The 288,358-nt window shown below is 35.3% G+C and overlaps 1 pseudogene; it reads right to left on the bottom strand.

Moving 5' to 3' along the window:
* Positions 1-33,715: 33,715 nt before the first annotated feature.
* Positions 33,716-217,673, bottom strand: LOC112929902 (thioredoxin-dependent peroxide reductase, mitochondrial pseudogene; annotated as a pseudogene).
* Positions 217,674-288,358: the final 70,685 nt, after the last annotated feature.

The following is a 288,358-nucleotide window of genomic DNA, read 5'->3' on the forward strand; positions in this document are numbered from 1 at the left end:
ATAAATTACAAAAATGGTGTTGTGTAACAGTTTCTGAACAGTATATTATAATTAATTGCAGTTTAAAGTACTTAACAAAATCTTGAAATCTATCAACAATCCTCAGGCCTGCTGAGTGCTTTTGAAATCTCCAGTGGTTTTGCTTAAACAGAATAGAAGGTTAAAAATGAAAGAGTGTATGTGTCCAAGAGCCAAGGTTAACTAAGAACATAATCTTGGCTGAAACTATTCTAGGTTAGACAAATTTGTACTATTGTTCTCTGTATAATAAAGAAGTCTTAGATATTTTTTAATTTTCCAGCATTATCAGAGATGGAATAGGGTGGATGTTCACTTCTGGGCTAAGAATATATAAGAAGGTAATCTACTTCCTCCTTGACTTTGCAAAACCTTTCTTTCTAAGGTTTAGATGCATCAGCTCCCCATGATTCTGGACCTTCTTGACTTCTCATTTTGACTTGCTCGTCTCAGGTTGTGCTGCTTAGGACTGGGTTTGTAACCCTTTAAGAGGAGTCTCAGATTTTTGGTCCTACATCCAAGTCTCCCAAACATCAGCTGTGAAGTGCTACTTTCCCTTTATACAGGACACCTGCATCACACTGTTTTGGTAAACCTACTCTCATGCTCCATCTGGGAAGAGGGACCATAGTGGGAGAAACCCACTAGTTTATATTAGTGACAAACTAACCAATAGTAATGGTAGTTACTGAATGGTAGTTACTACAGATTATAGCTAGCTAAGCCATTTTACATACATTATATCATTTAATGCTCACAACACCACTCTGAAATAAACTACCATAAATATTATACTACTAAAAAATTCTGACTTTATAGAGAATGAAATTGAGATTTGTGGGAGTTAAATATCATGCCAACTAATAATTTTAGGAAAATGATTATACATCTCTACATAAAGAATTTAATAAGCAATGAACAGTCTAAAGTTTTACCAGTGTTCAAAAATGGAAGATTTGCTGAAATGTCTAATTAAAAAAGAATGTATCTCTTTATTAATATGATTTTTTTATATCAAGACTAGGGAGGAAACTTTAGAGAATCCCACTTTAGGTAGGAAAGAGAAGAGAGAATGGGAAACTTTGTTGTTGGAGGTTTTTTTTTGTTTTGTTTTTTGTTTTGAGTTTATAATCATTCTGAAAACTATAAAGGGAGAAAAAAACAAGCCATCCTTTTCAGAGAAGCTCGTTGAAACTTCTTCAGCATAGAACTTAGTGCTGATGAGAGCCTTTTTACTATATGAACATTTGTTGAAAATCAATGCCCCAGGTCACAAATCCTGTCAGTAAATTCCTATAGTGCAACAGAGACCACATAGAAGTGCCAACTAGTCCAGATGTCATTCCTAAATTCATTTTCTCAAACAGAGAAATGCTTAAGGATTTAAAATTGGAACATAATCTTCAGATAAGCAATCATGAATTGGCAGAATTAGAGATTCTGAGAGAAGGCCTAAAAAAAATCCTGAAAAATAAAATGAATGTTTAGAAAGCTGATTTTGGCAAACATGTGAAATTATAGGGCAGATTTTCAATCCATTTTTTAAAACATTTTGCAAAGTTATAGTCACAGATGTTTTTCATCCCAGGCTCAGACATGAGCAATGCCCAAAGCCAATTAATTATACCAGGGCAGGGAGTACATGATGATCATGAGATGCTCGATTGGAATTAAGATAGACCATATTCATGATACTGGCGGTGATCCTTGTGTAGCCTGTGCCCAACAGATCACAGTGTTTTCCTGTACTGCTGCTGCCGTCATTAGAATACTTTGGTTTCTAGCTAGGATGAGAGCCCTTTGTTTTTAGCTGTTTTTTTTTTTTTAAAGATTTTATTTATTTATTCATAAGAGACACAGAGAGAGGGGCAGAGACACAGGAAGAGAGAGAGAGAAGCAGGCTCCATTCAGGGAGCCCGACGTGGGACTCAATCTCTGGGACTCCAAGATCACGCCCTGGGCCAAAGGCAGGCGTTAAACCGTGGAGCCACCCAGGTGTCCCTTTAGCTGTCTTAACACACTTCTTGATGCTTGCTATTGAGTGAGTCTGTTTCTAGTACTTTCTGTAGTTGGCTGAGGACGTGTTCAGAAATAATTTTTCACAAATGGAATGACAACATTAGCCCAATTTTCAGTATTGTTTATTACTTTGTATCTCTAGCCTCATATCCAGATAATATCCTGCAGATACTGTTAGAAGGAAGTTGGAATATGTTGTGACTTTTTGCATATCTGGGACAAGGGCCCACTCCTTATGCTAGTCAGTTATTCTCAGAACAAGTTAGTCCTTTCAGTCGGCTTGGCAGAGTTCCCAGCATATCTCATGGGCTGGTCCACATTATCACATGGTTCTCATGAGAAAGATTTCATTAGGGTAAAAAATTCCAAGAAAATAAAACAATATTAGGGGTGTTAGAAAAATCTGATATTATACTTCATGCTATAGAAAGGTGACTTAAAAACATAATTCAGTAAAATTAAAGTACAGATGAAAAAAGTAGATGTAATAGAAGCTAGGCTTGATGTTCAGTGAGGAATATAAAGTATAAAATTGTGGAGTTTTAATACCTGAGAAAAGAGTTGCAACTTATGGAGAGAAAGCAGGAGTTTTTGAACTTCCAAAAACAAAAGATGATAATAGAGTCATTAAATGAATGAGATCTTAGTGATTATTAAGTAAAGTTCATTACGTGATACAGGAATGCCTTCTATAACATTGCTGAAACTGGTCATCCACACATGAATTGAATTTCTGCAGCTCTGGGGAACTTATTACTTATAAGTAGGCCACTCCATAAAGAAAAATAATAAGAGAATATATTTTCTTCTTAATAAGGGAAAAAGAGCAATAACAATGCACTAAAGATTTTTATTTTTTTTTATTTTATTTTTTTTTTGCACTAAAGATTTTTAATGCTTAAAAGGATTTTAATATTTTTTAGCAGAAATTTCTGAGATCTGTAGTCTAAACTCGACTGGACATGACTCTGGGCCTCAGGGCAAACATGCTACAACAGGGAAAAGAGTGTAAATATATCCTAATTACATTAGTTCCATTTAAATGTTCATATCTGGATCCTCTGTATCTAAGGTTACTTAAGAAAGTACTTTAAATCACTCTAGGGACACAATCTCTTTTTTTTTAACTGAATAATAGCAAATACTTAAGATGTGAAGGGATCAGAATCGAACCCATATTTCTTTCACCATAATAAAGACTGTGTGTGTGTGTGTGTGTATATATATATGAAATAATTTGAATCATTTTCATAGAGCTCTAAGAGGAGAAAAACAAGACCCAAGTTCTATCACTGAATTAGCTTACCGGGAATAATGGTTTAAACAAGTCAAAAAAGTTTAACACATAAGGGCTCCAGCACATGATGACACCAGAACCCTAACTTTGTTTACTTTTTAAGGGCCCTCTCACAAAGGACTATGCATTTTGGAGGACAAAGTTTATCAAGGATCAAATTGTCATCTTTGAAAGATAGTGAAGTAAGTTAGAATCTTCCTTAATTTGTGAATTTTATTAGTTTGATCAAACTAGAATGGTTCCATCTTATTTGACATTAGGCAAAAAAGTTAATTTAAGACTAGTTAGAGATCCTTAAATCAAAACAGACAAGGCAAAAATATTGCACATATTCTTGACCAATGGAAATGTGTCATTGATGGTTTCTGTACCACTAAGGAAATCTAAATGTGTTCACAATTTAGGGTTTTCATGATTTTTCATGATTACTGACTTGTTATCTCAGCTCTTGGCAAGGCAGGCAGTGCCTATCCCATACACTTTACTTCTATTTAACTTTGAATTAAGGATTATGACTTTTCAGAGACTACTGCATTCTTTTGATATAGTTGATAGGAAGAATCAAGGGAGTAGAATGTGATGGACAATCATAAAATTTAAAGGCGAGGAGCTCTTTAACATTGGCATATGGCAATTCTTGATTCTCATAGGTCGTGATAGAAATGGGGATTATTCATAAGCAAGGTATTGCAAAGCTGTGTGTGCCCCTTCCCAGTTCAATGAAATCTCTATAGTGTTTTTTTCTGCTTCATAATGAACAGACTGCCTGCTCTGGATTATAGTGACTCTTTATAAGGAAGAGTATGTCTGTGTGGGAGAATGTTATCTCTGAACAAAACTAGGTGATTAATGCATCCTTTGAACATTTGTATTCCATGTTTACTGGTATTTTGTTCTGACCTATTTGTAGAAATAAATTAACTCTTTATTATCTCAGATGGGAAACTGGAAAATATCTTTCTTTTCTCTTCTTCTGTAACTCTGCATCTAATTGGTTATTAGAATATGTTGAGCTTCTTTTATATCTGTCTGCTTCTCTCTTCAATTGCTAACCCCACCCGAACTTTGGTGCTTATAAACTTTACAAGGTAATACAGTAGCTTATTCCTAATTGGGTCTTTTGCCTCCTGTTTGTTTTGCCAATCTGTCTTTCACATTGCCCCTGAGATCTTCTGAAAAGGGAATTTTGATCCAATTGCCCCTTGAAAAATAAACAACTTAGGTGTCTCCCGATGGTTGACAGAATAAAGTTCAACATTCCATTTTTAAACTATGAACTCCTCTAGGATGCATTTCCTGACAATATGTTTGGTACAAGGGTTCTTTGCTCTTACATTTTTTTGTTTTTTTTGCCTGTCACAAAATTTTATCAACATGTGTTGGAGGGGCAGCCTGGGTGGCTCAGCGGTTCAGTGCCGCCTTCAGCCCAGGGCCTGATCCTGCAGACCCGGGATCGGGTCCCACGTCGGGCTCCCTGCATGGAGCCTGCTTCTCCCTCTGTGTCTCTGCCTCTCCCTCTCTCTCTCTCTGTGCCTCTCATAAATAAATAAATAAAATCTTAAAAAAAAAAAAAAAAGCGTGTTGGAAATCTTGATTTAATTATTGACCCACTACGTTTACATAGTCCGTCTGGATTTTAGTTGTATTGCTATTCCCAGTAGTCACTGCTATACATAGGTTTTAATTAAATATGAAAATTGGGTGCCAGAATAATCTGATCTTACTTCAGTTTAGTTTTATAATTCATGCCCTTCTATGCACATTCCAGGACATCTGTTCTTCAACCCTTCCAAAACCTCTTGGCTTCATCTCCATGTAGGACTACCCTTCCCACACATAGCAAAATCTTATCTTCTTATAAGGCAGACCTCTAGTTCCACATTCTTTTTTGAAGCTCTCTCTGATCTTCCTGGACTTATTTCCTTCTTTGGAGTCTAACTGCATGTTCTTTTGGGCTTTTAAACTGTCATTTCCTCTACACCTTTGAAAGTTTCTTGAAGACAAAGGTGATGCCTAACTCATCTTAATTGCCTCTATGGCATATATAAACAATATTAACTTCATGAAGAAAATGCTTACTTAGTATTTATTAAGTGGAGTTTTGATAGATCAATATTTCCCTATGAATATTCTTTGAAACACTATTTCTGCAGGATGTCAGCAGTTATTGTATTAAATGAAGTTCTTTGACCAAAGAGGTTTGGAAAATACTGGGCTCAACAGAGTCAGATACATTTTTTAAAAACTGAGATGCTTATTAGAGCCTTAAATGCTAAAGTTCTTTAAGGGGAAAGTATTGTATCTAGTGTTTCTGGACTTACCTGGCCACAGAACCTTTCATTCACAGACTGATTTGCAACTTCAAATCCAGTGAGAACTAGCTGGCTTCTGTCTTGGAGGTCAGAACAGTTCCATATTTCAAACTATATAGCTTGGGAGTTAGCGAGCTTAAGGATTAAATCTTTAATAGAATTTGGCACATGAAAATGAAGTCATCGACTTCCGAGCTACAAGAGGCATCTTAGAAACCTCTCAGCAAGGAAAGCACTGTTAGAAGATTTTTTTTTAACTTTCCAAATGCCTAAATTACATTTAATTATTATAGAATGTATTATGTAATTAATTATAGTATTATGTAATAATTTATCATAGTGTATAGGATAGAATATAGAAATTTTTACAATTAATTCTTGATTTCTCCTAACTTACTTTAGTTTTATATATACATATATGTTATATATGTAACATATAATATATGTGCATGTTTTCTATAGGATATGAGGATCTTGAAGAACAATTTTAGAGATGTAGGCTGTAGACAAAAAGGATACTTTTCAGAGTCAAAATGAAAGGGACTGAATAAATAGCTTTTAAGAAAGGGATTAGTCCCACTGGGGTTCAAACACCCTCATTAGTAATATGTATTTTGACTTCTTCTGACAGATGACATATGATACCACTAATTTCTTCACATTTAATATATAGTCAATGTTGACTGGGAATTTGCACTTGGACATTATAGAAGTTGACTTGGGAAAATAAGCTTCAATTTTTGTCATTCTCTTCATCTTAAGTTATAGTCTTTAAGAGCTGAACGGTATCCTTTGTTTCCTTTGTGTTTTCCTTTAACTTGAGTACTGTGCTATGTACCCAGCAGATACTTCAAAGACATTGTTAGACTGACTTGCATGTAAGTCAGCACCTTCATTAGGTTTGACATGAAAGAACACCTTGATGGTGAGGTAGGATAGAGTGCAGGGGTGGTGGTGGGCAGAAGCATCAGCTCCCTGGAGACTGGGAGCAGAATTTAATGACCTTGTTGAGTGAGAAACAAATATAAGAATTTCCATTATTATACTCAAAGAACAAAAACCATATCATAAAATACAAAATGAGTAATGAGGAGCTAGATCTGAGTACCTCTGAAAACATCTAAAAGTCATAATGAATTAAAGCCACCGTGAGTTAGCAACACAGAACCTTTTAAAAAAAAGGGGCATTTTCCTCAGGATATGTTAAAAAGGAGTATAGTAGGCAACATTTATGTTTGAAGTCTATCTCATGTTAAATGATGTAATTTCATGAAAGAACTTAGAAAATGTTATGAGCTAAAGAAATATAAAATGCTATTTTTTTAAAAAAAATGCTATTGATTTTTCAACTTTGTGAATCTTCCCTGAAAGATTCCTGAAAGTGTTATGCCCAATAAATCTCTTCATGAGTAATGGCACCATTTGCAAGCTGAGATCTCAAACTCTGAAGTATAATACTGGTTATAATGCAGATAAAGTATCCTTTGTGTTTTTAACCATAATAATATGACAGTCACCATACGGGGAAGATGTTCCCATGTGAAGAAGAGAGAATTCATTCTTGTCCTTGTAATACTTTTCGTGTGTTAAGAGTAATATTCCCATACTGTCAACCTGTATGTAGCTTTGTTGCTGAATATTCATTTGATTTTAGTTACACATACTATGGAATTTCAAAGATTTGTAATATTTACAAAAACCCACATGCCTATTTTGGAAATTTATATTGAATATTATATATGAAATAAAAAGTTTCATTCTCTGCCATTAAGTCATTGAAACAATTTAACATAGGTGAGAATTATAAAAAATTATGTAACTGGAGAAAAATACCATAAACACAGTTTTACTGTAGTTTTATGGTACTATGTAAAAGGACTCAATTTGTCATCAAATAGGTTTCATTAGTGGGGAATGTACATATCAAATAAACTCTAAAGCTGAAACTCTAAACTCTAAAAGTTCCCTCTTTTATACAAGGCACCCAAAAAATGTAGAGAGATTTTGGACAATATAATTTAATGCAGTGATGAAAAATATTTCAGCTTTGTACCTTATAAGAAGAGAATACACATTTTCAAATTGTACCTTATAAAAACTAACTCCATACCATAAACCCAAACAGCCTGTAGAGATTCCCACATCAAGAGAAATTAGAGCCCTCAGTTCTCAGGTCCAGCTGAGCTCTCTGTTTCCAGCCGCCTTAATTTATCTGCCGCAGGTCTAAGCCATCTTAAAAGAGTATCCAGGGATCCCTGGGTGGCGCAGTGGTTTAGCGCCTGCCTTTGGCCCAGGGCACGATCCTGGAGACCCAGGATCGAATCCCACGTCGGGCTCCCGGTGCATGGAGCCTGCTTCTCCCTCTGCCTATGTCTCTGCCTCTCTATCTCTCTCTGTGACTATCATAAGTAAATAAATAAGAAATAAAAATTAAAAAAAAAAAAAAAGAGTATCCATAGCCAGTTGAGCTGCCTACTGCTTGTTAGGTTCTCTGGAAGCAAATACCGAGATGGAGTTAATGATGAGGGTAGTTAGTAGACTTCAGCAGCTCTGTAAGGCTTGATGTGGGGGGAGTTTGTTGGGCAGAGGAAGAATCTAAACTGCAGTAAAGTTCTGACAAAGCTGTTGCCAATGAAGTGTGAAGCTCTATAGTGAGTTTTGCCCCTCAAATTTGTTCAAGGTAGAGCTAGAATTGGCCAGACCTTCTCTTGCTCAGGCATCAGATGTGAGTTGTTCTGGAAAGGATGTGACCTCAGATGAAGTAGCTTTCTGTACCTGAGGTGGACTCTCTGAAGGAGCTGACAGCTAGAGGTGTCTACGGACTGCATAATTTATAACTGGGTAGCAAATCGTCCTTTGAAAACACAATCCTGGTAGTGCCTCTCCTTAGCTGCCTCACTGTCCCCCACTTGGAGCAGAGATAAGTTGCCCTGGGATGGATTGTTATACAGCAGTATTAACTGTACTATATCACAAAAAAAAAAATCTAGGTAAATAAAGTTACAAAATGAAATAAATAGCAAAGCCTATTACTTAATTTAGGTATTCATTTATTTGAACTCTGTATGGGTGTTTATTTGGTCTCTGTATATAATGGAAGGAATCAAAAAGAGAAAATGTCAAGGGATAAAAAACTCTTTAATGTCAAGCTATCATAAAATTAAGGTTTGAACAATAAGTGAGACAAAAATGGGCAAAGAATTTGTAACAAAAAATAGGCAAAGGATTTCTGTCCTTTAACATATGATATGTTCACATAAATGAATAAGAGATTCTTAGTACAGAAACATGTCAGAAAAGATATACATACATATAATGAATATATGAAAAATATTTCATCTCATGAATAAATAATTGTAAAAACTATAAGAAATACCATTTTAACTTATTAAAAATATTAAAAGAAACTGATAGTCCATGCTTATGTTGATGGGATAAGGTCATTCATATAAACCCTGATGAGAGAATTTCTAAGATTCTTCTAGAAAGCTTTTTGGCAATGTGCATTAAATAAGTCATAAAATTGTACATTCCCTCTCACCAGCAATTAAATTTCCAAAACCTACCTTGGAGAAATCTTCCAGTATTTCTGTCTTAAAATGTTCATCCCAGCCTTTTATGTTTGCTAATAGCCAAATAGGGGGATAGTTTTAGTAATTGATGGGATAGACATTATATGGCCATTAAGCATGCTATTTAGCAGAAATTTTAATAGTGAGAAAAGGTGTTTACTATGTTCAATAAAATGCACAAATCTATATACAATAAAGATTCAACTATGAAAAATGTTTATAAATGTTTGAAAATGTAGTGATTTGTCCAAAATTGCTTCTACTCTTAGGAAGATTCTTAAATAGTATTAATTTCTACCCACCTTGGACAGGGGAAAGATTTTCTCTTCAAGCTCCCACCTTAATACAAGACACTCGTGTCTTCACTGTGGGGGCACTTACAGGTATTCAGGATTGTTGGACATTGAGTCGTTCTCAGGCAATAATTAGCAAGTGGTTCACCCTCAGGCACCTCCAAGTACTGAGTTTCTTTCACTCACCCTTGTGGGTCTTGCGGCCAAAAGTCCCTTTCCTATTTTTTTTAAATATTTATTTATTTATTCATGAGAGAGAAAGAGAGAGAAAGGCAGAGACACAGAGGAGAAGCAGGCTCCATGCAGGGAGCCTGTTGTGGGACTCGATCCCGGGACTCCAGGATCATGCCCTGAGTCAAAGGCAGGTGCCAAACCGCTGAGCCACCCAGAGATCCCTGCCCTTTCCTATTTTGGACTTCCTTTCTCTCCCCAGTTCCTTCAGGTCCAGGGATCCCCAGCTTCCTCTTATTCCTTTCTTTCAATCAGTTTTTTCCCCTAAACTGGATTCAATCAAAGTTAGACTGATGTTTTAATCTTTTTTCTGCTTCAGTGACAGCTTGCCCATCACTGAGTAGCATCATTCAGTGCTACTGAGTATATAGGAGACATACATATCTAAGTGCTTTGGTCTAATGAGTGTTTTTGTTTTGACAAATTCACATTATTGTTCTAAGACTTATGCTGGTTAGAGGAGGCTGGATGAACTGAAAATGAAATCCACCTGAAATCCTGCAGTTTCTACTTGCAATGCTATAATTCTGGGAACTTTGGAAAAGTGCATTGTATTTAGATTATAACATGGTTTGTATTCAGAGAATTCAGAAGACTTCCAGAAAAGCATTGTAAATCACACTGAATATATGTCATCTGAGTTGTAGAGAAATGTCTCAATTTACTTCCTGAGACCTTGATACTCAATTTCTCTTCTAATTTGTTTGATGACAGATATAGGCAGTGCTATGGCCTCTTACACAACTGAAAAGGAGTAGTCTTCTCTTTTTCAGAAATCCCCCTGTGCTTGACTCAAACTTTCTCTGTGAAGAAAAGAGATAATGGAAGTATGAATTCTTAAGGCTAGTTTAGGTGGCGTTAATGACTGTACCATACCAACCTTTTAAGCAACCTCTCTATTCTAACTTCTCCAGTAGAGGAAAAAAATCAACAGAAGCCAAGTTGGCAGCAAAGAAAGCATTTCTGCCTATGACAATGTGTCTGGGACACAAGCCATTCACCTTGAAGCACTGGTCTGTTCATTTGTGGATGGCTTAATTGATGGTCCTTTTAACAGCTAGGTCTTTTTTCCGTGGTGTGTAACCCAGTGGCTCACCTTTGCCCTTGTTTTCTGTATGTCTGTCTTTATTACCCATTAAGAGAAGGAAAGCTGTAGACCTCCACTTCTAAGGGCATTTCCTTATTCTCACAAAGCTGGGAAGATATGGAGCAAAGGTTGGGAATAAAATAAACTATCAAACCATACAAAGTATTTGAGAAAGTATGATACAGGGAACCAGAGCTTAGTTCCTAAGAAAAGCCCTGCTACTTTTTGTAGGTATCTGTATTCATCAGTTAATTTCTTCTGGGCAGCTGGGCTAAGTTTATGAGATTGTCTAAACATGGGTCTTTAAGAACACAAGTACACAACTATCTCACCAGCAATGTATATTCTTTAAATGTCACTAAACTTAAAATATGAAATCATCGTTTAAGCTTTTATGCAGAAATAAGCAAATGATCATTATAAGAACCACGGTCAATAAAACGTTGGATTTTTTTGCACCAATCAATAAAAGTGAAAATGGAATAATAACTTTAAAACCTTTAAAGAAAAAAGAGTGTATTTTTTTTAAAGATTTTATTTTGGGAGGGGGAGGAGAGTGTGTTGAAGAGAGAAAAAGAGAGAATCTCAAGCAGACCCCTTGCTGAACTGGGAGCCCAATGTGGGGCTCTATCTCACGACCCTGAGATCATGACCTGGGCTGAAACAGAGTCAGATGCTTAACCAACTGAGCCACTCTGGTACCCCAAAGTATATTCTAATAAAGCTCTAGCTGTGCTATCATTCACAGGTGAGGACTACTAAAATAGATAATTAAAAACTTTCAGAATACTTACTACATATATATCTTTTTTTGGTAGCTATTACTAATAGAAATCTTAGTATTCCAGAAGAAAAATGAAATGGAGGTAAAGTAGTTGGGTATGTGGAAAAGGGGGGAGAACTTGATTAGGGAGGTTGCTGGAATGTGGTTTTAAGATTACAAAAGAAAAGAACCATCCATTTAGAGATAATATGATAAAGGGTGTATGTGGGTATGGGTTGATGTTTACTGACATGACCATGGTAAATGAAATGAATTATTTTTCATTCACTTACCTGTTAAACAAAAGCAGAACATAAAAGGTAAAAAAAATTATTATGCAAATACTGAACCTTATTACTTACTACGAAGTAATAAGCTCGAAGTGAGAGAATGAGTTTCAGAAAGGCAGAAGTTTCCTAGTTGATTTTTTTATTTAAATAAAGGGAATAGGGGTACCTGGGTGGCTCAGTCTATTAAGCATCTGCCTTAGAGTCCTGGGATCGAGCCCCACATAAGGCAACCTGCTCAGTGGGGAGCATGCTTTTCCCTCCCCCCCTACTCATATTCTCACTTGCTCTGCTCTTTCTCTATCAAATAAATAGATAAAAAAATCTTAAAAAATAAAGGGAATAAAAATAAATTTGTGCTTATGTGGTTATGAATTAATAATTATAGAATAAGTAATGTCTGCTAGATGTTATATTAATCTGAATGATATTAAAATATTTCAGTTCATCCTAAAACATAGAAAGAGAATATGATCTGTATTTCAAAACCATATTAGAAAAGAGCAACATATTTGAAAAAAACTTGAGGAAAGATGACATAGCATGGAGCTATTAAAATTGTGGGGATTATATAAAACCGTTGAAAATGTTTGTGTAATGTTAGGTAAAATATACTGAAAATGAATTATTATGTAAATTATGTAAATATACATTCATGTGAAAGATAATATGAGCATATTAGGATTATTAGGATAGTGTCACTAATAGTATTAAAAGTATTAAATTATTTTAATAATAATAATTTAACAATTAATTATTTTAATATATATTTAATAAATAATTAAATTATTTATTAAAAGTATTATATTCTCACAATTCTTTATTCTAAAGAATAAGTTGATTTTGTAATAATTTACTTGAAATAATATATTTTTTAATAACATGCCTGTCTCTGCAAAGATTTTGCAAAGGAAATGTTTTACTTTTGTTTTGTAAACTATTTTAATATTCCTGCTTTACTTTTTACTTTTGATATGTGATAAACTAACAAGTTATACAAAAGCATCACCTGTAATACTTACTTTCAATATGTGATTAACAACTTAATACAAAAGCATCACATGTTATATTATTTAAATGAAACTGTGTTTCTGGTCCATGATGGAATTGAATTTTGCCTCAAATAATTATTAAATACTCAAAGTGGTTACTTCTGTGACTCTTTGAAAAAGCCTTCTTTAATAACCATGGATATTTGCCTCATGTGAAGTTATTGCTACATCACTGGAATAATCTACCTGTCTTCAGGTTGCTTCAATATATGTTACTTTTCCCAGGATTAGTAGTCTTAGTGTATGTTTACTGGAGCTGAAATAGAAAGTGCCATCAAACAGAGTTCAAGAGGCTTATTTTCATTGAAGTCTCCCTGAGGATGGGGACCATTCCTGTATTTAATGTTGTTCATGCCATTGGAGCCACAGCCTCAGTAAGTCAAAGAATATTGAAGAAGCCCTGTAGGTCAGGGTAAGGACAGGCAACAGGATTGTTCAGTGTTGTAATGCAGCCATCCCATTTCAGCAGCATTGGGAAGTGTGGCCCTAGGTATGAGATCTGTAGATCTGATGAGGAATTGTGCTATTGCCTAGAGTCCATTTTTGATGGAATACATTTTCCTTGAAGAGGAAAATAATTATTTTCAAATGATTAAGTTCTAAATTAGGAAGAAAATGTGGATAGTATGTAGCACTCATTTTGTTCAGTCATGATCAATTACCCCAGTCCCTAGCACATCCAATGCTGCTTTTAATACAAAGCAATGATTGAGGTCACTGGAACTCTGCTGATGATATGCAGAACTCAGAGTTATCCATGTTGGAACCTCAATGAACCTTCAAATCAGAAATGATATGAAAATGGAGAATAGGTAAGGTTAATATAAAATAACATTAACTCATTTAACCCTTTTGAGAGCCCTGTGATGTATATATATAAAGAAGCATGGCTTGGCATATAGAACTTGAAGGTTCTTTCCTCTGCCTCCTAAAATAGACTCCATCAGGGCAGGTTGAGGTAATAAGGTCCTCTTCAAAAAGTAGTTTTATCTGACACATACCTACTATTTCTATTAGAGAAAGTAGTCTTATTTCCTAAGAATAATATAGTCCTAACGGTTTAAGCATGCCAGCTCCCTTCTTCTCATGACTAAAATATGACCTTTAATTTATAAATTCTTGGGATAAAATTGAGATTCAGCTTGCTTCTCTTTAGATACTATAGTTTAGAAATTTATTTCTAGATAAGTATGTATCTCAATCAAAATCTCTATCAAAACTATTTTTAGGTGTAATAGAGTTCAATATGTAATGATTATATTATTAGACTTATAAATGAATATTTCTTACCTTAGCATGGGAATCACACTTGGAAGTAACAAGGTATTTGAGTCTGATAGTTTTAATCTCAAGCCATAACTTTTTGCCATAGGTTATCTATAAATATGGCATGTGTGCACATGCACATACACACATATGTAAATGTATATGTATATCTGTTTATCACTTGGTCAGTAAGTATTCTTTGAGAGCCTGGTAGGCATTGGTAATAAAGAGGATTCCCATCCCAATGGAACTGACATTCTAGTAGAGAGAGAGAGAGAGAGAGAGAGAGACAATAATCATGTCAAAAACAAGATATTTCAGGTACTGATAGGTGCTCTGGAGGGGACAGATATGGTGATATAAAGAGTGACTATTGAGGCATGAATGTGTTATTGCAGCTGGGGAGCAGTGAATACTTCCTTGAGGTGGTGGAGGTTGATATGAGTTAGGATCTTAGTGGAGAGAAAATGACAGCCATACAAGTCTGGGGGAAGAGTTCTGAACAGAAAGAACTAGCAAGTGCATAAACATTGGGATGGGAAAGAAAATTCAGTGATTCTGGAGCTTTATATAAAAAAAATTGGAGAAGAATGAAGTTGGGGAGCAATGAAGTTGAAGAAGTGGGCAGGGCCAGATTATATTAAGCCTTTTAAAGTCAATAAATATAGTTGAGACCCTAAAGTGTATTGGGAAGCTGTTGCAGGGATGTAGCAGGTGAGGAATATGATCTCACTTCCAATTTAGGAAGATGTCTGTGATAAAATCCCTCCTACTCTTTGTGTTTCAAATTTACTAGTTTTGCAAGGTCTGCCAATTTTATCTCTGTGATTGCCCATTCACCCGTTTATTTTCGCCATTCCCACTGTCACTATTTTAGTTCAAGTCTTTATTTTCTTGAGTTATTACTATGACCTACTAATTTGCTTCCCTGCCTCCGGTCTTTTCTGTTTCTGATACATTCTAATTTCTGCTGTTAGATTCCTTTATCTTAACTCATTGGCCTCGCAATGCTTTTAGAGTTAGGTCCTGTATCCCTATGGAGAAGGCTTTCAGAAAGAAGTCCTGTGTTTGTACCCAAGGGCTTCACAGGGTAGGGCTAGCTTTGTTGTGTTTATTTGAGGAATTGAATTTCTCAAAAGGGAGAGATTCATTTTTAAGAAGAATTTCAGCTCACTGGCTTGATCTGAAGATAAGGGGTCAATATTGGAAAAGAACGCTAATATTGAATGTAGTTTAAACATGCCACAGAAGTTTCCCTTTAGCTCAGCCTCCTGGACTGAAGCAAAATTCCCAAGGGAAGTTGAATGTCATAAACAGAAATCCTTTAAAAGAAAATGAAAAACACACTGTAGCAATACTTTGTGTCCTTATTAAGGGTATGCCATGAACTACTCCCTTATTAGAAAACCTGTGGATCCCAAAGACAAATCCTGGTAACAAAAGTGAGGTTACAAAGTGCTCAAGAAAGATTAAGCAGTGGCATCTTCTGACTGTCTAATGGAGAAAATCATCAGCAGTTATTGTAATGATTCTAATAGTTTTAAGTTTTAACTTTACCAGATACAAACTTTATTCAAATTTGGGCCAATCTTGTACAACTCAGTGAGTTATTCAGGTCACTGTTTGGCTATTAGTGGAAATCATCACAGACAGACCCATAGATAAGTGGATGAAATCAGTGGAGAACACATTGTGCTGCGGGTTTATATTACAGCAATTAATCTAGCATCTGGGAGGAACACAGACTAAGGCCTTAACATCATTCCTCCATCAGAATCATTCCTCATTTAGCTCATTTGGGAAGCCTCGCCAAAGCTTGAAAATAAAGGATCGTAGATGAAAGTTGCCACATCCTGTTGAGAATGGGCAATTATCCTTTATTCGATTTCCAACTTTCCTTGTAAACATGCCAACAGATAAAATGTTGGTTTGAGAGTAGGGCTGTTAGAATTAACGTTTTCTCACCACATAAGTAAAGCATGTGTCCTTAGGCCTCATTTCCTGGAGATGGCTATGGGCCTGCCAAGCAATATCTTTCAATGCCTACTTCTCCATGACAGCAAGTAGCCATTATAAAAGGGAATAACATGTCAAGTCTGGACCACTAGCCTATTTTTGTGATCACACCATACTGATCACTTGAAAGATAGTTTTAATGTTTTCCCTTGGAACATTGGGTTTCAAGCATGGGAAGATAAGGCTTTTGCTTTCTCAGGTTTTGTCTACAAGGGCCTGTGCTCATTACTGATTGTCCTACACAGGAATGCTGATGCATGGTTGCCACAGGTTTGCAGCCGTATAGGCTATGTAGTCAGCCATACAGAGATATTGGGGGAATAGGTTGGCACACGGGAATCCAAGGGTATTCTTTAGAATAGATTTAGAAAATTTTGAATCACAATCCTAAATCTTGACTGCCAGTTACTAACTAGTTTTATGTATCTTCAAGATTGCATTTATTTGTATTGTGATAAAAAACACATAAAATTTACCACCTTGACCATTTTTAAAATGACAACAGTTATTGCTGTTACCTAGATTCATGTTGTTTTGGGGCAAATACCCAGAACTTTTTCATCTTGCAAATCTGAAACTCTATACCAGTTATACAATAGCTCCTCATTTCTCCATCTCTTCAGCCCCTACTAATCACCATTCTACTTCTTGTTTGTATAAATTTGACTATTTTTGATACGTCATTTAAGTGGAATCATCCAGTATTTGGCTTTTTTTTTTGATTGGCTTATTAACGTGATGTCTTAAAGATTCACCATGTTGTAGTATGTGGCAAGATTCTTTCCTTTTTAAGGCTACATGATGAACAATGTTCCAGTGTATGTATATACCACATTTTATTTATCCATTCATTTTGTTATCTGTAAAATGAGAAACAATCAATTATTTTTACCTCAGAATTATTTTTTTATTATATTTTTTGTATATTTTTTATTGGAGTTCGATTTGCCAACATATAGCATAACATCCAGTGCTCATCCCGTCAAGTGCCCCCCTCAGTGCCTGTCACCCAGTCAACCCAACCCCCGCCCCACCTCCCCTTCCACTAACCCTTGTTCATTTCCCAGAGTTAGGAGTCTCTCCTGTCCTGTCACCCTCTCTGATATTTCCCACTCATTTCTCTCCTTTCCCCTTTTTTCCCTTTCACTACTTTTTATATTCCCCAAATGGTTGAGACCATATAATGTTTGTCCTTCTCCTATTGACTTACTTCACTCAGCATAATATTCTCCAGTTCCATCCACATTGAAGCAAATGGTGGGTATTCATCGTTTCTAATGGCTGAGTAATATTCCATTGTGTATATAGACCACACCTTCTTTATCCATTCATCTTTCGATGGACACCGAAGCTCCTTCCACAGTTTGGCTATTGTGGACATTGCTGCTGTAAACATTGGGGTGCAGGTGTCTTGGCTTTTTACTGCATCTGTATCTTTGGGGTAAATCCCCAGCAGTGCAATTGCTGGGTTGTAAGGTAGCTCTATTTTTAACTCTTTGAGGAATCTCCACAGTTTTCCAGTGTGGCTGCACCAGTTCACATTCCCACCAACAGTGCAAGAGGGTTCCCCTTTCTCCACATCCTCTCCAACATTTGTTTTTTCCTGCCTTGTTAATTTTCCCCATTCTCACTGGTGTGAGGTGCTATCTCATTGTGGTTTTGATTTGTATTTCCCTGATGGCAAGTGATGCAGAGCATTTTCTCATGTGCTTGTTGGCCATGTCTTTGTCTTCTTTGGTGAAATTTCTGTTCATGTCTTTTGCCCATTTCATGATTGGATTGTTTGCTTCTTTGCTGTTGAGTTTAATAAGTTCTTTATGGATCTTGGATACTACCCTTTATCTGATATGCCATTTGCAAATATCTTCTCCCAGGTTGTCTTTTAGTTTTGTTGACTGTTTCTTTTGTTGTGCAGAAGCTTTTTATCTTGATGAAGTCCCAATAATTCATTTTTGCTTTTGTTTCCTTTGCTGTCATAGATGTATCTTGCAAGAAGTTGCTGTGGCCAAGTTCAAAAAAGGGTGTTGCCTGTACTCTTCTATAGGATTTTGGTGGATTCTTGTCTCACATTTAGATCTTTCATCCTTTTGAGTTTATCTTTGTGTCGGTGTAAGAGAATGTTCTAGTTTCATTCTTCTCCATTTGGATGTCCAATTTTCCCAGCACCATTTATTAAAGAGACTGTCCTTTTTCCAGTGGATAGTCTTTACTGCTTTGTCAAATATTAGTTGACCATAGAGTTGAGGGTCCATTTCTGGGTTCTCTATTCTGTTCCACTGATCTATGTGTCTGTTTTTGTGCCAGTACCACACTGTCTTGATGACCACAGCTTTGTAGTACAACTTGAAATCTGGCATTGTGATGCCCCCACCTCTGGTTTTCTTTTTCAATATTTCCCTGGCTATTCAGGGTCTTTTCTGATTCCACACAAATCTTAAGATTATGTGTTCCAATTCTCTGAAGAAAGTGCATGGTATTTTGATAGGGATTGCATTAAATGTGTAAATTGCCCTGGGTAGCATTTCACAATATCAATTCTGCTAATCCATGAGCTTCTTTCAGAAGTGTTCTGTAGTTTTTAGGGTATAGATCCTTTACCTCTTTGGTTAGGTTTATTCCTAGGTATCTTATGCTTTTGGGTGCAATTAATTTCTCTTTCTTCAGTCTCATTGTTAGTGTATAGAAATGCCACTGATTTTTGGGCATTGATTTTATATCCTGCCACACTGCTGAATTGCTGTATGAGTTCTAGCAATCTTGGGTTGGAGTCTTTTGGGTTTTCTATGTACAGTATTATGTCATCTGCAAAGAGGGAGAGTTTGGTTCCTTCTTTGCCAATTTGAATGCCTTTTATTTCTTTTTGTTTGATTGCTGAGGCTGGACTTCTAGTATTATGTTCAATAGCAGTGGTGAGGGTGGACATCCCCATAGTGTTCCTGATCTTAAGGGAAAGGCTCTCAGTGTTTCCCCACTGAGAATGATATTTGCTGTGGGCTGTGATGCTGAGGAATGTTCCCTCTGTTCCTACACTCTGAAGAGTTTTGATCAGGAATGGATGCTGTATTTTATCAAATGCTTTCTCTGCATCTGTTGAGAGGATCATATGGTTCTTGTTTTTTCTCTTGTCTATCACGTTGATTGCTTTCTGAGTGTTGAGCCAGCCTTGCATCCTGGGGATAAATCCCACTTGGTAATAGTGAATAATCTTCTTAATGTATTGTTAGATCCTATTGGCTAGTATCTTGTTGAGAATTTTTGCATCTGTGTTCATCGGGGTTATTGGTCTATAATTCTTTTCTGTTGGGGTCTTCATCTGGTTTTGGAATAAAGGTGATGCTGGCCTCATAAAATGACTTTGGAAGTATTCCATTCCTTTCTATCTTTCAGAACAGCTTTAGTAGAATAGGTATGGTTTCTTCTTTAAATGTGTGATAGAATTCCCCTGGGAAGCCATCTGATCCTGGACTTTTGTGTCTTGGGAGGTTTTTGATGACTGCTTCAATTTCCTCCCTGGTTATTTGTGGCTTTCCAGAAATGCATCCATTTCTTCTAGATTGTCTAATTTATTGACATATAGCTGCTCATAGTATGTTTTTAAAATCGTTTGTATTTCCTTGGTATTGGTTGTGATGTCTCCTTTTTTCATTCCTGATTTTATTAATTTGAGTATTTTTTTCATTTTAATAAGGCTGGATAATGGTTTATCCATCTTATTAATTCTTTCAAAGAACCAACTCCTGGTTTTGTTGATCTGTTCCACAGTTCTTCTGGTCTCTATTTCATTGAGTTCTGCTCAAATCTTTATTAACTTTCTTCTTCTGCTTGGTGTAGATTTTATTTGCTGTTTTTTCTCCAGTTCCTTTAGGTGCGAGGTTAGCTTGTGTATCTGAATTTTTTCTAATTTTTTCAGGGATGCTTGTATTGCTATTTATTTCCCTCTTAGGACTGTTTTTGCTGTATCCCAAAGATTTTGAATGGTTGTATCTTCATTTTCTTTAGTTTCTATGAATATTTTTCCCCTAAAGATTGTATTTATTTATTCATGAGAGACACAGATAGGCAGAGACACAGGTAGAGGGAGAAGCAGGCTCCCCACAGGAAGCCCCATGTGAGACTTGATCCCAGGAACCTGGGATCACGCCCTGAGCCAAAGGCAGACACTCAACCACTGAGCCACCAGGCGCCCCTCCATGAATCTTTTTAATTCTTCTCTAATTTCCTGGTTGACCCTTTCATCTTTTAGCAGGATGCTCTTTAACCTTTAACCTTTAAACTTTAATTTGAGTTTCTTCCAAATTTCATCTTGTGATTGAGTTCTAGTTTCAAAGCATTATGGTCTGAAAATATGCAGGGGACAATCCCAGTCTTTTGCTATCAGTTCAGACCTGATTTGTGACCCAGGATGTGGTCTATTTTGGAGAAAGTTCCATGTGCACTTGAGAAGAACGTGTATTCTGTTGCGTTTGGATGGAAAGTTCTGTGAAATCCATCTGGTCTAGTGTATCATTTAAAGCTCTTGTTTCTCTGCAATGTTGTGTTAGAAAATCTGTCATTTGTAGAAAGTGCCGTGTTTAAGTCTCCTACTATTAGTGTATTATCTATGTCTTTACTTTGGTTATTAATTGAGATGCTTGGCAGCTCCCACATTAGGGGCATAAATATTCATGATTGTTAGGTCTTCTTGTTGAATAGACCCTTTAAGTATGATATAGTGTCCCTCTTCATCTCTTACTTCAGTCTTTGGGATAAACTTTAGTCTATATGATATGAGGATTGCTACCCCAGCTTTATTTTAAGGACCATTTGAATAGTAAATGGTTCTCCAACCTTTCATTTTCAGACTGGACGTGTCCTTAGGTCTAAAATGAGTCTCTGGTAGACAGCAAATATATGGGTCTTGCTTTTTTATCCAGTCTGAAACCCTGCCTCTTTTGATGGGATAATTTAGCCCATTTAGGTTCAGAGTTACTATTGAAAAATATGAATTTAGTGTCATCATAATACCTATTCAGTTCCTGTTTTTGTGGATTATTTCTTTGGGCTTCCTCTTTCTTTTACAGGGTCCCCCTTAATATTTCTTGAAGAACGGGTTTGGTGGTCACATATTCTTTATCCAGCGTTGCTGGATAAAGTATTCTTGGCTGCATGTTCTTCTCATTTAGTGCCATGAATATATCCTGCCAGCCCTTTCTGGCCTGCCAGGGCTCTGTGAAAAGGTTTGATGTTAATCTAATATTTCTCCCCATATAAGTTAGGGATCTCTTGTCTCTCTTTGTTTTAAGGATTTTCTCTTTATCTTTGGAATTTGCAAGTTTTACTATTAAATATTGAGGTATTGAATGGTTTTTATTGATTTGGGGGGAGACCTCTCTATCTCCTGGCTCTGAATGCCTGTTTCCCTCCCCAAGTTAGGGAAGTTGTCAGCTATGATTTGTTCAAATATGCTTTCTGGCCCTCTGGCCCTCTTGGCACTCTCTGAAACCCCAATTATATGTAGATTTTTCCTTCTGAGGCTGTCATTTATTTCTCTTAACCTTTCCTCATGATTTTTTAATGTTTTTCCCTTTTTTTCCTCAGCTTCCTTCCTTGCCATCATCTTGTCTTCTGTGTTGCTCACTCTTTCTTCTACCTCATTAATGCTCATCGTTAGGACCTCCAGTTTGGATTGCATCTTATTTAATTGGTTTTTAATTTTGGCCTGATTAGATCTAAATTCTGCAGTCATGAAGTCTCTTGAATCCTTTATGCTTTTTTCCAGAGTCACCAGTAGCTTTATAATTGTGCCTCTGAACTGGCTTTCTGACATCAAATTATAATCCAAACTCTGTAACTCTGTGGCAGAGAGTGCTGTTTCTGAATCTTTCTTTTGTCATGAGTTCTTCCTTCTAGTCATTTTGCTTAGTGCAGAGTGGCCTCTAGTTGTATATACTATAAATCCCTCTGACTTCCCCCTGGAGCTTTCAAATGCTGATTGGGTCAAGAACTTGCTCTTCCCCTATTCTTCCAGCTGGTCTTCTGGGGGAGGGTCCACTGTGCTGATTCTCAGGTGTGTGTACCTTGTGAAAAGCAAAAGCCTTTCTCTCTGTAGTGTTCCAGCTATTCTCTCTTTAAATTTCAAGTTGGATTCGTAGGTGTTCAGGATGGTTTGAAAGTTATCTAGGTAAGTTGGTGGGACCAGGTGAGGTGAGGACCCCTACCCCTCTGCCATCTTGCCCCACGTTCTACCTCAAAGAATTAGTATCATCTTTTAGTATAAATGCTGAAGTAGTGCATGCTTTTTACTCTTACTTTGGAAAATTATGTTATAGCACAAAGTATTGGTCAAAGGTTTATGAAATCTGCATTTGGAGTTTGGCTCTGCTTCCAGTTTTTGGAACACACCAATAGTCTATGTTCTCTGGAGTCACAGTGAATAATAAAAAAATCATATCTGTTTTAGGTATTCAGCAGGATTTTTGAAAGGTAAATAGGCATATTAATTCCTCAAAAATCTCTCAGTAATTTTTGGTGCCTAGATGCTCAGCTGTTAGTTCTGTATATGGCTCTTATATCACTTAGGAGGGGTAGGATCTTAGCCGAATCTCAGTCTCTTCATCTATAAAAATTATTGAGTCTAAACCAGGTGACTGAAATAACTGAACTTTATTTATTTATTTATTTTTTTGTGTTACCTGGACTTTTATTATTATTTTTTTTTTATTTTTTTTTTAATTAACTTTTATTGGTGTTCAATTTACCAACATACAGAAAAACACCCAGTGCTCATCCCGTCAAGTGTCCACCTCAGTGCCCGTCACCCATTCCCCTCCAACACCCGCCCTCCTCCCCTTCCACCACCCCTAGTTCGTTTCCCCGAGTTAGGAGTCTTTATATTCCGTCTCCCTTCCTGATATTTCCCAACATTTCTTTTCCAAACAGTGTATGTTCTCATTCATTTGGGGAATATGAATAATAGTGAAAGGGAATATAAAGGAAGGGAAAAAAAATAACTGAACTTTAAAATCAATTTAAAAAACTCTGTCAATAAACAGACATCTTATGCCTTACTTTGGTATTTTTTTTGGTATTTAAAAGAATGTTATGTGACTAAAAATAAGGTACTTTGTAGTTTTAAAATCTACTTTTCCAAAACTGTATGTTCCAACCACTCCCTTCTTTTCCTTGTCAAAGTTTAATAACAGACACTGTCCACCACATGCCCTCAAAATATCCTATAGAATTGTATTAAACTTTAAGGCATATTGGAGAATTCTATGACTTGTACTTTTGAACTTTAGGTAGTTTCCCACTGCATCAGTTCTTCTGGCATTTTCAGGATCTGTGCCAAAAGTGCAATTGGCCTGCCACTACAGACTTCTCTTAACTATCAAAATGATGAGCTTATCATATATATATAGAGAGGTCTATATTTTGAAGAACTGTGGATACTAAATATGTAACATTAATAAACATTACATTCATTTTTGTTTAAATGGAAAAAAATAGAAAATGTTAGCAAGTTTGAAAATACCAAACTAAGAAATGTGCTGCTTGGCTAAACCACTGATGATTAAATGATTGAACAAAAGGAGACAAGAACTAGGAAGATACAGAAGTTTGCTGATCCCTCTCCCTTCCCTGTTCCAGGGTGCCAGTTAGCTTCATCACCTTGTCATGAAGTTATTTAAGAGCAAGATTTATGGTAGAGATGGAGCAGGCCACGGTCATCAAAGGAGTGTGAAGTAAGAAACATATCAGAATAGATGGAGCTTTCTGATTACAGTTAGATTTTTATTAAGGTTGATTATCAACACTTCAGATTAAATTCAATTAGAAAAACTCTGATTTCTCAAAGACAGTGTTAAGATCTAGCAATCTTAGAATAACTTCATTTCCAATTTTATGCCATTGGAATTTTATACTGAAAACTTGTTCAATAAAAACCTAAACTCTTAACAATTTATAAAGGATGAAATGTGTTTTTTTTGTGAATATCTAAATGTTTGGCCATCAAGAATCTTGAAAATAATGATGTATATAGTTTTTTACATATTTAAAATTAAGGCTGTGTATCCTATCAATAATAAATTATTTACATTCTTTGCTGTTATTATCTGGATATGCAACTATTATTTTTTAATTTTTTTTATTTATTTACGATAGTCACACAGAGAGAGAGAGAGGCAGAGACACAGGCAGAGGGAGAAGCAGGCTCCATGCACCGGGAGCCCGATGTGGGACTCGATCCCGGGTCTCCAGAATCGCGCCCTGGGCCAAAGGCAGGCGCCAAACCGCTGCACCACCCAGGGATCCCTGGATATGCAACTATTAAAAACATAGACTCACTAGAGAGTATTTTGATGAAACAGAATGAAAGTCACAACAAAAACTTTAATGAGATATTTTAGACAAGGCTTTTTATTGTATCTATATGTAACCTCTATCCTTAGTGAACATGATGCCTAATGCCATTCAGTTATAAGTGATGAGAATGCTAAATAAAAATTCCCATTCCATATGAGTTAAAATTATAGGTGCATATGACATAAATCTTTATTTTGAACAGAAAGGCATACCCAATTTTTATTAATGGAAAATTATTTTCTTCCTATTACTTTAAAATAAATATTAAATAATAGGAGTTTGAGGGAGTATCAGATTATTTGTTGGCGCTGATGGTAAACATGTTGCAGTCTGGTTACAAGGACATTTTATAGATTTGTGTGGTTTTTGTCCATACATGAGAAGAAGACTGATCAGGTAGTCACAAAGAAACATAGATGAAGAAACAATTAATTTTAGCTGATAGTGAATATGGTAATTTAGGAAACCTTCATAAAAGACATAATGCTTGAGCTTGCTTTGAATTGTGACAGTGTTCACTGGGCAAAGGGGAGATGTCCATCACAGAGGATGCAGTATAAGTGCAAGGCACACAAGTGTGGAGCACTGTGGTTTGTGTGCACACAGAAATAAGTCAGGGGAGAGATCAAGAAGGAAACCAGATGACTGATGAATAATTAGAAGTGGAGGAAGGAGAAAATGGAATTAAAGATAATGCTAATATTTCAAGTCATTCATTTGTCCTTAACAACATTCTTGATTGCTGTACACATGTGTACTACAGTGTTTTGATCAAAATCTTATAAAAGCATCTACAAACAGGAAATCTCTTGTCATCAAACATTAGGAAGGAAAATACTTATAACACTGATAAGAATTATGTTAAATAAAATCTCTTACTGAAAGAAAAGCACAAATCAATTTTAAATATAAGGGGTAAGCAAACCTTGTGGCTTTTATGTAATGTTAGAAAGAGATGCTGTCTAACCTATGGCAATCAACAAATTCTGCTCTAATCCAGGAAATGTAAAATCAATCTTAAGCCTTTTAATGCTTTATTCAGGTGTATGTGTGGAAAGTGGTGGAGGAGGGAAAGACAGGAGGGAGAAATGGGAGAGAGATTTTAGACATATTCTTTTAAGAAGGACATGTCAGGCAGATACAACATGCATAATCTGCACAGGGAGATGAGCTTCATTGGACGTGAAAATGCAGTAATTATTTAATTGGTTAAACTGTAAATAGAAGAAGTATATAAGCAATTGAATTTATTTAGAGTTTTTTTTTTTATAGAAGTAAGCATCCATGATAGAAAGTTGAAGAGAAATAGAGCAGAGTGCATTATAACATTGCTGTTTCTTCAATAATAATATCAGATATAGCAAGGGTTTCTTGCTCCCTCCCCATTTCTGGTAAGGGAGTATAAACTTCACCACCACTCCATATGTACAATAAAATATCTTCAGCTATTTTTGCAAGTCCCCAGAGAGAATGAATGTTCCTGAATAGATGCTCTCAATTACTATGTGTTTCTTTTCCTTTTGGTCCATGTTTCTTTTGGAGATGTCACCAAAGATTTATGAAGGTGTATTACTCTCTTCCTGCTTCTTGATTTGTTTCCTGTTATCCCTTGTTAATACACTTCTGTACCAAGATCTCACTGGTTTGAAGTTGTTCTTTTAAAGAGATTCCCCCAACACACATCTGTGTGTTTTACCCTATCACAGAGGTCCCAAATATGTATCAGTTTTATTCTCTAAAACTCACTTACATCATGCATGAAGAATTATTTCAGCATCAAGATGGTTGAACATCTTTTCCTTGTACATAAACAGGAGTTCAGGAGGGTTGGCCTGAAAGCTAGGACTCTACCTAAAACAAGGCTTGCTTTTTATGCTAAATCTTTTCTTGTCTTTGAATTAAAGTTTAGAATTTACAAGTAATTGTTTGACATTAAACTTTTTAGCAATCCTATTAGATAGGTAGGACAGATAATTATCATCACCATTTAATAGACCAGAAACCTGAAACTTGGAAAGCTGTATTTACTCAGCAAGTAATTGCAGAGCTGAAACTCAAATCCAAGTTGTCAGAGTCTAGATCTGGTCCACGATTCTCAACTGTCTCCACAGTGATGATGATATGCTGTGTGTCAAATGCCATCCATTAATGTGTAACAACTGCAATCACAGAATGAAATTACATCCTTAGCTGAAAGTAGATTCCCCTTACTGCTTAGGGGTACCTTATCAAAACCACAGTTCTTCTCCCCACAAAAATGCACATTACTGGGCAGCCCTGTGCAATTATACACATCACATTCTTTTGCAACTAGATCCAAAGATTTTAGGGATGTTCTTAACCACAGAGCTATATTTATTTTATTTTTTTTAAAGATTTTATTTATTCATGAGAGAGAGAGGCAGAGACATAGGCAGAGGGAAAAGCAGGTTCCCTATGGGGAGCCTGATGTGGGTCTCAGTTCCAGGACCCCAGGATCATGACCTGAGCCAAAGTCAGGTGCTCAACCACTGAGCCACCCATGTACGGGACAGAGCTATATTTAAAGGAATGTCTGCATGTTGCATACTGATCCTGTTCTCTAAGGCAGGTTTTATCAAAGAGGTTTTACTGTGTATTTCAGTGCTAGTGTATATATTTCTTTTGATATCAAAATCGTTTATCCAAGGTATATGTCCTTATTAAAAAATATTAAAAATGCATAAAAGTGAGTCTACATGGTGAAGGAGAAATTTAGTTGAAATACCCAAAGTTCTATTTTCTTGAAAGTTGTATTAACAAGTTATGGTTTCTTATCATGTTTACAGTAATGAATTGAACTGTTGAATAATATGTGTATATTTGAATTGAATTATATATATAATCTATATATATGTACATGTATATGTACAAACATATATTTAGTTGCTTCTTCAGATTACTTAGAGCAGATTTGAGCAAACATTTCTTGCACAGACATTTAACAAAGTATTTTTAATAACTAAAAGATTTATGTCTGCACGACCTGTCTAGTCAATTGAATGATTGATCAATATCTGATTGATTTCAATAACCTGTGTGAATCTTACGAAGGATGGTAGTAGAGGTAAAGGCTCAACCTCTGTGGTTTTCAACCTTGGTTGCCCTTTTGAATCACCTGAGGATGGACTCCAATTTTAGGAATTTTGACTTGACTGTGTAAAGTGTGGCCTGAACAGTGGAATTTTTAAAAAGCTTCTCTAGTGGTTCTAGTTTACAATCACTGCCCTAATGCCTTTGTTTTCCCTTAAATGGGAGAACTCTTAAACAGCCCAAGAAAGAGTATATTATTTATAATCTGTCAAGCTAGGACAAATTGAGATTATTTTTGAGGAGAGGAGCTGTATTTAACAAGAATATGGGTGACTAAAGTAATAAATTCAGCCCACTCTTTTATAAATCTTTTTTCCTTCTTATAAATTACATACAACAGATAAAATCTGAATTGATAAACATCAACTATATGCTGATTATGTAGTCTATGTAATTAACCTTTCTGCCTTGCCTGATGAGTTATAACCATGATTATATTTAATCAGAATTATGGAATGTAGTTTCTGAAAGTCTCACCTGAGCCTTTTGATGCATCTCCTTATTCTTAACATGTCACAAAATATCTTGTATGTGAGGTTACATTTTTGAATCATAGTTTAATAAACCCAATCAAAAGTCTTTAAAAAAAAAACCCTCAAGGCCTAATTCCTCACCAGAGTAAGTTTCAGCTTTTTGAACCATGTCTAGAGTGGTTTAGGGAGCTGGAATACTAGTGGAGGGGAGGAAGAGGAAGAGCTTTAGAGAGCCCAAGGAATATGGATCTAGTTTAATTTCTTAACTCATATTTATAATGATGTCTTTCCTGGATATTTCTTCTTCCTGCACCCCCATTTCAGAAAATATAAAATTAGCAATTGAAGGTATGTGCAGTTACCTGAGGAGTAAGAAGAGTAGATTTAGAAGGGTGATCTCGGGGCTGATTTCTGCTAAATGATGTTGTGCCTCTCTCCACTCCTGCAGTTAGCCTATGCAATAACTAGCAGAACTGTACCTGGAAGGACTGGGAGCAAAGGGCTATCTCTGGAGAAGCTTTCAATTTTAAATCTAGATCATTAGATCAGAAATGGAGTGAAAGTGAATAAAATGCAAATACATTTTTATCATTTACATATGCCTCCAATTCTTTTTTCTTCCTGTCCCTATACTACACTGTAATGCTAGTTTGTTTATTTTTTTGATTATAGGCAACACACAATGTTACATTAGATTCAGGTGTACAACTTAGTGATTTGACAAGTTTATGCATTATACTGTGTTCACCACAGGGTAGGCTGCCATCTGTGCCATTATATCTCTACTACAGTATCATTGGTTGTCTGCTTTCTATGTCCGTGGTTTACCCATTCCATACCTGGAGGCCTGTGTCTCCCATTGCCCTCACCCATTTTGCTCAAGCCCCCTCGCTCTCTGGCAACCATCAGTTTGTTCTCTGTATTTATACATCTGATTTTGCTCTTTTCTTTGTTTATTCATTTTTTTAGATTCCATTTATGCATGGAATCTTATGGTATTTGTTTTCACAGTCTGCCTTATTTTACTTAGCATAATACTCTCTAGTTCTGTCCGTGTTGTCTCAAATTGCATGCTTTTTTATGGCTGTGTCATATCCCCTTAGAACTATAATGCTAGTTTAGCCATTAAATCTTTTTCTTAAAACCTGGAATTTCATTTTAAGAATGTTGGGTAATAGGGGCACCTGGATGGCTCACTCGGTTAAGCCTCCAACTCTCGATTTCAGCTCATGATTTCAGGATCATCAGATCAAGCCCAGCATCAGGTTCTATGCTCAGCAGGCAGTCTGTTTATCTCTCTCTGTTCCTCTTACAATCGAAAGAAAGAAAGAAAGAAAGAAAGAAAGAAAGAAAGAAAGAAAGAAAAGAAAGAAGAAAGAAAAAAAAGAAAGAGAAAGAAAGAAAGAAAGAAAGAAAGAAAGAAAGAAAGAAAGAAAGAGAAAACTGGGCAACAGATACCCTCCCTCAAATGATGGTATAAATCCAGGTTTAAAAAAAAAAATCCAGGTTTACAAAACTGGTGGAAATGATTAAAAGATAATTAACATATCAAAGACTATACAATCATCAGTGTAATAATTACGGAAATATGTCAGCATTCAACCCTAAATGTTAATAACTATGCTTAATAATAATGAGAACATTTATTAAGCTTAAAGGGCTAAGCACATTTTTAATTTATGTGCATTACTTTATTTAAACCTCATTATAACCCTGTGTTCTGTAGGACTTGTTGTCATTCCCATTTAACAAATGTAGAGATTGAGGCATAGAGAGAGAGATAATCTGCCCAAGGTCAAGGCCAGGCTATGAACTTGGACATTTTGTTTCTGGAGTCTACATTGTTAATCCCTACACAGTATAACCTATATACAAAATAGTTTGAACCAGTTGGGGAATAAATGGAAGAATTTGCATTTCTGAGAAGATTGGTCCAGTATAACAGCAAGTTAAGTGGTGGAGCATCAAGTATCTCATTCATATTCCCCCCTTAAGAGAACATAAGGGACCTATTTTACCAGGAAAGACATGAAAAATGATCCTTACTTCCTTAGATATGTAGGACTGAGAACTGGGACTGGGATGCTACCCAACTTGCAGTTGATAAGCAGGAAGACACAATAATTTAGGAATAACTGTTTTAGGATTGACAGCAGTAAACAGAGGAATATGAGCAGAGAAAAATAATTCTACGTCAAACAAAAGTGATCAGTGAACTTATCCTTAATGTAGAAATTTAAGCAAAATAAGAGAGAAAAAGAATAGAGATGGAGTTCCCCAGCACTGGCTCCCATACCCTTGTGATCTTTCTCACTCCTGCAGGCAGAAGAATATGTAATCCATCAGCAGTTATTCCAGAAAAGGCATGAAACACCACCCAGGTAAATGAATTAAGGAAAATCCACTAGAATTATTTTTTAGTTCTTTTGTCTTTGTTTTTATTCTGATTAAAAAGATTTCTATTGAAATATAACAAACATAGAAAATTATCAAAAGAACAAAACAATCAGTAAATTATCATGAAGTGAAATTTTCATATAACCACTGCCTGGGTCAAGGAGTGCAGTGGTAGCACCACACATATGCTCCTTGGACTCTCTTTTGACTTCTAACACCATATATTGGTTTTGCAGATTTTTGTGTTTTATATAAATGGATCAAGATGTATATATCATTTTGTGACTTGATTCTTTTACTCAACCTTATGTTTGTGAAGTTCATCCCTGTTGGTGCTTGTAGCAGTAATTCATTCATTGTCATTGTTACATATTGTGGAAGATTCCTGTAATGGTAGCTCCCAGTTAATCATGATTTTCTGTTTACATGCCCTTCTGTGGTGTGCTATTGGCTGCTTCTCCTATTAAAGGGTGAAGACTGTTTTTTCACTGTCTGAAATCGCAGCTGGCTTTATGAATGTTTTGACATAGATTGTGTTAGAAATGATATTATGCAAATTCTAGAAGCTTAGTCCTAAGAGTGCTTGGCAGCTTCCTCTCTTGCCTTCTTAGATCCTTTTGTTATCATGCTGTGAAGAAGCCTAGAGTAGCTTACTAAAGATGAAAAGCTCTACAGGATGAGAATAGGTTATCTCAGTGACAGCACCATGTTCCAGAGACCATCTTACACCTGCATATCTAGGTGAAATATCAGATGACTGTGACCACATGAGTGAATCCAAACACACGGGTAGAACAGAAACCCCCAGCCAACCTGCTCATTTTCCAAAAAATAATAAATTATGGTTTTAAGCCATCTAGTTGTTTGTTATGTAGCAATAGAAAATGGAAATAGCACATGTGAAAATATTAGTTTGTTTATCCATTCTATTTTAGTGGACATTTGGATTGTTTCTTTGTTTTGGATATTACAAGTATTTCCACTATGATATGTTTTAGGAAACACATATATGCATTTCTGTTGAATAAATATCTAGAGATATACTTGCTAGGTCGGTATTCATAGACACTGTCAAAGAGTTTTCCAAAGTGGCCGTATCAATTTATATTCCCATCACCAATGTAGGAGAGTTCTAGTTGCTCCATGTTATTATTCATTTTTGGCAATGTCTCTTCACTTTAGTCATTTTAGTCTGTGGGTTGTAGTACCTTACAGTAGATTTAATTTGAATTTCTCTGATGACTGAAGAATTGGATCTTTTTCATATGTTTATTGGCCCTTAGGATATCTTTTTAAAAATAAGGTATTTGGTTAAAGTCTGTTACCCATTTTACCATTGTCTGTCTTTTTCTTACTAGTTTTTAGGATTTCTTTATATATTCTTGGTTTAAGCCTTTTGTCAGTTTCATGTGTTAAGAACATCATTTCCCACCTACCTTGTGGCTTGTCTTTTTATTCCTGTAGTGGTGTCCTTTGAAGGTTTGGATCACACTACCACTTAGGTCAGCTGAGGTGATACCTGAGAGTGAGAAGAATGTAAATGGAAAATGAAGAAGTGAGAACATTTGTGACAATATGGTCCTAAGATCAACACTATTATGGGGCTGTGGTTCATGCCACTGACCTTCCTCTTTTGGATTTTTCCTTAGGAAGAGAGGCCTGTGGACATGGGATAAGAGTTGGACTATGGTAGCAATGAGATGTGCCTCACAGACCTCCAGCCACAGGGAGCGTGAGTAATGATGTTAAGTATGTTTTCTTGTTTATTGGCCATTATATATCTTCTTTTGTGTACTGTCTATTCAGTTCTTTTGCTCGTTTGAAAATTGAATGTCTTTTTTTTTTTTTAATTTTTTATTTATTTATGATAGGCACACAGTGAGAGAGAGAGAAGCAGAGACATAGGCAGAGGGAGAAGCAGGCTCCATGCACCGGGAGCCCGACGTGGGATTCGATCCCGGGTCTCCAGGATCGCGCCCCGGGCCAAAGGCAGGCGCCAAACCGCTGCGCCACCCAGGGATCCCTGAATGTCTTTTTAAAAATGATATATGCTAGTTCTTTATATATTCTGAATATGAATTCTTTGTTGGATCAATATACAGAAACTTTTTTTTTTACTAAGTTTGTGGTTTGTTCTTAACAGTATTTTTTTTGTGTGTGGGGAAATGATTTTCATTTTAATGAAGTCCAATTTAACTTTTTTTATTTTATGTTTAGTGCTTTTTGCATACTGCCCAATGATTTATCACCCATCCAAAGTTCTCGAAAAAATTCTCTTAAGGGCTTTAGATTTTAGCCTGTACATTAAACCTTATACATTAATCACTAATTTTTGTATATAATATAAGTGTAAAGGTTCTCTCAGCTATGTAGTTGTTTCAGAATAATTTATTAAGAAGACCAATTCCCCAACTATTGAATAGTATTGGTAAAAAATTATTGATATTATATATGTGTGTGATATTCTTTTGGACTCTCTTCTCTGTTGACCTATTTCTCTTGCATCAATACCAAACTGTTTTATTTACTGTATATTTATAGTAAATCTTAAATTGATGCTGTAAATCCTCCAACTTTGTTCTTCTTCAAAATTTTCTTGGATTCTCTGGATCCCTTATATAACCATATGATTTTTAGAATCAGTTTTTTAAGTTCCATAAAAAGTATGAATTTTATTAGGATTTCATTAAATACTTGTTTTCTTTTAAAATATGTTTATTATGTACTTTACATTGAGCACTTCAGAAAAGAAAATAATTACAATGATTTCAAAATGCAATTCCTGGATTCAATAAATGTCCTTTATAATTATGGCCAATCAATATCTAGAATTGTATGTAGACCCTAATCCAGCTAGCAAATAAATAAAATAACTATATTAATCTCCAGGATTAGAAACATGCATGATTATTTAAGTCACTTTCCATTGTGTTTTTTTAAAAACATGATTTACATTTATTTCAAGTACATATACATTGATTATAAGAGTTAAAGTAGACTGTTAATGTTAACATCTTACAACTATGATCATTTTAATCCTAATAGAGAACTCAGTTTAGTACAAAGAAATTCAAGAAGAAAATTCAAGAAGAAAATTTAGCATCTTTCAAATGCTAAAAGTGAGTTCCAACTGTGGTTCTTTTCTGATGTGAGAAGCTGTAGGCACGCATCGGATGATCTACTGATTTACCTTCTGAAAGTATCTTTGGAAGCAGTTGGATTTGGCTTGATTGTAGGAGAATATCATGTTCAGTTTGCTGGGCTGACTTCTCTATTGGTTTCACAAACTGGAATGCCTTCACCAAGCAGAGAGTCTCTTCCATATTTTGGTCCACTGGGATATCATTGGTGCTCAAATACTGGATGACCTCATTGGGATCAATTATGAAGAGATCTCTTAGAGCAACACCAGGGTCTTCTAACAGCACACCATAGTCTCAGGAAATCTGACAAGACTGTGATGTTCATGACCCAAACTGCTATTATTCCTTGGTGTATTTAGCCAGGCAAGGTTGGTGGGAAGTGGGAATACATCGAAACTGCAACAGCTTCACAGTTAACATAATGAGATTCACTGGCTTTGTCACTAAAGCAACAATTTTTGTAGGACACACAAAGGTAAAGTCCAAAGGATAGAAGAAAAGCACCAATATTTCCCCCTAAAGTCATCAAGGCTTAGATGTTTGAACTTTGTTTACAACTGTGTAACAAAGAATTGTATATTAGGTTTCTGATCAATATGGTGTGCTAAGCTAATGTAGAAAATCATACTCTTATCTGAAACACATGTTGATATATTTAACCATCAACTTTCAAAAGTACACATCAATTCTTGAAAGCATTAGGAAAGGCTTTAGGAACTAGAAATAAAGATTATAAAGCCATAATTGCAAGTGAGGGAAGCAAAGCTGAATGGCTTTAGAACTGAACATGTGCTACAGCTGCTAAGGTTCCAAGACCTGGACTCAAATCAGAGGTAAAATCTAGGCCTGTGTGTGGTAGGGAGCTGGAATGAGCTTCTTGCATAAAGCTGAGACCCATCAAGTGTTGTTTAGTTCTTGAAATAGAGGCTAGAAAGACTATTTATAGACTGGGAAGTGCCTTAGTGATCTGGGTCATTACAAAAATAAATATATTAAATTCACATATGTAAAAGAGACTTGACTTGGTCAAAAAACACTGTGTAGATATACTTTATTTATAACTAGACGCAAAACATTATATCATGACCCAGAAAGGTAAATTTCTGGAAAGGGCATACTAGAAAATACCAGTCAAATAAATGCTTATTGATTAACAAACAAAAAATATTTAACATGCAAAGCATTAATAGGGATGAAAAAGATAGCAACATAGAGATAAAAGGAATATTCCACCAAGAAGCAATAAAATTAAGTTTTATGTATGTATCATAATCTCCCAATATTTAAAGCATATTTAAATATTAAATATTTAAAGGATGGAGATAGTCAAAAGATACAAACTTCCAGTCATCAGATAAGTCTTATGGATGTAGTATACAGTATGGTGACTATAATTTACAATGCTGTATTCTGTATTTGAAAGTTGCTATGACGGTATGTCTTAAAAGTTCTCATCAGAAAAAAAATTTTTGTAGAAATAATATTTAAAGCAAAAATGGACAGCGTTATAAAGAGAATTCAATTAATCCATAGTTATGGCAGGAGATTTGCATATGCCTTTTTTTAGTAACCAATAAATCACACAGACAGAATGTTTTCACGGATGCAAGTTTGAACAATTCAGTTAACAAGTTTGATCTAATAGATATGAGATATGTGTGAGACCTGATGCTTATAGTTCCTGACCATAAAAATAGAGAACCCACATTCTTTTCAGCTTCTCAGACATTAGTTTTTCTATTGTGTTAAAGTGTTTCAAAAGTGATAGATTTCCAAAACAAAATGTGTATACAAAATACAGCATGGGACTATATATATTAATAAAAATCTGAAAATGAAAACTTAATATGCATATAAACATATGTAATAAAGTGCAGAAACCCAGATGAGGTGGATGGTAGTTGTCTCTGAATAAAGAGGGAGGAGAATGAGACCAGAGAGGTGTATGAGGGGGACTTAAAGTCTGGAATGATTAGCTTCTTAATAATAATTTTAGAATGATCTAAAGCAAAGATAGCAAGATGCTTCAGCACATTGTTAATCCTGGATTGTGGTTACATGGGTATTCGTTATGTTATACTGTAATTTTCTGTATGTTTGGATACATCATAATATTTAAAGAGAATGAGGAAAATCTTTTGGAAGATTTTTTTTAAGATTTTTTTTTTATTTATTCATGAGATACATAGAGAGAGGTAGAGATGTAGGCAGAGGGAGAAGCAGGCTCTTCGCAGGGAGCCTGATGTGGGACTTGATCCCAGGATCAGGATCACTCCCTGAGCCACCCAGGCATCTGGGAGGATTTAATTGGTCTATAAGAACTTGCTTTTGGAATGGTATGTCCTAAGTCTTATCTTGATATATTTATATAAGCCTGATATTATGAAATCTAATAAAATGCAATATCAAGAAGATCTTTATATCAACAGCAGAGTTTAAGAAAATTTCATGGAATTTGTCTAAAAATTGACTGTATAGGTAGAACAGTTTAAGGTTATTTATCAAAATACCATAGTCTACCTTCCTATCACTAAGACTAGAGATGATTGCTTTGAATGAGATGAAGTAAACCTCAATATCATAAAGTTGTTCCAAGGATTAATGGCAGTAATATACACCAGGCATGTTATATAAATCAACAACAAAATTATGCTGTAAAGATGCAGTATCCAAGCAGAAGATACACATTAATTAAAATGTTAGGAAAAAAACATAATTCAAGCTGGCTTCAATATACTCTTGGGGACATGTAATACCAGTAGTCAACCAAGCAATACATAAAGAGTCCTATGGGTAAGCTACTGTGACCCTAATATTTCATAGCAGCCATGTTTTCATTCATGTGTGAAGGTAATCTAAAAATAAAAAAATATGCAAGGAATCCTAAAATATATCACCCATGTGTTCTTTCTAAGAAACTTGCCTGAACAAGGAAACCTTCATCAAAAAAAGAATAACTTTGTTTTGTTTAATGTTCTATATGTTGTGTTTATTTTACCCAACATTGATATTGCTATATTTGTTCTCTTTTTGTTTGTGTACTTCTGATTTTCCCTTGCCTACTCTTTTATATTCAAACTATGAATTACATTGTTTTATATCATCTTGTATACAGTGTATGGCTGGAACTTGTTTTACCTCTTTCAATTTAGGAGTCAATTTCTTCTAAAGAGTTGTTTTTATCTCTGTTACCTTCATTTCTATGAAAGATGTTTTGACTTAATTCACTTGAATCAGTGTTTATGTATGATTCTATTTTTGGTTTTCTTGCTGTATTGTTTCCTTTCTGTTGGTATTTCATATCTGTTTCCTTTGTGCCCCCTCTCAATTCTTCCATCATATCTCAGTAACTTGAAAATACATACGGAAGCATATTTTTAGGTCTACAGTAATTATATCCATTAATTTAAATATTCTTATTTTACAGCTTGAGAAATGAAATGACATCTATTGACCGCCCTCTTGTAAAAGATGAGAAATTAGCAAATGCCTATTTTTGTTTTCTTTTTTTCTTGCCTTTTTTGTTAGCATATAATTAATGTTTTTGTTTTCATCTTATATAGCTTTTATTCAAATAATTACAATTGCATTCTTGTTCATAGAGAGCTGTATTACATCAAACTTGGGCTTGAAGAACAAGAAGATTTAAAAAGGGGACAGAATGATTTGAACAATTATAATAAACATTAATTAATAAAATGTACCAACTTAATCCCCTTTAAACAGAAATCAACTAGTTTTAAGGGCTATGAAACATTTACAAAAATGACCATGTGTTTGGGCACAAAGAAAACCTTAATGGGGCTCCTGGGTGGCTCAGTCAGTTAAGTGTCCAACTCTTGGTTTCTACTTCAGTCATGACTTCAGGGTTGTGGGATCGAGCTTCTTGTGAGAATGCATGTCCAGTGCATGGAGTCTGCTGGGGATTATGTACCTCTACTTCCCCCTCTGCTTCTCCCTCTGCTAGCTTGTGTGTGCTCTTTCTCTCTCATAAATAATAAATAAATAAATAAATAAATAAATAAATAAATAAAATCTTTAAAAAACCGAAAATCTTAATAAATATTTTAGATTGGAAAGAGTGCAACCATGTCTTCTGATCACAGTGGAATAAAAATTAGAAGTCCATGATAAAAAAAGAAATAAACAATGAAAATTATTTTTGAGTATTTAAAAGAGTAAATAATATTTAGAAAAATATAAACTTTTCAAACATTTAGAAAATAAATATAAACATTTTAAAACTTCTCCAAAACAACTCCTAAATAGAAAAGCAAAATATGAATTAATGAGAATGAAAGCACTGTTTATCATAGAATATTTATAACTTTTGACATCTTCAGTATATAAAACAAGGAGGCAAAACAATGAATTAAGCATCCAATTTCAGAAGTTAAAAAAGACAAAATAAATCTAAAGAAAGCAGGAAAGAACCAAAGGTACATGCAGAAATCAATGAAATAAAACTAAGGAAAGTAGAAGAAAATATTAACTAAAAAGAAAGGAGAAGAAAATATTAAGTGAAAAGAGTTGCAGATTTTTTTATTAGGTAGAAAAGGTAAGATTGATAAAAATAATATTAATAAATTAGGCACAGATCTGGTCTAAAATATGAAAGATGAAAAATGAGCAATTCACTAGGTTAATCAAGATTAGAATTTTTTTTAAAAACTACAAATATGTAGAAAATGAGTAAGGAAAAATAACTGTAAAGAGGAAATGATAAGATTTATAAAATAAAATTTTCAATTGTATAATAATAACTTTGAAAATGTTGAAAACTATACAAAGAAATGGAAAAATAAAAATACCCAGATTGGTTCAAGGAAAACACAATTGACAAATATATCAATAGCAATTAGAAACATTGTGTAAAACTGTACCTCAGGAATAATGAACTGAGATGATTTTATGGGTGATTTATTTTAAATATTCAGATAAAAGATAACCTTAATAATAAGTCTTTTGCAACTATTAGAGAATGAGGAAGTCTTCTGACTTGTTTTCAAAAACCATCATAATATTGATACTTATATTTGACTATGATAATCCAAAAAAAAGAAAACTATGCCCTATTCCAATTTTACTTGGGAATATCAATGTAAAAAAATCTTAAAGTAGTATGAAATAGAATGCAGTAGTATATTGGAATATACACCATTACCAAAATCCCTTCGTGCCTGAATGCACTTGTGGCTTGATGTTAGATAGTCCATTACTACAATTACTCTAGTAACAGGTAAAAGCATGATAGTTGTCCCAAAAAAGCAGTTGATAAGATTCAGTATCTACTTCTAATAAATGCTTTTAGTTAATATAAGAATAGAAGGAAGCTCCCTAAGTGGACTAAGGAGCATCAGAAACCAGCAGCAGACATATTTAACAGTGGACTCCAAGAGGGTAATTTTAAAATCAGGAAAAAGACTAGTTGGAATTTAGTTTACTACTAAGAAACACCCTAAGTCCTCTGGAAATAATTAGGTTTAAGGGAAACTCCAGTATGCATGTCTAGAGAAGGGGCAGAGGTTCTATAGGAGCTAGTATGAAGTGGACATTTCTGGGGTCAGTTTTCGAGAAGCACCTAGAAGAAAGTTTCCCTGAAACTCTTCCAAACACTAGCAAATCTCTGTAATCCAGAATGATGAAGTTTGCTACATCACTTAGATTTCCAACAGGTAACTTCAAATTCCTAAGTTCAAAGTAATCACTGCCTGAAATTCCACTACCTGGAGATCTTTTAAACAAATATTTATGCATATACCTAGGTGGCACAGGAGTAACTAACTCCTAATCACTAACATTGCATTGATGAGTCTTTCAATAGGTTATCACATCAATGACACATTTAAGGGAAGGCGACAGTGGTAGCTTGTATTTATTGAATGCTTATCCATATGCCAGGCATTGTTCTGATATTAGGCATATCACTTCATTTAATCCTCACAATAACCATATTACATATGGAGAAACAGAGGTTTAGTGTTGAGATAGAACTTACCCAAACTACATGGCTAGTAAGTTGTAGCAAGCGGCTGAGTGTCCAGTCTGCTGCTCTGAGTTACTACGGCACTGCCCTAGTCTTTAGAAGTACATGTTCTTAGTGCAACAGTTTCTGACCTCCAACTAAATTGATTCAGAACTTATTTTAGACTGAAAGTCACTTATGTGCAAGGCATCTTGAATCTTCTGTAGTTGATAAAAACATGAAAATGTTTTCCTTGCCCTCAGGAAACTTATTCTGTAATAGAGGAGGTACACATGTGAATAACCAAATACACTCAAGGGTAAATGTAGGGTTTTTGACTATGGTTATGGGTGGGTCAAGGCTCCTCAGATAACATGTTACGGATGTGGAGGCAGAGAACCTTCTTTGGAGTAGCCATGCTTTTGGAATTCTGCATTTTCCCTATAAGGGTACGAATCTCTGGTGATATTCTCTGAAATATATGGTGAGTTCTTAACTTTCCATCTGTTTTGAGTGTGTATCATAAAAAGTCAAAGGAACTGTTCCCCCAACAGGTATTTTATTACTTCTATTGCCAAGGGAAAAAGGACTTTGGGAGAAACTTAGTAAATACTAAATAAATATGACTAGCATGGAACTTCTGACCCTCTACTCTTTCAAAGAATGAAATGAGTTGATATCATCACAAAAAGAAAGACACCTTAATTTATTCTCTAATTTGGATAATCTATTGGGAGAAAACCTTCATAGTCATAGATAGGAAGGTGAGAGAAATCAGTCCTGCTAGAATTGCTCTTTCAGTTGTCAGCATGTTTTAATGAAATGCCAGTCTTTTCATGCCAAATCCTGAAGGAAACCTCTGGGTACCGATTGATGAAATGATTTCACTCCCATATGGAGTCTCAAGTAAAATAAAGCCTCTCCCATTTTGCAGAGCACAGCACTCTATAGGTTCAAAAGGTAAGACATACTTTCAGTATGTATAAATTGCGGAGTACATTTGAAAATAAAATTTTTAATTATGTTTGACATCTGAGGCCCAGTGCTGTCATCCTGTAGGAGAGTAACATCTGTTTTGACATCTCTAGTGGAAGAGACTTTAAATCAGTTTTCATATTACTTATCTACTAGCTAATCAGAATGGATGCGGCATTCTTCTAACCAATTCATTCACAAGGAAGAAAGAAAAGATATGCAGAGGAGTAAGGCTGGGCTGAAACTAATATGATGAATTTAAATGAAAAATCTAAACTCCTTTGAATATATTCTAAGTTTTAATTCAGTGCAAAATTTGAAAATGTTCATTTAATCCTAAATGTGCAGGTTTTTTTCTTATTCCTTATTCCTTTTACTTTGACTTAAAATCAATAGACCATTAAAGCATTTTTTTTTTCTCAAACCATTTGGTTTTATCTCAAGTTCAAGGTTTTAACTGGTTTGCTACTTTTATTTTTATTTTTATTTTTTTTTGGTTTGCTACTTTTATTAAGTACTTTAAAAATGGCTGAAGCAGATTTTTTTTTATGTTTTGTGTTTTAAATTGCAGGTTTTAGAAAGGCATCATGTTATATTGTTTCTTTGATGGTTGTATATGTAGTCTTAATATCTGTTAACTCATCATATTTTAGATTTAAAAGCATGGTCAAGGAAAACAGCTCCCTCTAGGAATCATTACTCCCATATCTTCCATACTCATTGAACTTTCTTAAAGATATGCTTACATAATTTTATGTATCTCTTAAGAATAAAGTAAAAAGAGGTTTTTACTTGAATAACTCAGGATTTCCCTTATAATTATACCTGCATTATTGGGATAAAAATCATATTGCCTCCATGTTCTTTTTCTTTTCATATGGTAGGCAGAGGCTTCATATTTCTACTTAAAAAATCTACCTATAAATTATAAACTGATTGGTTGAGTTACAAAAGACACACACCAAATTATTCTAACTGGCCAACTCATTCAAGCAATTTTGTCACTATAGATGCAGCTTTAGTTAAGATAGAAGCTGGAAGAAGCTTACGGATGATTTTATTAGAAAATATGTGGGAGGGTAATCCTTTAAACAGATTAATACTAAAAGGGACTTGCATGTTCTTCAAAGACAAAAGCAGAATTTAAAGAAACTAAAAAATAATTGAAGTAATTTTTACAGTAAATGTGTATTTACTGGAAAATATATTTGAATGGGTGAAGATGTGCCATGTTTTAAGATCTAATTTGCCAAACAAGCAAAGAAAAAGATAAAAAATAATTACCAATCACCATTAAAATAAAGGAAAGGTTTAATATCTTTTCTTTGCCTTGAATATGTTTATTAGATACACTGGTGAAGACAGTATAGACCTCCTTTTTATTAAGCATTAATCATGCTTAGATGAAGCTGCTAATTTTAATGCTAGTGTGAAGGTCAATAACAATGGTATTTTGACAAATCAGATAATTTCTAAAGGACAAAATAGGGACATGGTCAAGACTTTTTTATTTATTTTTAGATGTTATTTATTTATTCTCTATAGAGAGGGAGACCATGGGTGGGGTGGGGGGTTGTGGGGAGGAACAGAAGGAGAGGGACAAGGAGACTCTGTGCGGAGAGCAGAGACTGAGGTGGGGCTGGATCTCATGACCCTGAGATCATGACTTGAGCAGAAATCAAGAGTTGGATGCTTAACTGACTGAGCCACCCAGGTGCCCCTAGACTTTCTTTTTAATTTATAATTATGATGATGTATTTGAATGAATTGTAAACCTAAGTCCTTCCTTCTCTGTTATTACCACATTACAGAATTCCCTACTATATCTTCAAAGTACAGAAATTATTATATATTCATCATAATTGCAAAAATTACTATAAATGTCTTAATTCTCACTAGACCTATATTGCATGCACATTCCCATAGGAAAATGTCCATCCAAAAATTATTTAGAATTCAAAACTACATTGAAATAATCTTATTTTTAAATTATTGGTTATTTTTTCTTGTTAAATATGAAATATTTGTTGATTTAAGGAATACAAAAACTAGCATTTTTCTATATACAAATCATCTCATTTTATCTTCATGCAGTAAAAATAGTTTTAATTCTAGCTATTTCTGGGAGTACCACAGATAAACTTCAAGTCAAAAAATCATTTTAATAGCCCTGGTCTGTAAGATATTTAATTTAATTTGCGGTCATTTTATCTGGGAAGACACACTTGGAAGTTACATTGGTGAAGGCTAGACATTTTGTGGGTCTTTTTAAAAGTGTTTTTTTTTTTTTTATGGCTAAGGTGAGTGTTAGATATACCTTCTTTGACTTTTTTTAGTACCACTACAGCAACAATAATATTAAATAACTTGGTTTTCTCCAGAAATTAGTCATGAATTGATCTTCTTTAACCAAATTTCCTAACTTACAAAAGCTAAATAAACAATGGATACAGGGGTCGAGAGTGTAGTGGTAGTCTAGGTCATATACTCTATGGAGAGATCAAGGTTTCCAATTTTCTTTCTCTGATATTGTTTTGATATAATCAAAGATAGTTAATTTCTCAATAACTTAAAAATACTTTTTTTACTTGGGGATTGAGGTTTTCTTTATTAGAAAGCATAAATGAGTGATTAATGAATTGTGACAATGGCAGATTTAGCTATTTATTTCTTTTTACTCAACTGTGATCTGTTAGTGTAGTTGAGAACCTGATGATCCTTCCATTTCAGAAAATTCTCTTCATCTTGGAGTCCAAGAGGGATGAAAGTGAGGACCAAGAGGAAAGAAACATCAAGTGTGAGATTTAGGGCATTTCAGGAAGGAGGGAAGTCTTTTTTCCATTTCTTTTTTACTCCCCTTGCCATTTGAGTTTTGGAGAGCTCAAGTTTTGGAGAGACAAAGCTAAAGTGATGCCTAACAGAATGGACTTAGAAAAGGATATTTTAGGCCAGTTTTTGGTTTAAGCTTTGTGAGAAGAGAGCCAAAGGATGGTGGCCACAAGGTCTTGAGTAAGAAAAAAAAAGCTTTCAGGTAGGGTAACTTGCAGACATTTGGGTGTAAAATCCTAATTGGCATTTTCACAACTGAGGACGTTGGAGAATTTGAGGATCTGGAGACTTTTAAAGCCTTTCACCTATTTTGCCCATTTGCCCACCTGCCTTCCGCTGGTTTCACACTGTGGCGTTGGTGAACAAATACTTAAAGGCAAAAAAGTACTGTCGGAATGTATAGTATCTAGTGTTCACAGAGCCTCAGAATTGCTTTTGAGGATTACCCTATCATATTTCTCCTCAAGTGATTGTGGTAGTAGACAGGAATCTAGTAATACTTGATTTAAATTAATTAAAATAGAAGCAAGCAACCTATTACTCTCATATATAGTACAATAAAGTATGAATATTAAGTTGTGGGCACATTTTAGCCATTCACATGTCTCTTCATTTAAAAAGGTATCTCTAATTTGGATTCAACAAGCAGTTTTATTTAGCAGGAAAATAGAAATTGTGCCTTCTCAATTTTTTGGCATTTTAATTATAAAAGAGAACCAGGCTAGTATTAGTAGCTTAATAAAAGGTCAACAGTATAATTATTCCTTCAGTGTTATTTCAAATTCTGAGTGAAGCAATTAATATTCTATTTTTTAAGACATTTCTCTTTAGGATACATGATTATATACTTTGAAACAAGTGACATTTGTAATTTTGCATTGGACATTTGCACTTTATCTATATAGGCTATATTTAAAATAAATAATACTCCAATATTTTAGAGTTTTCTAAGATTTTTTCCTTGTATGTATTGTTTGATGTATTCTTTTCTTTTTTAAAAAATTATTTATTTATTTATTTAATTCATTTATTCATGAGAGACCAGAGAGAGAGAGAGGCAGAGACACAGGCAGAGGGAGAAGCAGGCTCCTTGCAGAGAGCCCAATTCAGGACTTGATCCCAGGACCCCGGGATCACGACCTGAGCCAAAGGCAGTTGCTCAACCACTGAGCCACCCAGGTATCCCAAGATGTATTCTTTTCTGATTCAGTGAAAGTTTATTGTATTTGAATGTGATAAAATAGAATTTAGACTATTACACTCTGTCCAGATAATTGTTATAATCAGTAATTAGGGAATTAACTTGATCAGTAAATAGCAAAAGCAGGCTCAAACCTCCATTTTGACCGTTGAATTATGTGTTTTTGTTACTGATTGGATTTGCCAGATTATTTATTTATTTATTTATTTAATAATTAATTTTTATTGTTGTTCAATTTACCAATATACAGAATAACACCCAGTGCTCATCCCGTCAAGTGTCCACCTCAGTGCCCGTCACCCATTCCCCCCCACCCCCCGCCCTCCCCCCCTTCCACCACCCCTAGTTCGTTTCCCAGAGTTAGGAGTCTTTATGTTCTGTCTCCCTTCCTGATATTTCCCACACATTTCTTCTCCCTTCCTTTATATTCCCTTTCACTATTATTTATATTCCCCAAATGAATGAGACCATATAATGTTTGTCCTTCTCCGATTGACTTACTGCACTCAGCATAATACCCTCCAGTTCCATCCACGTTGAAGCAAATGGTGGGTATTTGTCGTTTCTAATGGCTGAGTAATATTCCATTGTATACATAGACCACAGCTTCTTTATCCATCATCTTTCGATGGACACCGAGGCTCCTTCCACAGTTTGGCTATTGTGGACATTGCTGCTAGAAACATCGGGGTGCAGGTGTCCCGGCGTTTCATTGCATGCCAGATAATTAAAAAAAATTATAGGTATTTATTCCCTTTTCATTTTTTCCTTTTTTTAAAACTTAATTTTAATTAATATACAGTGTTGTATTAGCTTCAGGTGCACAGTATAATAATTCAGTGATTCGTTTTTTAATTTAATTTATCCATTTATTTATTCATGAGAGACAAAGAGAGAAAGAGAGGTAGAGACATAGGCAGAGGGAGAAGTAGGCACTCTGTGAGGAGCCCCATGCGAGACCTGATCCCAGGACCCGATCGGATCTCACGACCTGAGCCAAAGGCAGATGCTCAACCACTGAGCCACCCAGGTGCCCTCAACAATTCTATATATACTTTGTGCTCATCACAATAAGTGTACTCTTTTTTTAAGATACAGCATTACATTACTTTCAGGCGTACAACATAGTGATTCAATAGTTCTACACATTATTTGGTGCAAATCTCAAAAGGTGTGCTTTTAAAGCCTTTCACCTATTTTGCCCATTTGCCCACCTGCCTTCCGCTGGTAACCGTCAGTTTGTTCTCTATATTTCAGTCTGTTTCTTTGTTTCTCTGTTTTCCTTTGTTTGTGTGATTTATTTCCTAAGTTCCACATATGAGTGAAATCATATAGTATTTGTCTTTCTCTGACTGACTTATTTCACTTAACATTATATTCTGACTCCATCCATGTTGTTGCAAATGGCAAGATTTCATTCCTTTTCATTGCATTGTAACTATGTATGTGTATACACCCCCCCCCCCACATCTTTATCCATTCATCTATCGATGGATGCTTGGGTTGCCTCCATAATTTGGTTATTGTAAATCATGCTATAATAAACATAGGGGTGTTTATATCCTTTTGAGTTAGTGTTTTGTATTCTTTGGGTAAAGAGCCAGTAGTACAATTACTGGATTGTAGGGAAGTTCTATTTTTAATTTTTTGAGGAACCTCCATACTGTTTTCCACAGTGACTGCACTAGTGTGTATTCCCATCAACAGTGCATGAGGGTTCTTTTATCTCCATATCCTCACCAACACTTACTGTTTCTTGTGTTGTTGATTTTAGTGATCCTGAAAGGTGTGAGGTGATAGCTCATTATAGTTTTGATTTGCATTTTCTTGGTGATGAGTAGTCTGGAGCATCTTTTTTGTGTGTCTGTTGACCATCTTGTATGGCTTCCTTGGAGAAGTATCTGTTCATTTTTTCCACCCTTTTTAAGTTGGATTATTTAGAGGGTTTTTGTTGTTGAGTTGTATACTTTCTTTAATATATTTTGGATATTAACCCCTTATTGGATATATCATTTACAAATATCTTCTCCCATTCAGTAAGTTGTCTTTTAGTTTTGTTGATTATTTCCTTTACTGTTCAGAAGCTTTTTATTTTGATGTAGTTCCAAAAGTTTATTTTTTGCTTTTGTTTCCCTATCTAGATACATATCTAGAAAAATGTTGCTGTAGCTGATATCAGAGAAGTTACCAACTGTGCTCTCTTCTAGGATTTTTGTGATTTCAGGTCTCACATTTAGATCTTTAAACCATTTTGAGTTTATTTTTGTGTGTGGTATAAGAAAGTGGTCCAGTTTCTTTCTTTAGCATGTTGCTGTCCAGTTTTCCCAACACCATTTGTTGAACTGACAGATACAGAGTATCTTTCCATTTGTTTGTGTCATGTTCAATTTCTTTTATCTCTGTTTTATAGTTTTCAGACTATAGATCTTCCACCTCCTTGGTTAAGTTTATTGATAGGCATTTTATTACCTTTGGCACAATTTTAAATGAAACTGTTTCTTAATTTCTTTTTTTGCTGCTTTATTATTGATACCTAGAAATGCAACAGATTTTTCTACATTGGTTTTATATCCTGCAAACTTACTGAATTAATTTATCAGTTCTAATAGTTTTTTGGTGAACTCTTTCTGGTTTTCTGTATATAGTATCATGTCATGTGTAAATCGTGAAAGTTTCACTTTTTCCTTACTAATTTGGATGCCTTTTCTTTCTTTTTCTTGTCTGATTGGTCTGGCTAGGACTTCAGTATTATGTTGAATAAAAGTGGTGAGAGTGGACATCCTTATCTTGTTCCTCTCTTTTTTTTTTTTTTTTTTAATTTTATTTATGATAGTCACAGAGAGAGAGAGGCAGAGACATAGGCAGAGGGAGAAGCAGGCTCCATGCACCGGGAGCCCGATGTGGGACTCGATCCCGGGTCTCCAGGATCGCGCCCTGGGCCAAAGGCAGGCGCCAAACCGCTGCGCCACCCAGGGATCCCCTAAAGGAAAAGCTGTCGTTTTTCACCATTGGTATGATCTTATCTATGTGTTTTTCATAGATGGCCTTTATTATGTTGAGGTATGTTCCCTCTCAACCTATTTTGTTGAGGCTTTATATTATGAATGTATGCTGTACTTTATTAAATGCTTTTTCTGCATCTATTGAGATGATCACATGGTTTTTATTCTTTTTCTTGTTGATGCGATATATGATGTTGATTGATTTGTGTGTATTGAACCACCTTTGCATCATCCCAGGATAACTCCCACTTAATCATGGTGAATGATTTTTTTTGAATTAATTATTGGATTCAGTTTGATAGTATTTTGTTAGAGGATTTTTGCATCTATGTTCATCAGAGGTATTGGCCTATATATATATATATATATATATATATATATATATATATATATATTTTTTTTTTTTTTTGTAATGTCTTTATCTGATTTTGGTATCAGGGTAATTCTGGCCTCATAGAATGAATTTGGAAATTTTCCTTCCTTTTCTATTTTTGGGTTAGTTTGAAAAGAATAAGTACTAACTCTTCTTTAAATATTTGGTAGAATTCACCTGTGAAGCCATCTGGTCCTGGACTTTAGTTTGTTGGGAGTTTTTTGATTACTTATTGAATTTCATTGGTGGTAATTAGTCTGTTCAAATTTTCTATTTCTTCCTGATCCAGCTTTGGAAGTTATTTATAGGTTTCTAGGAATTTATGTTTCTTCTAGGTTGTCCAATTAGTTGCATATAATTTTTCATGGTATTCTTTGAATCCTTTGCATTTCTGTGGTGTTGGTTGTTCTCTGTCCTCTTCCTTTGTGATTTTGAATGCTCTCTTTCTCTTTTTTGAGGGGTGGCTAAATGTTGATCGATTTTGTTCATCTATTCAAAGAATCATCTCCTAATTTCATTGATTTGTTGTATTGGTTTTTTTATTGTTAATTTCTAGTTTGTTTATTTCTACTCTAATCTTTATTATTTTCTTCCTTCTACTGGTTTTGGGTTTTGTTTGTTGTTTTGCTAGCTCCTTTAGGTGTAGGTGTAGGTTGTTTATCTGAGATTTTCTTGCTTTTTGAGGTCAGCCTATTTTGCTATAAAATTCCCTCTTAGAATAGTTTTTGCTGTGTCTCAAAAATGGACCATTGTGTTTTTATTTTCATCTTTCTTCATGTAGTTTTTTATTTCTTCTTTGATTTCTTGGTTGCTGTATTCATTGTTTAGTTGCGTGTTATTCAACTTCCAGGTATTTGTGCTCCTTCCAGATTTTTTCTTATGATTGATTTCTAGTTTCATAGCATTAAGGTCAGAAGAGATGCAAAAATTCAGTCTTTTTGAATTTATTGAGAATTGTTTTGAAGCATGACATGTAGTCTGTCCTGGAGAATGCTTCATATGCACTTGAAGAGAATGTTTGCTTCACTGTTTTAGGAAAGAATGTTGTGAATGTATCTGTTAGATCCATCCTACCCAATGTGTCGTTCAAAGCCACTCTTTCCTTGTTGGTTTTCTGGTTGGGTAATCTATCCATTGATATAATTGGGGTGTTAAAGTCTCTTACTATTCTTCTATTACTATATATATTACTTCCTTTATATTCGTTATTAGGTACTTTATATATTTGGTGCTCCCATATTGGATGAATTAATATTTATTAATTATTATAACTTCTTGCTGGATTATTCTCTTTATATAAAAATAAAGGGAATATATATAAAAAATATCCTTATTTGTCTCTTATACAGTCTTTTATTTAAAGTCTATTTTGTTCAATATAAGTATTGCCACCCTGGCTTTCTTTTCACTTCCACTTACATGATATGATAAATACTTTTCCATTCCTTCACTTTCAATCTGCATGTGTCTTAGGTCTGAAATGAATCTCTTGTAGATAGGATGTACATGGGCCTTGCTTTTTATTCCTTCATCCTTTGTCTTTTGGTGGGAGTGTTTAGTCCCTTTTACATTTAAAGTAATTGTTGGTAGTTATGCACTTATTGCCATTTTTTAACTTGTTTTAAGGTTGTTTTAGTTCTTCTTTATTCCTTTCTTCTGTTGCTGTTTTCTCTCATAATTTTCTCCAGATATCCTAAGTGATAAGCTTGGATTCCTTTCTCTTTATTTCTTGCATCTCTGTTACTTTTTTTTTTCTTTTTTTAAGTAAGCTCTATATCCAACGTGGATCTTAAACTCATGACTCTGAGAACAAGAGTCACATGCACTGACTGAATCAGCCAGGCACCTCCATTACTGGTTTTTGATTTGTGGTTACCATTAGGTTTGTATATAACATCATCTGCACATAGCAGTTTATATTAAGTTGATGGTTGCTTAAGTTTATTATTTATTTATTTATTTATTTATTTATTTATTTATTTATTTATTTAATAGATGAATTTTTAAAAAATTTTTATTTATTTATGATAGTCACACAGAGAGAGAGAGAGAGGCAGAGACATAGGCAGAGGGAGAAGCAGGCTCCATGCACCGGGAGCCCGACGTGGGATTCGATCCCGGGTCTCCAGGATCGCGCCCTGGGCCAAAGGCAGGCACTAAACCGTTGTGCCACCCAGGGATCCCGTTGCTTAAGTTTAAACCCATTTTTTACTTCCTCCCACTGTGTTTTAGGTTTATAGTGTCATATTTTACATCCTTTTATTTTATGAACCCTTGATGAATTTTTAGAAAGATTGTATTTACTTGAGAGAGAGAGAGAGAGAGAGAGAGAGAGAAGGAAAGAACAGGAGCAGGGCCAGAGGGAGAGGGAGAAGCAGACTCCCCACTGAACATGGAGCCTGATGTGGGGCGCCATCCCAGGACTGTAAGATCATGACTTGAACTGAAGGTAGATGCTTAACCACCTGAGCCATCCAGCCCCCACACTGATGAATTTTTAGAGTTATTTTAATATCACTGCTTTTGTGTTTCCTATTTTTCTTGCATCTACTTATGGTCTTTCTGCTCCTTTAACACTTCTTAAAGGCTGGTTTAGTGGTGATGGATTCTTTTAAACTTTGGGAAACTCTCCTATTTTGAATGATAGTCTTACTGGATAGAGTATTCTTGGTTGCAGATTTTTTCTTTCTGCACTTTGAATATATCTTTTTGCCTGCAAATTTCTGCTAAAAGATCAGCTGATAGCCTTATGAGGTTTCTTGTATTTTGGCTGTTTTATTTTCTCTTGCTGCTTTTAAAATTCTCTTTATCCCTGCTTTTTGCCATTTTAATTACTGCATGTCTTGGTGTGGATCTCCTTTGGTTGATTTTATTGGGGTCTCTCTTGTGTCCTCTGGATCTGGATTTCTGTTTCCTTCCCCAGATTTAGGAAGTTTTCAGCTCTTATTTCTTCAAATGAATTTTCTGCTCCCCTTTCTCTCTTTTCTTTTTCTGGGATCCCTATGATATGAACATACTACACTTGATGTTGTCGCTGAGTTCCCTTAATCTATTCTCATTTTTTATTGTTCTTTTTTCTTTCTTCTGTTCACTTGATTGTTTTCTGTTACTCTGTTCCACAGTCTATGACTTATTTATTCCCTCTAGTGTATTTTTAATTTCATTCAGTGAATTCTTTAATCTCTAATTGATTCTTTTTCATATTTTTCTATCATGTTGTTGAGAGTCTCATGGAGAGACTCCAGTTTCTTTTCAAGTCCAGTGAGTATTTTTATGAGTATTAATTTAAATTCTCTATCAGGCATATTGCTTATCTCCATTTCATTTAACTTTTTTGCTATGATTTTGACTTATCCTTTCATTTGGGACATATTCCTCTGTGAACTCATTTGTCCAACTCTCTGTGCCTGTCTCTGTGTGTGAGGATGTTAACTATATCTCACTACCCTTGAGAGTAGTGGCCTTATGAAGAAGAGGTCCTGTAATGCTTTGTAATGCAATGTTCTCTGGTCACCAGAACCTGGTGCCTCAGGGGTGTCTCCTATGTGCCTGTGCCCTACTGTTGTGGCTGAGCCGTGTTTGCTTTCAGCTCAGTCATCTACACTGGTTCTCTCTGCCTGTTGTAGGCAGGATTTGGTCCCTGTGTTGTTAGTGTGTTAGTCTGGGACTGCTTTGGGCTTGAGTTTCGTCAGGTCAGTCATTTGTTAGAGCTGCAGTAACACTGAACTGCAGGGCACTCTCCAAGTGCTGTCCTCTGAGAAACTTTCATTGGTGGGCTGAGGCCACAGTCTGTGTGTGTGGTCATCTTTTCTCCCCGGGGCAGGAGTCACTTTGGAGTGGTTCTGGTCTCTGTCAGGGGTACTTGCACTCTACCAGGCTTGTGGCACCACTTTGAGTGATCTCCTGCCAAGGGCATGTTGAAAGGGGCATTCTGCAGGAATACAAGAGGACCAGGTGAATGGTGATAGCAAGGTGCATGCCATTCTGTTGCTGGAGGGAACCTGCCACTGCCCTGGAAAATCCCTGATGTGGTAAGGCCTGGATGGAGGGGGTGGGTCTACAGAAGACTGGGGTTGAGGAGTGCTGTTAGCAAGCTAGGTGGAGAGTGGTCATGCCTTGCTGGTTCTCACAGGTATCCATGTGTCGAGGCCAAGGGGTGGAGGAGGGAAATGGTGCCCATCAGCATTTTTTTGGGGAAAATTCTCCCAAAGATCCCTGCCCTTCCAGCACATGCTCTAAAATTAGTAAATAAATCACCTTCCAGTATCAGTATACACCAAGAATTTTTCAAACTGCTGCTTCTATGCTGTATCTCAGCAGGGCTGTTTGTTGTACTTTCTCTTTAGGGATAGAGGCATGGTTTCCCATCACCCTTTGGCTCTCCTAGAACCCAGCCACTGATTTTTAAAAGTCCTAGATGTTAAGCCAGACTGATTGTAAGAACTCACAAAATTAGACCTCTCTGGTTTTCAAAGACAAATATTACAGGGATTCATCTTCCCAGTGAGTTTCCTGTGCCTGTGGTGCCTGGTGTAGGATTTGCTCCTATACCCTCTCCACACCTGCTGTGGTGTCCCTGCCTCCTGTGGGCAGTTGCAGGTATGTACCTCTTTTGCATATAGCAGGTCCCCACAGGATCTCCACCCTTCCTGCTCTCTTCAGTGTGGCCTCTTCTCTACATTTAGCTATGTAGAATATGTCTTGCTAGTCTTCAGGTCATTTTGTGGTTTATTTATTCTGATGTGCATGTTATTCTAGGTGATACTGGGGAATGAGGTGGTCTTAGGATCCTCCTACTCTGCTATCTTCTCTGAAAGTCATGACAAGTATACTCTTAATTTCTGTCACCTCTTTCACCCATCCGCCTACCTTTCTCCCCTCTGGCAATCATCAGTTTGTTTTCCATGTTTGCCAGATAATTTTTAAATCTCCATGTATCTTGTATCTTTTCACTTTCTTATTATATTTTATAAATGTCAAATTATAGGAAAAAATTCTCCTCTGTGTTAGTTGATCTATTTTCCCTTATATTTTCTTCCAACATTTTAAAAATTGAAATTTCACATAGATATCATTTTGTTTGTCTTTTAAAAAATAACTTACTTTTAAAACTTCAAATCACTCTTTCTATGGAAATGATGATAAAAAAATTGTATATATATTCATGAGTCCGCCTTGATATAAATTGACAATTGAGTAAATTTTTTAAAAAGGGAAGGAATAGAGAATCTTATGTGTCAAATTCTAAATAATGATGTAGATACTCCATCTGCAAGTAGGTGTAGCATGACCTCCCATGGCTTAAATATGAGCTGAGGATGATGACTTTTTTCCAAAGAAAAAAGAAGGAAAAAAGGAATGAAAAGGAAAAGAGTAGGGACATCTGGGTGGCCCAGCAGTTGAGCAGCTGCCTTTGGCTCAGGGCATGATCCTGGAGTCCTGGGTTAGAGTCCTGCATCAGGCTTCCTGCATGGAGCCTACTTCTCCCTCTGCCTATGTCTCTGTCTCTCTCTGTGTCTCTCATGAATAAATGAATAAAATAAAAAAAAAAAAAAAGGAAAAGAGTAACTTTATAGAGGAGAAACCTGACAAACCAGTATCTCAGCCAGGGGTTAGGGTTAAAAATCCACCGTGTTAAGTCATGTTGATAATTTGTATTCTTGCTGTCATGTGGTGTGAATGGCATTTTACTTCTGTAGATTTCTATAAAACTCATAATCCAAATCTAATCATAAGAAAAAGATCAGAACAATTTCATTTGAGGGAAATTCTAGAAATTCCCTGGCCAGTACTCCTCAAAACTGTCAAGTTCATCAAAAACAAGAGAAGCCTGAGAAAATGTCACAGCCAAGAGCAACCTAGGGAGAGATGACAATAAAATATAATGTGGTATCCTGGAATATAAAAAGAACATTAGGTAAAAATTAGGGAATATCAATTACAATATAGTTCTTAGTTAATTGAAAAAAATGCATTGGCTACGCAATTCTTCCTAATGGTATACCAAAACTTATTCCTATTTATAAAAATATATAAAAATTTATTCCTATTATAGTACTTTCTAAGTCATTCAATTTAATTCAGTGTTATGCTAGAACAAAGAAACTGATACCATGCTCAGATAAAAGACAATCTGTAACAAATGCCAGTTCCTTTCTTCTTCTTTTTTTTTTTAAATTTCACGTACTAAACAAAATCAATTAAAATACCATTTGGTATACTGGAACAAGAAAAGGACCAAACATCTGAAGACTGTAATGGAAGAAAGCTAATGTAGAACATTTGTAAGTCAAAGACAGAAATACATATATTTATAATAATATCAGACATCATACTTAGAATATAAGTTACTTGGGATTCTGTATGTAACATATGTCTTGGAAACAGTCTATATGAAGATATGTCAAAAAAGATTATGCCTGTATGTAATCATGCACAGTTTTGAAAATTGCATCTGCCATGATTGAAGACAGACCAATGGGTGATGCCTACCATATAGGAAAATGGTCAGCAAATGTGTTATAATTCTAACATAACTGTAATTTCCAAGCTTATTAGAAGTTTGATTAAATTTATTCATGACCATGGGATAAATGAAAATGTGTATATTTTCCATTTTGTATCACTTGTGGTATCGTCTTAAGAAGGATAGCACCTTCTGGAGGAACTGTATGACTGGAGCATAATTATTTTTATTCTTTGTAGACTGTAGTGCATACATTAGCAGGCATATTCTCTGGTGAATGGTAACATAATGTAGAAAAAGAGGGCTTTGGAGAACCATATGGAAGTTCTGTGTTCCCATAGCAACTTGAGCTTACATTGAAAGGATCTTGTGTATATGACTGTTCTCTCTCTGTTGTATAATGGACTTAGTACAGGGACTGTATCCTGTTTTTCTTTCCTTGTTGCCTACACAGTTATTAAGATGAAGCATTCTAATCTTAGTGATTTTAGAGTCAGATGAATGGACCCTAACGTAATGTAATCTCACCTCCACTAACTACCTAACACCGGTATGATAGTATCAAAATTACATTTCCTAATTCATAGACATGAGATCATAAATTTGTAATAGTTTGGTCCAGAGTAGATGCTAAATAAATATTTGCCTCCTTCCAACCTAGTTGAGGTCTAGATTCAATATGATCTCAAGCATTGTTTTTTCCCATTATTTAAACAATTATTTAAAAAGTTTTCCACTATTTAAAATTATTTTAAAAATTTAAAAATTATTAAAATTTTTCTAGGGATCCCTGGGTGGCGCAGCGGTTTGGCGCCTGCCTTTGGCCCAGGGCGCGATCCTGGAGACCCGGGATCGATTCCCACATCGGGCTCCCGGTGCATGGAGCCTGCTTCTCCCTCTGCCTGTGTCTCTGCCTCTCTCTCTCTCTCTCTCTCTCTCTCTCTCTCTCTGTGACTATAATACATAAATAAAAATTAAAAAAAAATTTTTTTTCTATTACCATTGTTAGAATCAAACCCCAGTTTTTTAAGATTTTATTTATTTGTATGATAGACAGTAAGAAAGAGAGCACAAGCAGGGGGAGCAGCAGGCAGAAGGAGAGGGAGAAGCAGTCATACAGCTGAGCAGGGGGCCCAATGTGGGGCTCGGTCCCAGGACCCTGAGATCATGACCTGGGCCGAAATCAAGATTTGGATGCTTAACTGACTGAGTCACGCAGGACACCCTGGCAGAAGATATTTTTAATGGTTGATAACAGCCTTGGATACAAAGGGAGACTGGATTAAAAATCTTTATATGATTTCTTTCAGGAAATGTAACTGAGTTCAGTCAATCACTTTATTTTCCTAACTTTATAGAAGTTTCAGTTTCCTTTCTTTTTTGATTTTCCGTTTATTATTCTCTGTAATAAATACAAGTGAGAAATATAAAATGTAAGTAATAAAATTAAAATATGAAAGTTGTGTATAGAATGACTGCCATCAGTTAAATATATAATGGTAAAGTGTGAAAGACAGACTTTGTAATGTTAGTATAATAGACTTACGTTTTTTAATATTAAGTTTTCTGTGCTACTTTAAGCCAAAACACTCAAATTTTTTGAAAAAGATTTTATTTGTTTACTCATGAGAGACGCAGATAGAGAGGCAGAGACATAGGCAGAGGGCTTCCGTGGAGAGCCTGATGTGAGACTCCATCCCAGGACCCGGGATAATGGCCTAAACCCAAGGCAGATGCTCAACCAGTGAGCCACCCAGCTGTCCCAACACTTTAAATTTTTTATTTGTTATTTATTTCTGAGAAAGAATTGACATTGGGAAGATCAGTTTTCTCTTTAATCAATAACTTTTTAAATTACTCCTCAGCCCATACCCTTAACATTATTCTATGTGTCTTCACATGCTTCAGTCAGTCTGCCTGCTTTATTATAACTCAACAACATTGCTTCTAAGGTATCATAAAATTCTTCTGGAGTAGAACTCTTATATGAAATAAGGAGGGCTCAGTAGAGAGGCATAGGGAGTGATGTCCTTGTTATTGGAGTCTAAAGGACTCACCTAGAGGCATTAAAAATGTATTTCCTTTTCAACACTCTGATATATTCTGATTTCCAAAGAGACAAATCTCTGGACTAAATTCTTTTTATCATCTGGCATTTTGCTAGTCCTACTCTATCCAGAGCTCATGTTCTTAATGTGGTCTAGAGACATAATTCATCAGGGAAAAAAAATCTTTATTTTTTTACTCTAACTAAAATTTAGTATATAATTATGAATGAAAGTAATCAATCATGGTGATATTAACAGTAATTATGACTGTCACCATTATAAATCAGAGATATTTTCATATCACATTACAGTTAGTGTAAATATCTCAATATGTTTGTATTCTTTACTACTTCAAAATGCAGTATTTATTAGATTCAGTATTAGGTCTTGTGATTTGATGGGTTACTAAGGAAGATGGATTGATTAAGGCACAGTTTGGGATAAGAAGGCTAGAAAATGAGCTCAAGAGGCATTTTCTATTTGATTTGTATTATCCCATTTCTTAAGTTAGATGAGTTCATGGGTGTTCATTTTATTGCTATGTTTTATAACCTTCTTATTCTCAGTGTTCTTTGGTATGTAAAAATATATATAGTTTCTAAATCTTCTTGTGATATCTCTGTCAGATGCCAGTATTGCCTAGTCTACTCCCCTCCTTTCTGAAAAATATCTACCCACTGCCTTGCTCAGCTGGTAGAGCATCATGTGACCCTATCCTTATGGGATAGGTTGTGGAGCTAGAGGTGAACTCCTGACCTATGGACTAATCTATGATGTTGCTCAAAATCTTGAGTTTTAAGGATGTGGTTTGAAAAGAAAAGCTGGATAGAGCTGCCTCTTGATTGATCAAAATCTTGAATTGAGACACAGAAAATTTATGTTATAGATAGTTGAACCTAAAGGCATATACTTGTCATGAGATACAGTAAGAGGGACTCATGATTAGCAGGCAAATGAACCCCTAAAACTATTATGTGCGGAAGTTTATATGATCCTTCAAGGACACTTATGGCTCAGGGTGCTTGGGTGGCTCAGTCAGTTAAGCATCTGCCTTTGGCTCAGGTCTGGATCCCAGGGTCCTGAAATCCAGCCCTGTGTCAGACTCTGTGCTCAACAGGAAGCCTGCTTCTCCCTCCCTCTCTCCGTCTGCCCCTCCTCCTGTTTGTGCTTTCTCTTGCATGCTCATTCTCAAATAAGTAAATAAATCTTTAAAAAGTAAAAATTAAAAAAAATGAAAATTCATTAAGAGTATCATTTCTGTATTTTCATAGATAGGAGTCTTTTAGTCCAAAGAATTGAAAAGATCTCAACTGATCTTCCTTTGAAAATTTTCTCTAAGAATTTCCTTCAAAAAGAGGGAGAATGGCTTAAGAAGGACAGAAAGACAGGCAGATCTGAACCCGAGCCTATTCACCTCTACCTCACTGTCCCTCCTAACCTTTCTGTCTCCCCCTACTTAACCTGTTTTCACTTAACTGCTCAAGTACTTCATAAGCCTTTGCCCCTGTTTCTTATCCTATGGTAGACTACAGATCTGAGGTGCGAGCCATGAGCATTCTTTTTTTTTTTTTTAAGATTTTTTTTTATTTCAGAGAGAGAGAGAGAACATGAGAGCATAAGCAGGGGGAGGGGCGGAGGGAGCTGAGTAGGGAGCCCAACATGGGCTCAATCTGACTGAGCTATCCAGGTGCTCCTCTTAATGAATTTTTAATTAATTTGGAAGTTTTCTTAAAGAGTAACTCAACTTCTAATTGTTCAAAAACTGTTCATTACTGTGGAAAGTAGTTAGAATGGTTAATTCTCAGCAACTAATTAATACTTGAGCTGAAGGGAAAATCTTTTTTTAATTATAGAAATAATATAGAGAGAATGATTTCAATCACTAGGCATATTAGGTGTGTTGAAATGCTAGTGACAATTCTTTATTCTTTTTCTCATCAATCATTGGTCTGGGAAGCACGACTAGCAACCTAATGAATTGTAATGTGTTTGGATGTGCATTACTTTTGCAGTGATTTGTAGTTCCAAGTAACATTCAGTGTCTCTGATCACACATACTTGAAAACCAAAACCAAAAATCGACAAATAAATCACAACAAAATTGTCCTTTTTGACTTGTGAATTCCTGATTATTCAACCAGAATGAATTGTTAAGCAGAAATAGAACCATGTTCTAGCCTCTAAATGTATTTTTCTTTTATTTTCTTTTATTCTTTCTATTATTTATTTATTTATGAGAGAGAGAAAAAGAGTGTGTGCCCTTGCATACAAAGAGAGGGACAGAGGGAGAGGGAGAGAGAAACCTTAGCAGACTTCTCACTGCATTTGGAGCCTAATTCAGGACTTGATCTCAAGATCCTAAGATCATGATCTGAGCTGAAGCTGAGTGAGACTGAGCCAGCCACCCAGAGTTTCCTTAAAATGTATTACTTTATTGCACATACTGCTTCTTATTTATTGCCTTTGTGTTCTCTCAAGGTTTTTTTTTTTTTTTTTTGTCACTCATGGGGCAAGGGAACTAGAACTTGCAAAAAATTTTTAAATGTTTTTATGAATGTGTAAAGAGCTTATTGGCCCTGTATTCTCCAACCAATATTTTTAAGTCCCTTTTGATTTGTACATTTACATAACTATTCAGAGAAATTATTATCTTACTCATAAAAAGTATTTCACCTTATTATACTAGGAGAAATTATCATTTAATACTTAAGGAGGAGGACAGGAATTAAGATGGCAGAGTAGTAGGGGAACTCTGAGCTTGCCTTGTCCCTTGAACACAGCTAGATCAAGTCCAACTATTTTGAACAATCAGGAATATGATCTGATGATTAAGAAAACAATCTGCACAGTTGGAAAGAGAGAACATGGCAGATGAAAGACTTATAGTTCTTTTACTTGTTTGCATTTTTGTTCTTTTTCCTTTTCTCTTGTCTTGGATGAGGCTTCCCCCCCCCCCCTTTTTCTTCCCAGCTTATTTTAACAAACAAATTGAAGCACCTAGTTAAAGGTCCAAACACTCCCACTACAAAGCAAGGATAAACTCTGCAGAGGATGGGCCAATGGGAAAGAGTAACCAAAACACAACAGGAGAGTATACACAGCATACATCAGAAACACTTCCTAAAAATTTTGTTGTTGTTATCATTGTGTTTGTTGTTTTTTTCCCCCCTTTTTCTTTCTTTTCTGTTTCACACAGAATGATGAGATGGAGAATTCACTGGAAAAGAAAGAAGAGGAGCTAGTACTCACAGCCAGGGATTTAATCAATACATGTATAAGTAAGATCTCTGAACTAGAATCTAAAACAACAATTATAAAGATACTAGTTGGGCTTGAAAAAACATAGAAGACATTAGAGAAGCCCTTACTATAGAGATGAAAGAACTAAAATATAGTCAGGCCAAAATTAAAAATGCTATAACCAATATGCATTCCCAAGTGGAGGCCATGAAAATGATGATGAATGAACAGAAGAGTGAATCAGTAATATAGAAAATAAAATTATGGAAAATAAAGATGAAAAGAAAAGGGAAAGAAAACTATTCTATCATGAAGGTAGACTTAGGGAACTCAGTAATTCCATAAAATGAAATAATATCCATATTATAGGAGTCCCAGAGGATGAGAAGTGGGATAAAGGGGCAGAAAGTTTCTTTGAACAAATTATGCTGAGAATTTACCTAATCTAGGGAAGGAAACCAGCATTTAAGTCCAGGAGGCACAGAGAACGCCCCTCAAAATCAACAAAAAAAGATCAACACCTTGATATATTATAATGAAACATGTAAATTACAAACATAAGGAGATAATCCTGAAAGCAGCTGGGGGTGGGGGAAGGTCCTTAACCTACAAGGGTAGACACATAAGACTGGCAACAGACCTGTCCACAGAGACCTGGCAGGCCTGAAAGGACTGGCATGATATATTCTACGTGCTAAATGCGAATAATATGCAGCCAAGAATACTTTATCCAGCAAGGCTATCATGCAGAACAGAAGGAGAGATAAAAAGTTTCCAGAACAAATAAACTAATGGAATTTGTGAACACTAAACCAACTCTGCAAGAAATATTAAAGGGGATACTTTGAGCAGAGAGAGAGGCCAAAAGTAATAAAGATCAGAAAGGAACAGAGATAATCTACAGGAACATCGACTGAACAGATAATACAATGCAACTTAATAGGTATTACAATGGCACTAAATTTGTATCTTTCAGTAATTACTCTGGGAGATTCCTGGGTGGCGCAGCAGTTTAGCGCCTGCCTTTGGCCCAGGGCGCAATCCTGGAGACCCGGGATCAAATCCCACATCGGGCTCCCAGTGCATGGAGCCTGCTTCTCCCTCTGCCTGTGTCTCTGCCTCTCTCTCTCTCTCTCTCTCTCTCTCTCACTGTGTGCCTATCATAAAAAAAAAGTAATTACTCTGAATATAAATGGACTAAATGCTCTAATCAAAAAAACATGGGGTATAAAAATGGATTAAAAAATAAGACCTATCGATATACTGCTCACAAGAGACTCATTTTAGACCCAAAGACACCTCCAGATTGAAAATGATGGGGTAGAGAACCCTAAAATTTGTCCATTCTTGTTAAGAGACATCAACAGAAACCTGGAGTAGCCATCCTTATATCAGACAAACTAGATTTTAAAACCAAAGACTGTAAAAAAATATGAAGAAGGGCATTATAGCATAATAAAGGGGTCTACCCAACAAGATCTAACTATCATAAATATTTATGACACTAACTTGGAAGCAGCCAAAAATATAAACCAATTAATAACAAAATTAAAGAAACATTGATAATAATACAATAAATAGAGAACTTTAGCACTTCATTGACAGGAGTGGACAGATCATCCAAGCAGATCAACAAACAAGGATCTTGAATAACATACTGGACCAGATGGACTTAACATATATTCACAACATCTAATCCTAAAGCAGCAGAAAATGCATTCTTTTCAAGTGCACATGGAATATTCTCCAAAATAGATTACATACTGGGTCACAAATCAGATCTCAACTGGTACAAAAAAACTGAGATCATACCATGCATATTTTCAGACCATAATGCTATGAAACTTGAAGTCAATCACAAGAAGAAACTTGGAAAGACCACAAATACATGGAGGCTAAAGAACATCCTACTAACCTATCAAAACCAAGGGAAATGGGGTCAACCAGGAAATTAAAGAAGAATTACAGAAAACACATGGAAGCAAATGAAAATGAAAACACAACAGTTCAAAACATTTGGGATGCAGCAAAGGCAGTCCTAGGAGAGAAGTATATAGCAATTCAGGCCTTAAGAAGCAAGAAAAGTCTCAAATACACAACCTATTCTTACACCTAAAGGAGCTGGAAAAAGAAGAGCAAATAAAGCCTAAATCCAACAGGAGAAGAGAAATGATAAAGATTAGAGCAGAAATCAATGATATAGAAATTAAAAAAAAATAGAACAGATCAATGAAACTCTGATAAACTCCCAGGCAAACTTATCAAAAGGGAAACAGAAAGGACCCAAATAAATAAAATCATGAATAAAAGGAATCACAACCAACACTGAAGAAAGAACAATTAAAAGAAAATATTATGGGCAATTATATGGCAACAAATTAGGCAATCTGAAAGAAATAGATAAATTCCTGGAAACATATAAACTACCAAAACTGAAACAGGAAGAAATCAAAAAGCTGAATAGACCCATAACCAGCAAAGAAATTGAATCAGTATGCAAAAATCTCCCAACAAACAAGAGCCCAGGGCTAGATGCCTTCCCAGGGGAATTCTACCAAAAATTTAAAGAAGAATTAATATCTATTCTTCTGCAACTGTTCCAAAAAATAGAAATGGAAGGAAAACTTCCAAACTTTTTCTATGATGCCAGCATTATATTGATCCCCAAACCAGATAAAGACCATACTAAAAAGGAGAATTGCAGACCAGTATCCCTGAAGAACATGGGTGTAAACATTCTCACCAAGATACCTAGCTAATAGAATTCAACAGTATACTGAAATGATTATTCCCAATGATCAAATGGGATTTATTCCTGGGCTACCAGAGTGGTTCAACATCTGAAAGTCAATTAGTATGATACACCACATTAATAAAAGAAAGTAAAAGAACCATATGATCCTCTCAATAAATGCAGGAAAAACATTTGACAAAATACAGCATTCTTTATTGATAAAAACCCTCCACCATGTAGGGAGAGAGGGAACTACTTCAACATCATAAAAGCCATATATGAAGGACCCACAGTGAATATCATTCCCAGTGGGGAAAAATTGAGAGCTTTTCCCTAAGGTCAGGAATAAGACAGGGATGTCCACTGTCATCACTGTTGTTCAACATAGTACTGGAAGTCCTAGCCTTAGCAATCAAAGAACAATAACAACAACAAAAATAAAAGGCATCCAAATCAGCAAAGAAGTCAAACTTCCACTCTTTGCAGGCAACATGATACTCTATGTAGAAAATCCAAAGGCTCCACCAAAAAATTTCTAGAACTGATACAGGAATTCATCCAAGTCACAGGAGATAAAATCAATGCACAGAAGTCGGTTTATTTTCTATACACTAACAGTGAAACAGAAGAAAGAGAAATCAAGGAATCGATCCCAATTATAATTGCACCAGAAACCATAATATATCTAGTAATAAACCTAACCAAAGTGGTCAAGAATCTGTACTCTAAAAACTATAGAACACTTTTGAAAGAAATTGAGAAATACACAAAGAAATGGAAAAACATTCCATGTTCATAGATTGGAAGAACAAACATTGTTAGAATATCTGTGCTACCCAGAGCAGTCTGTACATTCATTGTAATCCCTGTCAAAATACCATCAGCATTTCTCACAGAGCTGGAGCAAACAACCCTAAAATATGTATGGAACCAGAAAAGACCCCAAATAGCCAAAGTAATGTTGATAAAGAAAACCAAAGCTGGAAGCATCACAATTTCAAAATTAAGCTGTATTACAAAGCTGTAATCATCAAGACAGTATGGTATTGGCACAAAAATAAACACATAGATCAGTGGAACAGAAAAAAAGAACCCAGAAATGGACCCTCAACTCTATGGTCAATTAATATTTGACAAAGCAGGAAAGAATATTCAATGGAAAAAAAGATAGTCTCTTCAACAAATGGTGTTGGGAAAATTGGATAGCCACATCCAGAAAAATGAAACTGGCCCACTTTCTTATACCATACATAATAGTAAACTCAAAGTGGATGAAACACCTAAACATGAGACAGGAAGCCATCAAAATCCTCGAGGAGAGGAGAATAACCTTTTTGACCTCGGCTGCAGCAACTTCTTGCTAGTCATGTCTTCAAAGGAAGGGAAACAAAGCAGAAATGAACAATTTTATCTTGGGACTTCATCAAGATAAAAAGCTTTTGCACATGGGATCCCTGGGTGGCGCAGCGGTTTGGCGCCTGCCTTTGGCCCAGGGCGCGATCCTGGAGACCCGGGATCGAATCCCACATCAGGCTCCCGGTGAATGGAGCCTGCTTCTCCCTCCTCCTGTGTCTCTGCCTCTCTCTCTCTCTCTGTGACTATCATAAATAAATAAAAAATTAAAAAAAAAAAAAAAAGCTTTTGCACAGAAAAGGAAACTTAATCAACAAAACTAAAAGGCAACCTATGGAATGTGAGAAGGTATTCACAAATGACGTATCAGAATAAGGGCTAGTATCCAAAAATCTATGAAGAATCTGCCAAACTCAACACCCCCAAACCAGAAATTTCGGTAAAGAAATGAGCAGGATATTTCATGAACAGATATTTCTCCAAAGAAGACATACAAATGGCTAAATTGCTGACAGACACATGAAAAAATGCTCAGCATCATTGTTGTTGGGGAAATATAAATCAAAACCACAGTAAGAAACCACCTTACACCAGTCAAAATGGCTAAATAAACAACTCAGGAAATGACAGATATTGGCGAGGGTGTGGAGAAACCCTCTAACACTGCTGGTTGGTATGCAAACTTGTGCAGCCACTTGGAAAACAGTTTGGAGGTTCCACAAAAAGCTAAAAATATAACTACTCTATGACCCAGCAACTACACTACTAGTTATTTATCTGAAGGATCCAAAATCAGTGATTTGAAGGGGCATATGCACCCCAATGTTTATAGCAGCAATGTCCATGATACCCAAACTATTGAGTGAGTTCAGATGTCCATCTATAGATAAATGGATAAAGATTTGGTACATATATACAATGGAATACTACTCAGCCATCAAAAAATGAAATCTTGCCATTTGCAATGACATGGATAGAACTAGAGAGTATTGTGCTAAGTGAAATAAAGACAAATACCATATGATTTCACTCGTGGAATTTCAGAAACAAAACAGATAAACATAGGGCAAGGGAAGGAATAATAAAATAAAATAAAAGCAAAGAAGGGGGCAAACCATAAGAGACTCTTAACTATAGGAAACCAACTGAACATTGCTAGAGGGGAGGTAGGTGGGGGAATGGGGTAACCGGGTGATGGGTTAAAGGAGGGAACTTGATGATGTAATGAGCACTAGGTATGGTATACAACTGATGAATCACTAAATTCTACCCCTGAAAATAATAATACACTATATGTTAACTAAATTAAAAAAATACTTAAGGAGGCAGTCATTGTTTTCAAGTGTCAAAAGCTCCAAGGGAAATATATGTGACAATACATGTGTCACCTCCTTGTTATAAAAGATCAGTGTCAGTTAGCTTCCTTGCAGATCTCTCCTGAAGTTAAGATAATGTAGTAGAAAATAAACCAGACAAGAATTTAATGCTTTTTTTTTTCTGTCTCTCTCTGATTATAGGCAGTGATTCTCAAAGTGATTGTTATGGAGCTGTTTTGAAAGGAGTTGTATATATTTCGCTGTGATATTGTTTGAGGTTTAACAAATATGACTCTTGAAGGTTCAAGGAAAAAAGTAGTAAAAAATATTACCTTTTAAATAGGTGTAACTTCTCTTAAGTATTTTATATCACATATAAATAACTCCTTGAAAATAACATATAAAGTCATTTTTTATAGTTTTAAGTGCAGTACACTTTCAGTGTATAGGCATCTTCAGCTATGCATAGTTTAGTTTGATTTCCTATCAGCAATAATATTCTTTTGATACAGTAATTTAATGTTGCACCTGTGATCTTGACTTCATTCAGATAATGTAGTTTTGCTATAATAACCTCTGAATTTCATGGAGCTCAACTGAAAACACAGCTCCAAGTGGACAGGCCAGATGAATAAGGGGGCCAAATAGTTGGTCATGGTGAATACTTTTCTTAATGTACTGTTGGATCCTATTGGCTAGTATCTTGTTGAGAATTTTTGCATCCATGTTCATCAGGGATATTGGTCTGTAAGATAAACTCAAAATGGATGAAAGATCTAAATGTGAGAAAAGATTCCATCAAAATCCTAGAGGAGAACACAGGCAACACCCTTTTTGAACTTGGCCACAGTAACTTCTTGCAAGTTACATCTATGATGGCAAGGGAAACAAAAGCAAAAATGAACTATTGGGACTTCATCAAGATAAAAAGCTTCTGCACAGCAAAAGAAACAGTCAACAAAACTAAAAGACAACCTACAGAATGGGAGAAGATTTTGCAAATGATATATCAGAGAAAGGACTAGTATCCAAGATCTACAAGGAACTTATTAAACTCAACAGCAAAGAAACAAACAATCCAATCATGAAATGGGCAGAAGACATGAACAGAAATTTCACCAAAGAAGACACAGACATGGCCAACAAGCACATGAGAAAATGCTCTGCATCACTTGCTATCAGGGAAATACAAATCAAAACCACAATGAGATACCACCTCACACCAGGGAGAATGGGGAACATTAACAAGGCAGGAAACCACACATGTTGGAGAGGATGTGGAGAAAGGGGAACCCTCTTACACTGTTGGTGGGAATGTGAACTGGTGCAGCCACTCTGGAAAACTGTGGGGAGGTTCCTCAAAGAGTTAAAAATAGACCTGCCCTAAGACCCAGCAATTGCACTGTTGGGGATTTACCCCAAAGATACAGATGCAATGAAACGCCAGACACCTGCACCCCGATGTTTCTAGCAGCAATGTCCACAATAGCCAAACTGTGGAAGGAGCCTCGGTGTCCATCGAAAGATGAATGGATGAAGAAGATGTGGTTTATGTATACAATGGAATATTACTCAGCCCTTAGAAATGACAAATACCCACCATTTGCTTCAACGTGGATGGAACTGGAGGGTATTATGCTGAGTGCAGTAAGTCAATCGGAGAAGGACAAACAGTGTATGTTCTCATTCATTTGGGGAATATAAATAATAGTGAAAGGGAATATAAAGGAAGGGAGAAGAAATGTGTGGGAAATATCAGGAAGGGAGACAGAACATAAAGACTCCTAACTCTGGGAAACAAACTAGGGGTGGTGGAAGGGGAGGAGGGCAGGGGGTGGGGGTGACTGGGTGACGGGCACTGAGGGGGGCACTTGATGGGATGAGCACTGGGTGTTATTCTGTATGTTGGCAAATTGAACACCAATAAAAATAAATTTATTGTAAAAACAAAAAACAAAAAAAAATTTTTTTAGCTTAAAAAAAAAGAATAAATGAAATCAATATGGTGTCTCAGCCATCATAGAAGTGGAAGCTTATGTTTTTTTAAGAGATATTCTAAGGTTAAATTATGCGTTTCATAATGCTAATGTTAATCCTCATTGTTTTAAAGATCTAAGAAGAGTAGCAAGTTTATTTGACAAGAAAATTTTTAGATACTGCACTGGAAATGATTACCACATATTATAGAGTTGGTTTGGAGGAATAAAACCTATTATAGAGTATTAAGTGATACCTTCTTTTAGAGTCCAAATTAATAACCAGTTTCTTTGTTGTCCTCAGTTTGACATTGAAGGATTTATTTTAAAAGCACAAGAAGCCTCATTTTTTGTCGTATCTTAATTTTAGATAGGAGTCTTCCATACAATTTATCAGTTATTTTTGGTACTAAAGACATTTAAATGACAGCAGACCTCCAGTTTAATGGAAATCCCTTTTATTTTCCTTGCTACAGTGATTTTTGGTGTTGCTTTGCTAATCTAGGTTATGCCTGCTATACCAGTCAAGGCAGCAATTCAAATGGTTTAAATAGTAGACTCAGTAAACCTCTCTCCCCCAGCTCTTCCACCCAGTTTTTGATGTGTGACTGTCTCTGACTCCTTATAAAATATGATTATGGACATCTTATAATACATTTATCAAGAACTATAAGATATACAAAAATGTACTGTTCCTGTGTGAGTAAAAATGATCTTTGAAGAGCATTTGATACTCAGAAGTTACTCTAATAATTGTGAATTTTTTAAAAAGATTTTATTTATTTGTTCATGAGAGAAAGAGAGAGAGAGAGAGAGAGAGAAGCAGAGACACAGGGAGAGGGAGAAGCAAGCTCCATGCAGGGAGCCCTTAATTAGTGTGTGAAGTATTTTGCTTTTTTTTTTCTCATCTATGTGTTTGATCAGATATAACCCTTAAGAAATGGTGGGCAAGGCATATTTAAAAGAAAGAAAATTTTAATCAGCATATTTTCAAAGTTGAGATAGTTCTGGTAAAGGATGAGTATTTGGAGGTTTCAACTATTGATTAATATTAAATTTTGGGGTTTTTATGAAATAGTCTCTATTATACTATGGAATTTATAACCTTTACAGATAAATTGAAATAATACATATAGTAAGATTTGTAATACTTTTTGTCACTTTATACAAGGTAAAGTAACTGAAACATGGACATATAAACTAACAATAATAATTATTGAAATAAGCTTAAACTAGACTTATATAGGAGTGATCAAAGGATTATGTCACTTACAATTTCTTCTTCTTTGTGCCTGAAAAAGTGAAAAATAATTACATTTCACACCAACCCCTAAGAAAATCCTTTGTTACTTTGAAAGCAGCCAAAATTGTCCTCAGAAATTCATGAAAAAGAACACAATTCCCTGTTACTTTTATATCAGTTGTAAATAGATTATATATGAAATGCATATGTATTTTACTGATGATTAAGATGAATAACAGGATGCACACAGAATGCTTTATTTATCTTACAATATACCCTCAAAAGAAAACAAAAACCAAGGTATTGATATAACCTTCCCACCTCACATCTCATTGTCAGGCTCCAAATGTACAGGGGGTTAATTTGTCCATTTCTTCCCTTTCAACCTTCCTATTTATAGGCTTAAAAAGATTGCCATGACTGATATAAGAAGAGAATGTCAAAAGGTTATAACACTGCAGAGAAAACATTTTTAATGAGTCTTCCAGAACCCTGAAATGAGAAAAATCAGAAATAAGGTTATTACAATGAAACCAGATAATGAAACCAGTATTCAAGACATGTTTTCTAGTATTTCTACCTATCTGTGTTGCATAATTAGTGGTAGGCAAGTTAGATTGTAAACTGTGAGAAAAACAACATATTTTCCAACTCTGGCTCCTTGCTCTGCTGCAGGCAGCTGGGAATGTTTTCCAGAAATAGAAGGTGGCTGTAACAAACAATAAAATATAGGCAGTGAGAGCCACGATGATCTCTTTATCACATCTGTCATCACTGCACATACTGACGGATTTATCAGAATGCCATGTGAGTCTGAAGGCAATGTGTCACATCCGTGGGTACGCCTGATCCTGAAGGATTTATTGCTTTATTAGGAACCAAGAGAAGAACTTAAATAAAAAATTTAGGGACGTTTGGGTGGCTCAGCGGTTTAGTGCCACCTTCAGCCCAGGGCATGATCCAGGAGTCCCTGGATCAAGTCCCACATCGGGCTCCCTGCATGGAGCCTGCTTCTCCCTCTGCCTATGTCTCTGCCTCTCTCTCTCTCTCTCTGTCTCTCATGAATAAATAAAATCTTTAAAAAAATTTAAAATAATGAATTAGGAAATTATATTCCCTAATAACCTGGAATGAGATTTTGAATGCAATAATAAACATGGACTTCGATTACACACATTTACTTCTGCCTCTACCCATTGATCTTTGTAAAAAATGTTACTCCTTAGTTCTCTTAAATCAAGAACACAAAGGGTTGGCTTTTGATACTTAATAGTTTGATGGCTTTGAAGGCTCCAAAACCCAAATGATAAAACTGACTGAAGATTTTTTTTTTTTAACTTTTTCTTCTTATCAAGTCACTCAGGAAAGTAAATCACTTGTCCAAATTGCTGAAGCCTGAAGTCTTACCTTCTCATATGGGTTAATTATATAGCCTTACATCTAGTACGAGTGTGTCAAAAAGGGTGCTGAAAAGGCCAGAAAGCCTGGGTCCCATTCAACTCTTTGGAACTGTGTGACTTTAGAGAATCTTTATTTTAGGATATTGTGAGACTAAGTATAATAAAGTATGTTTACCTTTTTAAAATCTTTTGGAAGAGGAAAATGATAATCATTCATTTATTATTGAACTAGTATCATTCATTAGACTAGAGTCACAGCATTGAGGCTCTAGATCTAATACTATATGTTCAGTAAGTTCTTCCAATTCTACTGGGATTTACCTGAATTTGTTTTTTGGTATAAAACTGCATTGTTAAAGATCTGCTAATATCCTATTTTTTATTTCTAAAGATTGAAACTCTATGATCTTTGGTTAGCCACTTAACCTCTCTGGAATATTAGTTTATAGGAACATAAAGGAATCAGAGTAGATTATTTTTTTTTAAGATTTTATTTATTTATTCATGAGACACACACAGAGAGAGGCAGAGACATAGGCAGAGGGAGAAACAGGCTCCATTCAGGGAGCCTGACGTGGGACTCGATCCTGGGTCTCCAGGATCAGGCCCTGGGCTGAAGGAGGCACTAAACCGCTGAGCCACCCGGGCTGCCCAGAGTGATGATTATTAATATTCAATTCAATCTTACAGTGCTCTGCTACATTTCACACTGCTTGTTCTTGGTGTTGAAATCTAGGACAGCAGGCACAGAAAAGACCTTTGGACTCAGCATTTCCTGTTTGCACGTGGCTGAATGGAACTGAGATTGTCTCCATCCCTGGCTTCCCTGTCCAGTGTATCTTCATGTTACAGATTCTGTTACATAGAACTTTCTATTTTGGTCATCAGGATTCTTACTTGTTTTCGCCTGAGGCTTTCAGAGTTATGAGTAAATATTTCATCTGTTAAACTAACACCTAAACTAACCCTTTCTTTATCTTTTTTTCCTGTTTTTGTGTAAGGGTTGTCACGAAACCAACCACATACTAATGTCACAGAAGCACACCATCAACAATTCAAAAATCCAAATCACAGATATCTACCCTGAAGGTAAAAATTAGAAAGTTTCCAAATGCTATTATGCATTTGAAAGGACTGTGATTCCTGAACAATCACAGTCCTATTTCCTGTTAATACTATTGCTCATGCTTTTTATGATATCTTATAATTTTGAGAGATTAAGCCAATGCATGTTAAATGATGTGAAAGCAGCAACAGTAAAAGTACTTTAAGTAAATGTGCATAGAAAATCATAATTTATTTCAGGAAGGGCACAGAGGAATCAACAGAGGAATGAATGACTGTCAATATTTTAAATTTTACTTTCTGCCTCTTTTGTGATTTAGGATCCTGGTGAATCAATTAATCTCTTTATTTTCAATCAGCTTGTATTATTTAGGGTCTAGAACCTATAGATCTAGAGCCTATAGATCTATAGACATCTGTATATTGACATATATATATATATATATATGTTTTTTTTTGAGGAGCAGGCTCATGAAGCTGTGCAGGTTGGCAAATCCACAAGGTCAGTGGGTTAGGCCAAGAGGCTAGAGAGTGGAAGAGTTACAGTTTTGGTCAGAAGGCAGACTGTTGGCAGAATTCTTCATTGGGGCAGGTCATTTTTTTTTTTTTTTTTAGGAAGGCCTTCAGTTGATGGGATGATGTCTACCCTCATTATGGAGGACAATCTGATTTAAATATTAATCTTGTTTAAAAAATACCTTCAGAGGAACATCTAGAATAATGTTTCATCAACTACCTTGATACCATGGCCAAACTAAATTTACTACCCCTAAGTTGTGTACTTTATTGTTTTCTCCAGGATATTGCTTTTAGCCTCCCTTGGCTATCTTAAGGCTAATCTACCACATAAGGAATAAGGACTTTCAAAGATCTATCTTCAGTTCTTATCTTTTATCATAGTTCCAACTGTCTCCTAAATACCTTCCCTTGGGTGCCCTTCAGACACTTTCATTCCAACATGTTTAAAACAGAAACTCATTATCTTTTCTCCCTTATCTGTTGCTCCCTTTTATTAATGACAAGATTATTCAGTCCTGAAATCTTGGAGTCATCTTTGAATTATCCTTTTCATCCTTTCCTCTAATGAAATTCCAACTCACTTTCTCAACAGTATTTATAAATGCCTTCAGGGTGTCAGATAATGTCCTAGCAATATACACAAATTAGTAATGAGGTAGACAATAAACAATAATCCCCCAAATTATTGTAATCGTCATAAGTGAATTAAAAAGCACAAGGTGCTAGGAGATTTTGTAACTGAGGGACCTCATGCAGTATGAGGGCTAACAGGCAAGGCTGGAGTAAGATGGTTACATAAGTAAGCTGCGCAAAACTGGGGAGTAAGGAAAGGAACAGTATTCTAGGCAGAAGAAACAGCATGTGCAAAGACCCTGATATAGGATACAATGAAAAGGGTATGTTGCCTGAGTATTAACTTTGAGTCTGGATCTTTTATTCTCATAGTGACCCAATGATAAAAAGATGTTGTGATACAGATATTACATAAATATATCAATCCTTATTTTAACTGAGGAAACTGAAGCTCAGAAACATTAAGTAAGGAGTTTAGGTTTTTATAAGAGCAAGTGGAAGATGGATGAGGATTCCATTCTATTCTCTGCAGGAGATTCAGAGAAGAGAGTCCCCACTTCTAATCACCCATTATTGTCACATCAGCAAGACGAAGAAATGCCATAAAACTTCTAAATCATTGATAAACACTGGTAAAGCAGTGTACAATATTCTTATTTTGCTAGATCAAGAATATTTTTTCCAGTGTTTGGTTTGTATGATTTCAAATATTTTTAGAATATGTTCACATTAAATAACATGACATTGGTTAAATGATTCAGTTTCTTTTCTGCTCTTAATTAATCTCAGCAATAGTTTATTGCTTTCTTTAATAAAAGTAATAATGACCTTTTTTAACTTACCAAAATATTTTGCTTTAATTTCATATAAATGAAGTGATTATGAATTTCAGATTGGCTAGATTGCAGAATAATTTACTACATCATTTTTTTTTCCCTTGTAGGAAGAAGCAGCACTTCTAATTAGAATATAGTATCTCATCAAAATAGGATAAAATTTAAATGGACTCCATGAAAATCCCTTTTAATTTGCGATTATAAATTTCACCAAAAAAAGAAATAGAATTCTTAGAGAATCATTTGGAAATTAAGAAATTTGTCTAAGATTTCTAGTTTTAATATTCACTGTGGTAGTATTGACACCAATTTAGAAATTTTCAAACAGAATATCAAACATGGAAGTTCACATAAAATGCATAAATAGATGTAAAGAAATAAGAAATGTTGTGATTCTCTACCAGTGGCTATTTTCAATTTATTGCACTGCAGCTTCTGGCCCCACTACTTCATTGAGATTGTCTTTGTCTGGAGCCCTAGTGAATTCCAGGTTGTTGGATACAGTAGAAACATTCAGTACTATTAGATACAGCAGACCTCTCTTCATTCTTTTCTTAGTTGTGAGGACATCAGCCATTTATGGTTTTACTTTTGCTTTTTTTAAAAAAAGATTCCATTTATTTATTTGAAAGAGGGAGAGCACAGAGGAATAGTAAAAGGGAGGAGCTGACTTTCTGCTGAGTAGAGAGCCCCCTGAAGGGCTTGATCCCAGGACCCTCAGATCATGACCCTAGCTGAACAGAGATGTTTAACTGACCGAGCCACCTAAAGCACCCCCCTTTTGCTTCTTATTGTAACTCTTTCTCCATGCTCTTTGTTGGCACTTCTTAGTAGATGTCCAGATACTAGAAGGGAGGCATATTGATTCCTCTTGAAAAACATGTGCTTCCTAGATGATCATATTAATCACTATTACTTTAAATATCATCTATGTGCCAGACTTCCAAAGTATCTTTTTAATCCAGGTCTTTTTTCAGAGTTTCGAGATCATTTATTCAGTAACTTCTTTGATATTTCCATTTGGATATCTCTTAAACATCACAAGTCTAACATGTCTAAAACTGAACTGCTAAGGTCCCCTCACACCCAAACCTGCTCCTTTGTCTTCTCATTTCAATCACTGTCTATCCAAAAAACTGTCATCCTTTTTATTTTTTTTAAGATTTTATTTATTTTTCATGAGAGACACACAGAGAGAGGCAGAGACATAGAGGGAGAAGCAGGCTTCTTGTAGGGAGCCTGATGTGGAACATAATCCCCAGAGTTGGCATGGTACCCTGAGTCTAGGGCAGATGCTCAACAATCACTGAGCCACCCAGGCATCCAAAAAAAAAAACCTGTCATCCTTGATTTAGCTCTTTCTCTTCCAGTGAATTCTTTTAATCTTATCTTCAAAATAAAATAAATATTTCACTTTATTTCGTGGCTTCCACTCTCATAAAAGCCACCATCACCTTTTGCCTGCATTCCTTCAGTAGCCTTGTAGCTGATCTCTCTGCCTTATTGTTTTTAGTCTATTCTCTATACAAAGATCATTTAGAAGTGTAGGTCATCATTTAATGTCCCTGCTCAAAATGCTTTTCACTGGGGGTACCTGGGTGGCTCAGTAGGTTAAGTGTTTGCCTTCAGCTCAGGTCATAATCTCAGGGTCTTGGGATCAAGCCCAATTGGGGGGGGGGTCCCTGCTCAGCAGGGAGTCTGCTTCTCTCTCTCTCCCTCTGCCGCTCCCCCTGATTATGCTCTTTTCTCACTCTGTGTCAAATAAATTTTTAAAAAATCTTTTAAAAAATGGTTTTCATTGTACTTAGAATCAGATGTTACCATGGCTTCCAAGGCCCTGTGCCATCTTGCCCTGTCTACCTGTTCCTATCATCTTGTGAATTACTCTTCCTTGCTCATTCTCCTCCAACATCATTGACTAGCCTTCTTTTAACTCTTCAAATACACCAAGATCATTTCAGTTTCTCAAACATGTAAGGTCTTTCCAGCTTTTGGATTTTGTTGTTGTAGCCCTGCCTAAAATGTTCTTTTTTCTTCTTGTTGCCTTCCTTCTCCTCCTCCTCCTCCTCTTCCTCCTCTTCTTCTTCTCCTTCTTTATTGTATGTTTGTTTATCTTTTTTTATAATGGCTGATTTTTTAATCCTTTAAGGACATCTCTCTAATGTTTCCTTCTCAGGGAGTTATTTCCAGACTGCCCTTCCTAAGTGCCTCCTCTAATCCAGAGTCATACTCTCATATTCTGTTTAGTTTCTTTCCATCATTTATCCCAATTTAAAATTATCCTATTTATTGCCTTTCCCTCTAGCTAGATTGTAATCTTTCTGTAAATCTAAAAGTAGTTTTAAATGGAAAGTTTTTTTTTTTAAGATGATTAAACAAAAAATGCTTTGAAATGAATTGATGATCTGACAAAGAAACTTAGGAATTTGCAGAGGTCAAAAATGAAGTGAGAGCAGGAATTCCTAGATTCATCGTGATTGCTTTTCTTTTTTCTGGTAAATTATTTTTGTGTTGGGATGAGATGTGGAGAGTTTGTCTGCTCTGGGCCTCTTGTGTATCTTCCTGAGTCAGCTAGGCCAAAACTTCAAAAATTGCAAGGCCTTTATTGAGTCATTTCTTTAGTTTTTCTCGTAAAGATAATCTTGAAAACTAAGGGTTTTGTCTTACACCAGGTATCCCTCTGGACAAAGAAGTCTTGCTTACTTTTTGCTATAAAAATAGTGGATTCTCTAAGCTCAGGCTTCATCTCCTGTAGCACATCCTCATGTGTTTACAGATTCCCTCCAGCCCTGTAATCAAGCCCTCCCCCTGCTATAATCAAGTTCTTTTCTGTGACCCAGAAGCCTTGTGTCTTCTTTCAGCTTTCGTGGAACTGTGGAAGGCTGGCATAGATACTTTGGCAGGCATTCTCTTGGTTCTAGCCCTTCTCAACACTGTCATTTTTTTTTTTTTTTTAAGCAGCATAAAAGCCCAACAAAAGTGTGTCGATTTTCAATTCTTTCTTCTCCACTGAAACTCTGGTTAAATATGTATTGACCTTGTTATTTATATTCTTCAATTTTTTTTGTTAACTTCTCTTGTATTCCTTCCATCTCTGGTTCTCTGTTTCCCATTATCTCATTTATTAATTCTCTTTTCAGTTATTTTTCTTATGCTTCCTTAAATTGTCTGTTGAATGTTTAATATCAAGTTATGACTTTTTTTAGAAATTCTATTTGTTCTTTTTCCAAATCTGCCAGATATTGAGAAAAATTGTTCCTTACTCATGTTTTCAAATTCATCTTTTACTTTAGGTACTTTTAAACATATTTTAAAAATTTATTTCTGATAATTCAATAATTATCCAAATAATTCTGAAATATCAATCAGAATAATTCTGAAAATACAGTATCTGATAAAAAATATGAATTCGTTGAGATTTTATAGTGTGTTTTTTTCTGCTGTTTCTTCCTTATGGTGCCTTATTTCTTCATGTATTATGTAATTTTGGAATGTAAGTATATATTTAATTAGGTCTGATTTAGTGACCTAGCTTGAGATCATTCCTATAGAAAAGGATTTGAATTTGCTGTAGCCAGGTGTCCTGGAGCACCTTCAGTCTGAGGCTCTTCAAATTAATTACTATTAAGGATGAAACTGTTGCCAAAATTATCAAGGGTGACTTCTTGCTTCCTCAGTGCCCCATAATTAAAAGCCCAAGAGGAGAATGAAAAGTTTTCCTGTTACTTTTGCCTATAGGTGTGTATTTCATTGAGCTTTGAGTGCCTTTACCTTTCCCAAATCATCATCTCATGTTCACTTATAGATTGTTATACTATGATCTTTCTTTCTTCTATTATACATGTAGGCCTTTTCTCTCTTCTCTAGTTTTACAGGCCTAGCTTAGAAGTTTGACATTCTGTTCCTATTCTTTTGTCATTGTTACCCTTAAATTTTAATATGCATACTTAATAATATCTTAGGCTTTCTATCCTCATTTAGAATACCACAAGCACATTTGATCAGTATAACTGTAAATCTTCTTCCTATCTTGCATGTATTTTTATTTAGCATTTCAAGTGCTACCTTTTTTCCTAAAATAAACTTTTAATTGAAGTATAATATACATAAAGAAAAATAGACGTAAGGTTCCAACTCATTAAAATTTACAAAGATTTTCCAAAGCTGTCTAAACACAGCTGAGTAATCACTACTCACATCAGAAATAGAATATTTCTGAAGTAGTAGAATATTTATAGCATCCCGGAGACCTTTGTGTACTCTTTCAAGAGAAAGCACATTTTTGACCACTGACTAATTTGCTAAGTTTTGGTTTTGAACTTTATTTAAGTAGAATAACTATGTAGTTAATATTCTTTTGTGTTTGGCATTTTACTCAGTATCATTAGTGAGGTTTATCCATATTTTTGTATGTGGCAGTGGATTGTTTATTGCTATAAAGTATTCTAATTTATAAATATATATTTTATTTCTCTATTTTAATATTGAGGGTTATTTGGGTTATTTCTAGTTTTTAGCTGGTACTGACACCAGCTATTCTGATACTGATGCTATGAAAGTGCTATGAAAATTTTTACATGTCTTTGGTTGCATTTTGTGTGCATTTTTCTGTTGGAGTAGAATTACTATAACATAGAAAAGCATATGTTCAATTTACCAGACATTGCCAAGCACTTTTTCAAAAGTGATTATTCCAATTTACACTCTTACATAAAGTGTTTGAGAATATCAGTAGTGCCATATCCTTGCCAATATTTGGTATTGCCAGTTTTTTTCATTTTAGCCAGGGTGGGTATATAGTTGTATGTCATTGTGCTCCTAATTTGCATGTCCCTGATGAATAATAACATTGAACATTTTTCACATACTTAGTAACCATTGTTTACCTTTTTTTTTTTTTTGAACTCTCTTTTAAAGTGCTTTGCTGGGCAGCCTGGGTGGCTGAGCGGTTTAGCGCCGCCCTCAGTCCAGGGCCTGATCCTGGAGACCCGGGATTGTGATCTATCGAGTTCCACGTCAGGCTCCCTGCATGAAGCCTGCTTTTCCCTCTGCCTGTGTCTCTGCCTCTCTCTGTGTGTGTGTATCTCATGAATAAATAAATAAAAATAATAATAAAGTGCTTTGCCTCTTTTAAACATTGTGTATTAAAATTATTGATTTGTTAAAATTCTATATATACTCTGGATAGAATTCTATTTTCAGATAAATATGCTGCAAATATGTACTTCTAGTTAGTTCATTGCCTTTTCATTCCTTTAATGGTTATCTTTTTAATAATAAGTTCTTGATTTAATATAGTATAATTTATCATTTTATCCTATTTACAAAATCTTTGCCTATATCAATACTTTTATCTTTTAGAGGCTGCATTGTCTTACCTTACACATTCAGGTCTACAATCTACCTGGAAGTGATTCTTTTCTGCATAGTGTCCAACATGGATCAATTTACTTTTTAAGTATGGATAGCCAAATAATTTAGCTCCATTTTTTTTGAAAGGTCATCCTTTTCTTCATGCTGCATGCGGTACCATCTTTTTCATAAATCAAGTGCCTACATAACTGTAGGCCTATCTCTGAAATGTCTTTTCTATTCTGTTGATCTTTTTGCCTATCTTGTACCAATACCACAGTGCCTTAATTACTATAGCTTTAAAGGAAGGACAAGTTTATTCTCTATTATTGAGATTGGTTATTCTTTCACTCATGTGTGTTTCACCTAAATTTTGAATTATCTTTCCAATTAAAATAAGTCATGCTAGGATTTTGATTGGAATCAAATATTAAATTTATAGATCAGTTTGGAAAAACTTGAAATCTTTACAAAATTGAGTTATAAATTTATGAACATGACATATCCCTCAATTTAGTTAAGCATCATTTTCTCTCAGTAATGTTTTATATATTTCTTTATATCACTTTTACCTGTTGTGCTATTGCCACCTGGATTTTTGTCTTTCCCCAATTAACCATTTTTATATGTTTTACGTAATTATTTGGATCTACTAATCTACTTATTAATTTTTTTTCACACCATTGATTTTTGTATTCTACTCTTTCCATCTGAGCTTAATTTCTTTCCTATCGTCTGTGTCTTTTAGTATTTATTTCAGAATGTGTTCATAGTTCTAAAGTCTGTGAGTGTTCTATTATGTAGTTCTGTTGAAAGCAGTCTTTTTCCTGCAGATGTGATCTAACAATATCCCCTTGTACTTGATATTTTATATTCTTCAAATTCCATCAAATTCTCTTTATATTTTGTTTTCATCAGTCCTGCTGAGTATGTGGTAGTTTTCTTAAGTTTGAGAATATATTCTTTTTACAAAATTTTCATTTTGGAGAAGTTTTTATGTGGTATTCCTTTAAATAATAGTTCTCTTTAATTCTCTGTTTTTGCATTTCAGAATTCCTATTGGACTTCAATTGTTTCCTTTGAATATATCCTTCATGACATTTAACCTGTTTTTCATGTTTTCTGTCTCTTTAAATCATTTTGTGGCAATCTGGATAATTTTCTCAAAAATAACTTCCACTTGCCTTAGTTTCTCTTTAGCTGCCTATTCTAAGCACTAACCAACCATTTTATACATGCTCTGAGGTTTTGTTTGTTTGTTTGCTTGCTTTTTGAGAGGGGGGTGGGGAGGGTCAGTGGTTGGGGAGAGGCTGAGGGAGAAGAGAATCTCAAGCAGCCTCCATGCCCAGCACCAGCTTGACATGGAGCTCAATCTCACACACGACTTTGTGATCATGACCTGAGCTGAAATCAAGAGTCAGACACTTGACTGACTGAGCCACCCAGTCACCCTGTTTTATTTAATTTAAATTACTGTACAATTTTTGGACTTTCTATTTGACTCTTTTCCTTTTTTTTTGTTTAACTCTTTTCCTTTTATTTTAAGATTTATTTATTTATTTATTTATTTATTTATTTATTTATTTATTTATTTATTCATGATAGAGAGAGAGAGAGAGAGAGAGGCAGAGACACAGGCAGAGGGAGGAGCAGGCTCCATGCAGGGAGCCTGACATGGGATTCGATCCCGGGACTCCAGGATCAGGCCCTGGGCCAAAGGCAGGCGCCAAACTGCCAAGCCACCCACCCTATTTATTTGACTCTTTCAAGCCAGTCTGCTATTTTCTCCACACTATTTTCTTCATAGTTTATTTCTTTTGTTCGTCTTTCCAAAATGTATATGTACTAATTAAAATTAATCGGACAGCCCAGGTGGCTCAGCAGTTTAGCGCTGCCTTCGGCCCAGGGCGTGATCCTGGAGACCCCGGTTAGAGTCCCTTGTCAGGCTCCCTGTATGGAGCCTGCTTCTCCCTCTGCCTGTGTCTCTGCCTCTCTCTCTCTCTCTCTCTCTCTCTCTCTCTGTTTCTCTCATGAATAAATAAAATTTAAAAAAAAGTGAAATAAAATAAATAAAATTAATCTTCCAGGAATACGGTTTTATTTTATTTAGATCTTGAGATTGGAATTTTCCTATTTGTATTATTTTCCATCTCTTCCTCTTGCTAGTATTCATATAAATTTTCCCTGTGACTTTGAGCTTATCTTTAGCAGTGGTTGATTTTATTAGAGGACTTTTTGTATCCTGCACTTAGAAGCATGAGTGGTGTTTCATTCAATTGTCTCTGCTTCTGAAAATTAAAAAAAATAAGTTACTTCTTTAGCTTTCAATAGAGACGAGCCTAAAAACTTTGACCTTATTTGTGTATAGCTTATTTGTGTTTTAGTTTCTTGGAGAAATCGTTTTCACCCATGTTGGGAACAGACAGCAAGTTTTGGTGATCAGAACCAGAGAACAGAATTTCTCTAGTTCTTGTTCATGAGTAGGGTTACTCTTCATGGATCTTGGCTTTATATTTAGGCTTAAAGTTCATTTCTCCACTTTGTATTTTCCTGAGACCTCTGATGTGTTCATGTGCAAGCTTTAAATACTCAGCCCTTGCCATTAAGATCTATAAAATTTTGATCCTAATGAGTTATTTGACTTTTGCTTCAAATTACTGCAAAATTACTTGAATACTTCTTGTTTCTGGAGCATTGAGTTTTCCATTCCTTTCCTTCTTCCCCTCCCACCTTCCCTCCCACCTTCTTTCCTTGACCATATATCAAAAATATTTTGAATATATTTTATCTAACATTTTTATATGTTTGGAGCATGGCAGGACAAGCATATTGATCCGATAGATGTCTCATCCAAGACTCAACATATATAGAAAACTAAGTGTTGTAGTAAATAACATCCCAACCCTATAATTTATATAATAATTAAATGTATATTTTTCCTTTAAAATTATATCGTTATTTCTTATTTTTAAGATTTTATTTATTTATTCATGAGAGACTCAGAGAGAGAGGCAGAGACACAGGCAGAGGGAGAAGCAGGCTCCACACAGAGAGCCTGACTCAATCCCAGGACTCTGGGATCACGCTTTGAGCTGAAAGCAGATGCTCAACTGCTGAGCCACCCCGGTGTCCCAAATTATATCGTTATTTCATTAACTACTTTTTATAATTATAAAGTTAGGAAGAGTCACTTAATGTTAGATGACAAGGTGTTAGTATCTGTTTTACATTAATAATGTTCACTATCCCAGACCTTATTGTCTGGTTTGGGAGAAATACAGAAATAAATATTCATATACATAAATGACAACTACAGAATGTTTTGAGGGGCTGATTTTATATTGGAGAGATTTTCAGGAAAGTCCTCTTTCAGAAAGTGATCTTTAAGTTGATGAGAAGGAACTCACCAGCTTAAAAGTTAAGAAAGAACATCTCAGAAAGACCACTGTATGTAAAGGTAGGAGAAAACTTGATACCTTTAAAGAACTGAAATAAGACCACCATCATTGGAGTGTACTAGGAAGGGAGAGACTTCCCAGTGGTGAAAGTAGGAAAAATTGAGAGGTCATTTAAGATCTGGCTGACCTTGTAAGGAATCAGTTTTGTTCTGAATGCAATGGAAAACATGAAAGGATTTTACATAAATGGTGGTGTAATCTTATAAAATAATCACTTTGATTGCGGTTTGTAATAGAGTTGAAGGGGGAAAAAAAAGGAAGAAAAAGTTAGCAACTTGTTTCAGGAGTCTAGGCAAGATATAGTAGTGACTTTGACTAGAATGGCAAAGATAGAAGTGGAAAGGAGAGAATGGCATAATATTATATAGTATAGAAATTCTACAAGTGATAAGAATGACATCTAAGTGTGCATCTCTTTGAGGCTTGATTGAGGGGTCCATTTTAGCATATGTATTCAGGGGCTTTTAATCTGGACTTCAAAGGGCTCTCAAACTTTTGAAATTTAAATTTTGAGTCTATGGGCCTATGTGAAGTTATCTAGGGGGATGGTCCAAACCCCTTATTTTCAAAAGATCTATGTCCCTAGATATAAAAAACTCCTGATTTAGGGGAGTTGATTATAGATATTTTTCCTCTAAAGTAGTCTTTTGATTAGAACTTTCTGATAAGACAATTAAAAATTGGCAAGAACCCCTTGGCAGCAACCTAGAAAGAATATGTTTTATGTAGGCACGATATTAAAATATTTAATAACCAATATTTCACTGACATATGTCAATCAGAATAGATAGCACAATCAAATGATTGTTGGCCATAATCAACAGCTATTTCAGTATTGGTGTACCCCAGCCAGATTCTATATCGTAAATTAAAGAACAGATTTAGTTGTAATCAACCAAGAAGAGTATAGCATTAAAATCCATTTATAAAAATTGAGGGATGACGTCTATAAACAGGATAAACCCATCACTCTTGGGATCCCTGGGTGGCGCAGAGGTTTAGCGCCTGCCTTTGGCCCAGGGCGTGATCCTGGAGACCCGGGATCAAATCCCACATCGGGCTCCTGGTGCATGGAGCCTGCTTCTCCCTCTGCCTATGTCTCTGCCTCTCTCTCTCTCTGTGTGTGTGACTATCATAAATAAGTAAAAAAAAAAAAAAACAAAACACCATCACTCTTTATGGTAGTAGGTCGTGGTTCCATATTGAGTAGCTTATCTTCTAAAACAATTTTGAGTTATAAAACATGAAAATAGTTTTAAAATACTACAGATACTAATGAGGTATACCACTATATTCTAACAAAGTTATGCCTTTTTTGGCTGATTTATCCAACAGATAAATCTTATGGACACAACTGAAATAATTTAAAAATGATGAAAAATGATTTTTAAAACTGATTGAAAATAGTTGTTTCCAAGCTTTGTTCCAAGGATATATGAAGTAAAAGGCAATTATAATACATGAAGAAAAAGTATTATCCTGGATATAATTTTTCTTTATCAGTTATAAAACCTTCCAGTACCTTGAGGGGAGGGGATGTTGAAGTCTTAAGTAATGAAAGTAGTACAAGTAGTTATATTTTATAGCCCAGGAAAATTGAAAAAATACATAACAGAGAAACTGAAATCAGACACACGTTTTAAGACATTTTAGACTAATAGAAGGAAAGACTAGTATGAAGACTATTCATTTTTCATGAATTCATGAAAAGCCTAAATAATAAGCTATTCTTGAAGACATACAGTTTTGTTTTTCTTAAGTACACGCAGTTATTTAAGCCAGTTGTTCTCAAACCATTTTAAGCAGAGCTCCTATGGGTCTTCATTTAAAAAATTAATGAGACTGACTTGCAATTAAAAACATCCATTTATGTAAACATTTGTTAAAAATCTATTAATAATTATTCTTAGGTTATTTAGAAATCCAATGTCATCTCCTGTAGTTTTGTCTATACTGTTAATTTGATTAACAATTGCTTTTTCATAGTACATACCCCAGGTTTAATTATCACAAATCTTAAATTAGTATTGTCCAGATTAATGAGGTTTGACTATTCTTAAAAATGAATTCCTTTTAAATGAAAATAATCTCCACCTACAAAAGCTAATGAAACATTAATCTGTAGGCAAACATGTTTTTGACATAATACTTGGGTTTTAAAAAATATTTTAGAGAGAGAGAATGAGTATGAGCATGAGAGGGAAAGAGAAAGAGGTAGAGAAGCAAACTCTATCCTGAGCATGGGGAGCCTGATATGGGGCTCAATCTCATGACCCTGAGATCATGACCTGAGGGGAAAGAGTCAGACACCCAACTGACTGAGTCATCCAGGCACTCCTTGGCATAATACTTGTTATAAATTGTCTTGGCTGGGGTAGGCTTGAGAGTTAAATATGCCAGCCATGTGAACTTAAGCATACCTTTCCTTCCAAGTATATTTATATCCATTCATTTATTCAGTGAATATTAATGATGTCTCTTGGGCAACAGGCATTATTTTGAATACAGAAGATAAAGGAATGGACAAAACAGACTCTCTACTATCATGGAATTTCCACTCTGAACGTCTAATGGGAAAAAACAGATAACAAGATAAATACGTGAAAATATTATGTTAGATGGTGAAAAGGGCTAAGGAGATACTTAATGAAGGGGAAGAGCAAGTGTGTTTAGCAGATTAAATATAGGTAGGGTCATCAGGAAAGGACTCACTAACAGGGCAATTGAGTACAAATTTAAAGGAGATGAGAGAATGAGATATGCTAATTCTTAGGGAAGAATAGCAAGTGCCAAGATCTTGAGACAGCAGCTAACTAGAAATGTTAGAGTCATAACGATGGGTAAGGTGAATGAGAAGAAAAGCAATAAGAAATGGGATCTAGAAGAAACTATGCCAGATGTCATGGGGCTTTGTAGACCTTTATGACTGTGGTTCTTGCTCTGATGAATAGAGAACCATTGGAGGGTTCAGAGCAGTCTATTGACATTACATGCTTGTAGTTTTAGAGAAACCACCATTCTTACTATGATTCAAGCAGATCAAAGGGGAACAAAGGGCAGAACCAGAGGGATAAATAGGAAAACATTGTGATAATAAGGAGTAAGAGAAATGCAATTTGGTCAGGTTAGAAGCTGTGAAAAGGCAGGAGAGTTAGTTGGATTGTGATTATATTATGAAGGTAGAATGAATAGGATTTTTCTGATGGTTTAGACGTTGGGTGTGAGAATAAGAAAGGAGACTAGAAAGACTGTAATATTTTTAAAATAATCTTTTAACAAGAAATATAAATTAGTGTTAACCCATAAGAGTTGGTCGTATTATGGTATCAGGAGCGGGAGTTTGGGGCAACACAACAGAATCCTCTGCATGTTTGGCTGGAAATGAAGCATCTTTTAACCTGTGTTGTGTGAAATACAAAATACGTAGTTGCTGGATTCGTAAATAAACTACAAATCAGTGATTCTCAAAAAAAAAAAAAAACTAAAGAATAGTATTGGAATTATAGAAAAATTACAAAGATAATACAATTTCTGCATATCCCATACCCAGTTTCCCTATTATTAATATCTTACTATTTTTATGATACATGTTACAATTAATGAGCCAATATTGATACATTATTATTAAGTAAAGTTCATACAGATTTATTTAGTTTTATTCAGATTTATTTAGTTTTTGTCTAATTTCCTTTTTGTGTTCCAGTATCCCATCCAGGATACTACATTACATTTAATTGTCATGTCTCCTTAGACTCTTCTTAGATGTGACAGTTTCTCAGACTTTCCTTGTTTTTGATGACCTTGGCAGTTTTAAAGAGTACTGGTCACTCAGTTGGGATTGGTATGATATTTTTCTCATGATTAGACTGGAGTTACATGGATTGGGGAGGAATACCAGAGGTACAATGCAATTTTCATCATATCATCTCAAGGGTGCAAACAATGAACATGGCTTATCACAGTTGATGTTAAACTTAATCATTTGCCTAGGATAGTATTTGTGAAATTTCTCTAATCTAAAGTTACTCTTTTTTCTTCCTTTCTATACTGCGCCCTTTGGAAGAAAGCCACAAAGTGTAGCCCACACTTAAGGAGTAAGGAGTTATTCCTCATTTCTTTAAGGGTTGAATATCTACACAAATTATTTGGAATTCTTCTCTATGGGATGTTTGTCTTTTATCCCTATTTGTTTGTGTAATCCTTTATTTACATCAGTATGGACTCATGGATATTTTACACTTTGGGTTAAAATCCAATACTACTTAATTTTGTTGCTCAGTTGTTCCAGCGTTAACCATTGGGAACTCTTTCAGTTGGCTACTATGTCCCTTTGACACACTACCATATGTGTGTCTCCTTTGGTTCTCCAAAGGAGAGAGAGCGCTCGAGTGAGTGAGTGAAAGAGTGCGAGAACAAGAGACCAAGAGAACTTTCTTACTTTTTGGCACTGTAACATTCTTTAGGCTTATCTTTTATGATTCCTCCTCTAGTCCAAAAATTAGCCATATCACCAATTAATTCTGGTTCCCTTTATTGGAGAGTGTATTTGAAGCCAAAATCTTGGTATTGGCTGTACACATTGCTACTGGGGTGTCATTGCTTCTGTCTCTCTTAGATCACAGAGCAAGGAAATATATGCCTGCCTGCTAACCTGTGTATCTACACACATATATAAATTTTTCTGTAGGTAGCCATCTGTGTTTCTATTGGGCTAAACATGTTCATACTAATGCCTCCACTTCTAATTCATTACCACATACCATGTGGTTCATTCTAGTCATGTCCTTTTGCTTATTGGTTAAGTACCTGCTCCAACAATGGGAAGCCTGTTGCATACCAACTGTCATCCATCTACAAAATTGTTCAATTTCAGTATATATGCAGAGTGGTTTCAGAATTATTAATCTATACCACTGTGGGATATAACTTTATTAATATAGTGCTTTTATATTGTACTTACGCCATTAATCTTACAGACTCTAGTCCTTTCTAAAGTTCTGACTTAAGTCAGCACCTTTGCCCCTATCCCTTTCAGTATGGGTGTTTCATACATTTGTAATATACTTAGATCCTTATCACATTCTGTATTCCATCCTGAGATCCTCTGACCTCCTAAATGTTTTTTTAATTAGTATGCATTAAAGTGTTGCAAAGTTTTATGAATTTTGACAAATGTGTATGGTGTCATACATCTACCACAGCAGAGTCATACAAAATAGTTAAATATCTCCTGAGTTTCATCTACTCAACCCAACCCCTCTATCCACCACTTGATACAAACTCATGATTTTGAATAACAGAGTATGGGGCTTTAAATAATCATCTTACTCATTTGTATTTATGTTTAAAAGCTTTAATAAGAATATAAGGAGGAAAAAAAAAAGAATATAAGGAGGAGTATGATTATGGTTGTTCTGGTTATATATTGCTTCTTAACAAATCACCCCAAACTCAGTCATTATAAAAGAACATTTATTTCCTTCTCTCTCTCTCTCTCTCTCTCTCTCTCTCTCTCAGTCACAAACTTGTAGGGCACCTGGGTAGCTCGGTGGTTGAGCATCTGCCTCAGGGCGTGATCCTGGGGTTCTTGGATCAAGTCCCACATCCGGCTCCCTGCAGGGAGCCTGCTTCTGCTTCTGCTTCTGCCTATGTCTCTGCCTCTCTCTCTCTCTCTCTCTCTCTCTGTCTCTGTCTCTGTGTGTGTCTCATAAATAAAGAAAATCTTTAAAAAATATCACAAACTTTTAATTTGTGCAAGGCTTAGTGAAGAAGGCTTATCTTGATTGCTGTACTATATGATCCAATCTTAACCTTTTGGTGGTTAGTGCACTTGTATAAAGATACTATCCAGTGGAGGTTTTGGAAAGTATATTCAGTGCAACAGATATTTATTGAGTACTTACTTGTATATAAGACACTTTGCTAAGCAAGGTGATGAATATAAAAGATACAAAGGTCAAAAAGATCTAATTCCTGCCCCAAGAAACTTGTAGTACATATTAATTTTTGGTGGAGATTTAGATGCTATAACAAAAACCAAAATAGCAGTGGCTTAAATAAGATAAAGTTGATTTTATTTTTTAAGCTACAATCTAGTATAAGTAGTTGAGAGTTGATATGGTCCATCCATGATGTCAAGGACCTTCGTGTCTTTTAGTTGTCTAAAGTTGTTTAGTTGTTGCTTCACCATTCCTAGGACCAAATTGTTTCACAAACCCTGTCACATCTGGGTGATGAATGTTAGAAGAAGGGATGGAATGAAAACATATCACTCTCTTTAAGGTTACATATAGAAATTGCTTATATCACTTCAGCTTGCATTTCCTTGATGAGATTTTGTTTCATGTGGCCATACCTACATTCAAGGGAGAATGAGAAAAGTAGTATTTAGTTGGGGAAGCCCATTCAAATATTATGTTACTGAGTAAAGGTGGGGAGAATATTTCCACAAGGAAAATATAAACCATCTTGAAAAAATGACTATTATATAAAGAAGAATGTGATAAGAGTTATTAGATATAAACAATGTGATTTAGGAGATAGAAATTAATTTTAAATTTTAATAAACAGGAAAGTTTAGATACAAGAATCTGAACATTTAATTATGAGTAAGAATTTGAAAGGCAGAATTCTGATTAGAGTTAGAAAGATATAGTTAAATTTGGTGAGCAGAAACTCCAGGCTAGTTTTAAGTCATACTTCAGGAGTGAAAGTAACTGAAGATAAATCTAGAAAGGAAGGTCAGCAGCCAGTTGTAGATGACCTTTAATTTTAGGATATATTCTGAAATGAGGTTTGTGGATGGGCATTGCTAACTGTATGGCACATAATAGATTATTAATGTTAGATTTCCGTACTTAAGGATTTAGGTTTAATTCATTTAGATTTAATACTTTTACTGAATGTGACAGTTATTTTTAAAGAAAGGAAATAACTTACATAACTTTACTTCGGAGAAGTTGCTTCAGTAGGGGCCACCAGTCTTCTGTGGCCAGTTGGTCTCTCTTCCTGCAGCAGATGCAGGGCAACTGGTCTATGCTCACCCTCCTCTTGACTCTGTAGATGGACCCTATATACTCCCCCATGGAGGGCAGATGTAGCAGTAGGATTGCCCAGGTGCCATATACTTAATGCAGAACAAAAGAACATTATTGTGCTTGTAAAAAGGGAAGATATTCTTCAACAAGGCGATAAACCCAGCAGAAATTATGAGAGCTCTTTATTTCTTGGTAAGGAAGTGTTCCGAGTCCCAGTCTTATGTGCCTGAGTGGGGGCTGAAAGGCTGTATGCATGAGACTGCCTTTCTCAGCCCTACTTCCCCCCATAATTTTAGAAAAAGTGTAAGAAGCCAATAAAAGATAAATTACCTAGATGAACTGTCTTTCTTTAAAGTAATTGTTTGGAAAAATACCAATAGACAATACTACAGCATAGAAATTGCAGAAATAGTATATTCTATTACATGTGAAAATTACAAATAATTGCTAAGCATTATATTTATCTTAATTATAAAGTTTGAGCTTGATTTAAGTACTATGGCATTGAAAATAAATTATTTTTATGACAGTATTATTCATTGATTTTTTTTTCTGTGCATTTTGATTTTGGTATTCAATTGATTTCTGCTTTTATCTTGTTATTTCTTGTATTTAATTTGAATTTATTTTGCTCTTCTTTTTCAAGGTTGAAACTTTGATTAATTGAGTTATTTTTCTTTTTTGGGATATTCTTTTTCTAATATAAACATTTAATACTATAAATTTAATGCTTTTATAGCAGCCTACAAATTTTAATGTTAGATTTCTATTTTGATTATATTAAAATTTTTCTAATTTCTTCTGTGTTTATCTGCTTCATAAAATTTCTGTGTCCTGTGTCTATAGATTATTATTTAATTTCTGAATATTTGTTTTTTTTCTCACGTATCTTTCTGTTCTTTATTTGCAGTTTCATTCTGTAATCTGAAAATCTATCTTTTATAATTACAGTTGTTTTCAATTTGTTGAAATTTGTTTCATGGCCCAGAATGTGGTCTGTCTTGGTGAACATTTCATTGTTGTTTTTTTTTTTTTTAATTTTTTTCCCACTGTATTTGAAAAGAATGTGCATTGTGCTCTGATTGGGAGCGTGTTCTATAAATATCAACTACTATGATAGTGTTCTTCAGGTCTGCTATATTTTTATGAATTTCTATCTACTTTTTCTGCCCATTACTGAGAGTAGAGTATTTTAGTGAATGTTCTAGGATTTGCAGTGTAAATTTGTAACATCACAGTCAACTGCCAAATATTACTATTTCACTTAGTGTATAATTTAGCAGCTTATAACACTACAGTTATATTTGCTCCTTCTCATTTTCATGCTGTAATTTCACACATTTTACGTCTTCATCTCTTACAAACCCACAATTGTGTTGCCATTTTTACTTTAGATGGTCAATTATCTTTAAAGTGATTGAAAATAAAAAAAAAAGTCTTTTATGATTGCCTTCATTTTATCATTTCTGGTGCTCCACATTTCTTTGTATGTCCACATTTACATCTAGTATTACATTTCTTCTGCTTGAAGAACTTCCTTTAACATTTCTTGTTGTATATTGTATTGACAATGAGTTCATCTTTAGTTTAATAAAGAAAAGAAGAGAAAAAAAGACTATTTTGCTAACATTTTTGAAAAATACTTATACTAGGAATGAAATTAGAATCAATAGACTTTTCCTTTACAGTGCTATGAAGATTCCATGCTGTTGTATTCTGACTTGCTTAGCTACTTACTGAGAAGAAGTTTGTGGTTAAACTTTGTCTTTGTTTTCCTCTCTGAAATGTTTCATTTTTCTCAGGTTGCTTTAACATTTTTCCCCTTTTGGGATCCCTGGGTGGCGCAGTGGTTTGGCACTTGCCTTTGGCCCAGGGCGCGATCCTGGAGACCCGGGATCGAATCCCACATCGGGCTCCCGGTGCATGGAGCCTGCTTCTCCCTCTGCCTGTGTCTCTGCCTCTCTCTCTCTCTCTCTCTGTGACTATCATAAATAAATAAAAATTAAAAAAAAAATTAAAAAAAAAACATTTTTCTCCTTTTCCAGCAGTTTGACTATGGTCAAACTGAAAGTTTCAGTTTTGAAATTTTATGTTGTTTTGGAGATATTTTTCCATATCTCTTGAATTCTTTATTCTGGGTTTTCCAGTCTTTTTTTTTTTTTTTTTTTAATCAGTTTGGATGATTTATTTTGCTCCATTTTTAAGTTTACTGATTCCTTAGCTGTTTCCACTCTGGTAATGTATGACATAGTATGTCAAAGGACTCTATTACTCTATTACTGTTTTAATTTTTATTATTTTTAGCATTTCCATTAGACTCTTAGTTTTCATCTGTCTGATGAAATCCCTTATCTGCTCATATATATTATCTGTCTTTTCCTCTGATCATTTAATTTGTATATTATGGTTATTTTTATGTTCTTGTCTGACAATTTCAACTTATGGATCAACTATGATTCTTTGATTGCTTTATCTCTTCACAATGGGTCATTGTTCATAGTATTTTTCTGTCTCATATTTTTACTCGTCTCATAACTTTGTATTGAATTCTATCATAATATATAGAATAATAGAGGCTGAGGTTAATAGTATTTATGCCAAAAATGCCTCTTCTTTGATCATATCCTTAGTATGAAACTATTTAATCAAGGATTGAATGGGGTTTAAGATTTTGTTGTTATGATTCTCTTCATTGCAACATTAAGCTTCAAATTTATCCAGTGGTTAAGAAGAGTTACCTTGTGTTTTTGTTAGCATTCTTACTCTACTCTCAGCTTTAAAAGTTTTTCCACACATGTTATAGAGACCTTTGTCTATGCTCTTGATCCTTCCGTAGTGGGAGATGGCTATTACTTGGTACTGGTTTTATGTTAAGGACCAGGAGGAATTTCCTCTTCTACTTTTTTGAGTGTTCATCTTCAGTGTTTGGCATGCTTGTTTCCCTGGGTCTCAAAGGTGGACCTTTGCTTGCATTCCTTCCCTTCCTTCCCTTGGTAGCCAAACCCTGCTTTGTATTTGTGGTTGATCTAGGGCTGAGATAATTCCTTGCCCTTTATCTGGTGCCAGCATATCTCTGCTTTTATTGGTGTTAGATCCTGGTGTCAAAAGGCTTGTCTGCCCTTCCCTCATGGATATAGGGTTTCTGATTATATACTTCTCCCAGCAGCAAAGGATCTTTGCCTGTGTCCTGTGAATGGGGAGTATTTCCATCCCAATCCTGGTGGCAGTGAGTTTTGATTCTATGCTGTAGCAAAATAATGGATTTTTACCACTATCCTAGAGGATGAGAGAATTTGCTGGTCTTCTCCAAATGGCTTAAAGCTTTTGCTTCATAGAAAGAAAAATATAGGGAAACATTAAAGACTGCACAATAGCTGAGTATACGCTGAATGCCTGTGCCAAGTGGGGAGAGCTTTTTCTTCAGTCTTGCCCTCCCACCTCTGCCCCCATCAGTCTTTTTCAGGAGCACATAGGGAAAAACAATGGAAAAGAGCTTGCAAAAGACTGCAAACTCCCCTTGTTTCTGGGTTACCCATTATAGAACTGAAATGCTCCCCCCATACCATTCCTTTAAAATTTTGTTAAAATGTTAGCTTATTTATTTTAATCTGCTTGTTTGATAGCCATCTTTTTCTCTTTTGCTTTGACATAGGTGAAATGATTTGTATGTTCTGTCTCTACTCATAGAGGCTTGTCACTCTGTAGTTTTCTTGGTTGCCTGCAGACCTCAACTCTGATGGACTCTGGAAAAGTTATGATTTTGTAGATCATCTTTCTCACATTATTAATGTGAAAGCAGCATTCTTTTGTGGCTTTCTACATCTTTGTCCTTAGTGGAACCAAACTAATTATAGTAGGTTCTTATTTTCATGCTATCTTAATGAAACATTAAACATTTTCTTCTTACTTTATTCAGAATTTTAGTTGTTTTCAGTGGAAGGGTCATCAGGGTGTTTAGTTTTCTATGCCCTTGGAATAAACTGATTAAGTCTTAAAATTGATAGTAAAGCTCTATATTCTTAAATATCAATGCTAAATATGTAAGAACAATCACTAAAGCTTTATAATTATCTCATATAATTTCCAACCCATTTAAAAAACACACAAAATTTTACTAATTTGACTAAAGGCACAGCATGGAATAAACATTACTTTGCATCTAATTAAAAAAAAAAGACTTGTATGTAGTATTTCAGAGGACCCTCTTGAATAGGAAACGTTTTACACATTTTTAATTTTTTTCTAAAATCAGATCTTTCTAGAAACAGTATAAGATTGTCTTCTCTGAAGACAAAAATGGGAATTTTTCATTTCTCTAATGTCTGAATTAGAGAAAGAACAGCATTTTGATTAGGTTGTTCATTATTAGTGTTGTTATTCATTATTAGCTCTTCAACAGCATTTATTAAAAATAAAAATCTAACATTAAGGGCAGATTATTTTACGGAATGGTGGGATTTTTCAGTATCTTTTTTTTCACCAAGAAAATATTTTTTTCTGACCTTTGCTTTTAGCACTAACAGAAATGTCTTTTAAGTACTATGAAAATCTATTATACTTTTGTGTTTGTGCTGCATAGTTCAAAAATGCAGTTGTGTCATTTACCTCTTTGCAGTCATTTTGTTACAGAAATAATGGAGAAATGTGTTACCACAAAGTCATCTTTATGTAGATAAGCTGGTAATGGTGATAAGGATCATGAAATACTTAGTTAATTCTTACAGGTTACTTCCAGGATATTTACGTTTATCTCTCTGGACACAAGAGAGGTAACATAATTATCTTTTTTTTCCCTTAAAATTCTGAATTGTCTTAAGAAACACACACACACACACACACACACACACACACATATAAAACTTGTTATTCTTTCATAGAAGCCTCAAGCTCTAAAATTCAATGACTCTCTAGAATCAGTTATTAAAGGGGGCTTTGTATTTGGTGAATTTGTCTTAGACACTTTCTCAGAAGATTTTCTAACCGAAATATCAGTATATGACAGTTTTCTAGCATAGAACCACAAATAGTGAGATATGATAAAGCTTCATTGTCTTTAGCATACTTCCTGGAAAAAAAAAAGAATCATCTCTCTATTGGCAGGATGATGAACAATTTAAAATCGTACTGTTTGTAAGCTCTCTGATTTGGAATTCATGCCTATATGTTGCCTTTAATATGTGAATGTCTTGAGGAATCCTTTATAGAACATTCGGTTTAGAGGGCATGTTTATATCTACTTAGAATAATATTCTGAGTTAGGCTGAGTTTATTTCCATCCTTCAGAGAAAAAAAAAACAGTATGGAAGGAATTTTCAGCCATTCTAGCATGGACATTAATTAACAGTGAGACCTTCAGTCTTTTAATCATCTACTACCTTTGTACAGAAGATCTCTCTTGATATAGATACACTGTTAAATACTGATAACACATAGATGAAACTGCAACCCCTGACCATAAAATGATTATATAATCATAATTTTAATCTGGTAGGAAAGCAGAAGCTAAAGCAAATAATGAGTATAGTGGAATAATTGCTATAATGAGAGCATGGACAGAATGCAGTGAAAGCAGAGACAAAGGAGAACCTAATCATATTTGGGAGTACTAGGAAAGACATCCCTGAAAAATTATACAGCACCCTTGAACAACCCCTGAAAGAAGGAGTAGACATGTTAGTCACAAATCAGGGCCCAAGCACTGGTTAGAGAGCAGAGTTTTAAGGTATATAAAATGGCATGACCAAAATATGGAAAATATGGAAGTTTGAAACATTTGGGGAACTTCCAATATTTCTGGACTCATAGAGCAGAAATTTCAATGCAGAAATGGAAGAAAAGGAGACTGGAGGTAGGGACAGAGCCTGTGGTCAAAGATTTTTCAAATTTTAGGCTTCTACCTTAGAAAATAGGAGGAGGCCATTGGAAAGTGTAAGATAAATCAGAGGATTCAATTTGCATTTCAGAAATATAAGTGTGATTTGACTGTGGAAGATAAAACCAACAGGGCAAGATTTATTCATTCTTTCTGTATTTCCCAAATTGTATTAGAGAATGGGTGCTGTGTTGAGTACTAGGAGTGTAATAATAATAACTAGTGTAGTTTACAGTCTAGGGGAGGAGCTGCACAGAAATCAAGCAAAGATACACCCTTTAGAAGTTAGAAACTCAGTGAAAGAAAGGACTTTAGCTAGAATGGTCAGGGAAGGACACTCTTAGAACTTTCATTGCTATAAACAATGACTATTTGTGACAAATTTACAGCTGATCATAACAACCAGATTGTCATGGCATTGAGCTGAGAGTGTCAATGAGCTCTCAAGTTATATTCAATTGAGAATGTGTTCAACTACACCCTAATCTAGAAGATTTATTAAAACCTTTTCACTGTAGATGTGTACAGAACAAGTATTTTATAAAAAATATTTTTCAAGACTTGAGTTGAAAAATAGCCATACTTTTGAAGGTTATTTTATTTGTATGAATCTTCAAATAAGAATAGAAATACTTGAAGTCTGTAATTAAATATTTAATTTTGAATAGTTACAAAGCCATGGAAAGATACTTTACTGAAGTTAGCATAGGAGGCCTGATATAACAGAATAACCAGTCTGTATGAACTGGCAGAGATTACAATGATCCATGGACTGGTGTGTTATACTAAAGTGGGTCAGGGTATAGTGTAGAAATAGCTATTACAAAGAAGTCTCCAACATAGAGTAGGTAAGATATCTTATAAGCTTCTCTGGTCAGTGATGGGGCATATGTGATTCAGAACAGAACCACAACCTATTGTTTTTCATTTTACTGTCTGTGGGTATGTGGTTTCCTTCTCCAGTAATTGTATTTTATTTTATATGTGTGATTTTTGTTTTATATGTGTGTCTATATGCATTTAAATGTTATATAATATAAAAATTATAAAATATAGATTTTATAATGTAGGTTCTGTTTTTCTTAACTAAAGAATTTAAAATGATAATCCAAGTAATTTTTTACCAACTTCGGTTGGATTCCATAGGAATTATAAACATAATGTAGGCAACACCTGTTACCTAATGATATATGAGCAAGGTCTATTCCCATGTGGCATGTTAGCATGTAGTTAATGTTTGTTAAGTTAAAGGGATGTTTATATCTTTTGGAAAGGGTCATATTATAGTGACTAATAGTGTTGACCTAGCTCTCAGAAGGCTTGGATTCCAATCCTGTGTCTGCCATTTGTTAGGTTAAATGTTAGGCAAGTTATTACTTAATCTTGCTGTCTCACTTTCTTCACGGTTAGAATAGGGAGTGAAATTCTACTTATATATAGGCAGGTTGCAAGAATTCAATGAGGTAAATCACAGTTTCTGCTACACATTAATTTCTCAATGTTTCAACCTCTGATTATTTAGTAAAAAATAAAAAAAAGAAGTACATGCTTTTCCTAAGGAAAAATAATTTATTGTCTAAAATCAAAAGTAGGGATCCCTGGGTGGCGCAGCGGTTTGGCGCCTGCCTTTGGCCCAGGGCGCGATCCTGGAGACACAGGATCAAATCCCACATCGGGCTCCCGGTGCATGGAGCCTGCTTCTCCCTCTGCATGTGTCTCTGCCTCTCTCTCTCTCTCTCTGTGACTATCATAAATTAAAAAATAATAATAAAAAAAATAAAATCAAAAGTAAATTTGGGGAAAGTGGGCTCATTTTGCTCTGAAAAATGTAATAAATCTGTGTTGAAAAACAAAGTCCTCTTGTGAAGGAAAGGAGAAGGAAAAGAAACTACCCTCTATCCCGTTCAAGGAGTTTCATTTAAAGGCTTTGATAATCCGGGTTCCACAATGTGAATATATGGATAGATATTAATTTGTAATGGGTTTATCTAGTTGACACATTGCTGGTTTTTATTAGCATTATTGTTTGGATGGTCATGAATCTTTTGATTGAAGACCAAAATCTCTTAGCATGATTTTACTTAAGTAAAATTACTTAATTAATTACTTAATTTACTTCAAGAAATGTTTAAAAATTCAACGTTTACATTTATAAATTAAAATACTAATAAATAGAATAAACAACAATACGATAAATGAATTGCTGTTCAGCAGTGTTTCCATTAAAATTAGTGTATTTAAAGCATAAAACTATGTAAAAATTAAAAAAAAAAAAAAACTATGTAAAAATTATCCTTATTTTTTCAATAATTTAAAATGATATCAGAATGCAAAAATGATGACGACTCTTTTATTTCACTCCTAAAAATATTTGAAATGTATCTGAATAGTTTTTGAAGTATTTATTTATTTATTTATTTACTTATTTATTTAGAGTGGGGTGAGAGGCATATAGAGAGAGAGTACCTCAAGCAGACTTGACACTGAGTATGGAGCCCACTGTAGGTTTCACTTTCACGATCCTGAAATCATGACCTGAGTCGAAATCAGGATTCAGACACAACTGACTGAGCCACCTAGGTGCCTGAAATGTATCTGAATATTAAGGATCACCAAGAAATTTTGCTATTGCCATGTCTAAAATGTTTGGAAATTATAGTTGAAAATGCTTTATAATGAAATTAACTTTATTTTTTGTTATTTATACTTTTTTGTGTCTTTAGAATATTTTAAACACCTTAGGAGCAGTGACTATATCTTATTTTGTATTTTCTTCAGGGTAAGGCATATAGGAGCTTGTTCAACTATCAATGTTCATGACAAATTTCATTTATACTAAGTTTTACTCTAAATTGAGTATGTTCTAATTGGATTCTAAATGTAAATAATTATCAAAATATCTTCACTAAGAAATATATATTTTCTGTCACTATTAGAGTTTACTGGGAAGATAAAAGTACAGGACTAAAAATATCCTTGTACTGACAAGGTTTTCAAACTGAATTATTGATGTTTTGTAGGTATACTGGCTATTAGAAAGTTGAAAAAAATATATTTCAAAGACCTGTAGTACAAAATGGAAAAGAAACAATTTAATTTTTCACAGCTATAAAATGATGAAAGCTAAATTTCATTTGAAACAAAGTATATAATTTTTATTTTGAAAATAAAATCAGGCACACCTGGGTTGCTCAGCGGTTGAGCAGTCTTCAGCTCAGGGTGTGATCCCAGTCTGGGGGATTGAGTCCTGCATCTGGCTCCATGCAGGGAACCTGCCTTTCCCTTTGCCTGTGTCTCTGCCTCTCCCTGTGTCTCTCAAACAGACATGTGTTTAAAAGCTTGATCTTCATGTGCAGTCTGTGTTTTCAGTAAGAATTGGTGCTGTGGTTGAATTTTGGGGAAAAATCTTTGAGTGAGGTATGAGCATTTAATTAACATTAATATTTTGAGGGGCACCTGGGTGGCTCAGTGGTTGAGCATCTGCCTTTGGCTCAGGTCGTAAATCCAGGGTCCTGGGATCGAGTCCTGCATCAGGCTTCTCACAGGGAGCCTGTTTCTCCCCCTGCCTTTGTCTCTGCTTCTCTCTCTATGTCTCTCATGAATAAATAAATAAAATCTTTAAAAAATTAATATTTAGATTGTATTACTTATGTGCAATAGAGAAAAATGTATACAATATAATATTTAGCCTTTAATTCAAAGAATACTTGAATTCTTTTAAAGTTTTATTTTTTTTCTTTCACTGTTAGTAATAGCTTAATTTTTCTGTTGAAAACAACATTGCTAATGTTATACCAGAATCCCTAACAGGAAGGCTAACCAATGTTAGTATTGTGAAGTTTGGTCTAACCCTGGAAAAGATAAATTTTCCCAGGAGTCAACAGTTCATCAAGACATCATGACTTATGCACTTTTTTCCTCTGCATTTTTCTCTTGGCAATGGAGAATAGAATTTTTACTGAATTTTGATTAAATGGGTGTAGAAATTAATCTCTTGCCTTGCCATTTTTGTTTTATTTGGAAAATCCTAAGAGTTCAAAGTTTCATAATACATTCTATAGTGGCTTTCATAATACATTCCAAGTGGCTTTTATATCTGAAGAGTTAGAGCCTTTAATAGTGTTCCTATCACCCTACTTCTACTTTCTCTAAGAACGTTTGATTGTATGTGCAACTTTAAAAAAAAAACAATATTGGGTCAAATACTGAATTCTAACTAACATTGTTTATCATTGGCAAATATTTCAGTGTTGTCTTTTCTGTGAAAAATGCTAGTGTCATGTGGAAAGACAATTACATCTTTCAGCCCTACCAGACTCAGTCCTTATATTTCTTCTGGGATCATTTCTGTCTCTCTTAATTTACTAGTAGAAGTGGATATAGCAACTAAGAACACCATATAATTGCATACCTTGCTGCCATAAGAGGATTTTATTTTTAAGAAGATATTATTTTCTGCTTCAGGGTAAAGGTATATATTTTTTAGTGTCATATTTGTCCTAAATCCAGCTGTGCTACCTAGGTATCTGGTTTTCATTATTTTTGATAAGGAGAGCACTTTCCTAAGCCCAAGTAAAGACATGTGAGTAAATTTGGTTGATGTTACAACTCAACACTTAAGCTTATTATTAGCTGTGACTTTATACATCCTGGAGTTCACATAATTTGTCATTTCTGAAATCTAAACTCAAACGCACAGGACAGTTCTTTAAACATAGACACACAAAAATCACCATTTCAAAATTATTATTTTAACTCAATGCAACTGGAATTCTGCAATTTTGAAATGTGTCATTTTCCCTCAAAGGAACTTCTGGGAACATTGCCAAATCAGACTTTTATCTTCTGAAACAAAACTTGAAACTTAGAAAAGATGTATTTCTTACCATACATACATATCATTATTTGAAAAAATTAAGGATATCACATCATCCCTAGTGTCTGGATTAGTTGAGTTACTATTCAATTTTAAATGAGAACAGGAAATTTTCTTTAAATTGAGAGTTTCCTCCCAAAGACCGAGTTATAAAGTATTCAGTGTTAAGGGAAACATGTCATTAGATGACAAATACAATTTTTTTTCAGAGAAAGAGATAGTCATGATCATTATTTCTTAACCTTATCAAAAAATCTCAATTTTTATCTAAATTTAGATAAGCAAAGATAAAAAATAAACAAGTAATTTACTTGTTTCATTTATAAGGAACATTCTGTGTATGCATGTAATTTATATCTTTTTTTTGTCTTCACTCATTAATTTTTGTATTAGTCAGTATACCTTGAGTACTTTATAATAATCACATATAACCAATGTGAATAATTTCTATACCTTTAAGTACAAATATCTTTGGTCATCTGTAATCTATGAACTCATAGATGTGAGTATCATTAAAATGAATCATTTGGAGACTTAACATTTGTAGATAAATTCCAGGAAAGGTTCAATTTATTCTAATTTTTCTGTATGAAGGCTATTGTGAAATATCTTATTATATCTAAATTCCAGCATTTATGAGTATTTTTGGCTATTACTGACTCATTAGGGACAAAGTGATGACAAAGGTTCTAATGAAAATAGGTTATGTTAGGGCTTAGGGATTCAATGATTCAAAACATAATTTCCACAATTTGACTATATACCAACATAAATTAAAATTCTTAAAGTACCACTTCCTTCTTGCTATACCTCTGCTCAGAAAAATTTTGCTAATCCCCAAGATTCTACAGTGAAATTATTGCCTTGGTATTAAAGGAATTCATTTTACCATATGCCTAACCTATATTTTCTATTCAAACTTTGACCATATTCCTACATTAAGTTCTCACAAGTAGTCAAATTTATTTATTTGTTAACCTCTGAACATTCAGTCTTTTTATTTCTAGTTCCACAATTCATCATCCTTGGTGAACCAGTTGTAGAGGCTGGAAATTCAGAACTCTGGATATTTTTGTATTGTTAAAGTCATGGGCTTCCTTTGATATATGATGAGCCTTGCCCTGACCAGTCTACCCAGTGAGGAATCTGCCCAGCTCTTGCAAGTGCCCTGTCTGGTTCCTCCAGAGTTGCTGCTATGAAGAAAACAGTTCAGTAGCTCTGGTTGGAGTCTGTGCTCAACCACATGAAGGTTTCCCAGGCAGCTCCAGATTTGAAACAATTCTGTCTGTAGAATGCTCAACATGACCCTTTGTTGACTACAGTATCTTCAAGTATGAATCCCTTCAGACTACAGAAAGTCTTTTTTAGTAAAACAAATCTTGGGATGGTTTTTTAAAGCACTTTTTGTGAACCAGTCAGTATTCAAAGAACTAAATTTGAAGCCTGTACAAGAGCTTATCCCTAAAATGTCCCATACTCTATGAATTGCTTTTGTCTGTCCTTAACATCCACCTCTCTAAATCTTCATAAATTTCGATTTCCTAAGGGTAATTATTTTATATACACTGTCAGCAGCATACAATAAAATACTTAGTGAAAAAAAAGTTATCCTTGATAACCGTGCTCTTTTTAAAAAATTTTTATTGCAGTATAATTAACGTAATACAGTGTTAGTTTCAAGTATACAATATAATGATTCAGTAATTCTATACATTGCTTAGTGCTCATCAAGGTAAGTGTACTCTTAATTCATTTTATCTATTTCACCCACTACCCCACCCACCTCCCCTCTGTTTGTTCTCTGTTTTTAAGAATCTGATTTTTGATTGTTTGGTTTTTTATCTGTTTGTTTTGTTTCTTAAATTGCACATATGAGTGAAATCATATGGTATTTGTCTTTCTCTGATTGACTTATTTCAGTTAGCATTATGTCTTCTAGTACCATCCATGTTGTTACAAATGAGAGCTCTCAGTCCAAATTTTTGTGGATCCCTGAAAGCCTGGTTTATGTTCTCATCTTTACCTTGAGTTTAATCCATGAATGTGAAGGAAAGCCTTTTCTCATAGGTGTTTGCATTCCAGCTTGTGCTAGCAGTAATGCATCTCTTTTACACACATATTGTCTATCTGCCCTACAGTCTCTAATGTTTTTGACAGAGATCTACAGTTTATAAAGCCTTATTAATTTGTTGGGAGAGTAACAATTACACATGTAGGTTGGACATAACTGGATCCATTTTCCCTGTTTCAAGATGGAGATTTTACCTAGATTGTTTTTCTTAGCTTTCTAGTTTGTATTTATATGTAGCCTGGCTGCATCCATTTTTGTAGTCAGTTCTGCTTGACTGAACTACTCTTTATATTTTTTCTCCCTCCTGATTTTTTTTTCCTGTACTGTTTACTTTACCCCTTCATTGGGACATGGATTCAACCTGATATCCACTTATTTTCTGTTTTCACAGTAATCCTCTCAATTATCACAAATTAGCATTCAGAAACATTTTTTGACTATGAAAATCATCATGGTCTTCCTATAGTCAAAGTTGTATAAAAATAAGGATTCAAAATTTATATACTTTAAATTGCTTTTACATTGGCAATACCAGGGATGTTAAAGAAATATAGTATATGAGTTACTCTTGAGTAACTTGCTAACTAACCAGAAATATAAGGAAGCAGGCACATTGATTTAGAAAAATCACATTAAGCAGAATAAGGACTGAATACTATTAAGAAATGGCTCCTGCGTAGGTTTTTATTGGCATGGAAATTTTAGTTCTCTTACTGAATTTCTAATGACTGTCTTCACTTGCATGTAATTGGCTGAATTAACATTTAAATGACATTCAGTCTTTTTTAGATTTATTTATTTATTTATTTATTTATTTATTTATTTATTTATTTGAGTGCAGGGGAAAAGGGGAGGGGCAGAGGGGGAGAGAGAGAGAGAGATAGTGAGAATGAGTCTTAAGCAGATTCTTCCCTGAACATGGAGCCTGAGGTGGGGCTTGATCTCAAGACCCTGAGATTAATGGAAGATAGTTGGAAGAAAGGCAGGCAGGGTCAAGAGGCCCTCTTGTCCAAGGAGGAAACTACCCTTAAAAGGAAAAAGACTATCCTGTTATTCTACACTACCCTGGAAGGTACTTTCTACCCTTTCCCAAGTGAACAACTACCTGATAGGTAGATGAGCACATGCACAAAAACCTGACTGGGTGACAGGTGCATGGAGGTTAATCAGATTAAAACGGCCTGCCAATATTCTCATTAAAACCCCTTGCTTAGAGGATCCCTTGGTGACTCAGTGGCTCAGTGGTTTAGCGCCGCCTTCAGCTCAGGGCATGATCCTGGAGATCCAGGATCAAGTCCCACATCGGGCTCCCTGCATGGAGCCTGCTTCTCCCTCTGCCTGTGTCTCTGCTTCTCTCTGTGTGTGCCTCTCATGAATAAATGAATAAAATCTTTAAAAAATAAACAAACCCTTGCTTAGAAACTCCAACAGCAACGCTTTCAGGTCCCCTTCTTCTTCAGGTGCTTTGTACTATCACTCAATAAGCTTTGCTTTGCCACACACAGCACTTTTCGTCTGGTCTACTTCTTCATACTTCAAAGTGGTGTGACCAAGAACCACAGGTACTAAAGGAAAAGAAATCCTGAAACAAGATCATGACCTGAGCTGAAACCAAGAGTCAGAGGCCAACTGCACTACCCAGGAGGCCCAACATTCAGACTTTAAAACCAAAGCTTCTGTGTAGGATTTCATCCGTTATCATCATCATCTCTTGTCCTGTATCACCCCTACTTATTGATCATAGGCCAGTAGGGCTCCTCAGAGTCAGGGCTTTTGGTCACATAAATCCAACAAATAGGAAAACTGTGTTGGAAGAGATTTAGTCCTTTTCAGGCTGATAGGAAACGTTTACCCTATGGAGTACAAGTTGATTTAAGTGTGAACAGGTCTTCCTTGGAGAATCACAGTCTTCTGTATAGAATCTTTCTATATATGTTCTATTTATAAACCTCCCACCAACTTAGATGGGGCTTTCTGTTTGAGAGGTCATTTCTTTGTCAGAAGGATTATAGAGCATAGATATACTTTCAAATTGTTCACCTTTACTTTCTCCACATTTTTTTTAATGAAGTATTTCTGTTATATATTTACCCACTTTTGGGCAAGTATCTGGACAGGCAGGCCTCTGAACACATTGCTCAGGCAAGACATTATAAGACAGTTGATGGGTCATTTTTATTATCATGGATCCATTTATTCATGCAACTAACATGTCTTATAGTTGAGTTTTTGTTTTTTTTGGCAAAGCTATAGTTGAGTTTTTTTTAAAAAGCCTTATATAGGGAAACTATAGAAAACAGTAGTGAGGCATACCATTAGATTTGGACTTTCTGAAAAGATCTTAGTACCTAATATGTGAGGTGATACAAATTATTAAACTTAGAATCAGCAGATATAAAATTAGTTCCACACAGTAGCTCATCCTCATCTGAATGTCATATAAGTGATACAATCTGTAAGTAAATTTAAAATGTAGAGTGCCATAAAATGTGAAACACTGAAGTTATTGTTGGTCATTAATAGTAATATGTTTTTGTTCAGATTAGCTAGTTGGAGCAAAGTAGAGTGGTAAGATTTAGGAAAGTTTGATATAGGCTGCAAAAAAAAAATTGGATAATCCATGGAGAAAGAACAATTTTAAAGGTAGAGGAAGCTGAATGATCACAACCTCATAGATTAAACTGAACAGATTGGAGGACAGCAAGATAAATGGTCAGCTGATATGAAGAATGTGTTGAAAGAAGTGAGGAAACATATACTTACCTGTGATTAAAGAAATCTTTTTCCTAGAGAGATTATATAAAGATAGATTGCTATGGCCAAAGGTAAAAGAGGAAAATATGAAATATACATTAATGTGTTCCTAATATCAACTATCAGTCAACATTTTAAAATGCTTTTTTTCAAGTAGGAAGGGCTAGTTTCATTTACTGCCTCGTGTAGCATTTATAACAACCCTAGAATGTAAGGTATATTATTTTCCTAGAATCACATGTGGACTGAAACTCAGATATGTTAGTTGGCTAGCTTAATGACAAAAAAAAAGAAAAAGAAAAAGAAAAGAAATGCAATTCAGGGATGCCTGGGTGGCTCAGCAGTTAAGCATCTGTGTTGAGCTCAGGTCATTATCCCAGAGTTCTGAGATCGAGTCCTGCATGGGACTCCCTCTGTGGAGCCTGCTTCTCCCTCCGCCTATGTCTTTGCCTCTGTGTGTCTCCAATCAATAAATAAAATCTTAAAAAAAAAAAAGAAAGAAAGAAATGCAAGTTCAGGGGCCTGTGCTTGAGGGCCTGACTCTGGCCATAAAATCATATATGGGTTACCAGATTCAGTATAGAACTGGGATTTGAACTCTGGCATTTTTAGTTTGGAGTACAGATTCTCTTTTATCCCCCCTCTGCCCATTTTTAAAATTTTTAATTCGGTGTAACTAATATACAGTGTTCTAGTTGCAGGTGTACCAGATAGTGATTCACGGTTCCATGTATTACTCGGTGTTCATCAAGGTAAGTGTGGAGTACAGACTTTAAATCATAAAGCTACACTGTCTCTTTTGGCCAAAAGACTAAATGATAGTATGTAGAAATAGTGAATAATTAGCCTCCAAAACTAACACAGCTTTATTCATTTTTAAGGTAGAGTATTTCACATGAGAAACAATATAGAATATTTTCACTATCACAGGCTTAAGAAATTTTAATGTTGTAACATTTGTTTTATATCATTAAACCAAAGAAAATATTATAGTTGTAGTTAATGTCTTCTGGAAATTCTTTCTGATCCTAATTCCCTCACTTCCTAGAAGGAAAAACTACCAAGAATTCAGTATTCATTCGTCTCGTGCAAGGTTATTTTTCAAAAATAAATTTATTGCATAAACTATTATCTAAAAATAGTTTGTGATAATTTATATAAGTTTTAAATGTTATGTAAATAGCATGCTAGGTTCAAAATATTTTTGAGGCTAACTCATGATTATACATATAGCTCTTGTTCATTCATTTTAACTTATGTAAAGTCTTCTATTTTATGAATGGACCGCAATTTCTCTAACCACTCACCTCTAATGGATAACTAAACTGATTCCAGTTTTCCTGTTTTATATACAGTGCAGTTATGCATACAAGGATTGAAACATCTTCAGATTGGGTTACTATTGTTCTGCACGTAGGGAGCTTAGGGGTCGCCACTGTGTCTTAACAAGAAGTAGAAAGCTGAAGGGTCTGAAAAATCAGCAACTCCTCTTGGATCTTTTTTTTTTTTTTTTTTTAATTAATTTTTATTGGTGTTCAATTTACCAACATACAGAAAAACACCCAGTGCTCATCCCGTCAAGTGTCCACCTCAGTGCCCGTCACCCATTCCCCTCCAACACCCGCCCTCCTCCCCCTCCACCACCCCTAGTTCGTTTCCCCGAGTTAGGAGTCTTTATGTTCTGTCTCCCTTCCTGATATTTCCCAACATTTCTTCTCCCTTCCTTTATATTCCTCTTGGATCTTTAAGAGAGTGGAGAACGCAGCAAATCACAGTTCCCGGTAATTGTGCTCCCAAGATTGGAGAGACATACAGATGGATACAGAGATCATGTATGGCTTCCCAGAGCAGAGACTAGCCAGTAGAAAGGATTAGGGTAGGAAATCTGAACTATAATTGACAAATGGCTAGAGGTTCAGTGTGGACAATTCTGAGTTAAAAACTCTAGTTGGACTCTGTCATGGGGGACCTCTGTGCCATTGTGAGTATTGCTTCTAGGAGCTTGACCAGGTTCTCACAGTAAATATTGGAGAAAAATTCCCTCATTTTTCTACCAGGGGAAGAGGAAAAGGAACCATTTTGAAATACATTAGAGCACTCTGTTCTTAAGAAGGCCTGCCCTCAGGAGAAACTAATCACTTAGCATCTATTGTGCTGGGGTTTTATCAAAGACTAACTTACTTGACAGGAAGAAAGTAATCCATTCCAATTAGCTCTAGATTCCAAGTGAAAGAAGAGGAATATCTAACTTTAACTTTCTTTAGCCATCCTGTCCTACCTAAGGTGGGGAAGGGGGATTTAGAAGCATGTGTGAAGTTTACATTGCAGGAGCAAAAGCTCACTAAAAGACTGAGACCTAATTATAGGACTGGTAGATGCTTCCCTTCTTCCACAACTTACCACCACATTACTAAAGGACTATTTATAATCATTCCTTTTACCCAGGATATCATATACAGCTCTTGAGAAGAAATTACAAAGCATACTAAAAGGCAAGACAACACAATTTGATGACACCGAGCAAGCACTAAACCCAGACATGGCAGGAATATTGGAATGATCAGATTGGGGTTTAAAACAACTAGGATTAATATGTTAAGGACCCTAAGAGATCAAGCAAGAACAGATGGGTGATGTAAGCAGAAGGATGGAAATCCTGAGAAAGAACCAAAAAGAGATGTTAGAGATCAAAAATACAGTGACTGAAATGAAGAAGACTCTTTCATGAGCTTATTAGTAGACTGGGGGTTCCTCCTATATTTATATGATCTTTATAAAGATGTGCTATAAAGACCTGGACATTTCTTTGTTAACAAGATGTACTGAGGAGTGAGATAATGGGTGCCAAATATGTCTCACAAGAAGTTATTCTTGAACACCAATATCTAATAAGGTGACCTTTTCATCCAGTGTCAGGAATGCAGTGTAGGTGTGGCTATTTAAATGCATCATGCTTTTTAAAAATCCGTTTTTAAAGTTCTTCATGTAGGGAAAAGAACCTTTGAAATCATGGGCAGCAAGGCATTTAACTTTTATTTAGTGTGCTCTAGAGGTAATTAATCTTCCAGAGAGTTTTTAAAGCTGATAATGTAACAACGGGTGCATTTTTGTTGGACTTGACCTTGGTAGCTTGATCTGAACCCTTTAGTATGAGTTTGTGAAGAATGGATGGAAGTAAAGTAGTGAAGCCCTGTTTCTCTCATTTGTTGCACTTCTATTTGACCTGAGTACCGGTGAGATGGATAGTTGGCTCTTTATACATTGGGTTGTTACATATAATGTTTACTTCAGCAGCAATAGCTTTATCTCCTCAACTGCCCTTGAAACTTAGCAGAAAAGTTTTATATGATCATGTTCTTGTTTCAAAACCTTGTTTCTTTAAAAAATGCATAACTGTATTACTAAGAATTGACTTGATTTTCCTTACTCACTGAGATCTGTAGACCTGCCAAGTTTGAATTTTATGGTTTTAGAAAATAAAAATATGTATATTTTTATTTATTATATGTAAATATATATTTACTTATTCTCTGCATGCTGGCAGAAAGGTCAGTGTTCTTTTCCAAGCTCATATTTCATAGATAGCTATGTGACTCAATTTAAAAATTATAGGTAAACATGGGTTCAAATTCTGGAATAATCACATTAGCCAATTTCTGAAAAAATAAATCTGAGAATCAAACTTTTTAGCTTTAACTATTAACTATTTTCCATATTGCATATGTGTGGGGAGGAAGCTTTAGACAATAAGAAAATAATTGGATTCAGTCTTATGCGACCTTGGGAAGATATTGAGAATAACTGGTGGGTTTTGTTTTTGTTTTTTACTCTGTTTAGCATATGTGGTTTATAAACAGTTCTATCATATTGAAATGATTGGCTTTCTTTTATATTCCTCATGAATGTTACTATAGTGATGTGCTGCTAAATGTTTAACATCTGGCTCTTAGGCTAGGAGGAACTTGGGTTTGTAGATTTGCCTGTTTCTATGGTACAAATACTTCCATCATTGCTGATGTCTACCAATAGGCAAAAATTTCAAAAATTTAGCAGTCAGCTCTCAGAAGCTAGGCACACTGCTAAGTGTAATTTTGTCTACTTCAGTGATGTAAAATAAATTTATGAGGACATTTTATTTGGTAGTGTTATTTTAATAACTATATGTTTGCATATCAAAAATACATTTGAAGTATTGTAAGATGTTTAAAATGAGATAATTGAAGTCTTAATAGTTTATTTTTGCTTTTGTTTCCCTAGCCCCAGGAGACATATCTAGTAAGAAGTTGCTATGGTTGTGTGAAAGAGGTGACTGCCTATGTTCTCCTCTATGAATTTAATGGTTTCCTATCTCACATATTAAGTCCTTAATCCATTTTTGCTTTATTTTTCTGTATGATGTAAAAAGTGGTCCAGTTTCATTCTTTTACATGTTGATACCTACTTTTCCCAACACCATTTGTTAAAGCGACATTGGATATTCTTTCCTACTTTGTTAAAGGTTAGTTAACCATAGAGTTGAGAGTCCATTTCTGGGTTCCAAATATTACTTTGATCCAAAATATTAGAGAAGAAAAGAGGACTTATTTTTTTTCCTTTGAGAGCTAAGAAGAATTGGAATAAGATTTCCTAGATTGATTTAGCTATTTGTTAGGCTGGTTCAGTGATTCTCTAAGGGTTCCATTATTTTAAAGGAATGAATTAGCTCACTATCTTCAAGCATGATCATGGTTAGTCTGTGCCTCTCAAATTTTCGCCTTAGAATGGAAAGAACACCAGTAGGACTTGATTCCTTTGGTTAATGGGTAATTGCAGATGTAACTCTGTTGTCTTTCTTTAGTACTTGCTCAAGCTTTGGTCCCTTCCTAAATAATTACAGTCTCTTTCCTTTTATTTTACGAACCAGTGAAAAACTGCTTCTGCAGTAAAGACTCCCATCCATGCTCTTTAGTGGGATATGTGAGAGTTGAGTGTTCTCTACATCCCTAATATGGTTACCATCTTCTTCCTCCTGCTCCTCCTCATGCCCCTCCTCCTCCCCCATCCATTCTTTCTCCTCCTCCCCCATCCATTCTTTCTCCTCCTCTTCTGTCTTCTTTTAATACATCACACCATAACTCCCTACATATCATGAAAACCTGACTAGCTCTCTTTTGTGAGGTCAAGTCTCTAGGCCTTTGCATATTCTGTTCCTTTCTGATCCCTTTTCCTTGATTAGATAACATGTAATTCTTAGCTTAGGCACTTAAAAATCTTTTCTAGGATAGATTCTTTAATCCTGTAATTCCAGGTTAGATGCTTGTACTGTTTGTTTCCATTATTTCATACATCTGCTGATAGTGTTTTTGCCTATTTGTCTCTCCCAGCTAGTATCTCCTGTATTGGTCAGAATCCATATCAGTCTTGGTTTTGTGTTCACCAAATATCTTGCATGATGCCTGGCACATGGTAAGCTTTCAAAAAGAATTTGTTAAATAAATGAATAGAGGGTTGTATAAATTATCTTGGACATTACTTTGAAAGTGAGGTCATTTTCTTGACCTGTTATGAAAATGTGTTTCCTTGTATTTCTCATTTTCCCTCAATAAGCTATACCAAACAGAGATCCTCTGGCTGAGGATTCTTTATAGCTAAGCTGTAGTTAATTGAAACTTATAGATTTTTCCTAATTTCTCAAAAGAGTTTATTTGGGTAGTCAATTAACTCAATTATTTTCTAGTTTAGACCTAGTAACATTTTCAACATTGGTTTATATGGGAAGGAACAATATTAAATGATGAGGTCGGAAATCAGCAGCTTTAGGTTTTAGCTTTTCCTTTTTATGTGACAATAAATAGGAAAAAGAAACTCAGACAGAGACATTCAATTTGATAACATTTTCTAAGATGATGTTACCTAGAGTGTACTTTACAACTTAAAATACTTTGGGTAGCAGTCTTACAATTTTAGTAGCCAAGTTGTTTTAGGAAAACAGAAAAAATAAAAAGTGGTGTAATCTTCATGGAAGGCATAGGTCTAGAGAGTCACAGGTTTTCTTGAGTGGAAGATTTTAAATAAAATAACATTCAGTAATTTTTCTATATTGTCTGGTTGAAATTGTTACATGGGATGGCCAATGTGACCATGTTGCCAAATCTCTTTTTAAACTATGGTAAAAATAGAAAATTTCATAAGCGTGTGTGTATGTGTAGTTTGTGTATAGTTTTTAAATTTAATTCATTCTTGGTAAGAAATTAAAGTTGCAGCAAAAGCTACAAGTCTCAATTAATGGTTAATGCAGCATCTTCTAAGAATAGCAGTCAGTGTATATAGGTACTTTAAAAAATATGACATGATCAAGGTCCTGCATTTTGTTTTTTAAGGTTAGACTATTCTAGAAAATATGTTCTATGTTTAACACTTCTCTTTGCTGGAGCCATTTTCTTCCACCACAATGCCTTATTTCTCAATTACCCAAGCCAGAATATCTTCACCCTTCACCCCTTGGAGGCCTTTTTTCCAGGTGCCTTTCCAGAAAAACCACAACCCACAGGTATCCTTTTATCTTTCTGAATTACAAAACACCTGTTTACCATTACCTTAGCAATTAATTGTAAATTCAATCCAGTGCTTGATAATTCAACACTCATAAACCCAAAACATATGTAAAACCTTACACTACAAAATTGCTCATAATATTTTTGTGACATTACTCTATTGACCTCTTTTGTTACTACTTTTCATGATTACCATATTGACCACTCTAATAAAACTTGAAATTTCCTCCCTAGTATACATTTCAGCCTTCTGCCTTTGTATGGAATCCATGGGATATGGATGATATTAACTCCATGTCCAGCCTCAGTGGCTGACTCTGATTCATATTTGCCAGTCGATATAACCTTGTTGATTGGTTCAAGGATAGACTGTAACTAAAGCCTAGGTAGATTAGTACATGGCATTCTAATAGCCACGGTGATTATTTTGGTTTGTTCCAAATAGGACTTTAATAGTTAAAATGTAGAAGACTTCTTTCTTGTGCTGTTTTACCCATTTTACCACTGTGAGAAAAGGCAGCATGAGAATTAAGTCAACCTAAATAGTTGATCAAAATTCAAGTTGGTTTATCTGTATACTCTCGATTAATATTAATCAATAAATTATCTTACCTTTTATGCCATTTTGAATTTTCTGATTCTCACAAATGAAAACAGCCTAACTGACACAACTCCCAAATGGACAGCAAGTGGAACAGGATCTGTGTCTCATACTTCTTTATGTCCTCAGCACCTGGGAAATATCTAATCACAGGAGTTATTCAGTTATTTGTACTGATTTGATATTGGAAATAAACTCCAGGCTTCTATTTTCTTTTTCTTTTCCTTTTTTTTAAAGATTTTATTTATTTATTCCTGAGAGACACAGAGAGAGGCACAGAAGCATAGGCCGAGGGAGAAGCAGGCTCCCTGTGGGGGAGCCCGATGTGGGACTCAATCCCAGGACCCTAGGATCATGACCTGAGCCAAAGACAGATGCTCAACCACTGAGCCACCCAGGAGTCCCCAGGCCTTTTATCAAAGCTCATCATAGCTGACATCATTTAGGAAATCATCAATTTCCAGAAGCCAATTTCAAAAATACCCAAACTGGGAAGTTTGCCATATTGCTTGGGATGTGTGTATACCACCAGAGAGCTGAAAAAATATATACCTAAACAAATTCTTGGAAAATTCATTTTATGTTAATTCATCATAGGATTGACACAAAGAAACACAACTTTAAGATGTAACTTTCTTGTTATGAAATTATAAGATATATTTAGTAAAAAATTGTAAGATGAATGGTCCTTAAGAAGGGACTAATTTTGCCACTTCTAATGGACATTTCTGATTTATCAGCTGAGTTTTGACATATTCTCCTCCTTCTTCAAATTCTTTTAAAGTGTTTTAGATGCCTCAGTTTGGGAGTAACAGGCTAGGACTAGCTTATCTTCTTGAGAGCATGATTTAAAAAGAGTAAAGCCATATCAAGTAACAGATTTTTAAGACTCATTTTTAGAAACAATGACATAATATTTTCATTGTAAGTACAATATAGCCACATTAAGAAATAGAAAATGAAGAAAAAAGGAACCCTAATGCAATTAGCATTATTTGCACATTTTCTACTAAAGTAATGTACTTTTATTGCTTTCTTGTCTTCAGAGACATGAGACAAATTTTTAGGTTTTATTTTTGATGTAATTATTCATGTAAATGAACTGTGGTACTAGCAAATTCTTTAGGTCTTCTTAGTGCAGATTTTAAATATGATAGCCTTGAGGTGAAATCTGAGAATGAGATTTGTTTGGATATACAAACATCTTGTTTGCCTTGAGCAACTTTATGGGGCTGTGGAGTCTGAAAAAAATGAATCATTAAAAAAATAAAACACAGAGCAACTCCTTATATGGATTGCAACAAAGTAAGGAGGGAGAGAAAGCTTTAAATCCCCAATAGTCTCACTTATTTTTAAATGAAACACCATTTTCTATTCCCTTTCCCAAATTCAAATTAAAATAGGCATGTACAATTATTTTTGTTAGCTATATTTTGGCACAGAAATAATTTTTTATTTGGAAAATTATCCTTAGATGGCAGACATATTTCTCCATTTCAAGTTGTATAATTTTTAAAGGCAAAGGCATAGTAATAGTTCTGATAGCTTTTTACCCCTAAGAATTCTAAATCATTATCTAGGATGGAATTATAATACTTTGTGAAGTATGTTCCTTGTGATAATTTGAACTTCAAAGAAACACACATACAGAGAGATGTAAAGATTTATTTAGTGATGCTAGTATTGTTTTTTTTAGGACTAAATTTGATTGTTCTTTTAATTTGGTCAAATTTAACTGTTCTCTGGTATTTCTAAGAAAAAAATTAAGATTCTATATCATGAGGTCTTCGAGGTTGTGTTGGGAGGGAATGTTAAATCAACATCTCAAAAATACTCTGGTTTGTTTTTCAGTGTTTACAGAGATCCATTTTGTCAGTAGTTGCTTATTTCATGAATTACTAGTAGGTTCAAATGATTGAAACAATATAAAAATAAGATTAGCTTAACAATTTAGGTTCTAGGTAGGAATGATAAATAAGTTGTGCTGTGCATTTGCAATTACTGTCCCCTCCTGAGCTCCTGACAGACCATGATTATCAGTTATGGAGCGTTTTCCAACTGGGCTTGAATATTGAGACATTTCAGTTGGCAGTTGAGTCAAAACATATTTGCTGGCTTGATATGAATCACAATTTGCATTTCCAACCCTGGTCAGCTGTCTTGCTTGGGAGAGAAAATAGTCGGGGTTAATACAAATCTATTGCCTCTACTAGAAAATCAATTCTGAGAGCATGCCCTGCTGATATATCATCAGAGCTGCAGCTGTGTATATAAAGTACATAACATTAATGACCTAAACTAAGGGGCCTTTACTGGGGCCAACATATATGCATAAACCTAACTTTCAGAGGACTCTTAGCCAACTTCATTTCTAGCTTTGGCAAAATGTTAGGGGAATGCCAGGAAACAGGGATTCCCCCTTTTATCCGATGATTGCACTCAGATTTGATGCAAGTTACAGAAGTAGAAGAATAGAAAATCCTTATGGTGACTAAGATTAGTGCCTGAATTCTTTTTTTTGACTGGAAAAATTCAGCTTAATACTATACCAGACCCCTTTATTAATTGGTATTATCTTACATGAATTTTAACTAATGTAATACCCTTATGTTAATGGTAACTATGCCCTAATGCTAATGATGATTAGCATAATACCATAGCCAACAGACATTTATAACTACTTTTACTTTTAGAAACGAAAGCTGAGGATCATAGCTATCTGTAACTTAGAACTTTATGGCCCTTATTTAATGCCCTTACTGGTAAAAACGGTGACAGTCTGACCACCTAGTATATTCTGGGTACTTAATCAGTGTTAAAACATGAGACTTGAAAGAAGACATGATATTACTGTACTCATGTTCACTGCCTTTTGACTTTGTGCTTTCCTCTTCATAAAGCTTCAGCACATTCTCCTAGAGCAACTAACCAGGACAATTGCATTATCTATAATCATTAGTTTCTCCCTGATTCACTGCTTATAATTGACATCACTACATTTAGTTAAATTAAATTTGAAAAAATGTAGTGATTGAAAATAGCCAGTTAAGTGAACCAGCCAAAATGAACAGTGATTAGTAATGAAAAAAGATAATGATATGCATTGTGATAATTATTGCAATGCTTTTCTATCAAATGATCCTTTTAATTCCTTTCTCTTTCTCTCTTTTATAGCTGGCAGACTTCTTCTGTAAGTATTTTTAGAATTGAGTGTTTATTTTAAAACTAGTTGAGTCAAACTGATTGTGACATTCATTTTTATTGATCCTGACAATGAATAGAGACAAAATAGATTAAGGAACTGTATTTTTAAAGGTTCTAGATCTGCTTCCACCCCAGTCATAGTTTCCATTCCCTCTGTGTAGCTCTCTGATCACTAAACATTACCTGGCAGGTTTGGCATTGGCTCACGGCAAAATTTTCCACAATTGATCCATCCTACCTTCCGATGAAATATTAATAACAGAGCATAAAGCCAACTTAATAGAATATGTCCTTCCATAAAATAAACTTTTTTGTTTATCACTTTCCAATGTCATTATCAATGTCATGGATGAGGCTTATGGCTATTATACTGCAGAACTATTTATGATATCAGAATATAGCATTGTTCTCAGGTCACCTGTGAAAAAGCAACCTGTCATTATTATTCAATCTAATTTTCTGCTTCTGATGACCTTGAATCCATCTAACAGTTGGGCTACTCTGTTAAGCACTGCAATATTTAATACATTTTCATGCTTTTTGTTTAATTTTCCTCACAAGATTCTGTAATTTAGAATCAGGTGGTTATTTTTGGCATTTCAATTTGGCAGCACGAGTTATGTTAAAACAACCTACTAGTACAATGGATAAATAATTGAAACTTGAAAACTGGTCCTGGAGTCCAAATATATGGATTTCCCTCTAGATCATTACAGTTACTGGATATGTGACTTTGAATTAGGTCTTTTGGGTTCTTATTCAGTTTATTTAGTTTTAGTAATATATGTTTATGAAGGTGGTTATGGGAATCAGTTGAAATAATGCAGTAAAAATACTTTGTGAATAATTATCTTTGGTAGCTTGGTTGACTCTCCAGTATTTTATATGCACATGCTCACCAGGGGTAAATTGAGAGAATGCCACGTAATTGATTTATAATTTTGTCAGGGTTGCAAACAGTTGATCTAATGGTAATATTCTGATTTAAGATTTCGGATTTTTTCCTCCTTCTCTCTGAAATTGGTTTCCATGTAAGTACCACATTTATTCTAAATATCATTTAAAAAAATTTTTTTTAATTTATTTATTCATGAGAGACACAGAGAGACCCAGAGTCATAGGCAGAGGGAGAAGGAGGCTCCCCACAGGGAGCATGATGTGGGACTCAATTCCGGGACTCCAAGGTCACCCTGAGCCAAAGGCAGATGCTCAACCACTGAGCCACCCAGGTGTCCCTAAATGTCTTTGTTATCTCTATACTTATCTATTTATTTATATTATCTCTATATTTACTTCTAGTAAGGACTAGGGACAAAGAAAGGATTATTTTCCATGGTAAGTACTTGAAAAAGAACATGCTAAGCCTGTTTTGAACTCCCACTCCCAAACTGTATTTTTTTAACCAGGACAATGTAGTTCAACTGAGATGTTCTTTGCTTAACTGGTTCCTTAGAATAGCAATCCCAGAAAGGATTTTAAAGATCAACTTTTCCTTTAGTTAAGAGAGGTTATTGTCTTGCAGAAACATAGGGGCATTTCTTTGTAGGATAATAGTAAGTCTACTACAAAAGAAATGACAGTGACGTTATAAAACTTGAGTATATTTATGTACCTAAAATAGGGGGAAAAACACCAATCAGAAAAAGGCAGCAGGACTTTAAAATATTACCAGTTTTCTATCCAGTCCCTGCAGTTAGTTCTGGTCATGATTACTAATTTATCTATGCAGTTTTAGAGTTATTACTCACTTTGAGGAACACATTTGCTTCTCTTCATACTTTTTATTTCACTTACCAATGACAATGAATTATCTCATCTTTGTTCAAATGCATCAGCATTCTAACATTTTGCATTTCTGCTCTGAAAAATGTCCCTATACATTAAAAATTTTTAAATCTCTTTTTCATTGACAAAACTCAGAGCACTTCAGAATTGAATGCTGTCTGTTCTTGTGTCTGTGATCCCTTTCATGCGATGCATGTTCAAAGGGCTTTCACATACATATTTCAGACATTGTGATCTCAGCTTTTGAGAGGGTACGCAATATTTTACTGCCACCAAAATGAATGCAGCTTTCTTTGAAGGACTACCGATCTCAGTTTCTTTTGTCAAGACATATTTATGCATTTACTCTGCTCATGAAATGCTTTTACACTTATTCTAAAGAAGTAAGTGGTAATATATAGATGCTTTTATTTTTCCCCAATGGAGCAAGAAATTTTATCCTAATTTTAAAGGAAAAACTTTTATTACTATTAGAGGGGGAGAGGGGAATAGGCCATTGGAAAGTTTACTTTTTAAAGGCTGGAAAATATCTTAGTCTTCTATTTCTTCTTTAAAATGGATTGCACTTTTATTTATGGTACAGATTGAACTTTTATTAAATGATTGACACAGATGGTCTGAGCATTTATTAAATTAAGTTAGATAAAACTAATTTCTTTATCTAGATGATACCTCTAGGTATTTTGTCACAAATATTAAACTATAATATTTTCCTAGAAATGTAACAGCAGAATTCATTCTTTTATTTTAAAATGTTGAATATGGTTGTATAAGTTTCTTTTGGCTGCTGTAACAAATTACTGTAAATTTAATGGCTTACAGGAGCACCCACTTATAGTCTTATATTTCTGGAGGTCAGTAGTCTGAAATGGATTGGCAGGACTGTGTTTCTTCCAGAGGCTCTAAGGGAGAATCTTTGTCCTTGCTTTTATAATGTCTAGAAGTGTCTAGACTAAGCTGTCAGGATTTGTTGGCATGGACTCACATCACTCTAAGCTCTGATTCTTTTGTCTCATTCTCTGTGACGTGTCCTTCTGCCTCCCTCTTATAAGAATCTTTGTGATTGAGATAATCCAGGATAACCCCCTCATATCAAGGTCTTTAATTACATTTTCAAAGTTGCTTTTGCCATGTCAGGTCACATAGCCACAGGTTCCAGGGATTAGTATGTAGACATCTTTGTGGGCCATTATTTTGTCTGTCACTATGGTCATTTTAGAATGTGTGTTTATAAAGGCTAAAAACACTAAATCTAAGAGAGAAATTTCTCTTTTAAATTATCATCACTGTTACTGTAATTTTTTTCTTTCAGTGAGATCATTGTAGCCATCAGTTTCAGCAAAGACACTTTTACTTAAATCAATCTTGATGAGTTAAACTAGAGAAGAAACATAATTATGATTTCTTCCAGGCCATATAAATCAGAAGGAGAATGGTTTGTCGCTTCTTTTAACAATGACTAGAGGCAAAGGGCATTTGTACTGGATATGTAATTTCCTTATGGAGATAAAATGTATGTGATTGGGGATTTGTAAGAAGTTGCTTTTTAGAGACCTGTGAAGATGAGCATCCCACTTACATGGCAGAACTATATTCTCCAGATTGACCACTAAGAAAGCACTTGCCTCAGGTAATAATATGAACAAGAAAACACATCTAGTTCTCTGAAAACATCCCAAATAATGTTTTAGAGATGATTCGGCTATATCTTGGAATTGGTATGTTCAAAAAACCTTGAATATTTCTCTGCCACTATGGCAATTCATTGTAGCACTTCTAGTAACTGTTCCACAGAACAGGATTAATGAGTTTTGCTTTTGTCCTTTGTCTAGAAGGAATATAGTCCAAATATGGCTCTTGCCTATGAAACGTGGAGTGAATATTCTCTTGTCACTGTTCAGTTTTGAAATGATACTAGAAAGAAATAAACTAAAATACTTCAGTGATTTAGGAACCAAATTTGAACACTCCATCCCATCCCTATGAAGTCAATGCCATTAAAGGGGCACTCATTCTAAAAGACTAGATATAAATGCACCAGTTAGAGATCTTCATTATAATTTTTGAACAAAGGAGGGAAAAGATAGAATTTCAGACACTTGATTTACTCTTTTGAGAGAGATTTTTATAGAAATAGAGGATAATGTAAGTGCAGTGAAAACAACATAAGATTGATGTGTAGAGGATGTGATGTCCACTTTGCTTGAGTTAGTTAGGTTAAATGGTCTGAGGAGGTAAGCCTTCCCTTGATTATATACAGTTATGCCCCACTCTGAATCTATTTTCCATTGGTCTATAATGTTCCAGACACATGATAGGGAGTTAATATTTCTGAAAAGAAAAGAAGGAATATAAAACTAGAGTATGGGATTATTGATATAGATCACTCAGTTTATTTTTCAATTAAAGTTTCATAAATTAAGACAAAGCTTGAGAGTGAGCATGTTTAATTTGTCTAAAATAATTATAATCACTAAAATTATATAATTTGGCATTGATCATTTGTTTCTGATTTCTAAAACTCTATATGAAAAAGAAAAATGATATTAGAAGCTAGAGGGACAAATTTAAAAATAAATTTAGCATGACTTAATTTTTTATTCGTAATATTAATGCATTTTCTTTTAAGAACATAATCAGATTTGATGAATATAAGTAAAATATCTTCTTGTCATCCTGATATTGGGTACATAGGTATTTGTATAGTTCAGATTTGTAGCCAGTGAAACAGTAATTCTACAGACACTAAGCTTTAAGAGCTTACTCAGATGATTGCCAGGGGAACCTGGCTCCTAAAATCCAAAGGAAATGTAGCTGAATCCCAAGGTACTGTAAACATTTTTCCTAGACATCTTGGGTTGCAAGCTCTTCTTTACTGGTGAATTGGTCTCTTTCTGGATCACTTCGAAATCTCACATATGCTTTCCTTTTTCTGTTTCATGACATGCCCAGAAAGATCGCCATGCCTTTTCGTAAATCAAATACACACATTCTCACATTCTCACTAGATCAAGTTTTCAGATTATATAGAGTAAACCTTGGTGTTTTGGAGCAATGAAAATACTTTTAAACCATAGGGTGGGGGACTTGTAACTGAATACAAGGCATTTCTGTTCTCAAAAGGATTGTTTTACTCATTTTTACTAGCTTTGCCTCTAGCCTCATTAATTATCATCAGAGTAACTCAAAGTCCTCTGACTTAGTCTCCAAGATCAGTTTTGGACTTCTCTTTTATATCTAAAAAGTTAGTGAAATGCTTTATTAAACAATGGCCTTTTAGCCCTGAATCTCACCATTCTCTTTTTCTGACTCCTCTCTGCAAACAGAAGGAGCATATAGAGGTTTTCCCTTTGATGAAAATTATGTTTTCTCCCAAAGGAAGAGAAAATTACTATAGAAAGTTCATGGATGAAAATAATATTTTTGTCTATATTAGATAGTATTAGTTGAAGTTACAATACTGCTGTTAATGTTAGACTATAACCGGAAAAGAGAAAAAGCCTGGGAAATTCAGTCAAACTAAGGTTTAGAGCTTCTGACACATGACAGCTCTTTCTATGTTTCTTAAAAAGTCAGAGTAAAGATTACAAGGAAATGGTTTTGTTCAGAGCTCTTGGAAAATTGAATAATAAAACATACATGCAAGACTAATGGAGGCTCAAGTTAAGTCTGTTTGGCTGGAGAACTAAAAAAATTGTTCTTGTCCCTCCAACCATATGTACAAGAGGGCTACCTTTTAAAAAGAGCTTAACTCTATCCTGGCTAGTAAAGGAAGACAACACAGATGCCTTTCTATTCATGAATACCTTGGTTTGGGGTCCATGGTTACCAGGACAGTAATGAGCTGGGATCTTTCTTTGGGTACATGAAAAAAAATCTGCTATTGAAAGTTGATAGTATTTGAGAATTTCACCAACTTCTCAGAAAGAGATTAATATGGTATAGATACACATTAAATTAAATATTGGATTTTGTTTCAAATACTCCTAAAGAGAGATAAGGTAAATTACTTCTCTAATATATTCACATATTAAATAATAATTCTTAGGTCTTGAAGGACTTAATGCAACCTTTGCAGGAATATGAATTCAAATCTCTGAATAGTTGCTTACAGAGATGAGAAGCTTTCCTCCAGTGAGTGTCTATTTGTGCCTAGGAAAGGTCTTGTCTACACAATTTCAGTATAAGCAATAATTTCACTCCATTCAAACATCCTTTTTGAAATTATGTAGACAAGATTGTTTAGTTATTTGAATATATATTTTTCAATGAATTGTTTTTGATGTCACTTGAGAATAACCCAAGGCAAGTATTTAACCCATAGTCAAAACCAGTAAAAACAAAATAGTACAGTATTCACAGTGCCAGATTTGGGAGCTACACAGTCTGGGTTTGGATCCTTCCTCTGTCATCCAGTAGCTTATGACTTTGGGAAAATTACTTAACCTCTTTTCTTACTTTTTCATCTAAAAAATGAAGATAGTAACAGGTTCTCCCTCAGAGGGTTGTTGTGAGGAGTAGAGGAGTTAATAAGTAAAAATTGCCCAGTAAATTGGAACTTTAGAAATATTTTCTATAATCTGTTGATGATTATAGAAAACGTATGTTACCTATGAAACAAACATGTGCAAAAACAGATTGGAAAAACATGCTAATCTTAAACTATTTATATTTCAAAATGCTCATTTTCTTTTAAAAATGATAAAGTGTTAATAAGGAATTTTAATTAGACTATAAATTGAGTGAATTTTTACATTTTGGTTATATTTCTAGATGGGCTAGCATATAAAATACTTATTCATTTTAGCAAAGATTACAGAATAATAAACACTGAATGTAGAAAAACCATCTGCTAATTATCCAAAGCTGAATAAATTTACATAGCAGTGAACAGAGTTCAGCCTTAGGTTGTTTTTCCTGATATTTACACTGTATAATAAAGTCTTGCTCACAGTCTCTATTTTTATAAGGAGAAATATTAATTTAAGAAATAGAGTGAAAAATTTTAATGATCATAAGTAAAGAGGAAATTGGTTTTGCAATTTTCATGGAAATGAAGCTATTTTTCCTCTATTTTAAAAGTCTTATTATATTAGTAAAGAAAAAATGCTATATATAAGAGATAGTTGGTAAAATAATATAAGAGCCTTGAACTGTTGAGATAAAAATGACAACAGATTCCAAGAAGATTATTTATCTTGGAAGACTAACCTTATGACAGCATTATAAAATTTCAAATCTATTAATATTTTTACTGAGTTTAAACTGAGTATGTCCTAAGTAAAATTTAGATACTAAAAGCATAAATGAAAGAGTTAAATCAATTCAACATTGTAGGCATTTTTTATTACTGATGAATCATTCCAAAGAATAAGAGGCTGATCCTACAAACTTATTTACATTTTTATATCTTGTCTGAGGTCAGGAATTTCTCCTATTTTTATTCTGTTTTGACTTCATCTATTGGATTCTTGTTACCAATCTCCACAGTTCTCTGAGACTTTCTCATCATATTCTTACACCTTAAATTTACTTTTTAAAAAAAGATTTCAGTTTTAAAAGCTGCTCAAGACTTTTTGGCTAACTTCAGAAATATATTTCTAATTTTGTCTGTATCTCAAACTATGAAGGCAACTACTTGTTTTTCTTTTCTACCAACCATCTTAATGGGCCCTCCGTATCTGTCCTTTGCCTCTATTATCTCACATTTCCTTTGCTCCTTACCACAGTATGATTGATTGCCCCCATCACTGTCCTGTCATTGCTCTCACAAGTCCCCAGAGATCAGCCTCTGTCAAATTAAATGGTGTTTTATAATCTGAAATCTGCCAATTCTCTCTGCTACATTGGACATTTTTTTAATCAACATATAATTGACATGTAACTTTGTGTAAGTTTAAGGTTTATAACATGATTTGATACATTTATATATTGTAATATAATTAGCTATCACCATAGTGTTAGCTAATTGTGGTGAGAACATTTAAGATCTAGTCTCTCAAAGTATATTAATATACTTAGAAGCATATTAATATATACAGTATTGTTGACTATAATCACTGTGCGTCGCATTAGATCTCCAAACTTAATTCACCTTCCAGTTGCAAGTTTGTACCCTTCAACATCTCTCTAATTCCCTTACCCTCAACTTCTCATAACTGTCAGTCTGAATCCAGATTTTTTAGATTCCACCTATTAGTCTTCTCATAACTGTCAGTCTGAATCCAGATTTTTTAGATTCCACCTATTAGTGACAAACTTGTTATGTGGTTTCTCTGCCGAGATTTAGCAGGCATATCTTACCTCTGTCAGCACTTTCAGTTTCTGTTGCTCTTACCATCCCTAGAATATTATTGTCCCCTAGGAATTTACCTGTATATCTTAGAGGATATATACACTAAACTCACTTCTCTCCCTTGTTCCATTTTTTTCCCTTTCATTTTCCCCTATCCCTTTGTGACCTTGTAACCCGTGTTGTTGTTTAAGTCAGCAATGACTTAGTTATCATTGTACACCTGCTTCTAGTCAATCATGAACTTTCAGTATCAACTCTTCTCTTCATTTTCTGCAGCCTTCACCCCTATGAACAAACAGCCTTCCACAGTCTGCTCTGTATCTGTATTGGCATAGCTAAAATTTAGAAGTTTTTCTTCCAACATTTTGTTGGGTTCTCTGATTCATTTAATTTTCTCTGATTGGTGACTTTACCCTCTAAACAACCTTCAGAGTCTGTATTCATGGTTTGTCTTGCTTGTCTAGCTTATCAACATCCAGAAGAAGTAAACACCAGCATCTCTTTGCTGGGGACCTCTAGGCCTACTCTCTGGCAGGATGAGACTTAAAATTTCTGCCTGCAGAGTCAGTAAGAGGGTAATGGCTATGATTTAAACCCACAGCTGTCTGATTCCCCCCAAAGATACTGCCTCTCTGAAAGCAAAATTTGTTTATTTTCATTGAACAAAAATTGAGGCCAGTGAAAAATTCTCTCCATTTTGGTAACGATTCCATTTACTTTAATTTGTGGAGTTTCTAAAGGCATATTGTTTTGACTGTTAAATAAAAATGTACAAGTTCGTTGTTTAGATATAGGACATCTATGCTGGAAAGAATAGTCAATGTGTTATGCAATGATAGGGTAAGCTACTGTTTTCTTGAGAATAGAAGATAATGTTTTATGTTTGAAAATATTGTTTTTCTTAGGTGTCTCCTTTTTTTATCCTTGCAAGTAAATTATTAATTTGTGTATTTTCTGAATATATTAACATAAGTAATTTTTCAACAAAATATTATATAGAGGAAAAATTGCAAAAGTGCTTTTAAAATCATACACTATCAATTAGAGTAATTGCTGCTAAACATGCATAAAATATGTTCTTTTAGATTCCTTTAGACCCTGGGCTGCCTGTTGCCTCCAAGTCCAATTTCTACTTATGTAATTGTTTTCTTTATGAAAATAATCTGAGTTTTTAATATAAGTATTAGGAAGAAATAGAGCCATTTTGATTATCAAAATGGACAAAGACTACTCCAACTTTTATCTCCACTTTGCAAAAAAGTTTAGAAATTTTATTTTCTTGGTTTAGAACTTAGAACTCAGCTTCATTTATAATTGTGTTTCTAGGGACAGTTTTAAATGCAGTAAAAATATTTTCTGCATTAATATGCCTATTGTACTTATAATTTTCATGACTACACAGGGCCAGGTGAAGATTTTCTTTTACCCTCTGGAAATTTACAGTTGTATAAATACATATAATTTATAACTAAAGACAGGTTGTAAAACTTTGAAACACATTCATTCATCTAACAAATGTTTCATTTTATAAGAACATAATACAAAGAAAAACATTTTTAGGGATCCCTGGGTGGCTCAGCGGTTTGGCGCCTGCTTTTGGTCCAGGGCGCAATCCTAGAGTCCCAGGATCGAGTACCGTGCCAGGCTCCCGGCATGGAGCCTGCTTCTCCCTCTACCTGTGTCTCTGCCCCTTTCTCTGTCTCTCTATGTCTCTCATGAATAAATAAATAAAATCTTGTAAAAAAAAAAAAAAGAAAAACATTTTTAACTAAGAAAAATCAATTCATAGGATAAAAAGGCCTTTCTTCACCCTCAAGGCCCTTAGGTAATATCATCAGGTATGCAATAGCAGTTATAATGTTGAACTCATTAATTACATCCTATTGATTCATTTATTAATGAATTTTGTTAGTTCCTTCCAGCTTTGGATAGCTGAATTGTCCAAGAGGATCCAATTCTCTTCATAAAGTTAGCGAATATTTGTTATAATATAAATTTATAATTTTTGTTTCATTTTTTTGTTTGTATTTACTAATTTATTTATTTTACATATATATATTTAAAGATTTTATTTATTTATTCATGAGAGACACACAGAGAGAGAGACAGAGATAAAGACACAGCGAGAAGCAGGCTCCTTGCAGAGAGCCTGATGTGTGACTTGATCCCTGGACCTGGATCATGCCCTGAGATGAAGGCAGATGCTCAACTGCTGAGCCACCCAGGTGTCCCTATTTTACATATATTATATACATATTAAATTCTAGGAGCTGTGCTAAGCACAATATTGCAAAGGACAGACATGCTCCCTCTCCTCAGAGTCTGAGAAGAGTAATGTAGGGATGATCACAGGTCATGTGTTTCACACTCTTTGAAGGCAGTAATATCTAAGCAAAGAAGAGAATGAGTCTTACGGACAGAGGGAATGGAATATCCAAGGGTCCAGAGAAAAGAAAGTATGGTCAACTGACAATGGTTAATCATGTTTGGATATGTGAGTTGAGGGCTAGAGAAGCAAACAGGGTAGGTAAGTCTTGACAGATTTCAAAATATATCTTCATGGAAATAAGGAATCATTAAAGAAGAATAGCATTAAGAAGAAAACATAATCATATTAATATTTTTTTAGAGTAGGCTCCCATGCTTAGTATGGAGCCCAACATGGGGTTTGAATTCATGACCCTGAGATCAAGACCTGAGATCAAGAGTCATACATTTAACCAACTAAGCCACCCAGTACCTCTCATATTTATATTTTAGGAGGCTCACTTCAGTGGGTAAAAAAAAAAAAAAAAACCAACTAGTTGGATATGAGAGGAGGAGAAGTAGCCAATTAGGATTCATTGTTATATAGCCAAGAAATAGTGGGAACTAATCTTAGAGGAGTGGTTGTGGATGCAAGGAAAATGTAAGATATCTGGAGAGTACAGTCAGTAGTGTGAGGAGGTAGAAGGCAGAAATGCATACTGTGCAGCTAGCTGGAGAGAATTGCCTTTCACATAGACCAAGATGGTAGACCACACAGTGGACCTCCCCGTCCAAGATTATATCCAGGTTTAAATAGCAGAGATGATAATCATATTCACTGAGGGAAAATAGGAAGAGATATGCTATGGGGAGGGTGATAATGAGTTCAGTTTTGGACATGCTGACTTTGAAGTGTCTATGGAATATTAAAAGGTTCATGACCAATAGGTAAGAATGGGATATATGAGTCTGGAGTTCATGAAATTTTTTTGGCATTAACTGTGGATCTGATAATATCCACATATAGATAATAGTTAAAGATATAGGAAAATGAACATTTTCTGGGGGAATAAGTAGAATGAGAAAAGTTGAGAGGCAGGACACTCTAAAGCATGGAAAGGAAGAATAGGAAAAAGCCCTCCTCCTGCTGAAGCAGGAGGGAACTCTGTTTAGGAGGATGCTATGGAATAAAGTGAGAGAGGAAGGCTTTTTATTTTTTTAATTTTTATTTCTTGAGCTTTTATTTATTTATTCATGAGACACACGGAGAGGCAGAGACACAGGCAGAAGGAGGACCAGGCTCCGTGCAGGGAGCCTGACGCAGGACTTGATCCCAGGTCTCCTGGATCAGGCCCTGGGCTGAAGGCGACGCTAAACTGCTTGAGCCACCCGGGCTGCCTGAGGGAGGCTTTTTAAAAGGAAGGAGTAGTTAACTGTGCTAACTGCTACCAAGAGATCAAGTATGGCAAAAATTAAAACCTAATTATTACATTCATAAGTGAGAACCTTATTAATAAGTTTGGTAAAGCATTTCTTGTGGAAATGACTAAGAGTGGGAACTAGAATGTGATGGGTTGTGGGAGGTGAGGAAGTAGAGATAGGGAGTAAAGAACATGCTTTGGAGCATTTGGAGTATGAAGGAGAGGGGAGAGAGAAAGGCAGTAGGTGAGAGGAATATGAATTAAGGAATGATTTTTCTTTTTGAAGAAGAGTAGAACTTTATCATGTTCAGATATTATTGAGAAAGGAAGATGGAAGAATGCAAGATGATTAAGTTCCTGAGGAGGAAAAAGAGAAGAGTCTCTGGAGAACTGGTGGAAGGATTAGCCTTTCAGTAAGTGGAGGTGGTAATTCTTTTTCACTTTAGTGGGAAGGAAGGAAGAAAAGGAGAGATAGATACAATTTCCTTTTTTGGTTCAGTGGTCAGATATGGGAGGAATTTTAAGATGGTAAAGCTGGAAGCAGAGTCATATGTTTTTAAGAAAAGGTGAAGGAGGATGGATCAAGGAATAAGAAGTTTGAGAGTAATAATGATATCAAACATTTATTGAACTGTATATTTCAGGCTATTTGCTATAAAATTTTGCATGAACTAATTCAGGTAATCCTCAAAGCAATCCTATGGATTAATTACCATTATTCCCATTTTAGAGATGAGGATGGGGAGTAGGTTTGGACTAGCCTTTGAAAAGAACTGGAAAACAAACTGACATAATGCTGTTGAGGTTAGGGACCATGAAATTATAATGACACTATGCTAACGGATCTCAGATCTTCATGACAACCTGAATACAAACTTTCAAAATAAATATCATGAATATGGCTTGAAAACATCTGTTAATATATTACGTTAAAATATGTTTATGTGTGTGTGTTTCTCACAGAAGCGAAGAGTATGAGTCTTAATCATCATAGTACTCAAACTCAGTGCTATCCCAGGCTCATATTAAGCACTTAGAAGCTTTATATTTAATCATTTTTAAACTTGTTTCCATTCTTCCTTCCTTTCTAGACCTATCAAGTGCTTTGTTTCTTGATTTAATATTCCAAATTCTTCTAACTGTTCTAGATATGATTTTGTTCTAAATCTTTCATGTTCCTACTATTACTCTGCTGCAAAAGCTTGATTGCATTTATGTTTATATCTTTATTATGAAGCATTCACAAATAAATGTAACAATGCAGCTTTAGTTGAGAACAGAAAGTCTAACATCAAAGTTAAGGATTTGACAATCCTCTTTTTGTAAATCAAGAGAAAAATAGCATAATAATGATTATACTTTGAAAGTAATGTTCAAGTGCTTTCAAACAGTTCATGTATGTTACTCTTAGGCACAAAGATTTTTTTTAAATTAATTTATTCTATTGAAATGATACAGTCTTTTGCCTATACCTATGAAAGAATTACCCAACCATCCTAGTAAATGATTAGCCCAGGTCTGATACCTTCTAAAGTTCAGCAAACATCTCTACTTCTCCACCCTCTGTTAGTTGATATTTGCTTGTATAAAGAAAACAATTCCAAAATTATTGTAACCAGAAAAGAAAGAACCAGCCCTGCTCACAGCCTGACATTAGCCCACTGAGATTCATGGCAGGCTTTGGACCTCCAGAACTGCAAAATAATAAATTTGTGTTGTTTAAGCCACCTGGTTTCAGTAATTTGCCATGGCAGAAATAGACTAATACAGGGAATTACATGTTGTAATTATAAATAGAGACAGAATTAAGGACAGGGTGTTAAAACATTTTTGCAGAGTTGATCATTCAGTGAATGATCAGTGAATCAGATTCACTGCAGTGAAAAAAGTAACTAAAGCAGCTTCTTCACCTTCAACCTTCATAGACCTACTTTTCCCTGAGTGAATTATTGACTTGACTTTACTGTCTATAGCAAATTATCAGCATAAATTATTAGCCCACAAATTATCATATCTTTGTACACGTAAGAGTGAAAACACAAACTCAGGAAAAATGGCAACTGATCTGCATATAAAACTTAGGCTACTGGTCATAACACGGCAGTACAGTTAAATTTAGCTATTCCATAAAATATCACAATTGATGTGTCAATTTGCTAAGGGCATTTTCTTCTTTGATGACATAATAATGACATTTATCATTTGTTTAGCATTTATACTGTGCCATACGCTACAGTAAGAATTTTACATATATTATTTCATTTGATCCCACAATATCAATATATAAGAAATTTTATCTCCATTTTACAGATGAAATTTAAGCAAAGTGGTCCCTGTCCGAATATTTGTATGAACATCTGACCCTAAGGTCCATGTTCTTCCCTTGTGAAAGCTCTAGGAAGGTAGATTGGTAGCATCAGGCCTCTTCTCTTATATTTAAAATAATTGGGTCAACTATAGTACTATTTTTGCATATCTGTGCTTCTGCATGAGAATCATTCACACTTGCTTTTTGCTTTGCTTTGCCTTATAGAACATAACCTATTCTAGGAACAAGTGTCCTTTTTGAAGTTTGCGCTGTGGAGATTTTTTTTTTTTTTTTTAGAATGCTCTTTATTTTGAAACTTACACCAGGACATGTGTAAGGCATGTTCACAAGTATTTGATGCACAAAACACATTTTCTCACTCTCCAGCTGCTCTTTTCCTTTGTACCTGCTGCTACAAGCTGGTCCCTACATATCTTCCTACCTACAGTTCTCAGTTATTATGAACATGTAGACAATGTTTCAGGGACCTGCAAGGAGAATCTGCTTCAAAATACAGAGTGAGCATCCTATGGACTAAGTCACTAAGACATCAAAACTAAAAGGGAACAATTAAAAGGGAACATGTGGAACAAGATGATACTCTGTGACCTAGAGTTTATCAAAGAAAGCAACCTTCAAGAATTTAAAATTTGGAAGCATATTTTTGCTTTACCAGGACACGTAAGAATTTATCTGCAAGGCAGATATTTAAAAATTAACTTACAGAATAGTTTGTTTGACTTTTATCAAACTGAAATCAAAATTTGTTAAGATAGGTCAAGGTTAAAAAAAAAGATAGGTCAAGGTTTTATATATTTGATATAGCAGGGTATATGTTAAATCATTGACATACTAATTTAATTTTTGACTGGCCAATCTGAAGTTAGGTAAAAAGAATAGGTTCCCTGTTGGGTTAAGCTGTGCTGAATATTTTTGTTTTTAGTGAAAGTTTAAAGGTTGATGGAGATTGAAGAGATGGAAGAATTTAGCTCTTGATTCGTCTTTGATGTTACTTGATAGTAAAGGGAACAAATCTATTTGATACAGGTAGAAAAGGATACATATGTATCAGACCTAACTAAAGTATTAAAATTAATCTGATTTATTTTTTTAAATGAGAAAGTTGACATTTGGGTATTTCCCTAATATTATTCTATAAATTTGTCAAATCTTGGTTGCTGAAACTCCTCTCTAAAACAAATGGGTAACCTATCAGTTATCCTCATTGATGACTTGGTATTCCCTACAAGCAAGGTGCTTGTTCCCTCTAATCTCTGGCTATATCTTGCTTACTGGCTACCATAATTGCTCTTTTCCTTCTTCTGCCAAAGTTAATGGTTTCCATTTTTCAAAATACTGGTAAGGATTTATTTAATCCCTTTATCCAAAATATATATGTATATTTATTTTACTAAGCACATACTTGGTACAGTGACAGAGGGGAAGTACACAGATTCTCTTTTAGAAGGCTAATTTGTTAGGAGGGACAGACAAGAGTAATGAAAATTTTAAGAAGTAGGAGGGGTAAGAGCTGTGACACAAGTTCATATGAAGGCTTATGGATATACGGAGCATACTTCATACTTTGCATGAAGCTTTCCTTAATTTACTCTACATAAATGATAATAATATTAAACAGATATTATCTACTGTGTATAAAAGTACACTATTAAGTGCCATATGTGTATTATTTCATTTGAATCTCACAATTTAACCTGGAGGTTAGACTATTTTTCATCTCATTTTTAAAGATGGGGAGTCTAGGGCTTCAAGAAGTCAGAACATTTTCTCCAAGTCATATAGTTATCAAGTGAGATTAAGTATGAGATAAGCAGAAAAGGATACAGGACTGTCACCCGCAAAGGCTGTCTTCTTCCTTTTTTTTTAAAAAAAGATTTTATTTATTTATTCACAAAAGACACACAGAGAGTGAGAGAGGCAGAGGGAGAAGCAGGCTCCTTGTGGGGAGCCCTGAGCCAAAGGCAGACGCTCAACCACTGAGCCACTCAGGCATCCCTGTCTTCTTATTACAGGGTAGAGTTGCCTCAAGGCAGTGTTTTTTAGTCCTACATTTGATACATTTGATAGCAGGATTTCTGTATGTTTCTTTGTATATCTCTCTTCTATTATGTTCTGCTTCTTTTATTCATTAGTGAACTTCTTGTGGACATCACACATTTATTTTGGCTGACAGTGTGCCTTTCCAATGCTTATTTGTAATAGAAGTCTATCCATATTAATTTTTGTCAGTTAAGTTTGTTTACTAATTAAGCTTGGGGAGAGAAGGAAAAAAAATAGAAAAGAGATCAATTATTGGTGATCTGATTGAGCAAATGAGAAAAATTCTGAAGAAAAGTTATTAAAGTTAAAAATTTTAGAACATCAAAATGATTCCCATTCTGATTTAGACTTAATTTTAATCCAGCCTCAATTCTGTTTTTAACATAGGCACAAAGGGCCATGTTGAGAAAGAATGCTTTTGTTTTATATTAATCTCAAAGATTAGAAACTTCTACAAAATCCTAACTTTATGGGACTTGTGCATTAGGATTTTTTTTAAATTTTTATTTATTTATGATAGGCACACAGTGAGAGAGAGAGAGGCAGAGACACAGGCAGAGGGAGAAGCAGGCTCCATGCAGGGAGCCCGACGTGGGACTCGATCCTGGGTTTCCAGGATCGCGCCCTGGGCCAAAGGCAGGCACCAAACCGCTGCGCCACCCAGGGATCCCCCGCATTAGGATTTTTTAGTAGGCACAATTCTAAGATGACCCCAAAGATTATCAGTACCCTGGTATATACACCTTCCAGTTTTTCAATTAAACACAAATCTAGGTACTGCTGGTAAGGGATTTTGCAGAAGTAATTAAAGTCCCAAATCTTGAAATGTTCTTTTGATTGGGAGATTATAATTAGTGGGTGTGACCACAGGAACCCTTAAAAAAGAACTGGGCTCTTGGAAAGAAATTTTAAGTGTCAGAGGAATTTGATGCAAGGGAGATTCTCTTTTGTTGGCTGTAAGGATGGAGGGGACTATGTGACAAGGAATGATGGGTGATCTCTTAAGAGCTGAAAGTGGCTTCTAGACTACAGCCAGCAAGAAGATGGAGACCTCGGGCCTCCTTATAATTGGGAGGAATTTCACTTGTGAAGAACTAAAATAAGTGTGGAAGCAGATTCTTCTTCAGAGTCTGATAAAATCACAGCCTAGCTAACGCCCTGAACAGCAATTGCTGCCAAACTGCTCCTAGACTTCTGACCCATAGAACTGAGAACAATAAATGGATATTGTTTTAAGCTGACAAGTTTGTGGTAATTTGTTACACAGCAATAGGAGACTAATGTAGATTAAAAAACAACAACAACAACAACAACCAACCAACCAGAAAAATCTCAGTCTGTGTTTCTTATTGTGATGATTTTTTAAAGTATACTCCACACCATACAAAATGATGTTGCCTATTTTCTATTTAAAACTTAGCTCTTAAAAAAAAAAAAAAACAAAAAAAACTTAGCTCTTATTTTCAATTCCTGTGATCACTACTGATGACTTAGGGATTTGGTAAATGAATTATTCATAACACTAATATATTTGTTAAACCTTTGTATTTCTAGGCCCAAGAATCCTAATCACTTTAGTCTGTTTGCATGCAGAAGTGCATCCATCTCCTTGATTATTTTAGCTGGCCTTTTAAAAATATTTTTCCTGAAGAGCAGTGAATAGACTTGGACAGGAATGCATGTGGTAGACAAATGAAGATTTTGTACAAAGGCAGAATAGTCCCTCTGAAGTAAAGGAAGAAATGGAGGCTTAGGAGGTTATATGTTGCATAAGTGGCAGACCATTTTCTAATGAAAGCACATCTACTGTTATATTTACTACAAAACATGTATGTCTTGCATTTACGATTGTATTTTTGGTAGGAAATGGTCAATATAATTCATCTTTCTTCATTAGACTGTGGAGTTGAATATTTCAAATCCAAACTATTAATTAAGTATTAATTATTCTAAAAACCAGAATGGAAACCTTGATAAGATACCTCCTTACTTCATGTCTTAAAAAAAAATAGAGGTCTAATCTGTGTCAGGAAACTCCCATTTGTTCACTTTGGAAAGCTGGAAAGAAATTATGATGGAGCTGACACTGGAACCTGGATGTTATTGGCTCTTGTGGATCCTTCTTTTTCATAGGGTTTCTTTCTTCATTATTCTATCATTTGACTATGCCTGGAAAAACTCTCTGATAAGGGGTACTTTTGGAGAAGGAGTCCTGGAGCAGGATCTAGGCTGCTTCAGTTTGAAAACAAAAAAAACAAAAAACAAAAACAAGGTGTTTAGAGGACTAAAGTAAATAAATGAAGCCCACAAGCTCATTTATGCTCTACCTCCATTCACTAGGATTGAAGCACAATGTTTAGCACATAAAAGGCATTCAGTAAGAGTTCTGTGAGTGCCAATATCAGAAGCTCCCAAGACACCTTCCCCCAAGATTTGATGATTTGCTAAGAGGAGTGAGCCAGGGAGATAAGAAATAATGGAAGGACTGGAAGGTACAGAGCCTTGGGACTATATAAGAACTTTGGCTTTTATTCTGAGTAAGATAGGAGATCGTTAGAGGGCTTAGAGTAGAGAAATGATATGACCAAACTTTGTTTAAAATAATATCCTGGCTGCTGTGTTGAGTATATATTGTTGCGGCAATGGCTGAAGCATAGAGACTAGTTGAGAAGCTAATGCACTGAGATGCTGATGGTTGGATCAAAGTGATCATTTGGATGTAGTGAGATGTGATCAGATTTTGGTTATGTGTTAGACGTTAAGTCACAATTCCCTGGGGACTGGATATGAGGAGTCAAGAATGATGCCATAGTTTTTGTTGTGAATAACTGAAAGAAAGAAGCTGCCATTTACTAGATCGGGAAGAGTGTCAATGCAGCATGTTTTGGGTGGACACTTGAGAGTTTAATTTTGGATTGTGTGAAATGCTTTTTAGATATATACATTTGTAAGTATCAAGTAGGTAGCTGGAAATAAGGGCTTGAGTTTGAGGGGAAATGGACAGAAGGTATAATTTTGGAAGTTGTGAGCCAATAAATAGTATTTAAAGCCAAGACATTAGATGACATCATCATGTCAGTGGGTGTAGGAGTCAACCTTGGACATTTCATGTTGAAAAGCCAGAGAAACTGGCAATGGAGACTGAGAAGGAACTACTTACAGGAAAGGAGGACGACACTCAGTGTCTTTGAAAGACAAGTGAAGGAAATATTTGCAGTAGGAAGGAGTGATCAAACCTATTGAATGATGATGGCTCAAGAAAAATAGAGTGATGATTGGATTTTTCAAACTGGAGATGATGGCAACCTTGAGAGGACTAGTTTTGGTGAGTGTTTGTCAGTTTTATATAGTTGCTGGGAACAGACACTTACTCTAGCTGTTTAAGTAAAATCATCAGGAACAGAAACATCTCCTGGGACTATATTCTACATGAACCTCAGAGAACTCTATCTTTCTTATAGCTCTCGATTATCCTAGTTCATTTGGATCAGAATCTACTGCTAGGCATAGTCTACTGCATGGCATCACTGGATGCAATCTTTTGGCTTATGCCCTTACTGCTAACTGCCTCAGTATCCTAGTTTTTTGATTACTGAGAGTACTTAATTTTTTACTCAGCTCTTCATATGAGGGTATATGTTTTAAGATGTAAGTCACCATCAGCCCATATAATAGCTTCCTTTGGATTAGGTTTCCATTTCTTTATTGTCACTTATGGTTTACAGTAGTGATGAGAGTTGGAATCATATGATAGAGAATATAGAAATAGGCAGAAGGTGTGCATAAGTTTGACAGTATAACATCTGTTGAGATAATTTAGTGACAGTCTCAGGGCATTTTTGAACTTCCTCATTCTTTTGCTTTTGCTTACAAGCTGAACTATTGAATGAAATAACTTTACTCTAAATTCTTGCCTTGCCAACATAATGACACTGGCATTATAAGTTTGCTATTCATTTGTTGAACCCTTTCATTTGTTTGACCCTGCTGATCTAATCTTAAATTGCCTCTGGTCATTACATTTTTGTATCAGAGATTATCCCAGTTGTAGTTGTAGCAGGCCATTGAAGATGATGCTTTTGTCTAGACTGATGGGGAGTATAGCCTGTCTACCACAATTCAGCCTCCTTTAATGTAGGAGGGCATGGATTCCTTCCCACAAATATAATGTATATAAATAAAATTTTTCCTTAGTCTTGTTTGTGTTATACTAAATTGACCAAGTTACTTTATAGTCAAGTTTCCATAACACTTATTTTCTAAATTTAGGGACTATGTTAAAAGAAGAAAAAAATATAGCCTTTACAGGGAGTAAGATCAGATGCCTATTAATTCTATTTTTTAAAAGATTTTATTTATTTATTCATGAGAGACACAGAGAGAGAGAGAGACAGAGAGAGAGAGAGAGAGAGACAGAGAGAGAGATGCAGAGACACAGGCAGAGGGAGAAGCAGGCTTCATGCAGGGAGTCTGACGTGGGACTCGATCCCGGGTCTCCAGGATCAGGCCCTGGGCTGAAGGCGGCGCTAAACTGCTGAGCCACCCGGCTGCCCCTATTTTCTTAATTCTATATGAAACACAGAGATAGGCATGGACAATTTGCTAAAATCACTTTTTAAACAAGTGTGTGACTCGGTAATTAGAATAGACTTAAAGGCTTTATATCCAGTGTTAAATCATAATAACATTTTTAATGTTTTAAGAAGCTGTTTAGAAATAGTTCTTTTATTGGTTACATTTATAAATGTTAGCTTTGATAATCTAGACCACTTCTTATGCCTTCATTATTGAATTTTAACTTATTATATTGTGAGTCTTCTTCTAAGTTGTAACCTTTAATTATCACTGGAACATTGATTTCTTGAAGCCTTTGAGCTATAATTGATCTAACAGTTAAAAAGGAATTTTCTTTACCTTCTAAGAAGAAGGTGGTAGAGAAATCTATTAAACTATAAGAGAGAAACTTGAAGTTTCTACATTAAGTACACATACAGAAAATCTGAAGTAAGTTGTGATGCTGCATCATGTATCTTTTTCTTGTTTTATACAATTGGCTGCTATTTATTTAGCTTACTGAAGTTCAAAGAAAGAGAACTTAAAAATGCTTATTGTCCAACACTAATTTTGTTTTTGTTTTCTCATGTTGAAACTCTTTAGTTTTAAGGAAAAGATCCAATTATTTTAACCATTAATATTGATATTTTTGGTTAGATTTGCTCTTTTTATGCTATATAAACAAAGGAGTAGGAGGACTCCTCTCGGGCTGCCCGAGTTAATTTATTTTAAACATAGCAATAGCACTGTGATTATGTTTGAAAAGAGTCCTTATAGAGACAACATACTAAAATTGTCACAGTAAAATGAAAAATAAAGAGATTCATAGAATGTTCAAGAGAAAGGTTTTGCAGGAGAAAAACATAATGCTTGACTGAGAACTTGGCAGTTAAGAGCTATTTGCTTGCTGTGTAGGCATGGCCTCAAGGGAAATCGCTACCTTGGTGGGCTCAGTAAGGGGCCAGAATCTGGTTCTCTGTATTCCATGTTCAGAAAGTTATTTTTGTATCCTGGGAATTGATTGAAACTATCTAAGCTTAGCAGTTTATAAATTCATAGGGAGGAACTCTATTTCCAGTGATAGAAATAATTATTTCTGCTACTTAGGGCAGTACCTTTGCAAAGTACCTGGGAAACAACTGGCAATCAAAGTTCTCTTATGAGCATCATGCTAGAGCCAAAGGAGTTGAACAGATGGTAGAATGTTTCATTGATAACTGGAATTGCCTGCAGACTTGTTTTTGCTTTACTCTACGTCATTTTTTTTTTAAAGATTTCACTTATTTATTAGAGAGAGAGAGAGAGAGCATGCACCAGCAGGTAGAGAGGGGCAAAGAGAGGGGAGGAGTGAGAAGCAGACTCTCCACTGAGCAGGGAGTCCAGTGTGGGGCTTGATCCCAGAACCCTGAGATCATACCTGAGCCAAAGGTAACACTTCACTGACTGAGTCACCCAGGCACCCCACTCTATGTCCTTCTTATATAAAAAAAAATGAATTCCTTTTATAAAGGTGTTTCCCCCTTACTAGGCCCATGAATACATTGAAATGATTATTCTCCAACTTTTTGTTGTAAGTTATCAAGAATTTTGTGACCTCATGCTAGACAAGAATGAACTTAATGGAACATTTTAGAAGTTACATCTGACTGGTCTACCTAAATGTAATGCTTGCTTATTGGATTTGGTGAATACCTAGTCTCAGCATGTATACCTTTATAAAACTATCTTCCTCAACTTGGTCTCTCCAATGCCAGATACACAGGAGACCAGGGGTCAGCAAACTATGGCCCACACTAAATCTACCCAGATGCCTGCTTTGTATAGCCTGCAAGCCAAGAATAGTTTTCATAATTTTAAATAGCTGGAAAAAGTCAATTGAAGACATGTGACATATTTAATGGCGTGTGAAAGGCATATGCAGTTTAGATTTCAATGTCAGTGAATAAAGTTTTATTGGAATATTGTCACTTATGGCAGAGTTGAGTAATTGCAATAGAGATCACATGGTCTGCAAAGACTAATATTTACCGTCTGGCCCTTTAGAGAAAAAATTTGTTGATCCTGCAGTGGACACTTAATATTTAATAAATTAAAACATCTTTTGGGCTGGGCTGCACTTGGAAAACCTCATTTTGTATGTTGGTTTACAATTTCTAATTATAGAGGATCTGGATGTTCTCAGTCACAATATCTGAAGGGTATTGTTTATTTTACTCATTCACTCATTCATTTAATCATTTGACATTCATTATATGCTTACTACAAGCAATTATGGCTTATGGGCCTAGCCAGAGAAATTAGGATGGTGAAATACAGGCTTAAATTTTGGAGGTTATTGTTACAGAGGCACATTCTTCTGAGTGAGACTATGAAAGGAGGCATGAGGCAAGACGGATCATAGGTTTGGCAGTTTAAGTTGCAGCTAGTTGGTTGTCTACAGTTTACAAATTCATGAGTAACTGGTGTAGATTTATCATGCTAACAATGCCTTCTCCTTCATTTTTTGTTGGCACTCGGTTAGTGATAAGGTAAAGGGAAATTGGAAACAAAGGGATTTCTGAATCTCTGGCAAAGTACAATTTTGTGAGTCAGTCAGGTCCGTAAATGCTCCAACAGAATGCCATCAACACTGAGAGTCATTTGAGTTAACACATGTTTAGAAAAGGGAGTTTATCATAGTATTTGGTTTAATACACTCAGAGAAACTTTAAATTTAATTACATTGTCTGTAGTTTTATCTTAGAAGACCAAATGCAAAGTGAATTTTCTTCAGGGAGAAATTCCAATCTTAGATTTATTCCCAATTCTCTAAACTCCCAGGCACCTAATCTATACTCCTTAGATCTGGATTCTTTGAAAAAATGTTTTCCTAAGTGAAGATTGAAAGGCTGACTCCATAACTGTGAACCACTCTTAACCCCATCCAGTTTATCTTCCTTAGAACTGCTGGGCTTTCTTTTTTTTTTTTCTTTAACCTAAACCAGATCATATTTTTCCTGCACTTGAAACTTTTCAGTGGTTTTGCAGTCCTCCTGCAATAAAATACAAACTCTCAACCTTGGGTTACAATGTGCAGCATGACCTGACCCCTGCCTGCCCATCGGTCTCATACCACTCTTTCTTTACTCCCATGTCATCATCACCCTGGTTGGTCTTCTATGAACATAACAAACTCCAGCTTTAGGGCTTTGATGACCCTTGCTCCATCTGCCCAAAGTGCTCTTCCCGGTTCTACACATTGCTGCTGCCCTTCAGTACTTAAGTCAGAGCTTAAATGCCATCTTTTTAGGGGTGCTTTGCTTTCACTCGAACTCCAGTAGATGACAGAGTTTCCATTTACTATCAGAGAAAAATTGCAATCACAAGTTAGCCAAGAGAGACTCACACAAGTCTATTGCAGCAAAGGAGTGAGATTTAACTCAACCCCACTGAAAGAAATAACAGGAGAATATATATAAATGCCGGGGTGAGGTCATGGAAAACTACTGGAGACATCAGCAAATCAGCAATGAGCTTGCCAGTTAGACCAACTGTGTTCAATAATTGGTGGTTAGGCTCCAACTCTCCCCCAGAGACTGGAAGAAAGGGGTCCTATCTTTGTTTCTGGATGATTGTATTTCAACAGGATGACCTAGGTCCTTGATAAGATAAAGACATTGCTGCTCTGTAAAACTGGTAAGGGACTGAGAGATTTACATCCAAAAGGGTGTGTGTGGGGGGAATATTTGCAATTACAAGTTTTCTAAAGTAAATCATCTAAGAAAAAGTATTTCAGGGTCTATAGTTAGGCAAAAACCTGTCTAAAATTTGGTTAAACTGAGGGGATTGCTGAGATGATATTGGTTACCATTATGCTCTTTCATAGAATTCAAGTTATTTCCTTGAGAGTATTTATAAAAGTAATTATTAGCTAATTTATTGAGTTCCTTTTTTTTTTTTTTTTTTTTTTTTTGGTCTGCTCCACTAGAGGAGGTATAAGAGCAGGTATTTTCACTGCCTTATTCTATATTGTGTCCCAAATCCATGAGAAAGTTCCTAGAACATTGTAGGTACTCAAGAAATGTTAATGAGATGAATAAATGAATTGTCGTCTTGTGGAGATATTCTGAGCATATATTTTTTTAATTTTTTATTTATTTATTTATGATAGTCACACACACACAGAGAGGAGAGAGAGAGGCAGAGACATAGGCAGAGGGAGAAGCAGGCTCCATGCACCGGGAGCCCGACGTGGGATTCGATCCCGGGTCTCCAGGATCGCGCCCTGGGCCAAAGGCAGGCGCCAAACCGCTGCGCCACCCAGGGATCCCCTATTCTGAGCATATTGATAATTGTAGCAATTCTGTTAGTGACAGGACTTCTTACTCTGTACATACATGGTATAAAAACACTGAAATTGTGAATTGGTGACTACTAATTTGAAGCTTGTTTAAAGTGAAAACAATGAATAAGTATTAAACCACATTCTGTGGGAAGAGTAACACAACAGTACATTTCATTAGTTTGTATCATTCCTTTGTGTGCTTCTCTGTATTTTTCCATGATAGCTTTACTGCTGAAGTGAGACCTTGTACATTTTTTCATATCCATGGTAAGTATGTGTCCATTCTAAGACTCAGAGACTATTAACATAATCAAATACAATTAAGAAAGTTTTGCTTTACAAGGATTTTTTTTAATATATCAGAGGTAAGACCCCTAAAAAAAACTCAGGTTCATTCCAGATTCATTAAATCACCAAGGCATCAGTGTGACTGTCATAATTAACTAAATCACAACATCCAAGTTGTAATATATTCATTTTATGCAAATGTATCAGTAAAGAGCAAAATGCTACAGTGCTGGAAAATCATGTTTTTTCATGAAAAACAAGGATGACTCATTAGACATGCATCCCACAAAAGTCTGTTTTGTATTCAGAAAGCCAAGAAAATATAGATCAGTTCCCATTTCTGAAAAAAAATATTTTATTAGAAACACAGGTTCTGGATGACTGGCTCTTGAAAGTGGAGATAATCAATCAGAAAATGATGACATCTTTTTCTTAAGGTTAATTGTACTCTCAATTTCCTTTAAAAGATCATGATTTTATGATAGTGAGGTAAAGCTAATGTTCAAAAATTCATATCACTTATAGCAAAGTTTTTAACAAGAACTATAATGCCAGTAAAGAATAATATGTTCTTTTAAGTAACTCATGCATCATATTTTGTTTTCTTAAAACACATAGTATGTTTGACTGGGAAGTAGAGTCTAACCTTTAAGATCTGAAAATCTTTAATTAAAAAAGAAATGGAGCACATAATTGTTTAAGAATATACAAAGTGACTTACTCATAATTGGAAATGTACAGAATTTTTTAAAAAGATTTTATTTATTCATGAGAGACACACAGAGAGAGGCAGAGGCATAGGCAGAGAGAGAAGCAGGCTCCCCAGAGGGAGCACGATGTGGGACTCGATCCCAGGACTCTAGGATCATGCCCTGAACCAAAGGCAGGCGCTCAACCACTGAGCCATCTAGGCGTCCTAGAAATGTACAGAATTTTTTGAGGTATATTCAATCATGTTTATGACCTGTAAAGATTTTTTTTCCCTAAATGTCCAAACACATACTACTGCTCAGGCTATTCTAGACTCTGTTGTTATTTTTTTCTTTTTTCTTTCATTATGCATATTTGTTAGTGGATCTCACCATCTCCCTTAGTTTTGGGAACCATCTGGATATATAGTTTTTTGTTTATGTTCTTATCAGAGTAAAAAAACCCACTATCATCATGACAGATTAAAAAAAGGATAGGAATTCTGGCACTAGGGAATAAAGCTACTCATTTTACAGGGTCTCCTTAGGATGTGGTATGAGAGAGTTGAGCTGAATGGATGGAATATCTGGGCAGTTAGGTAGCAACAAGCAATTGGCATTAAAAAAGTAGAGTGGTGGGAGTAGGTAAAGCAGGCAGTGTGTAGGGGCAGTGACCTATTCATGAACACTGGAAATTAGGTCAAGATTCTTTTTTATTTTTATTTTTTCATTTTTATTTTTTTTAATATTTTATTTATTTATTAATGAGAAGCACACACACAGTGAGAGAGAGGCAGAGACACAGGCAGAGGGAGAAAGCAGGCTCCATACAGGGAGCCTCACATGGGACTCGATCCCAGGCCTCCAGGATCACCTGGGCTGAAGGCGGTGTTAAGCCACTGAGCCACCAGGCTGCACAAGATTCTTTTTTTAAAAAGAAAAGATTTTATTTATTTATTTGACACAGAGAGAGTGGGCACAGGGTGGGGGAGCAGCAGAGGGAGAGGGAGAAGCAGGCTCTCCACTGAGCAGGGAGCCCAATGCAGGGCTCAATTCTAGGACCCTGGGATCATGACCTAAGCTGAACGCAGTTATTCAGCTGACTGAGCCACCCAGATATCACTTAGGTCAGGATTCTTATCCTTGTTCAATGAATGTACAGGAAGCACTCTGAAAGGTATGGGATTCTCTTTATATGCTCTATTCTTGAGTAATTTTCATAGATTTAATTACTATACTGGTCACCCTGAATGTTCTACCTAACTCAGATTTCCTTTGTTCCAGACTATCCAGTGCATTTTTTGACATCTGCTTTTGTAGATCCCATATATTGGTTAGATCCTTATGATGAAACTCCTGACATCTCATCACTCTACCATTCCCAACCATCCATCATTTTCTACCACCATCCCAATACATAGTCTCCATCTTCACATTCTAGACAGTTTCTCAAGCTTGAGAGTCAGCCTGGATGCCTTACTTTCTCTGTCAGTACTTACACTGAAGCTCTAAGTACATTATCTAAAGTAAGAAGCTAAAATACATATGGGTCTACACCTTCTCTCCATCTCTGTTGCCTTCATCAGAGTCTAAGTCTTCAACATCTTTCATTGGGATCATTTAAATGATCTCCAAATCCTTCCCTCATTCCAGTCCATTCCCTGCACAAAAGTACTCTTCTCAAAATTCAGGCTAGGTAATGTCACTTTCTTGCTTATAACACCAAAATTTCGTTTTCTTGTACTTAGAATAAAATCCAAGTTTTCCAGACTGTCTACCTCCCCAGTTCATACCAAACCATGCTTTCTTTACTCCCGCATTTATACTCATTGGTCTGTCATGTGAATACTCCAAGTCTTTCCTGATTCAGAGCTTCTGTACATACTCTTTGTTCTGCTGAGATGCCCACTCATCACAAATGCACACATACTTTTTGCATATGTAGCTATTTCTGTTTTTTTTTTTTCAAATCTCATCTTTTAATTGGCCTCTCAGAGAAATTTGCCTTCATTATTCTACCTAAAGAAGATCATCCTCTATCATTCCATATTTCTGCCTCTTTTTTACTATAGAAATTATTGTAATTTGAAATAATTCAATGTCTTCCTTTATTCCTCCTTCCCTCCTTCTTTCTTTCCTTTCCTTTTCTTTTTTTTCCTTCTTTCCTCCTGCCCTCCCTCCTTTCTCTCTTCTATTTTCCTCTTTCTTTCTTTCATTCATTTTGTTTTTGTTTATCTCTTATAGAATATAATCACCAGGAGGCCAGAGACCTTGTTGGTCTTGCTCACCATTCTGTCTTTAATACTTAGCAAAGAGTCTGCTACAATGTAAATATTCCATAAATATTTGCTGAATAAATGGTGCATGGGGATACAGAGAAAAATAAGACAAGGCTCCTGTCCTCATGCTATCACTACTGGGCAAGAGAGCAGTCCTAGAAAAATAGCACACCCAAAACACATTAATGCTGAATAGTGGCTTAAACAAAGTTCTGTGGATGCCAAAGAAGCCCAAAGTGTACAGAAAGAGGGAACATATGGAGAAATTAGGAACACTTCACTAATGAACTGATATTTTAACAGAGAAGTAAAGCTCTCTTGGACTAAGATTCAGAGTGTTTAAGAGAGATATGAATGATTCCCTGCCATTTTACATTGCAAACCTCTTTCTGAGCCCTGGAAATGTATGTGTGTTGTGAGAGAAATCTATAGGAATGGACATATAAGCAAGTCACTGTTCGTTTGATTTTTCTTCTGTAATTCTTCTTTGTTGTCTTTGTCTTTAGAAACTTTCATAATGAGTGAAAAGCCATTATTTTTAATTTAATTAATTTATTTCTTTTGAAAATTTCATGTTTGGTTATCTTTTCTGTCTCAGAAATAACATCCTTTCAGGTGTTTTTCAGATCCAGTAATTTCCTTCTACTTCAAATATCAGGCTTAAAATCTCAAACTCTGCTAAGAGAGCTAGACTGTTATTTGTTGTATCTCCCTTACTCTGATGCCACTGTAGGGTGTAATTATTGTTGATGTTCTTTCTACCAGTCTATCTTCACGTGTTAATGGACCAATATCTGACTGTGTAAAACAGGATAACATTAGTTGCTGATCAACTAACCCCTAAATTTAGACTATTTGTGTGATGCAAATTTATTTCTTACAAGCTTAAGAGTTCTATATGAATGTTCCTGGTGAGCAGGAAGTTTCTTACTTCTTGTGGTAAGTAAGAAATGTGGTAATTCTGGAACCCAGAGCCCTTCTATCTTGTAATTTTGACATCCCATGGGAGCACTTAGGTTAAAGACAAAGAGATAGGGGAAAATTAATGTTTTCTTTTAAAAGATTCTAGCATGAAGGGGACAAACGTATTTGCTCACATCTACTAGTGAGAACTAAGCAGGTGGCTCTTAGCTGCAAGAGGAAGCTGGGAAATGTAGTTCCTGGGTGAGTCAATGGTTCACAGTACTGAATCTTCTTTATTTTGGTGGACACTATCTGTGTTATATTGATCAATAGCATAATAAAATACTCATTTTATTACTACAATGTGAGCTTAAAATTTTGTTTTAAGCAAAACCATTAGCATCTGTGTCACATTGACCAATAGTGTAATAGAAGTATTCACTTTCTTAGTCCAATGTGGTCTCTGCATAACAAAATTATCCATAATAAGCTTCTTTTATGTAATGCCAACAATTAATTTTATTACTAGCTCCCCAATAACTTTGTATTATGTCTTTTTAAAAAAATCTCTTAACATGATTTCTTTACAGGACTGATGAGTACTTTGCTTTTATTTCCTTGTAAAGGCATAGCAAGAAATGGTAGGCAGATCATTTGGTTCTGCTTTTGGCACAGAGAGAAAGTGCTCCCTGTTAATGAATAATGTGTTGGATACACCATACCTATTTTAGCTCACTTCCTTTGGATAAAATAGGCCAACTGGGTAAGAGCACATACTTCTGGGACATAATCTTCCACAAGAACATCCCTGCTATGTTTCTTGTACTGCCTTCCAGTCACATGAGCATTTACCCTAAGAGTATGAATCTGTGCCCATTGAAATATTATGTCTTTCTGTGCTGTCTTAGAAAGTTATTGAATCATATAAACCATCTTGTGTTCATTTTGATGGAATTTATATTATCATTGACTTATTTTTCTGAATTATATTTTTATTACATCAAATCTAATGAGATTTTAAGAATTGAATTTCATGATTTTATATGAGAATTTAAGTACAAATGTAAGACAAAATACAAAACAAATGACATTTGCAGCATACTTATTATCAGATGTCATGTGGACAAAAGAAAAGAATAATATTTTACATATGACTATGGCAACATTATATTTTTATCTGGTCTCATGCTTATTATCAAATCTCATTAAAAGAAAAAGGAATAATGCATAGTTTCTTTTCCAATATCAGAGAAGAAAATATTCCCTTAAATATCATTAGTATAATAGAATATCCATACATCAATATGTTCTTTTAGAGCTGCTAGTGATTTGCTAAATTCTGTAAATATTTTATTCCTGAATTCCTTGGATGCATACATACATATTACCAAATTATTTTGAAAGCTGCAAAGTATGATGCAAAAAGTGAGCAATCACTTCTATCCTCTGTCCAAAAAAAAGGGGGAACACACACACATACACACCCCAACTTAATATTCGTCAAGAGATTTGTATCTTGTCCTAAAAAACGTTACAATTTCATAGTCCCAAAGCATAGCTAGCTAGGTATATGGCACTTATGGTCAAGATCACATACTTAATGGCATTTTAAATTTCACTGAATAAATATCATGGAAGATCAGATGATACCTCTACTTTTTCTGAATTTATCATCCAGTTCTGGATGGTAAATAAGCAGAAACCTGTACCCTGAAAGTTTGCTTCTTTGTTTCCTGATGTCAACACTTAAAAGATTCTTGGCTCTATTTCCTCCTTTGCTATTACTTAGTGAGCTTGATGAGCTTGGATCTAGCAGGGTGGCTACTGTCAGGGGAGCAGTTTGGCTGTGTAAAATTACATAAAATAAAACCTGTTTTGGCAATAGTAAGGAATGCAATTGCTCAACAGTAAGCTTGCCTAAGCCTGAACAGACGGAAGAAAAGTAGAGCAGACTGCTACACAGATGATGATAAACAACAGTTAGACCAAAAGTTGGGTGGCTTGATCTGAGGAATATTAAAGAAACCATTTGCATCAGATGTTGGAATGGTTAAACCACGCTTGAAGTCAATGTATATCATTGGAGGCTGCTTTAAATAATGTGATGCAACATAGATATTTTATGTATTTGCAAAGCCAGATGGGAAAAGGAGTAAGAATTTTAGAAGGAACAAACTGGCAGGAAACACTTTTATGGATGTCACTCTGAACTGATGCATTATGGAGAAGTGAGCTAATGGGCTTAGGAAAGAAAGAAATACCATGAATATTAAACAGAAATCTCAGATTTCATCGAGACTTTCCAGTTTGTGTGCATCTTATTGTCTACACTAAAGCAGAACATACTTCCCATCCCTGTCATCTTATGCTTGCTGAGAAAGCTAATGTGTATGTATGTTTATGTGCATGTGTGAATGTTTATGTGTGCCTATCTCTCTATTTAGATGCAGATAGATATAGTTATGAAGATCTATAGATGTAGCTATATACCAGAATGGAACTTCTTGCACCACTCTATTTTATTTAAGTATGTTTAATTAACAAATTTATAAATAAGCTCTCAGAGTTACAGTTCATTTTTAGATAAACTTTTCCTTCAAAATAATTTTAGCTTTATGGAAGAGTTGCAAAGATAACACAGAATGTTTCTGTATACCCTTCACCCAGTTTCCTCTAATGTTAACTTCTTGTATTTCTTCAATTCATTTATCAAAGCCAAGAAATAAATGTTGCTATGATTTTATTAAACAAACTGTAGCCTTTATTCAACTTTACACAGTTCTTCTGCTAATGTTCTTTTTCTCGATACCTAGGATATACCACATTGCATTCAAGCATCACATGCCCTTAATCTCTTCTGATTTGTGCCTATTTCTTGGCCTTTCTTTGTCTTTCAGGACCTCAATACTTTTGAGGAGTATTGATCAAGCATTTTGTAGAATGTTCTTCAATTTGAGTTTGCGTAATGTTTTCTCATGAATAGATTGAAGTTATAGAGTTTGAGAAAGAGGACCACAAACATTTGTGCTCTTGTCACATCCCGTTGGAAATCTTTGCGATTAAAATGACTTATTACTTGGTTAAAGTGATGTCTGCTAGGTTTCTCCACAACAGTTACTATTACTCATGTACTTTAAAATCTGTGTGTCTTTTATGCAAGAGTTAAATATATGGTACAGTAGTTATTATTGAGTTACCTGAAATTATTAGTCTTGTTAGGTGAATAGGAAGAGACTAATTTTAATGACATTGACAAAAGCACATAATGTGGAGAGAATATCCTTTGCCTCCTGAAAATAGAAATAATAGAATATGCATTAGATTAGCTCTAGATTAGCATTTTAAAGATGTTACAAAGAAATGATCTTTTGACACATTCAATATTGCCTCTCTATATATACTAATATTAGGAAATGAAAAACAAATCCTTTATTACTCTCTTAACTTTTTTAACTTTGCCTCTTTTTTTCTCTTACATCTCTCTCTTTTCTCTGTCCCATTAAAACACATTTAATTGGTTCATTTTGGTAAGGGTAAGCAAGCTATCCAAATAATGGATAACATTCGTCTTTTAATCTATCACTTGTTTAGGTGTGATTAGACAGACTCTAATATAGTCTCTTGAGACTCTTAAGAGAAAAGCAGGGATGCTGTCAATGTGCACACTTGTTAGGTTGCTAAGATGAAAACAGAAAATAATGAAAAAAGTATAAACATTTCTATATTTCTAATGTTTACTTATTTAAAAACATTTGCAATGTATCTTGACAATAAAGAAGAAAAATGTATGCATTTCAGTGACATATGAGTAACTTTCTTTCTAACTTCCATCATTTAAATAGCTCCATAATGGTGCTGGAGTAGTGCAAAGAAGCATTTTGAAAGCTTTGGTTCTAGGCAACATTCTCTTCCCACCATTTTATCTAAGCTTGCGATGCTAAAGGTAATCAAGACTTGATCTGTGGGTTCATTTGAGGAGGGGTTGTTGACAGTTAATCAATAAATTTTAGGAAGAAAAACTCCTCAAAGTAGATCAAAAGAAACATATGAATAGGGAGAAATGAAAACCAACAAAAAAGAAGTAATTCAAAAATCTGTGAGGAAGATGTGACAGATTACTTTTTTTTTCTTTTAAAGATTTTTAATTTATTTAATTGAGAGAGAGAGAGAACAGGAGGAAGAGGAGGGACAGAGAAAAGCAGATTCCCCACTGAGCAGGGAGCCCAGTGTGGGACTTGATTCAGAGACTCTGGGATCATGACCTGAGCCAAAGGCAGATGCTTAACTGACTGAGCCACCCAGGTGCCCACTTTTTAATTTTTTCAAAATCTTACCTAGCTTCAAGCCCCACCAGTCAGCATCTGACAGTTAAGGATTCACTTTAACTTCAAAGAGGACAACATGCCAGATGCTCACAGTTCTCAGAGGAAAGTTAGTCCCATTGTGAAGGGCAAAGGAGGGAGGAGGAAGACGTTATTTATGAAGACCCTCTCTGTTTCTCAGGTTCAGAGTTTTTGTTTTTTGGTTTTGTTTTTAAAGATTTTATTTATTTATTCATGAGAGACACACAGAGAGAGGCAGAGACACAGGCAGAGGGAGAAGCGGGCTCCCCGCCCCCTCCACCAGATAGCCCAATATGGGACTCGATCCTAGGACCCTGGGATCACAACCTGAAGGCAGACGCTCAACCACTGAGCCACCCAGGCATCCCTTAGGTTCAGAGTTTTAATCGTGACTTAGTACCTTCTTCTCCCGATCAGGTTTAGTTTTGGAATAGTCCTACTTTTTGGAGGAAGTACGTAAAAGCCAGTACCCTGAAGCACAGACACTTAGATAGAAAGGAGGGAGATAGGGAAAGAATCAAAATAGCTTTCTTCTTTCCAGGAATTGGAAATTTAGAAACTTAGAATAAGTGAAAGACTTGATCTCTAGCTTCTATTCCACCCTCTCCCATACCTACCTGTTGGCAAATTTACTAAACTTGGAGTTGAGCTTTTGTTGTATTAATTCAAGTTCTGGGCATTTTCAAAGTCTCAGTGAGAGGAAGGATCTCTTGGGGACCTCCGAGAGCACAGGACTTACCTAAATTTGGAGAAAGATAAGCAGTGAACCAGTTGGAGGTGAGAATAGCATCTGTACTTGGATCTCAGCCTAATACACTGTGTGTCTAAGAGAGAGGAAATTACATTTGAGAATTTAAAAAGAAGAGCTGCTTTACTAAAATCACACTAAGATAGAAAAAACATAAGGCAATAAACCTAACTTGTTGACTATGTCATAAAGGTTTACTTCAAGACCAGAGAAAGAATACTGTTTGAAGATGGATGACAGATGTCTGAACAGGAAACCGTATTTATCTACGTTTGAAATTGAGAAACAATAAAACAGAGCAAGGAGCAAATCATGACACCTTTGTTTCTAATGTCAGGATCCTTAACAGCAGACATTGCTTCAGGAAGCAAGGCCTAAGCAGGAGAGGATAAAAATATTCCCTATCTGATAGTTTCTGAGAACAAAGGTAAGACTTGACTTCAGAATTATTTAGAAGGGATTTGAGAGAACTGGAGTTTTCTATCAAGTAAATAGGAGCAGAACTAGACAAATACTATTTTTGCCAACGTTATTGTGATCCTATTTTATTGTCCGTGGCCTGGACAAATGAAGGGTATACAAAATTTAATTTATTTGCAATCTTGAATACTTTATTTGTATTCAAGAACAATGCAGATTCTATTTTACCTATTTGGAGTTAGAGATTAAAGTTCAATGCACAAAGATGCATGACACAATATCCAAATCCAGGCTTTTTGCATTTAGGTAAAAATATTAACAGTAATACTCTTTCTTGGAGGAATTTGGGAGCTTTAAAATTATAGGTATAAATTTATATGACTCAAATTTCCTTCCTTCACAAGGTAAAATGATTTTTTTTTTTTTTGTAAATTTGTTTTTGTCATTATGGCAAGGAGGAAGGGAGGGAGGGATGGTGGGAAGAAGATAGACCAAGTTAGGTGTTTGGTTGACTCATTTAATTAGTTTTGGACTACCTCAAATCTTTTTTAACAGACTTTACAGATAAGTAAAAGGACCCAAATCACTTTTTTTTTTTGAGTCCAAGTAGCTCCAGAGGGTATGACTTAATAACCCTAGTGTGAACGATAGAGTTTGTTCGATACAAACCCAACGATATATCCAAAAATATATATGTTGATATATAAATCCAAATATATATAATATATATGAGTGGGGCAATGTTAGGGAAGCATTCACAGAGTCTAGTATAGAAGAAAGAAAAGTGTAAAACCTCAAAACATCCAGTTTCCTTTATACTACTAAAAAATGAGGCCCAGAGCTGAGGACCCTTACTTTAGCAGAATTTGCAGACATCTAGTGGCAGGTCTTGGACTGAGTAGACAATGGGGAAGGGGGACTCAATTGCTATACATAATAAAGGGTATCTACAAGGTGGAGAGCCCTCTAGAACAGAGGAGGCTGAGCAGTGTCTAATCATCTGTATTAAGATGTTAAAATGCCAAGTTAAGTAAAACAAGAAGTCCTGGTTCTCCAGATCTTTAGTACCCCCTGTGAATACCTCCAGTGAGTAGGTTGGGATGAATCAGAGAAAAGGCCTGAATTCTCTTTCTAGGCCCTCACAGAGCAGATTCTAAGAAAAAAATGGCTTAGAATCCATTGAAAACTAAAGAAATTCAGAGTAGGAAATTGCAATGAAGTTAGGCCCTTGAAATGCTCCGAAACATCATGAAGCATTACATTTAACCTTGAATTTTACCTCAAAGTAAATGGTATGACAGCTACCATTTTGGTCTTTCAAGCAGCACATCATTGGCAGTAGTGGAACCAGGTAGTCAGCTGACAGCCCAATGAAGCAGTAGTCATTTGGCCCTGCTGCTCATCATTTAATGCATAGAAATGACCAGAGGAATTTAGCCGGCGAGGGCAGTTTGAATCACTTCCTGATTGTATGCCATTCAGAATATTTTCTTCAAAGTGTTTCAGTTGCAGAGGAGAGAAGAAGTAGTAATAGCAATCATCCTATGACTACTGAGGAAAGTCTAGGATTACTGGTCTTTTTTTTTTTTTTTGGATTACTGGTCTTATATGACATTTATTTTTCTTTGTAAAGAGCAATGAGATACCCTTATAATGAAAATAAATGAAAACAGCTACTATGTATCATTTATACCTCAAGTTACAATTTTTTTTGAATGAGATACGCTTATAATGAAAATAAATGAAAACAGCTACTATGTATCATTTATACCTCAAGTTACAATTTTTTTTTTAACCAGCCACAGGGACCTGATAAAACTGGAATTTAACCACAACTGCAGGGAAATAATTATCTTAAGGTGAATTGCTTATGAGGGAAATTGCAGTTTGACATGAGGATGAGGTGGTTTATGAGTGTAGAGACACAGAAAGACTCAGCCCTGAAAAAATGAAGCAGTTGGCTGCCAATTTGATGTTACTGATACTAGCAAAGATAAGAATAAAAATTGGGCATTTATACACACCAATCTGGAGAAACAGGCCTGTAAATTACCTTTCAGACTGTGAGTTTAATTGAACTTCTCCCATTTATTTCATTCTAATGACAGCAGGTTTGCTAGATGATGTCACCTTCTTTGAAAGCTGCTTTATTCGTCCTAACAATGCAGGTCCTGATTCTTCATCTTTATAGAGCGCATTCCCAACAATAACTAATGCTTATCTGTAAATTGGAATGCACCAGAGACCTATTTGAAGGCCAGCCTCCCTGACATTCTGGCAGGATATAAGAGGAGAATGTATGTTTTATGCTCATACAGCTTTTTGAGGAAACAGACTATATACAGAGAAGTTGTCATTATGGTTATGCTCATTTGTCAAGTGCCAAGGAATACACTCGACGAATCAAAAAAAGGAAGATGAAGACAATATGCCTGTCCCATAGATGATATTACTACAGGAAAATAAAGCTTCTATGAATCTTCAGGCAAATATATCCCATTTTTTAAAATAAGTTGAGCATTTGATGAAGTCATTTCCATATTCATATAAAGCTATCCCCCATTGAAATCATTTATCATCATTATCAGCTCAATAAAATGGATGTTTACTCCTCAGAATGCTTCTTGTAAAAGAAATTCCAAAATCACAAAGCAGTATTCTTTATCCATGACTGGCTTCCCTGAAGGTCATATTTCCATCCAGGTACACATTTTATGCAAACAGTTTTTACCAATGTTGGTAAGACTTTTTCACCTGATGAGCGCTCTCTCTCCTGGCTGGTACATGCCCTGCAACAGTCATGCCAATTTTATTGAATTTATTTAAACAAACATTGATTTAATAAAGTAAGCCCTTTATAAATACTTAGAATTTCAACCTTCCTGATGAATCTTCAAGAGCAACATTGTAATTATCCTCACTTTACAGATGAGGAAACTGAGATAGGTCCTGCTGGGACTTTACCAGGAATCCATTTGATTAAAATGCAGAAAGTCTAGTTCCAAAGTCCAGGTGCTTAGCCATTATGCTATGCTCTTTCATGTGGAGCATAAACTCAATTTATGAGTTTCTTTTTATCAATGATATACCATTATTAAATTTTAAAATTCTACTTTCTCAAAAATATCTATTTCTTTGACTTTTTGACTTTTTCTGCACTTCTATCACCAGTTCTAAAAGCTGACTTTTGGGTGGTAACGGAGATGGCATATAACCTTATTGCACATGTGTAACAGTGGTCACATCTCTACTGGCAGGCCACTGCCCAGGTACCCTGACAGACTGCAGGACTTCCTGTGTCATCATGTCCTTTCAAACCATGTAATTCAAATTGTGCCTCATCAAAATTACAGATTACAGCATGCCAGGGACCCAGGTCACTCTACAAGAGTCAAAACCATGAATGTTAAATCCACAAGGGCCAGGATTTTATTATAGTCAGTGCTTAGGGCCAGTGGAATGTTTTATTCTCTTAATTGTTTTCTGGCCACCCCCATCTCAAAGGCATGCAGGTACTATTTTTCTTTACATAATTTCTTTGTGTAATATGGAAAAAATACATAAGAGGACAGTTTTATTCTTGGAAAATGTTACTCTGTAATCTCCTGCCTGGTAGATGTGAAGTACATTTCCAAGAAAATTTACTCATCTACTTTCATCGGTATTTCTACCTCCTTCTCTCTCTCTCTCTCTCTCCCCCTCATACCACTTTGTTCTTGTTTATACACAATATTTATATTTATCCTAACTCAGTCTAAGTATTTGTGTTATCCTAACTCAAGATATAATCTGGTGAATTTTCCCAATTAAAAAATTCATTATTTTCACAGCTAGAATTTTAGATTAAAAATACAGGAAGCAAAATTTAAAAGTACAAAATTTTTAAAAGACATTCCTGTAGACTCATGATCTTTACAAAGCAAAAGTTATAAAACTGTGTAGGAGAAGTTATCTCTTATATGAGATCACTTGTATAAGTGATCAGGTTTTTAAAATTTTTTTACTAACTTTTTCATTCTCAATTCTTTTTTACTTCTCACCAATATGTTTTATACCAGGAGGCATAAGTTTTTAACAATTTTTTATAGAAAAGGTTGCCTTACTTTACATTTGTACTCTAGTTAGATTGTTTAGGCTCTTGCTACACTGGACACTGGTCGTCTAATGCTTTTGAAAATAGCTTGAATGGTTTCTTTTAATCTTTTCCTTTTTTTTTTTTTTAACTCCTCTAAGGGAATGAACTGAATGAGTGTTATAAATTAGCCTCTACCAAGTCAGTAATTCCCTACCATGTGATTTACTCTGGAGCCTATTAAAAGTGCAGGTTGCTGGGTTTTGGGCTTGGAAAATCTGATTGAAGAGGTTTAGTCTGGGACCCAGAAATTGTTAGTTTAGTAATTGCTCCAGTAATTCTGATGTTATTGATCTTTAGACACACTTTTTAAAAACACTGTTTCACAGTGTTCAGTGCCTAGCCTCCTCTACAGCATCGTTTCCTAAAGAGGTTCGAAAGTGTGATATGTCAGTCAACATGTCAACTAAGTCCCACAGGAGTCAGAAAAGAACACCTTGGCTTAATTTGAAATTATCTTTTGTCAATGATCAAAAAATGACTATATGTGTAGACTGCTTATCTCCTCCTGATTTCTGAATGTGAAGAGGACAGGGTAGAGAAAAACATGTAGCAGTTTATTTTGAGTATCAGTATTAATATTCCCCTTCCAGATATTCTGCGTGATTCTTGCATTTTGGGAATTTGTTAAGATCTTGTTAAACAAATACGTATTCTGTCTGCATTTCACCGCCTAAAATAAAAACACATTCAGGGCCATTTTGATCCCTACTACCCCAAATTACACAGGCACACTTCTAACTGCAACTGAAGACATATGACACAAGTCTCCAAATGCATGTTTAATAGAAATTTAATTCAGCCTGCTGATAGCACTTATAATCCACAGTGGTTAATGTGACAGCAGTGACCCATGTTAAGAAAGTGTAAGGACAAGTGTAAAGGGAAGGGAAAAATGTATCTCTGACTTGTTCAGTGATTCAATCCAAGTCTTTTAACATCGATTGTACTTTTCTGCCTCCATTCCTCTGTTTCCTTAGCACTTAACTATTTCCTCAGAGTCTTACTGGATTAGGAGTAGAAAATAGTGAAATAAGATGTTTGTTTTAAAAATATATGATGCATAATGCAATTTTGACTTGATCACTTTAGTCATCATAAAATATTTATCAGATGATTCATAATTTAGTAATTGCTTTTTAAAAATCCATGCCCTTCACCAAGAAACTTTTGTGTAATAAAAACACATTAAAACATTTAGCAAAAAAAACCAAAAAACAAAAAACAGAGTTATCAAAATACAAATAAAGACTAAACAAACACCTTGCAGGACTGTAGGCCAGGCCTGTCTCATTAGATAGGTATGCTTGTAGCCAATTACTTGGTGCCCTGTTGATTGCTGTCTAGCATGCCAGGTCTCTATTTAAATCAGTTGGTTAGAGAATATTATTGTAGAGATTCAAAACAATTGTCCACTTTTGCATCTTATGTAATTGCTGGATCTTACGTAATTAATTACCTATTTTAAAAACCAACATATTCTGTGGTCATGAATGAAGTTAGGATTATGTGGGTGGATCAAAGCAAATCCATCATTGTCATTGGAGTAGCAACTCAAACTGTGAATCCTGACTATGGTAGGTCAGTAATATCATCCTTGCTTATAAGGATAATACAACACCAAGAGCTGTCCCTCATGGTCATTGGGTATGATTCATCCATCTTTTGTCACTAACAGTCTCTATGACCTTGGACAAATCACTTAACTCCTTATTGAGGGTCAAGAGAAACTTGGGTAACCATGTGAGAGAACTTCTGAAAGTCCTGTAAAAAATATCCTTTGGGGGCATAGAAAAGATGTCAATTTATTATGGTCTACAAACTTAGAAAATTGCTAGGAATTCTGGACCAGAAAAAGACATGAAAAAACATGGGAGAAAAACCAAGGAAGCTGTAAAGCAAGGAAACTTACTAAAATAATAATTGTAGAAACCTTGTAAAATTCTCCTTTCAAGTGTATTACATTTCTACTGAGTCACAAAAAACTTTAAAGAAATAATACATGTCTACATAGTACCAGTTATGCTTGACACTCTTCTATTGTAGATATTTAATGAAAGCAGGTCTCAACTTTTGTGAAATTTGGTTAATTTGCTCTTTTGCCTAGTACCTAGCATTGGGGAGTGACCTTTTAGAAGTGCGATTTCAGGGTTAACAAGACTTAACATAAAATTTTAGCTCCTGCTCATTGCTGCTGGTGTTTCATAATCCACAGTAGAATTTCAGTTTTCTATTTTAAGACTTTAATCTCTGGCAAAATTTAAATCCTCTCAGGATTTAGCTTGTGTGAGTTTCTAATGTTTTCTGAGAAAAATCTCTGTTGTAGGAAGAAAGCAAGAAGCCCTTCCTTGAGAGTGTCTAATATAGAAGAAAGGGGTCAGTGATCAGAATGGAGAGTCACTTAGAATTCCAAATTGGAGAAAGAATGCAAAATACTGACTACTTGAAATGAGAAAGGTAGATGATATAAGTGGGGAAGGTGATGTTTATAGGAATAAAAAACTGAAGTTCAAAGACCAATTGTCATAAAGTTTCTTTAGGCCCCCTGCCTCTATGTTATACATAGAATAACCTCCTATGTTTGACTCTTCAACTTACATATATTTCTCAGTTTTGTCTGTTAAGGAAAACATACATTCTAAGTTTTCATTTTCAAGGAAAGCAGAGAAAAGCAATAGTGATGGCTGAAGGTAAACCAAAACTATTAATTTAGTTTATGAGTATAACACTAAATATATTAATTTAGTCAATACATATTTAGTGACTGTGATATACAAGTGGGAAAGGTAAGCAATAAAAAATGCAAAAGTAAATATATTCTTGCATATAAATAACATGGAGATGAGTGTTGGGAGGAAAATAAAAAGGGTGGATAAAGGGATTAGAAAACTTGGGGCATGGTTGTTGGTGGTGGTTTATTTCATATGTTACTATTTCATATGGAGTTACTAGATAGACTTGTAAAATAAATTGATATTGGAGCAGAGACTCAAAGAAAATGACACAGGGAACTGTGTAAATAGGTGAGTAAAGAGTTTGCCAGGTAGAGAGAACTGTTAGGTGCAAAGGTCCTGAGGCAAGTGCATGCTTAGTGTGTTCAAGGAACGAAAAGGAAGCCTATATGGATGAAGTGATATGGTAGAGGATAAAAGTAGGAAGAAAGAAGATTCATGAGGTAATGAGATCTTGATTACCCATGCTTTGAGGACGTTGTAAGGACTTTGGGGTTTCTTTGAAAGTGAATAGAAACCATTAGAGGGTATAGATTATCACTCTGGCTACTTTGTTGAGAATAGACTGTGGAAAGGCAGATGGATGCAGAGAAACCAGATTTGACGCAATGATGATTCGAATCATTGTGGAATAGTGGAGGTGGCGAAAACTGGTAAAAATGTCAGTGAATACATTCGGTCATTCGGTCATTCATTAAAACAAATACTAATAGGCAGGTACATGATCCAAACAATATTCTGTGCTGGAGAAATAGTAAACAGGACAAAGTCCATGCCTGCAGTCAGTAAACTCCTAGCTTAATGGAGATAGATATATAAACACATGCATTCCATGTAGTATATGATAATTAAATCTAATACAAAGGAAAGAGTGATTATTTTTCTTAGGGAATGGGCAGCATCAGCAGAGACTACCCAGAAGAAAAGATGCTTCAGTTGGTTCATGAGGAAGGAGCACAGGTTTGGCAGAAGACAGGAAGATAAAGAAAAGACTTTCCAGACAGAGGAAACAGCATAGGCAAAGGCGCAGGGGTGTGAACAGCATGGCATGTTCAGGGGCTGTGAATAAATTTGTATAATGCTGAATTTATTGAAGCCAGGAGTGGTAGTAGATAAAAAATTGAGGAAATGTGGAGCAAGGAGGAAGAAGATGATGAGAGAAATTGTGTATCATGCATGACAAGAGGTCTGCAAGATTATTAGCAAGATTATGGGAAATCACTGTGAGATTTTTTGCGAAGAAGTAGAATCAGCTTCATTTTTTCTAGAAATATCAGAAGTCTTCACTGATAAGAGCACTTCCATTCAACTTTAATTATACAGTTACATTTTGGTAAGGGAGCAATATACTAAAAATATTGTACATATCTTTTTCAAACATGATAATAAGCAGTTTTTCTTTGAACACTTACTGTGTGGGGCACTTGCAAAGGGCATTGCTCACATTCATTCATCAGATCTTCACTAATGCCCAGTGAGATAATTATTATCATTATGACTTCTTTGTAGAACTAGGAGAACCAATGCTTTGAGATGTTCCGGAGTTCACTCAAATCATACATAAGCTAGTGGTAGATGGGGGCTGCACTGGGCTTCCAGCCCAGCATCATGGGCTGTGCTTTAAACCACTCCGGATACTGCTTTAATATTCCTGAAAGGGCAGCAGAGGTTACTAGAAACATCTCTTTTAAAGACTGCTTACATTAAATTGTCTGTTTGCAATAAACTGGCCTAAATTATAATTTCTTAATTTAATTATGTATGTTGCAAAGAATAAAAAGAAATGAATAATGTGCAACATGTACGGGATGAATGCGTTCAAAGTTGAGAAGGAATTTACACATAGATTTGTTAAGTAGCACAGTTTTCATTAGAGCCTCCTGGCATAAATTTTGACTTGCAAAGACAGACATCCAAATCTTCTTGGCTATGTCCACTCAAGCCAGCAAAGGTTTTTTGAATGCTGTTTTTCTACTCCTTTACGAACTGTTCTATTGACAATCCATACAATTTGGCTGCAGTCTAAGGTATCCAGTCCCTGCTACTCAATACAGTGGAACTTTCCTGCCTGTAGCAATTCAAGGGGTAAAGGACTGGAGTTGGAGGGAAGGGGAGAAAAGGATTCTCAGAAGTTTTAATCTCTTTGGGAAGATTTTATTAGGGGCTGTGACATAATTACTGATACACTGGATTTGCTATTAGCAGTCCTTTCAGATGTATTCTATATTGGCAAAAAAAAAAAAAATCCGGACTCAAAATTTCTTAGAGAATTACTAGGTTATATGGAGAATGTCCAGAAATGTAAAATCGAAGATCAAGTTCAAATGTCACAGGGTTATAGTTTCTAAAAAGCGATCAGTTGGATGCAATGGGTGATTTCATGCTGAAAGAAAATTCCTAATCCACTGGCAAAAATTCTGTAGACAAATCTCCCAAACAAGTCCCCAAATGCATGAAAAAATAATAATAAATGTAAGAAAAATATCTAGATTGCTTTGAAAAGGTTGTTGGATTAATGTTAAATACTTAGGAAGACCAATCATGCCTTGAAAAAGTGGAGTTAAATGTTAATTTTAGTTTAATTTTTATATATTTCAGTAATAAAGGAAGAAAGGCTCATTTCAAAATGTTATTTAGACCATAATAAAAAGTTATCATTTATAGTACCATGCCTAAGACAAGATGCATTCTTGATAATACAGGTAAATTTTGACAATGTACCAATCTCTTAATATTTATTAACATGTGTTATCTGTCTAACCTTTAATCTACTGTATACTGCAATTAAATTACTTTTAATAAACTCTCACTCTACTACTATCTTAAATTATTCTTGCAGTATTTAGCACAGTCCAGGATTTCATGTAGTTCAGCAAATCTGTCCATGGATCAAAGTCTTCAGTCCCCTGAAAAGGGAAAGTTTTTACCTGGCTCAATGCCCTGTGTTATTCAGACATTAGCAGTAGTTTGCTATGTCACTCCTCCTTGCTCTGAGGTTAAAACTGCTTTTGTGGAAGTGGTTGGCCAGGGTCTCTTGTAATTGTTCTCTTCTCTGTTGTTATGGAGATGCAGCTCACATAGTTTTCTTTCCTGCTTACTTTATCATGCTTCATATCCAACAGCACAGTAAACAACCGATTAGGTGACCTACTTAGGTCTGCCAGCATGAATTCACAGACCTCTATTATTTAAGGTGTGTGATCACTTGAATCTTCCCCTGTGGTCTAGCTTTTTATTTCCATCATCCTTACATTTTCAGTCTGTTCCTTTTAAGTGGATTCATTTGGTTCAAAGTAAATACTCTGTTCAGTGCCTTCTGCTGAGGAAAAGGAGTAGATGGGGTGTCTAGGCTGAGAAAGTGAATTTTAGATTTATCGCTATTGACACAATACCAAAATCCACTAATTCAAGGACACAAACTAGTGCAGCACGCCAAAACAATGTCCTCGTGTTGTCAGGGACATTGACACCACTTCTCACAAATCTGAGCTGCTGAAGAAACAAAGGGGCAGGAGGACATAAATTTGGTGGCTTATTGTTTTACCTTGCTTACTATCAGGATTAGAGGGAAGAAAGCATATGAAATTGAGTTATAGTTTGCTGAATAGCAAAAATAAAAAAGGTAGGCTCTGGGCAACATTATGTACCGAAAACAAGGTATGTAGTTGCTTGGGGATCTGAATTCAAATTTTGATGTTGTGGAAGATGCTGTTGTCCCCTGCCCAGAATCCTATTACTAGATTGTTGCACCACCCCTCAATTTCAGAGTTGGCTCCTAGCAGGCCCCAGCCAGAGAGCTGCCTCATCCCAGAAGTTATGCCTACTTTCCACCTCCAGGTGGCTCACATGCAGTGTCCCATGCATACAAAGGTTAAGGTGCTTTGCCCAAGGTTAGGATCAGTTCTGTGGTGTGCTTAATGCTCCAGTGCCATCGTGGATCAGGCCAAGGTTAGATTTAACCCATGACACATTCTTGCTGGGCTCTTTCTCCTTCCCTGCATCCTTCAGGCAGCTCTAGGGTCTCCTGAGAGCACTCTCAGTAAATTCCAACTATTCACATCTCTTTTGCAGGCTCTGCTTCTAGGAAGGCCAACCTAAATTCAGCTTAATTATCAATTAACTTTATGGTGTATAATCCAGGTGTTTGGTCTCTACTAGGCTCAGTGTCCTCCTTAGTGAAATGAGCTCTAAAATTCTATTTTCGATTCTGAAATGGAGTCTTATGGAGACAAAACCCAATGGTTTTGTCTGTTTGCAGGACCTTTGTGATCCAAATGTTCTGTTGGATTCTTTAATGCTGGGCATCTTTGATATTTGAAGCAGATTGATAATGACTAAGTCGTCATTCAATTGCAGTCTTCCTTAGCTATTTTTTTTCTGCCTTTGAGTATATTCATCCTGGAGTGGGGAGGCCCATAACTTAAAGCAATGCAGCCATGGATATATTGGTGATTCCTAATTCCTGGAGTTTGCCAACAATATTAGCCCTGTTATTGGGGAGAAGGTAAGTGTTCTCATCTTAGGTGTTCTTTTACTCTGGAAAATTATTGAAGAAACAATTCACTTTCTTAATAATTAAAGAATTCACAAAGGGAACCTCTCACGATGGAAAGTGGTCCAGCAAATCATCGGAATTAGCATCCACAAAGAGGCTTGTAAAATATTAGAAGAATATGAGAAGAATATTGTTAGAATTAGGAGAATAGATAACCTTCTGGATGCTTTGTTTCCAAGACAGGTTCTGTGCTGTCTGGTTAAAATCACAGTATAAGATACAATAATATAATTCAGTTCAAACTCTTGTCAATCAGAATCCTCTCTAGTGAATATTGTGAGCATATGTCAATTGATATCATCTCTTATTTTCAGTAGTTTCCATATAAGAGTTTTGAGAATGGAATTGTAACAGCTAGTTACAAGCACAATCTCTGGCAACACAGCAGCCTTGAAGGCTGGTGGGAATTGTACAGAGATCTCTGGCTGGCACAGGATAATCAGATACATGGCTTCTTGTTAGATAACAAGAGGGAGGCTGAGCTGTATGCATCTGGCCCTCCAAAAAGTGATTGAGGTCCAGAATAAAGGTCACAAGGAATATTGGAGATGACTCACTTGAACAGAATAGCAATTTCTTCAGATCCTCAAGACAATATGATAGACATAGATGCATATACAATTAAAAAAAAAATACCTGGTCCTTACATGCACAAAACACCCTTTTTGGAGTAGTTGATTAAAAGTGTCTCAGTTGCTTTGAAGATTCATAGGCATTTTAATTTTTAATGAATAGAAGGATAATTTATTGACTCCTTAGAAGTCATAACATATTTACATATTTGATTCTTGTTAAGTATTACTGCTATAATTGCTTCTGGACGAAACATCTGATAAGATATGAATGAAATGCAGTCTTATGGAGTGTACTGGTTTTTCTGTATTTGCTTCTGTCCCCAGTCCACTTTCTATTCTTCTCTGTGCCTGAGAATATTGATAATAGCGTAAATTACCAGGGTTCCTTGCCTTCTGGTTCCAGGAGAATTGGACCAATGTGAGGCACTGACAAAAGACAAGAGGGTGGGGAGAGAGAAAATCTTGGCATTACTTACACTGCTCCCTCATTGGCTTTCCTATCTGGCAGAGGCTGCCTAATCCATGATTATAGTCCATAGTGAGCAATCCCTCTTGAGCAGCTGTAGCTCCTACTAGACTCCTGTAACATCACTTTCTCCCTTTGCTGTTCAGGTGGCAATTTCCTGCTATTGGTAGCTGCTGCATGGCCACTCCTCCATAAATACTCCCTTACTTATATCCTCTTAGCAATCCTACTCGAGTATACCTTGTTTCTTGCAGGACCCTTACTAATGCATGAATTCTCCTTCTATTCAGACCCTGTTCAAATTAGGAGCTCTAAGTCTTCTCAAATGCCCAATTATAGGGGCAGGGGTCAAAGTGCAGAGCATAGAAGAGAGATAGCTGATTTTATTGTAAGTATGTTTGAGAAGAGAATCCTTCTACCTCATCCTCCATACACACCTTCTTGCTTACATTTCTCCAGCCTTCTTACTTCCTCACTCTCTCTCCAATACGTGGAGCATGTCCCTCACTTATCTCCATTTATCATTCAACCAAAATAAGACCTGCTGCACTTGGTAGATTCCCAAATAATCATTTGTTGAATCGAGTTTAATTTCCTACCTTCATAGTTGCTTCTTCCACCATCCCTTTACTTTTGCTTTTGCTTTTAATGTCTCATTTTTAAAAAAATATTTATTTATTCATAAGAGACAGAAAGAGAGAGAAAGAGAGAGAGAGAGAGACATAGGGAGAGAGAGAGAGAGAGAGAAATCGGGAGAGGGAGAAGCAGGCTCCATGCAGGGAGCCCAATGTGGGACTTGATCCTGGAACTCCAGGATCTTGCTCTGGGCCAAAGGCAGGCGCCCAACCGCTGAGCCACCCAGGCATCCCTAATGTCTCATTTTTAAAATACATATCTTTTTGTTTCAATCTGAGCCAATCGAAATGCCCTGTCTTCTTTTCAAATTTAGGAAGCCTGAAATTTGTTGAAATATGACAAGACTGAGTATACTTACTGTTCTCAAAAGGGTTAAAACAGTGGTTCTCAAATCTGATTGTACTTTTAGAATCATTTGGGAAGCTTTTACTGCTTCCCAGATTCCAAACTCAAAGAAACCTGTTTAACTTGTCTTTAATAGTGCCTGGACATTATTTTAAAAAACTCCCCCCCCTCAAAAAAAATAAAAAAAATAAAAAAACTTTCCCTATGATGATTTTGTGCAACAAAGGACTGACACCACTGCCTTAGAGAATCCAGGTTTGTAGATTTATTTTTGCATTAACTTGCAGCAAACTTGTTTAATCTGAAAGGAACCCTGATAATAAGATGACCCAGTGGGCAGACAGTATTACAGATAGCCGGATGCTTGTCCAGATATCTTGAATCTCTCTGTATGTCATGTGGATGCAGCCTTATGTTATCATCACACAAGGAGGATTAGCTGGGAAAAATATGAACATATTTATCTCTATCAGAGTGGGAGGAATTACACAATTGCTGGAGTTTATCTTTGACTCTGAAGAATAGGTCACACATTTTTAAGCCAGCCTTCCAGCAGAGATGGAAACATCAGACAAACTGCTTATCTGACATACCCATAATAATTTAACATAGCATGCCTTTCCCTACTCTGTTGTTCATTTGTACTGCCAAACATGATAAGCGAACAAAGATAGACACACTGTTAACATATAAATATTACAATGCTTCTCTGGCTTTATTATCTATTTTCTTTCCATCCATCTCTCTTCCTTTCTTTTCTCTATCTTCTCTCTTTTAATCTTTTCCTCCTCCATCTTAAGGAGCTTTTATGATAATAAGGGTTATTTTTTATTATGAGCAAGTGACACTGTGATAAATTCCTCCATATGATGTATGTAATGGCACATTGTCTTACTCAAATGATTAATTAAAATTGATGATAAAAGAATGCTAATTTACTAAGGCCCCTTCAATACATATGAATCCTCTGTTATGAGGGAAAATCACAGTGATGGATGGCAGCAGTGCCATTAGTCTTTCAACAAGGAATCCTTTGAGTATGGACAGCTACATGCTTCTGTTACATTCAGTCCTTTTAAAGGAAACAGCAGAATATCCTTTGGCAACTCCCTGACAGATTTCATAGGATGTGTTTCTTTTTTATTGGGAAGTAGAGCAAATGTATCCAAGGGAATTGGATAGACATAAAAATGTATCATTCTAATTATGTCTATATGGATTGAAGATTTATTCTAGTTCTTTGAAAATTTAAATGTGTATTTCTAGTGTTAACAATGACCTGACACTTTATGAAATGTGCTGTCTTGCAATGGGTCCCCAGAGACAAGGAAAAAACTGCTGAGAACAGGATTTCAGGACCTGCAGATCTCATCTTTACCTGTCATCCACTCCCTGTTCTAACCAATCAGCTGCATCCTAGCCATTAACATCATAAGGTCCAGCCACAACATAATAAGAAACATAAAGTTATTGCTGTAAAAAGAAAGAAAGGAAGAAAGAAAGAGTAAAAGTAAAGAAATATAAACCATTGAAAGGAAAGATTACATCTCACTGACTTCTCTGAATTCTCATGTGAGGTATTTTAAATATAAATAAATTGAGAGAAGTGTTGATCCTGGTATTATTAATTTCTACTAGTAGAGAAGGCTGTGACTCCTGAAACAAAATGTTTCTGTAAATTCAGGGGGGAAGTCAGTTTTACTGATTATGAGGCAGTTCAGTTCAAATGGATGATCTCATGTTATATTTAGATATACCCTGAAGATCTGACACAGAGACAGAGAATAATCAAGGGCTCCTCTGTTTTGACTACATCAACATCATAATCATCATCAGGCATTAATTGATGTTTGGGCGCTGTGGTAATCACTGGTGCTGTGAACAGTAATGAAGACACATTAGACATATTGGAGTAACAATGTGAATAGGAGGTTGAAATTTTATTTTACAACAGGGAAAAAGCAAATATCAAGAAAAGTATAATGAACAATGCTGTATGGTTGCAAGAATTCTATATAGTGTCACTGATTTATAGCACATTTGGATCAGAATTAAACCAACTGGCTAAGTCAATTTTGGAACCACCTTTGCCCTAAATGGAACCACCTTTGCCCGAAGTACCTCTTGGTTCACATTTTGCAAGACATAATGCACATTTTTAAGTAATGAGGTCTTGGGAAACTATTTTAATTTTCACATACTTGTGATTTGGAAAAATAAAGGATTCATGCTTTTTCTGAAGCACAAGAGAAACTTGAGGATGAGCATATGAGCATTTGGCTTGCTTTTTTACTTGAGCACCTGGGAAAGTAGGTATCTAGGGTACAAGTGAATATCTTAGAAACACAATCCTAGGGATCATAAGTAGTATTTGCTGAATGCTTACTATGTGCAAGGTGCTGTTCTAAGCACTTTGTATAAATTAACTCATTTAATCCTCATTAAAATTCTGTGTGGTAAGTATGTATTATTTTATTATTATTATTATTATTATTATTATTATTATTATTATTCAGAAGAACTAAACCAGAGAAGTTAAATAATGAGATTAAGGTCACAGAGCTGGTTAATAGCAGAGCTGGCATTTGAACCTGGGAAAGCTGGGTCTCAGAATCTGTGCACAAAACTATCACACTTGAGTACCTAGATATATTTGGGTAATTAAAACAATTTTTTTTCTTGCCTCTACTTAGGATTCTATCACAATCTTCTGGAGTTAGTTACTTTTTATTATGTGCATTTCAGATTATTAAAAGTTCAAATTTTTTTTTTTTTTAATTTATGATAGGCACACAGTGAGAGAGAGAGAGAGAGGCAGAGACACAGGCAGAGGGAGAAGCAGGCTCCATGCACCGGGAGCCTGATGTGGGATTCGATCCCGGGTCTCCAGGATCGCGCCCTGGGCCAAAGGCAGGCGCTAAACCGCTGCGCCACCCAGGGATCCCCAGATTATTAAAAGTTCAATGATTAAAGTAAATAGCTGAGCCTATGTCAAAAAATACTGCAAAATGATCATCAACCATCAGAGGGCATATTTGCATATGGTCCCTGAAGCCTCTGGAAGGAGGGGTAGGGCATAAGCAAAGAGGAACTAAGGATACACAGACTACCAGAATTTTTATGGATTCTAATAGCAAGATTGGACCATAGAAGGAGTGTCACCCAGGCTATAAGATTCACAAATCAATGATAAAATTTCCTGGGGAAAAGAGGTTTGATGTATATCTACGGGGAAAGGCTTTATTGTTGACTTGTCTGAGGCACCAGGGCCCTCAGGCTATCTAGGAGATAGGTACACTTCAAGGGGCAACACAGGTCTGAATAAACGGGGCAGTATTTTGCTTCTGATATGTTTACTCATTATATCAGAATGACATTTCCTCCAGGCTATGGTGTGATCCTAGAGATTAAAGTTAGGGCTCTCGTGCTAAGGACCATCATGAAATAGACCATTGTACCATATAAACAGTGATGGATTCCTGGTCTACTTCTATCGATATAACTAATCAGTGCTCTCCAAATGGTTGATGGGAAAGCCTCTGTGATTTTTCCAGATTAACATCACCTAAAACACCCCAGAGGGATGCCCGAGTGGCTCAACGATTGAATGTCTGTCTTCAGCTCAGGGGGTGATCAAGGTCAGGGGATCGAGTCCTGCGTAGGGCTCCTTGCGAGAAGCCTGCTTCTCCCTCTATGTCTCTGCCTCTCTCTCTCATGAATATATAAATAAAATATTTTTTAAAAGTACGCCCCCCCCCCCCGAGAGGAGATGTGATAGTTCGCCTTTTCTCTTAAGTTTCAGAATTGTTCTCTCTAGTGTTCAGCCAATAACCCTTTTAAAATAGATTTATTTATTTATTTGACAGAGAGACTGAGCAGGAGGAGGGATTGGGGGTGAGGAGAGAGGCAGAGGGAGAGGGAGAAGCAGGCTCCCCACTGAGCAGGGTGATCCATGCATGACTCCATCCCAGGACCCTGGGATCGTGACCTGAGCTGAAGGCAGATGCTTAACTGACTGAGCCACCTGGGCGCCCCTGCCAATAACCCAATAAAATGTTATAAAAATAACATTTTATAACAGATGTTTCTTTTTTATCCTAAAATAAAATTTTAGATACTATATCTTAAGTATATTTTTTTAGAGATTTTATTTATTTACTCATGAGAGACAGTGAGAGAGGCAGAGACACAGACAGAGGGAGAAGCAGACTCTCTGCGGGGAGCCTGATGCAGGACCTGATCCCAGGACCCCAAGATCACGACATGAGCCAAAGTCAGATGCTCAACCACTGAGCCACCCAGGTACCCCTACGTATGATACTTTTAAAAATCAGTACAATGATCTAGTTTCATTATAGAAGAAAAATAAATACACTTAAATGAAATAATATACATTTTAATATGAAAAAACCCAATCATGAATATACAAGAAGATAAAATGAAGTAGTGAGATGCTTTCATCTACATACATAGGATTCCAGGAATGTGACTGTGCAGACTGATACAAGTATGCAGACTGTGCAAATGCAGACTGATACAGGTATGTTTAATTGGTTGTACTGGTGACTCGAACTTTGCAAGTGACATTACTGTCTGGACATGTTTTTATAAGACTGTAGACAACTTTTGGTTAAAATGCAGATAAAACAAAATAAAATCTTCCCACAATTTGCTTAGTACTGGCATTCCTGGAAAAAGTACCTTAGGGAAAACCATGCAAAAACACACTGTGCTTATTATAAAATATAGTTAGCTTCTAGGCTCAGATTATAAACAGATTTTTCATGCTGTGTAAGTGACCAGTGGGACATTTGAAAGTCATGTGGGCTGTGGGACGGTTCTTTGTCAGTGGACTGCTTTGCATACTGTAGAACATGCAGCATCGTTGGCTATCTCTCTTGAAAAACTAGTGTCCATCCTCATTATGACAACCCAGAATAACCCATGCTTTTCCAAAAAGCCCCCTAAAGATGGTACCACCACATGGAGTACCATTGGCCACTTGCTTCAATAGAATTTAAGTCTTTTTTTCTCCTTTCTTTAGTGGGAATAACATAGCTATTCATCTGTACTCATGTCTCAATGACTAGACTATATGTACTGCACACAAAGGTTATTGTTAAGCACCTCTTTAACCTTATAAAATGCTAAGGAAGACATTAAACAAAAATCTCTCTGTAAAACTGAAGTTGCTTTAAGAATGATTCAGCCATGGCAACAGTGAAAGTTGGTTTTTAAAAAGAAAGTGTTCTTTGGCCAGTGTAAATTCCAGAAGGGAAAAAGAAAAAAAGAAAAAGCCACAGAGACCATCGTGGTCGTTTTGAAGGGCAAAGATATCTAAACTGGGTTTTATCCAAAACACAAGTACAAATGCAAAGCAGTTTTTCAGAGGGTCAATGGCTCTAACACAAAATTATACAGTCAAGTCCAGTTAGCATGAATCCAGCCACGGAAATCAATGTTACATATGTCCTGTCAGAATGACCCACGCATAAATCTCTTAAGTGCCAGACATATTGATAAATCTACCAAGCACTAATGTTATCTGACTCTTTCACAGATAAGATGCCACATTTTTTGTGGCATTCATAGATTATTTTAGACAGGAATAAATTCCTAGAGGAAGAGAGGATAAGAAAAAGAAGATAAAGTATGTGCTATTTAATACATTGAAATTTCTTTTCTCTGTGTTGTTTGAAAAAACCACACACACTTAGTGAGATTCTGTTTTGTCAAAGTCGTTCTAAAACTCACTTTATCCATGAAAACAAAATAGAGAATATTTATAGGATATCAGAAACCCATATGCTCCAATGACTACATTGATAGAATATCAGGACAATGCCCAAATGGATAAAGACTTAGACACAAATAGGACAGATCTTAATGCTTTTTAACTTCTTGGCAAGCAGAACACAGGTAAGACTTTGAAAGTTTTTAAGGAGATGGACCCCTAGATTTGTCAATATAGACATGGAGAAACATGCATATTACCTCAAATTCATAAAAATACTACTTTAGATTCATCACATTGGCAAGAATTTCAAAAAGTGAACCTCTTATCCAACAATGTGAATATGCTTAATACTAATAAACTCTTAAAAAAATGAGTAAGATTTTTAAAAAGTGAGCCTCCGCAGTCAAAATCCTGCACTTTTAAAATTTGAATATAGTTGACACAATGTTACATTAGTTTCGCATGTTCAACTTAGTAATTTGACAAGTTTATACATTATGCTATGTTCACAAGTGTAGCTGCCATCTGTCCTGTTACATCGCTATTACAATATCATTGACTATATTCCTTATGCTGTTCCTTTTATTCCCTAGACCTATTCATTCCATAACTGGAAGCCCATTAACTCCCTCTCCCCTTCACCCATTTTGCCTATCCTCCCTGCCCATCTCCTCTGGCAACCATCAGTTTGTTCTCTGTATTTATAAGTCTGATTCTGCTTTTTAAAATTTGTTTTGCTTTTTGTTATCTGGGTTTTGTTTTTTTTTAATTTGACTTATGAGTGGAATCATATGGCATTTGTCTTTCTCAGTCTGACTTATTTCACTTAGCATAATACCCTCTATATCTATCCATGTTGTCTCAAATGGTGAAATTTCATCTTTTTATGGCTGTATAAAATCTCATGGTGTATATATATATACATATATATATATATTTAACACACCTTCCTTATCCATTTATCTATTGATGGACACTAGGTTGCTTCTGTATCTTAGCTATTGTAAGTAATGCAGCAATAAACTTCGGAAGGCATATAATCTTTTTTTAATTAGTAAAAACTCTATACCTCTTGATAATTTTCTAAGCCCCATGTGCTATATTATGACCAGTTTAGTACAATATCTAGTGGGAAGTAAGCACTGTGAATGCAAGGATGTGATTTATTTTGTTTATAGCTATATCTTCAGAGTCTAAAACTTTTCTCTCAAAGCAGGAGTTCACAATACTTGTTGACTTTATTATTAAATATCAGTTGTTCTCATGAGCTTTAATGTCTCTGAATGCATAATAAAGTCAGTAATAAAATATACTGAATTGTTGGAATCAAGTGAGATAATGTATGCAGAACTACTTTATCAGCTCTTTCTAGTATGAATAATTATTTTTACATGGTGTTATTTTAATAATGTTTATCTTTTAAAATAAAATTAATAACTGAGTAGAAGCCAAAAGAGTACCTGACTTCTCAGTAACGCTACACATTTCCTGAAACATTCTTGTCTTTTAGTTTTCATGATGTCTCGTGTCTGAGATTTCACTGATCACTACTTCTCAATCTTTTTTGCTTATTTTCCCTGGAACCTTTTTCCCTTGGAGCTTGGTCTTAAATCCCCTTCCCCTCTCTCTTTACGTTCTCTCTTTTGGTGATACTGTTTGTTACCATCACTTTATGTATCATCTGCAGACTGCAGACCCCTCCATTATGCCCATTTCAAATGTCTCTTCATATATATATTTAACTGCCCTCCTGACCTTGGGTGGATATCTTACAGGCATCTCAAAATCTATGTGGATGAAACTGAATTTCTTTGCACCCCACCACAGCCCACCTGTGTTCACATTTGTTCTTCTTTCAAACTTCTCCAACTCAGTAGATGTCAACACATCTACTGATGTATCCATTCAGTTGCTTAAGTCAGAAACCTTGGAGTCATAATCTGCTGTTCTTAATCCACCAACCCTCCCTCAGCCAATTCATCAACAGATTCCTTGAGTCTTTCTTCAACATAGCTTCACATCTTTATTTTTCTTTTTTTTTTAATTAAATTTTATTGGTGTTCAATTTACCAACATACAGAAAAACACCCAGTGCTCATCCCGTCAAGTGTCCACCTCAGTGCCCGTCACCCATTCCCCTCCAACACCCGCCCTCCTCCCCCCTTCCACCACCCCTAGTTCGTTTCCCCGAGTTAGGAGTCTTTATGTTCTGTCTCCCTTCCTGATATTTCCCAACATTTCTTCTCCCTTCCTTTATATTCCCTTTCACTATTATTTATATTCCCCAAATGAATGAGAACATACACTGCTTGTCCTTATCTTCTCTGCCAAGACTCTGGTACAACATAACCCTCTGTTCTTCCTTGGAGGACAGCAGTAGTGTGTAGCAGCACTTCCTTCTTTCATTGTCTGTTTAATTGTCCCCTACAACTTGAACTTTAAATCATTTCAGTCCTCTTTTATGCTCTCCCATTGCACTAAGAGTCTAATCCAAACCCCTTGATATTTCTTATATAGTTCTGATGATATGACTGCTATCTATTTTTTATAATCTCATTTTATGTTTTTCTTCTCTTCCCTCCTCTGTTCCAGCTACTGTGACATACTCCATGATCTTTGAACAAACAGATCTCTTTTTATGTTTCAGGACTTTTATACATGCTCTTAAAATGGCAAGATCTTTCTGATTCCTTAGTCTTCAGCATACATGTCTCTCCTAAGAAAAGTAACTCTTATTTATTTATTTAAATCAGCCCCATTCTTTGTTGTTCTTCATCACTGTACACTGTTTTCTCCATAAGACCAACTATGATTTGAAATGATGTATTTACTTATATAATGCCTGTCCCCCTAACTGTAGTCTAGTTCTTTTAGGACATAAACATGTCTATTTTGGCTATTACATTTTGGAGGAAAGCCTGGAATCTCAGAACCAAGTTTCCTAGGGTACTTACTTTTTTTTTTTTTCCAGAAAACTTACCTCTGTTTGTAATTATACAATCCTTACAGTATTCATTTCAATCATATCTGTCTGTCCCACAAACCAGAAAGCTCCATGAAGATAGGAACCATGTCTGATTTTGGCCACTTGGTACAAAGCACAGGGCCCACATACAATAATACTTAATGCTTACTTGTTGGATTTTATTGACTGAATAGTAACTTTGGAATTCATGGAAGGAAATTCTTATCAGATCAACAACCTTAGATCAAAAGCATCAGATTCTAACCTATCTTACATTTTTAATTGCACTGTACTTTTCTAATTACCCTAGGAATGGACATTTAGTTTGGTTTCCATTATCTTAAATCTTTATAAAGTGATACTTTTGAAAATTGTGTTTAAGGGGAGCGTGGATGACTCAGTCTGTTAAGCATCTGCCTTTGGCTCAGGTCATTATCTCAGGGTACTGGAATTGAACCTTTTGTAGGTCTCCTGCTCAGGGGGAGTCTGCTTCTCCTTCTTCCTCTTCCTCTCCCTCTGCTCATGCTCTCTCTCTTTCAAATAAATCTTTTAAAAAATTTCGTTTAAAAAATCCTTAAATACAAACTTTCCATGAAGAATTCTGACAACTGTCTGTGTTCATGAAAATAGTGTGAAAACCTCTGCTGAACAATGTCATTGAAAACTAGAAAGTTGGGATGCCTGGGGGGCTCAACAGTTGAGCATCTACCTTCGGCTCAGGGCATGATCCCATGGTCCTGGGATGGAGTCCCGCATCGGGCTCCCTGCATGGAGCCTGCTTCTCCCTCTGCCTATGTCTCTGCCTGCCTCTCTCTCTCTGTATCTCTCATGAATAAATAAAATCTTAAAAAAAAGAAAACTAGAAAGTTGTATGACTTTGATAGTAATGCTTCTTGTACTGCCCATAATGAAAATATGAGCTATTAGATTAGTCTCCCTGAGTTTCATTTTGAATTACAGATCAGTCTCCCTTCATGAAAAGAAAAGGAATGTGGGCATTTTATTTTATTTTATTTTTTTAAATTTTTTTTTAGGTGGGCATTTTATTTGTCCCTCAAGTCTAGTACTTTATTATGGAATGGTAGCACTACAGATTCAAATACTATGGAATGTATTTTAGAACCTGATAACTTCAAAAATGAAAATTGTGAAGCTTATGTTCTAGTAGTTAAGTGGAGGATTAAAAACTGCATTACTGAACTAAGGTCCCATGAAAAAAATGCCACCTCTTGTATTTCAAGGGATTTAAGAGTTTGAAGTTGCAGTCCAGAATTAGCTTTGCACTTTGCATTATTCTAAAGAGATAAAACCTCAGAGCTTCCTTTGCCATAAAGAAATATCCACTAACTTCATTATAACATCATTGTTTTTAAATTCATGCTTTGTGGCTTGCCATGTTATAGCTAAGATCATGTTTAACAAAGTCTCTGTAGCAATTCTGGTCACTGAACTCTATAAATAATGAACTGTGAAGGAATCCTTGAAGAATTGGTGACATTTGCATAGGTGACAGAAGAGGAAAGAAAGATGCTTGGAGGTAGCAATGAACATAATATGTTTGCAGGTCAGTAAAAATACTGACCTATGTTGCTCAGAGGGAATATATGGGAAGAAAGAGGAAATATGGCAGGATAGGTGGGGAGGCCAATGAATACCTTGAAAAGTAAACAAGATTGTAAACTTGACCCAGTGGGAGATAGGGAGTCACGAAAGGTTATTGAGTAAGTAAATGCTCCAAAGTCAGCTAGAGCCCTTTTTGTGTTTTTCACAAAAGATTTTGCTTTGAAAGTGGTCAGAGTTATGGATCTGATAAACACAATTGTGAAGCAGTGCTTACTAAAAGAGATGTATGTGTAGAAACTTGTTAGCAGATAATAGATCCTCATTATGTGTTAGCTTCCAACCTTCCTTTCTAAGGCTTTGGCACCTTTGGGCTAGTTAGTTTTGCCCCAGCACATGGTCATTTTCTCTAAAGTAAAGCAGCTATAACATGATACTTGCCATTTGTCTATCTTACAAAAATCTTTTGTAAGAGAGAGCATTCAAACATGAATGTGATCATCAAATTCCTGGAGGCAATATGGCTAAAAGAGATGCATTTTGTACAGCTGTTAATTGTTATACCAACACATGACTGGTAATTCTAAACCCAACACATTTTCAGGAAAAACTTGAATAATTGATGAAAATACAAAGTTAGATATCCAGTTATGGTTCAAGTATGCTTGGGGATCATTAAGGCAAATGTACATTTTAGTTGTAAATAACTGTCTATCATAGTCTAGTATTTAGGATTCTCACCCTGGAGCAGCCTTGAAAGAAAAACCTGATGTGGAAATCTCAGAGGTTTTTAGGAATAGTATACATCCATACAAAGATTTTAAAACTCTCAACTCTTGGGCGGCCTGGGTGGCTCAGAGGTTTAGCTTTGCCTTCCAGCCCAGGGCATGATCCTGGAGACCTGGGATCGAGTCCCATGTCAGGCTCCCTGCATGGAGCCGGCTTCTCCTTCTGCCTATGTCTCTGCCTCTCTCTCTCCCCTCTCTGTGTATTCTCATGAATAAATAAATAAAAATCTTAAAAAAAAAAAAAAAACAAAAACAAACTCTCAACTCTCTTCCCAGCCCCCATCTATTATTACAGTGCAGCCATGAAGTCATGGGTGTTTTCTTGGCAGACAGTGACTCGACTGAGATTTAGAGGTCCAGGTGTGGGCAGGTAACATGATTGCCACTGGGGTGGGGATGGAGTGATGACTAAGCAAACATGAGCCATCTCAACTTAGAGTCCCATCCCACCGCTCTGCTCTCTTGAATGTCTTTCTTGACTACTATAATTAAAGTTGTTTTCTTTTTTACACAATATATCCAAGGAATGAAACGCCCCCTGAGCTCATGAGTATCCGTTCATTGCAGTCATCACACATAATCTGGGGAAGAAGGTTTGTCAAGGCAGGCTTCCCTAGAGAAGATGAATCTATTTTTGTGAACTCACCTGCCAGTCTCCCTCCCTTAATGAATATCAACAGTAAGTCCTGACCAGAGTATTCCCAATGTCTGTGAGGCCCAACTTCTCTCCAAAGTCTTAAGGTTGACTTTAACTTGTCTGCTTTGAGATTGCCTGCTGAGGAATATGGCATGACATTAGCTGCCGGCCTATTCTGACAGCCAACTTAATCATCCAGTTGTGGGAATGCCTCTTTCTCAACTTTCCAACATTTTGACTGATGTAGCCAGCCACTGCAATGTGTAAAATGGCTTAGTGGTGCCACTAGTAAAATAAAGCTGCATCTTAAACGGTGCTACTGCTTTGACTCATACCCCATGGCATACCCATATTCTCAAATTACCCATTGAATCCACAAACACTAATTGACCATCTACTCTGTGCCATTGGGGCTGGTTAATCCATATGCTTAGTACTTAGGCCTTCTTGCTCTTCAAAGGCCATTGACAACATTTAAGAACTTAAAGCATTGATTCTAAAATATAAAAAGACAATAATCCCGAGAAATTTAAAATAATAAATGTTTAAATGTCTACAAAAATTAACGTTGCTTCAATTTCATTAATTGTTAAGGTTCATGTCCATTAAAATTTCATAACTATTGAAAACAATTCATGATTTAGAATTTTTTTATTTTGTAAGAATTCCTAAAATGCATTATGAGACTGAGACTGTGGAGAAATTAGAGCCAATCACAAAGTGTTTGGCTTATCACCAAATTTCAAAAGAAATAACAAATAGCTTTAAAATTTTATGGTAAAAATATAGTAGCTGAGCCATAACTTGACTACTAAAATTTAACATGTTTCTGATGGTGTGGAGTAGGGCCTCTTAAGAAGTTTCTCAGTCCTATGGTTACCTTGAGACAACTCTATATGCTAAACATGGTACTAAGAAACACAAAGATAAATAAAACTGTCCCTCCTTTCAGGAAACTCAAAGTCAAATGAGAGTCATAAGCACTGAAACAAACATGTGAAATACAATGTGATAAGTGATACGATGAATAATCTGGCCAGGCAAAAATAAGTGTTGTTAAAACATGATTTTTTTTTAAAGTTAAATTTAACTTAGTTAACATACAGTTCAGGACTGGTTTCAGGAGCAGAATTCAGTAATTCATCACCCACAGACAACATCCAGTACTCATCCCAACGAGTGTTGTCCTTAATGCCCATCGCCCATTTAGTTCATCCTCCCACTCACCTCATTTCCAGCAACTCTCAGTTTGTCCTCTATCTTTAAGAGTCTCTTATGATTTACCTCCCTCTATGTTTTTACCTTATTTTCCTTTTCCTTCCCTTCCCCTATGTTCATGTTTTGTTTCTTAAATTCCACATGAGTGAAATTATACATTTGTCTTTCTCTGACTGACATATTTTGCTTAGCATGATGCATTCTAGTTCTATCCACATTGTTGCAAATGGCAAGATTTCATTCTTCTTGATTACAAGTATATATATATATGCCACATCTCTTTGTCTACTCATCAGTCAATGGACATTTTGGTTCTTTCCATAATTTGGCTATTGTTGATAGTGCTGCTATAAACATTGGGATGCATGTGCCCCTTTGCATCCGCATTTTTTTTTTAATTCTTTGGATAAATACCTAGTAGTACAATTGCTGGGTCATAGGGTAGTTCTATTTTTAGCTTTTTGAGGAACATCCATACTGTTTTCCAGAGTAGCTGTACCAGTTTGCATTCCTACCAGCAGTATTGAATTTGATGTGTTCTTTATAGACTGTGGATACTACCCTTTAACCTAATATTAAAACATGATTCTGTAAGAGGTACTGCTTACTTGATTTGCTCAAGTTGAACTCCAGAATTTCTGGAGTCTCTTGTGGAGTTATCTCTGTATGTGGCTACTTAATATGGAATCTTAAGAAGACCAAAAGAGGATTCATTGAGAATGGTCAATCCATACTTCAAAATTAAACAGTGTCTGTATTACTGTGCCTTAACTTGAACATAAATCCAAATACCTATACAATATATGTATTGTATATTTTGATAAAAATTTCCCTTTCTCCCCCCTGAGGAGCTAATTTTGACTAAGTGCTAATAGAGCTTAGATAGAGCTCATCCCCATGCACATGGAGATTTTTTTTCACAAGTTTTATAAATATTTTGTTTGTGTTCCACATCATTCTTCCCCAACAGTGTTCTGTCATAAATATGTTATTTCTTTATGTTAGGGTCTTCATTTCTATCTCAGATATATATTTCTAAATCTCTGTTATATATTTTCTCAAGTTTTCTTCAATAATAATAAAGTAACAAGCCATCTCTGATTGAATACTTACTGTGTGTGGCTCTGTGCCATACATACACATTTCATGTTGTTCTGATATCTTTTCAGGATGTGTATTATTATCTTCATTTTACAGTTGAAGAAAAATAGTCTTAGAATTTGTGTTACTGTTCCTGGCCACATGGTGAATATCTTGAGCAAGATTTAGCTCCTTGGTGGTAACTCCCACCATCTTTTCACTATAGGATATTTCCTCCCAAATCTTTATCACATTTCTTATTGGATTGACATTTTAATACAGTCTGTAGGGTACCAGCCCCATGTAGGAACCACCAGTAACTACAAGATAGATCACCTTCCATTCAGTGTCTCTGCCTTCTGCATTTTGACCATGATGACAGTTCTTTCTGCCTAGAATTTCTCTGTTATGCTTTTAATACAGGAAAAGTTAAATAGATCTCCTCTGGGCAAGAATAGTCATTTATTTGCTGGAGTCTCAGCTGGAGACAAATTCCGCCCCCCCCCCCCCCCCATAGCCCTGCAGTGTCAAGGCACTTCCTGTTTAATGCCATTGAGTTACTTCCCATAACAGCAGCTCATAAGTCCTATTGTTCTGTTATTTCCTTTCCAATACTAGATATACTGCTGAATTAGAAAGACAAGCTCAGAAGGCTGTGGATACAAAAGGAAAGGGTACCAACTCATGTGGTTTCTTTGTCTCGGTCCTTACTGCTATTTACAGACTATTCTATTTGCTTGGTAATATAATTGCTCAGAGTTTGCTTTCAGTTAACAAGTCTTTATTAATTGATTTCTATCCCAGTCTGCTCCCTTTAATGCACTTTGCAAAATGCTTGCTATTTACTTACTGTTAAGGAGGGAATGGCTTCTTTCTAATCTGCAGGCTCTGTCCTATGTGTTTTTTTCTCTTTCTGTATAATCAGCAATCTGTTTGCTGTTTACTGCAGCAGTGGAAAGGGTTATAATTTGTTCCCTTTAGTGGGAAGAGAAAGTTGCTGATTGGGATCACAGTTGAATATGAATCTTTTATAGGACAGAAATGTGTACAACATGTTTAGTGATTAAACATTCCTCAGAGGGTGGTCTGGTTTACTCATTTTGACTCAAAATCATGTGCATTATACAAAGTTAGTTCGATATTAGGAAAACAATTAGTATACTACTTCCTACCAATAGGCCAGAAAAGAAAAAATAATTTGGCAACCTCAATAAAATTTGAAAAATTCTGGAAAAAAATTATACTCACTTTATTTTAAAATCTTTCCAAACTCACATATGAAATTTCATTAACATATGTTGTTTCTATAACATCTCAAATCAATGGCTGACTTCATTCTTAATAGTCTCCAATTAAAATCAGGTGGAAAATAAAAATGCCTGTTATTATCATTGTTATCTAATTGTTCTGGAAGCACTAATCAAAGCCATAAGATATAGGACCAAAATAAGAGGTATAATTATTAGAGAGAAAATGCAAAATTATCTTTATTTGCAGATGGTGTAATTATATACTGAGAAACACAGAAAAGGATGAACTTAAAAACCATAAGGATTTATAAGAACCTTGAATAAAATGTACTGTGATGCAAGAGGAAAACACAGATCTCTCTCCTTACCCCATAAATGGCCCACCAAGACAGGCAGAAGCATTATTATTATTAATTATTATTATTATTATTATTATTATTATTATTATTATTATTATAAGGTGGTCTCTTAGGGGTCTCTCAGCCAGTGATGCTCTTGCTACGGATGAATGTGGTGAAGATGGAGTATGTCCTGAGCATTCAGCCACAGCACAAGCTCAGATTACAAGGGCCCTTCATCAGAGTTGTCACCATCACCTTAAAACTCAGCAGTCTTACAGACCGAATGTGTGTTTTTAAGTGAAGAACCTGGCACCATATTGATACAGAAGGGGAGTTTGGTAAATCTGTGATATTAAAGCCTTCCAATTACAATCCGAATGAGATAAGTAAACACACCTTTACAGTCCAACTTGCATCTGCTCCTCCTGACACTTCTGGTAACAATGGAAGCAGCAGGACCAGAGGCAAAACCAGAAGACATGGATCCAAAACTAGGTGTGTTTGAATGTGTAGCAGAAAATAATAAGCTACATGTTGTAGAAATCAATAAAACACATTTACAAGTGCATCACAGACAAAAACACCAACAGTATCTAAATCTCTCAGTTCTTTTGGTAGGACGCTGCAGGTAAAGTTCAGAAGCTGCAAGAGAACAGTTAAAAGATGATGAGCTTCTGTATTAGTTAGCTCAAGCTGCCATAAAAACATCACAAACTGGGCAGCTTAAACAGCAGATATTTACTTTGTAGCAGCTGGGAGGCTAGAAATCCATGATCAAGGTGCCAGTAAGTTTGGTTTCTGGTGAGAGCCCTCTTCCTGGCTTGTAGACAGCTGCTTTCTTGCTGTGTGCTTCCATGGCCTTCCCTGTACTCATATGGAGAAAGAGAAAGACAGAAAGAGAGACCACAAGAGCGAGAGCGGAAGAGAGGGAGAACCATCTCTGGTGTCTCTTCCTCTTCTCATAAAGACAGTTATTCATTTGGACTAGAGTCCTGCCTTCATAACTTCATTTAGCCTTAATTACCACTCTAAAGACCCTATCTCCAAATACAGTCATATGGGGAAAGGGGTTAGGGTTTCAATATATGAATGGGGGGCACAATTCAGTCTATAATTCCTTCTTTATGTGGGGAAGACAGTGCAGAGCATAATTTGACTTCTATAATTTCTACCCTTCCTCTGGGGGTTTTCTTTCTTTACATTTGAGGTAATTATAAGGAAAATCTCCCTGTAGAGGCAGCATGCATAGGATGGAATATCGGATTGATGAATCTACTGTATCTTGAGGTTTAAATATATCTTAATAATGTTTAAAAATAAATTAACGATTGATGACATCTCACAGGACTTGCCTTCAAATTACCCCTCCCTATACACATATAGACACACACACACATGCACAACATACTCTTTTAAATAATTTAAAATGTATAGTAAATTTTTTGGGGGGGGTGATGAATGATTTTTATTAACTGACAAAGGGAATTATAAATAATACCACAACGGAGTACTATAAAGGTAATTTTCACCATTTGTAGGCCTTGGTACATATTGCTAGATTCCTAAGGCATTCTTCTTTTCATTGTTGATACTGGCCTTTGGGAAGCTGGAATCCAGTATGGTGAGGAGTGTGATCACTTCCACAGAGGGATACACCAATGGTTCTTTAACTTCAGAGGTTTCTTTCCCATGTCTTCAATTCTGTTTAAGCCATCAGTTTAATGGTACTTAAACACAGACTCAGAAGCCAAAAAGAATTTCATTGTGGTGATGTGAGATGTGCCAGTCATGAATGAAAGGCATATAGTAACTGATTTACCTAGCACATTGAATTTTTGCTACTTTGTTTTCTTAAAGGGGACTAAACTGGTTCATTCAGTAAAGTTGAACTGAAATTAAGAGATATTTAATGCATGGTTATTTAATGTATTTCATTTGGTAGTTTTTATTAAATTGTCACAAGATTTTAACTAATACTGTGGCTTAAACTCCTGTGTCTTAATGAATACCATTGGGTTAAGTTGGCATTGTTGCTGAGAGCTATGCTGGCCCCTTATTTCTACATTATTGTGGAAGTTATCATTTATTTACTTGTTGGAAAACAGGTGTAAAGATATGTTTTTTCATGTAAATAGCATTTATCATAGGAAAGGACATACTTAGTAACAACAATCAAATCTAGATTATCCTTTCACTGAAAAAGAGCAGAGAGAAGCTGAACCTAACCAAAAAGCATATACTGTTTTTCCACAATTCCTAATCACCAGTTAATACTTCTAGCACACTTATCCCCATGTCCAGTGGCTTTAGTTTGGAATCATGAAGAGTGATTCAGGCTGCAGAATGGTTAGGAGAGAGGGTAACCAGTTTTGGGTATAGAAAGAGAGGAGGGGAAAATGGAGAAAGACTCCTCAGGTAATCCAGAAAATAGTCATTGAGACTATGAATATGAACTTTATAATGTCCAATCTTGTTTAATTATATAGCATCTTAAAATTAAAAAAATATAAAGCTCCAAAATGGAATTCTTATGCTTTGTAACATTTGCTAAATTGGAGTGGTTACTGTTGTTATTATTTTGTTATCAGAAAGTTGATTTTTAAATAGGCTTAGTCTGTGAAAGATATGTTTCACGACTGAGTTGTATTTTCTTTGGTTAACTTTAGCTGAGGGTATGAAAATAACAAAACAAAATCTTTCTAAAAGTGCAGGATCGTTAGTCTTTCTACATTTTACTACTGTAAATAAATACATACATACAACAATAAGCAAGAAATATATAATGTGGAAATATCATTTTCAATCCGAATGGAAAACTGTATAAGAATAACCTTAACATTAGAAAAATACGTGAAGATCACATGAAGAAAACTATAACACTCTACCGAAATGTTTTGTGGGTTTTTTTTGACAATTTTATTTATTTATTTGAATGAGAGAGAGAGAGAAAGAGTGGTGGAGGCAGAGTGAGAAGAAAACTTCCTGCTGAGCAAGGAGCCCAATATGGGGCTCAGTTCCAGAACCCCAAGATCATGACCTGAGCCAAAGGCAGATGCTCAACTGACTGAGCCGTCCAGATGCCCCTTTACCTAAATGTTTTTTAATTAAAAAAATGCTTATACTAGGAAGAATAAATAGCTATAAGACATCAGTCATTCCCAAATCGATGAGAATTCCAATGGATAGTTTCCATGTTGACAAAATGTTTCTAAAGGTACTCTGAAAGAATAAAAAGTTAGTATAATAGAATATAAAATCTAAAAATAAACCCACAATTAGTGGTCAATTAATCTTCGACAAAACAGGAAAGAATATCCAATGGAAAAAAGTCTTTTCAAATGATATTGGGAAAACTGGACAGCAACATGCAAAAGAATGAAACTGGACCGCGTTCTTACACCACATAACAAAAGTAAATTCAAAATGGATGAAAGACCTAAATGTGAGACAGGAAATCATCAGAATCCTGGGGGAGAACACAGACAGCAACCTCTTTGACATCAGCCTTAGCAACTTCTTACTAGACATATCTTCAAAGGCAAGGAAACAAAAGCAAATGAACTATTGGGATTTCAAGATAAAAAAAACTTCTGCACAGAAAAGGAAACAATCAATAACTAAAAAGCAACCTTTGGAATGAGAGAAGATATTTGCAAGTGACATATCTGATAAACAGTATCCAAAATCTATAAAGAACTTATCAAACTCAACACCCCCAAAGCAAATAATCCAGTTAAGAAATGGGCAGAAGACATAAATAGACATTTTTCTGAAGAGGATACACAGATGGCTAACAGACACCTAACAGACACATAAAGAGATACTCAATATCACTCATCAGGGAAACACAAAAGTACAATGAGATATCACCTTATACCTATCAGAATGGCTAAAATTAACAATACAGAAAACAACGGGTATTGGCGGATACAGAGAATGGAGAACCCTTTTGCACTGTTGGTGGGTGTGCAAACTGGTGCAGCAACTTTGGAAAACAGTATGGAAGTTCTTCAAAAAAGTTAAAAATAGAATTATCCTATGACCCGGCAGTTGCACCTAGGTATTCGCCCAAAGGATACAAAAATACTGATTCAGAGGGACACATGCACCTCAATGTTTATAGCAAAAAAATAATATTTTAAAATTTATTCAGTAAATGCTTACAGCAAATTAGATTTGATAATATAGAGGTGATGGTGGCTTTGACCAATGTAGGGTTAGTGCAGTGGTATGAAAGAGCATCTTATCACAGTAGGTTAAGAGAGAATGAGAATTAGAAAATCACCATAAACAACCGTAGTTGAGTATATTCGCAATAAAAAGGAGCAACCAGGGGTGGTGGAGATGTTATATCTTTCTTTTTTTTTTTCTCAAGAAAGGAATTATTGTAGCATGTTTTTTGTGTTCATGGGAATGATCCAATAGAGAGGGAAAAATTAAAGATGCAGAGGAGAGAAGACATAATAGTCTTTGAAGATGCTGACAGTCGCTAGGATATTAGGCAAAAACAGGACTATCTTAAATCCATAACAGAGTTATGGTTTTTTGATAAGATAAAAATAGAATAATAAATTAATATAGGTAAGGAAAAGGTAATTCTTTTTTTAGTAACATATGCGTTAATGAGAAAAAATGTATACCTGGTAAATGTCTGATGGATAACCAGACAAATAAATTATGGTAGGTTTATTACAATAGTATTCAATTATTTTAAATAATGGGTACAAATGTGTTACCATGACCAAAACATAGAATTCCTAAATATACAAGAGTAAGATTAAGGAACAAAAAGCAAGTTTCAGAACACTATATTCATTGTACAATCTTATTTTTAAAAATTATTTCTTTATTTATTCATGAGAGACACACAGAGAGACAGAGGCAGAGACACAGGCAAAGCGAGAAGCCGGCCCCATACAGGGAGCCTGACATGGGACTCAGTCCTGGGTCTCCAAGATCACGCCCTGGGCTAAAGGCGGCACTAAACCGCTGAGCCCCCTGGGCTGCCCTATCTCATTTATTTAAAGGAACAAGGAACACATATAACATTTTTGTATGTTATACAAAATGTATGTTTTGTATGTTATACATATGTTATATGCAGAAAATATTTGGAAAAATTCACAATGAGCTTCATAATGATCATATGGAGGGAGGGTGAGAGAATGTCCGCATTGTACTTTGGGTTTTTCTGTGCCATTTGAATTTTTTAACAGAAACATATGTTGAATTTATAATTAAAATTTGTTAAGCAAATCAAAAAGATATACTGATAGATTCCACCCATATATATAAAATTACTATTTCCCCAAAAATTAAGTAGAAGGGAAAATGAACTAGAAACACACACACATACAGGCAAAGACATTAGTAGTTTAAATGAACAAATTGCATGAGTAGTAATTCATTCAACATTAAAATATATCTGTTCATTAGTTTGTTACTATGTATCCAACATTTTTAGATAGTGTAAATGCAAATGTAAGCATAAAATATTGTTCTCAAGGAGCTTCCAATCTAGTGGAAGAGACAAGTGTAAATATGAAATTCTAACTCAGAGTGGTAATATGTATGACATGAAAAGGATGGGCAGTCATAGAGAACAAACGTACACTGAATTTCTAACTACATACATTTAAGTTGAGACCCAACAGCAAGTAGGAGTTATCCAGAGAAGAAAGAACATTCCAGGTAGCAACAATAGCAAGTGCAAAGGCCTAGAACAAGCAAAAGTGTCACATGCTAAGAGAACTACAAGTCAGTTTCATTAATGTGTTCCCAATGTATATCATAATGCCTGACACATAATACAATTATTCAATATTTAGTTGATTAAGTTTGAGCATAGGGTCACATTTGGGGGAAAAGGTGAGGTTGCAAATATTTCATACAAATGACAAGCAAATTCAAGAAAACTATATCAATTAAAATTAAATAAAAACAAGATACCATTTAATTTACCAAAACATTAAGACAAAAGGAAATACCCGGTGTGATTGAGAGTGACACGAAATTGCCAACACTCCTGTGCATTTTCATTGACAGGTAAGTTGAACGCTTGAAGAAAGAAAGTTCTGCAAAATAAATCAAGAGCTTTAAGAATGTACATGCTTCTGAGGCGGCTGGGTGGCTCAATTGGTTAAGCATCCGACTCTTGAGCTCAGCTCTGATCTTGATTTCAGGGTTCTGAGTTCAAGCCCTGTGTTGGGCTCCATGCTGGGTGTGGAGCCTACTTAAAAAAAAAGAGGTATATGCTTCTCATCTAATAGTTCTTCTGTTGGGTAACTCTCCCAAAAAACATTTAGTTCCACAAAAAACATAGCCAAATCTGTGTACAAAAGTACCAACTTCCACAGTACTTCTACTAAGTCAGAAGTAGAAATAACCTGTCATAACAGTGAAGAATATTCAAGTAAATTATCCATTCTGCATCACTAAAAAAAGATGCATAAGAAAAGTTTAAAGTTCTCAGGAAAGACCTTTGTTGTGATATAAAAATGTAAATTATAAAAATGAGGAGCAGACTTTTTTTTTTTCAAAAAAATGAGGTTCTGTAGAGAAAATGCAGCAAAATGTTATACTTTTTGTATCTACAAGTGATACTTTTTCTTTCTTTTACCTTTCTATAATTTCTAAGTTTCCTGTACATAAGAAAGCCATCACATGTACTAAAATTTTTTTAAAATACCTACTAGTTATCATAAATTGAAAATATCTAGGCTTCTGTGAAGCCATTTAGAAATAATGTCTTAAAGCCTGGAATATGGAGTAGTAGCTTTGATAGCTCTCTTTTCATGTTAGCTTTGTCTGCTTCCCAAAATTTAAAGGTGACTGTTTAAAATAGGATTAGCCAAAACTGTTTATTCATGGGGCAATAGGTGAAGGAGAGCTAGTTAGAATGGGTCTGGCTTTGTAGTCAGCCTTACTAGAGAGGATACTCCTAAAACCATGAGATGCAGAGTTTCTGGGGGCCTGTATAAAGAAAGGACAGTCGATATGTAGATTCCATGACATTGGAATAATGTAAAAGCCAGAACACTTTATTATCTAGGTTTTAGCTAATATACTATAGATTCAAATTTTCCAGTAAACCCATTTTCAAAAATGAATATGTCAATTAGTTATGAGTTTTTCTTTGTACAAGGCTGAATTTTTGACCACTTTATTTTCTCTTTATCCCATCGTAAAATTCCAGTGATGGGGGCACATTTCAGGTGAATGAATTGCACATTTATTATTGTATAGTTCTCCTTGTTTAATAAAAAATAAACTTTTTCTTGGTACTAAGAGATCTTTATATATCAAGGAAATTAGCTCCTTGTCTGGCAAATATGTTGCTTATTTGCTCTCACTTGATCATTTCTCTTTTGACTTTGTTTACAAATTTTCTTTTGCTATGCAAAAATGTATATGTTATCATTTTCTTAAGCTATACTCATGTGTGCAAAAAAAATAATTATATTTTCCTTTGTTTCTGAATCTATTTCTCTTCACTTATATATCCAGCAACCCTGTCTTCCCTTCTCCACGTGATAACAGATGAATTTTATAAATCTAGTCATTTCACGTTTAAACTAGGACTTCCAAAAAAAAAAAAAAAAAAAAACTAGGACTTCCTTCACTCCCCTACCTGTTTGTACCTGAAGAGGCATATAAGTTCTGGGGTCTTGTAGAGTATCATGGTGTTGGAGGAATGTGATTAGTTCCTCAGCTGGGTTCTGTTCATGTTTTCATTTGTTGGGATGGCTATTAACACCCACTGATGGTTGGCCTCACTAAAATGGCTCTGGTCCCCAGTTGTACAGTATAGTCCATGCTGCCATCTGCTGGTGTTTCCTCTTGTTTACAGCTGTGATACCTCTTCGGGTCCCCTAGATCACTCTAGAAACTTACAACTGTGTATTTATTTTCAGGGTACTTTCATCTCTTCTTTTGCTCTCTGGGGCTACAGAAAGTTGGTGGTATTGCCTCAACTTCTTAATACAGCAATCCCAGTTGCTCCCATTCTACTGTGATAATGCCAACAAGGACTCCTGTGAAGAACTCTACCACTCGGAGTTCCAGATAGGAAGTAAGATATAGGTCTTTTCTACTCTAGGTGTTAGCCTTCCTTCTCCTACCCTTGAGAGAATTTTTATGTCATTTTGGGAAAACGAAAATTGATTTTTTTGTTCTCCATATTTTTTTTTTTTGGTTTTAAAACTGGGCCATTGAAAGGCCGAGAAATTGACAATTCTCTTTGACTACCCTAAGATTGTCCTCCCTCTTTGTGTCAATGAAAACCTTGTGTTTAGTTCTGATGCTTAGAATAACACTGTAGTGTAAAGGAAGTATAGGAAATAATATATATACCTGAATTTAATAATGTCATCTTGCACCAATTTTTGTGTAGAGAAATTTGTTTATTCTGTTGCTCTTGCTTCTGGTCATGGTTATTCTAAGGTCTTTTTCACCTTAAGATTTTGCAGAATTTTATCTATATTTTCTTCTAGTATTTTTATAGACTCGATATTTTAAACACTTAAATCCCAGACTTATCTGATATTTATTTTGGTGTACACAGTTAAGACAGGAACCCAGTTTACTAATTTCTCATAAAAATATTTATTTGAGAGAGAGAGAGAGAGCACTCACACATGAGCAGAGAGAGGGAGAAGGATGGGAAAGAATCTTAAGTAAACTCCAAGCGGAGCTTGATACAGGGCTCCTTTTCAGGACCCTGAGATCATGATCTGAACCGAAACCAAGAGTCTGACCCTTAACTGACTGAGCCACCCAAGCACCCTAGTTTACCAATTTCTCAAAATGACACTGTGGCAACATACTGGTTTGGATTTCTTGGAGGAAGATTTAGCCTGAAGCACTCCAAGATACCAGAAATAATCAACTAATTTCATGACTGAACCTGTCTTTTTTTTTGTTTTGTTTTGTTTTTTGTTTTTTTTTTGAACCTGTCTTTAGAGTAGTGGTTGTCAGCTTTGACTGCCTGCCAGAATATGTAGGGAGATATAAACAATACAAATAAGTTGGTCTTAACCCCTCATGAGGATTCTGATACATTTGTATTTGAGAACAGTTAGGTTATGAGCCTATCTTTATGGCAAAAAGAGAACATAAGTGAAACCCATGTGACACTTATTTTCCTATAAAGCAGTTGTAGAACGTGCATCCCAATCACCTGGAGCACTTGTTGTATTCCAGGTTGCTGGGCCCTACTCTCAGAGTTTCTAATATAGAAGGTCTGGAGTGATGCCTAAAATTAGCATTTCTAACCAGTTCTTGGTTTATACTGGTGTTGCTGGCTGAGAGACTGCAATTTGAGAGGAGCTGTGATGGGGTATAGAAAGGACTTTTGGGAGAAAATAGCTCTTGTCTTTTTATTTGGGCAGAAGTTACCTGCATTTACATTTATACTAGTGCTTCTCGTATCTGAATTTTTTAAAAGATTGTAAATAAAATTATATATGCAGAATTTATTATTTATGTATACTTATTTAAGAAATGATTTAAGATGCAGTGGAATAAAGTTTAAAAATGGAAAGAAGAGAAAATTGGAACATGAGTTAAATACTGTTTGGAAAGATAAAATTAAAAGGGTAATATACATATGTACATACGCTGATATTGGGCTATAAATTTGGCTACGGTTTCTAGCAGTGAACATTAAACAGGGAAACAAAATCATGACAGGATTTACAGCTCCTGAAATGAAAACAAGCCAGGTGCTTCAGATAAAAATACTTGTCTCTGTCCTGACATCACAGGAAAATTTCCTACATGTTTACTTTCAAAGATTTGATGTACAACATTGCGAATAGCATCTTCTCTTATCATTATCATTGCAGTGAAAGCATATGTTCTGTTGATCAAAGTTTAGGCCCAATTAGTAACAATATACTGGGTCATTTGGTCACTAGGTAATTTGGAGTTTCTTTCTTTTTTTATTTTTAATGAGTTTCAGAGCGTATATACTAAGATGGTACCTCAGGCCTCAGTGTGAAGCCATGATGTCCACCAGAATGCAGTAGAAGCAGTGATACAATGGGCAAATAGATATTTGTTCATTGTTGATAGTCTCAATTTGTTGGTGTTTGAGTCAGAGATAAACTTTGAATTATTCTGGGTCTTGGTTCTTACTTTGGTTATTCTAAGCGGTCATATACTTTTTTTTGAGGATATGGTAATAACTAAGCATCTTCTTCCTAGAAAATAACATATATTAATTAACATTATTATTCACAAATTACAAATTTATGAATTTGCTTACTCAGTGAAAGAATTTGTGACCTCAGAGTCAATACTTGAAGTCCTTTCCTGGTCATTTTCAGGCATGAGCCTGTGCAAGTAATGAAAAACTCGAGTTGCCGGATGTGCACATTCTCAGCTGAGGTTAATCAGACAGCTTTTCTTGTTTCAGGTTTCATAAGATAAAATATTATCAGTTTCACATGCCACGTTTTTAACTTTTTTTTTTGTTGTTGATTTTTGTTTTTTGTTTTTTTTTTTTTTGTTGTTGTTGTTGTGATTCCACTGTTTAAAATGGCCCCAAGCATAGTGGTGAAGCGCTTTTCTGAGCATGAGAAGGCTGTAATATGCCTTATGGAGGAAATGTGTGTTAGATATACTTAAGACAGGCATGAGTTATAGTGATGTTGGCCGTTAGTTCAATGTTAATGAATTAACAATAGATATTAAATAAAGTGACTTTAAACAGAAACACATAAAGCAAGGTTATGTATTAACCAGTTGACAAAATATTGGGACCACAGGCTTGCAGAAATATATCTGTTTCCCCAAGGAAAGAAATTCTTCATTTTCCATAGGAGCAATGAATTAGTGTTCACTAATTCCACATTCTCAATGACATTATGAAATATGACCATTGCAGGTATCAAAACTTGACTGTGTATACCCCAAATTTGCCTTCAGATTTTTTAAAGAATTTATTAGGTCTCTCCATGTATGTTGGGTAAGAGTCCCTGATGAAGAATGGATGTACTGAGTAGATTCAGAGCTATCTTGCATAAGTAATTTTTTCCACTCAATAGGCTTTTTATAAGAGTTATTGGTTCTAAAGCCAGATTGCTAAGGTTCAAACCATGTCATTTACTAGCTGTGTGGTCTTGGGCAAATTTCTTAGCCCAAGCTTCTTTATCTGTGAACTAAAGGAATTAAGAAAAGGAATTGGAACATCTATGATATTGCTAATACTTTAAATTGACTGATTGAATATTGACCAGAGAAATACAGAAATGATTAGAATTCTCATTACTTAGCAGGGAGGAGGTTAAATAGAGAATAGTAGGCTGCAGATATTAAAAAATAAACCACTCCGTTTTTACACCTTAATGAACATAAGACCTCTCAATTAAACTGTTTACCATTCAGCTCCACATGGTTCTGTTCACAAATGAGTTTGGTGGGAATACCTGAAAGAATAGCCCACAGGGAAGCAAACTTCTCATTCCCCAACTTTAGGCTGAAAATAATCACGCTACAAAATAGCTGGGTTTTAAAGAGAAGAAAAAAGGGTTAGCAGCCAATGGAATTAAAAATATTAAAGGGTGAGTTAAAAGATTAAGATAAAAGGCTAAAGGAAAGGCAAGAAGCTTCTAGATTATAAGAGCAAAAAAGCAAAAGGAAAACTCACTAAAGACAAAGCTCAAGATATGTCTAGTTTCCTGAGGGCTTGGTCCCCCACCATAATCATGATGTGCACTACTCTCTGATAAGTAGTTCTACAGAGATCTGTGGTAACAAAGTGCAGGACCACTCAGTTCAAGCAACCAGAGGACATTAGACAATGCAGCAATTTATCTCACCTAAATGGGACACACTGATAAAATAAATACAACAGTGAAATAAGTCTGCTATACTAGAGAAGTTCAAGTTTAGCAACCTTCACGTTTGTTCTTCTTTAACATTACCTTGATTATTTTTGGTCCTTTTCATTTTAATAAAAATTTAAAATTACATTTCCAGTTGGAGTGTTTGTAGTGCAATCTGTAGATTACATTTAATTGATGGTAATTGACCTCTCTATAGTATGTCTTTAAATATATGACCATGTATGTATAGTCCTCCATTTATTTAGTACTTTAAATTCTGCCCATAATATTTTGTAGTTTTCAGTATAGTAGCCTTATACATCTTTTGTTAGATTTATTTCTAGGTATTTGATGTTATTTAGGCTCTTATAAATAGTATTGTTTTAAAATTTCATTTTAAAAGTGCTTATGGCTTGTATACAGAGAACAATTGACTTTTTAAATATTAACCTTACATTGAGTGACCTGGCTAAATTCACCCATTGCCTCAGTTTCCAGATTCTTTTGGGCCTTCTAACACATTATTATTTTTGATATGAATTGTATCAGCTTTCATTTTTTCTAATTCCTACAATTCTTATAACTTTTATTTCCCTTTCCTTCTTTCCATCCTTGCCCTCTCTCCTTTCTCCTATTCTTTTTCCTCTTCTTCCTCTTTCTTACCTTTTTAGACTAGGTACAAACTCCAATTTGTTGAATAGATATGGTGATAGTAAGCATCTTTGTCATGTTTCCAGTTTGAGGGGAAAGCTTTCAGTATTTTGCCATTAAGTGCATTGCATGTTAAGATTATGTATATATGCTCATCAGAAGACATCATTAAGAGAGAGAAAGTGCAGTGACAGAATGGAAGATATTTTTAATACATACCTCTAACAAAGGACTCATATGGAATAAAGGGCTCCTATAAATTCATAAAAGACAGATAACTTAATTGAATAAATGGGCACATTTGAACAAGTACTTCACAAAAGAGGATATCCAAGAAGCCAAAAGACACATGAAAAGATGAGTACCTTTGTGAGTCATCAAGGAAATAGAAAATAAGACCACAATATAATAGTATTACATGGCCACCAGAAGGGCGAAGATGCAAATAACTGACAATAACAGGTGTTGATGAGAATTTAGAGCAGCTTAAATCTCATGCCCAGCTGGTGGAAATGGAAAATGGTAAAACCACTTTAGAAAACTGTTTGACAGCATCTATTAAAGCTCATCGTACATGTATTCTCTGATACAATAATTATATACTCAATAGAAATGCTTATGTACGATTGTTAAAGTACATAAGCAGGAGTGTTCATAGAAGCATTGTTATATCTGAAAACTGAGAAATGGATCAAATGTAGAATGAATAAACAAATATGTATGTATAATATATACTTATATGTAAGTATTGTATATATGTAGTATATTATAAAGTAATGGGAAGAAGAAGCTATTGCTATACTTGATGGAGTATATACTGTAGGCTTCTATTTACATAAAATTCAAAAGCAGACAAAGCTGATCTATAATATTAGATTTCAAGGTGAAGAATAGTACCTAGAAGAAGGCATGAGGGGGTACTAGAGTACTAGTAATAGTAAATATCTTGATCTGGAGGCTGTTGATATATATGTGTATAAAAGTTCATTGAGCTGTATATTTGTGGCTTGTGTACTTTCCTGCATGTATTATACTTAGTAAAAGAATAATGAAAACAAACTCAAAGCCTAAGGGATTGAAAAAGGCTATTTGATTACAAACGACTAAAAGCTGTCATAAATGTCTAATGTACCTTAGAGGAAAAAGTAATGCATATCTAAAGATGGCTAAAGTTTATAGACTGCAAAGCTTAGAGCTCCACCGAAGATCTTGATGGGAAGACTTAGAAAGGTACCCCTTTCTCATTATGCCCCAGAATAGACATGGTTAATAGACATGAATTACAATACACACTTATGGAGAGAAATAATTAGTAGTAGACAGGAGTATCTGCATTCTCACACCATTAACTGTCTCCAGAGTCCATGCTAATCCCCTCACCCAGAACACTTCAAGACAGTTTCCACATTGAATTCCCCAATTCCATTTGTCCCATAGTATTCTTTTCATAATATATGGTCAATTAATGGGTCCTGACTTGAAACTAAATCTACTTTTGTCAGCCACAAACACACGGCCAAATTAACTGTCCACTGGCTGGTGAACCTGATTGCTTTTTTGTTTCTACTTCCTTTTTTATTGTAAGATTTTTTTAATTTATTCATGAGAGACACAGAGAGGCAGAGACATAGGCAGAGGGAGAAGCAGGCTCACCGTGGGGAGCCTGATGCAGGAGTTGATCCCAGGACCCTGGGATCACAACCTCAGCCAAAGGCAGATGCTCAACCACTGAGCCATTCAGGTGCCCCTGTTTCTACTTACTCTTAAATGAGGAAGAAGAACAAGCCTCCTGAAGTAAAAGATACAAAGATTTCTTAGTTTGGTGTCAGTGTGATTACAGGATTTTCACTATCTCTATTTCAGACTGCTAATGCAATGACCAACAAAATATGAAAATAAAGACAAACATGTAGCATCTCTGAAAATGAGGAAAGGTCCATGAAAAGATCAAGACTAGAGACCATGGTTAAAGGTTGACTCACCAATTCACTACAAGAAAATGAATCTGCATTCTCAGGATGAAAATGAGCAGGGACGGTGAAGAATGGAAGAGAAGTTCTGGCTGAATAGAAGAGAACTGATTGCCTTTCAATTCCCAGTGTTAGTGGCCTTGGAGTTTGCTCTTCATCTGCCCGAACACGAAGCCATGCCCCATTACAGACGTCTGATCCAGAGCTTCTAGCACAGGCCCCAAGGAGGAGTTAGGGACCGCTTCCTCTGAGCTTGTGGAATAGCACTTACTACTGGAAATGCAGAAACAGAACTCAGCACACCAACCTGTTTTCCTCTCAACATGTTTTTGTGTAGAAGCAGTACTGGAAACTTTTCAGGGAGTCCCGGTCTGGCTAGCCATTCCCAGCTGTCCCCGCCCTGGTGTTCTTCTGGGCGCACACAGACCTCGCAAGCATGGTCCATGGTCTCCCCTCCAGACTTGGCCCCACGCAAGAGAACAGAGTTCTAAAGCAGAAGGGAAGAGAACTTCAGTGGCTGGGGGAAGCTTTTAAAGGATACCCTTACTGTGTCAAAAAAAAAAAAAAAAAAGAAGAAGAATACTACCAACATTGACTAATAAGAGAAAATGAGATATAGAGACAAAGATAAAACACAGGGGTAGTGAAGAAACACAGTACTGCTTGTACTTCCTTTTTATTGATTTGAATCAACCATTTTTGAAAGTATCAATTCTCACTCCTCTTTATCCGTGACTTGAATCACATTTCTTAGACCGATTGATTTCTTATTGTTCACCTAGGATAGGTTTTTACCCCCTCAATCTTTTTTTGTTTTTTCTCTGTTCTTCAGTTGGGATATTTTTTATTGATTTGTCTTAAATTTCATTAACCCTTTTATTCTTTTATATTCAAACTCTTTGTAAGCTAACCAAATAGATTTTTTTATTTCATACACTGTATTGTTCACCTCTGGAACTTTATATTGCTATTTCTGTATATTTATAGTCCGTCTTCTGAAAGACTTCATCTGTTCATTTATTCTATTAATATATTTCTTTAAATTCTTAATCATATTTATAATAGTGATCTTAAAGTCCTTATGTGATGATTATAATACCTACGTCATCTCAAGATTTCTATTGACTACTTTTTATCTAATTATGTTTTCTATTTTTCTAGGTCTTTGTGGGTACAATAATTTTAGATTATAAGGTGAACATTGTGGATGATCGATTGTAAGGATTCTTGATAATACTAGTTTCTTCTTAAAAACATTGAATTTTGTCCTGGCAGGCAGTCAATTTACTAGATCTTGAATCTGTCACTTTTAGTTTTATGTTTTGTTTAAACTTTATGTTTTGTTTTGTTTCTATTCCATCTTTAATCTCAGGGTGTGGCCTTATTTCTATTACTTGATCTTTACTTCTGTATTTTCCTTTTCTGGGGTCCCAGTTGAATGCCTGAAGGGTTCAATGAGATTTCTTTACTCTGACACAGCTAGTACTCCAATATATCCCAGCACTGCAAAACTTCCAGTGTCTTCTTTTCATCTCTTAACTTTGAAGCAGCTTTTTCTATTAGGCTTTTTGAAATCTTTCTCTGTAGGTGTACAGCTTAGACCTTGGTTAAAGACTCAAGAGTAATCTCCATGACTTCTAGGTCTCACATCTGTGTATCTCCTGGATCTCATTTTTTTTTAAACTCTGTCTTGAAAACTCTACTTCTTTTAAGTGCCCGGAACCCCAACTTCTGCCTCATTAGCTTAGCAAGACTGCTTCTCTGCTTTGGCTCCAGTGTCTCTTAGTTCTGATAGATGTGTGTTTCTAGGCAGAAAGCCTAAGTGATTATAGTGTTTATCTCACTTTGTTTCCCTTCTTTCAAGATCGATCTTGCCTATTATGCAATGACTAGAAACTATTGTCTTGTATGTCTTGTTAAGCTCATAGTCACATAGAATGTGTGTATGTACGAGGTAAATTAAATATCGGTTTTCCTATCATTTAAAAGAAAAGTTGATGAGATTTTAAAAGGAAAACAAGAAGATGTAGAGTGTTACAATTCATGATATTAAAACACATTATAATATTACAATATTTTTTAAAAGGCTGTAATGACTCCAGGATAGACATATTATGTTGAGCAGTGATGTGTACTATACTCCTATAAACTTTCAATACTGTATTCAACAATGTTGTATTATCACACATCTAGTATATACCCTATTTCCTGGTACACTCATTATGTTGATTTGTATCATTTTTTTAATTGCTTCTTCCGAGAGTGTTCTCATTGTGGCTTTATATGTGGCAAAATATCTGAGACTTTATATGCCTAAGGACATAAAGTTCTTCTTTTTCAGTATTTTAAATATACTACTCCTCTGTCCTTTTGCCTTCAGTGGTGCTGTTGAGAGATTTGACATTAATCTTTTGTTTGTGGGTGATCTACTCTTTTCCTTTACATAGTTTTATTATTTTAATATTGTATTTGTTATTCTTAAATTCCATGATCACTGAGATGTAATTCCCCTAATGTTTGTGGATTTTATTTTCCCCCACTGGCCTGCTAGTGTCTTTTTGTTTGTTTGTTTGTTTTTTAGTGTCTTGCTAAAGTACATAGAGTAGTGGCTTCTTCTTGCTCACCAGGTCCAATTATCATCAATGTTTTGGACCAGTATGATGGAAGAAGTGAGGGAAGAAAAAGGTAATCAAGTTCTTTCCCTGTGATCTATGTTATGATGTAAGTCTGATGAGTTTATACACACCTTTGGTAAGACTATGAAGACTTTTCAATTCAGATGGTCTTTATAAACCATTAGAGCAAGAACAAAAAAGCCTTGACCTGATCAATAGTTGCATACGAGGTGTCAGGGGATGTACTGACTTGTTTAAGCAATGAAACCACATCTAGAACTGCAGCTATAATTTGAGTCACCAACACCTGATTGCACTTAGGGTAATTCACTTTTATTCTCAGAGTAATGTAATCTCTGCACAGGCCAAATAGGCTGAATTGGAATTGGGTAGGAAGGAATTTAATACTAAAAGTTGGCAAAAATGGAAGATGGGGTGCTTTATGAATATTTGGGCATATACACTTGCACAGAAATTTGGGAAACCAATCTAGTAGTATGTAGGAAAACTGCCCTCTGATCCAACAGCATACATCTATCTATCTATCTATCTATCTATCTATCTATCTATCTATATTGATATATATGTATGTATTGATATGTATATAAGACGGAAGAAGAAAGTCCTTGAATACAGTATGCTAGCATTTTCATTTTTATTGTTAAATCTGTGCAAATTGAATGAAAATGTATACCAGTATTAAAAATGTATGAGAATGTATACCACAGTATTAAAAATGGTTACCTCAAGTTAAAGGAATTAGTAATTGTAAGTTCTAGATTTTTTTCTTATTTTTGCTTTGACAACATATTTTTAGGCAATAGATAACTAGGAAAACTGTCCTAATATGATGTAAAACAAGAAAGCAGTATGCAAACCATATGTATAAAATATGCATGTAATAAAGGAAAATGGAAATATGCCAAATGTTAACAGCTTTTATCTTTCACTATTATTATCATTTCATTTTCCCCTTGGTATTTTCTTTTATATAAATATATAATAAATATAATTTCTTTGTAACATAAAATTATCATCTTTTTAAAATGTTTGTACCATTTGATCAAGTTTAGAATAATTTATGGAGATATTAAATGAACTAATAAATATTTATAAAGATTTATTAGAGATAAAATTGGAATTATCCTATTAAAAAGAAATAATTATAAATACCTATTAAGCAGAAATGCTTAACTATTGAACTCATGTTGCAAATATTTAGTATTAAATATTGATAAAGCATTTGATACATTTTCAGGTTTAAAAAGCAGATTAAAGTGTGGTACTGGCACAAAAACAGACACATAGATCAGTGGAACAGAATAGAGAATCCAGAAATGGACCCTCAACTTTATGGTCAACTAATATTCGACAAAGCAGGAAGGACTATCCACTGGAAAAAAAAGACAGTCTCTTCAATAAATGGTGCTGGGAAAATTGGACATCCACATGCAGAATAATGAAACTAGACCATTCTCTTACACCATTCACAAAGATAAACTCAAAATGGATGAAACATCTAAATGTGAGACAAGAATCCATCAAAATCCTAGCAGAGAACACAGGCAACACCCTTTTTGAACTCGGCCACAGCAACTTCTTGCAAGATACATCCATGAAGGCAAGGGAAACAGAAGCAAAAATGAACTATTGGGACTTCATCAAGATAAAAAGCTTCTACACAGCAAAAGAAAGAGTCAACAAAACTAAAAGACAACCTGCAGAATGGGAGAAGATATTTGCAAATGATATATCCGATAAAGGACTAGTATCCAAGATCTACAAGGAACTTATTAAACTCAACAGCAAAGAAACAAACAATCCAATCACGAAATGGGCAGAAGACATGAACAGACATTTCACCAAAGAAGACACAGACATGGCCAACAAGCACATGAGAAAATGCTCCGCATCCTTTGCCATTAGGGAAATACAAATCAAAAGCACAATGACATAGTACCTCACACCAGTGAGAATGGGGAAAATTAACAAGACAGGAAATAACAAATGTTGGAGAGGATGTGGAGAAAGGGAACCCTCTTGCACTGTTGGTGGGAATGTGAACTGGTGCAGCCACTCTGGAAAACTGTTTGGAGGTTCCTCAAAGAGTTAAAAATAGACCTGCCCTACGACCCAGCCACTGCACTGCTGGGGATTTACCCCAAAGATACAGATGCTGAAACGGCAGGACACCTGCACCCCAATGTTTCTAGCAGCAATGTCCACAATAGCCAAATTGTGGAAGGAGCCTCAGTGTCCATCACCAGATGAATGGATAAAGAAGATGTGGTCTATGTATAGAATGGAATATTCCTCAGCCATTAGAAACGACAAATACCCACCATTTGCTTCGATGTGGATGGAACTGGAGGGTATTATGCTGAGTGAAGTAAGTCAATCAGAGACGGACAAACATTATATGCTCATATTCTTTTGAGGAATATAAAATATAGTGAAAGAGAACAATGGGGAAAGGAGAGAAAATGGGTGAAAATATCAGAGAGGGAGGCAGAACATGAGAGACTCCTAACTCTGGGAAACGAACAAGGGGTAGTGGAAAGGGACGTGGGTGGGGGGGGTGACTGGGTGACGGGCACTGAGGGAGGCACTTGACGGGATGAGCACTGGGTGTTATGATATGTGTTGGCAAATTGAACTCCAATAAAAAAATTTTTTTAAAAAGCAGATTAAAATACGATGCTAGTATGATTTTGTGGACCCAAGATATGTGTTCATACACTAAGAAAAATATGCTAGGAGGATACATCAGATGTTCTCAGTGGTTGTCTCTATATGGCTTTGTGGTGGGAGAAATATTGGATTTTATTTGTCTTTATTTTTCTGAATTTTCCTATGTAGTTTTCAAAATACACATCACATTTTAAAATTACATATTATAAAAGTGATTTTTCTCCTTCTATACATTATTTTTTTAATTTAGCATAAAAAAGAACCAAAAAAATGCAAAGAAATGTGAAAATAATTAGAAAATGATAGGAAATACGAATATAGGCAATATAGAAACAAATGGGATGTAATAGAGTCTGAGTAAATATAAAGACAATGTTCAGCCACTTATTTTAATGACAAGAATCTATTATATTCAAATTAAGTCTTCCAGAATATTTTACTTATATCTAATATTTTTAAAAATAATTTATTTATTCATGAGAGACAGAGAGAGAGAGAGAGAGAGGCAGAGACACAGGCAGACAGAGAAGCAGGCTCCCTATAGGGAGCCTGACGTGGAACTCAATCCCAGGTCTCCAAGATCACACCCTGGACTGAAGGCGATGGGATGAGCCTTCAGTCTGCTAAACCGCAGAGCCACCCAGGCTGTCCTTATAGCTAATATTTGTATAGAAAGTTGAGGCTTTCAATAGTTATTTTCTAAAAGCTGTTTAAAAAATGTTTTCTTTTTTTCAAGAAAAGCAATCAGCTATTGAGATTTAAATCTGTAACAACTATAGGTAATTAAAAAATACACCATTTTGCTATATTGGTGTTTACTTAGTGTAGGAAAAGATGATGATGCTTACCTGGTTATTTCAGTGCAGACTGACACTAGGTATTGCATAGTAATTATATGTTTCATCTTCAAATATCTGAGCAAATACTATCTATAACAAGTGCAGGTTTCATTTTGTTACCGATACTTCTGTATCAAAAATGTTTATGTGAAAGAATGTGTAGAATGTCTGAGAAAAAAGTTAGGTATTTGTGTTTTTTTCTTAAGAATTAATTTATTTATTTATGAGACACACACACAGACAGAGAGAGAGGCAGAGACATACACAGGGAGAGAAGCAGGCTTCTTATAGGGAGCCTGATGCGGGATTAGATCCCCAGACCTGGGATCATGCCCTGAGCTGAAGGCAGATGCTCAACTACTGAGCCACCCAGGTGTCCCTTTTGTGCTTCTTTTAAGAGATTTACCCCAAAGATACAGATGCAATGAAACGCCTGCACCCCGATGTTTCTAGCAGCAATGTCCACAATAGCCAAACTGTGGAAGGAGCCTCAGTGTCCATTGAAAGATGATGGATAAAGAAGATGTGGTCTATGTGTACAATGGAATATTCCTCAGCCATTAGAAATGACAAATACCCACCATTTTCTTCAACGTGGATGGAACTGGAGGGTATTATGCTGAGTGAAGTAAGTCAATCAGAGAAGGACAAACATTATATGTTCTCATTCATTTGGGAGAATATAAATAATAGTGAAAGGGAATATAAGGGAAGGGAGAAGAAATGGGTAGGAAATAACCGAAAGGGGAGACAGAACATAAAGACTCCTAACTCTGGGAAACGAACTAGGGGTGGTGGAAGGGGAGGAGGGCGGGGGTGAGGGTGAATGGGTGACGGGCGCTGAGGGGGGCATTTGACGAGATGAGCACTGGGTGTTACTCTGTATGTTGGCAAATTGAACACCAATAAAAAATAAATTTATTATTAAAAAAAAGAAAAGTCATTTAATCTGCTGTATGTTCATTCTTCAGGTTATAAACCTTTCCTTGGACCTTTAAGGGAATTTATTTAAAATACGTGTAAGTATTATTTTATTTTATTTTTATTTATTTATTTTTTAGTAATAAATTTATTTTTTTATTGGTGTTCAATTTGCCAACATACAGAATAACACCCAGTGCTCATCATCCCATCAAGTGCCCCCCTCAGTGCCCGCCACCCAGTTATTTTATTATTTTAAATCTGTTTCATACAGAAACCTTGGCTCCTTACTTTCTCCCGAGCAAAATCTAAACACTTTATCCTTAGACTCAAAACTCTCTAGAGTAAGGTCCCTATACACTTTTAAAATCTTAAAATATATATGTACACACACATACATATACACATATACACACATATATATTTATATACATAAATATAAAGTCTTAGATATATTTTGAAAATCTTTTATACTTTATACTTCCAAAATCTTATATATATATACACACACATTTATATATGTATATATGTGAATATATATGTATATTTTTTTCCTTCCTCCACCCCAAATGCCCTGCATTCTTTCCACAGCAGTGTACTCATCATTTTCTGAACATACTGCATTTTCCATGTCAGTTTCTTATCCCAGAATATCCTTACTGTATATCTCCACCTGTCAAATTTCTACCCATCTTCCAAGAACTATCTTATGTCATCTGCTCCACAAAGCTGTCTCTAAATTTAGATTATGCTCATTATTCAGGTATTTTAAGGTATTTAAAAAATATTTTTGCCTGAGGGGGTGGATTATTCTAATAAGTAATGTCAATGTTTGTAGTATCTCCTTCGATAAGTGATTCTCTTCAGAAACAAAAGTAAGAACAGTAACATAACATTAATTTTCTTCCCTTTGGTAAACATTTGCAACTTTGTCACACACATTGGTGATTGTCATGAGCAGGTACGAAACATTTTAATTCACTGGAATGTGTGTCTTGTAATGAGGCAAAGAGGAAGAAATCCAGCTAGATGGCTATCTGGCATGGCATAGTCTTCTTTATAGCTGCAGAACTAGAAACCTATTATCATGCATATGATGTGCCACTCTTCTAGAAGTATCTGTAGGAAAGACTTGGCATGAGATCTAGCTATTAAAATCTTTCATACTGTTCTATGTTAGGGGTATAGCAACAACATAGTTTGTGGGATAAAATAAAGTACATCTTCATTATTCATGTCAAAGATAGGAATATTTTTCTTCATTCTGTCCTGGAAGTGAATAATTTTAGTTGGCAGATCCCACAACTGGAGGCATCCTGAAATGCCTAAGTAGATCCCAGGTATCCTCAGTTTGGAAGCTTAGGTCTATGGCTTTCTAAGATGACTTATAAAAGATTGTGCGATTGTGAGATTTTAAGAACTTTCTGCAGTAATTGGAAGTCAGGGTCTGTGGTTTTCACAGCTTTTCGAGAGTCGATCTAGCTCAGTTCCACCTCCAGCACATTCCAGGCAGTTAGCTCTATAATGAAAGAAGCTCTAAGGATAAAGGAAGGAATGATTCTTTTACTCTGGGTATTTTTATTGTCCAGTCACTTCATAATCAATGGTTCAGGATTAATGAATAATTGCTAAGTATCTTCTCGAAAGAGACATTCTAGATAGCTAATCATTTTGAATTTTGTTTTTATGGAATTACAGGCATTTTACAATGCAAAGCAATAAGCTAACATTTGAGTTTACTAACAACATTGTCTGCTACAGTGTGGATGACTAATTAAACTTACAATATTAAGATATATTACTTGTAAATAACAGTGATTTTTGCCAGCAAACATAAAGGCATTTATCCTATCCAAATTACCGGTTTTTAGCTGTGTGTTTGTAGATTCAAAATTCGAATTTTACAATTATACTAACATTTACAGATTCATCTAAAAATTCTTTTTAAAAAGGATGTATTTATTTTAGAGCGAGAGAAAGAGGGGGCAGGGACAGAAGGAGAAGAAGAGAGAGAATCTCAAGCAGACTCCCCTTGTAGAGTGCAGAGCCCAATGTAGGACTCCATCTCAGGACCCTAACTAAGATCATGATCCTCATGAGCCAAAACTCAGAGTCAGAGCTTAACTGACTAAGTCACCTTGGTACCCCTCATCTAAAAATTCTTAAAGCATGTATTTTAAAACTGGAATCTTTGAAAAACAAAACAAAATGGCAAGCAGAAAAACCTGTTAAAAGGCATTTTTTTAAAAAGGCATTTGACTTAAAAATACCAGATTTTTAAAATGTTTAGTAAATCACTATTTTCATGACAGTATAATATTAAATCAGAATAAATGGACAATACTATTTTCATAGTTATACTTTAAGTCTATATTGGGCATTGTTTTGATTTTATTGTTTTATTCATTTTCCAGGATATATGGACAATGATTAGCAATTTAAAGAGGTAATCACATCAAACTCCTAGTATAAAATTTACAATTTCTGTGTATCCAGAAACGATACATGATGATGTTATTACACTTCTTTGGGCATTGTTACTTGAGAGTTAAAGGAAACTCTAAATCAGCTCATATGCTGTGGTTTGTGATTATCTTTCTCTGTGTGAGAAAGATAATCTTTCTCTGAATTCTATAAATGATGAATCTTATTGTTGTTATTAGGGGCATAAAGCAGAAGATATACCATTAAATTCCAAACTATTATAGACCTTTAGTTCTAATGGGAAGATTTATTTTCCAATTCCAAATATTTTTATTCCTCCATCTTCTTTATAATCTTTTTTCAATATATATTTTTTGAATATATACCATGTGCAAGTGTACAACTAAGAAATAAGGATATGAATTCCCATTTCCATAATAAGCCTTTCATTTGTGTTCTGTCACTGAGTCATTATTTTATTGTAAAGTTAATGATAGTAGGTTTGAGTGAGGGTTCAGTCATTTCACTAGAAATTGAAAATTGATTTTGTTTAATGTTTGTTGTATCATCATTTAGATTCAAAAATAATTTTAAAAATTTCTCAGAAATTTGTGCCAGATTTTTTTTCCAAAAAAGAAAAAAAGACTTTATTTTGATATATTTCACTGACAGATTTCTTTACAACTAAATAAATTGAGCAATATTTAGCTTTATGTTCCTCAACCCCTCAAAAATTTTATTATTAAATAATAAACCAAGAAATATTTGTCCATAATTGACTATGTCAAAGTCAGTTTAGATGAGCATCAGACATTCTACTTAAAAATGCATGAGGAAACCTTAGAAGCATGCCTGGAGTGAAAATCCCCAGTTAAGTTCCTTGACCTGAGTTGAACAGATATTTTCAGGCAGATAGTATAATAAGCATATATTTTACCTCAGAAGTGTATTGAGTCAAGTTATCACATTCTCTGAAGCTCAGTTTATATTTTATGAAATTCTTAATACTCAGATCTGTAAGAATCCTAATGTTTGACATGACCACATAAAGATCACTGTGACAGCCAACCATATTGATTTCTTTAGTGGTCTAGAAAAAAAATCAAATGCCAGAAATCTGGAAGCTTAAATCATTTCTCTGGGTATGATCTTCCTTCAAATGATTATTCTCAGACCTAGTATTCTAAGATCCTTTAAGAAAAGATCCTTTACAACATCAAGTGATTTTTGAGAATTAAATATGTCATGTTCTTTGTGATTAAGTGCTCAGTACTACTAAGGGTTACTATGCATTTAATCATTGATTCATTCAATGCACATTTATTAAACATATTTTTATGCCAAAGTGCAAGGCTTTGTGATGTCAAATGAACAAGAGTGCTCTTTGCCCTCGAGTTATTTGCAAGTAGAGTTAGACATAAAGACATTTCAATTATTTGTAACTTCTACAGTAGATATGTGAACAAAATGTTATGAAATCATTGAGTAAGGAGCAGTGAAGGATGCCTTTCCATAAATGAGATAAAGCAAAAGTTTAGGCACTTTATCACTAAAATATGATTGTTTCCTATAGAGAAAGTCTTACTTAGAAATGCTCATTGTGGGGAGAGTGCTTAGGTGGCTCAGTTGGTTAAACATATGCCTTCAGCACAGGTCATGATCCCTGAGTCCTGGGATGGATTCTCACATCAGCCCCCTTGCTCAGCAGGGAGTCTGCTTCTCCCTCTGCCTCTCTCCCCTGCTTGTGCTCTCTCTCACTCTCTCAAAAATAAATAATTTTTTTAAAGAAATAGTAATTTTACTAAGTAACATTTATTAGGTTTTCACCAAGTGTGAAACATTGTTCTAAAAAATGTTTAAATAATATTAATAATATTAATCCCCCATCCTTATCCAGTTTACATCAGTGGGCTAAACAAACATAGATGCTATACTTGTGGTTCTCACACTGCACCAAGGTGCCCTAATGCACCGCAACAAACTCAGGACAACATGGAATATATTTGCTTTTTAAGGGTAATATAGTGATATCTGATAACTATGAAACTTCACAATTTCACATTAGATTTCACTAACTTATTTTTAATTAAAATCATATTTTTAAGGGATTTTTAGGAATGATTTTTTTCCTAAGTTATCTGATTTGTTAGTATCTAACTATTTACAGTAATCTGTTATCACACTATGTATATCTGTGGTTATCTATTGTATTGTTTTCTCTTCCATTTCTTATTTTGGTTTTTGACTTTTCTCTCTCTCTCTTTTTTTTTTTCTTAGTCTAGTTTAAAGCCTGCCAATTTTGTTTATTTTTTGGGAAAAACTGGTCATTACTTTCAATGTTATGTTAATGTATATTTTGGTCTCTATCCTTTCTTTGTTATATACTAACAAACTATATGAATACTAAGTTTGAATACTAAGTTTCAGCTCTGTTTCTTCTTATTCTCATTCCTTGTAATGTAATGTTAAATTGTTTCTTTTTCTTCCTTTTTTTTTTTTTTTGGACCTCCTTTTCTTAATATAAGCATTTATAGCATGAATTTCATTCTAACAGTTGCCTTTGCTGCATTCCATAGGTTTTGGAATATTGTGTTTTATTTTTCTTTTGTTTTGAGACATATTTTGATTTGCCATTTGATTTGTTTGGCCCATGGCTTGTGCAGTAGTGTGCTAATATTTACATATTAAATATTTAGTATTTACATTGTAGATTTTCCAGCTTTGTTTCATTGTTGATCTTTAGTTTTATACCATGTGGTTGGAAAACATACTTGGGATGATTTCTCTTTCCTTAAATTTATAGTATTTGTTATGTCCCTTTTTATGTGATTTAATCAGGGGATTCTTCTGTGTGTATTTGAAGAAAATGTGTATTCTATTTTTCTTGTTTTATATATCTTTTAGAACCATGTATTCTGAAGTATGCATCAAGTAAAAATTTTCTTGTTGAGAAAAAAAATAGCACATACTATCTATCCAAAAATCAATATGGAAGAGGCAAAATGATATAGTAGATAATTTTATTCAACATCCTCTGATTCTTTTATGCCAACCAATCTTGGGTAGCCTGCTCATTTAACTGAAGTTGACTCTATTTACTAGTTCATTTCTTCATGTTTCAGTTTATGTGAGAATGTGACTTCAAGATAGAGATTAGGGATGTAGGAAAGCAAATACCACATTTTGTTGTCTGCCAACTAACTTATACAGGAGAGACAATGAAGTGTGATAGAACACTAGTTGCAGAATTAGATGACTTTTTATACAACTACTTGCATTCCCTTGGTTAAATCTATTTCTCTTTTGAAGTAATTTTTTCCTTATTTGCATAAGACAAAGTTCAATAGCATGGTATTCTTTAAATAGCTATTCTAATGATGCATATTTTTACCATATTTTAACATTTTTTAAGGATATAATCTATGTGAAATCACTACAAGAAACTCACTATTGTTGAATAGTGTATTTAAATTATGTGTTATATATTGAATACTTCTGTAAATAGACAAAGAGAAGGCATCACCTGAATTCCATCCTTCATGGTCACTAGACATGATAAAAACCATTGAACAAGACAGTCCTTAGCATTTGATCAAACAAATTATACATTTGAAACTGAGAGGCCCTGTTTTTATTGTTTTAAAACCAGACTATAAAATAAATCTATCTTGCTCTGGTTGCATTGTGGTTCTCTACAAATGGGGCATTGGTGCATGTAAACAAAATAGTTCCACTTAGAGCACATAGCTCAGAGCCTTCTGTCCTGTTTTCAGTGACCTGGAAAGTACAAAGAGAGCCATGTCACAAAAATGGCTTTACTAGTATATTTGTAGACAGATAGAACCCTCACTATCACCATAAATTTAAGATCTATCCACTTCCTCCAAGAAAAGTATAATAGGAGAAACAGAAATATTGAGTTCTGTTTCATAACATTTTCATTTGGAAGATTGTGAAAAAGGAGAGGGAAATAGATTGGGAAAATCTTTACCCCTGACATGAAGTAATAATAAATTAAGAACTTAAAAGAGGAAGAAATTTCTACCAGTAGCTTATAGAATTTTATTCACAATTGTACTCCTTTCTAAATAATATTTTACCTATTTGATGTACCTAAAATTACTCTTCTGCACCAAGCTCATTTAATCACTGGCATTGGTGTCTTTAGTCTTCATAAGTAGAAAAAAAAAATACAAACTCAAATGCATTAGACAGTTTTATTGCTTACTAAAAAGATAATAGAGAAATAGCTTATTGAAATATATTTGTATGTTATAAATTGATTTATGGTCATCATCACTTTCAGTGAAGAAACTTCTTTTATGTAAGATTATAGATATAATCTATCTTTATAACTACTTTTTGAGGAATTCACGAAGGTGATTTAATATTTCTTAAGAAAGTTAAACTGATTTGGAAATGTGTTTGTATAGAATCACACTGCAGTTTTGTTTTGTTTTTGCTTTGTTTAAAGTTCTATTATATTTTCCTCTGCAACTCAGACATGTTGGAATATACTTATATTAAAAAATATCTCTGTTCTAGATTCAGATAATTAATAAGTGAGATTCAATTGTAAATGATTGTTTTTTAAAAATCTAGTGTTGATGAGACTAAGGCCCCAGCTGCATTTATTTGGCTTAGCAAAGTAAAAGTAGAACTCTCAAAGCTCTAAAGCCAATCAGTTCTTCTAACTTTGATGCTTTAATGCTTCATAATTTACAACCAATACTGTAGTTTGTACATTTGAAGAGATTATGTAAACACTCGAGACATTCATCTTTAACATTCCCATTTATGCAAAAGAAGGCGGCTTTGTGTATTTCATTTATATACACGAATTTCTGATATTTGATATGGAGTTTAATTTTTATACTCTTCCCTTCAAGGTGTCACTTTAAGATGCTAGAATTCATCTCTTCCTAATAACTGTTCATTTATTAAAATTTTGTTTTACCTTTTTAGCGATATGTAGGACTTTATTATTACCTTCATCAGTAAACCTTACTTTCTGTGTTAAAGCTAGACATTTTTAAAAAATAGAATGCTTTATTTCATTTACTACTGAGTGATTTAATTCTTTCATGTTGTTAGGACTCTGTTCTGTATTTCTGTTTTAGTAGATGTGTTTGTCTTTTATTAAATTAAGCTGTAGCTGTGTTTTTTAATGAATATCTCACTAGTATTTAGAAACCTAGTGAGGATCTTTTCCCTTCTCAGTTTCATCAACCAGCTGTTTTTCCCCTTTAATATTGAACATACATAAATATTTATCTGTATTTTAAATATACTTGTAGTTATCATCAAGGCTAGTCTATTTAGCAAGTCAGTCAATGTAAGTAAGCAGATCGCTCATTTTAATTGTATTAATTCGCCTTCTCAGAGAAAGAAGGCGAAGCTTCCATCTGTCTCTGTCACTTTTGTTTCTTTCCAAGGAGATGACAAAGACATTTTTACCATATAGGTGTGAAATGCACAAGTGTGGTAACCCAAGTTCACTCCCACGCCTACTCATTCCCCCATAAATCATCCTACCAGCAAGTGGAAAGCTTAAGGATGAGTGACACTAGTGGGTTCAGAATCCTTACTCTCAGTCTCTATTTAAAAAGCAAAAATCCCAAGCCAGAAAGCTTCAGTGAGTTCCTAATGCTTTTCTACTGCTATAGGACTTGTAGCTGAACTATTAGTGATGACCTACCCTGCTGGGATATTGCACAGTCCCTTCATGCATGAAATTAATTCCTTAGTAAAGGCAAAATAAAGTCTCATGAAGCCCCCTCACTGTAATTTTGAAAGAATCAAGACAGGAAATGTTTGAGAAAGAAAATGTCTTATGTAAGATATAAAATATAGGTTTATAGATTTGACTAGTCATAAAAAATAAAGATTTAAGTAACACTTTATGTGGGGATTGCTAGAACATGTTAAATTAGTAAAATCATCCAAGGGTAACATACTTTTCTACTTAAAAGGTAATAGGATCTTTTGGCTACATAGACTCTCTGCCTGGGGCAGCAGGACACAATGACATTGCCTTGCTTTGTGGCAAGGAAAAATACTCCCCTCCTTCTGACTGTTTTCCCACAGAGTTCATACTTATTTCTAACTTTTTTTCATACCTGACCTTCAGCTCTCCATTTCAAGTGATTCCCTTGATTACCACAGCTATGCTTTTAGCAGCTTGACAAGTCAAATTATGCTTTCTCTTACCACTTATGTCTGTATAGAGTCTTGTAGTCAGAGAAGTCAGAGTAGGGATGCATGAAGAAAATTCACTCCACCTAAACTTGCCCTAACCACATCTTTTATTAGCTTTAAAGTATTTGGAAAAAGGGAACAGGACTATCCTCATTCAAGTAAATAGACTGTCACTTAGTTTCTAAAATGTTGGCTGTTGGGCTCCCAAATGCTTTTTTTTTTTCATTCAATGAAGTAATTTTATACAGAGGAAATGTAAAAATTGTAGAAGGCTTAAATTTTAGATTAGAAATAACCTTAGAAGTAAAATATTTGTGTTCATCCCTATGAGATGGAAAGAAAGAAATTGCGACCCAATATATTTATGTAACTGAGTTCTCACTTGTAATGGTTAAAGCAGAATCTGATTTCCTTCTATTCTAATTGCTGAGAAACACTCCATTTGCACATGTAATTACCAACTTGTACTTTTATCATAATACTTGCAATGCTAAGAAGTAGAATGATAAATATTAAATTTTCAATAAGGAGAATGAGTATTAAGAAGGTTTCCTATAGGCCAGCTGGTTACGTTGGTCAAATATTTAGGGAAAGGGTGGTTGGAAATTTAAGTAAGGAGAAACAATATTTCTGTGGTGTTTTACATGCAAATTTTCCCTTAAATTAATCCTAAAATGTTAACAGTAACTTTTATCACAACTTACCTTCTTTTTTTTGGATTAATAAACTTTATTCTGCAGTTTCAGGTGCATACCAAAACCAAGCAAAAGTATGGAGAGTTTCCATATAGTTCCTGTTTCCACCCATGCACAACTTCCTCCACTTGTTGACATCCTGTACCACAGTGGAAGAATGCACATTGACACATCATTATCACCTAACATCCATGGTTTACATTAGGATTCACTCCTGGCATTGTACATTCTATGGATTCTAAGGACATGCATTTGTTATTGTAATATCATATATACATATATAGTATCATTGTCCTAAAAATCTTTTGTGCTCTTCTTATTTACTTTTTCACTCAACCCCTGGCAACCACTGATCATTTTATATTTCCGTAGTTTTGCCTCTTCTACAATGTGTCATATAGTTGGAGTCATACAGTATGTACCCTTTTCAGATTGGCCTTTTTACACTTAGTAATGTGAATAAAAATTCTTCCAGGTTTTGTTTTTTTTACCCCGATTTTTGGTAATATGATTTTCCCATACTTTTTTTTCTTTTCCTACTGCACTGAAGTATAAAATCATTCAGAGATCGGAGAGTGAGGTTAGTGGGGTACAGTTAAGGATATGGCTGATTCATCTTTTTCTGAGGTTCTAAGTTACCTTCAAGTATTAAGAGAATTTATAGGAATAATCTAGTCAGACAGAAACTGCATATATGGGGAAATGTAATTAAATAGCTTGGATTTTACAAAATCCATTATTTATAGCTTTATAACATCTCTTCATAAAACCTCATTGAAAGGAATTCCAACAGGTTCTAAGGCATCATCCAGAATAATGTGCTACAGAATCACAGGTGGCATGCATGGGAGTATAAACCATAGGAACTTCAGCAAAGAGCATTCATTCAACAACTTAAAGATACCAGAAGTTAATATTTAGGAAACTCAGAAATCAAATTAAGGAATTTCCTTCTTAATAGGGGTATCTCTTTCCATTATGCCATCCATTTTTGCTCTTGTCTAGATGATTATACTGATTTGAGAGGATCATCACAAAATCACAGGTTTGTCTTTCTGTTATTCTGAGAAGGAATTTCAGTTATCAAATGAAAATTCTAGTTCTAGAGAAGTAATGTAGAAGATGAAATTCTAAAGAGATCATATTAGAACTCGTCAACCTATAATGAACATTATATTCTCAAAAACAAGCAACAAACTTAATATTGAACTTAATATTGCAACTTTAGAAGAATTTGGGACGCAGTTTCCTGAATTTTATAAGAAAGGACATTGACACCTGATTTTGAATTGATATTTATTATGCTTAATTTTGCCTACTATATAAACCAGATCAACTATCACATTTATAGAATTCAGGTCTCTTTCTTTTTCCCTTTTTAATTTTTTTGAAAGTAATGTTTGCATATTGTTAAAAAGATAAAATAATGCCGAAGAGATTACAATAAAGAGTAACTCTCTATATTCACCTCAGTCAACCAAGTTATGCTGCTACTTGTCCTGCCTCCCAGGGGAAAAAAAAAAAAAAAACGTTTTTTAACCTTTATGATAATTATTACCAAGCAACTAAATAAGAGACAAAATTTTATTTTTACCAACTTAAGATCTGTTTATCTATTGACTCAGCATTATGAGAGTTGAAGATTTCTGTGAAATCCTCTCTATTTTAATAGGCATTAGTTTTTCATTTGTCTATTGGCTAGTTTTTAATGTTAAAACTCTATCTGCATATGTTCAGTTTCTGGTTCAACATTTGGAAGTCGCCACTCTGTCGTAAAGACAAGTAAAAAAGGTGAATAGTCTGAAAAACCAACTACTCGTCTTGAATCTCTAAGAGTGGGAGGGACACAGGGCAAATCACCACCCCTAAAATTGGAAATACAGGCCAATATAGAGAGTCTTGGCTTCCCAGAGACACAAGTGGAAACTGCCAGAGAAACCAGTGTCAAGGTAGGAAATCTGAACTGTAACTGATACATTGCTGGAGGCTTAGTGTGGACAACTCTGAAAGTTAAAATCTCCAAAGAAACCCAGTGAAATTGGAAGGGGTATCCCCTATACTTTTGTGAGTTTTACTTCCTGGAACTCAACCAGATTCTTAAATGCTGGAGAAAAATCCTCTATGCTTCCAACAAAGAGAGGGGGAAATGAATCATTTTGAAATATTCCAGAGCATTCTGTTCTCAAGTCTTGCCCTCAGGAGAAACTAGTTAACCAGAACCTAACCTGCTGGGATATTATGAAAGCCTAAGTGACCTGGAAGAAAGAAATATCCAATTCCAGCCCACTCTAGCCATCCAAGGAGAGAAAAACAAAACAAAACAAAACAAAAAACAAAAAACCTAACACTTGGGAAGTTGCACTAAAGACTGTGATTTAATCATAAGAACAATAGAATATTTTGTCTCCTCTCACACCTTACCACTACATTACTAAGGCCTACTTAACAATAATTCTTTTTACATGGTGCATCACATCTAGTATCAAGAAAAATTACAATGTATACTAAAAGACAAACAATATTATTTGAAGAGAGAAAGCAAGATAAGAATCAGACATGGCAGAGATGTTGGAATTATCAGACTGGGAATTTAAAACAACTGTGAGTGATACGCTAAGCATGAAAGAACAGATGGACAATGTAAGGAGAAAGATGGAAATCCTAAGAATAAAAAAGAAATGCTAGAGATAAAAAACACTGTAACAGAAATGAATGGTTTTGATGAGCTTGTTAGTAGACTGAGGGAAGAATCTCTAAGCTAAAGGATATATGAATAGAAACTTTCAAAACTAAAAAGCAAAGAGAATAAAATCTGGGGAAAAAATCAGAACAGATTATCCAGGGATTGCGAGGTAACTGTGTAAGTATGATATATACATAATGAGACCTACCAGAAGGGGAAAAAAGAGAGAAAGGAATATGAAACAATAATGACTGAGAATTTTCTCAGATTAATGTCAGATACCGAACCACAGATCCAGGGTACAGTTAGCAAGATAAAATTCCAAATAAACTGCACCTACATTTATCATTTTCAAACAACAGAAAATTGAAGGGAAAATAAAATCCTTAAAGAAGCGAGAGGGGGAAAAGTACCTTACCTATAGAGTATGAAAGATGAGAATGACATCTGTCTTCTCAGAAATGCAAGCAAAAGAGAATGGAGTGAAATATTTAAAGTGTTGAGAGAAAAAATTCCCAGCAACCTAGAATTCTGTACTAAGTCAAATTTTTCTTCAAAAGTTAAGAAATGAAGACTTCCTCAGACAAACAGAAATTAAGAGAATTTGTTGCAAGGAGACCTGTTATGCAAAATATCTTAAAAGAAGTTCATTAGAAGAAAAATAATATAGGTCAGAAATTCAGATCTGCATAAAGTAAGGAAGAGCATCAACGGAGGAATAAGTGAAAATAAAATATAACTCTTTTTTATTCTATCTATTTAAATTGATCTAACAGTTTGTTCAAAATAATGTCAACAATGTATTTAATTATGTGTGTGTATATATATATATATGTGTGTGTGTGTGTGTGTGTGTGTGTGTGTGCTTACGCATGTTTATATATAAACGAGATAAATCACAGCAATGATATAAGGCCAGAAGGGAGGAATTAGGATTATTTTGTTATTATAAGGTACACACTTGTGAAACAATATACTGTTATTTCAAAGTAGCCTTGGATTATTATAAATTGCCAACTCCAGAGCAACCACTAAAAACCTCTTAAAAGTTTTAAAGAAAAGCATAACTGATAAACTAAGACGAAAAAATGGAATTATTTAAAATATTTAATTAAAACCACAGAAGGCAGAAAAATAGTAGAAGACAAAATTAGGAGCAGAATAAGAGCAACAAATAGAAAACAGTAACAGATATGGTAGTTATTAATCCAATTATACCAATAATCACTTTGAACATCAGTGGACTAAATGCAGCAATTAAAAGACAGGAATGGTTCAAGTAGATCCAAAAGCAAGTTCCAGCTATATGTTGATTAAAATCCATTTTAAATATAAAAACATATATAGATTAAAAGTAAATGGATAGAGAAATGTATATTGTGCTAACATTAATCAAAAGAAAGCAGAAGTAGGTATATTAATTTCAGATAGAGCAAATTTCAAAGCAAGGAAAGTTATCAGAGATAAAGGCATTACATCATGATAAAAGTTGGTCATTTCTCCAAGAAAAAAATAGCAATCTCGGACATGTATGCACTTAACAACAGTGTTAAACTATGTGAAGCAAGAAGTCCACTATCATACTTGGAGACTTCAGCATCTCTTGTCAGAAATGGACAGATCCACCAAACGGAGTATTAGGACATAGTCGAACACCGTTGTAATATAGTCAGTCAACTATATTTCAGGGATCTGTTTCTGGGCTCTCTATCCTGTCCTATTGACCCATTTGTTTGCTTGTTTACTTATTTGCCAATACCACATTGTCTTGATTGCTTAGGTTTTTTTTTTTTAAGATTTTATTTATTTTTTCATGAGAGACACACAGAGAGAGAGGCAGAGACACAGGCAGAGGGAGAAGCAGGCTCCATGCAGGGAGCCTGATGCGGGACTTGATGCCAGGACTCTAGAATCACACCCTGGGCTGAAGGCAACACTAAACCGCTGAGACACCCAGGGAACCCCTGATTGCTTAATTTTATAATAACTCTTGAAGTTAGGTAATAAGTCTTGAAGTTGAGGAGTGAGAGTCCTCCATGTTTGTTCTTCTCCTTCAATATTAGGTTGGCTACTCAAGGCCTTTTGCCTCCCTATATAAATCTCAGAATTAACTTGAAAAAGGAGCAAAAACAATACTATGGAGGAAGGATAGTCTTTTCAATAAACGGTGCTGGAACAACTGATATCTATGTGCAAAAATAATGAATCCAAACACAAGCTTTAACTCTCTTCACATCAGTTAACTCAGAATGGATCACAGACCTAAATGTAAAATGCAAAACTAAAAATCTTCTACAAAACTCCTGAAATGCAAATTAAAACAATGAGATACCACTACACATCCAGTAGAATGGCTAAATCTGAAACACTGTCAACAATAAATGCTGATGAGGATATGGAGCAACAGGAATTCTCATTTGTTGGTGGTGAGAATGCAAAATAGTACAGCCCCTTTGGAAGAGTGGCAGTTTCTTACAATACTAGATATACTCTGACCATATTACCAGGTCACATACTGTGGTATTTACCTGCAGGAATTGAAAACTTATGTTCACTAAAAACCTACAAACGAATGATTACAACAACTTTATTCATAATTGCCAACCAAGATGTCCTTCATTAGGTGAATGGATAAATAAACTATAGTACATCCAAACAATGGGATATTATTGAAGTCTAAAAAGAAATAATCTTTCAAGCATTGGGACAACATGGAGGGACTATTTCTTATTCCATCACATTTGAGATAGCATCTGTTGACCAGGGGATACCCTGACTATTTGATGAGATTATTAGTGTCTCTTTGTTCTCTCCCCTTTACCCTTCCATCATGCCTGCTAATTTCCTATCAGCTGTACCTTTACTTTTCTATAGGTTTTTGACCAAAAACATTAATATTATGTTTTATAAGTATATTTAAATCCTATTCAATTTATTAACCACTATGGACTCTGTTATTGTCTTAATTTTAATATAGAGAGTATCATTATAATAAAACAAAAACAATGAGTGACTTTTACTGTCTGCAAACTTCAGATTTTTTTTTAAGTTTATAGTTAAGCTGAAACAATTGAGACCAGTGTTTTATGAGAGGGACAGATGATGATTTAGTCTCTTTTATTATTTTTATCATCTCTGGACAAACTTCTGACGAACAACATAGGATTATATGTAGCATTTATTGATCCCTTCGTGACCTTTGACTCCAAGTCCATTAATCAGTTATAGATCTAATCAAATTAACATAGTATAGGCCAGCAGCTTTCGTATAATCTGCACTTAGAAATAGTCTCCTGATGAGTCAGATAATAATTTCCTGCACAGTAAAGAGAACTGTGTATTGGCATCCCTCCTCTCCAACTAATTATGTAATAACTTGGTACTCTTTGAGTAGTTTGCCATAGATACCTGCTGTTTCTCCAACTGGAAAGAACAGGAAAACAATATCTTGTGTATTTTGGGAGCATTGTTTTACAGTCACAAATTGGGAATGGTGTTAGCAGTATTATCTAACTAATGTCAGATAGAATGGCTAATCATCAACTATTTTGAGTGAATAATCATTTTTGGCAATGAGTATCCACTCTTCATCTAGTTTGTAGTGAACAGGTTTACAGTGTTCCCTAAATTTTGATGCATCAGAATCCCTTAGGAAGCATTTTAGACATACAGTTTCCTTGGGCCCACTCAGAGATTCTGTTAGTGGATGTGTTGGAATGGGACCTGAAGGATTTGTGATTTAGAAAAGCTTCTCAAGTAATACCAAGGCAAGTCAGGTTTTGTAACTACTATATTCAGCAAGCCAGCCTAGTCATTGTTTATAGATACCTTCTATAGAGAGTCATCAGAAAGTCACATGATCTAAATATGAACAATCATTAGAAGTATTTTAGAAATTTTTTTCATATCTATTAGCAGGTGTTTAGTAGCATTTGTTTAAATTATTTTTCCATTTTAGAATTATCATGGCTGTTCTTGATGTATCCTTTGGAAACTTGATTACTCATTTATTTATAAACTGGAATGGTTGCAGACTTGTTTTCCAAGGATAGCTTGTCTCTGTTCATGGCTACCTACAGAACCATTTACACTAAAATGAGCTTTATTCTTCTTGGAGAACTAGTATGTCTTCCTGAAGAACTAATATGTCCTTCTTTTCTGTCACATATTCTTTATGTGTTATATTCTGTTAACCTAAATTTCTACCAAAAACTTTGATCATTAGTGCATATAAATCAAATATTAACTGGCAGTATAAGATAATTACACTCCAGATACTTATCACATAGTAAAGTCTTGACCTTTCTGCCATCTAATACTTATAAAACATCTGTTAAATAATACACTTGAAAGACTATGTAAAATGCATGCATTCCCAACCTTAATAAAATTTACTCTTGGATCAAGTCAGACCAGAAAAGATCTTAGTAGTATTCTGCATTGTTTTTGCTCCTAGTGCATTGCTTTTATTAATGTTAGACAACCAGCCTCCACTGAGAAAACAAAAATCTATATAAAAGTTATTATAGTTATTATTAACATCTTATCTATCCAGTATTTTTTAAAGATTCTATTTATTTATTTGAGACAGAGAGAGAGCATGAGATAGAGATAGAACGAGAGCACAAGTAGGGGGCAAAAGGGGAGGGAGAAGCAGGCTCCCTGCTGAGCAGGGAGCATGACGTGAGGCTCAATCCCAGGACCCTGGAATCATGACCTGAGCTGAAGGCAGACTCTTGGCTGGGCTTCCCAGGCACCCCTTATCTGTCTAGTCTGTAAATTAATAAAAAAATTTTTTGAGAATCATTGAGTATCTATAACCTACAAAAGATAGAAGAGAATATATTAGTGTCTCTCAGTTTATGGAATATAACTGTTAAGTGTAGAAATTAATTGTAGACTTGTGTTTTATCTTAAAAGCTCACTGATTTTTTCTGCTACTATATACATATTAGTGTTGATTTTACAAACAATGATTCTTATTCTTTTTTTTTAAGATTTTATTTATTTATTCATGAGAGACACACAGAGAGAAAGAGAGGCAGAGACACAGGCAGGGGGAGAAGCAGGCTCCATGCAAGGAGCCCAATGTGGGACTCCATCCTGGATCCCGGGATCACGCCCTGAGCCAAAGGCAGACGCCCAACTGCTGAGCCACTCAGGTGTCCCAATGATTGTTATTTTTATTTAAATTTTCAAGTAAAGTTAAAATTCCTCAGAGATGAACTGTGTTTATCCTAGGATTTGAGTAGTACCAGATACTTGGCATGACTCTTAGTGGTAAGCACAATCAGTTTAAAAACCAAAAGCATTGCCCTTTTTTGAGAACTCATGGGATAATTTTTTTTTATGTCCTAGAATGATGAAAAACTGGGTTCCTAATGAACAACTTTTGGTTTGTATGTCGTAGACACTGTGAACATTGTAACTGATTCAGTTTGTACTTTATCCCCTCCCTGGAAGCTTCAAGTCAAATTGTCAACCGTCTTGAACATATTTTCAGAACTATTGGACCTCTAACAATTCTTTTGTTCTAATCATTTATCTGCCTATTTAATTTTTCTGCCTTTTTATTCTTCTGTAAGAATCTTGACCCATTTTATTGCCTAGGGAAGCTTCCACTTTAAAATTCTAAATTCCAGCATCCCACTTTAAGACTACAAGCTTCTGTACTTCCACCACTTACATCACTTAATCTACTATTACATCTACTGTTTGGCCCTATGGAATCCTTTATTTTATTTATTTGCTATTTGCTAGGTTCATTTCCTATTTTGGTAAAATGACATAAAGATCCATCTCATCACCCATGCCTGAAACCTGGGGACGATCTTAAGTGTCTTTTCCCAAAGTCGTTTTCCTCCATTAAATTCTTTCATTTCCACCTCTTTAAAATCTTGAGGATTCATCCCACAGACCGTCATCTTAGTTCAGACCCACAGCATTTCGTGGGGCCCATTATTTCAAGTCTTGTCTTCACCAATTCTTCCCCATACTCTACCAGAGTTACTTTTTCAAAATATGAATCATCACAAATCATATCATTCACCTACTTAGAATTCCTTAGTGTCTTCCCACTGTCTACAGGATAAAGCCTAAACTTCAGCATGCCATACACAGCCCTTCATGGTTGATTCCTAACTATTTCCCCCTACGTCCTAGGACACTCTCTACTCCAGGCTGCCTAAATATTTCAGTGTTCCGGGGGTAGCATACTGATCCTTAGCTTTGGTTGTTTGTACATACATACATTTTCTGTTAAATAGCCTATTCAATTCTTCTACCACTCCAGTTGTGTGGTGATTTTTAATTCTTTGTTATTGCTGTTTATACTAGCAAGGCCTGTACTCTCCTGGAATTTATATCCTCAGTACCTAATATAATTTCTTTCTTTCTCTCTAGCCTCCTGTCCTGTCACTCTGTTTTGTGCCCATGTTTCACCGATACAGGATTTCTTGTGCTTTGGCCTCTTCTTTTCCCATGTAAGACCTTCATAAATGGTATTTCTCTTGTTTGCGATGTTTTCTTGCTTTACTTTTCATGTCAACTATTCAACACTTATTTTTCAGATATGTGTCTATGTCATGATGAGCAAAGATCTCCCTGTGACCAAACCAAATGGAAATTTTTCTTGCCTTCATCATGATCTCTCAGCAATATTTAATAATATATAAAATTTTACTATTTTTTTAAACATTTTTATCTTTCTTTTCCTTCAGATATATACTCTTCTTTTTTCCTACCTCATGGACCATTCCCCCTGACTTTATATTCTGGTTCTTGTTACTATCCAAAATCTACTTGCTGGAATTTCTCATTACTGAGTCCTTGGTCCCATTTTCTTCTCCTATTATGGTCCCTCCCTAGGTGATTTCACCAAGTTTCAAAACTTAAAATACCAGATGAGGATCTTCATCCCTAAATATCTATCCCTCAATATCTGTTCTAAGATCCAAATTATCCCCAACACTTTACACAGTGGCTGCAATATGGCAAATGTTTTATAAATGTTTCATAAGTGTTTGAGTAGTAAACAAATATCTGCTACACTGTAGAGCTTTTAATTTTGTCTATTTAAGCTTATTCATTTTATTTATTACATTTATTAATTTTTATTGACTGAATTACTTGATTGAATCAAAATTGCTAATGGTGGCTTAGAGACTTTTTTTAAATAGTAGAAATGAATTAAGTGTAAACAAGATGACAGGAGCTCTCATATTGAGTTGGAGCTTAGAGAAGATTGTGATTTGATTATTATAATCCAAATAGTATTTTGTCTATCTCTAAAAATAGACACAATCATATAAATCTAAAAACACTATTTGGTAATTTGCACAAGAGAAGAACATTGGCTCATAGTAAGAAGTACTTATTTGCCTGATTAAACAAAGATTCTTTGTTAGTATGGAGTCAAAGAACATAGGTAAAACTCAGCAACATAGCAACAAAGACAATTGATTCAGCAACATAGACCGTTGATTCCCTTTGAAAAGCAGAATAATAGATCTACACCATTCATCAAGAATAGAAAATACAGACTGATAAATAAAAACTATTACAACAAAACACATGTTGCAGAAATTATCAGGAAAAAGATTAAAATCAAGTAAAATGAAACATAACATTATATACATGTGTATATCTTATATATATTATATATTATAACAAAAATAATAACATGGAAAAATAAAGACCTAGATTAAGAAACTCCAAATGTGTTTGCAGCTAAAATGGTGTGGGGAGCGGGAGCAGGGAACTGGTTCCCCAGTGAAACAAGTGTTAGAAACACTGGATCAAACAAAATCATGACCATGTCTTTCCTGAGAATTTCTCAAAGCTTCTAATGTGCTATCGTGCCTTGGGGCTCATTAACGGAAATATATGGAATGATTTTTCTTCCCAGATGTATTTGCCATCAAACTATTTGTGTGCAGAATATTGAATGGAATTGATCTAGGAAGGATTAGTCTTGGTACTGAAAGTATCCTTCCCATTGGCAGAGATTTAGTTCAGTTTTGTTAGATGAGAACTGTTAATAGTCATCCTTAGATTATTAAAAGGGGATTTTCCCAACTAGGCAATTATTTGAATATATTCCCTGTGGTTGTTTAGGGACAGATCCTGATGTTTCCTTCTATATGTGAAGAGAACGCAAATCATTCTATAAGGGAATGTCAAGGAAAAATGGATTGTGGGAAGAAAGGAGGAAATGAGAATGGTGAAAACAAAGTGCAGATATACCTTAAATGCTTCATGAAAGAGTGAGGCAGTCAAAACTGAAATAATCCTCATCCAGTCCTTGACAGAGCCTAATTCATACATTTCGAAGTCATTAAAGGGGTCAATATGAGGTAAGTTAATGGAAACTACATGCTCTGTTGACCTTATTATGTCATGAAAAGATCAGATTTTGGCCTGAAAGTAGGAGATTCCTTCTCAGTGATTCACATTACCCAGAAGTCTGGGGCTTACTGGAATTCTTAATGAAAACTACAAATCTCCTTGCAATAAATTTCAAGTGCTGGTTCTTGATAATTTTAAGTACACTTTGCCATTAAACTTGCCCATTATCAATTATTGCTTACCTTTCATTTTATTTTGATTTTAATCTTTTTCCTGATGATTTCTAAGTAGTATTGAACCTTCCATTTTCAGTTTATCTGTGGTCACTCAGGAAGTTGATTTTAGTTTTTGTCATAAGTTCTGGCATAAAAAGCCCATATGGTGTCCTTAACTGTTGCTTATTTAGCCTGAGAGTGCTTCATCGTGTGGCTTCCACAGAGAGACTCAGCTCTCATCCTTCCTCTGGAATAAACTGACTTTCTAATCTTAAACCAGATTGTAAACTCCCTTTCCCTTTGCTCGTTTCACTGCTTTTTTCCCCTTTCAAGAAGATGGAAAAAAAGTAGAAAAATCATAATTCTCTTTCCTTCTTCCTTGTAACTATATTTTTAAAAGATAACAGCTTTTTTTTCTACATAAAATGATACATGCTCATCTTAAACAGATTCAACAATATAGAGAAGAACAAAGAAGAGGCAATTCATTCAAAATGTCATCACCCTGAAATGACCAGTAGTACATTTGGAAAGCATTTCCTCAGATATATCTCTATGTGTATACACAGAAGAGAAGAGATAGGATGCCAAATATAATTTTATAATAATTGAATGATAGACAACTGCTTTTCTAAAAATAAAAAGTATTAAATTTAATTCCACTTGAAGAACAAGAAACAAGTAGAACTGATGGAATTATTAAACTTGAAATGAGTGTTTCTTTTTACTCAGGGATTATTAATTATTAAAAAAAGAAGAAAATAGTAAGGAAAAATATTATATGTATGAAGCCTTTTTTTAATTTTAATTTTTAAAAATTTTTACTGGTGTTCAGTTTGCCAACATATAGAATAACACCCAGTGCTCATCCCATCAAGTGCCCCCCTCAGTGCCCATCACCTGGTTACCCCCACCCCCGCCCTCCTCCCCTTCCACCACCCCTAGTTCGTTTCCCAGAGTTAGGAGTCTTTCATGTTCTGTCTCCCTTTCTGATATATCCCTCTCATTTTTTCTCCTTTCCCATTTATTCCCTTTCACTATTTTTTATATTCCCCAAATGAATGAGACCATATAATGTTTGTCCTTCTCCGATTGACTTATTTCACTCAGCATAATACCCTCCAGTTCCATCCACGTCAAAGCAAATGGTGGGTATTTGTCGTTTCTAATGGCTGAGGAATATTCCATTGTATACATAAACCACATCTTCTTTATCCATTCAACTTTCGATGGCACCGAGGCTCCTTCCACAGTTTGGCTGTTGTGGCCATTGCTGCTATAAACATCAGGGTGCAGGTGTCCCGGCATTTCATTGCATCTGTATCTTTGGGGTAAATCCCCAACAGTGCAATTGCTGGGTCGTTAGGGCAGGTCTATTTTTAACTTTTTGAGGAACCTCCACACAGTTTTCCAGAGTGGCTGCACCAGTTCACATTCCCACCAACAGTGCAGGAGGGTTCCCCTTGCTCCGCATCCTCTCCAACATCTGTGGATTCTTGCTGTGTTAATTTTCCCCATTCTCACTGGTGTGAGGTGGTATCTCATTGTGGTTTTGATTTGTATTTCCCTGATGGCAAGTGATGCGGAGCATTTTCTCATGTGCTTGTTGGCCATGTCTGTCTTTTCTCTGTGAGATTTCTGTTCATGTCTTTTGCTCATTTCATGATTGGATTGTTTGTTTCTTTGCTGTTGAGTTCAATAAATTTTTTATAGATCTTGGAAACTAGCCCTTTATCTGATACGTCATTTGCAAATATCTTCTCCCATTCTGTAGGTTGTCTTTTAGTTTTGTTGACTGTATCTTTTGCTATGCAAAAGCTTCTTATCTTGATGAAGTCCCAATAGTTCATTTTTGCTTTCGTTTCTCTTGCCTTCCGTATGAAGCCTTTTAAGTTCCCTATCTGTGCTTGGTCTGAATGGACCAATAGCTTTCCATGGAAGAAGGAAGAGTGAATTCTTTTACACTTGCTTCCTCTCCTATTCCTTTCTCCTGAGTTCTGTTTTCCATCTTACAATATCAATGTCCTAAATGACAGCTGAGTTGAATATAATTCTATATAATACTGTTGTGTCTTTCTTTTCAGAACATATAGACTTGGCTCCATTGTGTTCTGGAATTGAATGTTTAGGAAATATTCTTAGGTCAGTCTTCATCTCCCTGTTTTATTCTTTTAGGACACCCTGAGAATTATTTTTTTATCTTTAATTCAGTTATTTAACTAGCATGCTTTGTTATTGGTCGTTCTTTGTCAGCTCTTCCTAAATCTGAAGATTTAGTTCATATAAATATTGTGTATCATATCCTTAAGTACTTTTTTTTAAGTTTGTTGAGTTTTCTACTTTAAATGGCAGTTTTCTTAATGTTGTATTGTTTTTGCCCTTCAAATCTGTCATTGTTTGATTACTTTTTTTCCTCTTCCACATTTATTGTGGTTATCTCAAGTCATTAAACAAATGCTATTTAAGTCTATTTTGCCCCTTATGTGTTCTGATTTATTGGCTCTGTAATGGTATTTTTTTTGATTGTTCATTTGCAGTCGTTCTTAATTTACTTCCTTTGGATTGCAGTTCCTTTGACAGTCCTTTCTATGGCTTTATCTTTTTGCCTTTGAGCTAATAAATCCTATCGAAGATTTTCTATGACATAAGTCATTCATGAGGAATGTGCTTCAGTTCCTAGGGTTTTGGTTTCATCCAGATTGGTCTTGGTTTATCTCATTCATAATTTGTTGTTTTCTTTCTTCTACTCCTTCCTCCTTTCTATATTTCCTTGTGCCTTAATAATTAGTATTATTACAATCTAATTGCTTATACCTGGGTGGACTCTAATCTAGAATGACTGATGTCTTTATTAGAAGAGTTTAGGATACAGACAATACAGATTGAGGGCAGAGTGAGAAATCAGCCCTCTGCAAGCCAAGGGAAAGAGGCCTCAGAAGAAACCAAAAGCTGCTAACACTTTGATTTTATTTTAGACTCTAGCCCCTTGAACTGTGAGAAAATGAATTTCTGTTGTTTAAGCCATCCTGTCTGTGGTATTTTGTTGTAGCACCTGAGCAATACAGACTACCAACCTGACCTAACCACTGATGATGTGAACCATGATCTTCTACCCCAGGTAGTTTTTCCACAGTAAATTACTTTTTTCTTCTCTATTCTTTTGAGGGAAGTTACTAAGTGTAGCTCACACAGGAGGGGGTAGGGAGAGTTTGACTCCACCCTCTGGGTAGGAAGTATTATTTGGAATTCTGTACAAAAGATTTGTCTTTTCTCCTCCATTATTTATTTATTCAGTTGTCTATACCCATATGGACTCATTTATTTTTATTTTATACTTTGGGTTATAATCCAATACTGATGAATTTTGTTGTTCAATTTGTTCTGTCTTTGGCCACAGGGACCTTTCAATTGGCCATACATTCTTTTGAATGCATCCATTGTTGGTTTTAAGTTTTTTAGCACTCTTTGATTTTCTGTCTTGTATTTTTCCTGCCCCAGGTCTAGAATTAGCCAGTTTTCCAGGGAGCGCTTCTTCATTTTATTGGAGAAATCAAGATTGAGTGCTAGATTGAACATTATTTTAAATACAGTCTCATAGAATTCTTCTAAGAGTGTTCTCCATACATTGATTACAATTTCTTTATTGAATTTGTTCTCAATTATTCAGGGAAGTCCTGCTTTTCTCTCCTTGATGTAAAGGACAAACTTCCTTGGTATTTTCTGTTTCTTTCTTACTTTTGGAACACAAGGCCTCTACGAAGCTCTGCAAGAAAGAAGGTTAACTTCATTATCAAGTACTTTTGAAAGAGCATAGTGTATCACACAGCCTCTGGAAATTCATATTTTACATTGACAATAATAAAGAACTTTCTTAAAATGTTTGTGCAGTAAAAAAGAAATTAATTAACCTGCTTTAACCCAATTTTTTTCCAAACTTATTTAACTATAGATACCACCTTTTTGGGAATAGGTATTGACATCTTATAGAATTTGTGTTCCTTGGAATTCACTAGGGACAGGCCAAACATAATACCATGGCTTGGAAGCCCCTTGCAGCTAGCTACACCATACAGTACTTGAGAGAAGTGTTTTCTTTTAAATGCACCAAGGCTGGAATGAAAATAATCCTTCCGAGGTACAGTTTTTTGAATGGTCTTTTCATGAAAGCACTAGATCTCTTCCATTTCCGTGAGCACTAATCCTCCAACTCTGCTGAGCTCAGGCTAAATTTGGGTACTGTATTCAGTATTGTTGCCTAGTGGGGTTGGGAATAATTTTCTCATCTGTCTCACTCAGACCATTTCTCCATAACTCTGACTGTGATTTCCAGGTGCTATTTTCCTTATACATCTCTAAGAGATATGTTTTGAGAGAGGGTGCATCCAAACTATTAAGTAAAAAAAAAAAAAAAAAAAAAAGATGGATCCTTTTTATGAATTAACTGAAATTAGAGATAATAAATTCAATAAAATCTTGATCAATAAAAATGCAACTGATTAGAACAACCAATTACCAAGAATTTTCCCCCTGTAATACTTAGAAGAGTTACAGAGGGAAGGCAACAAAATAAATTGTCATCAGAAAAATAGCTTCAATTTAAGTTTTAGTTCAGACATACTAATTGAACATTTTTTCTTATGGAATAGTGACATAAAATTAGAATAGAATTATTTTTATTAAAGATAATATAATAGACACCATTTCAAATTACTGTTTTTCAGTTTGTAATTAATATCTTTTTGAGATACTTCGAGGCTATGTAAATATTCTGTTCCTCATTAAATTTTCACACTTTTGTTTCAGCATCCATTGATTTTTGCCTGACTCAGTTATGTGTTGATGGTTGCCAATTGATAATTTTTTCTTTTTCTTTTTTTCAAGTTATTTTTCTAATCCTATCATTCTTTTCTAATCCTATCATTCTTCTATAGTAGAATGGCTGGCATTCTACTATAAGAAAGGGCTTTATTTCATATTGTTTAATTGATTGATTAACATCAGCATTTACTAATGAATTTTTTAATGGGTTTTTATTCTTCTTATTATTTTTTAAAAAATTTAAAGATTTTATTTATCCATGCATGAAAGATACAGAGAGAGAGAAGCTGAAACATAAGTAGAGGGATAAGCAGGCTCCATGCAGGGAGCCCAACGTGGGACTTTATCCAGGACTCCAGGACCATGCCCTGAGCCAAAGGCAGATGCTTAACCGCTGAGCCACCCAAGCATCCCAGGGTTTTTATTTGTTAAAGTCAATATTTTGATGCTCAGATTGTTCCAGCTTTAATTAGTGGAAACACTTTCAAGCTAGCTCTTGTGATCTTTTTACACGTTTCCATTCTTATTTAGGTACTTTCTTCCTACCTTGCACTACAAGATATTTCACTCACTGGCTTCATAGTTTATAGCATGGAATTCCTTGGCCTTTGGTGTCCATTTATGATGCCCTTTGTCTCTTCATGGATATCAGAATGCTTATTTAACTCTGTCTTCACCAGATTCATGAGGCTTCTCAAGATCCTTTCAGTATCCCTGCTTGGCTGTGTCCTGTCTCTTCTATTTTGACACCTATCAGATATTTCCTTTGCTTTCTTGAATCTACCACAGCATGAGATTCTGTATGATGCTGCACCCTGTGGACATTTAATAAGTATTGATTGATTTATAGACATATACAGAACACCTTTCTGCATTGTAAACCTCAGGAAGAAGAGAAAGCTAAAAAATTACTCAACCTTTCCAATTATTAGCACCATAAGGACCTGCAGGGCACAAGATTTTGGATGAGGATCCTAGGATCATTAATTGTCAGAGTAGTCTGATTGTTAGCAGGATACCTATAGTGAGGAAAATGTGTTTGTACTTGCTGAGCAGAAGACTAATGTAGCAAAAAGATATTTAACATTGAAATATACCTTAATCAGGTATTTTATACTTTCTCGTGTATTACATTTATATTAAATATCACTGCTATTTCTCTCACCTGCCACTTCCACCTGGATAGCTTCCCTCCTTATTATCCCTATCTTGCTCAGTCATCTTTGTCTGTGTGGGTTTCTGTCTTCAGACAAGAGAATGAAAAAGAGATGGGGAAGAAAAGACAAAAGTAATAGAGAAAATGTTTAAATGATGTAAAGCTAATACGCATCTGAGCACCTATGGTTGCTCAGCAAGCAATGTTGATACAAAGAAGGAAAAGCTATGTTTGGGAATTGTGACACTAAAGAATGTCATGGTGTTAGACACATAAAAATAATTTTGTGGGCACTTTCTTCATTTTCTCTATAATAGGTTATTTGCTAAAAGAAAATACTTTTCATGGAAGGCTGGGCATTCTTCAAAACAAAGCAGTACAAGATATATTTTAATGTAAAGAATGCAGACACTAGAATTAGTAGGAGTTGCTGTTTCTGCTCATTGGCTTTGAGACCTTGAGCAAGACCATGAATATCAGTTCCCTCATGTGAAAATGGGAGATAGTAATATCTATTCTATTATGGTATTGTCAGGCATGGAGACAATAGTAGAGTGCTAACACATAGTAGATACTTAACAAATGTTGCTATTGGTCTACCAGATCCTAGAATTCCATGCTGGTAAGAACCCTCTGAGGGTATTATTATAAAAACAAAATGAGACAAACAGGTCTCCAAGCTTTTCTTTAGAGATTCTTATTCACTCAGTCTGGGAAGAAATCTGGGAATATCTTCTTTTCTTTGTAAAATTTCTTTTAGTGAACACTTGAGGCTATTTTTATCATCAGCAAAGGTAGGCAAACATGTAACAGAATATCCAGTGCAGCATGGGCCTATCAAAGGGGAGGTTGCCAGTACTGATGAAACCTATACCCATATGATCATGATGCCCGCGGTCTATTTCTAACTCATAATTTTTCTAAGCTCCTGTCCTCTTTCTATTTTACTGCCTACTTTATATGTTGTACATGCCTTTGAAGCTGGAATATCCAAAATCCAGCTTAGCTGTTCCTTTATCACTTACCTTTCAAAGAAGGGAGCTCTTCTTTGTTTCCATTTTCAGGAGAGGCACAATCATCCTTCTAGTTTTCTAACTGAGATGAGAAGGGCATCTTCCATCTCTGCACCATCTCTTCCAAATGATCTCCTGCCCCAAAGGTCATTTTCAAAGAGTGATAAAAAAATACAAAACTAACCATGTTTGGAAATTTTTAATGTCCCCTACAAATATTCAGAATGAAATACAAATTTCTTATGGAAACATTTGAGATCTTTTATCATCTAACCTTAGCCTTTCTCTTTTAGGCTCGCCTTCTACACAGTATTCCTTCCTTACTCTTCTCTCTAGATAAATCACAATACTTGCTTCTTCCCACAGGTTTTAAGGCCTCGTACTGACTTGACTATGCTGTTGGCAATCTTTTTCTGGAATTATCTATCAGCTGCCACATTTCACCTAACTCCAATAAACTCCTCTATTCTTAGTTTTTTAGATATCTGCCAAGTATCCTAAAAGACTCAGATCAAGCATTACATGTTCCTGAAGCTTTTCTGAGGCCATTTCCCCACATCTGCTAATCTTTCTTCTAGGACCTTCTTCTATAGCTCTGATAATGCTTTATTTTAAGCATCAAGTTTCTAATTTATTTTCTTTTAGACTGGATTTACTTTGAGAAGAATATATCTTAGTCATCCTTATTTTCTCAGTTATTTGAGAAACTTGTGATATATGGAAAGCTCCCACTAAATATTTGTTGAATGAATGAATTGGGAACCAAATAACAATTTCTTTTTTATTCACTAACAATTCACATTTATGCACTAACAATTCACACTCAACAATCAAAGTAACACTAGTTATTAAGATCTCATCCTAATTAAAATTACATAGATTTATCTTTATCTCAGACACATTCTGAGAGTAGAGTAGGATGTTTCCCCTTAAAGATTCTATAAAATATAGGTTATTATCATTTTTATCCTCATAAAATTTGGAAATGAGAAGTGGGAATGTTTCTGAGATTATTTCTTAATTCTATTTCAGCAGATATGGGGAAGGATAGCCTGGATTTTATCTGTCCCACTTAGTGTGCCTTACTTCATGGATCATCCGATCACTAGTGACAACTTACAGTTAATTATTTCTTCCTGTCACTAATGTGAGTAGACATACTCTGTCAGTAGAAACAGCTCAGGGGAAATGATTCAGAAAGAAAAAAAAATCACAACTTTTTACTTAAATATCCAGTCAGTGAGTGTGCGTTTATTGATTTTTTTTTTTTTTACTGATGATCAAAATGGCTAATTTATATTGTCACTATCCTTTGCGTGATTGGGAATATGTAGACCTTAATGATTTGCATGGCAACTCCTGAGGAAAATACCTCAGAATGCAAAAATGGTGGTGAATTTACAGTGTTTTGCTTGGTCGTTTTCGGGAAAGCCTTTTTCTCCAATTTGAATGTAATTTGTCTTCTGGAAGCAAATGAGTTTCATTATAACAGTTCATTATAGCATGGACTTCAGCATAGCAGTCATATTTTTTGATCCATTCGAGATGGCTTAGACTACAGAGTATATAATAATATACACTGTACTACTTATTGCATGAATCCATACTATTGAAAAGTATTTTACAAGAAGGCTTTCCTTAAAGGCTTTCTTATGTGGGGTAGGGGATAGTGACAGTATCTGTCTTGTTTACTAATGTACTCATATACTAGTAGTATTAAAGTATTAATATAATATAATACAATACACACACATGTGTGTACACATACATTAATTGGAGAATAAATGAATGCAAGTTATGATGGCTAATGTCAAGGATAAAGAATTGGGAAATTTATTAATCATCCTCTGTAAATTTCCAACTAAAAGTAATAATCATGAAACATGTTGTATATTAATAATAGACTAGCATTGAACATCAATAACTAATCTGTATTGCATAAAAATGTGTACATTTTAGTTTTACCCAGATAGCTAAGATCAGACAACATTTCTTCTAGAAACCTCTTATTAAGACAAAAAACTTGATTTAGACATACTCAGTTTTACTTTCGATGAAAAGAAGGATTAATTTATTTGTTCTTCCCTGCTGCAATTAGTCAACACAATTTGCAGCTTAAAAAAAATGAAAGATACACTTACATAATAGAACTTTAAATGATAACATTTGTTTACTAATTCAAAAAGACATTGTTAATGAATAGAATGAATGTCTTAAGATTTTTTCTCCCCTCACACTAGTAGATGGGCTTTAATATTCTACAGGAGACTCAGATTTCCAATTTTTCCAAGCTCATTAGACTTTAATGGTCCCTTATCACTGTCGGCATTGTCAGGGATTGGACAAAAGTCCAACAAAGCTGCACATTAATTAGGCAAAGACATGAATGTCCTCCTCATAGCTTCTGCATGTACAGCTGTGTGCCAGCTCCCACCAGAAAGCAAAATAGCAGGAGTTAGACATTTTATAAGGTTTTACATTTTAAATAAGGACATGGAAATGTTAACACTTTACTTTCTTTAAGATTGTGGAAGGAAGGTTCATTTCCCCTCCCAGTTTTATTTCCTCCACAATTATTCTCAAAGCAGTAGGCAGAGAAATGGCTGACATATTTTGAATTCATAAAACCAAAGGCATTTTTCATTCATTTCTGAATTAATACTTTTGCATCCATATATTCTGAGAGAAATCAAAATTTTAAATTTTATTATCATGATCAAAGACTGATTAGTATTGTTAGTACTCTCTCAACTTTCTTAAGCAAGGAATAGAAAATGAATCTCAAGGTAGATTCGGTAAATGGGGAAGTATTCATTCACATGATAAAATTATAAAGAGAGCTAGGGTGAAGGAGCCATAGGGAATTATGGGAACCAGGAATTTGTATATTTGAGGATTTGTACTCTATTCTCTTTCTCCCTTCCTCTCCCCTCCTCCTAGTACTTTCCTTCTTTTTTTTGTTTTTGTTTTTGTTTTTTTTTTAGATAGATTTATTTATTTATTTATTTATTTATTTATTTATTTATTTATGATAGAGGGAGAGAGAGACAGCAAGTAAGCAGCAGAGAGGGACAAGCCGACTCCGCACTGAGTGCAAAGCCTCATGCGGGTCTTTATCCCATGACTTTGAGATCATAACCTGAGCAAAAATCAGGAGTCAATAGCTGAACAGACCAAGCCACCCAGGCACCCCTTGTTTTCAGTTTTATATCGGTGTTTGCCATAAAGTAAAGGTTTTACCCTCCAGGAGCTTCAGGCTTACCTTATATAGCTTTGTATCTAAGGAAGCGAGATGCTTCCTCTCAACTTCAGTTGGGAAATATTCAAAGGAAAAAGCAAACAAAAGAAAAAGAGAATAAGAATAGTCTCTGGCTAGTCACTGAGCCAGAGCAAATACTGACAAACACAAAAATAAATGTTCAGATCATGCTTCTTTTCTGAGGGATAATCTTTTGTTAGTTCATAATCCTATATGATGCTTATGTCACCACAAAGGAAACCATAATTCTGAAATATACAGAATGATACACTTTTTTTAACCTAAAGAAAGCTAATGGCTTCATGAAGGCACAATTTATTACTTTTTAAAAAAGTGAACAGATGAATAACGAGATAATAAAGTATGATAGAATTCCTCTAATTGAATTTGCTTGGAGTTGGAAAAACTGCAAGAGATCTAAGTCATTTGTTCTTGACATGCCCTCCTTCTTACCCTCTGCCCTGCCATACAAATTCATTAATCATTCCTTAGTCTGTTGAGAAGCCTTAACAAGTTATGGTGTTCCAGAGGCCTAATTGTATAGAGGCCTATATTAACCATGTGGAAGCTGAATATACAAATAAAATCAGAGAGAACTCAAGAATGGCAGAAAAATTCTGAAGGATTCTGAATCGTCCTTATCCCAGATTCAGTACTAAACATCTGACATTATATCCCTCGGGAAAGAAGTATGACTGGGTCAGTTAATTGCCTGATGGCTGTCTTAGTTTTAATTTGATTGCCATTAAAAAAATATCTCCTTATATTTGGGAATATTCTTATTTAGTCACTTTTAACTTTCCCATGTTCCCTCCCCCAAAGAGACTACAGATTGGGAAAGGCAACAGATGGAGAATGAATGTAGGTTCTTCCTATAATTGATATGTAGCCTAGATCATGGAGGAGTCTACCCATAGTCTATTTTGAATATCAAAGGAGGAGACCGGATCTTGGAAACATAAACACCTGGAACCTATCTTAATTCTTTACAGTGTGCTTGTATGGAATAAGGAAGGGTGAACTTTGAGAAGAGATGGAAAGATACTGTAATAGAGGTAAAGAAGGAAAGCTGTGTTTTTTGTTTTGCTTTTTTTTCTATGTAAGGTTGGGCCAGAACAGTGTTCAAATGTCAAGGTATGGGGACATCTATGTCTAATTAAATTTCCTGTGAGCCTTCAGGTAAGATTAATCCTTTCTACTTAAATTCAGGATTTTAGAAGACATGTTATTAGAGGCATAAGTGCTGGTACCTTCGCCAATAATATTTAATGAAAGTTTATTAAATGGCAGGCACTAACATATTTAAAAGATAAAAGAAAGCGGTGATGCAATCCTGTGATTTAAAAAGTTTAATTTCTTAGTGAGTCAAGTAGACAAAAAGGCATGATAAAGTAATACAAATATGTAAGGATGCAGTAGGGGCATGGCTGATGAAATCAATTCTATATGTGGTAAAAAGAGATCAGAATTTACAGAAGTTACATTTGAGCTGAGTCCAAAGATGAGTAGGCATTTGCCAGGGAGACCAGAGGAAAGCATTCCAAGTTGAGCAAGCAGAATCAGCAAAAGTGTGAACTATTAAGGTCCATTAGGGGAACTGTCAGCATTTCCTAACGACTGGCATATAAGCTAAAGGTGAAGATCTGTAAGGTCTTATACCATGTCAGAATCCTGGATTTTTTTTTTCCTATGGTAAAACTAAGCTGATCAAGATTTGCATTTTCTTAAGATCACTTAGTTTGGACGATTGATTATGACAAGACATGAAGCAAGGAGACAGGTTAGGAGGCAATTGTACTAGTCTAGATGTGACAGTGAAGTGGCCTGAACTGGGTTGAGGATAGGGATGGATGGTTAGGCCTGTTTACCTGCAAATATTATATTAGCATTTTTGTAATTGTTAATGTCATGGAATTGCCTGGTGTCTTGTTAAAATTTTAATTTCTTTGATTATCATTAATGGCCATTTATATTCTTTGTGATTTTTCTCATATTCTGTTTGACAGAAACTGCCAGCTATTACTATTATGTTCTCTCTCGTTCTCTCTCTCTCTCTCTCTCTCTTTAGTTGGGAATAAGCTCACAAATTTTATCTGGACACATAGTTATTGAGATAAAAACAAGTTCCAGGCTTCTTGGCAGCTGGAGTGGTCCTGTGACTGCTTTCTGGCTAGTGTGTTCTGAGCAGTATTGATAGTGTGACCTCTGGGTCCATAAAAAGAAAGAGAGAGGGATGCTGTCTACACTCCTTTCCCTCCTCCTTTTCAGCTGGAATAAGGACATGATGGCAGAAACTGGAGCAGCCATTGTAGCTCACAAAATGGAAGATGCATGTTAAGAGTAAAGAACCACAGGTAGAAGGAGCCTGGTGCTTACCACCATCCCGTTGAGTTGCCATGTCAGCCCCAATATGTTCATGCTTCATGCTCAGTTCTTGCAGCATGAAGGAGAAATTAATTTCTATATTTTTTAAATCCCTGCCATTTGATCAACTGGTATAGCAGTTATACCTTTATCCTTACAAATATATAGTGTTTGGATTGTGTTTGTTAATTTATAAGAATTCTATATGTGTATATGTATATAATTTTATTTATGCATGTATATGAAGTATTTGAATCATTCTGTGTTATAAATATGCAATACTTTTTTTTCCCATTTTGTCCTTTTCCTTTTACATTTTTAACTTTTTTCAGCAGTTAAGATTCAAAAACTATTTCTTCTGGAAACTATTGTAATTTTCCTTCTTAGATGAATTATTTTTTTCTCTTTTGTTTCTTCTCTCACCCTTAAATCTATGCATTACTTAAAGTCCTGTCCTTCAGTACTTTCTTGCTTGAAAAAGATTCTCTCCCTGAATCTTTATCTAGGTGCAGAATTTCAAATATTTTATTGCTCAGGTATATAGGAGTCTGAAATACAGTTCTCTCATCTAAGTCACTCTTCTGAGCTTTAGACCACTAACTTGCTAACTATCTGCCTTACAAGGTGCTGTGGGCACTGTGTGTTTAACATGTCCAATATTATGTTTATTGTCCTCACTCCAGATCACATCCTTCTCCTTGATCTCAGTTTACATCAGTGGTACAAACATTCTCTAAGGTACTCAGACTTAAAACCCTGGAATCATGTCATTCTTTTCCTTCATTCCTCACAGCCAGGCAGGTGTCAAATTCTATATATACCTTCTCTGATGATTTCTTTACTTCTTTCATAGTCTACTGCAAATACCCTAATTCAGGCTCCAAAATTTGTTATATCCTTGACTAGAAAACTGATAAGTTTTTGTTTTTGTTTTTGTAATGGATCCAACCACCTTGGCTTTCCATAATTCTAGTACAGGGGTTGGCAAACATTTTCTGTAAATGGCTACATAGTAAATATTTTTTATTGAGGGTCATATAGTCTCTGTTGCAGTTACTGGATTGTGTACTTATAGTATGAAAGCATCCATAGACAATTCTTTTTTTTTTTTGTAAAGATGTTATTTATTTATTTATTTATTTATTTATTTATTTATTTGAGAGAGAAAGAGCAAGTGAGAGAGAGAGAGAGCATGAACAGGGTGAGGGAGAGAGGGAGAAGCTCCCTACTGATCAGGGAGCCTGATGCAGGTCTCGATCCTGGGACTCAGAGATTATGACCTGAGCCAGTGGCAGACACTTAACCAATTGAGCCACCCAGGTGTCCCAGCCATAGACAGTTCTTAAATGAATGGATAAGGCTGTGTTCCAATAATACTTTGTTTACAAAAATGGCAGTGGGCTGGGTTGGCTTAGAAACAATAGTTTGCCAACCTGTATTCTAGACCAATGAACAAGAAGATAGTTCCTGTCCCCCAGGTAACTTCTAATTTAGACAATTTATGCAAAACAGGAAGAAGCAGATAAGTAAATGACCAAGATTATGACCCATTTCATTACTGTAGTAAATATGAATAAGCCAATGGAATGGATGATATAACAACAAAGGAGTAAGAATTCTCTTTAATATTGGATGGCCAGGGAGAGATTCTCTGAGGAGGCAGAAGCAAGTCAAAGGCCCCATATTGTGAAGATTTGTTTGTTTAAGGAACTTGTTAGTAGGAGGAGAAGTCAGAGAGGTTTCTCATGTTGGCAGGACCTCTTGGAGGCCTTCTACAAAGACCATGGTAAGGATTTGGGGTACTATTCTATATCCAGTAGAAAATGTCTAGAAGATTTTAGGGAGGGAAGTGAGAAGTTTTGATTACTTTGAGAATGGATGTGAGAGGGTTGAAACATGGAGGCAGGAGACAAATGAGAAGGATATTGTCGTAGTGATTCAGTCACTAATGAGTATGCTTTAAGTGCATCTGTCATTGATATGGTTGCAGTGGAGAGGAGGCGAAATAGAATATATTTTGTAGGGAGACTAATACAACCTATTTCTATTAGCTTGAATGCAGCAAGTGAAGGAAGGGAAAAATGAGGATGATTTCTAATATTTTGGCTTGAATAATAGGATGGTGATATGTATTGTGGCATAGAAAAATTAGGAACATGTTAAAAGAAAGGTGTATGATGAACACAGGGAAAATCAAAAGACTCTTGACTATGTTTAGAAATGCTGCTGAGATAAGAGGGATATGAGTGTTAGATATTGTGAAAGAGAAGTGACTGATTTTGACAAGAATGATTTTAGCAGAGTGCTAGGGAAGAAGACCCATTTATAGTGAGTGAAGAAGAGAATGATCAAAGTGAAGTGTAGGCAGCAAGTACAGATACATTTCATGAGAATTATTGTTTTAACTATTTGCTATGGTACCTAACACGATGCTCTATGCATATGAGATACTAAATAATATTTGTTAGTTGCTACTTAAACTACTAATGCTTGAGCAACAGAAAGGAAATGGTTGCTCTCGGTATTTTAAAGAAAAAAAGAGAATGATTATAGACATTCCAATCCTGGTGAGAAGCTATAGCAAATCTGAAAAATCAATGTGTAATCATATGAAAAATCACAGTGTATTAGCTGAAAAACATTTTGGTCTTAGAACAATATTTATATTGACTGTATTATTTCTTTGCAATAGTAGCATACTATAGTGAGAAAAAATAGCTCATATCCTTCACTTTGTTGAGGCCTTCAAGTCATTTCTTTATTCAAAAAAATGACATCTAAAAATAATTTTAAAAGAGGGGCACCTGGGTGGCTCAGTTGGTTAAGTATCTGCCTTTGGCTCAGGTCATGATCCCAGGGTCCTGGGATGCAACCCACATTGCATCAGGCTCCCCGCTCAGCAGGGCGTCTGCTTCTTCCCTCCCTCGGCCCCTACTCCCACTCATGCTCTTTCTCTCTTACTCTGATAAATGAATGAAATCTTTTAAAAAATAATAATTTTAAGAAAGAAAAAATAATATTTGAATGTCTAGTCTCTGTCATACTGAACCAAGCAAAAGATTTTAGTGTCTTTGATAGTCATGTCTTCAGGTGGAGAAGGCATGAGTTAAGTCTATATTAGGTAGATCCCAAATGAAGAAGGCATCAACATTATATGGGAAGAGATATCATAATGTTTCCCCTGGGATCACTTTAGTTTCATAATTAACCATTTGATGATGCAGTTGAAATGTTGCGTACTAGAGTTGTTTGGGAATCACTACCATTTCAGAAGACCAAATGGTATTCAAAATGATGACAAATTACAGTGTAAGTTTTGGAAGAGGTGAGAATAAATTAAACAAACCTAGAAACTGTCATATTGGTATTGTCTGGGAAGGACATGTACACATTGCAGTGTAGTTGATGTTACATAGGGTTGCAAAGACAATAAATGAAGATCTCTGACTTTGAGGAATTTATAATCTAGTTCAGTTTGGCTGAAGCGTAAGATTTACAAAGGAAAAGAGTGAAGGATAATGTCTGAAGGATAGATTAGCATCACATTTGTGGAGGGTATTAAAAAGCACGATAAAAAGTTTGGACTTTATTCAGTAGTCCATAGGGAATCTGTGAAGGTTTTTGAACCAGGGAGTAACAAGATGGTTATTCTTTAGAAAGATTAATCCCGCAGAACTGCCAGTCAGAGAGGGAGAGAAAACACTGAAATTAGGAAATAAATTAAGATGTTAATTCTATTTAATATCCCTATATGTCCAAATAAATACCTGGTTACATTATTACTATCTCCTTTTATAAAAATGAAATATTCTTTCAAGTATCTTGCAGCCAGCTATAAAATATGTGATAAATGAAAATAAAAATATTCTTGTACTGTCCCATTCTTATTTTGAGTTTATTTACTGATTGACTAGCCCAGCACTTCATCTAAGGGATCACTGCTATTTTTCAGCTGTTGCTATATGCCAGGCACTGTCCTATGTGCCTGACAACTGTGTCACTGATACGTACCATGCCCCTATGGGGAAGGGATTTTCACCCCTTTTCTACTTAGCTGGAAACTTAAACCTATAAAAATCTAGTTCACCCAGATAAGGACTCAGACCCAGTTGTTTCTCTACAGAGCCTATGCCTTCTCTTAAACACTTTATCATTGGATTTCACTAAAATGGCAATTTGTTCTCCAACAATTTATATGAAAAATAAGCTTTTGGGGGCACCTGGGTGGCTCAGGTCTGCCTTTGGCTCAGGTCATAATCTCAGGTCCTAGGATTGGCCTCCTTGCTCTGTAGGGAGTCTACTTCTCCCTCTTCTTGTGCCTCCTGTACCTACTCATGTTCTCTCCCTCTCTTTCTAAAAAAAACAAAATAAATAAATAAATAAAATCTTTAAGAAAAGATAAGCTTTTATAGTAGTGTGCTACTAACAGCTCTTGGAACACCCACTCAAACAGTTTTCTTAGTGTTACTTAGTTTGTTGTTTTCTCCCAAGTTTAATTTTGAAATTAAAATCTATTTTCTTTTTCCTCAGGAGATTGTGAAGTTATAGCACACAAGTGCAGTATGGTGTAGAGTTTTAGAAATATATATGAAACAATTTCAGTGTCTGCCTATTTATATAAATAGAGCTTGTAAGTCTCTGTGACATTAAATAGTGGTCAGGTTACATGGCTGGGTCCCTGAGATTATGGCTGCCTTTTTCTGCAGAGCATAAAAGTTATATTTAGAACTAGTGTTTATTTCACTGTTAGAAGTCTTTTTTTAACCAAATTTTGCACTCTGAAAGCCTTTTCTAGGTGGAATTGAAGGAGAATAATGAATAGTGAAAAACCAAAATATTTAGTGAAAATCTATGCATACAAATGGACTGTCCTCTTTTTATAACTCTTTATGTTGCATATGAAACCATTCCTGGAATTGTTCTAAGAGAAGGAGCATAACACTAGGGATTGCAGATGATTTAAAGCTTTTGTTCACTTTTTTCTCTCTTTGTGAGTATCCTTTGAAGCTATGCCACACACAAGAAACAATAGCCAAGTACATTTCTTAATTCCGAGGCAAGCTAGAACTTTCTGAATGCAGGGCTTCTCTGATAAGCTAGACCAAAATGCTTCCAAATCACTAGTCTCTGGGTTTAGAACACCTCAGTCTTCCAGACAGACTCTTAATCTCCTTGCCCAGTCAGTCCCATTAGTTGGAAGTACCTACCCATCCACAGGGAGAGACACCAGAACAGAGAGGGCCTGTATGGGCATCTTTGCCTTAGTGAGAGACACTTTCATGTCTACTTTCCACAAGGGGGATAAAAACGCAAGATAAATGGTGTAACAAAAGAAGGTGTAAATCCTCTTGGCAGACAATGAAATGAAGGGGAAGAGAGGCTCCCATGTGGTTGGCTTTCAAGGCACAGTAACCTATCATTTGGAAAGCACAATGACTATCTCAGGCTCTAACCAATCATGTCACCAGCCTTCATTTGGTGAGGAGTTAATAAAGGATTGCATATAGGGTTGAAAGAAATCTCTGTAATACTTCTGTAAATGGGAAAGAGGTGTAAAAAGTCCATTCTCATTATAGTCTCATTCTCATTCAGTCCTATATTTGATAGGGCTGAAACATGAACAAAAAGGAAAAACGGTCCCTGTTACACAACTGTACCCAATGAAACAGTACTGAAAGTTATCTTAAAAATTTGGCCCTGCATAATAAAGAAATACAAAATAATTATATTTGACCTGTTTCAGAGGTAAATTGTGAAATAATTAAGAAGCATAGAAAAAAGTAAAATGGATAGTTATAGCACTTAAGCAACAAAACAGATGAACAAAGAAAGGGAAGAAAAATAAGATAAAAATGGAGGCAAATCATATGAGACTCAATATAGGAAGCAAACTGAAGGTTGCTGGAGGGGAGGGGAGTTGGGGAAAGGGGCAATTGGGTGCTGGGCATTAAGAAGGGCACTCGATGTAATGAGCACTGGGTATTATATGCAAATGATGAATCACTAAATTCTACCACCGAAATTTAAATACAATTTTTTAAAAAAGAAAACCACAAACTTTCTATAGAAGTATATAATTAATTTATAGCCAAACAAATGTGTTAGACACAAACAATTAACTAGATAGAAGAAGTAGTTATCAATCTAGCTAGTGATAGTAATTACCATCTGTTGGACAAGAGTGCCAAAGCCCTGGTTAAGGACATTACTGCTTTATCTCATTTAATCCTGGAGAATCATATTACATAGAAATTGTTAGTATTCTTATTTTACACTGTGGAAAAGTAGAGCCTTACCAAGGTTTAAATAACTTTGTCAAAAACATGCAGCACATAGCAAATGTAGGAACTAGGGCTGGTGGATATCAGTTTTCATACTAGTATCAGCTAGTATGAGCTGATATTTATCAGGCTTGAACAAAGTTCCAGCAAAAGGTGTAAAAGTGAAAAAATATCTGTGACAATTCTGAAGACTTTGGATAAGAGAAAGAACAAGTATTCCATCAGTTAACATGATTTTCTAAGAAACTCCTTGGGAGAAAGACTCTTGAATTTTCTTTCTGTGCATAATTTTGAGAAAAGTTCACATGTTTGAAAAGTCCAATGTAAAATCTCAACCACCATGAATACAGTTTTGAGTAATTTCTACAGATATTCACAACATTCACAATGATACAAAACAGGAGGAAAAAGTTAATGTCAAAGCAGCTATTTCTAGGTTTTTAGAGATACACTTCCAGATGAATGCCATATGCTTAAGCCAATAATGCTCCTAGCCCCCCCCCCCCAAATTAAATTCCATTACGTCTTTCCAGGCCTCAGGACAAGTGATAATTCTGGGTGATATTGGTCTCATGCAATATCATGCTTCATGGCTCAGCACCATAGGAATTCAAAGGATATCTGGATTATCTGTTTTATCAGAGCCTTGGGCATAAAATTTAGATCCACATGGTTAAAAGTGTGCACTCCAGAGAAGTTACCAATTTATGTATAGGAGCTATGCATTCCTTCTAAGTGAATGTAGGTTATCTCAAATTTATGAATGACTAAATCTTCAAGGCAATCATCATCGCTAGCTTCTAAAATGCTCCTGGCAAACGTCCTAAAGTGATAGTAGCAGATATGGCCAACACTCCAGTAATTCTTACCAGATCTTCCCAGTTGAAGCATTAGGTTCTTTTATCTAATTGTGTTCGGAAAAATCAGTTATTTTATTATGAAATGTTTAAAAGGCAGCAGAAGCAGTAGTAGTAGTGATAACAATAGTAGGAGAGTATTAGTAGTAGCAAGTGTAGTTTAAGATGACTGAAGCCATATTATGCCAACTGTGAAAGACATTGTATAATTTGATAAATAATTTTTAAGCATAACTAAATATATATCATAATACTATATCTAGTGATTCATTCATCCATTTTGCTTAGTAAATTAAGTGACTGAGATACAATAGCAGTGCAGAGAAGGTCCTAGCCTTATGGAGTGTACTACAAAAGAGAAGAGAGTCAATAAACGAGTAAAATAAACACAATTAATTAATGACATAATTATAAGTTGTGAAAAATAGTGCAATACAAAGAAGGTGATGTGATACGAAGCAGAGAACTGAGTTCTTGCCACTCTTGACAATGTGATCAGAAGAGCCTCTGGTGAAGTGAAGTGACATTTTTGCTTGCTAAGAGTGTAGGCACACACAGAGCAGTGAATTACAAAGGCTCTAGGGCACGTAAGAGCTTGTCTTGCTCAAGGAACAGAAAGGAGACCATTGTGGTTGTGAGTGAGAGTGATGACATTGGAGAAGTAGCAGGAGCTGCATCATGCATGGCCTATAGGACAAGGTAGCCTCATTTTTATGTTATTCGACAAGATTTCATTCTACATGTAATGGGAACAATCGAGAGTTTTGAAGGAGATTGAGGGTCTGAGTGGCATTTTCAAGATCAGTCTGGCTGCCAAGAGAAGAACAAAGTTGAAATGATACAAAAAGTTACTTCAGAAATCTCATCAAGAGATAAGGCTTGGACCAGAATAATGGTGGAGATAAAAGGACCAAGGATGATGGAGAAAAAAGGATAAACCCCTGTACATTTTTAGTTGAGCTGATAGGCTCTTCTATTGATAAGATATAAGAGGGAAAGGGAATGATTCCTGGGATTTTGACTTGAGAAACTGAGTGATGATGAGACCATCTATATGAATAAGGAGGGTTCAGAGAGAAATAAAGCTTGTTTTCTGTTTTGGACATTTTAGTTTGTGATACCTATTAGTCATATAAAATGTCAAGTAAGCACCTAGGTATACAAATCTTTAGCTCAGAGGTCATATATGAGCATCACACAAAATGCCAGAGATTACCATGAAAAAAGAATCCAAATAATTCACTTTTTAGTAAACTCATGAATCATGCATGCCTCTGTTCATGCTCTGAGATACTATCTTAAGAGAGGCAAGGAGAAAAGCCCACCTGAGGAACTGACCTAATCCTAGGAAGTCTAACATTACTTTAGCTTAATTACTACTATTTAAATTATTATAAATATTAATTATATTGGGCATGTAGTTATTTTTTTCCCTGCTAAAGGATGGGTGGACTTGTATGGAAGTACAGATAATCTATAATAAAAGATAAAGGAATTTGCTTTTTCTTCAAATATACAGATGTAGTGTGAGTTAAATTTGTTTACCCTACATTATAGAACAATTTCTGTGGTTGAAAAAACTTCTTTCACAGATAACTTATTTTGATGATGTATGGAGAGCAGATAGACACTCATGCCACAGGAGAAGGCATTGGTCAGGGTGGATGGATGAACCCAGATATGGGTACATTTGATTATGACATCATCTTGATTTTGGCACTATTCCATGCAGCTTAGAAACACATGATAAATTAATGTTTATTTGTTTTGACCAGTGATCTGAGTGGCTGTCTCAACTGTTTTATGTTTAGCCTAACTTATTCACTGGCTTATTTGTAAGCAATATAGAAAAACTGGTATAAGGTCAGTCAAATTTCATTTTAAAGAGAGAGAAAGTGCTCATTCAGTTCATGGCTTTGCATGTTCTGTATCGCCAACACTCCTTCCTTGTCTCATTAATTCTAATATGACTTCTTGTAAAAACTGCTGAGTTCACCCCAGTCCATACATATGTGTGCTTGTCTGTGTTTATCCAATACTATGTGCAGGAATTCCATCAAAGTGCTTATCATATAATATTTTCTTTTTAGTTTTTAACTTCACAGTAGATAGAAGATTTCTTTGCCACAGGACCTTTTTGGGTCTTACTTGTCTTCAGATCCTCACTGTCTATTCCACAGTTTGTTATATATTGAATATTCAACAGTGTTATAGGAATATGTGAGTGAATGAATGAATCAACCAAATCAATGAGCTTCAGTGTAATTATCTCAGATGTTATCTTTAAAAAGTCAGGCAACTTAATTACTCAGTGGGTCAGTGATCAATTTGCAAGTAATATAGATCTAGCTTACAAATTTTAAGTTCTTTGAATGCTTCTGATTAATTGATAAACCGAGAAAAAGAAAATTTCCACATCAAGAAATATACATCATCATGAAAGGCACCAAATCTACAAAGATACTTTATTTGAAGAATGAGAAGAAATATTGACGGAGGCTTATATTGGAGAAATACACATTACAGTTACTTTATCAGTGAAAAATAACCTATTTTAAAAATGTGCAGTACTCAGAGTGCTTACATATAAGTCTTTGTTGAAATTTTTTTCTAGGTATATATCTGCATTTTAAGATGCTCTGCTTGCTTCTGTGATTTCCAAATTGTCTGCCATCTGTTGCTATTGCATTTTACCTACAGGGAATTTTGGAAGCTTGCAGACTAATTAAAACTCCATAATTGTCATCTGAAATGTTGCCTGTGATATTATCTTTAAATACATTTTTCTTAGGTAACTTCGTGAACCACATTTCTATTTTTCTCTTGCATAACTTTTTGAAGACTGTTTAAAGAATGGATATTTTCCTGCAACTCTGGAACTTTTCAGGTTATCAATGCTACAGCCAACATGAGAGCTCTCACTCCAAAAGTCATAGACTTTTATCTCATTAGAATTACAGCATTTTTTTATTTTTTTAAGATTATTTATTTATTTATTCATAGAGACACAGAGAGAGAGAGAGAGAGAGAGAGAGAGAGAGGCAGAGACACAGGCAGAGAGAGAAGCAGGCTCCACGCAACAGGCCTGATGTGGGACTCGATCCCGGGTCTCCAGGATCACACCCCAGGCTGCAGGCGGCGCTAAACCGCTGCGTCACCGGGGCTGCCCAGAATTACAGCATTTTTAAAGTATTGTCTTGCTTTGCAGAGGAGACAGGGAATTTATGCCAAATGTTTCACAAGCAAAGCCTCTGCGATAGAAGATACAAATGTATTGATTTTAACAGTTTTATTGAGGTATAGTTACAAACAATAAATTGACTAAATTTAAAGTGTACAATCTGGTAAAATCTAAGATTATATCTGTAATCAAAATATTAAACATTTCCATCCTTGCAGCTTTCCGCATGTCTTTCCTTTTCGCTCTTTGCTTTAGTAGTAAAACACTACTAATTTTACTAATTTTATTTGAATTCTATTTTTCTCCTTTCTGCTCCTTCCTTGAGCCATTTTCAGGGAATTTGTTCACAATATTTTTCATTCTCTGTATGTGAACTTTGACAACATTTACCTGAGTTCCCTCCTCAGAAGTTTTAGATTGTCCCAGCACACCATTAAGCTAAGGATGCTGGCTCATTATTGTTGTATTCTTATTGGGTTATGTTTGTTTTCTGAGTTTTGGACTTTCTATTTTATTTCTACTCTTTTGTTCTTTTAAATCATGTCTGTAGGAATCCAGAAATATCCTGCCATTTTGGTCAGAAATTTAGTAAAATTAATAAAACACTTTAGTCAGACCTCTATGAGTTATAAATACAGAGCTAATTTGTCTAACTCAAGTGACAGAGTAAACCAGATGGTTTGGCCTCTGAGGCCTTGACCCATCTATGGTAATCTTTTCTTCTCAAGGCATCTTCTATTTTTCTTGCTGTTTATAGTATATATTAAATTTGATTTTCTCTCTTAACTACTCTTTTTTTTGGCTTACTGTCTGTGTCGTATATATGTACTTCCTGCTGCCATCTGGCCCCCCTTCCCTAAATATTATTATTTGAGAATTACCAATGGCTACCTATAATCTCAAATATATGACATGTTGTTCTCTATTGTAGCACCCAGGTCTGGAGGTATTATTCTAAAGGGATAGCATATAGGTCACCATTATGAATTTGGGTTGCAAATGTAAAAGAAAGTTTGACAAATCATCAGGCTATGAATTAAAATGAGACATATTTATGAGGAGAATTGACATAGACTAAGGAGAGTTGATTAACAGGTAGGTCTGAAGCCTGTAGGAGGCAACAAGCCTGGAAAACTTCCCCAAATCCAAAGCCAAGAACTGTGGCACCTGTTAACCCAGTTCTTGGGGTCATTATTTTAAACATTTTATCCAAGAAGACTAGTCATTCAGGTTCAGCTTCTTACTTAACTGCATTATGCCTAATAGTTTGTCTTGCATTTTCTTTATATTGAGAGACCAGCCACTTGGGAAACAACTCCGTGTACAAGCCTTAGATTTTTTTCAATAATTATTATCGGTAACCATATATTTCCTTCTTCTTAAATATGAATCATTCATTCAATAAGCAGTTACTGAATGTTTATTATATGTTGGGCATTCTACCAAGAATCATTCCCGAGTAAAATAAACAGACTCTTTTCTGGTGAAGGTTAGTCTTCTATGCAAATAAATATTGTCATCAACAAATATGACAAAACTAGTTGTGGTAAGTCCAGATACATAAAAATCTGGATGTGAATATATAATGCTATAATTCTGCTCTCAATTACAATATATGTGGTTTTCCAAACCACCAAGTAATTCTCTGACAGTTCAGCTCAGTTCTGATAGTGTCTACCTGGAGACACTGTCACATCCCACATATGAAAAGCACAGTCCTATAAGACTTATAAGACTGCCTCCTCTACCCACCAAACTTCAGATGGCAACTGCAAGCCTAGGTTATGACCCAGGCTTCTATTGGATAGCTATAGAGGTTCCAATGACCCCCTCCTGGCTTCAGTTAATTTGCTAGAGTGGCTCACAGAAACACTTTACTTACTATGTTGCCAGTTTATCATAAAATATATAACTCAGGGACAACCTGATGGAAGAGATGCCTAGGGCAAAGTGTGAGAGAAGGGTGTAGAGCTTTCATGCTCTCTCCAGGTATGCTACTTTCCAAGCACCTCCATATGTTTACCAACTTGTAAGCTCTGTGAATCCAGCCCTTTTGAGTTTTTATGGAAGCCTCATTACGTAGGCATGATTGATTAAATCATTGGTCATGTTGATGGATGCAATTTCCTGCCTACCCCTCCCTGGAGGTCAGCTGAGTGGAACTCAAAGTTCCAACTCTCCAATCATGTGGTTGATTTCCCTGGCAACCAGCCCCCATCCTTCAGTGCTTTTCTAACTTTAAAGGTTACCTCATTAGCATAAACTCAAGTTGAAAAGGGCTTATTGTGAATATCAAGACACCTTTTTGACTGTAATCATTTAGGAAATTCCAAGGGTTTTAGGAGACCTGTGCAGAAAGGGGCCAAAATGAAATATGTATTATTATATATTACAATATCATAAATGACAGACAAATGTTTGAAGTCAATATTAAAACTAGCATTTGACAACTTTTAAAAAATTACTTAACTGTTCAAATAAATCTGCAGCCAAAACTGGTCAATGATTGCATGAAAATAAATCCATCTCTGCTCATTAGAGCCTCAATTTAATCTCAAACATAGTGTAGTATGGTTGTGCCCATAACATGTTAGTTGATTTGTGTACCCCTTATGTGATTAGTAGAATCTTTAGTATTCAGTTAAGCTCTCTAGTAAGGATGAGGAGAAAAGAGTTAAGAGGACTTTTCTCTAAAAAAATTATCTAGGAATGAAAATCAATCACTGAACCAGGCTATACATTAGAATATTTTTGTTTTATGACAGAAAGTTAACCTTTAAAATAGAAAATTCACAGAGATGCTGCATTTTAATGTTCATGAAAAATATATTTACAGTCTAATTCATTAAATTGGTTGCTCATATGCCCTGACCATCAATCCATTAACAATAAAGGACCATAAATCACAGGACATGTTAGCTATGTATTATAGATGGAGTGTTTTTTTTAATTAGCTTAATATATAGGAGTCTTATAGCCAGATTTTTTGAGTTGTACACAAAGTCCTAGATTGTGAAAATTGAGAACTATACTTATTACCACTATTTTATAGACTTGATGTACTTTGCAGGGTAAGACTGAGAAAACTGATTTTACATTCTAACTTATACATTGGCCATTTATTATGTAGACTTAGCTAAGCAGTTTACTACCTGATGAGAAAAATGACTCATAAAAGACTAGGTTAGATGGACTTCCTACATGCTCACATAATACCCATGATTTAGTCCTACTATAGGCTTTACCAGTCAGTGTATATATTGCCTTTTTTGTTTGCACCACAAGCTGCTTATTAGCCATAAATTGTAACATCAACTCAGTCTTTGTAAGTTACCTTACTATATCCCTAAACAAGTATTCTTTTATTCAAACCGTCTTTTATTCCCCCATTAAAGATCTTCTCCTTACCTGCACTAAAATTTCTGATCAGTTAATCCTTTCATTTTACGCAGGCCTATTTTTTATTTTTCTTCTTCCCCTGCATGGATATTCTGTGTACCTACCACTTTCAGCACCGAATGGCCATCTATTTCAATATTTCTCTGCCCAGGACCCTAAACCTCCATATTTTGTGTCAAAGCTAGTGCTAGTTGCAATCATGGGTTACATTATTTACCTTCTCCTTTTGTTAAAGATTAGCATAGGAAAAATTATGCAAATGATCTATAGCTGTACTCTGCTTTATATACAAAAAGAGGCTATTTTAATCACTCATTGAATAACTCTATTAGAACTCCTTACAGGCCCTTTGAAATTATCACATCTCATACTGAACTAGTTTCCATCCCTGAAAATCGACCTCTTTTTCTACGTAGGTACATCTGGTTAACGGCAGGAGCTGGTTGGTCAAGCCATGCTCATTGAAGTTGTTTGACTCATCTCTTTACCCTCAAGACATTAATAGTTGAATATCAGAAATATCTCTGATATGTGCCTCTCCTTTTTTTTTTTAACAATCATTGATACCATCCAGATTATTATTAACCCTTGCTGAATTATTATGCTCATCTCCTAATTGGTCTCATTGCTTCTCCTCTACATACAGTAACCCAGGTATACTGGATACTGACAGGCTTACCTTTCTAAAATACAAATTAATTTTCGTCAATATTTTGCTTTACTTTAAAGCCATTCCTAATAATTTATTCACAGTAGAATAAAATTAAAATTTATTAGCATAATAGAAACTTCCCTTTATAACTTGCTTCTACCTAACTTTCTAGGTTTACTTCCTCCAGGCTGGCCCCTCCTCTGTCGTACAGTTTAACTATATTGAACTCTATATGGAGCTCCCACTCTCCATGTACTTGCACACCATTCAGCCTTTCCTCATGCTGATTCCCCTCATTTCCTTCTCAACTTTGTTTGCCAGGGCATTGCCTGTTTATTCTTAAAGAGGGAGCACAAATGCCCCTCCTCCTATTAGTTTTTCCCTAATCTCCTCAGAATTAATATCTTCTTTGATCATATTTTCTTAGCATTTTATATACCTATATTATAAAATGTACAATATTCTTCACTTTCATGAATACATTTTTACTGAAGTATAATATACACTCAGTAAATGAACTGATCAATATATAGTCAGTGAGTTTTGACAAATGTATTCCTGGGAACTGACACCCAATGAAGATATAAAACATTTCCTTAACCCAGAAAGTTCCTTTGTGCTCACCTCTAGTCCCCCCTGGGGATGGAGATATTTTGATTTCTGTTGAGATAAGTTAGTTTTTGCCTGTATTTGGATTTTATATAAATGGAATCAGAGTATGTGGTCTCTTTTCTGGCTTTTTTCACTCAAAATAATGTTTTTGAGATCCACCTATGTTGTTGTGTATATAAGTACTTTATTCACTTATTTTAATGTTTATGAATATTTAGTTTGTTTACAGTTTTTGGTTCTTATGTGTAAAGATGTCGGAACATTTTGTACAAGGCTATTTGGGAGCATATGTTTTTATTTCTCTTGAGCAAATATCTGGGAGTGGAGTTGTTGGGTCATAGGGGAGGAGAATGTATTGGTCAAGATTCAATCAGAGAAGCAAAACCACAGGGATCATATATAATAAGTGTTCTCCTATGGGAATTTGACCCTGGAGAACTTTTGAAGCTGACTAGTTTCTATGATGCTATTGTGGGTATTTCTAGTTCTGTGGCCTAAAATAGGGGAGGAAGTTGAGAAGGAAAGATGAATGAGAAATGAGTGTGGGGAAATGATCAGGAATAAATAGGAATCTGCAAGTATAAGCAGAAACCCATGAGGTTGTACTGAAATCCAAGGTTTTAACTACAGTGCAGGGTGTGACCTATCAGAGAACCTGGTGCCTTTCATCAAAAAGCTAACTACACACCTGGCTCAAGAGTCAGATTAGAATAAGATTTGACAAGATCAGCTGGAGGAGTTGCTGACTTGGTTGCTGTATTGAACCACCAGGTTGAGCCAGTGGATAAAGGGCACCATGGGTGAGTTGCCATAACTCTTAATATTTAGCATCTACCCCTTTATTTTTGTGTAAAAATAATATGGCTACTGCTTCATTTTTGCTTTTAAAATCTTCCATAAAATGTTTTTGTTTGTTTGTTTGTTTGTTTGTTTTCTATAATAACCTGTGCAGAAGTCACTCTGTAGAAAGTGATCAATATTTTGGGGGGAATCAAACCTAAAGGATTCCACCTGTGTATGTTTTGTACATACCTCATTTTATATAAGAGCTAGACTTTTAAAGAATAAAACAGACATAAATATTTAAAGTTAACTCACTGTTTAAAATAATTCTATAGCCAATATTTATTATTCTTCATATTATTGCTCCAGATCCTTGCCAACCTTTATTGTTATCAGTTTTTATTATTTTAGCCTTCTAATTTTGGGATTGCATTTCCTTGATGACTAATGATATTGAATACCTTTTCATAAGCTTATTGGCCATTCAAATACCATTTATGGGGTTGTGCATGTCAGTTTGTCCAATTTATAAATTTGGTTATTTATCTTTTTATTATTGCTTATTATTTATGTATCATGTATTGGTTAGATGTATTCTCTTAGACCACAATTTACTTTTTGAATCCTGTTAATGAAGTCTTTTAATAAGCAGAAACATACACAGTTAGACAAAATGACATGTCACCACATTGATAGCCAGAGTTGATTTGGCTGATCTGGCTGGCGAGGGGGCAGTCCCCTTCCTCCCTCATCACTCCATGTGTGTCCCTCCCAAAGGTGCACACTTGGTGGAGGAGGACAACCTTCCCTGAAAGAGGAGGATTGTTCTTCACTTGAGGGTAGTTGAGTAGCTGCATTACACTGCTAGAACCTCCAGACAAGCTTTCAAGGTCCATTTGTAGGAAAATGTAGGATAGTCAAGCTTCTAAGCCTCCAGACACATCCAAATGAGGTGCTACATGTGGCAGTCTGCCTTTCTTTTAAAAAGAAACAAGAAATGAAAGAGGAGGAATAGTAACCAGCCTCATAGAAATACGAGCATTTATAAGAGAATATTATGAAAAATTATATTCCAACAAAGTGAGCAACCTAGAGGAAATAGATAAATTCCTAGAAACATATAACATCTCAAAACTAAATTGGGAAGAAATAGAAATTTTCCCCAGACTGATTACCAGCAATTGAAACAGTATTCAAAGAACTCCCAACAAACAAAAGTGCAAGACCCAGACAGCTTCACAGGCAAATTCTACCAAACATTTAAAGAAGACTGGATATGTATTCTTCTCAAATTATTCAAAAAAAAAGAAGAGGAAGGAAAATTTTCCAAATTCATTTTATGAGGCAAGTATTACCCTGATACCAAAGCCAGATAAGACACTACACAAAAACAGAACTACAGGCTAATATCTCTGATGAACAAAGGTGCAGAAATTCTTAATAAAATTCTAGTAAACTGAATCCAACAATATATTTAAAAAATTGTTTACCACAACCAAGGGGGATTTATTCCTGGGTTGCAAAGGTGGTTCAATATTTGCAAATCAATCAAGGCGATACATCAATTATTAAAATAAGGGATAAGAACCATATCATTAGATGCAGAAAGAGAATTTGACAAAATACAGCATCATTCATGATGAAAATCCTCAACAAAGTAGTCTTGGAGGGAACATACCTCCACAAAATAAAGGCCTTATAGGAAAAACCCACAGTGAAACATCATCTTCAATAGGGAAAACTAAGAGCTTTTTCTCTATGATCAGGAACAGGACAAGGATATCTACTTCCACCACTGTAATTCAACATAGTACGGGAAGTCCTAGCCACAGCAGTCAGACAACAAAAAGAAATAAAAGGCATCCAAATATGTATAGAAGTAAAACTTTTACTCTTTGGAGATGACATGATGGTATATATAGAAAACCCCAAAGACTCAACTAAAAAATCTGCTAGAACTGATAAGTGAATTCAGTAAATTTGCACTATATCCAATCATAGTACAGAAATCTGTTGTATTTCTATACACTAGTAATAAGCAGCAGAAAGAGAAAATAAGGAACCAATCCCTTTTACAATTGCACCAAAAGTAATAAGATACCTTGGAATAAACTTACCCAAAGAGGTGAAAGACACCTCTTACCAAAGAGGTGTCCCCTGAAACCAATAAGACATTGATGAAAGAGATTGAAGATGACACAAAGAAATGGAAAGACATTCCATGCTCATGGGTTGGGAGAAAAACATTGTTAAAATGTCCATTACTACCCAAAGCAATCTACACATTTAATGCAATCTCTATCAAAATACCAATAGCATTTTTTACAGAGCTACAATAAAACAATTCTAAAATTTGTATGGAACCAGAAGACCCGGGATAGCCAAAGCAATCTTGAAAAAGAAGAGCAGAACTGGCAGTATCACAATTCCACACTTCACGTTATATTATTTTTTTAAATTTTTATTTATTTATGATAGTCACAGAGAAAGAGAGAGAGAGAGAGAGAGAGGCAGAGACACAGGCAGAGGGAGAAGCAGGCCCTATGCTGGGAGCCCGACGTGGGATTAGATCCCAGGTCTCCAGGATCATGCCCTGGGCCAAAGGCAGGCACCAAACCGCTGCGCCACCCAGGGATCCCCTATAAAGCTATACTAATCAAGACAGTGTGGTACTGGCACAAAAATAGGCACATAGATCATAGAACAGAGTAGAGAGTCCAGAAATAAACCCACAATTATGTGGTCAGTTAATCTTCAACAAAGCAGGAAAGAAAATACATTGGGAACCACTTCAACAAGTGGTACCAGGAAAACTGGACAGATACATACAGGAGAATGAAACTGGACCACTTTCTTACATCATACATGAAATTGTACTCAAAATGGACTAAAAAACTAAAGGTGAGGTCTGAAATCATAAAAGTCCTAGAAGAAAGCACAGGCAGTAATTTCTCTGATATTGGCTGTAGCAACATTTCTCTCCATATGTCTCCTGAGGCAAGGGAAATAAAAGCAAAAATAAACTATTGAAACTACATCAACATAAAAAGTTTATGCACAGCAGAGGAAACAATCAACAAAACCAAAAGGCAACCTACTGAATGGGACAAGTCATTTGCACATGACATGTCTGATAAAGGTTTAGTACCCAAAATATATAAAGAACTGATACAACTCAATGTTAGAAAAACAAACGATCCAATTGAAAATGGGCAGAAGTCATGAACAGACGTTTTTACAAAGATATAGATATCCAACAGACACATGAAAAGATGCTCAACATCACTCATTGTCTGGGAATCATAAATCAAAACTACAGTGAGATGTCACTTCATGTAGTCAGAATGGCTAAAATCAAAAACACAAGAAACTAGTGTTGGTGAGGATGTGAAGAGAAAGGAACCCTCATGCTCTGGGCTGGGAATGCAAACTGGAACAGCCGCTGTAGAAAACAGTATGAAGGTTCTTCAAAAAGTTAAAAATAGAACTACCCTACTATCCAGTAGTTGTATGAGTAGGTATTTTCAAAAAAAAATACAAATAATTCAGAGAGGTACATATATCTCTATGTTTATTGCAGCATTATTTACAATAGCAAAATATGGAAGCAGCTTAAATGTCCACCAATACATGAGTGGATAAAGAAGAGGTGGTACGTATACACAAGGGAATATTAATCAACCATAAAAAGGAATGAAATCTTGCCATTTGCAAGAACATGGATGGAGCTAGAATAAATGCTAAGTGAAATATATCAGTCAAAGAAAGACAAATACCATGTGATTTCACTCACATGTAGAATTTAATAAAACAAATAATAAAAGAAAATAAGAGAAACAAGCCAAGAAACAGTCTTAACAACAACAACAACAACAAAAAAAAAAACCAAACTGATGGTTACTAGAGGGAAGATGGGTGAAATAGGTGAAGGAAATTAAGAGTACATTTATTATGATGAGCCCTGAGTAATGTGTAAAATTATTAAATCACTCTATTGTATACTTGAAACTATATAACACTGTATGTTAACTATACTAGGATTAAAATTTAAAAAACTTAATAAAGGTAAAAAAAAGAAATTTTTTCCTGTCTTAAGATCATGAAGATGCTCTCTTATGCTTTCTTCTAGAGACTTTGTACATTTGGCTTTATAATTAGGACTATCATCCATCTTGAATTAACTTTTGTGTGTGGTGTGAAATAAGGTTTGAGGCTGTTTTTTTTCTATTTGTTTATTCAAATTTTTTAAGTATTATCTCCTGAAAATTTTGGTTTTCCCCCTATCACATTGCCTAAGTGACTGTCAAGAATTAGTTGACTATTTTTGTGATTATTTCTAGATTCCCAATTTTTGTTTCATTGATCAGTTTGTCTATATTTGCACCAAAATCACACTATCTTGATTAATGAATCTTTATAGTAAGTCTTGAAATCAGGTCCTCCAACTTTTCTTTTCCAAGGTTGTGCTAAGTCATTTGCATAGCATATAGTTGACTGGGTTTGGGGGAGCCCATCCCCACCCAACTGAAAATAGAAGTGTAACTCTTGACTTAACTACTAATAGCCTACTGTTGACTGAAAGTCTTACCAAAAACATAAAGTCAATTAATACATGTTTTATATGTATCCAATATATGTTTTATATGTATCCAATATATGTTTTATCTTACATTTGCAGTATTGTACTGTATTTATTGAAAAATATCTGTGTATAAGTGGATCCATGCAGTTCAAACTTGTGTTAAGGTTCAACTGTATTAGTTTCTATTGCTGTGTGACAAATTACCATACACTTAGAACTTAAGATAATGCCATATATTATCGCGAGTGGGGGTTCAGGTACCGTTTATCACAGTGCACCCCTCAGGCTCTCAAAAGTCTGCAATCAAGGTGTTAGCTTGGGCTCAGTTTAATCCTAGGCTCAGGATCCTCTTCAAGTCTCACATGCTTATATTCGAATGCATTTCTTTGTAGCTATAGACTTATGATGGATGGCTTGCTTCTTCAGTAGAGTAGAGGATCTCTGAACTCAGGGGAGACCCAAACCCTCTGTAGGCCAGCTGAATCGCATGGCATTTTCTTCTCTTTTCCTGCCTCAGAACCTTGTCACAACCTTTTCTCTTTGCTTAAAATAATTTCCATGTTGGTAAAATCCATTTTTCGATCTATCAAGTGTTAAGTTCAAACAGCTTTTAATTTAATTTTTTAATTTTTATTTTTTATTAAAATATTTTATTTATTTATTCATGAGAGACAGAGAGAGAGAGAGAGAGAGAGAGAGAGAGACAGGCAGGGGGAGAAGCAGGCTCCATGCAGGGAGCCCAATGTGGGACTTGATCCCGGGACTCCAAGATCATGCCCTGGGCCGAAGGCAGGGGCTAAACCGCTGAGCCACCCAGGGATCCCAGCTTTTAATTTTATTTAGAAAAAAATTAAAACAAAAAAAATCTGTAAGAATAGTATAATGAACATATATTCAACTTCCACCTACATTCACCATTTATAAATATCTTCATCATTTGTGTGTATTTTATCATTCTCTGTCTCTATTTGTCTCTTTGTGTCTCTGTATGTATCTCTTTCTTTCTCTCTCCGTCTCTCTTTCTATGTTACATCATCTCAGGGTAAGCTAAAAATACCATGATCCTTCACCACTAAATAATTTAGTATCTGTCTCTTAAGAATAAGGTCATTCTTTTTATATAACAATAGTACTCTATCAAATTAAGGAGAATTAATATCAATAAAATACTTTCATTTAATATGTACTCCATGGTCAAAATTTGCCAGTTGGCTCCATGTTCTTTCTAGCAACTTTACCTTTCCCTCTAGGATCCTTTCCAAAGTCTTACATCACATTTAGTTTCTCTAGTCTCCTTTCATCTGAAATAGTCTCTCAACTTTTCATTATCATTAAAGAGTTGGGGCATCATTGATAAATCCAAGCCAATCTTTGTTTTTTTTTTTTTTCAATAATTGCCCGATGGTTAGATTTAGGTTATTTTTTTTTAAGATTTTATTTATTTATTCATGAGAGACACAGAGAGAGGCAGAGACACAGGCAGAGGGAGAAGCAGGCTGCATGCAGGGAGCCCGACGTGGGACTCGATCCTGGGTCTCCAGGATCACACCCCAGGCTGCAGCAGGCGCTAAACCACTGAGCCACCCGGGCTGCCCTAGGTTTTTCTTTTTCTTTTTTTTTTAATTAGGAATACTACAGAAATAATTGTATATTCTCAGTTTGACCACATCTATTGTTCCATATTTGGTGGTGATAACTTTGTTCATTTTTAGAGTCTACCAGAATTCTCCACTGGAAAGGCACCTTTTCTCTCATTTGTAATTAACAAGTAAATTGTGGGAATATAAGCTTAAATTTCACTTTCTTGACTTTACAATCTAAGTTATATTCCTGTAATATTGTAGCCTCTGTAAGGACATGGTATTTAACTATATATTAATTATAGTTTCCAATTATTTATTCATTATGTCTACTTGTAGCTATCTCCCTGAATGAATTGTATCTGTTTTATTCATGGTTATATTTGCAGTGCCTGCACAGTGTGTGGTACAGAGTGGACACTACTAAAATAATTATAAATGATTAAATGCATGAATACATAATTACATTTAGGAAAATTATTGAGTAAAGAAATTTTAGGATTTCTTCATATCAGTGATAGAAATAAAGCATGGAAGATTTCATTTTAAACTCTATGTTTTGCTGATAACTTTGTCATCCTATCCCTAGAGAGTTAGAAGACGATGCTATTTCTCTAAATTGGGCATTTCTCTGTAATGCACATCTTGTATTCTGAACAACACAGACCTGTAGTCAGAAAGACAGTAATGGAAATAGAAATCCCAGCTCTTGAATAATAGGCTCAGATGTTTTTTAGGGAGAACAAATTCAATTGACTTATAGTTTTACCACGTCTGTAATGATCTATCCAATATTAGACAGTCTTTCTGCAGATTGGTACAGAGTATTGGACATGTTTTTAGACTTGTAGTTTGTCATTCAGCTCAACATGAGGTAGACTGTGTAGATTGCTGTCAGAGATTGTTCTTGGTCACATTTTCTTTTCTTTTTTTTTAAGATTTTATTTATTTATTCATGAGAGATACGGAGAGAAGGCAGAGACATAGGCAGAGGGAGAAGCAGGCTCCATGCAGAGAGCCAGATGTGGGACTCGATCCCAGAACTCTGGGATCACGCCCTGACCAGAAGGCAGACGCTCAACTACTGAGCCACCCAGGTGTCCCTCTTGGTCACATTTTCTTAAGTCAAATAGTATTATGTTTTTAAATAATGAAATTACTTCTTTTAGTCTTGTATTTATTTTTTGCAGAAACTGATTTCTATACATAAAATTATTTTTTTTTCCTTTTGCTAGAATAGTGAGTTTCTTCATTGCCTTTCCACTCCCCTCTAGGGTTATCTATTTCCTTCTTACCAATCCATTAAATATTTGGTTATACCTCAGAGTCAGTAATTAAAAAGTATGAATTTTACTAATAGGAGATTTTTTAAACTTGCCTTTCTGCAGAAGTCTGATGTTTTCCATAAAAGAGCAACCTTTGATTTAACAATGCAGAATCCTCTTGGAAAATTCATTAACAGATCTTCACTATATTCTGCTATTGCATTTCAGTGTCATTGCAAAGCCCTATGGGACCTGATGAGTTGTGAGTCATAAATGCTATATTTTATAACCTTTGAAATTTTATGCTTCTAGCAAGGCTGTCCCCCTATTCTTTTTTTTTTTAAATTAATTTATTTATTTATTATAGTCACACACAGAGAGAGAGAGAGAGGCAGAGACATAGGCAGAGGGAGAGGGAGAAGCAGGCTCCATGCACCGGGAGCCCGACGTGGGATTCGATCCTGGGTCTCCAGGATCGCGCCCTGGGCCAAAGGCAGGCGCCAAACCGCTGCGCCACCCAGGGATCCCCCCCTATTCTTTTTTTTAAAAAAAATATTATTTATTTATTTGACAGAGAGAGAGAGAGAGAGAGAGAAAGAGAGAGAGAGAGAGAGCAAGCTGGGGGAGCAGCAGAGGCAGAGGGAGAAGCAGGTTCCCCACTGAGCAGGGAGCCTGATGTGGAGCTCGATCCCAGGACCCTGGGATCATGACCCGAGCTGAAGGCAGACACCAACCAACTGAGCTACCCAGGCATCCCTATCCACCTATTCTTAACAGTTACTTAACAGAGCTCAAGAGGGGTATAGACCATTCCATGTTCCTGGTTAGGTCAATATTCATCAAAACCATCTACCCTCTGACTTACCACTATAAATTACCTGATAACTGTCCCAAGGTGAAAAGTAACATAGAGCTTCTACTGAAGAGAGTAATTTCATCATGTCTCCCATTTCTGTGTACTTCAGTCAATGGACTTAAAAAGTCCAAGTTTCATAGGCATCTCTTATTACCCAGAGTCTCTTTTCCACGTGGCTCTGCATATTCTATAAATGGGCCCTCATTTTTACTCTTAATTGGAAGCTAGCTTTCCTACAGACTTCTCAGGTGGTGAGAAGTCTGATAAGTTCAACTTTCCTCATTGCTCCTTCCAGATATTGTTTCTTCAGCCACTATAAAAAGCCCAGTTTTGATTCTCATGTTGTCACCTTCTGTTCCAGTTATCTTCATTGCTAATGGCCACTTTCTTTCATTTATTGATGATAATGGCAACTGGTTCAAGATCTTTTTCTTCACCATCATTCCAATTCTTCTCAGAGTAATTTCAATTGCATGTATATCATCTATATAATGCGTTCAATATTCTGACTTATTAATTTCTTGACCTCCCCACGTCGAGTGATTTTTTTTCTCTATTTATCTCAGCCATATACTCTAATGTATTCCAGGTCTTGCTGTGTGCGATAACTACAACTGATCTAAATTCTTTATTACAAGTATCCCTGTCTTTGCCAACCAACTCCATCTTTCCATCTTATTTTTCTAGCACCCTAAGTCCAACTACTCTTTCACCTGACTCAGAACTCCAATATATTCATTCTATTAGCATTTCACTGTCACCCATGTTATGTCCTCATTTCTTTTCTTACACAGAATTAAATGCCATGATTCACTATTATAATCACTCTTTTGCATATACCCATAATTCTTTTTTTTCTTTCTCCCTTCCTCTTGGCAAAATTCCAAAGCTTGTTAAATCAAACTCTCTGCCTACTCCAGATGTACATCAGAGCAACATTGCTGAAGAAAATACAGCCAAGCTGACTGGTCTCATTTCAGATTCTAAATCACAGAATTCAAATAAAACCCCAATGCTGCCCAATGCTTCTGTGACATTTTCATAATCAGTTTGTATCCTTATTCTTTAAGAATACTATTTCTTACATTTTAATCTTCTATTCCTCCTTCATCTTCACTCTCAGATGATGAGCTATCTTATTAATTCAACAAAATAAATGAAGTAATTTTAAAAGAACCTCTACATCTTCCTGCAAGTGAGCTGTATGTATACTTCTGCAATTTGCCTTTTCTTATATTATAAGGAATGTAAGGTCATCTTATTTGTGCTCTGGATTCTATACCTCATCAGAATTAAGGCCTTATCCTTTAATTATCCTCCCACTCATTAAATAATTAATTTTTTTCACTGTACTGGATCATGTCCATCACAATGTAAACATTATATATATCCCATTTTAAAACAACCATAACAAGTACAAACACTAAACCTTCATCTTCCCACAAGCTTTTCCTTTCTCTGTTCTTGGTTGTTGTTGTTGTTTTTTTTAAGATTTTATTTATTTATTCATGAGAGAGAGAGAGAGAGAGAGAGAGAGAGAGGCAGAGACACAGGCAGAGGTAGAAGCAGGCTCCATGGGGAGCCTGATGTGGGACTCCATCCCAGGACTCCAGAATCATGCCCTGGGCCGAAGGTGGCACTAAACGCTGAGCCACCTGGGCTGCCCTCATATTCCTTCTTTAAACATTTCTTCACTCACATTCTCCAGATTATTTTTTAACACAATTACCAGTCCTTTCCAGTATCTTTTGCTGGAAATTCCTCACCTTTTCAACTCTTAAATTTTATAGTGGTCTGTATCTTAGGCCTGGAACCTGTTCTCTTCTCTCTGACCACTCACTCCCTAAGAGATCCTATCCATTGATATGCTTCAAATTATATCTGTGTGTTGTGGGCTTCAAACCTGTAGCTCCAGACTCAACCCCTCTCTTAGCTATTATAACTGAATTCCTTCTTATCATTTCTACTTGGATATCTAATAGGCACCTAATAGGCACCTAAATATATGAGATATTAAAGCAAACTTATTAATTCTGCCTTTAAATCTCCTCATTTCTTCATCTTCCTTATTTGGGAATCGAGTTTTCTTAGACTCAAATGTGTGATTTCCAAATTTGCGTTGTCTCTTAAGTGTGAAATTAAGTGAAATGAGCCTAGTTGATATAATTTAAACTACAGTGTTATGGTAAATGAAACGAAATACAAGAAATAATAAGATAAAATTCATTCTAATTGTGAATATTTTTCTAAAATCAACCTATAGTCCAGTTGTTATTTCTTGTCAGTTAGTAAAATAGACACAAAATCCAGAACTAAAAATATTGTTATAAGTTCTATTTACTTTCTATAATCTTCAAAGACATTTGAACTTCTTAGTAACCTAGATGCTATTATCACAATTTACATTAAGTGTATAGCTGAGGTCTTTACCAGCTAAAGAAAATTATAGAAAGTAATATTATAGGAAATAGTGCATAATAGATTTTGGAGTTCATGAAAGCAATATTGTCACAGAAAACCTGCATAATTGCAGTGTTCTCCTGGGGTGAAATTTAATGCCTCCCATAAATTGTCTTTCTGTTTATTTATGGCAAAGTCTGTTGCCAAGGTAACAACTATACAGAACCATCATGTCCATATGGTATGACCAAATCCTCCACTTATAGTAGTGTCTTTTCTATCCAGCCCAATAGCAAATAATCAATGGTCTCATACACAAAGTTTCTGTTTCCATTGATTGCTCAGCAACTGACTTTTACTAGTGTGACTTTATTTCCTAGAACATTGGATTCAGTTCAATTCAAATACTCAGCTTGAATAAATGATGATTCTTCGTAAGAAAATTCTAAATATTATTGTGGTACAGAGACCTCAAAAATGAATCCCTGAATAATGAACTCTTAAATGTGTATTCAATAAAAATGATCATAAAAACTCTATCTATATCCCAAAATTGCTTTCACTGGGTTTAGTTCTTTAAGAAAGAGTTCCTTTTGTCTCACAAGTCGAATACTTGGTTTAATTACACTTTATTTTCACCATTTACTACTCTACTCAGCTTTGAAAGGTTAATAGATACCAAGGATAATTCTCCCTTCTCAAAGTTGAAAATCTTGACAGCGGCCATTCAAGAGAGTCTTCATGGAATTCTTTGGCACTATACTGACATATGAATACAAAGTTTTACTCCATTGTGGACGAACCAATCAATTAGAAGATAGAAAGAAAAATTAAAAAGTTTACTAATCAGTGATCACTGACATGAGATACCTGGACTTGCTTTCATTTCCATTATTTTCTATTCCTTGAGACATATGTTCATTGAAAGCTTTGTGCCATACCAAAAGAGTTAAGAAAATACTTAACATTTTTTATGATATACTCAAATATGTGCTTATTTTTAGTGCCTTAAACAAGACACGTTGAAAGTTAAATTTATTTTTTTAAGACATCATTATATAGACTGTTGTTGGTTAGTGTAGTTAAGATCATTAAGCTCTAAGGTAGTCTTTGCTAACTTGTTGCACAAATGAATCAATAAACAAGTATAGATATGGAGAATTGGGAAGTAATGTAGATGTCTGAATCACTGATGTAAATACATGCAGCTTTATTATTAGGTGCCTGAATGATCACCAGGCACAGAGCTGCCCATAAGTTGGCAGGTAGATTGCACTAACATCTGTAAATAGACAATTCTAATCATGTGTGATTTAGTGGCTTGCCCAATCACTCATGTTATTTCAAATAGTTACGAGTATAAAATAAATTTAAAGATAAAAAATTACCAGAATATGGTGTAATATCACCTCTGACTTCTATTGATTACAAAGTCATAGACACCATTAATACTAGTCTGTGCTGCTACTACCTACCTTCATAACTGAAGGAAATGCTAAATTTCAGTAGAGGTTTTATGAAAATAAAAATTTCAGCTTTTTTCCATACTAGAACATATACCTTTCTCAATTCTCAGTTTAAGAACCTCTGATTTGGGACTCCTGGGTGGCTCAGGAGTTGAGCATCTGCCTTTGGTTCAGGGCATGATCCCAGAGTACCGGGACCAAGTCCCACATCAGGCATGGAGCCTGCTTCCCCCTCTACTTATGTCTCTGCCTCTCTTTTTCTCTCTCTTTTATTAATAAATAAATAAAATCCTTTAAAAAAAAGAACCCCTGATTTATGATGTTTGACAAATCAACTGAAAGATACCTAAGCAGGGCAAGTGTATGTTTCAGAAGGAGTACAGTCACCAGTGTTTATTAGGAGGCTGCTGAATGAATAATCCTGTTTAGGTGCTACAGTGGACACAACACAGGGGTAGGAAACAATGCCTTTGCCCTGGAAGAGTTTATAATTAAATAGAGATGTAGCATGTGCTGACATTACTTAACATTCCTAAATGCTTTAGGTCCATTTTAGATTTGAAAAGGGAGTATTTACGAAGCGTATGCAAAGTCTAAGCCTACATAGGAACGATGATCAGTTGCTACTGTCCTGTAAGTAGTAGAATTTTTTGTTAATTCTATGGCATGAGTGTAGACATTTTTCATATCTACAAGTGATACAGCTACCCCTAAGAGATATACCAATACTTACTTAGGTCTACAACTGAGGTCCAAAGTCCAAAGAATATCTTTGAAACATAGATTTTGATAACTCTGGGAGAATTGATGTTATTTCTAAGAAATGATAGCTAGAAATGTCATTCATATTTGAAGACTTAAACAGGTTTACTTCCTATGTATTTGATTATAACTAGAATATATTTTATTCATATTTTTATGTTTCTTCTAAATAGGTTGCTTTTTGGTTAATGCACCAGCTAGATCTAAGAAAGCCCTTGGCTATGTGCAATGCTGGCTCAAGTCTTTACTACCCATTGAGTTTGGCATTTTGAGTTATCTAACTTGGATTTGTATTATCAAAGCTGTTTCATTTTCACCCAACACCAGCAACACAATAACAAGAGTCCCCACCACCTACCCCCACAAAAAAACTATTACCATGAAAAAGTTTAACACATTTTCCAAAGATGTCTAATTTACAATCAGGTTGTAGCTCAGCCAAAGCTTTGGGGAATGTGGCTCAATGATATAGTGTGACAAAAATGGATGAGAAACAGCTGCAGAACAGTGAGATCCTGTAATAAAGTAAAGTAATTTATTATTGGTTCTGAATTCAGAATCATCAGCAAACATTCATCAGGCATCTACCTTGTGCCTGCCATTATAGGTTTGAACACCAAACTTCTAAGGCCAGACCTGCACAGTGATGCTAGCCTGTGACCTCTAAGGGGGGCAGTTCAGGAAGAAAGATTCATAAGACCATTTAGAGGCAGAGCATTGCCAGAGAAATGTTAAACCAGAAAGGAGAAATTAAAGCAGTCAGTTGCACAAATAAGCACGGAACTACAACAAATGGGAGGTCAGAGAGACAAGCCCAGTTGATGTAGAGAGAAGCTGAGAAGGCAAAGCTGCAGACACCAGATTATGGTTTCTTTATTCATTACTTGTACAATTTATGTGTATTTGCCAGGGCCTAGACTTCTAACTGGGCCCAAAATGAATGACTGTTTCTGGAAGCCTGTGGGCCTGTGACCTTGCTGGTATTGATTTGCATGTGATGGTCTGCTTGGTGCTTTTGTTCCTGTGATGTTAGGAAGAGATTTGTTTTGATGCAAGAATACCAGCCAATAAGAGCAAGAGAGAAGATAAAAGGCCTTGCCACTGTCTCATTTTTGAGTCGGTTTGGGTGGCATGGTATGTAGATGAGTTAACAGCATAAACATGAGCAGTGTTCCTAAATGACTTCATTTGACTATGGGAACAAGCATTAGTAATTCTAAGTTTTATGACAAGTACCTGAGGAGAGAGCCATCTGTTCCTTCCCATCCCTGTATTACACATTGTGCTGTAGGGAAGCTTTGTCACAATGAATATAGTGTCCAGAGGAGATGCAAGAATAGTGCTTCTATTGAGTGTATAGGAAGCTACTACAGAAGTGAGACATAACTGAAAGTTGTTAGCCAACACTACTGTCAAGGTGGCTGAAGCAGACAAACACCAAAAATAATGTTCCTGTTCACATCAACATGTGTTTAGGTCTTAAAAATATAGGAGCTTGTAAATAAAAGGAATAGCTATTTATATATGTTGTGGTTTATACAAATACTGCTTTCATATTCCTCTAATATGATGTAAGATGTTAAAAGGAGGCTTATTTTCTATTGTACTGTGTTATAGACTACCCTTCAGCTTTGGCATCCTCATATGGAACAGAGGGGGTAAGATATAGGACCTGATGGCCTAGGCCACAAACAGAGAAATACTGTGTTTGCTGGAGTAAACTGAGAGACTATGGCATTCTGAAGGCCGGTGTGATAAGTGATAGCTTCTGGCAGCAGCATAGCTGCTACAACGTAAGTAGCACATAAGTAGCACACCTTCTCCGGACTCTTGGGATATACCGTGGTAAAGGACAGAGTGGGGAAGTGATACTTGTAGGGTGCTGGAGAGCCTGTTGCCGTGCTGGTCAAGCCTACCAAGCTAGATAGCAAAATTCGAGATTTATGTCTATGATATCCTTGGTAGGAACTGATGACACTTGAATCACACATATGATATATCTGAATGGAAGTTAAAATACCATCAAAATTGCATAGTTCAGGATTGTAGCTTGTTGATGGCACAATTTGAATCAAGGATAAAAGTTAAAATGCCTAAAACAAATGGACTGCTTTTCCTTTAGGCAATTTTCCATGAAGCTTAATTGCAGATCATCTAAGCTGACAATTCAGGTCACATGCATTTGATTTGGTGAACAGTTGGTTTATTGAAGTTTGGATTGAAACCTTATGAAAATAAGATATCCTAGTCAAGATACATGTCTGAGTAGAGGGCCATCTCACATATGGTACAAGATACGACAAGGCTGTGTCTATGAGTAGGGCCAGTATTTCTTCAAAATGGAATTCGAAAGCTACTCAAATCCTAGACTACGGAGCCATCAAGACCTCAAAATTTGAAAAGTATTACACGAACATTTTAGCCTTGAAATGTCAGAAGCATTTCAAATACCCAATGCAGTCATTAAAAATTGTAAATATATTGCCCATGGTTGCCAAATTTTAAGTAATGGTAAGTTCAGGAAAAACAGGTTTCAAAATATATCTCCAGGTATTTAATTGATTTTACTTACTCCTCTGTAAATATATACTAATTGTTAGAAGATAGCTGCCAAAACGGTCATTTGAGTTTAAAAATTATTCTTTCTGACAATAATTAGCTAGAAGAATAGTCTTTATTGAAACCACTTCTAAATTTGGCAGTAAAATCATGTCATCAACATGCCTTTTTTTAAAGGAAGAGATGACAGAAAATGACAATTTTCCACCCAATCAGGAGCATCCAACCCAAGCATGATAGGGCTAGGCATATTATAACACAATAATAAAATCTGATTTCATGATTTCCCATGAACTTCCATTGAAATAAATTTAATCAAAGCTTTCCAATAAAATTGATATATCTGTTGGGTGATAAATGGTTCAAAGGACATGACTAATTTTTCAGTCACTTTCAATAGGGTTTCATCCAACTCACCAAACGATTCTGATTTACATGATCAAGAAACACAGAAACTTTTTTTTTTAAGATTTTATTTATTCATGAGAGAGAGAGAGAGAGAGAGAGAGGCAGAGACACAGGCAGAGGGAGAAGCAGGCTCCAGAAGCAGGGAACGTGATGTGGGACTTGATCCCTGGACTCCAGGATCACGTCTGGGCTGAAGGCAGGCGCCAAACTGCTGAGCCACCCAGGAATCCCCAGAAACATTTTTTTAAAAGTCAAACTTTTTTAAAAAAATCAAGACATGTAAATACATATAAACACAGATCTCAAGCCCTTCTAGTGATCAAAATATATAGGCAGAGTTTATACAATTTATCAGGGACACACACAAGATTTAGAGGGACATGTTACTTTCATAGGTGATAAGCAGCTATTTGGGTGAGCTGACAGACATCAGTGTGGCCATTTTTTTATGTCAAGATTTATTTCTTAAATTTTAACTAGAAAAATAAATATATTTAAAATTCAAACATGATTTAAAAATGAATAATAAGGAGTCATTAATATTAAAACTTATTAGAAAAGCTGTTCTTTTTTCAGAACCCTTTCTCTTTTGGATTCTATCCAGATGTGTTCCAGATGAGGTATCTTAGTAATTAGAGGGACAGTCTGGTGAATTTACTAAATTTGAAAGAATCCAAACACTGGCATTTTCATGTGGTTTGGCCTAAGCTGAAATGGAGCAGCTGTTTGAGAAGTTTGAACTGAATCTAGCAAGCTGGCATCATCTCATCTAAACAGTGACATATTCAAGCCAGTTCTTGAAACCAGTAGCCTGAGTGATTTCTAGATTGAGTCATTTCTTTGCACTAAGAATAGTGGCTATCACTCCAATTTCCTTATCATCTGAAAGTGTATTAAGAAGCTTAATAATACCATTTGGTTTCTTAGGGAAGTTATAAAAGGGTGCTATGTTGAGGGTCTTTCACAAGGCAGACATTTCTGTTCAGTCTCACTTCCTGAGTTATAGCATTAATATAAGCTTGGTCTGATATCCCACTACTATATATGCTATATTTTACAGGTTTTAGCATATAAAGCTGTTTATATAAGCATTAAATGTTGAGAAATGATATGACTTAATATTATTTCAAGGGACTAAGCATGCTACATTCCAGGAGAGAAAAAAAATGCTCTGATAAGGATTAACCCCTAAGTTTCCTGACCTGTGTGCTGTTGAAAAAAAAATTAATCTTGAGAACTAATTGCATGAAATTGAGGTTTTTATAGGTCACCATAGTAAAATATTGAATATTATGTATATAATCTATATTTTTATTAGAGAAATTAAACATTTTCAGGAAGATTTTTTTTTCAAAATAATCCAAAACAATATTTTTTGACCAAACAAGGTTTCTGACTAATATGATAATAGTCCCTTGATTTTTCTTTCTTTTTTTAACTTTTTTAAGTTTTTATTTAAATTCCAGTTAGTTAATATACAGTGTAATATTAGTGTCAGGTGTATAATATAGTTATTCAACACTTCCATGCTTTTTCTCTGATATTCTCCTTGATTAGAACTCAAGAAATAGGAATCTTAGAAATTCCAATGGACACAGACTAAAAACAAAACAAACAACAACAAAACCTGTAATCCCTAATCAAAATACCAGGAAAGAGAAAAACTATCAAAATGAAAAACTTGTATTAATAACCATTCTACTCAGGCAAAATGCCACAGAAAAGGCCATGTCTTGACTCCCATCCATTCTAGTGAGGACATGTGGAGACCCAAACTTTTTGCTAGCGTAGTGAACATAAAATTACGAGAGTGGGGCTTCTAACCTCACCAGGTGTTCTAAAACCACACCACGAGGGTCATTGGAGACCATGTCAGGAATCGGGACTTCCACCCACAGCCAGCGTTCTCGCTCCATCCACATCCAGCACTTTTGCTCCATCCTATCCACTCCTCACTGGGGTTGTGTCAGAAGAAGCCTGGTGGAGATTCAGGACTTTCACTACCACTTAGCACTAATGAGAACACCCTTCACCCCTGTGGTTTCAGCAGAGGCCATATGTTCTATACATCACTAAGTGAGTAATCAGAAAGTCAGAATGATTATATGGCTAAAAGATTAGACTATTATCTGTATAGGCCAGATATATTCACATTATGACAAGTCTACATTATTTTTTAAAAAGTATTCAAACTTAAGTTTTAGGAATGAGAGAGAGGTCTGAAAGAAATATCAGAATTAAGTCAATTTGTTCTTTTACTAAAAGAAAAGAAGAGTCACAGAATTTTTATTGGCTGTCTAATGCAATTTCTTTCAATCCATCAAAAATATGTGACTATATTATAACTTCCCTTTAGTGAGTATAATAATCTCAGCATTGCCATAAAATATGTCATTACATCTTACAAAACATTGAAACTTGTGGTAATTTTCCCTTATGTCATACTCATTTTTCTTAATGTTCTGTGAAGTCCAGGAAAGCTTTCCAAAGTTAAAAAGCACTGGAGAATATCAGATGGCTATAAGTACTTCTAATATTGCTAGTATGCTGCATGGAGGATCTATTTTCAAAAATTAAATATTCCCTTAGCAGCTTCAATTGAATCATTGGCTGAGTTAACCACTATGATCAGTGAAATATGTTGCTTCTATGAGTAATGTTGAGATTGGATAGGATTAATTAGTTGGATGGCTATGGATAGGGACAGTACAAGTTTTACAAAGCTTAAGCAAAATGTTATAGTCCACACAATGATGATGAGAATGATGAGCAGCACAGGGGAAAGAGAGCTTTAACCAATAATGCTATTGGCTGCTCAGTTAGAATTCTATGAAAGGGAATAATCCCTAGTCTGGCTAGCCTATGAAGGGGAGAAAACAGCAAAAGAGATAGTAAGTCGATATCATTCTGCAAAAAGCCATGGCATTAGAATGGGGATTGCAGAAAGAGACTCTGAAGGATGTAGGATTTATAAGGATTAGAGAATCAGCAGAGCCTAAAGGACAACCCTCAGCTAAGAAATACTTGGAAACGGGCGTAAAGGGGACAGACAGATTGATGGAATCTTGGTGGTGGGAACTGATGAGCCGTATGTGTCCATAACTATTCCTTAGGCTAATCTATCCTTGCCTTTTCTGATAGTTACTATTGTTACCTATTCTGCAGTTTCCTTGGAAATTTCTCACTTTCCATTTGGTGACAGAGCAGGTTGTTACTATTTTGTTTGTTTGTTAAAGATGTTATTTATTTATTTGAGAGAGAGAGAGAGAGAGAGAGAGAAAGCACAAAGGGGAGAGTTACTCGATAAAGAATTACTTGAGGGTGGTTCAGCCCAGGTGGCTCAGCAGTTTAGCGCCGCCTTCAGCCCAGGGCCTGATCCTGGAGACCTGGGATGGAGTCCCACGTCCCTGCATGGAGCCTGCTTCTCCCTCTGCCTGCTTCTCTCTCTCTCTCTCTCTCTCTCTCTCTCTCTTTCTCTCCCTCTCAATAAATAAATAAAAATCTTAAAAAAAAATTACTTGAGGGTTTCAAGACTGCCTTACTGTGGTCTCTAGTCATTTATAGGAAAACTCAGAAATTTGTTCTGCTAGTTATTCAAAGTGCAGATGCTTTCTAGTAGCCTCCAGAACTAAAAACCAATGCAAAACTCATACTTTGGCTTTGTTAAAATTATTTGCTTCACAAATACATAAGGCCTCAATAGACAAATTGCAATATTGCTTATCTAAGATAAAATATTCAGGGCACATGTTGTCAGCTATAGGCTACAGAGTATTACAATACAGAGTATTACAATATGGGAATAAACCCATTTTGCAGATAAAAATGGGTATTACTACTACTACACATGCACACACACACACACAAAACAAAACAAACCCAAAAACTCAGTTAATTTGGGGACTAGTACAACATTATAGACAAGATTCCAGCTTTTGCAGAGTTGACCGAACGATAGAGCAATTATATGAAAATTCTTTCTAGAATATGGTTCAGTCCCTAGGATCTACAGAGGCTTTTGAACAACTGAAAATGGCTACAGCCTCTCTTCCAGCTCTGAGAATTTCAAAATTTGAAAAACCCAACCTGAATTACTTGATATTCCTGTTTAGATTCCATATTTGATGGTGTTTACTGATGTATCATGTACTTGGGATAAAATGACCATCTTAATACCTCCTATGCTGAAGTGATTTATTGTAAAACACTGGAGGCTTATTTTGTCTATAATTGAGTCTGCACAAATAAATGAGTTAACAGCAATTACTAGATGAGAGATTCTTGGCTAGCCTGAGATACATGATATATATTTATTACAAATAAATATATGTTTGGAATGTCATGCACAATTTTAAAAGTAGAGTTTTAATTTCAATGAGAACTAAAAATGACTAGTGAAGAATTGATAGTTGATTTGTTAGAAATTTTAAAACTGCCTGCTCAGATATTAGTGGTTTATTTTGCTGACAGAGCTATAAAAGCTGCTGTTTAAAAAATGGCAGACTGAATTTCAAAGCTCTACTCTTAACATAAGAAGAAAGCCTTGTTTGTTTTCAAAAACATGCTTCACAAAATGAAGGAGACAAGTTGACTATAAGAAGGACTAGAAGAAATGTAGTTGGACCATGGGAATTACCTAATGAAGTAATCTCTATCCATAGTCCTGATTTGCTTGGTTAATGTTGTTGTGGTATCAGCAAAATCATTTGAATAAAAGAGGAATCTTAAAGGCACTAGGCTCTTACTATGCCTACTCAAAAGATGAAATGATTCAAAATGTATTTAAAAGATGTACTTTTTGTCAGAAGAATTCTTTATAGACCACTCTCAAGATCAATGCAGGAATCCCCAGCCAACTCTCCCAGGAACCTGGTGGCAGTTGGCTTTTATAGAATTCATCCCTGTGGAAAGTAAGAGATCTTCTCTACTGGTGTATATTATACTTGGATGGCCTGAAGTCTTTCCCTCCTAAAAAAAATGATTCTAAGGCCATTCTTTCAATATGTGAAATTCCCATTTTTGGGATACTAGAGCACATTGACTAGGATTAAAAAAGTTATTTTATTTCTACGGTTGTCCAGGAATTATGTAAGTGTAGATTCCTATAAACCTCAGGCCTCTGAAAAAGTAGAGTGAACGAGTCAAACTGTAAAAAAAAACTCCTTGGCTAAGATTTAGCAATCTATTGGGTTAAGATGGGACTTTACCACTAGCTGTCTTAAAAAATGAAATGACACCTGCATAAAAGCATAGTATCTCTTCCACTAAATTTATGTTTGTCAGGTCTGTGAATTTGGGTCTGAGACCATGTCTTGTGCCTAATTTAACAGAATCTTCCTATAATCGTGTTCAATATATAGCAGGATTTTTTTTTTCTATTTCCTAGAAACCCTGAGACTTAAAGTCAAAAAGAACTGGGAGTACCTGCCAAAGGAAGTCAGCTACTCTGATCGACTAAGGGGGTAAAGGTGTTCTTACATGAATATGTTCCAAAGGAAAGGACTATCACCACATTGACAGGGACCCTTCCAAATGTGTATCTCTCATTAGAATTTACTATCAAATATTATGGTTCATTAATAGTTTCTTCATGTTTCTTTTTTTTCTTTTTTTAATTTTTATTTATTTATGATAATCACAGAGAGAGAGAGAGAGAGAGAGAGAGAGGCAGAGACACAGGCAGAGGGAGAAGCAGGCTCCATGCACCGGGAGCCCGACATGGGATTCGATCCCGGGTCTCCAGGATTGCGCCCTGGGCCAAAGGCAGGTGCCAAACCGCTGCGCCACCCAGGGATCCCAGTTTCTTCATGTTTCGATGTAATTTAAAAAACACATGTCATTTCTATTATAATCAGTATTGCCCAGGAACACAGTTGACAAAGATAATCCTTTTTTTTTTTTTTTTTTTTGGTTACTAGAGGCAACAAAGCTAGAGAGTAAACCAAAGGTCAATTTTTCACACAGCAACCAGAAAGATTTTAGTCCTTTTCCACTCTGACTATGGCAATTTAGGTTTGAAATCATCTAGTTTGTCTTGGTTTCCTCAAACCAAAGATTTGAGGGTAAAAAAAAGTAGTCATTTAATACCATCACAATCTAAACCACTTAAAATAGAACTTGTTTTTGAAAATTATTTGGGCACCATGGCTGTCATATAATTTTTAGTGGATACCTGTATACCACTGTGTTGCTCAAATCCTCACTTCTCCTTACCTCCATTTCTCCATTTCTCATGCCATTCCCCATCTTCTCTTCTGCGAAGTTTTTTTTTTTTCTTAAAGAGAGATGTATAGTCATATCATTATTATTTCCAAACTGAACCATGTTGTCAGTTGAGGGTGGGGAATCATCTTTCAAAAATTCAAAATGCTTTACTAAATAAAAGAATTTCCTGTTAAGAAGAATGCTTCTACTTAAAAGGCAGGAAGAAGTTTAATTTCTAAGCCTACTCTTCCTCCCTTCCTCTCCCCCCTCCATTTCTAAATTTTTTACCTTTGTCACTACCCAGGTTCCAATTTTCTAGTTTCTTTTTCTAGTTTTAAAATCACTTTTTTCTTAGAACATTCACCTTGGACTGAGTTTTTTCTTAGAGTGATTGGCATTGACTTCTTACTGTCCTATTTTGGTAAGGCTTTGGTGTATCCAGTTAATTTCTTAAAAAGCTGTGTTCCCTGTTTCAGTACTTATAGCTTATGAAATACCATGGAGTGTCTTTTCTAGGGACTATCTGGCTCATGAAACATATGATGAGATGGACTCTGGACAATCAAGTGAATTTGGATAGAGTTATCCCAATAGTTATATAAGCTTACTTCATAGCATAAGAATATTTAAGTAAAACTTAAATTTTCCAGATTGTAACCTATCTAGTACAATCATGGTTGTCATGGATATTATAAGGGACATTCTAGCATTCATTAGAGAAAGGGAAAGACTCTGTTAAAAACACAAGTTCTAGAGCTTTCCTGTCCTAAATTTAGTGACCTACAACCAATTTTTCATTTTACCAAATAATTGTGTGTATAAATTTTCATTATAATTTTATAAAATGGAATATGTTTTATTTTTTAAGATTTTATTTATTTATTCATGAGAGATACAGAGAGAGAGAGAAGCAGAGACACAGGCAGAGGCAGATGCAGGCTCCCTGCAGGGAACCCGAGGTGGGACTCGATCCCGGGTCTCCAGGATCCCGCTCTGGGCCAAAGGTAGGTGCTAAACCGCTGAGCTGCCAAGGAAGATGTTTTAATATAAAAGCAAGAAGAGCATGGAATAAAAAGATGAACAAACCTAATTTTATGAAATGTTTACCACCTTTTTCTAATTTTTCTCATTTTCCCCATGGCCCCAACAAAGTTTATCATGGAGGGGCAGCCCGGGTGGCTCAGCGGTTTAGTGCTGCCTTCAGCCCAGAGTGTGATCCTGGAGACCCGGGATCGAGTCCCACATCAGGCTCCCTACATGGAGCCTGCTTGTCCCTCTGCTTGTGTCTCTGCTTCTCTCTCTCTGTGTCTCTCTCATGAATAAATAAATAAAATTATTTTTTTTAAAAAGGTTTATCATGGAGAAGGCATTGTCGACAGCATTTGGCATTATAAGCAAATGACTTTTAAGTCCTCATTGTCCTATCCTTGTGATATTATGACCCTGTAACTATCAATACAGCAACAAGATGGAAGAGAAGGCAAGGGTGCTTAGGACTTAAAGTTGCCATGAATGGTTGTGCTGATAGCAGAAATCAATAGAGATAGAAGTGTCTTTTGTTGTTGCACTTGTTAGAAAATGAAAGATAATAGGTAATCCAGCAAGATCTCCTTTTTTTTCCACATAGAAATTAATAAGATGATTCTAGAATTTCTGTAAAAATATTATGGACACGGGAAGCCAAATAATCTTGAAAAAGAAGAACAAATTGAAGGAACTAACTAACCTGACAAATAATAAAAATAAAGTAGTCAAGACAGTGTAGTGTTCACACAAGGATAAAGTTCAGAAATGGACTCATACAGGGGATCCCTGGTGGCTCAGTGGTTTGGCGCCTGCCTTCAGCCCACGGTGTGATCCTGGAGACCTGGGATCGAGTCCTGCATGGAGCCTGCTTCTCTCTCTGCCTCTCTCTCTCTCTCTCTCTCTAATGAATAAATAAATAAAATCTTTTAAAAAAATAAATGGACTCATACATAGTCAACTGATTTTAGAAAAATATCCATAGCAATTCAATGGAAAAAAATGGTGTTGAGAAAATTGAACAGCAGCACATACAGAAGAATGAAACTGGACCACTTTCTTATACCATATACAAAAATAAATTTAAAGTGGATTAAATAAAAAAATAAATAAAGTGGATTAAATGCCAAAACATGAGACAGGAAACTGTTAAAATCCTGGTGGAGATCACAGGCAGCAACCTCTTTGACCTTGGCCGTAGCAACTTCTTACTAGACACATCACCACAGGCAAGGGAAACAAAAGCAAAAATGAAGTAGTGGGACTTCATCAAGATAAAAAGCTTCTGCACAGCAAAAGAAACAATAAAACTAAAAGGCAGCTTGCAGAATGGGAGAAGATATTTGCAAATGACATATCTGATAAAGGGTTAGTATCCTAAATCTATTAAGAACTTATCAAACTCAATACCTAAAAAACAAATAACCCAGTTTAGAAATGGGCAGAAAACATGAGTAGACAACTTTTCCAAAAAAGACGTCCAGATGGCTAATAGACACATGAAAAGATGCTCAATATAACTCATCATCAGCGAAATACAAATCAAAACCATGATGAGATGCCATCTCACACCTGCCAGGAGGCTAAAATTAACAACATAAGAAACAACACGTGTTGGTGAGGATGTGGAAAAAGGGGAACCCTCTTGCACTCTTGGTGGGAATGCAAACTAGTGCAGCTTCTGGAGAACAGTTTGGAGGTTCCTCAAAATGTTGAAAATAGAACTACCCTACGATCGAGCAATTGCACTACTAGATATTTACCCAAAAGATACAAAAATACAGATTTGAAGTGATACATGCACATTGATGCTTATAGCAGGCATTATCAACAATAGCCACATTATGAAGAGAGCCCAAATGTCCATTGACTGATAATGGCTAAAGAAGATGTGATGTATATAAATACTTATATTTTTGTATGTATAAATAATATTAATATTATATACATAATAAATAGAGAATATATAGGAAGGAAAAGAGAAAAAAAAGGAGAGAGGGAAACAAGCCATAGGAGACTCTTAATGATAGAGAACAAACTGAGGGTTGATAGAGGTAGGTGGAGGATGGGCTACAGGGGTATTAAGTAGGGCACTTGTTATGATAAGTACTGAGTGTTGTGTGTAAGTGATAAACCACTGAGTTCTGTTCTAGAGGCTGTACCTAAAATTTAAATTAAAAAAAAAAAAAAGACCTTGGAGTACTTGGGTGGCTCAGTTGGTTAAGCATATGACTTCGGTTCAGGTTGTGATCTCTGGGTCCTGGGATTGAGCCCTGCATTGGGCTCCCCATTCAGTGGGGAGACAGCTTGTCCTTCTCCCTCTCCTTCAGCCTCTGGCCCCACTGTGTTCTCTCTGTCAAGTAAATAAATAAAATATTTTTTTAAAAACACATAATATACCACTGTTGAACCACTGGAATGATTAAAATTTTATTTATTTATTTATTTATTTTTATATAAATTTATTTTTTATTGGTGTTCAATTTGCCAACATATAGAATAATACCCACTGCTCATCCCGTCAAGTGCCCCCCTCAGTGCCCGTCACCCAGTCACTCCCACCCCCTGCCCACCTCCCCTTCCACCACCCCTAGTTCGTTTCCCAGAGTTAGGAGTCTTTCATGTTCTGTCTCCCTTTCTGATATTTCCCACTCATTTTTATAAAAAATAGTGAAAGGGAATAAAGGGGAAAGGAGAAAAAAATGGAATGATTAAAATTTTTTAAAAAGAATGAAAACATAAATATTGGCAAGGGTGTAGAGCAATTGGAACTCTGAAACATTCTGATGAAAGTATAAAATGGTAAAACCACTAAGTTGCAAATAAGAAAATGTGGAAGAATAGATCATATGCTATGGTGTTGGGTTGGAAATGAAGATATCAGTTGAAACACATGCCTAGAGAGAAAAAGATAAATAAATAGATATTATGTAGGTGTGAATGAATGTTTGAGTATGTATATTTGTGTCTGTGTTTCCTAAGAGGATCTAGAAGCATTAGTTATACGCTTTAAAAAACCAATTAAAAGGACCACACTAAATGCCCAGACCTTGGTTTCTAAGTATTTTTCTTCACTGAAAGGAATCTGAACCCTTGCTAGAAATAACTGATTCCAGGATAAGGAATAAGGAAATTTCATAATGAGCCTAAAAACTCTTATTAGCTAGGAAATAACTCAAAGAATGATGAGGGTATGTCAAAAGAATACGGGACACACTTTGAAGAGGGTTTTTTGGCTTTCCAAATCTGGGACATTTGTGCATTAAAATAAATAATGAGAGTAATGGATTAATGAATGAAATAGGAATCCTTAAATACATACAGACTTGAATAAACAAGTAGTAAAAACTCCTACATATATTAGAAAGCATATGATGGAATGACAAAGGATTGATTGAGCTAGAAAATCAATAGATATTAATAGTAGAGGAAACCTTGATGAAGAACATTACATCATGTCAAAATATCTTCCATAAATAAATGATTAATTATAAAACAGAAAAATAGTAACTTTACAGTATGTACACCTAGTAGACACTATCTGATTAAAGTTCAAATCAACAATTTTGAAGCAAATCATGTGACTCCTGATAAATTGCACTGGGAAGAACACAAAACCAAATATGTGATATTCCTGCCAAAAATTTACCATCCACATCTAATTATGAGGAAATCTTCTTATTTTGTTGTAAACTTAAAGCTCCTCTACAAAGTAGTCTTTAATTAAAAATAATTGTTTTAAAAGCTAAAAAAAAAAAGAATAAGGCAATGGTGAATGTTCATCAATGCCAAGGAAAGTTGTTTTCCAGCTTTCTAGTGCTGTTCTGTGGTAGAAAAAGTGCTAATTTACTCCCAAATCATATTAGCAGCCACATTGTGTATGCATCAGGCCACATACTTCCGAAAAGCTGTTTCTGAGATATTTCCAGCAGTTGCCTGGGAGCCCATTATGCTGCCTTAGATCTGAAGTGACAGCTGATGGGTAGATGATTTCTATTCCTCTAATATGTGAGGAAGTGTGTTTCCTACAGTAAAAAAACAACATGTTATTCGCTGGTATAAAACACCTTGCTTTCAAAAATAACAAAACACCATCTCTATTAGTAACTGGTTAGCAACTTGTAAGACTTTATTTTTTTAAAAAATGCTCTTTTCTCTATTTTTACTCTTACATTATCATGAAATACATTTTTATAATGACATTTAATATCCTTGACCTCAGCTCAGAAATCTAGAGAATGCATGTTCACATATTAATTTAATTTTCATGTTTGGGAAAAATTAATATAGTCTTCAGTTTATTAAAGCATATTTATGAGTAGTTCTGTTTCTAGTAACTAGTTCTACTGGAAAATATAATACATAGTATTAATCAATTATAATCACCATCCATGAACATTATTGAGTATTTTAAATCTTAAGTATTTAAATTTCAGTTAATTTTCAAATTTTTAAGTTATAGCAGCAATAAAAAGAATTTCTTTAATAAAGTTTGGGTTAAGACAAAAACACTTTTTACACAAATTACATCCCTATGATACAGCACTTTCTTTTTGTTTAATTCAAAATCAGTGTATGTGTGTTTTGTTTATACATACCTATGCATATGCAAAAGCATATAGATTTATCCTATACTGCAACTCTGGGAAGCCTGTTATATTATTTGTTATTCTGCTTTTAAAAGCAATGGACACTTTTTGAGAGCCAAATGCTGAGGGTAAATTGCAAAAAAGACTCAACTCTGCTATTCAAAGGGACTACAGTTTAATAAGATGAGACTGCTAGTGGCAAAAGAGTATAATATGTGCGACGGTAAGAGTCGATACTGTGGGTACTTATGTAAGAAGACTTTACAGTCTTAAGGATGAAGGTGGAGTGTCAGAGAAGTCTGTGCAGGACGGATGTCTAATCTTACCAGTTAGCCTTGGTGGATGGATGTATCAAGTTATGTCTTTTCCTCTTCACAAACTATTTTAAAGAATTGTCTATATACCTAGTATGTATATTTTCAGTTTCCTACTTTTGATCTTACCTGAGTTCTGGCTTCAGCCTCAGTCACTGCCATTAGCAGGTGCCCCTTAGGCCACCAGTGATTTCTGCTGTCATACATCCAAGGCACTGTTTGGTCAGTTCTCATCTTCTTTTGACCACTCTGCCCTTCTTAAACTTTCTTTTCCCTAGACTTTTCTGAAAATAGCCTTTTTATTTCTATCTTTTAAACATATTCCCTTCCTGTTTCCCTTTGCAGGGCATGTCACTCTGTCTAGCTTTGAAACAATGGAGCTTCTCAAGGTTTATACAATATTTCTTTATCTAGATAATGATACTTTTCTAGGCAATCTCATCTATGCCAATGAATTCTAATCACAAATTTCTACTTTTACCTCAGATTTCTTATCTGAGCTCCAACCACAACCGGGAACTTTCCATCTTTTCTTGGATGTTTCAAAGACAGCTCAAACCAAATATATCCAAAATTAAACTTATAATGTTTCTCATAAATCTGGTACACTTCCAATAGTACCATTTATCTAGCAGTACAAGATATAAACATAAAATTTATCCTTAAAACTTTTCTCTGCTTCATGCACCATATCCAGTAAATCATTAATTTATGCCCAGTTTATTTATTAAATCTTTCTCAAATCCATCACTAGTTCTGTATCTCCAACATAAGTACCACTTAATTCGTGCCACCATTTCTGGCCTGTACTACTAAAACCAAAATTCTTTAAACTGATCCTTCTATATCCTCTTGGCTCCTTAAATTTATTCTTGACACAGAACCCATGATAGTATTTTAGAACAAAGTTTAGCAAAGTTTTTCTGTAAAGGAGCAGTTGATAAGTATTTTTAGCTTTGTGGGACATGTAGTCTCTCTGGCAACTAGTGGATTCTGTAATTGTAGCTTAGACACACCCATTGAGAATGTATAAAAAATGCATATGGCTGTGTCCAATAAAACTTTGTTTATAGAACAGGCAGTGGGTCAGACTGGATCAGAGGGATGTATTTGCCAATTCTCGTTTTAAGATATCAAACTGCTAAAAAGAATCCCTTGCTTAAAACTCATCACTGATTTCCCAGTACTCTTAGGGTAAATACCGAAACATTATCTGTAGGTTTTTCAAGATCTGGCCACTTCATCCTCTCTTATCTCCTACACCATCTCTCCTATACCTCTCTCCTCTCTTCATTCCAGTATCCATTTTGCAATTCTTCAAATGTATCACATTCCTTCCTGCTATGGGGCTTTTGTCTTTGTTTTTTCTTCTGCCTGAAAATTCTAGACTCTGTAAAATGCCTCACGAATCTCTCTTTCAAAGAAATGACTACATACATATTTTCACACTTTTTTGTGTCACTATTTGATTAATGTCTTACTCCCAGTAAATTAAAATCTGAGAAAACATTGTATATTTGTTCACTGTTTCAGTTCTAGCTCATAGCACATTACACAGTCCTTTTAAGGGTCCCACACACTTACACTCATAAAAGATGGGAAATCATGGCTTGTTAAAGGAACTAAACATTCTAGTGGTATTGGAGAGCTACTGAAGGGTTTTAAGCAGAGGAGTTTCACGATGAGACTGGCTTCTGAGTGCATGCAGGAGATTTCAGAATGCTGTTTATTTATATATTGCTTCTTTTCTTCTTTACATCAAAAGCCTATGTACAAGCTTTCCTTGTCTACATTTCTGTCAATTATTTTATATAGTTAGGCTTGCTCATGTTTTTTCAATAAAATCATGTCATCTTGTAATTCTTTTTTAGGTGTGTGTGTCTGTGCATGTGTATCTTTGGGGAGGGAGTCTTCTGAGCCTTTAGTATTTAGGTTTTTGTGCCTAATACCTTTCATCCTTCACAGCCACATACGAGCCAAGTTGCTGGAAGAATCCAATATAAAATTTTAGTTGATACATTACACACTATAGATTGGGCCACTCATTACTACTCTATCAAGGTTTCCAGCACAGCCATAATTATTCAGCATGGGAGCTAGATATTAAATTTAAACCTGGCAATTTATTTCACCTTTTATTCTGCTAGAGAGGTTTGGGAATCTAACATTAAGACAGCAAAAGAAAGATTGATGACTACCCTGTGTATGGTCCATGGCTTGTTAGAGTCTCTCCTGGCTGAATGCCATAAAAACACTTTTAGGTCATAGACCTAAACAGGAAAATATACGCTGGTTGTTTTAAAGAGAGCTAACACCATTGACTGTGTTTATTATTATTATTATTATTATTATTATTATTATTATTATTTCATCTAAAGCAGAGGGATCAGTCCCTTTCCTGACTGTGCTAACATTAACCAACTTCGTCACAGTCTTTAAGAACTGGACAAGTTTGACCTAGCAATTACCAACCTCTGTTTGATAACTCTTGTATCCAAGATTTCAAAGTTCTAATAAAAATAAAAAGAAGTACACCTTTATATACTTATTTACATAAACATGTAGCCACTTTGGATGGGCAGGTAGGGGGGAAGATTGGCTATCCAAGGTTGACATTTTGAAATCAGGAAAATGATACAAATGACTCACCTATTAAAAAACTCAGTAACCATGGGATTCAAAGGAAAAAGAAAATAAATCTGAGTTCTCAGTCTTGTAAGCTCAGTCCATGTTGGACTTAAATTTTAGTATGTTCTCATTTATTAAAGTTTTTTTTTAATTTTTTATTATTATTATTTATTTATGATAGTCACAGAGAGAGAGAGAGAGAGGCAGAGACATAGGCAGAGGGAGAAGCAGGCTCCATGCGCCAGGAGCCCGATGTGGGATGCGATCCTGGGTCTCCAGGATCGCGCCCTGGGCCAAAGGCAGGAGCCGAACCGCTGCGCCACCCAGGGATCCCCTCATTTATTAAAGTTTTTAAACCATGACCACTCCAAAAATATTGTAGTAATTTGTAATTGTGTGTCAGGAGTTACAGATAGATCATCTAGACAAAACCCCTCATTTTACATTTAGAAAATAAGGAACATTAAGTGACTTGCCCAAGGTCATCCAGTGAATAATAACTTTTTTGAAGTAGTTAATATATGCAAGCACACACTTAAAATTCAGCAGAATGCTATGAATCAGATATTATTATGTATGTTTTATAAATGGGGATATTTAGGACAAAATGCTTCAGTAAATTTCCCCAAGCTGTATTACTGGTAAGCAATGAAACTGGAATTAAAATCCCAGTTACCCTAATTTCAGAGCTTAGAATAAACCCAACGAAATGCTCTTTCCACAACAGCATTTACACTTTATTATTTTTGTTTTGTTGATTAATTCTCTTTCAAGAGTATAACATTCTCTGTCTGAAATCATGTGAATTTCAAGCACAATATGAACATGTCCACCAGGACTTTACTAATATTTTGTTTTTATTCCAAGCTAACTTTTTGTGCTTTTTTTTCACCACATCTATTTTCTTGAGACCATTCTTCATGGTATCTCTCCTGTACCAGGTGGCTAAATGCATTCTCATTTTTGTTGCAAGAGGCCCAGGAGAATGTCTAAACCAGGTTTTTACAAAGGAACATATTTAAGGGCTGAGTATTTGTTTTAGAAAAATCTTCCTAAATTAGTAACTCCTAATCATTTCTTTTCATTATCAAGAAACTTTTTGAGGGATCCCTGGGTGGCACAGCGGTTTGGCGCCTGCCTTTGGCCCCGGGGCGCGATCCTGGAGACCCGGGATCGAATCCCACGTCGGGCTCCCGGTGCATGGAGCCTGCTTCTCCCTCTGCCTGTGTCTCTGTCTCTCTCTCTATCTCTCTGTGACTATCATAAATAAATAAAAATGTAAAAAAAAAATTAAGAAACTTTTTGATACTTTATCATCCTGGACTTTATGATACTTGAAAGATTTTTGTCTTCCCCAAACTAACTAAGCAATTCTTATAAAAATATTTTATTACTAATATAAAATACCAATGAGAAATCTAAATAGCATGAGGTAATTAGCATTAGCAAAGCCAAAAAATTAATACTTTACTTAGCTCATATTGCATTTATGTAGGCAAATGTATACCTGCTTAAACCTTTGGAAATATTAACCAGCCATCCCACTGCTATATTTTTATAACACTTGGGGAGACTTGGGGAGCCATTTGGAAATTGCTGGTTTAAAGACCCTGTTGATGCACCTCATGATTTCAGTCTGACCCCCGAAAATGCCTTCTAACATTGTGCAAGCCCTAACAATATTATGGCTATCCCCGGATGCAAAACCTCCTTTTTTCTGGAGAAAAAATAGGCTAATTATTTCTGATTATTTTCTGGTATGAGAGATATAAATAATTAAGTATGACACTCCAAACTTGAAAACGTTTAGATATTTTTTAATATTACAACTGTAAGATTTTAAATCATTATGACCTGAGTTATAATACACGAATATAATGGAAAATAGTCATTAAAATTATTTTTAAAACTGTGAGAATATAAAACATTATGTTTACGCATAGTATTTTTTTTAATCCATAAACATATTACTTTTACACTAAGAGGAACAATTTGGGAGGAAAATAAAGACACCATCAATATTGGTGGAGAATAGAATGAATTGCTGAAATTGCTGACTCCTATATTAATTCAATGTTGTCAAATTAAAATGGTTAAATACAGAGTGCTGCAAAGGAAACGGAAAGGTCTTTCCAGATTCAAAGAAAATAAATGGGAGGATGATGAGCAAAGATGACTAGGAAGAGAAGGGGATCCCAGATAGGAGGTTTTGAGGAGTGAAGGCATGCCAGGTCCCCAGAAGTTCTCAGATGAGGCAGAGTTAGGGCAATAACTTCTGAAGGTAACGTTCATGGGTATAGTGTTTTACTCTGTCAAAACTGTTTCTAGACCATATTGAGTTTCACATCCAGCTCAATTATTGTAAAATACTTTTCAAAACTCACCTTTCTTCTCCATACCCACTCTGAATGAACCATGCTACCTGGTCTTAGTTTTAGTGTTACCCAACCTCTCATTTGTCTTCTTCCTCTATTTTGGATTCCTTGTATAAAAGGGAAAATATATTGTATGTGGGGATGAGAAGGGATAAGAGCCATAAGGTAGTGTGTGTGTGTGTGTGTGTGTGTGTGTGTATTTGAAAATAGTCATCAACATACCTAACTCAGTTACAGAAATTACAGCAAGCCGGATGCTTCTGGGTATTGTTTGTCTGTCTCACCAAACAGGCTTGATCTTTAGTTCATCATTATAATATAATGGAGATAAGTATTAAGAAAGAGATTTTATCCTTAGGTTGTCCCCTTAGAATCTTGGTACTGATTGTTTCCTGACTTTCACAACCTGGGCACCTACCCTCTCTCTGTATGTCTTCTGTACCATTCTTTTATTCCACACACTTGAGCTTCAGAGTACATGTGGGACTAGCCAGATTACTTGACCAAAGAATTGTAGTTTTACTGGATTTAGTTAATGGGCCTTCAGTGATCTCTGTATCTGCATTGTGATTTGGTAAATACTTGAATTAGTGCCAGCCAGCTGGTTGATCTGTATGTGCTTGTAAACTTTTAAACAGCTTTTGCTCTAATATTTTACATCTTAAATTGTTCATCTGTATGTATTAAAAGTGCTTATCATTTTTTTTAATGAACACATTCACCTGCTTAAAAATTGAATTTGTCGGGACGCCTGGGGGGCTCAGTGGTTTAGTGCCTACCTTTAGCCCAGGGCATGATCCTGGGATCCCAGGATCAAGTCCCACATCAGGCTCCCTGCATGGAGCCTGCTCCTCCCTCTGCCTATGTTTCTGCCTCTCTCTCTCTCTCTCTCTCTCTCTCTCTGTGTCTCTCAAGAATAAATAAATAAAATCTTTTAAAAAATAAAATAAAAATTGAGTTTGTCTATTTAGAATATTCACAATGTCTGTAGAGAAAAATGAAGGATGATTATCTTAATTTTTTGCAGGCTGCTTAGGAGCTTGGGTACTTGATTGGACAAATTTAGGGGAATAGGGCAAAGGAGCTTGGGGTACGATGAAACTTATGTCCTAATTTTTGGCTCACAAATCCATACAGTAAAACAAATTCTCAATGGCATTTTTATTAGTGTCCATGTGAGTAATAACTTATTAAAATGGCTCTTGAATGTTCTCAGTTACCCAGATCTATTCAGCTCTTCCAAAGTCAGGCAATAACATTTCTTTCACATTAAAACCTCATTTCAGAACTGTCGTTGTCCTAATTCAATTCTCTGTGCCCTCTTACAGACTTTTTCTTTGAAACAAAAACCTATGCTAGTCTCTATTTCTCTGTCCCAACTGGTTTCCTTTCTATGCTATAACTTTCACGCTTACAATTATTTTCATTTCACTCTAGCCCTTAAAAAAGTATCTTTATCAGGGTCCATTACTTTGTATAAGATTCTTTTATGTCTAAAATCTAGAATAACCAGATTAAACATACAGCCATTTTTGTTTTTGCTAGTGTTTATTTGCCTTTTTTTTTTTTTTTTTTTTTTTTGAGAGAGAGAGAACAGTGGGGAGGGGCACACAGAGAGGGAGAGAGAGAATCTTAGGCTCCGGCCCAGCATGTGGTCAATGCTGGGCTTGATCTCATGTCCCTGAGATCAAGATCTGAGCAAAATTCAGAGTCAGATTCTTAACTGACTGAGCCATCCAGACACTCCTTTGTTTTGCCATCTTACAAAAAGATAGTAATTCAGTTACTACAGTGATTATAAGGCAAAAGATTAAATTGGTTATTTATTTCGTATAAATGGAAATTTCTATTAAGATGAAATCTAAAATGAACATAAGTCAGTTTAGGCAAGGATGTATCAATATTGGAAATAGATTAGTAAATACAAGGGCCACCTGGGTGGCTCAGTGGTTGAGTGTCTGCCTTTGGCTCAGGTCATGATCCTGGGGTCCTGGGATCAAGTCCCAGGACCCTGAGATCATCTCCTTCTTCCTGTGTCCCTGCCTCTCTCTGTGTGTTTCTCACAAATAAATAAATACAACCCTTAAATAAATACAAAAAGCAAAATATTATTTTTTCTGTAAGATTACCATCAAGTCAAATATTGAATTATTGGAGGGAAAGTGGAAGGGAATATGATCTTGGTGAGATCTAGTCTTCGTTTGACTTCATGCTTCTGCCTGTATCCATGGAGAGAGCACAAGTTCAGCATAAGTCCCTTCTATTACCTGATAGTGTTGAGGGTACAATGGAGAGAGCCTAGCACTCAGTGGGTTACCTGACACTGGAGCCTAGCTAGCACTCAGTGGGTTACCTAATTAAAGAAAAACCGTTATTTGTACTAGGCCTTTATTTCACATTTTCTATATCCAAATAGGTTAATTCAACTGAAGACAGAGTGGGAGGAATAAAAAAACTCACTCATATTCTCCAACACAGTTTATTGGAGGCCTGCATTGTCTGGGTTGTTAGGATGAGTGCTCAGATTAATAAACTGTGCTTTATTTCTCATTTGGCTGTAAATCCTTTGTCTGTATGTTCCACAGGCCATTAACTCAGAAGGAGTGAGAGTAAGAGGCATCAAGAACCCTTGTTCCTATCTAAATGTCCTTTAAATTTCTCTCTGCCAAGATTTTACTCATCCTGTTTCCTCTAACTGGAATACCTGTGAATCCGCTCCATCTCTCATGAACTCTTCCAGCTTCTTTTCCCGTAAAGTGACTAAACCCTCACAGAATTTTGTTGGTGGCATTTATTTAGCATTTTATTACATGTATTTTTAATAGATTTTTTTCAGAGCAGTTTTAGATTCACAGAAAAAATGAAGAGAAAGTACAGAGAGTTCTTATACAACCCCTTCCCTTATACATACATAGCCTCTTCTATTACATCCCACACCTTAGCATCCAAAGTCTGTAGTTTACATTAGGGTTCACTCTTGGTGTGGTATGTTCTAATGATTTGACAAACATATAATGACATGTATCCACCATTATAGTATCATACAGAATAGTTTCACTGCCCTAAATATGGATTATTTAATTGTCTTACTCCCTTTATTAGAGTATAAGATTCTTAAGCAGAGGGGATGAATTTTATTGATCATAATCTTCCCAGTGATAGAATGAACAAGGCTCTCTGTGAATTTAAGGATGACAAATGTTAATTGAATTGGTAATTTTCAGTGACTATAATATAGAAAGAGAAATATGTATCTTGTTTGCGGCTTAGTTCTATCAAAATGCAACCTTATTCTTTGTAAGAACTGTCCAGTGATCTCTTGTAAACCAGGGAGTAAAATACTCCTGCACTCAATTAAAACATGGATGGTACTCTCATAGCTTGGGATGAATCACAGAACCACTATTATCAGTTCAAAATTAAATATTGTATATAAATTTATCCATATTTTAAGATGACTGAGGCTGGTCTTTAGGAAGGGATAAAATCTTTGAAAAATTACAGTATCTATTACATTTTACTTTATCCCTCATCACATAACCCATCATAGACCTGGCTCTGAAACATTTTATAGTCCTTAAAATAGGAAATACTACATGTTATATATACATCTTTAGGGACTTAAGTCCCTAAAAATCATACTCAAAAGATGCTACCGTTACGAAGTTCAGTTGGGTTGTAGCACACAAACCTGTCCTTGTTCCATGCAGTTTAATATTTTTACCAATTACTTGCATAAAGATCTATGTATTCTGTGCCTTTGTAAGAAATTACAGACTGCTTTCCCAAAGCTGTGAGTGATTTGAAGTGAAAATATATAATCACCTGTCTATTCTCCTGGCAGTGAAAATGCCTTTCATTTTTGGGTAATATAAATGGCAATTCAGTAAACAAAATAGTCAAATTAATCAAACTAAGCTAAAATGGACATGTAAGGTCCTGAATAGAGGGACAAAATTTAATGCAGAAAATAGTACTCAACATTTAAAGTACCACTTAGCATTTTAAAGCCTAGCTATTACAGTTAATATTATACCCAAGTTGGGTGAACATTATGAAGTACCTTTAAGGACTTCACTAATATCTTTAAGGACTACATTCATAGAAATGTAACTGTGATAAGAGAGGAGATAATCCTACTCACTGAATTCATGTCACTACATATGCCTGGAATAGTGTGTTCCATTTAGGGAGCTATTAATATGAGGGATAGTAGAGTGAACCCAGGAGAAATCATCTGTAGTTATTTGCTTACTCTAAAGAAAATAAATTTCTTAATAAGTCTCTAGCAACATATTAATTATATCAAAATTTACTTCTTTAATAAATATTATTGTACACTTAGTAAATGCAAGTTCATGTATTTGGCAATGTAGTTGCAATAGACAAAATAAAGCTTCCCCAAATATATCTGCATCATACTCCCAAGAATGGATAAATATGTTATTTTGCATGGCAAAAGTGGCTTTCCAGGTATGATTAAATTAAGGACACTAAGAAAGATTATTCTGTATTATCTTGATATGTTCAATCTAATCACATGAGTCCTTAAAATTAGAGAACCTCTTTTGGCTATGGTGAGAGAGAGAGATGTGATGACAGAAGCAAGGTCAGAGAGATGCTATGTTGTTGGCTTTAAAGATGAAGAAAAGGGTCCATGAGCCAAGGAATGCAAGCAGCCTCTAGAAGCTGGAAAAGTGAGACAAATAGATTCTAACCTAGAGCTTCTAGAAAGAAGTGCAACCCTGCTAATATCTTTTTCTTGCCAATTGAAATTCCTGTTGGACTTCAGACCTATAGAACTATATGATAATACATTTACATTTCTTTAAGCCACTATATTTGTGATAATTTGTGATAGCAGCAATTAAAAAAAATGAATACAGCAGCCTATTCTTCAGTGGGGGTGAGGTCTACATAAAAGAATTATCCAATCACAAAGGTGAAGTTCTTTGAAGGAAAAATGACCAAAAACTGTAGGCCTGTCCATATTTAATCTAGTCATTGAATTAATGACCAGAAGGAGTGGACATTCCTGAGTGATGATCTGGACAGTCACAAAGGCATGGTCAAAGACTATTGGGATACGGTGTTTTTACAGGAGCTGTAATAGTCAGTGTTTAATCAAAGAAGAAGAACCACCATGAATTCAGAAGTAGACACTGATTATAGGAATTTTGTTGGGGAATTGAAGTATTAGAGGTCTTAGGAACCATTCAAGCTAAGCCAGGCACATTTAATCACTTAAGTGAGGCCATGATGGAGAAGTCAGTGGAAGGTTGTTGCCTCTGTATGTCCACAGCTGAGGGTCCAGTGAGGGCGCTGGAGCCAGTTGAACGACAGGGCCATTTGTCAGGAAGAAGAGCTGACCATGAAGTGGAAGAGGTAATGAACGACCTGAAGCTTGCTGGCACCTTTGCATTTATCTGTCACCACATCTAACCACAACAACGTTCAGAGATTAGTGGCTCTTGCCTCCATAGCTTACGCAGATTTCTCTTTGACCAACTAAGAACCTAAACCCACACAGGGAAGGGGGTTCTGGGAAGTGTAGTTGCCGACTTCAAATTGGCAATAGAACAGTCCACCAGTACAGGAGCTATACTTTAAAGGAAGCACATGATTATTTATATTAGCATAGGAAGGCATCTAATCTGGTTTGGAAACATTAAAACAGTGTTTCATCATTTTTTGTGCATACTTCCATATCTATACACTCAGATGTCAAGGTCAACTAAAATTACTGTTACACACTACCCCCACCCCAAACTTTTAGTGACTTTTAGTGCCTTTCTTCATAGTAACTGACTTTACTCTTCTAGGGACATTAATGGGGAAAATGTCAATTGTGTGAGTAGGAAAAATTCAGTGTTCTTCCTACATGTTTTTCCTTTACTCTCACACTATTCACATACTCACAACACTTCACACTCACAACACTTCAACACCATGCAAGTTTCTGTGACTCAGCTGGTGTCCTACAAATTAACTCAATTTTGATACTGTCTACCTGGAGATAAGCTTAGATCCTACACGTTAAGGACCTAGTCCCATGAGACTGATCCTCCTGCCTCCTGATTTCAGATATCAATTGAAAGTACTAATAGGTTCCTAGGTTACTCACAACTTCTGTCCAACTTAGCTACAAATCCAGGGTTCCCATGACTTCTTTACCCTTGGATTCAAATATTTCCTAGAATAGCTCACAGAATTCAGGGAAACCCTTGCATTTATAAGTTATTATCTAATGAAGTATATGATGAAGGATACAGATGAACAACAAAATGAAGAGATACATAGGGTGAAATCTGGGAGGATCCTGAGCGTAGGAGTTTCTGAGGAGTGCAGGTATATCACTCTCTCTGTACATGGGTATGTTTACCAACCTGGAAGCTCTCTTAACCCCAATATTTCAGAATTTTTATGGAAGCTTCATCACACAGACATGATCAAACATTAACTCCATTTCCAGCCCCTGATCCCTCACTGGAGAATGGGAGTTGGGACTAAAAATTCCAAGCTTCTGATTATGGCTTGATCTTTCAGTTGATCACCCCCATTCAGAGCCCACCAAGAGTCACTTCTTTAGAACAAAGGATCTATGAGCCACGTAATTCTAAGGGATTTAGGAGCTCTGTCAGAAACTGAGATCAAAGATTAAA

This window comes from Vulpes vulpes, chromosome 7, assembly GCF_048418805.1.
Source record: "Vulpes vulpes isolate BD-2025 chromosome 7, VulVul3, whole genome shotgun sequence".
Taxonomy (NCBI): Eukaryota; Metazoa; Chordata; class Mammalia; order Carnivora; family Canidae; genus Vulpes; species Vulpes vulpes.